Below are 288358 nucleotides of genomic sequence, written 5' to 3' on the forward strand. Positions count from 1 at the left end.
TTCTGAAGTGCTGGTTTTTTTCCCCATTCCAGGCTATTCTTCCACACCAGCCAGGTGTCCTATAGTTCAGCTCAACTCTGACACTATCTACCTGGGATTAACAGACATGTGGCCCTGTGCCAAATATCAAGAAGACATTTGGTCCATGGCAAAATGTCATTGGAATTTAGTCCTGTCAAAAATGCCCATGAGCATATTTGGTGGATGCCAAATGGTTTTGGACAGGACCAAAGATCAAAGACCTTTTGGTGTGGACCAAATGTCTTGTGGTCGTTCTGCACAGGACCAAATGTCTTGCAAGGCTACTGCGAGATAGCGTCGGATTCCACAGGCTAAGGACTCTGTCCTACAAGACTGTCTCCCCTTCCACTTCAGATGCCAATCACAAATCCAAGTTGTCACCTGTGCTTCTGACAGACAGGCTACAGAATGGAGGTTCCAGCTTCTCAGTTCAATTAATTTGCTAGAGCAGCTCACAGAATTCAGAGAAACAGCTTGTTTACTAGATTACCTGATTTGTTATAAAAGGATATAACTCAGGATCAGCTAGGTGGAAAAGATGCACAGGGCAAGGTAAGCAGAAAGGGCACAGAGCTTCCTGCCCTCTCCAGGTGTGTCACTCTCCCCAAATCTCCATGTGTTCACCAGCCTCGAAGCTCTCAGAACCCTGTCCTTTTGGGTTTTTATGGAGCTTTCATTACACAGGTGTGACTGATTGGCTATCAGTGATTAACCTCAACCTCCAGCCGCTCTGCCCTTCCTGGAGGTCAGGGGGTGGGAATGAAAGTTTCAACCCTCTATTCACTTGGCTGCTTCCCCTGACAATAAGCCCCCAACCTTAGGTTACCTAAGGGCTTTCCAAAAGGCACCTCGCTGACGCAAAAGGCACCTTTATCTCTCTCATCACTTAGGAAATTCCAAGAGTTTTAGGAGCTCTGAGCCAGGAATGGGATGAAGACCCAATATATATTTCTTATTATAAATCACAATATCATAGTTCTATTTAAAAATTAGATTATGCAAGTATTCTAAAATGTAGTCTCAAGGGCTGGCCTGGTGATGTAGGAGTTAAGTTCACACGTTCTGCTTCGGTGGCCCAGGGTTAGCCGATTCGGATCTCAGATGTGGAGCTATGCACTGCTTGGCAAGCCATGCTGTGGCAGGCATCCCACATATAAAGTAGAGGAAGGTGGGCACAGGTGTTAGCTCAGGGCCAGTCTTGCTCAGCAAAAAAGAGGATGATTGGTAGCGGATGTTAGCTCAGGGCTAATCTTCCTCAACAAAAGAAAAAAGAAAATGTAGTCTCAGACAAAAAAAAGAATCTGAGGAAGTTTTGAAATGTTGGAAATTAGTTAGACTCACCAATAAGGGTTAACATTAACAGGCGTGATCAATATTAAGGCATTTAATTTAGATTAGAGTTCAAATTTAGGGAGAAGGAAGAGAAGAGTCTAGGATGTGAGAATCTCTTTATGAGCATGGAGATAAGATAAATGGAATAAAGTTAAACAAGTAGAGAAAGCTTCAGAAGAGATTATGAGAATCAGTAGGGTGTCAAAGTAATAGCTTGGATAAGATGACCTGCTGGCCGGAGGCCAAAGGGGAGCAGTTAGATGGGAGTAGATCATAAAAGGTGTTCCTGTCTCACATGGTTACTTCTCCCAGACTACAAAGCTGTGAAGGCGGAAGTGTAAATCACTTTTTGGCACCTCCTCAACCTTCAGCATTTACTTCCTACTTCTTCCATCAGATGAACTCTGATTTTCCTTTGGAGAACTCACTCCTTTTTCGTGGTGTGGCATCTGCGCTTGGGTAGGTCTAGATGGACAAAGAACATCCCCCCCTGCCCCCCAGGTCCTGGGGTTGTACAAGAATGATCCGGAGAGCTTGACTCAGCATCTTCCCCTGGAAAGGGGCCCTTGCAGGGTTTGCCCTCCTTCCCTGGAGCAGCGCTGGTGCGAACACGAGGGGTGGATGGCTGCTGGTGGGGAGAGACTGCCTGGCTTCCAGGACCAGGTGGACCCTGCTGGATGGGTGGTCATGATGATAGGAAGAAGAGCAATCAGAACCACTGCTGGGAGAAAAACAGCAGGTTAATTTTACAGGGAAAGGTAATAGCCAGTGACTGCATTTGGGGAGAATGGAAAGAAATGGGTAACACTAAGGAGTGATTTGCAAATGTGTGGCCTAAAATGTGAAGTGAGCCAAAAACAAGACTGAAATTTGACCCAATGGCCACTTTTGATGCTATTATGATGCATTGCAAATGAAATAAGTGGCAGCTTGAGGTGGAAAGTGCCAGGTGGGTTAGCTGGCCCCCCCACTGGGGAGAGGTCTGGGGGATTTAAGGAGCAACTTGAATCCTGAGGGAAAGAACCTGGATTTAAAGGAAAAGAGTGTGTACTTGTTGTTTCTTTGGATTTTGGCTATGGTCAGAGGAAGTGTGGATGATAAGTCATTGGTTGCACATGTCACACCTCTCACCTGTCCCTCCACCCTCGACATCCCTGCTGGGAAGATGTCCAGCTGGCAGGGCAGCAGCTCCTATGTACAGTGGCTGTGACTGAGGCCTGGGGGCAGTTGCAGGGGGATGATCTTCCTGTCCTAGCTCTCAGGTGGGCGAGGGGCTGCCTGGAGGTCTCAGTCAGAGCGGAATGGGTGTCACCTTGGGGTGGGCTGGCTGGGGTCTTCGGGGGCCCAGGTGGGAGGCATCCTGCAGGTCTGGCTCCTCTCCAAAGCACTGAATATGAGTATATGGATACCTGTTATGTTATTTTCTATGTGTTTGAAATGTTTCACAATTAAAATTAGAATTTAATCAGATGAAGAAAAATCAACAAAAGCAGGAGCAGGGAAAACAGAGGACTGAGCTCATCAAAGCTTGAGAAAATTGGGAGAGGTCAGATGAGGACAAAGAGCAGCTGCTGGAAGAAGGAGAAAAAAGCAGAGAGAAAGTCTGACGCTTCGAAAAGCACTCGATTCTATTCTATTTACAGGGCCTTTTAGACAACGTTAAAATTTACAGAAAAATTAAAAAGTCCCTGATGAATTCTGAGGAGTCACTGAGGGATTTTGATGAGTTTCCACTTACTTCCGTAAGGAGATTTCCTTAGGAGGGACTCCCACAGGAGCAAAGGGAAGCCTCAAGAGTGATAGAACTAATGAGCATGCGCCCCAGTAGTGGAGATGTGCGGGTCACATTTCCATCAGGGAGGGAGCCATGGCTACTGTGGATTCTGCAGCATGAGGCCTCGACTGTCTGGCTGTTGGGGGGTGTAATCTCCAGGGAACAGGAGTTCACCAGCCAGGGTGAAAGATTCCGCCATGGGCTCCAGTGCAAGATGAGTCACTGAATGTTCCTAGTGAGCAGCAGAGAATGATGAGCAAAGCATTCCATTGCTGGGGGGCCCCAGCCCCATCCCCTGGGAAGGCCTGCAGCCTGGACTCAGCAGAGTGGAGAAGAACTCGGACGAGCACACAAACACTATTTACATTAGTCCCGGCTGGATGAAAGAGACCTAAGACGTTTATAGCCCAGACAGAGATATTTAGTGCTGATTTATAAATATCATGTCAGCCTGGCAAGCCCATTTATCACTCATCTTGACAACTGCCATAGCTTGTCGCTAGGATCTTAGAGCAGAGTGCCTGAGAAAGTTTACAAGATCTGGGAGTCGAATCATGGGCACAAATAGAAAAAACAATGAAAAACCCTTCCATGATGACAACTGGGGGCTGCTCTGGCACAGAGACGTGGGCAGCGCTTCCCCTGGAAACTCGAAAGGCCACCGTCAAGTAAAGCTTGGGAAAAATTAATTATTCCTCTGAGATGCCAGGAAACCTCTAAGAATCTTTCCCTCTTGGATGTGCCTGAGTCCAGTAGCAGGGAGCATTCCTTCGCCGTATCCTATCCCCCGACTCATCTCTTCCCCTCACTTCCCAAACTGTAGAGTTCTTACTCCCAAACTCTAGAGTGCACCCAGCTTAAGGTTCCCTGTAGCCCCAGGAAAGACTGCACTTCTAAATAAGGTATTAGTCCATCCCTGCTTTCCGTCTGATGTTTTCCCTCTTTCAAACTCCTACATATGCCAGAACTGCCCTATAAAATTGTTTTGCCTTCTAAGTTTCTCTCGATACATTTTCTCCAGCTGACCCTTTGAAGGATTGAAGCTCATGTGAGCCCACCAAGTACTGACTGTGGAGCACAGGCAGGTCTCTGTGGACAGGACAGGGGGATATCAAGGCAGGAGAGTCAGCCCTGGGGGAGGCTGATGGAAAGCCTCCTGAATCACTATGCCCAGGCTCCAATTTATCTTGTCGCCATGAGCTCTTTTCCTCCATGAGGTTCTTGGTAGGTCTTTGGATAGCTCACGTGTCCATGGACTATTAAAACAAAGGATTTGGGGTCCCTAAAATTTTACATGAGGACAGGAGAAGCAGATGGTAAGAAAGACATGGGTTGCTTTCCGGAACAAAGGACAAAGACCCAGGTCTGTCGGGAGTCCAGGCTGCTTTGCCATCCCCATCATTGGACCTCAGGGGGTGGCACTTAAACTCCTTGGCTCTTACTTATCCAGTCCGTACTTTATCCAGGATAAAGGAGGTGGCTTCTGTCTGCTCTCCATTTTAAGATTCTTTCACCAAACTCTGGTTCTTCCCAAACACAATGGTTCTATTGTAACTTCAAATAAGTAAGTTGTCCTTTACAAAGTCAACTTGTTTATAACAAGCCATCACAATTCTCATGGCCTCATTTTCTAAATATATTATCTGTGTGTGCCTGCATGTGTGCCCATGTGTGTATGTGTCTCGGGGTGGGGGCGCATTTATTTATCCAGTTATCATCCCAATCCCACTGGCAGTGGCTTACACAGCTGGATTTTAACTTAGACCTTTGGATACCTAATTGCTGCTTAAGTTCTCCAAAAAACATTGGCTATATTGCAGCTTGGAGAAGAAAAGTTGTGTGTACCCAGATGATTGCCCGTCAACTGACAGTCAGTTCAGCAGGAGGCAGTGAGGACTGCCCAGCCTCTTGAAACAGATGGGAGAGGCTCAGGGACCAGGAGAGCGCAGTAGAAGTGAGGGTGTTTATCTGTCAACACCTTCTAGCTGGCATTCAAGAGCTGCTATTTAAATTCCAACAATACATAGTTTAAGGAGGAAAATGTTTGACTAACTAAGAAATAAAGATGAAAATTTAGTATTCTTCAACATTTATATTGTTCCCCTGCAAGACTGTGCTTTGAGCCCTTTGGTTGGTTCTGCCTTTATCCCTGTTCAGTCACTGCAGGGAGCCCGGGCCCATCCTTCCAGCTGTGTGAGCCCCAAACTTTGGCATCATCCTTGGCCCTTCTCTCCACTCACACTTGCATCCCATCCATCAGCAAGTCTTCTTGTCCCCACCTCCAGAATGCATCCAGACTTGGCCTCTCTCGCATAACCTCTATTTCCTCCCCCCATCTGGATGGCTGCCACCGCCTCTTAGTCCTCTCTCCACCTCCATCTCTCCTGCTTCTTCATCTCCTCTGCTCAGAGCAGCCAGAATGATCTCACCAACCCTCCTTACCCACCACTCCACTCCCCTGCCCTGTGCTTCCACTTGCTCAGACAGACATGAACCTAGCAGTCTAGGAGGCCCTCGCAATATGGTGCCCTGACCACTGAGCCAGCTCCCACCACCCCTGCCTCCCTTCCTCGTTAACACTTCTTACCCTTCTAGGCAGGATTCTGCTGTCCCCTTTGACCAGTGTGCTCTTTCCTGTATGCATGCCCAGGTCCTTCCCTCTTTTCATTCAGATCTCAAAGGTCCCTAAATAGTGAGCTTTCCTATATGGTGGCAACACTTCTCCCTCCATTAGCCCTGCTCCCAGTGCTCCTCTGCACTTGCTGAACATCTTTCTCCATAGAACTTAAAACCTTTGACATATTGTGTGTGTGTGTGTGTGTGTGTGTGTGTGTAGTAGTAGTTTGCTAGGCTGCTAACAAAGCACCACAAACCGGTCGGCTTAAACAACAGAACTTTATAGTCTTGTGGTTCTGGAGGCTGAAGTCTGAGATAAAGGTACGGGAAGAGTTAGTTCCTGCTGAGGTTTTGAAGGAGAGGCCTTTCCAGGCTGTCTCCTGGCTTCTGGTGGTTTGCCGGCCGCCTTTGGCATTCCTTGCAGTGTAGAAGGGTCACTCTGATCTCTGCCTTCATTTTCATGCGGGTTTCTCCCTCAGTACATGTCTGTATCCAAAATTCCCCTCTTTATAAGGACATCCTTTTTATCCAGACCCACCCTAATAACCTCATTTTAACTTATTGCCTCTGTAAAGACCCCATCTCCACATGAGGTCACATTCTGAGGTGCTGGGGGGTTAGGACTTCAACATATGAATTTGGGGACACAATTCAACCCATAAAAGGGTGTGTTTATGTTTTTCAATTTATAATATGTATCCTCCACGAGAATGGACGTTCCAGAAGGTAGGGGTTTAGCTGTTCCATTCGCCACTATCCATTCAGCCCCTGGAACCAGAATTGAGGTCATGGTACTGCCCAGTACAAATGAGTGAATCCAAAAGGGTAAGGACATCACCTCACCATCACCAGTCATTTCTGCTGGGACAGTTACCAATGCAAAAAAGGGATCCAGGAGAGTCTCTGGGCTGAATATAAAAAGGTTTAGGCTCAAAGTCGAGCATTTTATATTCACAGAAACAGTGTGATCATGGTTGGCTCCCTTGCATTGACCCTACTTCTTTTTTTTGAGGAAGATTAGGCCTGAGCTAACATCTGCTCTCAATCCTCCTCTTTTTTGCTGTGGAAGACTGGCCTTGAGCTAACATCTGTGCCCATCTTCCTCTACTTTATATGTGGGATGCCTACCACAGCATGGCTTGACAAGCTGTGCGATGTCCTCACCTGGGATCTGAACCAGTGAACCCCTGGACCACTGAAGCAGAACCTGCAAACTTAACCGCTGTGCCGCCAGGCCACCCCACCCACGCTGACCCTACTTCTTGACGGTTCAAACAGGTGACAGTCTCCAGTGAACCTCAGGTTCTTGCAGCAACTGCCATCTCCTGCTGCATCTCTCCTTCCATTCGCATTTCTGGCTGTCTCACTGTCCATTCCTCAGCTGAATCTTGGTGCTGGAGCCCAGGTGGTGAATCATGCTTCTCCTTTTAGCATCACCAATGATTGCACTTGCACTATTTGCATACAATGCAGGTTCATCCAATCACAAATGACTGCACCTGTGCATTTGCATAGACTGCAGGTGCATCCAATTAGGCTGCAGCACCAGAATTCCAGGAAATACCTCCTAGCAGGGGAGAGGCTGGATGGGAAATTCTGGAAGACAAAGTGTTGCCTCTCAGGCTACATTCAAAGGGAAAGATTACAAAAAAAAAAAAAAAAAAAAACCATAAAACCAAAGAAATAAAAGAAAAAACCAGCTCAAAAGTCAAGCAAACCAGTTGTATTCAAATGCCTCTTCCAGCCCTCAGTTCTTTCAAAAAATAAATCAGGGGCTCAGATGCTCATTGAAGTCTCTTCCAGCTACAAAAAAATCTTAATTTAATTTAGTTTTGTTCTTCGTTTTAGATACTCCATAAACAGACATTGCCAGACAGAGGACTTTTCAGACATCGTGAGATTTTTTTAAGTAAATACAAGTAAATTTCAAAACCAAACCAAACCAAAGTAAACCTATGTCTGTCTTTAAACTTAGCTCCCTCTCTTCAAGTTCAGCCACTCTCTAAAGGTCGCCAAGACCAGCAAACAATGGATTGCTCCGACACTGACGATTCTGGAGAGGCAGTTTATAAATTGTGATTGCATTTATTCTTGCTCCCAGCCTTCCTTAGCAGAAAAAAATGATCATTCTTATGTGAACAGGCATTGGTGACACAGGGTTTCACACTCAAGCACGCATGGGATCCAGGTCAGATGATCAGAGTCCACACAGCGGCGGAGTGAAAGAGAATTGGCGCACGGTTTACCGAAAGGCACTTATAAAAATGTTTCCTAAAACGTAAAAACTCTGGGGGCCAAACAAAAGTTCTCTGTGCATGAGATTTGGCCCTGGAGCCAGCAATTTGTGACGTCTGAGATGTGGAGGCAAATCACCCATTTGTTTATTACTTGTGGGTACTCATCAATATAGATAGACTTGAATCTAATGTCAATAGTCAATCAGCGTAACTCTTTCAGAGGCACACTTTCAGGTCACGTGAGCTAACCAAGTAGAAGATATTCTCTCTTCTCTTTTGACTAAAGAATTGAGAAGAAGTCTTTCAGCTCTAGGGTGGTGATGTTACCTTGGAAACAGCATCCATTTCCTGCAGCACAGCCAACGCAGACCCCTCTTCTGTTCCAGCGGATTCCTTTGCAAGGCTGTGCATTACCAGTGTGCAGCGCACCCTGACAGGCTGTGGGTGGCTCTGGGCTCCCCACGCCCCTGTGAAGCATCCTGCCTCTCCAGAATCTGACTCTAGAGGCAAGCAGCTCAGAATGCCACGGGGCCGCGAGGGGAAGGTGCCTGATGTAATCCAGTGTTTCCACTTGATCACCCACGGGGCCCAGAAATGCATGAACTAACGGAGCTTTCTGCAAGAGACCACCAGAGAAGCTCATGGAAACTCCCGTCCTCTGCAAGGCGAGGGGGCACAGGGAAGAGCCTGCCTCTTGGAAAGTAGCCCCTGGAGAAGAATGAAGAGAGAGAGAGATGAAATGTTTTCTCTAGCACTGAACTTTCACCAGGAATTTTGTAGGACTTTTTCCCACTTCCCCATGTCTGTTCCCATCCTCCCCCCCAGTGCGCTCTCTTTATCAGGATTCACACACATGTGTCCTCTAAAACTTGGAGCACAGTGCTTTGGGCCAGGGTCACTCAGTGTTGAGTTTGTCCATCTACATTCCTCGTTGCACCTAGACAGGCAGGCGCATGGTAGCATCTAAGGAAGTGTTGGTTACCTTGGTTGTCAGACTCTTAGGGCTAGTTTCTCCCCTACCTCTCATGCCAAATGCCCGACATTGGAGCCCTCCTGTGTTAGTCTCCGAGGGCTGCTGTGACAAATGACCCCAGTCTTTATTTCATGGCTTAAACCAACACACATTTATTCTCTCACAGTTCTGGGGGCCAGCAGCCTGACATCAGCATCACGGGGCAGACCTGAAGGCATTGGCAGGGCTGTGCTCCCTCCGGAGGCTCTAGGAGAGAATCCATCCCTTGCCTCTTCCAGCTTCCGGTGGCTGCGGGCATTCCTTGGCTTGTGGTTGCAACCCGCAAATCTTCAAGGCCAGCCTTCACAAATCTCTGTGTGTTCTGTCTTCACCATTGCCTCCTTCTATGGTCAAATCTCCCTCTGCCTCTCTCCCAGAACGACACCTGTGATCCCATACCTACAGATAAGCCAGGATAGTCTCCCCATCACAAGATCCTCAATCACATCTCTGCAAAGTCTCTTTTGCTTTGTAGAAGATGGTATTCACAGGTTCTGGGGACTAGGACCTGATATTTTCAGGGGCCGTGACTCAGCCTGTCCCATCTCTCCAAAGAGGAAAACATTTGGACTCAGGAGAAGGTCGTGCACGGTGAGGGCTCGCTAAGAAACAAGTGGAGAGAGGCTGGGCTGCCTGCCCTGCAGCTTCTCAACTCAGCAGCAGGACAATATTTGAGCTAAGAAACTAAAACCCAGACTACTCTAGACTCAGAATAACAGGTCCAGAGACTAGGACAAGCCTTTAATGAACACCCATTTCTATTCCCACCTCACTCCAGGCTGCAGTACCAATGACCATTGGGGTAGTTCACATGCAGTGCAGCATTTACAAATCATATACTTATAGACTAATTGTTCCAAAACAATCTGATCGTACCACTCCCCAGCATGAACACATCAGTGGGTCCTCAGCCACTTTGGGGATGAAGGTTGAGCTGCCCTACCTGCTTTCCAAGCCCTTCACGGTGCCAGGTGCAACCTAATCCTCAACACCTCCGGGAGTGGCAATCTCTGCTCCAAGTGTTAGCATTCAGAGTTCCCAAACATGCAGAGCTTTTTATGCCCGGGTGACTCGGCACATGCTGCTTGCAAGCTGTGGTGGAAGTTGCCCTTCTCTCTCTTCACAGAACCTCCTAATGTGATGTGGATGTCCACCTTGTTCTTTGGCAATTTTTGATTTATCTGTTTTGAGGATCTGTTATTAGGTGTATATAAATTTATAGTCATATATCTTCCTATTGCTCCACTTATCAATATGTAGTACTCTATTTATGCAAAATGCCTTCTGCCTTAGGATCTATTTTGCTAGACATGAGCATAGCCAACCCTGCTGTGATTGCACTAGTATTTTCTTGGTATAGCTTTTATCCATTTTCCTACTGGTAACTTTTACACACCTTGATGTGACAGATGTGTCACATGTAACAGCATATAGTTAGATTTTATATGTTAAAAATGATCTCTGACAGCTTCTGTCTAGTTATAGAAACTTTTTCTGTGTGTTCAGGTACAGTCCTGTGCCGAATAATGATGTTTCAGTCAATGACAGACTGCATGTACAACTGTGGTCTCCTAAGATTAGTACCATCTAGCTTAGGGTGTAATAGGCTGTCCCTTCTAGGTCTGTGTAAGTACACTCTGGGATGTTCGCACAATCACGAAATTGCCTAATGACACATTTCTTGGAACATATCCCAGTCATTAAGCAACCCCTGATTTTATTCCTGTTTCCTAAACTCATGTCATTCAAGTAAGTTCTTCATGATTTTTGTCTCCTTTCAAACCTCTTCAATATTATATACTATATATATCTTTAAATTGATTCAATTTTTAAAAATTTAAATAGATGCTACTTTTGACTTCATCCTAATTGATGCCTATATCTATGGGGTCAAAGATATAATGAAATATATATGTGTATGGAAAAGTATGTGTCCTAAAATATATTAAAATATGCAAATGTTGAAATTTTTAAAAATGTCCATGTATCGTTTGGAATCTTCTAGGCTATCTCCAGGATGCATATCATTTTTTAAGAGCCTTGGAAAAATCAATAATCTTTTATTTTCTCAAGTAAAGGACTGTCTTTTATGTAAGCCTACTTAGATCAGCAAAGACTTTGAGGTCTTTTATAAAAACAAATACAAGATAACAAAAAATTAACAACCAAGGGCATCCGGGACAAAGGACAGTGAGCGTAAAAATGCAATGAAACCAGAGCCATGAAATGCACGTTATGCCGTGGTCTGCTAGACATAGGCCCCCAAATTTTAGTTTTGTAGAAAAATTAGCAGGATAGAAACATGAATGTCCACTAGTTATAGTACCCATAAAATAAAAAATAAATGAGATGTTCAGAAGGAATATGATTGTTCCCAGTAATTAAGATGTGAAGAACTTTCTCTTCTAAATCACCGAGGAGAGGATACTTGTAGTGCTGGCCTCTACAGCAGCAAGGGGTAATGCTCAGGATCCCCCATCTCCTAGAGGATGCCTTGGCATGGACAGAGCACATTCTCCGAAGAATGGAGGGAGCCCACTTACACTACACAGGACCACTGCTTTGCTCTCTTTCTCCTGGTACCACTGAACCAAAGTGGGACCTGAGGGATGCTGTAGGACTGAGGGACTGCTCTACTGAAGGAAAACCCTCCCTGCATCTGCCAGTTGAACCTCTAACAAGCCTTTGAGTGGCAGAGAGCTCAGAGTTATTCTTGAAAAATACCTGGGGTGTGGCCGTTCAACTTGACTAAGTTCAGACTCAGTTAGGCTAGTTCTGGGTAGGTTTGCAAAACACCTGTAAGGGCTGAGACGCTTGTCAAGGTGGTGGACCCGAGTAGAAGGCTCCACGGGGGCGCCAGCCCCACACAGGCTGGTGAAGGTTAGACAGGGCACTGTGATCCAGAGAGAAAGGCAGAGCTTCTAAGCCCTGGCTCGTGTCTTGTTCCTCCTGGTCCTCTTTCCTGAAATCAGCCCTGAGAAACACTGAGGTCTGTGGCTGTTGGTCATTCATTTACACATTTATCTTTTCAAAAAAATTAAAGTAATACATGAATAAAGTTTTGTTGGAAAAGATTTAATCTACACAGAAGTATCACACCAAACTGTGGTAATTCGTCTTCATCATTCCCAGTGTCCCAGAGACAGCCCCTTGGCATCCTTCAGTCCTCTTTATTATGCATTTATACATACTCTCACACACACAACACACTCACACACATGCACACATACATACACACACTCACACACATGCACACATACATATCCACACGTTCACACACTCTCATACAACCTTCTTGCACACACAACACACACATACACTCACATACACACCCCACACATCGGACACACATACATACCCACACTTTACTTTTTAAAACATAAATTGTGTATATCTATATATATCTTTGACTGGTTTACCTTTTAAATTTGTCTTGAGAATACCTCTATGCTGCCTCTGTTCAGCACTCAGCCTACACAAGCTTAGCTCCAGTTTTATTTTGTTTTTCTTAGCCAGAGTTGCACCCGTTGTCAAAATGACATCTGACTTGAAGATGCGCCCTGGTGATCAAGAACTCAGCTTCGGAGTCCGGTGGATCTGCTTGAATCCTTGATCTTCCACTTACTATCTGTGTGACCTTTGATCAGTTACTTAAAACGTTTTTTAACTTGATTTTACTGTGTTATAAATTAAGATGCTAATATTGTTTTATAAATTTTGGATTCCTGTTTATAAACACTTAGTGTTTTGCCTGGTTCATAGAGTTCTGTTATTAATACATGTGATTAATAATTTAATATTTTTATGATAATTTATGTGCCCTAAATATCAAAATGAGACCACTGTCCTAACTAGGAGGAAGATTCATGCTAAATTCTGTCAGTTCTTTGTTTCCCAAAGGGACTGGGGACACGTTTTCTTCAGCTCTTCTGGAGACTTGCCATTCAGAGCAGACCTGGAGATTGCTGTCTACCTTGTACGAAGCTCACCTGGTACACTTTACTTTTAAGTTATTTGATTGATTTTGTCATAACTCTGGTCCAGGTGTGGGAAACTGGATGAACACTAGCATCCAGCAAGAGGTGGATCATTTGTGTTATCGCACATCTCTCGAGTAAAGCCTGAGTCTTGGCCGGAAAGAGGCATCACGGGGGAACAGCTGACAGAGGGACAGGAAGAAGACAAGGAATGTCTAATTTTTTGACATTAAGAAATTTGAAATATGCAGTGATTGCAAATTAACATGCTGATGATTATAATTTCCGAGCCGATGGCTGAATGTACTTGAGATATTGCTACCACTGCGGAGTGTATGTGTATTTAAAATTAGTTTCTTCTCTTTCCCATCAATAGTTGGTAAAAGGGGTGAGGAGGATGGACGGGTGAAATGCGGAGTGTGATTAAACGCCAGATTTGGATTTAACTGCCAACCTCCCCAGCTTGGCAACAGAAAATGAAACCAAACACATGCCAGGAATCACTGTGTATTGAGAAACTCCAGCCTCCAGGGGCAGATGTGATAATATCTGTGAAGAAGTGGGGCTTTAAGGATGTTGCCTAGGAAAGAACAATGCTTGGGCTTTTCCAAGGCAGGATGTGTGGGTTGAATGGCTTTTTATTTTATTTTTTCTTAATTTCCTGAATACGTAGGCAACAGTTGCGAGCCCTTAAGGCCTGTGGTGGGAGTCAAGTTGCAGTCATGTGCCGACCCACTCAGAGAATTACAGAGTGGAGAAAAGGGAGGGCTTCAGGGAGGTTGCTGTGTGCATTTGAGCTGGGTTCCGAGTCTGGGAGAGAGGGAAGACAGGTCAAAATTCGATGCTGAGGGCCTAGGACATTTGACACATTATATTCAGGTGGCTGGAAAATGCTTTCGGTGTGCAGCCAGGGCTGGACTTTCCCTGGGAGGCCTCTGATTCTGCAGGAATGACAGAAACAGAGTTTTCAATTTTTGGATTCCTGTTTATAAACACTTAGTGTTTTGCCTGGTTCATAGAGTTCTGTTATTAATACATGTGATTAATAATTTGTGCAGCTCACACTAGGAAGGAAGGGCCTTGAGGGGCTGAGGTATGGATGTGAGATGATTTAAGGAGGACCTGAAAAAGATTGATTCGTCCTTTTAAGAGGTGTCAAATTCACAGTGTAACGTGCAGCATAACAACGACCATCTTTATTCTGCTTTGACCCTGAGAAGTACACACTGGATATCACAGCACAGCCACACACTGAAAAGTGCCAGTCTCCAGGGGCATGTCGCAGTCGACACAGCGGCAGGTGATGCTGCTGGTGGAGAGGCGAGGGAGGAAGCTCTGCTGTGGAAGAATGACTGGAGGAAGACAGACATCGTCACAGGGCTCTGAGCCTCCATCCCGCTGGGCCCATAACCATGCTCAACGAAATCACACCTGCAAAATGCAAATCAGAAGACCGTCAGTGGTTGTAAGGAAGGGACCCTGGAGGAAGGATCAGGAGAGTCCCTAAAATGTACACTGAAACCATTTCTGCTTTGCCTTCAGTATTGGTCTTCTTTGTCACGTCAGGCATTAGTCTCTTAGGATTACTGAGAAAATAGTAAAATGAAAGGTCTCTTTTTTCCTGTGATATTTTTCCTCTTTTTCGTGTCCACCTTGAAAAGTGTAGATCATCAGTGCTGTCACCAAAAGCAAAAGAGGATTAAAACTTTGGAAGAAAACATATGCATAAATCTTCATAACCTTGGAGTAGGCATTAGTTTCTTAGATATGAAACCAAAAGCACAAACAACAAAGGAAAAAAATAGATTAGACTTCATCAAAATTAACTTTTTTCCTTCAAAGGACACTATTAAGAAAGTGACAAAAGAACCTACAGAATAGGAGAAAATATTTGCAAATCATGTATCTGAGAAGAGACATAGCTGCAATGTATGAAGAACTCTTACAACTCAATAATAAATAGACAAATAGCCCAATTAAAAAATGAGCAGAGGACTTGTATAGAAATTTGCCAAAATAAAATATACAAATGTTTCATTGGCATAGGCAAAGATGCTTAATATCATTATTCATCAAGAAATGCAAATCAAAACCACAATGAGATACCACTTCATATCCATTAGGATGGCTAAAGTAAAAAAGACACAATACCAAGTGCTGGTGAGGATGTGGAGAAAATGGAACCATCACACATTGCTGGTGGGCACGTAAAATGGTACAGCAGTTTGGCAGTTCCTCAAAATGTTAAACATAGGATTACCATATGACCCACCTATTCTACTCCTAGTTATAACTCAAGAGAAATGAAAACGTATGTTCACACAAAAACTCGTGCACGGATGTCCATAGCAGCATTATTCACAATAACAAAAAGGTGGAAACAACCCAAATCTTCATCAGCTGATGAATGGATAAACAAAATGTGGTACTTTTATTATCTGCAATAAAAAAGAAGGGAACAGTGATGCATGCTACAACAAAGATGAACCTTGAAAACATTACGCTAAGCGAAAGAAGTCAGACGCAGTGGTCATGTATTGTAGGATACTTTTTCTATGAAATGCCCCCAGTAGTCAAAGTCATAAAGACAGAAAGCAAGCCAACAGTTGCCAGGGGAGAAGACTTGATTGCTAATGGCATGGGCTTTCTTTTGGGGATGACGAAAATGTCCTAGAATTAAATAGTGGTGATAGTTGCACAGCTTTGTGAATATACCAAACCCACTGCATGATACACTTTAAAAGGGTGAATTTTACTGTAAGTGAATTATGTCTTAATTTTAAAAAAGCAAAGAGGAAGAAGTCATAGTGCAGGCATAAAGCATTCGTAAATAAGACAATGGGAGTTGTGTTTAGAGACTAAAGCTTCGCATCACCAAATATTTCAGGCAAAAAAAAAAATTTGTGGGGGTATCATAGGTGATGTGTTGATGAAAATGGCTCAGCTGAACCATTCCAGCACCCTCCAGTGGCTTGGTGGTCAAGTAATTCTGTGTGGCAGGGCATGGAGTGAAGGATGGCCCTGGCCCAGCTCTCCCAGGAGAGCACAAGAGCAAGTGTTACCCAGCTGTGAGCTCCAGATCCAGCCACAGGGGGCGCTTCTGCACCCACTGCTCAGTCAGAGCCTTTGATTAACCACGGAGCAACCAGGGAGCTTCAACCAGGAGGAGAACTCCGTGCTTTCCCAGCACCCTTCCCCGGTACAAATCACATTCCACTAACAGGTCTGTGTTCTTGTGGCTGGCTCCTCTTTTTAATGCATGTTTTGTGGGTGGGTGTTTGAATGGTTCTGCCATCCTTTCGCTGCAAAGATGCTTGAGTTACAGGGAGACTCTGTGGTCCATTAACTCATAAAGTTGCTCTGAGATGTCAAATTTAGTTTTCAGTTCTGCAGAATGGCTAGCATTCCTCAAAATAAACTCTCCAGTCAGTATGAAGGGCTGAATATATTGGTAAAGGATGGAGGGTTGATAAAGAAGCAGAGGGGGAACTGGCCCCGTGGCCGAGCAGTTAATTTCACGTGCTCTGCTTCCCCAGCCCAGGGTTTCGTGGGTTTGGATCCTGGGTGTGGACATGGCACAGCTCATCAAGCCATGCTGAGGCCGCATCCCGTATAGCACAACCAGAAGGACCTACGAGAAGAATATACAACTATGTCATGGGGAACTTTGGGGAGAAGAAGAGGAAGAAGAAAAGAACATTGGCAACAGATGTTAGCTCAGGTGCCAATCTTTAAAAAAAGTCTTAATCTTAAAAAAAAACATACGCAGAGGGAAAGAGGTGTAATGCCATAGAGGTCCATCTGCAATCGAGTTTTCATATACTTGAAGATAAATCAATCAGAATCCATTAAGAGAAAAAGAAGGACAAGGCTGATCTGCTAGCCGTCTGGGGAGGCGAGGGAGGCCCGTGCCGTGTGAAAGTTGAGTAATTCTGAGATGAGTAATGCTAAGAGGAAACAAATGTATGGAGGCTCCCAGGGCCCCATGGGACGGAATGTGGTGGGAGGTCTGGGAAAAGTACGCTAATGTTTAGGATCAGCTTTCCTGGTATTCCCTCATCACTAATCACAACCTCCTGCAGTGTTGCATCACAATAAATTTTGCCTAAGTGGATTGGTAGATTAATTGCTTTCTTCAGTTACTTGCTTATGAGATCCTACCCTACTGCCCTCATCTTCCTACCCAAGGATTTGGCTCTCCGGAGACCCATGCATTTTTCTTCTGGCCTCATCCTTCCAGGGGAGAGGGAAGTCCCAAGATGAAGCCGCCAGGCTTGATCAACTTCATTACCAATTGTATGAATACAAATTGAAGAGGGAAAGCGAAAATTGCTTCATAAATTTGACTGTTTAGAGACTCACTGTGGACAATTTGGGATTAATCATAAAATGCATTAATTAAAACAGAAAGAGGCCCTGCCCTAGAAATGGTTTAATATCTTTGAGAAGAAAAGAACCTACATGGTAGTAAGTTTGTCTTTGAGTTCCAAACTCAACTCTGGGAAGCGGCTTACAGAAATGTCCTAGGAAAAGCGAAGGCAAATTTGGAGCAGTCTCTTGCAGGTCCTGGGTTTGCCAAATCAGGGAGCGAATGTGGGTGCACAGCCACACCTGGGCTATGCGAGAGCTTGTCCTGCTACTGAGTTCTATGCAGTGGGAGCCACAGCTGTCAGAAACCTGGAGAAGTGGAGGGGAAACAGCTGTTCAGAACCCAACCAGGCACCAGCTTACTGGTGCAGCCACTGAGAGCATGAAGGCCAGAGGCTGTGGCAGATGGTTCCAGTCTGGGCCCAGTTCCAATGGTCTCTGGCTTCCTCTGCCTGATGAAATTGGCTCTTCCTTGACTTCTTATAAAAGGGTGATGATTATTAGGCTCTTAATAGATTGATCCATGAGGAGAGAGAACTAATATTTCCTCTCACAACGTCTCATGTGTTGGTGACCTTCCAAGCTGGGCTTGGCTATTATGAATAATGCTGCTATGAATGGGTGTACATGTTTTTGTGTGAGCAAGTTTTCAATGCTCTTGGGTATATACCTAGAAGTGTAGTTGCTGGATTGCATAGTAATGCTATGCTTAGTTTCTTGAGGAAGCGCCAAACTGTTTTTCACAGTGGCTACGACTCTTGACATTCCCACCGCAGGTCTGAGGGTTCTAATTTCCTCATATCCTTGCTAACAATTGTTATTTTGTGTGTTTTTGATCTTCGCGATCTTAGTGAGTGTGAAGTACTATCTCATTGTGGTTTTCATTTTCATTTCCCTAATGACTACTCATGCTTAACATCTTTTTATGTGCTTTCTGGCCGTGTGTGTACTTTCTTTGGAGTCTATTCAAATCCTTTGCCAATTTTTAAATTGGGTTATTTGTCTTTTTATTGTTAAATAGTTGAGTTGTTAAGACTTCATATAATCTGAATATTAGACCTTTATCAATATATAGATTGAAAGTATTTTCTCTCATCCTTTGCACGGTCTTTTCACTTTCCTGATAGTGTTCTTTGATGCACAAGTTTCATAATTTTGATGACGTCCAATTTATCTAGTTTTTATTTTGGTTGCTTGTGCTGTTTGTGTCATTTCTAAGAAACTATTGCCAAATCCCAGATCATGCAGATTTATATCTTCCCACAGTTGTGTAGTTACATTTAGGTGTTTGATCCCTTTTGAGCTAATTTTTGTACATGGCATGAAGTAGAGATCTAACTTCATTCTTTTGAACTGGATATCTACAGTCAAGTGTTACTTAACAACAAGAAAAGTTCTGAGAAGTGTGTCGTTGGGCGATTTCATCTTTGTGCAAACATCACAGAATGTACTTACACAAACCTAGATGGTATAGCCTACTGCACATCTAGGCTATATGGTACTGATCTTATGGGACCACCTTCATATATGTGGTCCATTGTTGACCAAAACATAGGTATGTGATGCATGACAGTACTTCTCCCAGAACCATTTGTTGAAAAGACTATTCTTTCTCCATTGAATTGATTTGGTTGAAGCTTTATTGTAAACAAAAAAAATCGAAATCTATTATCTGACTTACTTTTTTTCTAATTTCAAAGTTACAGTACAGTCATTTCTGGTGGTTTTCACTAGATAGTATCTCTTACAACTTCTGGGTATTTTGGTGAGGAAGATCGTCCCTAAGCTAACATCTGTGCCATTCTTCCTCTGTTTTGTATGTGGGATGCCGCCACAGCATGGCTTGATGAACAGTGTGTAGGTCCGCACCCAGGATCTGAACCCACAGACCCTGGGCCGCTGAAGCAGAGAGCACAAATTTCACCACCATGCCACCAGGTCCCACAGCTACTGTTGATTTTAATTGTTATGTTCAAAGTGATTTGAAAATAGACACAAATGCTGAGTGTTTAAAAAAATCTCGTGTCCTCACAAGGAAACACGCATTTGACAACAGCCCTGTGCCCTTCGCACGTTGTGCCACTCCTGAAAAGCTCTGGCCTCCTCTTCAGCATTCCGGTCTCTCCTCTCGCGTCTCCTCTGACACCATCTCAGGCCTCCTCTGCCGCCCAGTGGCTTCTGAACTTGAGATTTTATGTGCTTCCGTCACTGAAGCGTAATTACTTATTTATATTCCTGCCCTCCTTTCCCCTCTTCCTCTGAACAGAAGAAAATCTAGCCACTCAGGCGGAAGTGGGGACCTGGGCTTAGGTCAAATTTGCGTTAGCAGTGTGCACCTGTTCCCTTAGCAGAAAGACCTGACAGCCACTCTCCCTGGGGCAATACCCTCACAGCCTGGGAGCACTGGGAATGCATAGTGTGTTCTCATCTGTCACCACTGATGGAGGAAGTGGCTGGCATTCCCATTTAGGATGAGGGCACAGAGCACTAACCATCCCACAATGGGCAGAACCACCATTCACGGTGCAGAGTTATCCCGCCCGCTGTGTAGGGAGGCCTACTTTGGGAAACCCTGACTCCTAAAGGAAAACTTACTGTCAGTTTAAAGGAAAAACCTTTAAATTTCATTCAGCACTTCTTGAGAAACCAAGGGTCATATAATGAATGCAGGGGAATTAGGATTCCAGAAGAAAAAGGGCCAGATATGCGGTCAGTCCAGCTGTGGGTCCCCTCTGACGAACAGTCCCTCAGGCAGCATTTTCCCAGGCTCAGGCAGTGGGCAGTTCATTCTTGTCCTCTGCATGTTCTCTTCTGCCAGTAATTTCCTCCTTAGTTCCCTTCTGTTGACTCACTCCTACCCCAGTCCTTCGCCACATCACCATGGATGGAGTCTAGTTTCACCCTGGCTGTCCTACTCTACTCACGTGCATCAGCTTCCAGACCCATCCGGCTGTTACTCAACGACGGGCAAGGTCTTGCCTTTCCCATTGGAGTCGGTTCCAGCCTTGCCTCCATCCCCACAAGGCTTGTGTGAGAAGGTGCCCCTCCTAGCCAGCCCCCTCCTGCCTCTGTTCCAGTTCCAACCATGCGCAGTTGGGTGAGTGTTTCACACAGTTACATGAACCTTTTTTTTTTTAAAGATTGGCCTTGAGCTAACATCTGTTGCCATTTTTTTTCTTCTTCTTCTCTCCAAAGCCCCCCAGTACATAGTTGTATATTCTAGTTGTCGACCCCTCTGGTTGTGCTGTGTGGGGCGCTGCCTCAGCATGGCTTGATGAGTGGTGCTAGGTCCCCGCCCAGGATCTGAACCGGTGAAACCCTGGGCCACCAAAGCAGAACATGTGAACTTAACCACTCAACCACGGGGCTGGTCTCCTTTATTTTTGTTTTTTGATGAAGATTAGCCCTGAGCTAATATCCACCACCAATCCTCCTCTTTTTGCTGAGGGAGAATGGCCCTGAGCTAACATCTGTGCCCATCTTCCTCTGTTTTATATGTGGGATGCCACCACAGTATGGCTTGGTAAGTGGTGCTAGGTCTGTGCCTGGGACCCAAACCAGTGAACCCTGGGCTGCCAAAGCGGAATGTGCAAACTTTACCACTGCACCACTGGGCCGGCCCCTATGTGCACTTTTGATATTTGGCTTCTTTTGCCCTGTTGTGTCATCAGCCTGGAGGGTCCTCACTCTTTTCCTCCAAACCTCAGCACGTTCCACCACATCTGAGAAGTGACTCTTCTCTTCATCCTCACCCCAAACCCATGGTCTGCACCACAGGTTTAACTTCCACATGTCCATTCACACATGCTCTTATATCTTAGATGCTCATTGCTTCACATTTGTGACACTTACGTCCACAATAAAATTAGAAAGCAGCTCAGGACAGGGGTCGGTCGTACACTTATCTTAGTTCAAGAGATAGTACCATGCTGTGCACACAGTAGGAGCTTGGATGGAGGTATTACAAACTGGACTGAATGAACTTATTTAAATACTTCTAAAACTCTGATATTTTTAGGTTTTGTGATTTTGGGGGGCAACGTTGTCTAACCTTGAACATTTCACAGCTTGAATGTCTCGAATGACTTAGAGTGGGAAGAAGTGGGTGAAAGGGAGAAAGCAAAGTGAAGGAGGAATCAGAGGGGATTCTTGGAGAATTTTCTGGAAAGAAATTTTCTTTGTGACCCTAGAAATCACCAGCTCTGTGGTCCTGGCGTTAAGGACAGACGCTGAGCCCCTGGGAAATGTGTGCATACTTGCCCCTGAGGGCGGTGAAGTGAGAACATCCACAAAGAATGTCTCATGTGATGGAAACCAAAGCATGACCTCCAGGATGGGGATTCCTGGCACACAGCAGCTGAGAGCAACTTCAGGGAAAGCAGGTTTTTTCTTACTCGAAAGTTCTCTCTGTGTTAAGAAAGAATGCTCACTCAGCGTCTGCTTGTCACAGTCGCTGTTTGGTTAGCCCTGGCTGGGAAGGCGTTTGGGTTGAGGAGGAGAAAAGAAAGGTATCTTTAAAGATTAGTTATGTTTTCCTTTGTCAGAAGATAGCCACTGAGGAGTGATTTAAGGAGCTCTGAGATACGTGAACAAAGGTTACTTTTTTAAAGCGGTAATTACTCATGACTGAGTCATGATGACTCTATCACAACAATATCTGGCGTTTTATAGGGCTTCAGCTCCTCAAAGCATTTTTATGTCTTTTATGTATTTGCTTTTCAAGAGGAAGCCAGATCCAGACACCCGCTTCCCAGGCTTCTCCTTCGCTGGTGCCTCGCCTTGCATGGTTTTGGGTGCACAGATATATAATTTGAATGAGTTCATTTACTTTCAACTGATCTTTATTAAATACTTGGTATTTGTTAGCCACCTTTACAATTGCTGTTTCATTGACCAAGAAATATGGTTCAACCACAAGCATTTCCTGTCTCCTCCGTAATCCTCAACTCCGACCTTCACCAAATTAACTTGTAAGAAAATCAGAATCCATTTGGAAGACAATCTTTGTTCTTCCACTCTGTACTTATTTGTCCATTTATGATGTTTGTGGAAGGTGTGAAAAAGTTTCTTGTTCTTTCATTTTTGGCCAAAATATTGCCTGAGAGGTTCGGAATGCAAGATGCTCCAGCTCCCCAGTGCCATCAGTCACTGGACAGACTCTCCTTGGCCTTGGAGTTGGGCCATAACCTTTCTTTTTTTTTTAGATTAAATTTAGATTTTTTAGATTTTCGTTTTAGATTTTGTTTTTTAAAGGTTGGCACCTGAGCTAACAACTGTTGCTTATCTTCTTGTTTTGCTTTTTCTCCCCAAAGCCCCCCAGTACCTAGTTGTACATTCTAGTTCTGGGTCCTTCCAGTTGAGGCATGTGGAATGCCACCTCAGCATGACCTGATGAGCAGTAGTACCATGTCCACACCCAGGAATCGAATCAGCGAAACTCGAAGCTGCCGAAGCGGAGTGTGCGAACTTAACCACTCGGCCACGGGGCCTGCCCCCATCACCTTTCTTGATCCCTTTCCTGTAAGCTGAGGAGAAATCTTAAGCAACCAGGCATAGGTGAGTCCTAGAGCAAAAATACCCCAGCCCCCTCCCAACCCTAAAGGAACCAGGTGTTACAGAGCACCGTGCCTTCATCCTTGTGCCAATGGCCTCATTTTCTTGGGACTGGATACTCTACAGAGGCAAGGGGCTCTGTCCTCATTAAAACGACTTCCTCTGTTAAATGGGTGTATTTCTGGGATCAGTCAGGTCTATGGATATTCAGACTGAAGGTGAAGCTGGGGTATTCTGCAGTGAATGGCGAAGAGGGAACAAGTTTGGAGAGACTGGGGCTGGAGAAATGATGCCGAGAGAAGCGGGGGAGCGAGCAGGGGCTGGGAGTAGGCTCTGGACTCGGATGTGGACACGATAAGTTGATAATTCTGCCAGGACACCTAGGGGTCCATCTCAGTGGCTGACATGGATTGAATGTTTGTGTCCCCCCCAAATCCCTATGCTGAAACCTAATCTTTTGTGTGGTGGTATTTGGAGATGGGGCCTCTGGGAAGCGATTAGATTTAAATGGGGTTATGAGGGTGGAGCCCCCATAATGGAATGAGCACACTTACAAGAAGTGGAAAGGACTGGAGCTCTCACTCTCTGCCGTGTGTGGACACAGCAAGAAGGTGGCCATCTGCGAGCTGGGAGGAGTTCTCACCAGACAAAATCTGTCTGCACTTTGATCTTAGACTTCTCAGCATCTAGAACGGCGAGAATGAATGCTGTTTAAGCCACCCAGTCTATGGCATTCTGGTATGGCAGCTGGAACTGACTCAGACAGGGGCCAATTGAACAAAAGAGCCTGGAGTGTGAAAGATTCTGAGGCTGAAGACCAAGCAGGGAGCCTGTGAAGGGGCTGAGGACACCCAGAGAAGGGGCCCACCGAGGAAGGCAGAGCTAGAGAGGGCCCCGCTGCTGAGCAAATGAGGCGGCCGAGGACCTTCAGAGGAGCCACGCAGAATCAGAACAGGGGTTTGGTTTTTCTACAACGTTGTCTCAGTTGGACCTAAAACAAAAATATTAACATAAGCTCAGCTTCCAAAATCACCATGTTCCTCTGGTGAAAACTTGGAAAAGAGGTGGAAAAATTACTTAGGGGACGCTGTAGAAAGATCCTTCCTCTAACTCAGAGTCTAAGAAGGGGTTCATCCTTTCGAAGACCTTGAAAACCATCAGCTCATTGATAGGCACCTTTTGCAGCTCCTGGAATAGAGGTTGCATACGAGGCCCTTTCACACGATGCCTGAACTACGGGGACATCTTCCACGTACCGTCTTGTCCCTCTGATCTGCATCTCAATCCTATGGTCTTTCCAGGAAATCCCTCCCTGAGCTGGGAGTGCAGTGATAAATAAAATAATGTCTGAGACTGGACCTCGCCAGACAACCCAGAATGTATTGTCACCATGCCATGGGTGAACACGGATGTTGACCTCCACACACACACAGAAGAAAGTGATTGATGTAAAAGCAATGATGGCAGTCTTAGGAATTTTCTCCTGCTGCTGAGTGGCACCAGAGAAGGAATGATGCTGAGATGACCCTTCACATTTATTTACTGTGGTTTCATTTTTCTCAACACTGAAAAGAATGCCACTTCTCACGGGCAGTCTTCTCATGTGGTACCCTAAGTCAAGGTGACAGCGAAACTGAAACAAGTGAGTGTGTTTGCTTTCCGATTATCCACGTGGGTCGTTTTGTCTTGACGAAACTTCCAATGAGGAATGGTTATACGTAGACCTTTAACTCCTGCTGACCACAAATCTCTAAAGATGGCACAATTTTTCTTTTTTTCCTTCCTACCATCTCTTTCCTTCATTTGAATTTGCTAAGAGCTGATCTGAGGCATAGGTGAGCATGTAGCACTCATTTAAAAACAGAAGTGGAAGAAAGAATAAGAAAATTATTTTGTATCTGATGAGGATTTTAGGCTGGTTAATTTTAAAACTGCAGATGAGAAGCAGGCTCCAAGGACTGGAGTTTGCTTGCCCTTTGTTGGGAAACATTTACATTTGTAGCGAAACCTCCATCTGTAAAGATGCCTCCCTCTCTGTGCCAGGAAGAAGGGGGATGACCTTATCTCTAGAAACTCTTAATGGGGAAGGCAAGGACTTAAGTTGGTTACTGTCTGGCAACCTCATGTAACTGATTTAGGGTGGTGGCTTCTGGCCTTTACTTAATCCGATTTGATTCTTATCTAAAAGTTGTGGGACCACCCAATGGCCAGACCCCACCTGCACTGATACCATTTTAACTGTTTTACATGTTCTTTCCTTTGTCTTGTAAAGAGATGGCTCACATACCTATGCCTTAAATTTAGCCTTACTCTCCACCCATGTCTGCAGCAGGAGCGGGGGCAGCAGCAGCTCCTTCTGCCCGTGGGTCCTGTCCCCACGCAGCAGCCTGACTGCCCCTGGGTCCTGTCCCCATGCTATTCCACACTATTCTCTAAATAAAAGAGCACTACTGCTAGATCTTGAGAGTCCAAGAAATCGTTCTTTCAACTCCTCCGCTCACTGACCCCGCATCAGTATCCATTTTTGAGATTAAGGAAAGAGAGTTAAAAATAACTTGGTTTCTTGCAAATGTTAAAACGCCTCTCCCTTCTCCCCACCCCGACATACACAGGTGAAGGTTTGTGTGTGTCCGTGTGTGTGTGTGTATGTGAGAGAGAGAGAGAGAGAGAGAGAGATCTCAGGTGTCTCTTCCTTTTTATATAGGGACACCAGTCCTATTGGATCAGGGCCTCACTCTGTGACCTTACTTAACCTTAATGACCTCCTCACAGAGCCCATCTCCAAATACAGTCAGATTCAGGGCTAGGGCTTCAACATACGAGTTTGAGGGGGACACAGTTCAGTCCATAGCATGCAATGTGTTGGAGGAGGGGGTTTTGGGTTATCCAAGGGTCTGGGAGTAACCTTGAAGGATGCAGAAGGGTGACAAAGTACGGCACATTCCTGAACTATTGCTCATTCAAAAATGAGAGAAGAGAGTTAAAGCTGAACAAATATTTGGTCCATTTCTCGTCAGGCGCAGGACCCCAGTGTAATGATGGGATATGTAGGTGTGTCCCAGATAGAGAAGACAAATAGACCTGTGGGACCCCATCTGCACTTGTAGGAGGCGTCCTTCAGGACAGCTTCGTGACCTTCAAATCCCCATGGGAAGGCAAAAGGAGACGTGGGAGCTAATGGTACACCATGGTGCAGGGTCATGCGGTGAACTGAACCATGCTTCGGGGAAATCATGGAGACAAACGTGGCATGCACATTTATCTTGAAGGTTTTGAGCCTGGTTTTCCTGGGGATCTTGGCATGCCTTTCTGGGCATGCCAGGGTGACTACCAGATGACTACTAGATGTGCAGGCCAAACACGCAGAAACATGCTTCCCTGCCCTTCCCGAGCCCCACTCTGTCCACCTGGCCGGCTCCCTGGGGCCCGGGCTCCCACCAGGGCTCAGCATTCAGTTGCCTCTTAGCCACAGGGCACACGGGGGTTGTTGAGTCTCTGTTCAGACTTCAGATTTAAGCTCTCATAATTTGCAGTCTCATCACAGAGCCTCTGTGGTTTTCAGCCCCCAGCTGGGGAGGCAGCTGCCTGGGCCAGCCATCAAAACCCCCAAGGTCAGAAGAAGAAATCCTCATCACCGGCTGCCGTGGGCTGGATGCCAACACAGGTGGGAGCCCTGGGAGGCTCTTCTTGGGCTCTCGACCAAAGAAGGGAGTCAGGTCGCTGTGAGGGCGAGTCTGGCAGGCCTGTGGGCCTGGGTACAGACCCCTGGCAGGAGGATCCTCAGAGAAGCCTCTGAGCTCCTCTTTCACCCGGTGGGCAGGTAGCTCTGGACACCTTGGCCTGCAATCTACCCACCTGGGCACCTGGAGAATTGCAGGTGGGTTCTGCTCTGCCCCCGCCTGGAGTCCATGAGTGTATGAGTGTAGGTGTAAGGATTTTACAGGCGTCGCCAAAACCCAAAAAAGCCCAGAGCCTTCTTTATCTGGCTTCCTATGCAGAGCAGAGCTTCCTCTCTGCCCAGCTGGATTACGTGAGTTGAGATCCTGTTTTCAGGATTAATTCGTGACTTCCAGTAATGGATTAGTGTAACAATAACTGAAATGCAAAGGTCAGCATCTTAGAATTTTTGAGGAATCAGAAAGATCTAATTACTTTGCTTTATAGATAATCCAACAGCCAGAGAGGTGACATGACTTGCCCAAGGTCACACGAGTAGTTAGCATAATGACCGTCACATGTCAGGAAGGAGCCTGACTGAGTTTGGAATGCAGAGCCCAGGTTGCCCATGCCCACAGGGCCCAATGTGAAAGCTTCTGAATTGACGACCCCATTGAAAGGGCTGCCACGTCGAAGTTGAGCTTCACTGCAAACTCCTCGTGTCTTCAGGGAAATGCCCTTTTAAAGAGCAGGAATCTTCTACAGGGGACGCAGCAGGGGGTGAATTCTGTGGCCCTGAGCTTGTGACGAGGTGTGACAGTCAGTGCTAGGATTCAGCAGAGGAACTTAGAGCTTGTTAGAATGTTCTTTAAGTTCTATGAATAAAAAAGAGGTGTGGAATCACCCCATCCACACCGGAACTGTCACCCCTGCCCCTTCCAGGCAGCCTCCAACAGCGGCTGTGTGAAATGTGAAAACACGGGCTCCTTCCTCTCTGGCTCCTTTAATCTCAACCTCTGGCCACAACATTCTCCTGCAGAGGATTTTATAAGACAGTGCCAAAGGGGGTGCTTTTTCTTTTGTCTACATGACAGCTGCTTTGCCGTCTGAGAAGTGAGGGCAAAATCAGAGGCTCTCAGAGATCCCGGAGTGGGATGGCGCAGAGGGGCCCAGCACTCCCTCCCTCACTCGTGGGTGAGAGCTGTTCCCTAAAGGAGGAGCCTACAGTTTTTCAGATTTCACATATAAGGGAGAGCCTACAGCATTTGTCTTTCTCTGACTTATCTCACTTAGCATAATGGCCGCAAGGTCCATCCATGTTGTTGCAAATGCGGGATTCCCTTCTTTCTCACGGCTGAATAATATTCCATATATATACACCACACCTTCTTTATCCATTCATCTGCTGATGGACACTTAGGTTGCTTCCATGTCTTGGCTATTGTGAGTAACGCTGCAATGAACACGTGAGTGCAGACATCTCTGATATCCTGTTTTCGTTTCCTTTACATATACATCCAGAAGTGCGATTGCTGGATCATACGGTAACTCTATTTTGAGAGTAGAATGGTGGGTACAAGGGCCTGGGGGTGGGGCAAGCAGAGAGATGATGTTTAAGGGTACAAATCCATACCTAGTAGATAACTAAGTCCCGGAGCTCCCGTGCACAGCATAGTGATTATAGTGAGTAGAATGGCACACCAGTCTCTCCTTGAGGGAAGGGACAATAAGGTCTGCATCTGAGGCTCTAGTGAAAGAGTCTGGTATCTGTGAAGGTTGTGAGCAGGAAGCCCAGGGGAAGCACAGGATGCCAGAGCGTGGGGGGCCATGGACCTGGCCTGCGACAGTGAGGACGGGGGCCCAGCAGGAAACTGGCAGACCTCCGTCCCTTGGGAAGAACAGACCTGATGAGGTCTGATGAGGTGCAGAAGAGTGACTATGCCAGGACTGCGGTCTGGGTTCCCAAACCGCGAAGACGAGCCGTTTGTTTGGGGGTGAGGGAGTGGGAAGTGGTTAAGGCCAGCTGGCGTCCCAGAAGGCACAGACACAGTTCCAGGGGGCTGGGAAAACTTCCTTCACCTTCTAAAGTCTCCCTGCAGACTTTCTTTGCTGGGGCTGCCTAGCGGGAGCCAGAGGATTTTCAGCTTGGGGAGGTTAGAAGCGTCGGGTGGTGACAGACAGAGAGAGACGGGGTGACCGCTGTGTGCTTGACCTATCTGGCTGGTGCTGGCTCCTCCTCCACTGTGGCTGTGTCTTGTCTGGATACCTTTGCTCAGCCTGGAATCCCTGGGGGCTGCGTTTAGTCCAAGGCAATGTGCGGCTCCTGGTGCATGGTGACATCACCCCCGGGTGATGACTCAGCAGCTGGTGAGTGAGAGGAGGACACAGCTTTCTGTGGCTCCGTCACGGCCTCTGCAGCTGTGAAACAAAGAAAAATGCCACCAAAGCCTCTGCTGTAAGGTGAGGCCTGGTCTCTCACACCGGACGGTACAGCTGAACGTCAACATCAAGCAGGCCAGTGTGCCCCAATTTGTGAGGATGTCTGCGTAGTCCCTGTCAGCCCAGCTGTCTTCTCACTGCTCGGCCTCCGAGAGCACAGCCGCAGCAGGGGCCACACAAGGAGTGCTCAGGATTACAGTCAACAAACACCCCGAAGGCCCAGAAGCCAGCCACAGTTTCCCCATTAGCTGTAGTTTCAGGGCATCAGCCGCATCCTCACTCAGTCCAGAGTGGAGAGTTGTGAGAAGGGAGGGGCGTGAATGCTGGGCACCCGGGGCCCACCTAGAACAAGACACTTCATGCAAGGGGGTGCTGTGGTGGGGGGATCTTTCCCTCTATGCAGATTCTGAACTCATCCCTGTAGGAGTGGTAAGCTTTGCACCTAGAACTTTCTTCCAGCCCAAAGTACTGAGACTACATTGGGAACAAACACTTTCAGGAGAAGCTAAGTCAGGCTGGGAAAAATCTCCAATCTCGTCACTCCTGATGGAAAGAGATTCTCCATGGTCCAGATATTTCCGGAGCCCTGGGGGGCAGGTAGAGCGGGTCTCAGACACGGGGGTGGACAACTGCAGGCACTGCACGTGTCACATGCCTTTGAGGAGCTCCCAGAACGCCAGGGCAGCAAGCTGCGGTGCAGCAGAGTTCACCCAGCCCGTGAGCAGTACTGAGAGGAGAGGAGCCCTGGAGGCTGGCATGGGATAGACGAGGGGGCTTCACGGGGAGCAGGCTGCAGGTGATGGGAAAGTGGCACACTCCTCCGCCAGGGGGATGGCTGCAAGGGCCATGTGGGGTTTTACTCGTGGAGCGCTCATCTCTGTGCTTGGCACACGGCAATGCTAAATCAACATCAAGGCAGATGCAGCCCATGCCACTTTGATGCGAAAATGTTGGCAACAGGGACCAGATGAGGCTTTGGGCAAGGACTGACCCAGACCAAGCAAGACTTCCCACTAACCTCTTGTGGGACGTAAGACAGGACAGAGGGAGCAGACCCAGAGCAGGAGATGCCCGGTGTGGAAAGGCTGTCCAAGTGCAGGGCTGGCAATATCGTGGCCCCAGGCGGCCCCCTGTGGCCCCCCGTGGCCCCAGTGTCTCCTCAAGCACAGGGCCGTGAGCAGATCATGGGATCCATCCTGCCATTCTTCCCCTTGCTCATGCTTTTCTCCCCATTTTAAGGGCCCAGGTTGAAGGCTGCCCCCTGCGGTCTACCACTTCCTTCCCTAACAGGAGTGGATCCCCTGACCCCATGCCTGGCTCTGTCCTTGCAATAAACTGCTTTGTGGCCATAGGTTATTTCCTGATGGAACACGAAGTCCCAGAAGGCAGGATCTCACCTGGCCACTTTTGCATCCTTCACAGAACCAGGCCCACAGGTGTCCAATGAAGGGTTATTGGAAAAGATAGTGAAGGATTATTGGAAATCTGTTTGAAGGACAGAGGTCTGGGGAGCTGCCCCAGTGCCTTGGTGAACCAACGGGACCATGGCATCGTGGAATAAGCCACCTGATGCTGCGGAATCCCAGCCCAGTGACTCCTGCCTGTGACTCCAGGAAAGGCCACATATATTTTCTATATCAACTTCCTCTTCATAAAGTGGGAGCAGGGTTATCTCCCACGCACGTGGGCCTGTGTGCTCACTGAGGTGGTGTCGGCTTGCTGTGCGACATGGGGAGCTGGTGCTACCTGCAAGCCAGGGAGGGGGAGTGGGGCCAACCATGCCAGGAGCTGCACTTCTGGCAGCTGATATTCCTCGGGGCAGGTGTCCACCGTAGTCCCAGGAGCCGTGGCAGCTTTTCTTGGGGCCCCATTTAGGGCTGGTTTAGTGCAGGTCAAGGGGCAGACGTGTGATGGTTAGTTTTATGTGTGAATTTGGCTTAGCTCTGATGTCCAGTTGTGTGGTCAAACACCAGACCTGATGTCGCTGTGAAGGTATATTTTAGATGTGATTAACAGTTAACATTTAAATCAGTAGACTTTGAGTAAAGGAGATTATCCTCCATAATGTGGGGGGGCCTCAACCAATTAGCTGAAGGTCATAAAAGCAAACACTGAGGTTTTCCTGAGAATTAGGAATCTGGCCTCAAGACTGCCTATCTGAGTCTCCAGCCCACTGCCCTGCGGAATTCAGCCTCAAGATGCCACATCCACTCCCATCTGAAAGTCCAGGCTGCTGCCTGCCCTACAGATTACCGACTCGCCAACCCCCACAGTCACGTGAGCCAATTCCCTCATAAATCCCCCCTTCTCTCTCTACAGACAGCCTTTCGGTTCTGTTTCTCTAGAGAACCCTGACTAATGAAACGAGGATCACAGGGCCAGGGGGTACCTTTTAATTAATCGCGGCACCACCCAGAGAGGCCACACCTGCATGGCTCAGGTTGCAGTGGAAGCTGAAGAAAACTGGGTCATCTGGCTGGGTGGCCCCAGTGGTCCTGTCCACCTCCATGCTGGCCGCCACCATCCTCGGTCACCAGCTGTCCTCTCTGGGGCCTCATTTGGGGGCACTTTCTCCTCAGACCCCTTCAGCACTTTCTGCTAGATTCAAGAGCCCCGTTTCTCTCTCTCTCTGAGGCCAGTTCCCCAGTGTCTACACCAGCCCTGGGACCTCAGAAGCGAATCCGTGAGGAACCACGAGCAGTTCAGAAGCACGCCGTACAATATAAAATTTATTATAAAACTTCAGCAAATATAAATATCCAGGTGCCCATTCTGACTGGAGCTACATCGCAGGAAAGGAGAGTTGAAAGCAGCACCAACTAGGAGGATGTTGGAGCCCAGTGGGCGGCGTTTCACTGGGACGTTGTTGGCCTTCTTACTGAATGGCTCTTACAAAAACAACCAAAACTTACGGAAAAAAATTTTAAAAAACCCACAACACACACAAGGGCCCTAAGGGGATCATGTCTGCTGACGTCTGTCTCAGCGGGACCAGCTGCTACCCTTCATCAGGAAGGCAGGGTTGGTGTAACCAGTGATCTCTAATTCTGGTATAACCTGAAATTCTGTTGTTTAAAAAAGAACAGCGTTAAGGACGGGTTTAAAGCGGAACAGTCACTGTGCATAACTGAGAGGGATAAAACATACACTCCGAGAATCCTCTCCTCCAGCACGTGCATCTGAAAGGGACAGAGCACATTGGCAGGGATGTCACAGTTCCTGTTCCCAGGGGCAAAGTCTCGAATCAGGACAGAGTCCAGCTCCTCCCGGCAGGTCAGGCGCCCCGCGGAGACGAGGCCCGGCTCCTGGCGTGGCACCAGCTCCCTGGGAAGAGAAACTCGGGCCACGGGGGCAGGAGGCGGCGGCCCTGGGGACCCAGCCCTGGGGCTGTCTTGGCCACCTGCTCCTCTGGGTCAGATGGAGGCCGTTATTCCTGACCTGGGGATGGGGCCTCCAAGGTGGGATGCTGAGTGGCCATATTTGGTACTTGTTCCTTATTTCACAGCCTTTCCTCAGCTTTACAAAGCACCACACATTTAGCGTTGAACAAGGTCTGCTCCGCCGGTCTTTCTGACTCCATGTGGCCGAAATACAAATGCTCCGAGCACGGCTCCTGGTCTGCAGAGCGGGCCCTGCTCCAGCCTCCATGCTTCACCCTGACATGAGGGCGTGTGTGTGTGCACACGGGGATGTGTTCCGACTCACGCTTCGCACGCACACACACTCACTCACACACACACACACAGAGTCGTGTCAAAGAGCCTAACAAAGTTTTTCTTCCTCCGGCTCCGATCTTCCGTGGACGCCTTCCAACGGAGGCTGCACAGCTCAGTCGTGCTGAAAACAGTATTTCCTCTGCCCTGGACGCGGCCCGGACCGGCTCACAGGTTGGAGGAGGAGCACGTCCGGCAGCAGCGCGCGCCGTAGAAGGGGTGGCTGCACATGCCGTGCTGTGGCACCAGGGCGCACCAGGGGAAGTGGTCTCTGCAGAGGGTGTCTGGGAACAGCAAGGTCCGGTTAGTCTGTGAACCCAGCGCCTGTCTGACGCCCCAGCTAAGAACTCTGTTCAGCACAAGGGGGTGACTTTGTCATCGCCTTGAAGCTGCTGGGGCCAGGCGGCTCTTCAGGTAACAGGGGTCCGTGCGAACGTGCTGTTTTCACGAGACCCTTGTTGGAACATCCCTGCGGAACTGAAATTTTCTTCTTTTTGCGCTAATCCCACCCACTTAACCACTCATCCCTCCAGGACAACGGGCCCTCTGTTGACTGAATTCTCACGGTCTGAGACTCTGATGGAGCCCGCCACTGCCCTCCTCCAGCTCCACTTCCTCTCCAAGAAGCCTCCACAGACAGGCTGCTGGTGTCTGAAAACAACGCCTGGGGCGTGTGCGAGTCTGAGCACAGGGATGGCGTTTAGAGAGCGCCCAACGGATAAGGTGGGCTTCTGTTTGAGCAAAAAAGACTGCTTTATTTAAAATTGCCTGTTTTGAATATAGTGAATAACACTGAAGTTTAAAAGCACTCATGCTTTCCTGGAGCTGGACGTATTTCACCAGCTCTGATGTCATTTCTGGGGAGGTGTGAGAAACAAGGGGTCTGCTCCGTGGGCCATTTCATGGGAAAATGAGGGGGAGATGAAATGAGAGAAAATACGTAGCAGACACAAGGCCAGAAATCTAGGGCCCTCTAACCAGAGGGCACCCCACCTCCTTGGGGCTTCTAAGGAACAGACCCAGAAACTTGACAGCCCCACCAGAAATGCCAAGGTCAGTGGAGGGCTCCAGGCACTCACCTTTCTTCTCTGCAATGGGGCAGAAGTGAGTGTTGCAGGCCAGGGAGGCTGAGGGCTTCTGGTGCACGAAGCAGCCCAGGGCCGGCCGGCCCCCTGCCAGGCACTGCACGGACCTCGTCTGCACACCGCCCCCGCAGCTGGCCGTGCACTGTGGGAAACACAAACACAGCAGTCACCCAGGCCGCCGCGTCCTCCGCCCTCTCCCAAGCTTCCCCTCCACCTAGACTCCTCAAGGCCGTCTCTCTCTGTGACTGTGGGTGGCTGATTAGATTCCGGATCAATCCCAGGTATGGACTGAGGGGAGAAGTGCCTGGAAGTCTAGAATGTCCTTGAGTCACTAATGGTCTGATGGACACAAGGAAATCGGCGCATATCTGGGAATCCTGGGGTTGTCCCCTGGGGTGCCAGGCTGTGGGTCTGGTGTGAAGAAAACAGTGCCCTTCCTGGAATGCCATCACCATGCCATCCTTTCTGGTGTTCCTGACTGGGAAAGCTTGACAAGCCAACTCCCACAGAGACAGCATAAAACTAAGCCCCTCTAGACTCTACGTTCACAGACGCCGGATGCCTGGAGATGGGGACACTAGCTGCGTGGGCTGTGCACCTGCACCCTCCCGGGGGTGTTATTTGCTGACACGGAGGCCCCCAGTGCTCTGAGGCACAAGAGCAGAGCACAGCTGGGGAAGGAAGGAGTGGCGGCAGGGGGTCAGATCATCTTTCACTAGCTGGCCGGGTGCACACACCGCAGAATATAGGAGTGGGTCCGTCTGAGATCCACTGTGGACAAGAAATCCGGAGACGGGCAATCAGAGAGACAGAGGCACCCAAACCCACAGCAGTTAATCTGCCCAAAAAGAAAGCTTCTCGAAGTCTAGACTGAATTATGTAAATTGTGCTCAAACATGGCTATGGTTCAAAAATGTCAAGAATGTAGGCAATTAAGGAGCACCTGCGAGAAGATGGGGTCAGATAGCATTTTGGATGTCTTGGTGCGTGGTGGGTAAGCTAAATGGTTGCATTAAAAGGCGAGGATAAAGCTGTGCAGCACTGGGGACATACATGCCTCAGGCGGCTTGCCCAAATGTACAGGGCAGGGTGCCAGGACCCCCTTTGAGCAAGTTAAGGCAGCAGCCCCGGGGCTGGTTTTCCGCAGCTGAAATGAGCCTGCCAGTGAGCAGCCAGCTGCTCCCCTGCTTCTTTCTCAGGACCTGCTGCAATCAGAGCCTTTAGAAGCGGCTTTTTTAACCCCCTGGGCTAGGGACTTGGTGATGGAGCAAGTAAAACATCTTTGTTCCTCGAGAGGAGAGAAGCTGAAAACAAAGAGTCCCGAAAAATCACGAGCTGAAGGGGTTGTCCTTTCTTCTTTTTCCCTCTTTAGGTAAAGGATGGTTGGGCCTGAGATGAAAATGCAGGGCTTCAGCTGATAAGCATGTGGGTCTGGAACATTTCTGTATGGCTTACCCCCTTCTGTTCAAAACCAACTTCAGTAAAAGTCGCCAATAATTCTGTTTCAACATACAATTATAGCAACTAGGAAAAAACACTGTTGTGGGCAGATTCATGTCTGATTCCTGAATCACCAAGCCCATCCACGACAAAGCCAGACGCTCCCACCATCTATTGCATCTTTCAGAACATTCCAGCAGACCCACATTCTGGCCTCTGTGCTTTGACTCAGACTCTCCCTCAGCTCACACTGTGGGCTGAGAACTTGAGGAGAGAGGGCTGCACCGGCACAGCAGTTATAGGTTCTCACCGGTCCCATCCACTGCCGTCCCATCCACAGGTGGTGACAGTGACTCCTCCCCAGGAGCTGAATTTCTTTCATCAGCAGCAGCTGGGGCAGAATTCCATTCTTGCTAATGATATTGCGCCTCAGTTAGAAATCAAGAGCTCCAGCCACCATCTGTCATCACTTAAACAGTGCCAAAATAATTAAGAGGTGGTTGGATTCTTTTCGTCATTGATTCATTTGTTCACAAATAGGAATCACTCACCTCCCATGTACCAGGCCCTGATCTAGGCACTAGACACCGAGCAGTGAGCACAGGGACTTGCCCCTTCCTCAGGGTACTTAAGAACATCCCGACTCAAACCGCCGTCCTTGGACCTGCAGCCCGGGCACTGGCTGGGAGTCTGTTAGCAGCGCCGACTCTCAGCATCCCTGCCTCCCCCGGACTCTGCCCCACAATCTGCACAGTCCCCCATGATTCATATGCACACCAAGTTTGAGAAGCCCTGGTCTAGACAGTTCTAAAATTCCTTGTGAGAAAAACATTTTTTGGGGGAAAAAAGCCTCCAAATTCCTCAAAGTTTGCATTGCTTCATGTAAGCTGGAAGAACCAAGATGTTGCATTGATAAAGCCAGTGATGCACTAGGAGATGGAAGTAAAGGGAGAAACCTGAAAAATTTTATTGCCTTTTCTTCCCAGGAAGGAAAAAGAAGGCGAGTTGTTCATCAATATCACAAACACAATGACTTAACAGTCAGCAGGGGTGGTGAGAACTCACACTGCAGATTTCTCCAGTGGACCTGCGACTTGCAGACAGACCGACCCTAAGAATCACCGGCGGCCCTTGACATCCATGTAGACTCGTGGGTGAAGACCGAGGGGTTGGAGGGTCTGGAGGGCCAGGAGGCCAGCAAGTGCGGTGGGCAAGTCATAGGACCAACATTTTTGAGAAAAGTGATGCTCAGTGAAAAGAGAGTGTAGAACTGGGACCTGGAAGTCAAAGCTTAGGGCGTCTTCCTCAGCTTCACCCGGCTTGACCTGAGCGTCTTAGATAACTTCCTATGATGGCGGGACAGAGGAGGCCAGCGCACTGTGTGGTGACGGTGAGCTGCACCTGCACTTAGTCATCAACCCGGGCAGTGACATCTGCTGTGGCCATGTCTTTAGACCCCCCCTGCTGTTGGCTCCACGTCCAGATCAGTGGTTCTCAAACTTGAGCGTGCATTCGGATCCCCTGCAGACTTATTAAAACAGGCTGCTGGAACCCACCCCAAACCTCAAACCTCAAACGTCAAACAGCAGTGGGCTGGAACCTGAGAACCTGTATTTATTTTTATTGTAAAGATTGGCACCTGAGCTAACAACCGTTGCCAATGTTTTTGTTTTGTTTGGTTTTGGTTTTTTTCTGCTTTATATCCCCAAATCCCCCCGGTATATAGTTACATATCTTAGTTTCAGGTCCTTCTAGTTGTGGCTGTGGGATGCTACCTCAACGTGGCCTAATGAACGGTGCCATGTCCGTGCGCGGGATCCGAACCAGCGAAACCCTGGGCTACTGCAGCGGAGCGCGCGAACTTAATCACTCGGCCAGGGGGCCAGCCCCAGAACCTGCGTTTCTAACCACACTGCTGCCGGTGCCGTGGTTGGGCCACACCTGCAGAACCACTGCTTTAGATGCTCAGAAGGGCATCGGCAAAGTTTTCTTTTTGGAACTGACTTCAGTCACATCTAAATCTGAGAAAAGTGGTGCATAGAGCCAATATGTGGCGCAACTGTGAAGTTTTACACAAGTCCTTTTGTTAAGCGACTGAAACTCTTCCCACCTGTGGCTGTGGTGGTCATTGTGGTCCTTTACTTACATGGACTGCTCCCGCTCACCCCCACACCCACCTTGTCTACTTCTGCTCACCTCTCAGGGCCTTGGTTTAAATGTCCCATTACAGCCTCGGAGAGGACCCCAGTGGCCCCCTACTCTAAAGGAATTCTCCTCTTATTCTAGACCCCTCATAGCACTGTCACAGTCATTCTGCCATATTCCTGTGGCTGTTTCTTCAAGGTCTGTGGCTCCTACTGGTGTGAAAACTTCCCAGGGGCCAGGATGAGCCAGCCTGTGGGACGGGGAGTCAATCTGTGTCTGTTTGTGGAGGGGTGATGAGGCCAGCTCCAGTTTCCATGTGGCGGGTGCAGAATGTAAACAGGAACATGAGGGCGCTCTGAAGAGCCATCCTTGGGCTGGTCCCTCCACTGCTACCAGGACCTTCGAGGGCCTTAGAAAACCCCTCTCTTTTCCTCTCGCTGTTCAGCTCAAGCCTCCTTTCACCAGGGCCTGAGGCCATTCAAGGTGAGCCAGGGGCTCTTTGCGAGGCTGTCCAATGAGGGGATTGCAGGATTCAGGGGACGGCCCCTGAGGTTGGTGAGTAGGGTCCTTTTGCCATTCTAGGATTAAACAACCTTCTTAAAGTTGACCACACCCCTTCCTCACCTGGGAGACCACTGTTCTGACCATCACGCTCTGAAAGAGCAGGCTGCAGGAACCCCAGACTTCAAGGAAGTCTAATTGAAGACATCTACTCAGCACAATTTTCCAGAATGCTGAAATGATGAAAAACCTCTCCTTTCTGAATTTCTTCTGTATATTCTTGTTTTGGTAGCAATCTCCATATTTTTAGGAAGATTAGCCACTCCTGTGTAAGAAGCACTATATAAACTCTGAATAGAGGAGTGGTAAAAATAGATGATCATTATCCAAAAAATCAAAGAGATGCATTTTTAAATAATGTTTGCCTCGAGGTCTGTTTTAAATTAGAGTGACGACTCTCTTTTTGTGTCATTGGTTTTTGTGGAAACATGCTAGTGGAAGGGGATGGCTGCCAATCTCTAAGTGATGATGATGTTCTGGTTGGCTTTATTCAAAGGTAAATTTCCACCCCTCACATTCACCGGAACCATTAAAACCAGGGGGCTCCCTGAAGGGCAAAGTTCATCTCTCTAACTCAAGAACAGCAAGTAAACAAACCCACTTTAATGCCTGAGAGCCGAAGATTTCACACCTTCATTTTCCTCCTGTGAGGTCTCCACTGGGAGGCCCCCTGGAAGTTTCTCCGTTTCTTCATCATCTCCCGTGGACCTCGGTGGGTGCGTCCTATCTCCCCACATCTGCAGCTTCTGCCCAGAGAGGCTCTTCCCAGAGACCAAATGTCTACTCAGTTCAGGATGGGTAGTACAAACCTTGATGGCCTTATCATTACAACTTCTGCTCTACTCATAAATGGGGCTGTAAATTTCTGTACAAATTCAATCAGCTACAAATACAAACTCTTCCAACTCAGGCAGCAAGTACTGCGACCTCATGCATCAGCATCAGCAAGACGGTTCTGGTTTTCCTGTGCACCGCTCATAATTGGAAGACGATGAGGTGGATTCAGCAGTGAATTATTGGGGGTGGAGAACTGGCTATGAGGGTGCAGGGCAGCACCCACTAATGGACTGAACATATTTACCCAGTCCCAGCCTGCTGAAGTCTCTACGCATTCTGTCTGTGTACATGCCTTGTATATGTGTGGGCATGGCATGCCCATGTGCGTGTGCATTTGATACAACTTGGATACAACTGTAGTCATAATTTCCATGGTGGAAAACCATATTGACTGTCTGTGACATGGCTCCTCGCCCCTCAGAGTGTGTGGGTTTCCAGGTCAATTTGTGAGCAGTCCTGGTGAAGAACACAGAATGAGCCAAGGCCCTCACATGCCAGCACTGAGGATATACCCCCGTCTCTCACGTAGAAGCAGACAGCCCAACAGGTGTTCACACTGAAGCCATTCCCAAACCAAAATAGCATGTGAACCACCCATCGCTAAGACCAAACAACCCAAATGATTTAAGTCGGTCCTACCAGGCAACACGCCATTCAACACAAAGATCAGCAAAACCATTTAAATCAACAGAAACCCTTCAGATCACATAATAGAAACCATGACCTTTCAACTGCTACAAGAATAAACTTGTCTGGGGGTGAAGTTCAGCCAGGCACTGGCCATTCATTATGGCCCAACAATTTCCCACAGTTTGGGGTCACAGAGTCCTGGGTACAAGTGCTTATGACAAACATAGCCCTTTGAGTTATTACTCCTAAAAAGTTACGGTCTCAGAATATAATAGATGAATCACACTGGGTAAAAACTTCAGGCAGCTTATGATAAAAATGACTTATTAGACAAACAGATTGAATATTTTAGACTGGTGAAAGCTATGAAAGATGTATTTTAGGTTCTAAGTTTTAGTTTAAATTCAACAATGATAAACCTTGTTTTTCTGTTTCTAAATTTTCCTGAAGGCTCTGGGTTAAGGAGAGTGGGATGAACAACGGCCTGGCAGCAGAGGCCAAGGGACGCAGTGAGCTTCCCTGTTGACAGAGGGACAATGGTCTTGGGAAACCGCCTCCATTTGTCTCCGACCCACACTTCTCAAAGGACAGAGAAAGCAAACATCTGCCCCAGAAACACCTGGACTCAGCTCCCTCACTCCTCCACGGCTCCATCTTGCTGGGAAGACTGAGCGCTCAGAAGAAAGTCACAGGGGCTCACCTGGGAAAAGGGCGTATCTCCTGATACTTCCGGTCTATTTAAAATAGGAAATGCTGGAAAAGGATATAGTTCAAGTGTCACCTGCTCTAATAATGTGAATTATTTTTAATTTGAATACCTTTTGGGGAGAAGTTCATATATTTCTAAATGAAAACGCTACATGGGGATTGACGATAAAGTGGCGCTGGAACACCAGGAGGGGGCAGCATGTGGCCCTGGTGGAGGGTCTCTTCCCACCAAGGACTGAGGGTCTGGTTTCCTTCTTCAGAGCTCAGAGACCGGGACTGGGAATAAGGCAGAGGCACCAGTGGGCACGGATTTTTAAGAAGCTTACTGATAACTAGCCAACCCTGGGCTCATGCCTAGAGGATGAGGAAACACCTGAGGGGACTCAAGGGGTGGGAGAGCCAGTCCAAGTTGGGCGCCAATGGTCCAGTCTAGCTAAGCTCCTGTGTTTTCACTGCGTCACTCAGCTCAAGCTCCTGGTCACTTCTTATGCCTCCATCCTGGCCGGCACACTCAGCAAGCATCTGCCCCTGTGAGCACTGATTTCCAGTACTGGACATCGATGTCCTTTCCAGGATAGGTGGTGCAGACAAGGGCCGCCTTGTCTGTGCAGTGGCCAGATGGCAGGTCAATAGCAGCAATTCTTCAAATCCTTAATAAAACCTTACCCAAATCAAACTCAACTCACTCATTTCTGTGGGGGAAGGGGCCCAGCAGCCTGACCGGGAAGTGAACCGTGGACGGCTCTTTATGAGGTTGTCTGGCGACATTCCCCTGCCCTCTTGGGAGGGAGTTCTCCTCCCTCATCCCATCAGGTACACAGACTTGGGGAGACCCCTGATGACCAGAAACATACACTCTAGCCTGCCACATGCCGGGCACATGACATGGGGGTGTGTGTTTCAACTTGAGCCCTGGGCACGCAAGGAGGAGGCGTGTGGCTGGGGAGCAAGGGTTGTCTTTGGTTTTTCAGGATGGTGTCCCTACACATGGGTCTCTCAATAGAGCATGCGACATAGACGGATGATGAAAACAAAAGCCCTGAGCCAAGTGTGTCTTTGCCTGTCTGTATGGGAGAGGAAAGTTCTCTAAATAAGGACGGGAAGCAGCTGCCTTGACACACTCCTTGAATTTATTTCTCCTTTAAAATTCACACAGCCAGCAAACATTCCCTGAATGCTTCGTATGGACCAGGTGTCCAGGTAGGCACTAGGGGCTATATTTATATAATATGTGTATATGTACATATGTATATACACACATGCAAATATATCGAATACACATGTAAAACACTTAGCATAGCGCTTGCCACAACGCCATCTCTGGGTGAACTTCGGTCCCGATGGTTATTGTGTGATCATATCTGCTTTCAAGCAGCTCATGTCCAGGTGGGCAGCTGTGACCTCTGACTCCTCACCAGGCTGAAGGACTGAGAGCATGCGATCCGGGGTGGAAGGCATCTCCACTCCGGAGACTGTTTTCTGTCCGTGTTTCCTTTTTTTTTAAGGTATGCTTTTTTTGTGAGGAAGATTGGCCCTGAGCTAACATCTGTTGCCAATCTTCCTTTTTTTTTTTTTTTTTCTCCTCAAATCCCCAGTACAAAGTTGTATATCCCAGCTGTAGGTCACTCTAGTTATTCTATGTGGGATGCTGCCACAGCATGGCTTGATGAGCGGTGTGTAGGTCTGTGCCCAGGATCCGAACCGGCCAACTCCGGGCCGCTGAAGCCATTTGTGCTTCCTTTTAACACAGGACGCTGGGGGCCTCCCCCTTGGTGAGCTTGGGGTGTGAGCATGCTCCCTGGGAGGGTGCCCCCACTCTCCATGGGACGGGCTGGTCATGCTGAGAGCTCAGAGCAACCCCATCCAGTGCAGACTCCCAGGAAAGGTTTGGCAGGAAGACTGAGTGGGCGAACAGGCAGATAAGACATGTAGTCACTCTCCAGGCAGGGACGATGTTGTAGGCAGCAAAGGTTGGGCCATATGCTACTGCCTGGGTCATTCCTACAGCACCACGCACTTGGAAGACCTTTTGGGAAATATTTTTGAAGAGAGACAAAGACCTGGGAAACTTCCTTAGAAAGTGACAGAGGACAGACATCAGCCCAATGGTCCTTGGGATCAACCAGTGGAATCAGTGAAGATCCCCTTGTGGGCCCTGAGACGTTCCTTTGTGATGAGGGCATCTTGACGGGGAGATGCTCCTGTGCATCTGATAAACGCAGGATTTCACCTGGCATGTGCTGGAGCAAATGTCACCTGATGTAGTTATGAAGCCCTAGCCAAGGAACAAGGTGTTCTCTGAGGGGGAAACCAGAAGCACCTGGCCATTTACGCCATCATTTCCATTTGCTTCCTAAAAACCAACATTCTGCCATGTGCCCACGATGACAATGGGCTCTGGCCTGGTCTTTGCTATGCTGCCCTCACTCAGGAACCGTTTCTGTTGCCCAGAGCAGGCTGGGACCAAGCAGGGCATAGGTGGGGCCTGGCTGAGGTGGCAGGACCATTGGGAGGAACAAAGGAAGAAGACATGGTGAGTATTGGCCGAAATCACATGACACGTGGGCACCACTGAGCTGGGCATCTTCTCCCTCTCACAGCTCTGTGGCTCAGTTTCCTCATCTCTGAAATGGGGGTGATAATGTTACCTCCCTGATGGGGCCCCTGGGAGGGATACTGAGTTAGGAGCCCAATGATGCTTAGAACACTGCTGGCACCTGGGGGGTCTCAACAGTTGTGTTAGCTGTTGTGGCTGCCTTTACTCCTGCGCATCACAGCACTGGGAAGCCAAAACTACACTCAGAGGGTGACAGCATGAGGATCATCTGCGAGATGGGCTCAGTAGAGTGGGACACAGAGAGGCTGGGCACCACCACACTCTCCATAGCTCTCCTTCCCTCTGTTTCCTTCTGCCTTCATCTCTTCAGAGATAAGGAGAGAATCAGAGACGAGGCTTCCACTGTGCAAATGAGAAAGCGGCTGGCTCCCTGGCCAAGAGATTAGGAAGACGGAAAATGTTCCTCACCCTCTACAGGGACCAATCAAGGCAAAGCGCCCCCTCCTGGGCAGGGGCAAGCAGAGGGCGCTCAGGGTTTGGCCCGCCGGGATGGTTTAAGACCCCAGGCCTGGGTCCACCCTGAGCTACGAGCAGAAATACCAGCACGAACAGGAGGAGTGAGGCGCGGATCCTGGACAGGGAGGAATCAGAAAGAGGGCAGAGAAGCAGAATCGTGGCAGAGAGGGGCGCAGAGCGCAGCGTGGGGAACCCAAAGCAGGAACAGAAAGGAAGGAGGGCACTTAACCGCAGCAAGAGCAGACTTCTTCCTTAGACTCAAGGAAGTGTGGAAGGAGGAGCGGGGACACGGAGGCCCCAAGACAAATCCCGCAGACCCCACTGGGCCTGCGTGGGCTCTTCCGAGGGCCCAGGCAGGACGTGATGGTTCTGGGGCGGCTCAACCCCCATTCTCCCTCGCGCAGTTTCCTGGTGGACCTCGTCTAATCTCAGGACCACCTCCTTATTCCTGATCTCAGATTTCTTCCCCATGCACACCCATCCAGCTTTTACCGAAACCACTGTATTCTCCCACACTTAACTGGGTGGCGATTTAGAACAAAACACACGCGCCCTAAAGATTCGGTAGCATTCGGAAATCACCTCGGAAAGCCACTCCAGACCCCAGGAACTCGGGCACACGCACACACTGGCGAGAAGGGTCTAGAACCGGCTCAGTGGTTTGGAGGTACACCATCGCAGAAACTTGCCCCCCTAAGCCCGTGGCCACCGCCGGCTCAGGGGCATCGCCCGCGCTCTCCAGCCACACGGAGCCCCCTACCTGGGACCAGGCCGAGGCGAACCAGCCGGGCCGCGAGGGGCCTGCGGCTGCGAGCCCGGGCTGCCGGGGGCAGGGAAACAGGGCGCAGGCGCGTTCCAGCTCCAGGGTGGGCGGCGGCAAGTGCAGGCACTTCTTTGAGGCCAGCTCTCGGTACTTCCCAGAAATGTACTTTTCAGCACATTTTAAGAATCTCTTCTGTGTTCCTCTTTCACACGTAGCAGAGCACTAAAAAGAAAACAAAAGACGTGAGTGGAAAATATTTCTTCCGTGGTAAGTGTCTCTTTTACGAAATCATGAAGTCCAAATGTGTTGCAATTATATCAGCTTGGACATTGATATGTGTAAACATTCAATGAAATTTATTGGACCTTGGCACTTTAAAAAGGCATTACAGTATCTGTCATAAAAAAAGGAGGATCTTGAGGTCATAGTGGCCCAGCACTTCGGGGCATAAGTAAGGGCAGGGCAGTCAGAAACCATGAAGGGAGTAATTCTCAAGATATCATTTCACTTGGAAATTAAAATACTGGGCTGTAACTGATATTAGAATGCACTGAAATGTAATACACAAGGACATGAGGTCAACCCCATATCTCCGTGGACTGACACCACCCAACTGCAGCACGCTGCTGGCCCCTAACACAGGGGCAGGCAGAAGAAACCCAGGGCTCACAATCCTCCCCAGAAAGTTGAGTGCTGCCCGCGGAGACAGCAAGCACCCACAGAGAGCACATCCATCCTCGCCCCGCCCTGGCACGCTCCAAGCCAGAGCTGTCACCGCTGCAGGGCCCCTGGCATGTGCCTTGGGCCCCGGGCAGCCAGTGGGCCAGGCAGAGGCCACTGCCGCCACCTGTGGAGCAGGAAGGACACAGGAGGCAAGGTACACTGTTGTACCACCAGGCCGGGCTCCCGGGGTCTCGGACAGAGGTCCTGGTGCCTGGCTGGCTGCCCTGGACTGGGGAGTGTGGGTGACGGTGAGCCTGATGGGGGATTCCGTCTGGGCTGAAGTGTCTGCAGGTGGCAACGCCTGCCCAGGGTCTGGCCTCACACTCGCGTGCTTGGGCTCACAGGTGTGCTCTGGGTGTGCCTGGTGCCGAGATGGAGACAGAGATGGAAGATTCCTCTTGGTGCTTGCTGGGGTTTGTGCCTAAGAGAGAAGCTCTGAGGGATGTGTGTGTGTAAATGCAGATGTCCCCCTCTGGGGTTACGGAGGAGGTCTCTCAATACCCCCTTCAGATGGGTCCCACCTGGTGGGGTGCTGCTGTCGTTCTGTGGATTTTAGCTTTCTGATGTCCTTTAGGGCCTTACTGATGACTAGACCTCTGAGCTGATTCACCCCCTGATTAAGGAACTTCTCGCATGCCCCTCAGGCAGCCCCTCGTGCATGCTGCACCCATGGAGGGGGCTGGGCTATCCCAATGCCCCCTTCCCAGTGTGGGAGTCTGTGCCGGGTAGAGGTGGTAGCTCTGTCTGTACCCTCATGTGGTGTCCCGGCCATCACTCGGGCCAAAGCGAGGCCTGAAACCTTTAACACTTCAAACTCACGTTTCCAAGTGTTCATCCCATCACAGCAGGGCCAGGACAGCCCTGGAATAGCGCAAATAGAGGGGGCTTCCCAGCCTTCAGCAGAACAGGCATCCATTCCAGCAAACCCAGCATGAGTGGTTTCCTCTCCAAACGTGAAGGCTGCTAAGGACACCTGTCTCCTGTCTCAGGAAGCGAGTCCTCTGCCTCTTCTCAGGGTGATCCACCTTCCTCCCACTCTACGCCAGGTAGGCACTTCTGGGGAAACTGCTGCAGCTGCTCTGGGCTTAGGAGGGTCCCCACCACCCCACTGACGGCCTGATGAATGCCCACTACACTCACCTCGCATTCTGTTTGCCCACTCGTCCTCTGCTCAACACTGATTGGGTGATGACTGCGTGGATGCCCCTGGGGGAGATGCTTTAAGGACACAATCCCGAAAGGGAGACTTGGAGGAATGGAGTGCCAGGAGGCCAGGAGGTTGACTGAAGCCCAGAAGGGCGGCCTGAAGCTGGGGTGGGGGGACCCGAGACGGAGGAAGAGGAGCAGGCAGCAGTGAAACAAAGCTGGGAGAGGCAGGCCCAAGGAGAGAGCTGGTGGACCCATTCCCTCTGGACCAGGCACCTACCTGGGACCAGGCCGACACAAGCCACTGCAGCTTCTTGTGCTTGTGGCAGCGCTTAAGCAGACAGGCTTCGTGAGCCCTGGGCTTGGGCTCCGAGGTGCAGCCGGCGTCAGGCAGCAGCTGCGCCCTGGCAGAGGGGTTGGTGCTCTTACAGACCACAGACCTCTTCCTCCATCCCTTGCCGCAGGTTCGCGAGCACTGCACAGAAAGAGCGAGCGTCGGCTCCCAGCAAGGAATGAGTTGGACCGTGCTGGGGGAGGTGGGTGTGTGTGTTCCAGCCCATGGACCCTGCAAGGCCTGGTGAGGATCCAGCTCTGTATCCCACGGGGGCCCCACTGCTGCACCCCATGTTAACTGTGCCTGAGTTACCTCGGCCCAGGGCCCGGTGCTCCAGGCGGGCGGGCAGCTCTGAGACTGGCAGGCCTGTCGGCTGGAGGGCACAGGCTGCGGACACAGGCTGGCCGAGACCCTTTCCGACTTGTAGTGTGCCCGCCGTGTGCAGTGCACCGGTCGGCTCTGGGTGCCCCCGCCACACGTCCGGCTGCAGGCGCTCCAGTTCCCCACGGACCAACTGGGAGAGGACAGAGAGACCTGCTGTGAGGGACAGCGCCACCGCTCCAGGAGAGGAGGCTGTGTCTGTGGAGGCAGCGGCCCCATTATTTCCCATCTGCAGGCTGCGTGCACATAGTTATTTCTAGTCACCAGAGAGGGCTCTCTGAGCGGCTGTTTCCACTTCCTGGGTCAGCTTTCCTGATGGCCATTCTTCCCCACCCCTGGCTTTTATCTGTATTCACAGCGTGTCTGTTTTCCCTCTTTTTTCTAAATGGAAAATTTCAAAATACAAAAATAAAGGCCTCCGTGTCCCTATCCGACGAACTTCAAGGATTATCAGTTTATGCCCCCAACCCCTATAGAATGTTGAAACAAATTCCAGACATATAAATATTTCAGTATACATCTCTGAAAGATAAGGATTCTTTGTTTTTCTAACATAACCGCAATACCATTATGACATCTAAAGAATTAACTACAATCCCTTAATATCATTAAATATTCAGTGTTTCGTTCCCAATTGTGTCACAAATGTCACAATTTAATCTGTTTGTTTGAATCAGAATCCAAATAAAGCCCACACTCTGCAGTTGGCTGATGTGTCTTTTTTCTCTTTTAGCCTATAGCTTCTTCCTTAATCTCATTTATTTTTCTATTCAATGTATTTATTATGGAAGGATTGCTCACCTTACTGAGTCTCCATGGCTTTTTTTGCTGATTACAGGATTTTGCAAATTACGGCTCTGTGGTGTCACTTAGCATGTTCCTCTGTCCTCTGTACTTCCTGTAATTTAGTGGTTGGATGTAGAGGCTTTATCAGATTCAGCGGGACAAAAAATCTTTTTTTGCATGATGACTTCAAAGGGGATATCTTCCCATAGGAGGCTAATAGTGTCTGCTCATCTTTCTTCTAATTTGTTGGCAGCTGTTGATGTTCGAGAATGTAATTTTTCAAAGCAACTTGTTTTCTTCTCTGGTTATGAAAGTCTCCCTTGTCGATGTGTATGTTGGCAGATGATGGACGTTGGATGGAGCTGGGTCCAGGCTCAGCCCAATTGCTCTCAGATAAGCCTGAGGATGTCTACAAAGCCATTGGCTGGCTGTGCACAAGTCCACCTAGAGGAGAGCATGAGGCACACACTTGGGGGAGGGGGGCGCATCCAAGGCAGGAGAGAGCCAGGAGGTGGAATGTGGTCCAGGGAGGAGGACTCGTTCGGCTGGTAAGGCTTTGGGCTGCCTCCAGGAGACAGTCTTTGGACTCTAAGAGGACTTGATGGTTTTCACTCATATTTGTCTTCCTGTTTGGGGCATTTCAGTAAAAACTGAAAATCCTGTGGAAAACGTTGGGGCCCAAGGGGCTCCACCCTAGTGGTTGTGCACAAACAGCATTGAAGGCAAAGGTGAAGCCATGATCTCCCTCTTCAGATGGCACAGCCTGACCATCCTGCAGGGAGAAGCATGGCTGCCAGCCACGCTGTCGCCTCGCCAAGTTTCCGGGATGCCAGCGAGGGTCATGATGGGGTCACTCAGGGGCAGCAGAGCCAGGGAAACTGGCTGTGAGGCTAAGTCTGTGAGGGGGGCTCCAGGGGAGCCCAGAGAGGAACGTTCTGTCTTCTGCTCCACAGCAGTCCCGAGTATGAGTTAATATAACAATGATTTTCTCCTGAATCTTGAAGTAAAACAAGATTTGCGAAGATGCCCCGGCTCATCCTTTGCTTCGTGAGGTTCACCCTGTCCCCCACACTGCAGCGCGATGGTCATACTTGGGCTGAGGTGCCTCGGCAGCAGCCAGAAGTTTGGTCAAGAGCTCATGCGGTGCCTCTCGAAACATCCGTTACCAATCGGAGAGGCTTTGTGAGGAGTGAAGTGCGTGAGCTGAGTTGCACAGCGAGAGACGGAAAGAGAGGACAGAAACTGCCCAGAGATAGCCACTGTAATTAGTTCCTCAGATCTGCGTCTGGTGCTTTCGGTGGGTGTGTCTGTGGGTGTGTCTGTGTGTGTCAATATTTTTTTTTAACATGGTTGAGGGCAGGCAGTATATGCAACTTTTAAATTCGGCATTTAAAAAATTCAATGTCTAAAACAAGCATTTTTCTTACATGCAAAGTCTTTGTAAACATATTTCCAGAGTCTGTAGTCTTCACGGTATGGACCAAGGTATGTGAATAGCTGGCTCAGGAAACAAAGGCAAAATGGATTGGGTTCCATGCTCCACGAGATCCATGGGCGCCTTGACATTGTGCCGGTTCTCGGTATGCCCTGCCTGTCAAGATTTCTGAGCAAAATGCCCAGGACTTTTCCTTAAGTCCTCAGAGGAGTCCATGGCCCAAGTAATTTTAGAGGCAAGTTTTGGACTCTTGTGAAGGTTCTAAGGATATTTAGGTGGTGGAAGAAGGAGAGGAGATTGACGATGCTTCCCGGATGGGAAAAGGAAGGCCCAGCCCAGGGCTACCAGCAGCCCTGCCCTATGGCTTGGCGCACCTTTAAGCGGAGTTGTAACGTGAGAGTTTGACTTACTTTTGTTTGTAGAAGGCTTGAACTATTTTATACCAAGTGTTTCTCCTGAACAGATTCTATTATGTTTCTAAGAAAATTATAAAAAACAGTAAAGCCAAGTTGTATTCACATAAAAAGAAACTATGGCAGGTTTGTGGGAATTGTTCCATACTGACAGTGGAAATGCCTCCATTTTTCAGTGTCATCAAGATCAGTGGTTTTTATTTCACATTATACCATGTATATTATGTATCACGGCTATGCGACGTTGGTTTTTGGCCTCACAGCTGCGATGATTCTGCATTTGGAGCCTTTTGGCTGCTTTTCTGTTGTTCTTCTGTTTCCTCCCATTTCTTACATTTGCTTTTTCTACCCCGCAGCCTTATAAATTATAATTGGTGTGTCCACTCTGGGGCTGCAAAGACGTCTTGGCGGCGCTCGGGCTTTTCACATTGCCTCGTTAGGTCCTCTGTCTCCACCATCTTAAGCTATTCCAACTGGGGTGATCCATTCTCTGCCCTTCTCCTAACGGCACATCATTAAGAAACCCTCCTAAACAAAGATTATTCACATGGCATCTGGAAACGCCAAGTGTCTGTTTTGTTTCACAGGCAGAGCTCTGGGGAAACATCTTGATTTCAGCTCATGAAAGAGTCAAAATCCACGCACACTTCTGTGCTGATATCTGAGGTTCCCTGAGCAGAAGCGAGGTGTGTCTGGCAGCCACCCAGTGGTCATCTTGTCCCACTTTGTTTTGTGTTTCCTAGGTCCACAAGTTGGAACAAAGCAGGTGGCTGGTATTACTCAAATCAGCCAGGCTTCCCAGGCGGGACCTGGAGGACTCAGCCACCAGCCACTGTGGTACTTCCCCAGGCTGAGGGCTGCCCTTGCGGGCACACATTTATGGCTCTCAGTGCTGCCAGGACAGGTGGCTGTCACTCAACACTGTAGGCAGGATTTCCTAGCACCATTTGTTCAATATTCCGTATCCCTAATTGTCAACAGTCATGAGTTATTTCTTAATAAAATGACTTTCCCCTCTCCATTTATAAAACAATATTTTTTTTTGATCATTTAATGCAAATTCTTAGCAAGGGTACTTAGCTTTAATAAAATACCTTGTCATGAAGGACCAGCCAGGCAGCCCCAGTACTGGAACTACTATTCAGACTCAGAGGCCACTCACTCGCGTGGACCAGTGCCTGCTGCTTACAGCTGAGCCCACCCAGAGCAGCCAAGAGCTGGCCGGGACTTAGCACCAGTCAGTCTCTCAAAGAGCAGATCAGTGCGAGCTTCATTTTAGAATCTAGTTTCAGTTTCTTTTTTCTGCTTATTCTCTTTGACGTTTCAAGACTAACTGCGCTCCCTCGTTCTCTTTTCAGGAGCCGCTCTCCGTCTTCTGGAGAGTAGTCTTTCACAACTCAGTGAACACACGGAATAACGACAGGGCAGACGCCGCGTCGCGACACAAACCTATGAGAAGGCCATCATAAATATCAGGTAGTCACGGCTGGATTCAGTTCAGGGAGGTGCGGCTGGACACGGTGAGACGGCGATAAAGCACAGCGTTAACTGTGAGGGGTTCCTCTACGTCAGTCAGACGGGGTGCACACGACTTCTACACGTCAGTGCATCTGTCACAACTTTCAGGTAGGCTGTTCTGAATCAAGCCATCCACTTTTACTTTCCTAAGTCATCTTTAAAGACCTTTGTGGCTATAAACATGGACACTCACACGCTCAATCATCATTGTCCCAGGAGTTATGGTGGCTGCCTTGTGGTCCGATGGGATGGGTGTCACATGATTTTTGAAGACAGAAGGACCTTGTCTTCATATGAAACTAAAGCACCTTCACATGTGCAAGTAATCTGAGATCCACCACACTTTTCTTCTAAATGAGATGTTTTAAAGATAACAATGCATATCCAACAATAAACAGACACCAGTTTGAAAAATCTGCCTTTTCTATAGGGAAAAAATAAGTTAAAGCGTGCAGGCAGGCTGTACGCTGACAGCTGAGGCCAAGAACTTGGGAAGACGAGGAAGGAGAGAAACTGACTTCCTGAGCCCACCTGGCAGATGGCCGTGGCCCATTAGCTGGCCTGCCCAGTCTGCTGATATGGTGATTTATTATTGGTCTATGTCAAAGGATGTTTCATCAGTATCACAGGGTGCCAGCTACAGTCCAGGCAAGTTCAGAGGCAGAAGGCCAGCTCGGAAAGGGCCACTGATCTCGGTAATCAAATGTGTGAGTGAACAGTGTTGTTACAGCCAGAGTTATTGGACAAACAGACCACACCTGCCCACAAGCGCTACCTTCGGGAGCAATGCGCATAGTCTCTATCCTTCTCAAGTCCAGTAGCAAGTGCATTAGGGAATGACAGCAATGGTCTGAACACAACACTCACTCATTGCCCTCCACTGCAGTCTGTTTGCCTGGATGTTCTGGACACCACTTGGCAAGAAATGACCCTCTGACTATCTGCTGGACGCATCCTTCTAGGGGCAATGCCAGGGACTGGCCCGGATTTTCAACTCAGAGCCGAAAGTCCACTACCGACGACTGGTTGGCAAGGACAGGGGCCGGACTTCAGAGAACAGGAGACCCAGATGAGGAATGCAGGCCCGGGCCATCAGCACTTTGAAGCTGCAACTTGACAGTTACTTCACTTTGTTCCGCCTTAAAAGTCGAAACACTTTATCCAACTTGTAAAACTGAAGGAGAGATTTATAAGGAGCCAGACACAGGCACGGAATTGTTTTCATTTTTACACGCTGCGTTTCTTTGCTGAATCACCCAAAGCCAACTGAAGGGCAGCAAAAGCTCCCTCAAAAGGAGGCGCTGGGGGTGTTAATTTTATGGGCTACGAGAAGCCAAAGGAATGGAAATTTTTATTATTCAGGGTTCAGCATGCCATTTTTACCAGATTTTCCTGTCTCACTATCCTAAGATGTTATCTTAAGAAGAATCAATAAGATCCATAGAGCTCTCATTTACATGGGGAAAGACAGGGTAAATGAAATTAGGAGGGACACGCAAACCAAAGAAACTGACCTCACTGTTCCAAACAGCCTTAATAATTCCCTGTTTCAGCAGAAGTCCTCCATCTGAAGGTTCTTCTCTCTGCAGCCCACTGAGGGTGATTGTATCTTTTAACTCAAAAGAAAAACTCTAGCTCATAAAAGGTAAAAGGAAAATCATTAGATTCTACATGACAATGAAGTCCCGGTCCATGGCGAAGCTGACCCTCTATCCAGTTGCCACGGAAAATTGGAAAAAAGAAGGCTGAGGGTTTGAGCTTGGAAGGACTTCAGAAATGATGGGCTTTCGCAGCCGTGTCTTACGTGTGGGTCTGAGCTCCAGGAAGCAAGGACAGTCACTGAGGGAGTGGAGATGCAAAGAGGAGGGGGCAGGAATTTCCCCCAAGTGCTGTTCTCAGAATTCATCCCTACTCTATTCCAAAGACTGAAAGTCTTTCTCATCACTGGACTTCAATGTGGGGAGGGCGGCTCCCTCCTGCTCGTCTTCCATACCCATTCAGTATCCAACCATTGAGCCAACTGTCTATATTACAAATGCCTTTGTTACGGAGTAGAAAATACTGGGGTGATAACTACATACAAGTGGGCAAATGAGCAATTTAGACCAGATGCAACTGAAATTGAGGACTGAATGCATAGGAGATGCCTCTCTCCACTTTACCAGGTTTAACATCCCAAATTCTCATGCCTGAGGCTAGTAACAACAGGCTGAGAGGACTCTGGTCTGTGGCTAAGACTGTTTCCCAGACCACAGCTGGCTGGTGGGGCTCTCAAACACCGACGCATTCCTGGTCTCTCCTCCTTTCCACAGGAATCACAAATCTGGGGTTGGGGATCAAAAATCTGAACTTTTTACAAAGCCTTCCCCTTCCTAGCCTGGTGGCCAAGATGACCAGCAGAGCTGGGAAGCTGACTCTAAGAAATGCAACATTGTGCTCTTCAGGACAGTCCAGGGTCCTGCAGTTGGGAACTGCCCTCGCTCCCACCCTCGTATTAATACAAAGTTGTACTCATGTCATTTTTTAGCTCTTATGAGCACTAGCCCGTGCCAGTGAAGAACCAGAGGGGAAGCCTGGCGAATAGCTTCTTCCACAGGAAGGCACACACCTTCATTCCTTGTCATTAGCAAATCAGAAAAGCCCACTCAGGCTCCTCCGTGGACCTGGCTGTGTGAAGTCCTCCTGGTTTTAAAGACGGTGCTCTGGAGCAGCCTTATAGCCCCCGCCCCAGTGCCGGAGCTTCGGGGACTGCAAAGTCATGTAAGCTTAGGCTCCTTCCCAAAGAAAGACCACTCGGGAACCAAAGTGGCTGAGGAGCTGGGAGGGCCCAGAGCTGCTCCTCGCACAGGGACCCTTCCAACCTTGAAATAAAGAGCTCTGAGAATAAAGGTAACTGTGTCCAATACTGACGCTCTTCCAAGCCTCCCAACACCCAACTTGAGAGCTGGGGAGACATTCCTATCCGAGGACGGTTCCATGGTGCAAAGTCTTTGTAACCTTATGTTTTGCTTGGACATGGAAGATTGTGATAATAGATGTATTCAGAACAGGGGACACCATTTAGGTTACAAAAATCCCTTATACCACCCTACCCCCAGGCAGACAGTTGTTTTCCCACTGGGCAGGGCCATATAGCTTCCTACATGAGCCTCCTCAGTTTTCTGCCCTCCAGAGGGGAAAGCGGTAGGATCCTCCCCGGATCGGTTTCTGCCCTGGGGACCCTCTACATCTCCTCAGTTCTTCTCTGGACACCAGACATGCCGCCTGCATGGGCTCCTCCCTGCCACTGGTTCATTTCCAGCCCCATGAGCAGCTCTCTTCTTTACTCATTCTGAACTGACCTGTCAGACTCACTGAGCCCCTCCACTCTCTTGTCAAAACATCCCAGCCGCCTCCCACATCATGCTGAGCACTGGGTGGGGTGGGGGCCAGCCTTGCCCAAGGTTGTCAACATCCTTCTGCGGCCACCGGCGACACGTGGACACACATGGAACCAGCTGAGCCTGCACTCAAATCTGCTTCTGCCAAACGAACTTGTTATTGGAATTATGTAATATAATTAAATTTGGTGTAGCTCCATGAAACATAAGCATGAAAATCGAGAAGCTTGTTTCTATGAAAACCAGGTCGAATTTTTGGAATGACTCAGTAAAGATCAGTCGTTAAGTGGAACTTCTGTCAGCTCAGGCGTGGCTGAGACCAAAGTAAACTAGGCAGAAAACATTAAAAATGTAAAATGGTTTTGTACTTGGATGAATGGGACAAGTTTGAACCTTCTTTAAAGAAACTCAAACTGGATGTCCTAGATAGCGGGCAGATTTTATGCAAATAATCAACTTAGATCTTTAATAAGCAGATCCCTACTCAAAATAAGCTTTGGTCACAACTAAAAGAACTAACAAATAGATGCACATTTGTGTATTTTTAGTGAAAATAAAAGTTCAAGGTGTGTGTGTGTTTTTACATTATTTCTCCCTTAATCTACTTTCATCACTAGTGGGTTGAACATGAGCTTCTCTTCCATCTGGAGAGAACCCTGGATCCTCCCTGCTGAACTCCTCACCTGTAAAGCCACTGCTCTCAGAGCATCTCCATCTGATGTGTGACAGGACCCTGGAGCCAGCAGTCCCCATCTTCGCCCCCTCTGCCCTGTGTCCCTATTTCAGGGAGTGGAACCCCCTCCTGGCTTCCTTCCTCCAGCCCTTCCCACATCTCCCCAAATCACAGATTCTACTTCCTGATTCTTCAGCAAAGCTGCATCCTCCTGTACGTCTGATGAAGCCGGGTCTGTGACAGTTCATTCTATGTGTCCACTTAGCTGGGCCACGGTCCCCAGATATTTGGTGAAACATGATCCTAGATGTAGCTGTGATGGTATTTTTTAGATGAGGTTCACATTTAAATTCGAGTGGAGTTTGATTAAAGCAGATTGCTCTCCACAGTGTGGGTGGGCTTTATCCAATCAGGTGTGAAAGCCTTAATAGAAAAAGACTGACCTTCCCCAGAAGAAGAGGGAATTCTGCCAGCAGACAAGCTTTACACTTGAACTACAGCATCAACTGTGGGTCTCCAGCCTGTTGGCCTATCTGCAGACTTTGGACTTGCCAGCCTCCACCATACATAACTACATGGGTCAATTCCTTAAAATCTCTCTCCACACACACACACACACACACACACACACTTGCACATGCACATGCACACCCTAGTGGTTCTGTTTGTTTGAAGAACCTGGACTAATACAAGATCTTGGTCACTCCTCATCCAAACTGCCTCTGCGCTGGCCCCTTGCTCCTGGGTTTGGCCTGATAAAGGCCAGTCTCCCATCTGTGCCAAGAATTATGTTCTGTGTTAATGCAAACGTGCCCCTGTACCATCTGAAATCCGTGCCCGTGCTGTTTCCTGGGAAACCCGCTCACCACCTGGGGAACATGCCATGTTGCTGTTCTCTTGCCTTCCTCCCCAAGTACTTACTGAGTGCAGAGAGTACGAGGCACGGAGCACCGGCAAAGCCCCGAGGAAGGGTGCCTTGGCTCTCAGGGCCAAGAAGGGGCCGTGGGTGAGCAAACATCCGGGCCAGGGGAAAGAGTCCAACCTCTAGCGCCGAGTCTCTTCACTTAGGTCTATGCCTAAGAACTTATTTATTCTCTCCAGGTACCTATGATGGCTGCTTTCGCCTTCAATTTGCAGTCCCGCCCCATTGTGAACCAGCCTTCGTAACATTTACAATCCTAACGATAAGGGAAGCACTGTAAGCTCAGCTTCGTGCAGGCACCTTGGAAGGTCATGAGAAGGAAGGAGGCAGGGACGCCACATGTCCCCAGGACCTTGGGGAACCCCTGTTCTAGCACTCAATGCCCCTGCCTGGGGGCCTCCCCTTGTTCCTGCTCCTGGGCTGCTGGCTCTCTTTGGTCAGCTCCTTTCTGACCAGCTCAGCAGGAGGAATCGCAATGCAGATAGCAAGATCTCCATCACCGTTGGAATCCCATGTCTTAAAGGGACGAGAGAGGCCATTTTGTGGACAAAGGGAAGGAGCAGGAAGGACAGGCCTGTGGGCTTCATCCTGATCAGGAGGGCCCCTGAGTATTTTCTCCTCGCACAAAGGACTTGAGTGAAGGAGACGAGAAAGGAAATTGAGAAGAAACAGCCACAAGAGGCAACTGTTCCTAATTGTCTTTAGGTTGAAATTTCACACTCATTGAGCTAAGAATGTGTGCACTGCCAGCATCAGAAACCCTGGAAGGAACTGCGCCTTAGACAAAAGACAGCTAAACACTGACGCCCTCAGAGGCCTCTTCCCACGACCTTTTCGCATCCTGGACATCACCCTTCAGTCCTGCTTCCTCCCTCGAGCCATGGACCACAGGCTCACAGGGTGGCTCACAGCCTCGCATTCCTGTGACGTGCTGTGTGTGCCGCTCTCACTCCATTCGGTGCATCCACTTCGTTGAAGTGAGTAGGTGAATGCTCAGTATCCCTGTACCGAACACGGCTGTGCAGCCTGTGGGCTGGGCACACCGGGCACATCAGGCAGGCGCCCTCAGCCAGGCGCCCTCAGCCAGGCGCAGCCTGGGGCCTCGGGGGTCTTCAAGAATGGCTGTGAGAAGAGATGGACAGACACACCCCAAGAGGGGCTGAGCACTAAGACGGGCCCCACAGAAAGCCGAGGTGAGAGGGCCGGTGATGACAAGGCCAGAGAGAAGCTCTGCATGGCAGTGATGGGGCTGAGAGGACACAGCGCTTGAAGGGACTGGCCCTAGAGGATCCTGGAGGCCACGCGATGGGATCCGGCTTCCAAGCACGTGACAGTGGACAGGCATGGGGGGCTTGACATAGAGGAGCGTCTACACTAGCTTCGTATTTTAGAAAGATCACGGCCACTGCAGAATGGATGAGAGACAGAGGGAGCTAGCCTGGTGGTAGGAAAGCTGACTGGAAGCTTCCACGCTTGCAAGGGTGAGATGCTGGTGGCCTGACTACGGCCATGGCAGTGGGCTCATCCCTTGAGAGGTGGACATTCTGTCTGTCCACAAAACCTGTGTTTCACAATTTGACCTTTCATGAGTGCCTTTGTGACACTCTCAGGCCTACGCACAGGTAAGATACTCAGCGCTTGTCGACGAACTCAGAATAAACATCACCATCCCTGCTTCAGAGACATGCAGGCGTGTTGTCAGCCAAATGGAGTAATGTCCCTAACACCTCCTCACGGGCTCGTCATGCTCAATCTCTGTTTGAGAGGATTTGCTTTTGTCTGTGAATGTAGAAATTCATGAGACTGTGACCATGTGCCGACAGGGCTCTGCGAGGCTGCGTGCTCTGTGCAGCCCTGCTCTGGACCACCGCCCTGGGCTGAAGATGTCCCAGGACTGCCGTCCTGGGTGTGACCACTGTGAGGCGGTGTGGGGCGGGGGCGAGAGGTGGCTTTGCAGTCAGGCTGCCTGGGTTCCAGCCGTGGCTCCACCATCCCCCGCTGTACAACCCTCAGGAAACCATCTGGGAAACCAGACCTCTGTCTCCATTTCCTCCTCTGCAAAGTTGAGACAGTCACCGTCCCTGCCGCAGACGGTGCTGGGAAGAGCCGGTGGGTACTAGTGGCTAAGTACTATGGAACCGTTAGCCACGGTTACTGTTATTTAATCCCTCCATCTCATCCTCATGCTTGCCCTTCCCTTCTACTCCTCAGTTCTCACCCTGGAAGGTGAGGTCATTCACATACAGTCTACATGGCTCCATAAATTCAGCCCCTCCGTCTATCTACCCAACATGCAGACAAGGAGGGAAAGCCATGTTTGCTTACTGCATTAACCTTATTTCATATGTATTTCTTGAAAATTAATGAAAAGCTGATAAATGCATGACTAGTAAATACAAATTTTTAAAAAGACACATGTCCATTTATTTTGTTGAATTACCTCTAAGTGCTTTTCTGACACGGGGAAAGGGGGATGTAATAAAGGGAATACAGAAAGTCTGCAATTTTAGGATATTCACTCTTAAGAGAATCACTGAGAAATTCTAGAACTAGTTTCCAAAAATGGGAGGGGAAGATGAAGGAATATGAAAAACAACGCCCCCAAGAAAAGCTAACCAAATGCATGTGTTTATGTCTAAAGAAAGGGACTGGATGCCATCTAAATTATGCTAAACTAAATTAGGGATGCCGGAAAGGCCCTCCACAGGTGTTCCCCATCTCACCCGAGAACAGAACGAAAGCCAAGGGTCACTGACGGCAGAATGTGACACCCACGTTCTACAGGGCAAAGGTTTGTAAGAAAGAGAAACTACAGCTCGTCCATCTTACAAATCCTGTCCTTCAAAGAGAAAAGATAACTAGATACTTGAAGATCTTCTGAGAGATGCTGCCGAAGCTTATCGAGTCACGAGAATGAGGAGAATCTTGGGGCCTCTGTAGCTGCTTTTGGGTATCACCTTATGGATGAGTGTTCCTGAAGCAGATGTTTCTTCTCCCACTACCTGCAGAGAACGTGGCTCTGAGGCTGCCCAGAGCACGTAGACATTTTGATAGCTGGCTAGGAAATCACACTATTTAGGTAAAAACCAGCTCTCTGAACGTGAGCTTGCATGTTCCACAGATCTGAGGATTCCAAATCTAATTTACTTCTTTAGTTACAGAAGCTTTCCTATCCTGAAGATATGACATTTTTCTAATTGAGAAAAGATAAAACATGTTTCCCAAATTGCTGAGAGGATAAACATATTAATAAATACATCAGGGAATCACTCTGAAAGATAACTACATACTAGTGATGGGAAGAGTGTAGACTTAAACTAGGATGGGGTTTTCTGAACTATTTGGGATACATTGCTGCAATAACATTAACACTTATTTTGCCCTGAAAAAGAGTGAAAGATAATAAAGATGAAATTTTCTGCTAAGACACTCATTTTGCTGGGAAAATGCTTTCATCTAACCCAGGAGTTGGCAAAAATTTTAGTTGAGAGCCAGACAGTAAATATTCTAGGTTGATGGGCCTTGTGATCTCTAGTGCAACTACTCTACCCCGCCATGACAGACAGCAGCCAGAGACAACTGGGAAACCAATGGGCGCGGCTGTGTCCCAATCAAACCTGGTTTTCAGAATCAGGCAGCGGGCTGCGTTTGGCCCACAGGCTGCAGTTTGCCAACCCCAGACTTAACCAGTTCCACATACAAATAATAGGATTGAATAGATCTGCAGAAACCCGGAAGCAATGGGTATGTCTGCAGTAGCCAGGATGCCTTTACAAGGCAGGTGCGTTAGTTTTATACCTATTTTGAGTGCAGCCAAAGCAGATTATTGGGAGGAACAGGACAAACCACTCCACTGTGGGAGACAGATGTTAACAATAAAACAACAACACCAACAACAGCAACAAGCCCCACTTGTCAGATCTTGAAGTTCTAGCGAAATAGTTGTAAATCCTAAAGAGACAGAATGAGGCCCACAGCAGACGGTTTCAAATACCGCAGCAAGGAGGAACGAAAACCTGCAGCACAAGACAGGCAGGGTGTGAAGTCCATTAAATAACAGCCACACCAAAGCTCTAAGCTTCTGAGAGCTACTAACTCATTTAAATCTCCCCATAAAACAATGAGGGGGATGCTATTCTTTACTCTTCTCATAGAGGACAAGAGTGAAGAGCAGAAAGGTTATGGAAGAGCTGGGCTGGGGTCTAAACCCAGTGAGTCCATATGATCCAGCTAGTCCACTTGTGCGTATTTACCCAAAGAACATGAAAACACTAATCAAAAAGATATATGCACCCCTATGTTCTTTGCAGACTTGGAAATAACATAAGTGCCCATTGATGGATGAATGGATAAAGAAGATGTGGTATAATGGAGCACTACTCAGTCATAAAAAAGATGAAATCTTGCCATTTGCAACAACATAGATGGACCTTGAGGGTATTTGCTAGGCAAAATAAGTCAAGATGGAGAAAACCCAATACCATGTGATTTCACTCATGGGTCGAAGATAAACAAACACACACACAGACACTAGAACAGATTGTTGGTTACCAGAGGGAAAGGGGGTGAGGGGAGGGCGGAAGAGGTAAAGGGGCGCATATGGATGGTGATGGATGACAACTAGACTTTTGGTAGTGAACATGATGCAGTCAATACAGACTGGAGAATATACTTGATGTATACTTGAAATTGATGTACACTTGAAATTGATACAAAGTTACAAATCAGTGGTATCACAATAAAAAAAAAAAAGGAATGAGCAAAATGAAAAAAAGCCAACCCAGTGAGTCCAGCTTCCAGGCCTGGGCTCTCACCGCCAATTTGGGACCCAAGCACTGTTCTGTGCCTGGCACTGCTCAAAGTGTTTATGCTGATAAACACATTCACTCATGGGAACCCATTTAACAACCCCAGGGGGAGCTGCTGTTAGATTTCCCATTTTACAGATGACAAAACTGAGGCCCAGAGATGGTGAGAGCCATTGCTGCAGCCACTCAACTCTCGAGGTCAAGGTCACACAGCTGGTAGGCGGCAGGGCCCCGGAGGAAGCCCCGTGAGCCAGCGCCATTCCCTGCTTTGCTGCACTGCTGCTCGATGGACTAGGGCTTCTCCAAGGCTGGCTTGTCCTGTGGGGCTAATCTAATGCAAGGTGGTTATGCAATGTGGCTTAGTTCTAAAGAGCCCTAGGAAAAATGTTCACACTCAGAAATTTCGTGAGCATTACATATCTTAACAGCAGAGTTGCAGATTTTGTTATGTGTACATATTTCATACACATATAAGCATGGAATTCATGACTATAGGTAAAAGTTTTGTATTTCTACTTTATGGCTAATTATCCACATGGAGCAGTGTTTTGAAAAGTCCTTAATGATTCTGTACTGAATCACTGTCAGAATACTTAGGGCCATGCTCTTTCCAAACGGTTTTCTCCTTAGTCATCACGACAGCCAGATTTTCTGTTAACATCTGAAATATCTCTTCCTGCTCCTCAGGAGAGCCCATTAGTGATGCTCTAGGGAAAGCCTGTGTGTCTAACATGAATTTAAACATTTCACAACTGATTTAGGTTCATTTTTCTTAAAATAAGTGACCTTCCCGCAGGAGATAGTTTAATTCCCGTCTCAAGGTGCAAAATGTAACTTAAATCATGGCTGAGTCACTAGAAACTGTGTTCCTACTCACTTTCTTTGGATCCTCATTTTCTTGGGAAGGAATGTCAGTTTCTCATTGTATTACAGAGGCTGGGACTCTCCCCACTGTGGCTTCTTCCTTCTATGAGAAGGATTTTAAGATGATGGCATCCTTCCTCCCACAGTTTCAGGCTTTTCTGGCAGTTCGCTTCAGTGTTTCTTGGATGTTCATTCCTAGATAAATACTTTGAAATAATCTTCTCCAGACTCACGAGTCGATTTTCTAAGAATGCGTTCCAGGTGGCCTCATCCAGCATATCTGGACGTCTTGAGCCCGGACGCAGCCTCTCAGTTCCTGAGGCTCATGCAGTCAATCAGTTGGGGGCGCTGCAAGGGCCTGGGCCAAGTGGGATTGGTCAATTAGGGCTGACCAACGGAGGGCTTATGTACCAGGGTTACCTGGAATCACTATAAATCCAATGAGTTTTAAGAGAGAAACTAAAGAAACCAATTTAACACAAACACAAATCAGATCTGCAAGCTACCTGACACCCGGATGAAATCAATGCTAATAGCCTGCCCAGATTTTCCATCACATTCTTTGCTGTCAGGTAACAAAAGAGACACAGGAAGAATATAATGGTCACACTCGAGTCCAGGAGCTAGCCACATCACCTTCTGAGTGGATAGCACACTGAAACTAAACACAACTGGTGACCTCATTTCTCTGCTTTTTTTGTTTTAATTTATGAAGGCAGTCATGACAACTGAATGATGGGGAACATGAGGCATAAACCTACATAGAGGAGTCTAGGTAAAGAATTTAAAAGGAAAGGAAAGAAATGACAGCAGACGTGTGAATATTTACCGGAGTTTACACAAAACGACAGCAGGATTTGATTTTTTACAATGATTTCTAATAATCTTTAAGTTTTATCTTTTAAGCTGTCAGATAGTTTCCAAAGTGAGGTCCAGGTGTGAAGCCACCACATGCTGTAGACAACTTTGCTGGCCAGTAGGTGCCATTAGGCCAGGCGTCTGCCAAAAATATATGGCTAACATTTGATGTTGGAGTCATCTTTCTGGATAAGGCTGGAACGATTCCATTCTCTGCAGGAAGGAGTTCTCACCGGGGCACCCTGAGATTAATCGGGTCCAGGAAATGAACACATGGAGTATGTAGAACAATATTTATGTAACCTCCTGGCTCCTGTCCCTGGGAGACCACCTTTCTCAGTCGCGTTCATTCTTCTTCAAGACATCTGCAGATTAGTCACTTCTTATTTTCTCACTAAGTCTTAGATACCCATTGCTTGAAATTTTTTCGCATCAAGTGGGTCTTATATATTAGTAAATACTCGACGGTTTTAACACTTTAAAATATTTAGCTAAATAATATTGCTAGTTCTTTAGTTAACTAAATAGCTATTTAGTTAAATACTATTGCAGTCTCTGGAATCAACTTCCTAATGTAAAGCTTCAGATATCACGTCATGAAGCTTATCAGACGAATCGTGTTGCAAATGTCGTATTTATCTACTGCTCTTCAAAACATCAATGCAGGAAGACTAAGGACACATGAAGAGAAATGTACTATACCAGTATCTCATTAATGATATTTGCTACATTATAATTGGTATAATTTATTAGCCTGTATTGCAAAAAAGCCTAATGATTCAATGGTATTTACATTACCTATATAGGCATAAGAAAACATTTTATATTTAAATGGTTTCACATATGCTCAGTATTCTTACAATGGGTTGGGGCAGGGAGAAGCCCCATATTTAAAGAGCTCATTCTCTAGCTCAGCTGGTTTAAATGACTCAAATTGGGACGGCAGCCAGCCAGTGTAGCATTTATGATAATTTATTCCAAAATATCTTCCGCAGAACATAGGAACGACGTCTGGGTAGTTTGGACAGTGCTATGATGTCTTTCTTTAACTGCCCATATGATGTAAGGTCTACATGTGCACAAGTAGCCATGAGAGAATTGCGTTAGCATTCACAGACACAGGAAAGAAAGCTGTGGGAAATCCAATTCTTTGAACTAAATAAGAGTCTCCTGAAGAAGGAGAACAGTGAAAGCGTCTGAAAACACTAGAGCAGTGCAGGCTAAATGCAGATGTCTCACGTGTGGCTCCTGTGTATTATGGTCTCACGGGCTTGAGATGACACTGCACAAGCTGTGCAAAATCTCATTGTTCTAAAGAAACCAGTATATATTCCAACACCTGAACCATGCAGTGAGATGATCCGAGCTGATGAATCCAATGCCACAATCCCTCTAGCCTATTGAGTTCTAATAACGCTAATAATGATGGCTGTGTTTAATGAGATGCTTTATCTCTATTAAGATTTTAATTCTCACAACAAGTCTATATGGTAGTTATGGTTATTACACCCATTTCAGAGATGGGAAATTGAAGTGAATACCAACTAACGTGCTCCAGGACATGCAGGAGCAGCATGTGGTGGAGCTAGAATTCCAGCACAGGCAGCCTGGCCCAATGCCTGCGCTCTGGACCATCTGAGAGCCACCATTCAGAGGCCAACTGGAGGTACCTCACAAGTATGGGTCACAGTGTGGCTAACTGCCAATTCTGGAGAAAGCTTCACAGGCATCCTTTGCTTCAGACAGCATGGCAGCATTGTCTATAGAGATTAATAATGCGTTGTTGATCAACAGACCAGATTCTGAGCTAATTTCTTCATTAAGCACAGGTAGGCCACACAGCTATTTGATGGGTGTGGTGCACTCTTTGAAAGCTTTATAAAGAAAGCACACCTCTCTGAAACTTTTCTTTAAATTTCCATAGTCCTGGTGGAGATTTTGGGAAAGATGGTGCAAGGGAGGCAGTAGACAGATTCCTTTTCCCCAAAACAAATAAATGGTTGAGAAGCTGTGAACATATCAAAAGAACCGAAACAAAAGGACTACTCACATTACACCATCTCTTTTTGCTTCATAAAGCTCTTGGGAAAAGTAGACCACAGAAACAAGGCCAGGAGGAAGGCAATCAGCTGGTCTTGGGGTCTACAGAAGACGTGTATGCAAATGGCCTGGTCAGAACGGAGCTGAGAAAAAAGAGACCTCACCTGGAATCTACGTGAAGATTATCAGGCTATCCTTCCCCCACCAAAATGCACACGCCAGAAGGATAGATAGCACTCAAAGAAAGATTAAGAAAATAAGAAAATATTCTGGAAGAAGACTTACTTCATCAAATATAATTTCACAAAATAGATGACACCGTCAGGAAACTTAAAAGAGTAAAAATTCTATGAAGCAAGACGTCAAGGAAGAGATAAGAGGACAGAATGACATTAAAGGAACCCAAAAAAGAAGCAGAAGAAAGACAGTCCCAGAGCAAGGAGTTAGGAGATCCACGATTTAATGATCCTTCTTGTAAAATCTCCTTGAGCCATACTCCTGCTGGCAGGAAAAGATTTAAACTACTGAACTTGAGAATGGAAGGCTATTGTATGAAAGGACTGGCAAGGGCACTGGATCCAATGAAACAGACAATTAAGTTTAAACAACTGTGGTCAAGATTACAACACAGAATTAACATGTTCTCATTATTGAAAGGATAGAGGTACATGATATAAAATAATAATTGTATGAAAGCTAAATTGAAATGAGAAGCCTACAAGCAATTACAACAAAGAGTGGGGCCTGAACTGAAGTATCAGGAGTAGAGAATGAAAGAAATAGAAATGTGTTAATTGCCTTATTTTACGCAACAGTGTTTTTATAGCTTTAATTTGTGAAGTTGATAAATTAAAAAAGAGTGGCTTAAGCAAATTATTTTAAATTGTATAATAACTCTACTAGAATTAGAAATATATTGCATATTTCCTAGGTAACCAGAGGGGGAAAAAAGAGAAGACCATAAATCAAAAGTTAGAAACCTAATGGTAGAGAGACATTAAATAATTATGAATAAGAAGCAAACAGATGAAAGAATTAATATAAGACTTATCTATTGAAAGATACTACACAAATAAAATCACAGACCAAACTTATGGAAGTATATGCAAATCATAAATAAAATACTATCAAATTAAAGCCACCAGTGCATTAAAGAGCACACACGGATCAGCTGGGCTTCATTCTGGGGATGCAGGGACGGTGCAGTCCATCGCACATCCCAGGCCTCGTTCATCTCAGGCAGTAGAAAGAGATGTGCTTTTATTTTCTTCACAAATTTACTGTCACAAGTGCTTACTTCTTTAAATGATGAAAATGTGTCCCAGTGTAAGTGTCCTCAAGTGACCGGGGCTGACACAGCGTCGCTTACATAAACACACAGAACTCACTCAGTGTGGTCCGTTCTGCCCCTTGGCTCCTTGAGATTACATCATTTGTCTGTAAAGCCCACGGACCTGTGCATCTAGAGAAGGACAATGTTCTTGTTCTAAGGAATATTCTCCAAGGTTCTCTGCCTCCAGATCCTGAGTTGACGGTGTCCTGTGGGCTTCCTGGTCATGGAGTTGGGGAGGAAGCACGGCTCTTTGATGTGCTATGAACAGAACCTCACAAACTTTAAAACAGATTTGTCAATTTCTTTTCTTAAAATCTCTCCAAGTTTGCTATAAAACTGTTATGTCAGGAAGGGATTATTTAGCTAAAATTCAGTAACTCCCAAGAAAATAGAAACAAGTAGAGTTTCCATAATAAGATAAATAAATTAAAATGCAACAGGTAACTTCTGTCAAAGGAAGAGCCAGTGCTTAACTGTGACAGTGTGGACACATTCCAATCAAGACTGGGAAAAAGAAAGGACGCACTTCAGTATTGTTCTGGACGCATGTGTCTGGGAGCGGGGGGGAATAAGAGGTGTAAACAGGAGAAAAGGAAGCCAAAATTCTCATTATCAGTTTATGATATTAAAAATATGAGATTACTACTGAAAAAAATTGGAATTTATAAAATTTTAGTGTCTGGTTACAAAATCAATATTTTACGCTACAAAAATATTAACTAATTAAAGTACAATTATATAAAGATTTCATTCACCATATTATTCAAATTAAGAAATAGTCAGGAAAAATAGAAGCACTCACATTCACTTACATAAATCAATCTATGAAGTATTCCTCAAGAACACAGTGACCAAATAGAGATGATAAGAGAAAGCTGGTTTCTGGTAGGTAGCTTCCATATTTTTGAAATTACGATTTTGTCTAAATTAATCTAATAATACAATGTAATCTCAATCAAAATTTCAGGAGGATTCTTTTTTGCATTTTAATTTGACAACATAAATTTCATCCGGAAAAAACATGAGTCAGGAAGATTCTAAGACAACTGGTTCATAAAATGCTAGTCATCAAACAGTGACTTTCTGGCACAGAAGGACAAACCAGGGCAACAGAGAAGGCCATTAGGGTCAGTCAAGCAATTACACACGTGGATTTAAGCTGCGATAAAGCTGGCCTTCCAAATCTGTGGGCAGAAGATGGATTTTTCTGTAAATGGTGTTGGACAAATTGCTGAGCATTGGAAGAAAGATTGTGGAACTCTACACTTTATTCTTTACGACAAAATTAATCTCATTTTGATCAAAGTCAAATATTTAAAGTAACTAAAATGTTTGACGAGAATATGAGTGAATATTTCATAATATTAGAGTATAAAAACTTTTGAAGTAGGCTATAGAAACAAGAAGCTATTAAAAGGACATGTAACCTTCATTGCATACTAATTAAAAAATATTATGTAAGAGTAACAAAGAATGTGTCTGACAAGATGCTATAATAAATTTCCACATATGATTATTGGGAGAGTGAAGGAAATATGCTGAGTGACAAACAGTTTACCATCTGAACCAGGCCACATTTGAAGGTGAAAGGGCATTATTGGTTACAGGGGGACAACAGGAATTGGATAACAGTGGATACGCCGGTCTGTTCTGGGCCAACTGGAATGTATGGTTGCCCTTGTTATGGGTCTTTTGTTTTCTATGCTATACATATGTATATGAATGAAGATACAATGACATTAAAGCACATTAAAAACCCAAGGACAAATAAAAGAAAGGGGGAGGTAAACCTAAAAACCAGTTCCCAAATAAAGGATTAGGAATCAGAATAGCAGCAGACTTCTCAGCAGCCACAGCAGAAGGAAGACAATGATGTCATGCCAATAAAACTCCAAGGCACAGAGAATTTCACCCTGAATTCCTGTCTCAAACTCTCTGTCATCGGTAAAGCCTCAAAAAGTTCCACTCCCCTGACAGCTGAAAGAGGTTGTTTCCCACACATAGTGGTGTAACCCAGGGCAGACAATGGCCAGGCATGCAAGAAATAGCATATTCCACATCGCAGAGAAACAAGGGAAGTCCCAGGATGACAGGTCCAGGTTGGAACAAGAGACGGTGGCAGCGGGGATGAGATCTCCAGGGCTAAAAAGAACTAGGAGGTTCTGAGTCGTGTTTGGCAGTGTGGGGAGTACCAGAAGAGGCACCTGACATCCTCACCTCCTCTTCATCCCGTCCAAACAGCACTTTGTCTGTGTGGTCCCCGATCCCCTGCACCTCCTCCTCTCACCGCTCCCATCTCCTCTGCCTGGCTCTATTTTTTTCCCTTTTTATCCACAGCTCTTATCATCTTATAAAATATGTCATCATTTAAAATATATATTATATTTTTTGTTGACTGTGTATCTCCCCCAATAAGTTAGTCAAGGATGGGGACCTTTGTCTATTTAGTCACTACTCTATCCCAAGTGTCTGGCACATGGCAGACACTCAACTTATATTTATTAAATGAATCAATGAACATAATATATCTTTTGATGTTTATGTAAAGAAACCTAAGCAAGTAAAATTCAGGCAATTATTAACTTTCTGAAAAATAAAATTTTATATACAAAAGGACACAGAATCAGGGTATTCTACTTAACCAGCAAAGACTAATAAATAATGATGTGAACAATGATTACTAATGGGATATAACCATATTGGAAGGATGGAGGCAAGGGAAGTTGGTGCTAAGAGTGAGCTTAGTGGTGTAAGAGTGACAAAAAGTGATGCAAAGGGGTACATACTCCCCTGTGATGGAAAAGAAAATAATCTTTAAAACCAACAGATAGAAAAATGGTAGCCAGGCATATTATTTTGAAATATTGGAATAGATTCCAGAAGAAAGAGCCAAAGCAACTGACATTGTTGCCCCCGGTCAGTGGGATTGGGGATGGTTTGGGTGGGTGGGGCTGGCACTGCGATCTTTCATAATGAGCTTCCAAATACAATGTGACTTTTAAACTATCTGCATATAGTTACCAAATAAACTAAAAATCAATTAAAATAATAGCTGTAAGAAGGAAAAACTTAGATTTAGTTTTATTGTTACATGCTGTCAGGTTGGCTCTGACTCCCGGTTACCCTATGAATGAGGGATGTCCACAATGTAGTTTAATTGTTGAATTTTGAGAATTTAAATGGATTCTTCTCTTTAGTACTACTTTTTATTAAAGAAATATTTAATAAATGCATCAAAAAGTAAAAGTCCCTTATTGTCGGAATTTTGTTTGACATAAAAGTAAAATAAGACGCTGCAGCAATGTGGCAGCTGGACGGGGAGGGAGTCTCGCGTGGACTCCTGTCTTGTGTTGGGTCCAGACAAATGTAAACACTCTGGGAGAGTGTGGCCCTTTGTGGTGATTACATTCCTGGTGGCCACAGTCGTCTGAAGCAGACTGAAAGTTTGTTTTCTGCTTCAGGTCTTTTTGCCCTGAACTTATATGGAACCTGTAGGAAAACAAATCAAGTTGAACATAAAAATGCTTTATGCTGTCATGTGGTCTTGTTTCAGACTCTGTGACATCATTTCTTCATTGAAATGAGGTCTTGTCTTGAAAGCGGTATTTGAATTGAAAATGTAACTTATCTAACCAAATTAATTTGAGGATCCCTTTGGTTCTGGGAATATTGTTTAAAAATCTATGCATGCCTAAAAAATGCAATGAAGGATATGTAACATTTATCCAAAACTTTATAAATAAAATAAGGACTGCGTAGGCAGAAATCCAAGAAAAAAAGGAAAGATGAGAAAAATCTAAGATTCAGTAATCATATTCAGAACTGTGGCAAAATCTCATAGCCCTGTGATAAAGTGAATGCATAGGCCTTATTTTCCCTCTAGGTCTTAAAGACACTAAGGGGAGATTCGCAGTCTTTACAACTGGTGGATACACTTGGCGAAATCTTGGTTTACAGGCGACATTGGAATGATGATGCATCAACATGTCAACCCAAACTAACCTGAATTCTTAAACAAATGCTCATGTGAATTACAAAACAAATTACTAAATTCCTGCATCATGTTCTGAAGTCAGTTAGCTGGGTTTCCCTCTTAAGCTAAAGCTCTTTCAAGGTTACATGAGTTCACTAGGCTCATTTGTTCAATTTACCCAGCCTTGTAAGGTCAGTAATTTTTTTTTTAATTTAGTGAAACTCTTTTTATCACTGGGGGGGGGGGGGGGGTTGGGTGGGATGGGAAGGTGGGCTAAAAAGAGAAGAATTATGGTGGGAAAAATGACTTTTCCTTTCAAAATGACTCAGGTAGCTTTGCAGAGAGCAGGAGATAGCCATTTCACAGTTTGCCATGTGGTACCGCCTTGTAAGTTTGGTCCGTCATCTTAAAGACCCTCCGAAGGCTCTACAAGTCAGAAGCCCACTTTCACAGAGCTCACTATGGAGCATGTCCGGCCGAGCCATCCTGCCAGTGGAGCGTGCAGAATCTCTGAGGTGCCAGCAGAATGCAGCCCTTAGAAGGGCTCCAGTGTGAAGCAGCAAAGAGCCACTTCCGCCCTCTCCCATGCCCTCTCCTACCTTCCCCCAACTTTGACGTGCTCAGTTCAGCCATGCGCATTCACCTTTAGGGGAGAAATAAAGGATGGGTTCCCTCTTGCCCTTCCCACGTTCACTCCTGAGCTCCGAGCCCTGAGCAAGCTGGGGAGGGTGCACGCTACCTTTGAAGAGAAGGTCCAGGATTGTGCTGGATGCTATGGCCTTGGACCTCTCACAGATTTAAAAAAACCCCAAAGACAGTCTTTTTAAAGTGTCTTCCTTTTAAAAACCTACTTTATTACAGTTTCATTTCATGTCATGTACCAGGAATTGATCTGGACACTTGTCACCTGTGTTCCAGCATGAAAAGAATATGCCTGATTCCTGAGCATAAATTCAGGCTGATCTCACGAAATACCATCTGCAGCCCACCCAAATTTACGAACTGTAGACTTAGATAATCTTCTCACCACATCTAAACACTGTCTAAAATTACCATACTCTAACGAGTGAAAGTCACGGTGTCTTGTCGAATAAAACAGAATGATTTATAGATAAACTGAAACATGGAGAGTATACTGTTCAACTAGTTCTAGAGGACAGCAATATAAACATTCCGAGTAGATGGAACTGTTGGAAGTTTGAAGCGCTTATTTTCCTTCTCTTTGCATCCTTACTGTCTGTGTTTCTCACATGGTTTTGATTTTTTGAGCTGCATCATTGGGTGAACACGTGATTTTTCCAGGACTGATGCTCAGAATATTTGACACCCTGTGCCTGGCTCAGGCATGGGCTAATCAGAAAAGACACCGAGCGGCATGAGCTGACACCAGCCCACAGGCTGCCCCAGGGGTATGGACACTCATCAAACATGGGGCTGCACTGGAGAGATGTTTGTCAATCAACATCTCTTTCAAGGTGGTGCCTAAAGAAGAGTTTTTAATAATCAATTTTGAACTGACAGAATGATTCAAAAATACTTGTTCAATTTTCAGCTCAAAATTCAAACAGCCATCCTATTTCCCTTCCCTTGGTCTTGCCCTCCTGAAAATACAATCCTGTTCACAGCCACTGGTTTCCAACACTCCAGCTTGTCTCTGCCCCAGGGCCTTTGTACTTGCTGCTCATCTTGGCCGAAGCATTCCCACCCTCTATTTCCACCTGGCTCCTTCTCCAACTCTCAGAGAAGTCTTCTCTGATCCTCTAAGGAAACAATGCACCACCTCCTAGATCTGTCACTCTGTATCATGACTCAAACCTTGAAATGTACATATCTGTCTGTCTCTTGACCATCTGCCCCTGTCAGCTCCATGGGTCAGGAGCCAGTTGCAAATCATCTAGAAAGGTGGCAGCTTTCAGGTCGTCACTCAGTAAATATCTGCTGATAACTAAATATACATTGTAGCTAATATGGTCTCTCATACTAAACCCTGTGTTTTGAATAGAGAAGAAATGTGAATTTCTCTGTGATATTGTTCAGGAACGTATCCTTCCAGTGCCATCTGACTATGCTGTTTAATTACGTCAGCAAACCTCCTGTTTGGAGATCATACAGAGGTAGATTCAGCCCAACTCTGTCACAGAAAGTGACAGAGTCTCGATAAGGAACATCTGGACAGATTTCACGTCACTGTACGTGGAAGCCTGTCTGACTGGCTTGTGAGCGCCGGTCCAGGATGGGAATCAGTGCAGTGAACAAGAAACTGAAAAACTTCGCAATGTTCTCCTCACAGAGCATGACGCTTGTTAAAAGGAGGCCTATGTGAGTATCTCGAAGAAACAGGTGCCACTAAGGCATATTAACTCTTAAGGAACACAGGGTTAATGAAGCAGGTTTGTTCTTTGTCTTGTTTTGTTTTTTGGCAAAAAAAGTGCAATATTAGGCTAGCGGCCTTACTGGGGAGGAACAGGGCTCTCTTTCTAGGGCCGGCCGTGCTGGGTCCTGTTTCCTGGGCTCTGCGCTGCCAGCTGACTGCACCCCATGCAAACAGCCCCTGTGCTGTCAGGAAAGCTTGCAGGGAACTTGGGGGCCAGCTGGGCCTCCCCATGACCCACGATGCCAGGGTGTCTTCTGTCTACTGTTGGGTTCCTGACCCACAGATTTCTAACACTCCTCAAGGATGTATACAGAGAACTCAAGCGTGGTTGCATAATTGAGCTGTAAGAAGATTTACGCCAGTTTAGGCCTGCCATAGTTCATTTAGTTTTTTCCATAAATTACTTATTTCTAAGAGTTTTACAGTAATCATGTGTGAGAGATCCTGGGTATTCTTTTAAGTTATATTAATTTATATTATGATCTGTTTTATTTATTTTTATCAGAAAGCAGTGGTATGAAAAGAGAATATATAACTCCCAGAAGTAGTGGCAATAAAAGCGAATAAAGAGAATTCTACAAATTCGTTAGAAAATAGCAGAGACATGAATCGATAGAATGCAAAGAAAAGGCGTGGTAAATAGAAGACACACAGCGAATTGGTGGACCTCACTCCAGTTATGACAGCTGCCACAACTCATATAGACAGATAAAGCTTGTGTGTAAAAAGTTACATTCTTGGTTTGATAAAATCAAAATCCAACAGAAAAATTATTTATTCCAGGTGTAGAAAAACCTAATAACACAGACATTTAAAAATAAAGAGAATGAAGAAGTGGACAGCAGGCCGCAAATAAGTAAAAGGATCAAAGATGTACTGCCATCATGTTATTTCAGAAAAAATAGATAATAAACTGGAAAGCACTGTTAGGGAGAAGGATGGGCATTGTCTAACAATAAAGAACAATTCGTGTAGAAGTTATAACCTTACCTGAAAGCATAAAGTAGAATTATAATGTTAATTATGAAAGAAAATTAACAGGACAAATTGAAAAATAATCATAATGTGAGATTTTAAAACATTTTTCTCAGAAACAGATTTACTAGATAGACAAAATGTCAGAATATACCTGAATAAATGACAAAGGAGCTTGATCTAATTGTCATCTCAATAACCCTACTCCAACAGAAAACACAGGCTCCTTCATTCCCACAGGAAATATTTATAGAAACTCCCATTCCTAAGCCACAGGGGAAGTCTCGAAAATGCTGAAAGTGATATAACTTTAACTCTTTCTTTGATCTCAATGTAACAACATCTGAAATAACAAAAAAATTTACCCTGAAGCCTCCACACATTTGGAAATGAAAACCCCAATAATTCTAAATAATTCACCAATTAGAGAATAAAGCAATGGTGCCTAAAACAATAGATTGCGTTCTCCCCACAAAAGTCATGATTCTTAGCGAAGCCTCAATTTTCAGCAAATACTTCCAGAAGCACTGATTCGTATGCTCGCAGTGAATATCTGGATGTAGACGTAGATTTGTAGTAAAGTCTATTCTATCTATCAACTATCTATCTATCTACAGCTCTGCTATAGATCCATCTGCCATGTATCACCTACCCTATCTTCTAGCAGTCTACCAATCATCTATTTATCTATATCTATCATCTAATCTATCTATCACCTACATATTCTTTCTTTCTATCTATCTGTACGTTTGTTTTTCATTTTTATTCCAAAACATTTGGAGATATGCTACAGTGTGTATTATTACGAGACAGTCATGCTGTGTGTGGGGACTCGGTGAATTTGCGTCAATCATACTGAGGCCTGGAGACCAGAATTATGAAAATACTATGAAAAATTTAGATATTATTTAACCTATGTAACCAGGCAAGTTGCCTGAAAAATAGAAGTATTTCCAAGGTGTCTTTCTGCCTTTCTCATATGAATACATAAATAAATAAATACAGACATATAAAGAAAACAACAACAAAATATACACATGCACCAAATTAAAACAAATAAACCAAAACAAACAAGCAGACAAAAAACATCCAAATACAAAATAGTCTACAGAACTCCCTAAGGCAGATTTTCAGGTGTGAAATGACGAATCCCAATCTGGACAGTTAGCCAGTTTTTATATCCCCACTGCTTCTGCAGTGGTTTCTGTGTTAATATTTCAGTGACTGAGGACATAAGTCAAATCAGTCTTGCTTACGGACAATTTGTCCACATTGGTAACTTGATTTTCATTAGAGATATATTCTAACAAGTGTCTATACCAGCTTGAATGTATTTTAAATGCACCGTTTTGGTGTTAAGTGACATCTTTCCTGGGGGAGATTCAGCAACACGCCATCTTTTAGACTGAGATATGGTCACACCTGGGTGAGTAGACAGTTTCAAGTTGCAACTTCTGATGGCAACACTCCTGACTTCCCTGGTGAACGGAGAAGGTGAGGTGCCTCTTCAAGGGGGTGGGGTGTGGGGGCGACTCGATATCTGAAGAAGAGCAGGGCCCGCCGCAAGGAGGTGGCTCCTCTGGGACCACAGCATCAGGTTCCCTGACATGGCCGGGCGCCCTCCCCCAAAAGGACAGAGGAAGCTTTGGAGCCTAGAGAACACATCTTAACAGTCTCTGTAACGCCCTCATCACGGTTACTTCATTCACCCGCGAGTGTTCTTAAGTTCAGCAAAATGGGCACCCATCCCGTAAGTGCAAAGAAAATAGGAGGAGAGAATTGCACCCAGTATCTTGTATCCTTCACATCTACTGCTGTGGTGTCACAAGAGAAATCCATAATCTGAAGCCATTGTAGGATAGCGTTCCAAACTCAAGAGGAATATAAATTGATTTACTAAAAAAAGAAACATTCCAGCACAATTCCAAAATATTCCAGAAAACAATGTTGACAGAGAAGTGGACTTCTGGGTAGGACTATGTAATTTGTGGAACCCAGTGCAAAATGAAAAAATCACTAGGATTTCACATTGGTGGTAGCAGAGAATTAAACCAAGCAAGGACCCTTCTGAACACAGGGCCCTGGGTGACTGTGCAGGTCGCACTCCCAGGAAGCCCGTCCTACTGCTGGTTTATTCTCTGTTACTCAGATAACTAAAGACACTGAAATGCTCCCTCCTCTGGCCTTCCCAAGGGTCAAACCCTTTCATATGTAGGTAGCACCTCTGTCATTAGGGTTCTTTTCATTCCCTTGTAACCTATACACTATTGGGCAGTTAATATTTTCATGGCTCAGATCTAAAAGAGATGAGACAAAATAATTATTGCGCCCTTCGCTGTCACTGACAGTACTGCATTAGTAATAAAGTTATCCTACTGAATCTCATCTTTCATTTCTGCAGTGTGCAACCAAATGAATGTAGTCATTGACCGAGGTATCTTGGTTGTCAAAGAAACATTTCTGCCAGTGGGTTTGTAAGGAGTCAACAAAGTGTAGGCAAAAATAATATGACCATCCAAATATCAGGTGAAAGGAACACAGAGAGGGGCTGCATTTGTACAGGTTCCTGAGGAGAAAACAAGCGTGGGATCCCTGTGTTTTACCTAAACTCTTACTCTGCATTCCTAGAAGAATGAAGACGGAGGAAAAGTATCCGTTTACCATCTGGAAAGTATTTCCTCCTGGATCTTCCATCCATGGTCCAGGAAGGCATTCTATTAGTGTTCAGGCTTCTTAAACGAGATAGTTAAGATAAATGACATGAAGAACCACTCCATTTAGATAAACTGAGAAATATAAAGGGAATAAATATCTGTGTGATTTATAGCTTGTGTTTCCCAAGCAAATGATAAAAATGCCTGGTTCATGCTAAAACGAAGACAGAGGCGGCTGAGCCGTGGGAGAGCTGCGCGCTGCTTGGACGTTTCCAGCCCAGCCTTGCAGTGCACCAGGAGGGGAAACCGGAGGCTGCGTGTTGGCTGCGCTCCATCCCAGAGGAGCAGCTGGGAACTGCTGACGCCCCATTATTTAGCCATGATGCTCCTGCTGGCCGAAGCCTCGCAGACATTTTAGGATCATCTTCCTCCAGTAAGGAGACTCCTGGACTCCTAGCACTCTGCCCCCTGCAGAGATTTATAACCTGAGGGGTCCCATCAGGCTAACGACCCGGTGGCTTGACAGGATTCCAGTTGTGTGAGCCACAGACACTGCCCGTGCATGCAGTTGGATGCTGACAGAGGAGGTTAGGAGTTTGAACCAGCAGGGCAGTTTTTCTTTTTCATTTAAGTTAAAAATGAGAAGCCTGTGGATTAAGATGTTTTAAAGATTCCTCTCTGCAATTCTTTTGGGACCCTCCCTCAAGTTGGACATGAAACACCACTTGCACCCTCTTGCATCCTGCCATTTAGTCAGCCAGAGACGTGGGAGGATGTGCGTTGTGCTGCATCAGCACAGCTGCTCCCTTGGGCTCTGTGAGGCCGCCAGGAGGAAACAACAGGAGGCCTGTGGCTTGGAGAGGGACCGGACCCCTCCCAGAGACAGAGTCTAATAAGAAAGACACACGCTTTCATTGTCAGAAAAATGAAGCCTGAGTTTTCTGCCCACTTGATCAGGAATAAAAAATTGTCAGTATTCTGGGCAAGAGAGAAACGTACCTTACATTTCAGAGGAAAAGGAAACAACTTTAAATTAAGACCTATTTCCTCAATTCATTTGTTAACATAAAAGGATATTCCACAAGGATTGATATATGTCATGTGGGTTCATTCTTCTGTGCTTTGTCATTGATAGTTTTGCTTTACAGACTAAATAAATAACTGATGTGAATTTGTTTCTCCTTTTACAGCAAAAATGAAAAACAGCCAAGACGTATTGAGGGTTCAGCACATGTCCTGTGTTAGGAGCTTTTACGTGGATTCCCTTCACAGATCCTTACCTTCTATGATCCAGGTTACATACAAGGTGGGCACACATGGGGGGATTTGAACCCAGGTGGGAGGCTGTACATTCCTAAACAGGTGAAATTACTAACCTACTAATACATATATTTACAATAGAGCACAAGAAAGATCTTTTTTTGAAGACGTCAACAAGCATGAAGGAAAAGGGGAATCGCAGACATAACCCATGAAGCCTCGGGGGAAGAAGCAGGGTGCCCGCCCTTGTGAAGGAGGGAAGGCAGAGTGCGTGGGGGCTCGCGGGTGGGCTGCGGTGGGAAGAAGGCTGGTCATCCCCTGATCCCCACCTCTGAGGTCTGAGGTCCTGGGCCCAGAGTGCGGGATGGGGAGAAGGAGGAGTGCTGGAGGAGCCTGGAGGTGATGGAAAATCACCGTCCTGGGAGGGAGCCGGTGGCCAGGGAAGGTGTTAGGATTGCCTGCCATCCTGAGGCGGCCATGTAAGACCGCAGCCATACTTTCCAAATGAGAATGCGGGCTTGTGAATTTTCTGGCAGTGTTTAGCCACAGAGCTCCACGTGTGGAGTGGGTGAGGAGTTGGGTGTAGACAGGCTGGGTTTTCCAGGGACATATAATGGAGGAAGAGTTTGGCAAGAGGGTTAAGCCAGCTGGCGGGAGAAGGTTACAGCATTACCTGTGGACTCTAGACTGGGGAGAAGGGTATGGGGGTCCTGAACAGTGAGGGGTGGAAAGACCAGCTACCCGTGAGACAGAGGGATGAGTGGAGTGCGGATCCAGGAGCACGTGAGCTGCAACAACAAGAGGCGGTGACCAGCATGGGGTGTTCAGACCGAGGTTTCACAGGTGAGGCAGGTAGAGTCAGGAGAGTGGCTTAGCTGCACCAACAGACACCACATCACCATGGCGCAAATACAGGAGGTTGCCTTTCCCTTTCACGTGCAAGTCTGAGCTGGTAGGCAGTTGGGGGGCAGGTGAGAGCAGCTCTGCTCCAAGAGGTCCCCAGGGATTCTGACGCCCTCCGTCCTGTGACTCCACATCCCCTGCAGGTTGCCCCTGCCCACAGGGCTGGAGCTCTCTCACACTAAGGCCAGCCCTGCCGCAGCCCATGGTGTGGGGAGAGGAGGAAGAGGAAGCAGAGCCTTCGCAGGACACCCACGGAAGGGGCCTGCATCACTTGTGCTTGCATCCCGCTGCCCGATGATGAGCTGGGAGGGAGGGTGGGGAATGTCTAGCTGGGTATCCATGTGTACGTCCGTCTGTGTGTGTTTGAGTGAGCGAGCGTGTGTGTGAGTGTGCATATGTGAGAGTGAGTCTCCTTCCCAACCCACATTCTCCGGGAATCTGAGCTTTATTTAGAAATATCTAGGGGCAGCAGTACCCACGACAGGACGAACGGGATGGCAGACCCCTGGCTTTCTGTGGCTTTGTCTTGCTCACATGCATGCGTGCAGCACACTCTAGCAATCCATACTCCCTTTACAACCCGGGAGGGCCTTTGAGTGGGTTCTTCTACCTGGTTTCATTCAGTAAGAAAAGTTAACAATAGTGGAGGGGATGGCAGTCTATGAGAGAACACATTACTGTCCCCACAATCTGTTACCTCTCCTGCAGCCTGCATTGATTAAAGGAAAAACAAAACAAACAGGATGCTATTATAAACTTCCGCTCTCATTCACAAGGTTTCCTAGACTATTTCCCAGCCGAACATACTTTTTTTTAACTCCCTCGCTCAGCCAGTTCTTGGGCTTCTGCCTCTTTGCTGTTCTGGGTCACGTGACAGTAGTTAGCACTTCTAATTCTCCAGACTCAGGAGCTGCAAGGACTCGCCAATATATTTGCAAAACTGTGAAACCTGCTAGATGAGCACGGCAGTTCTCACCTGGGAGGACAGGCAGACACCTTGCAAGGCGCCACCCCTGTGCCCGGCCGGGTGTTGGGGTTGCAGAACGACGTATTTACTTGAAACCTCAGGTCTCTGTAGCAGCCTGCTCTGGTGGTCATCTGCCCTGTATGGAAAAGTGAAATGCATAATAAAGACTCACAGACATGCCTCAGGCAGATGAAGAGCCAATAAAATTTCTTTAAAAAAAAATCTTAAAAAAAATCTTTACCATCTTGGCATGTCTTTGCATTAATGACCAACTGGCCAACTATTGATATTCTACTTTTTTGACCTATCTTCATGATTTTTATTAGTGAATTTCATCAATTCTAAGATACATGTATTTTCTTCCTACATTTTAACATTTTTAAAATCAACATATGTCTTGCAATTGATGCCAACATACATCTGATTAAACATACTGGTTCTTTTCTATTGTTTCCAGAGTTGGAGACACCAGTCATTTCTCAGAAGAAACACAATACTAAATATGTCTGACTTGTGTGTCCATTGGAGAAGTCACAATAGGAAAAAAATCAGTAATAAACCAGAAAGAAATACAGATAAAAAAATAATAAGCAGTTCATAACCAGAGACTCCACAGAGCTAAATATTGCCAGGGTTGCAAGCCCAGTGATGAACTTTTCACAGACTCAGGTGTTGAATCAAACGAGGTCGATGGAAATGAAAGTGGGTTTGATTCTCAGCCTCCATTTACATCCTCAATGCTATTTAAGGCTTTGTCAATATTTCAATTCATTAAACTTACCAAGAAAAGTACTATGACTTATATGAGGTCTCTAGAATAGTCAACTTCATAGACACAGAAAATAGAATGATGGTTGCCGGGAGCTGGGAGGAGGGGGCGGGGAGTTAGTGTTTAACGGATGGAGTTTCAGTTTGAGAAGATGGAACAGATCTGGAGATGCACAGTGGCGATGTTCGCTCAGCAATGTGAATGCATTTACTGCCACTGAACTGCACACTTAAAAATGGTAGAAATGGTAGGTTTCATGTTATGTATATTTTATGACATAAAAAAAGGGACTGTACCTAGATATAGGTTTTTGAAGGATGAGATTAAATAGTTCATCCAGTGGAGAGGAAAAAAATAAAGGAAGAGAACCAATCTAGTGTTGATTTAAAATTAACACAAGTAACACACATTAAGATCTAAAATGATTCTATCACTACGCCTGGAAAAACTGACAGAGTCATGCCGTTCGTGTGGCCTGTCTGTCCTCCCTCCTAGGCAGCCCAAGCTGTGGCACAACTCGGAATGACGTCTTGCACCCAACTTGACTCCCCCATCAGGCAGATGGTGAAGGAAGAGACCAACGGAATGGTGTCAGAGGACAAAGCCACAGGTTGCAGACTCCACCCACAACCATCTCTGACCCTTGGCTCAACAGGAAGCCATATCCTTCTTTCCTTAAGGAAAACTAAAAGTCTCTAAAATGTACGCTGGAAACCAGTTTGACACTTTGGCTTCATGTTTTCAAAAGGAATAAGGCAAGTCAATGGGGAAAGTTCTATTCTCTAGAGAATCAGTTCTCTTAAGTGACAAGAAGAAGAGGAGAGGCCTCGCAGGGTCCAAAGCAGGGAACCACAGCGGAAGCTCACGGTCGGAGCCCCAAGCCACCCACTGCTGGGTTAGCCCTGTGGGCGCTGATGAAGGACAGGGGTGTTCACTTAGGCCCTTGCAGTTTTGTACAATTATCCAGCTCTCTGCTAACTTGACACAATCGTATTTTTACCCAAGTTAAGTAGTTTTTATTTGGTGCTCACCAACGTGAATTTTGCAATTATTTCTTCCCGATTTTAACGATTTCTGATCAGGAAGGGCTTATTAAAAATGATTTTGATAAAGGGGATGAAATACTTCTGCAAAAGTATAAGAAAATGTATTTAGACATCTTGGCAATCTTGAAGGAGAGTATTTCTATGAAAGCACACGACTGAAATCGCATGTAATGAGTGCCCCTACACACTAACGTTAGGAGGCTCAAGCTGGCGTTCAGTGAAGATGAACCTCAGTCCCAGGAGGAACAGAATGGTAATACACATGAGCATTTCAAGCACTCCAGCAGGTTTGCAGCCCCAACGTGTGTTCTACTATATAGATTTAGGAAAATTAAAGATGAGCTTGGTGACTCGTGTGGGACAAAAGAGCAGAAGGTGAGGCTGCAGATCCCCGAGTGTCACAGCTCTCGCTCAGTGCGTTCCGAACAAGGCACAGGTGTTCCACAGTGGGCAAGAGGCACGAGCAAGCACCAGCAGGATTTAGAGATGCAACGCACATAACGCGCAGGCTTCACACTCCACTCTACCGTGGAAGGAAGCACGTCCCAGAAATCAGCCTCTCTCAGTGTCCCTGAGATAGTAACAAGCCAGCCATGTGACCTGTCACGATGTCACGCACGGTACTACTGCAAAGATGCACTGAGGGGCACAGAGCCCACACGTCTCACATCTGAGGCCTTGCAGTGGTTCGTGCCCCCAGGGAGGGAAGAGCAGGGATCTGTCCTGGATCCTCTTCCATTTTCCCTAAGTGCTCTCCCAGGGGTCGTCCTTACTGGACACAGCAGATGACCGACAAGCCTAAGTCTCCAGCCCGCACCCTCTTGTAGCTCTGGCATAATGTCTGCGGGCTGCCTCCTGGACACACAGATACACAAATATATAAACCTCCATTTCAACGCAGGCTTCCTCAAACCCACCTGCCCCGGGGTCAGTGGTCTCTGTGTGGTCAAGGGGATGTCTTTTAGCTCCTCCACCCCCAACCTTAGTCCAGGCACTCCTCCTCCAAGTCCAATTGTTCAACTGATACCAAGGACATTTTCTTTAAAAATACACACATGCACACACTCATGCTGCTCCCAGGTTAAAAGCCTACTTTGCTTTTAAAGCTCAGACTTCCTGGCCTTGCCCTTCCGGTCCCGCTGTATCCCTGTCACTCTGACCTTCTGCCTGGTCCTCCGATTCTCCAGGCCCATCCGCATGCTGTCTCTCTACCTGGAGCATGGTCCTCACTGCCACCCCCCTGGACATACCTGGCAGATTTCTTCTCATCCTTTAAAGCAGACCCAAACACTCACTCCAATGAATTCTGAGTCAGCGGCTCTCAGGCTCCAGTGTGCACCAGAATCCTCGTTAGTTGAACGCAGAGCACTGGCCCGCCTCCAGTGTTTCTGAGTCAGTAGGTCTAGGATGGGGCCCACGGATCGACATTTCTAACAAATGCTCAGGTGATGCTGATGCTTCTGGACCAGGGACCACACTTGGAGAACCACTGTTCTAGGCACAATCAGAGGCCACCACTTCTACGTCTCAGATTACATAGGTGTCATACAGTAAAAAATAAATATTTGGTCTCTGTCGCTGGTTCCTGGTATACAGGTCCTAAATCCCTTGGGATCTCTGAGTGATAAGAATGTCTTTTTTATGCTAATGAGATGACTGGTGGCTGTGGCCCCTAGACAGCTTTAAGATGGGGCTGATCCCCAGAAAGATCAAGGCCTGATTAGAGGGTTGGAACTTTCAGCCCCCTCCCTGACCTCCAGGCAGGGAAGACAGACTGGAGTTCGAGTTCAATCACCAATGGCCAACTATTCAATCAATCCTGACTGTGTTACGAAACTTCCCCAAAACCCATAAACAACAGGGTTCAGAGAGCCTCCAGGTTGTTTCTACGAGCTGGGAGGGTGACGCGCCCCAACTCCACAGGGACAGGAGCCTCTGCACTTGGAACCCTTCTGGACCTCTCCCTACGGACCTCCGTATCTGGCTCTTCACTCACATCCCTTACAACAAACCGGCGAGAGGAAGTAAAGTGACTCCCTATGTTTTATGAGCCATCCTAGCAAATTATCAAACCTGAAAGGGAGGGATTTAAGGAACCCTCAACTTTGTAGCCAAGTGGGACAGCCTCTAGGCACCCAGCACTTGCAACTGGTGTCTGAAGTGGGGACAGTCTTGTGGGGCTGAGCCCTTAAACCTGTGGGGCCTCACAGAAACTCTGGGGAGTTAGTGTCAGAATTGAACTGAACCATAGGACACCCTGTTGGTGGCTGGAAAATCAGAGAATGAGTGTTGGTGTGGAAAAAAGCCATGAACTTGGTGTCAGAAGCGTTGTGAGGAAAGACAGTTCATAGCAGGCTGGCTCAGGTTTATGCTCATGTGTCCTGGGAAAATGGTAGTAACCCTTCTCCCCCTCAAACGCATCCCAGTTTGGGCAAGACATTATATGGTGAACCTGACGACAAGGTTCGATTAACATACACATGTCATCCCTAGGAACGAATTTCTGGAGGGGAGAGAGCACAGGTCACCCATCTCTGTCATCTCAGTAGCTTGCAGGGATTAACGTGCCCCTTTACTTAGTAAGCAGCTTCGGAGCCATTGGCCGATTCTGTCACATTCAGTAACTTGTAAGCTCAGGCAAAGTTAACAGTGAGTTCCCTAATGCTCAGCCAACGATTCCCCAAAGCAGGGGCACGGGCTCTGCTTTCTACGTGGCTTAGGATGAACTGGGCACAGTTTTGGTGGCTCACTCATGTATCAATGCAGAGATGAAATGTGAATCAATGTTTTATGAACCCACTTTTCCACTTGCTTACAAGGAATAAGAGACTATTAAATTAGAATTAGGAAACAAATGTCTGTTTAAAGCTGTTTCAGCAGAGAATCCTGTGGGCTCCCTTAAGTTAAGCCTGAAAATCATAATGACCCAATTTACATGAGGACATATTGAATAAGAGCACAATTTTCTAAAACTCTCAGAGGTTGCTCTAATGAATACAGAAGGAAAACTAGTCTTTTCTCTTCACTTATAAGTTAATTTAAAAGTCCATTTTTTATTTTTTAACCAAACTCATGGCTTGTTAGGAGGTGTGACACTATAAATAATGGCTTCAGTCTGGTTTCCTGTTTTAAAGTTAAAGATGTGAAATTCACTCCTTCTGCTCGAGTCTCAACCAAGAGTCAGGGCTTAACGATCACTGATGGTTCTGAGGAAGGTACAGGCTCTCGATTAAGCAAATGAAAATTTGTTTTGCTTTAAAATAGAAACAGAAGTTTACTTTACTAAAGTACTTATTGGGGACATCTGTTTGGCTTCACTCTCGAGCTGCTCAGTATCAGCTGAGTCCTAAAACTGTTACCTGTTAACTGGATAAGAAGGAAACCCGGATCTAGCTATTCATGCAATGGTTTAGTAACAATGAAGTAAAGAAAGTGTAGCCCAAAGGAAAACATTGTAATGTACAGCATGGAGACTATAGTTAAAAATACTGTATTGCATATTTGAAAGTTGCTAAGAGAATAGATCTTAAAAGTTTTCATCACAAGAAAAAAATTTTGTAACTATGTTTGGTAACGGATGTTAACCAGACTTATTGTGGTGGTCATTTTGCAATATACACAAATATCGAGTCATTACATTGTATACCTGAAACTAGAATAATGTTATATGTCAATTATACCCCGGTAAAAAACAACAAAACCAAACCAAAAAAAACCCACTGGATTTGTCCAATGCATGTCCAAATTCTGACGCTGCCAGTTATCTTTTTTAGTTGTGTGACTTTGGAGACCTTCCATTTTCTTAGTGGGGCACTATTGGCATCTTAACTAACAACACTATCTGTTGTGGAGCACATCACATACATGCAGAACTTTTGGCATCCCCGGATCCTGCCCACTAAACGCCAGGAGCAACCCACTCCCCTCATTATGACAACTAATACATCTGCACACAATTCCAAATGCCCCCTGGGACAGACAGCACGATTTCTGGTTGAGAACACGGATACATCACAGGCAGATAAGGAAGAAAGTATACGATTAGGAAAAGGGGGAATGTAAAGTATTGCCTTGAAATTTTTAGGAATTAGAAGAAATTTATGGGGCTGGCCCAGTGGTGTAGTGGTTAAGTTCATGCACTCTGCTTTGGTGGCCCAGGGTTCGCTGGTTCAGATCCCCGGTGTGGACCTACACACTGCTCATCAAGCCATGCTGTGGTGGCATCCCACATAGCAGAACTAGAAAGACTTACAACTAGGGTACACAACTATGTAATGGGACTTTGGGGAGGAAAAAAGGAAAAAAGACGAAATTTAACAAAAAGGAGGTGGTTAGTTGGTATACAACAAAATTCATTTAAGAAAATAACAATGATGAAAAAGCTATAAAACAGAATTTGTGGAATGTAGCTAAACTAATATTCAGAGGGAATTTCATAGTCTTAAATACTTATATTGATAAATAAGTAAGAATAGAAATAAATTAACTTAATACCTAATTAGGATTTCAGAAAAAAGGATAGTTCAAGGAAGCACAAAGAAGGAATTGATATAGATTGAAATACAGATCAATATAGTAAAAAATGAACAGATGTCAATATATTTGAATGCAGACAGAAATTTGAAGCAAAAGTCAATGTTAGAAAAGAGAAAATGGTAAATCCAAGAGCAGAGTTTTTTGAGGGGCTGTCCTCAAACGTAACAGCATACAACTTGGTGCCCTTCCCTCCTTCATGTGCTCCTCTGGACTAAAGGGGATAGAAATTGGCACCGCGGTTTCTCCATCTCTTGTCTAAGGAGAGGTGTGAGCACGGGATGCAGAAAGCAGAGAAGACCGAGAGGCAGACCATCACGTCTCTGGCAGCAGTGGATATGAGCATGGGCTCTCACAGACGTGAGCTTCGCACTAGTCTCCAGGCATTTCCCTGGGAATCACCTGCTCAGCTGCTGGCTTAGCTGTAATCAGCACCAATGATTTCTGGAACGTTCTACAACTTCCCGGCTCTTAAAAAGACAGAGTGACTCTGAGAGATAAAGGTGTTTCTCTCTGACCTTTACTCCTCCAACCTTTCTGACTATTTTGTAAGCAAGTGATCCTTTATATTAAATACCTTCCTGCTTAAAATGCTTAGGATGGTTTCTGTTTTCCTGGCTAACCAGGCACTGATGTACCAACTTAAGAAAGAAAATAAAGAAGAAGCATAAACCTACAAGATATGAAATGGGAATAAGAAAATATTTGAATGTAGAAGAAATGAAAATAAATTAATGAAGGTATTTTGTTCAAACATATAAAAATGAAATTTAAAATCCTATAGAAGGTGTTTTTTTAATTAGCAAATCCAACCCCAGAGAGATAAACAATAGTCTAATAACCATACATAATAGAAAAATTTATCAAAGACTTAACTCCTGAAAAAGCAACAGCTTCAGATGTTTCAATGAAATTCAGTTAAACTCTATATCCTAAAGAAATAGATAATATCAATGCCTTTCAAATTGTTCCAGAGTATAAAAAATAAGAAAAATTTCTAACATTTAAAAAAATAAATTATAAAATGTTAGCACGCCAAAGAAAATTACAGCTCAATAATATTTAGGAATGTTAATGTAAAAATATGAAATAAATTATGAGAGGACAGATTCACATAGTACATTGAAAGAAGCTACGTCACCAGATATTCATTCACATCAAGAATATTAGGATGGCTCTATGTTAGGAAAATCAGTTAACATATTTCACCATTTTAACAAATTAAAGAGCAAACTTTGCCACAAACATAATAAAGTCCAGTATGATAAATTTAGCCCCATTTTGACAAAAATATAATAAAATAGACAGATGAATATTTACTCACATCAATATATTTTTATATTTACATGTGTTTGTGTGTGTGCATATCTATATCTATGTATCTAGATAGACAGAGATATTTGCAAGCTTATTTAAACCTAGAAGCCAGCATTATGGGAAGCATTAGAGACATTCCCATTAAGGTCGGGAATAAGAAAAGAATTGTAATTATTGTAAGTATTTTTTTTTTTTTTAAGGAAGATTAGCCCTGAGCTAACTGCTGCCAATCCTCCTCTTTTTGCTGAGGAAGCCTGGCCCTGAGCTAACATCCGTGTCCATCTTCCTCTACTTTACACGTGGGACGCCTACCACAGCATAGCTTGCCAGGCGGTGCCATGTCTGCACCTGGGATCCGAACCGGTGAACCCCAGGCCACCGAAGCACAACATGTGAACTTTGCACCACCGGGCTGGCCTCTACTATAAGTATTAGTTAAAGTTGTTTTGGAGATACTGGCTCACACAATTAGAAAAGATAAAAGAATAAAAGATATGAACAATTTAGCAGGGGAAAAACTTCAGGTGGTAAAATTTATGTCTAGAAAACTCAAGAAAATGGGCATGAAGATGAGTCTGTTGACTGATTGTTGGAAGGGGGAAGAAGAATGAATTAGAGAGAAAGAAGGATGATTACAGATTCTTTGGTAACTAGAAAAAATAAAGCATGGGCACTGCCTGGATTTAGAACCAGAGATGTCTTTGAAGTCAAGAGGAGAGGCTGCCTGTTGCTGAGATGGTATGAAGTTGCTATGAAGGGCGCAATCCAAGTGACTGTGGCCAGCAGCCTACCACCGGTGTGAGACTGACAAAAGCACAAAGATGCACATCAAGAGATGCAAGACTCCTCTTGGGTAGGGATGATGGTGAAAGACATGGGGGTTAGCCAGTGCTCTGAGGGGAAATATGGAGAAACAGCGCCCTCGATTTTGTTATACACCTGCATTCAAGGAAGTTAAGAGGCAGAACCAGTGACAAGAATGTGCTTATAGAGGAAGGAGGCAAATGGGCATGAGAGATTTTGGCAATAAAGGGCAGAGAAAGTTTGGAGGAATGGCTGGTAAACTGTTGCGTGCTGTGGGAGGCCAAATAGGAGGGGACAGAGAAGGACCTTTGGAGCTGGTGACTGAGTGGTGGTCATGACCGGAAATGGTCTCAGAAATGAAACCTTGAGGCAGTAAGGATAAGCAGTAAGTGGGTTGTGGTTGAGAGCAGAGCAGGAAATGAAGATTATTTTCATGAAAAATTTTGCAATGAAAGGCAAGAGAGGAAAAAGAAGGGGCAGGAGAATGAAGGAAGAGTTCATTTTAAGATTGAGGAGACCTGAGCACATTTAGGGGAAGAAAAGAGAAGGAAGGGCAAGAATGACATTGAAAGAGAGAAAGAAAGGGTACGTTAGGTGGTGAGAAGTCTAGTAATAGGGTCAAGTCCCAGTGTAGCACGATCATGCACGGCATAATGCGGCATGACAACATTTCAGCGTGCAGTCAATGATGGACTGCAGAGACAGATGGTCCCATTAGATTAGGACCATATGGCCTAGGTGTGTAGTAGGCTACACCACCTTTGGTTTCATTTGTATAAGTACACTCTATCACATTCACACAAAGATGAAATTGCCCAATGACGCGTTTCTCAGAACGTATACTCGTTGTTAAGCGGCGCATGACTGTATTAGATTTGGGAAGGAGGAGTGTGTCTTCTGGGGCAGAAAACACAGAAAGGATGAGTAACAGGGAACCATGGGTTGGTGGGAACAGGCTGACGTTCACATCTGGCATAACTCTCGCCCACAAGGGATGGAAGCTGCCTACATGGACGTGCAGAAGTTGGCTGGTGTAGAGAAGCACACAGAACCGGCTGTAGTCCTGCTCCACAACCAGCCTGGCTTCCAAGTTGCTTCTGAGGGGACGGTGTTGCTGTGTAAGGGTAAAGTGTCATCTGTAATCTATAAAGATCAGCAGGGCTCCGGGGGGTTCTGTTAACAGGAACTGCTTTCCTCCTTTTCCAACATTACTAAGATTAAAATCACATGCAAGGGTCCCCAGACTTGCATCCTGGGCATTTTCTAGGAAAGTTCTTGCCTTCAATTCTCCCACCCATCCACTGAATCTGTCTTAACTCACCTTCCAAAGAGCATAAGGGCTGGCCCTTGACCATCACAATCCCTGGTGGGCAGTCTTCAGATTGCCATTTAGACCTTAACTGCTGAGGGGCCAGCCCTGTGGCATAGTAGTTAAGTTTGGTGCACTTCAGCAGCCCAGGTCTGCGGGTTTAGATCCTAGGCACAGACCTACACCACTTGTCAGCCATGCTGTGGCCGTGACCCAGATATAAAGTGGAGGAAGACTGGGACAGACGTTAGCTGAGGGCTAATCTTCCTCAAGAAGAAAAACAGGAAGATTGGCAACAGATGTTAGCTCAGGATCAATCTTCCTCCCAAAATAAATAAATAAAATAATTTACAAAAAGGCTAACTGCTGTGTTCGGTGAAGTTCTTGTGATTCTTTTAGAACCGTTTTTTCCAGAGAAGTGGATTTCCTCTGTGATTCTTGAACACCTCAGATTCCAGAGATGCCTCTGGGGGCTGCCTGGGGCCCTGGGCAGGGGACCTTTATATGGAATGTGTTTGCAGAAAAGTCCCCTCAGCAGAAACACAATTGAAAGTGGCTCACACGACCAGGGGTTCTCAAACTACAGTGTGCTTCAAGATCACTGAGGGCTTGGTAAGGCGCAGGTGCCTGCCCATCCCTGCTCCTACGGTTTCGATTCAGCAGGTCTGAGGTGGGTCCAAGAATCTGCATTTCTATCAAGTTCTCAAGTGATGTGGATGCTGCTGGCCTGAGGACCCACAATGCCAAGGGCATCTCGGTTACTTTTCCACAAGATTTTGCATGAAATGATCTTAAACTGGTAGGCAGCTGAGGTTTGTGAAAGTGAAATCAGAATCTTCACAACTCCATAGCTCAGATCTCATGCCGCTGTTCGAACTCTGTGTCCACAAGCAAACTAAACTCTGTGTGAGGAGGCGTGGCTTTACCAAAAGAAAGAGTCTTAGACTTTTAGGAACTATCCCTTCAAAATATCTCCCCAAAAGTGGAGCCAACATTTGTGATTTCTAAAGAAAATTTTTGGGGAGAAGGAAAGATTCATCGTTTACAGTTTGCTTGAAGTATCAATAGTACTTGAATACATTTGCTCAAGAATGTAAACTGCCACATTAAACACGTGCTGTGCACTCAGTACCTAAGGGAAGACTCTTTGCAAATGAAGGATACAAATTGTGTAATAACAGGCGGAAAAGCTTCTCGTTCAGCAACTTCCAAAGGAGGGCACACATATAGGACCGCATGGGAAGAAGAGATGAGACAGGACGATTAAAATGTTTATAGTGACCTTGGCTCAGAGGACGGTTTATCTTCTCTATTTTCTACTTGTTTATAAGATTCATAGTAAAAAATAATTCCAACATCTACTGATTTGGGCCTTCATGAAAATGGACATCCTGTCTTGCCGACATCCTGGGCAGGGTTGGCTCAAGAACACTGGGCAGTGAGGGTTGGGGGTAGCAGGGGCCGAAACTCCCAGGAGACCCTCCCCGACCTCCTGTTGGGCTGCAGCCTGTCCATCCATCTGCTCCGGCATCTCCTTTCCCTTCCTGCTTTTTGCTGTATAGAAAGCTCAGCCTCGAAAGCGTAAAGGGGCTCCTGAAGACTCTCTCAGCAGACGGCAGAGGGCAGGGCAGATCCCAAAGCACATCCTCTCCTCCATCTGGGTTCCAAGCCCTGAGCCGCGCCCAGGCATCACACCTGAACTCTGAAGAGCATTTGGTGTCATATGGCCAGGCTCCTTGGGAACGGGTTTAGGTTATGCTTTAAGAGACCATTTTCACAGTTACACCAGGGCGATGGAGAATCCCGTGAGCTCAGAAGGTCCTTCCTTCACTCAAGGACTTGAAAATCTGAGCCCATAGGCTTGACCAAGAGCGCCTGCACTTCTTCCTTCACACCCCTGATGTCCTCCCTTAATTTTTGCGTGGTTCCTGTCTGATCAATGCTCCCTTTGGGTTTCCCTCCAAATCCTCTCTCTAACTCCTGCTTTACAGCTGTCTGGTCATCGCATCGTGCTTACTACATTTCAACCATCCAGTAGCCTCACCCGTGGGAAAAATGGCCAGAACTAAAAATTAACCAAAAAAAATGACCCTCAGGTTCAGGTGCAATGTCTATGTCTATTTTACAAATGGTTTTCCTGCGGTCCTTAATCAGAGACTTTTGCTCCCCATATACATGTAATTTGCATATTCAAGATCTTGGGTTCGGCGTTTACCAAGACCTAAAGTACTAAGTTCTTGAGTAAGAGCAGGTGTTAGAGGCCAGTATACCATCAAGGACAGATGACAAAATGTCAGCCTGGAATCAAAAAGGGGAAACAAAAACCCTATACAAAATAGGCTTCAGAATACCAAATGGAATGATGGACTGGGCAGTTAGTGTGCGCCAATGGCTCTGCAGCGTCAGCAGGCCTGGACTGCCCATGTCACAGAGCTATGTGCTGCCGCAAAATATCAGGTGCCAGGACTGAACAGCTGGTGAAGACCTGAGTCAGTCCAGGAAAGGCACAATCCACCCAGGGAGCTGAGAAATCAGAACACATTTTATAGGACGACTTCTCTCTATCTGCTTTAAAACGCTGCATAAAAGAAACAAACTCATCTGTTATCCAAACTGAAGCTCCAGGCAGTACTTACTGCTCTCCTTTCGCACCACTGCCCCTCAGCTGTCTCAGCATCTTGCCTGTTGGCCTCTGTCCCCTTCCAGCAGGAAAGTGGCGCGTCACACTTTGACCACTCAGCTGAAGCGGCTACAAACCCGCATATCCATGCACACACAGACACATACACACATGTACACTCCAAGTGCACTTGCACGTGCACACATGCCTTTACACACATGTGTACACATTCATCCATTCAACAAATATACACTACTTTGAAGATGGCAGCATAATCCAAAACACGGAGAAATGTGTTCATCAGCCCTGTCCTGGGGCCGCATGAATAACAAGATTATTATGGAATTCCCTCTGGCTTCAAGAGTTTAGTAACCTAAACCGTCCAATAACCCAAACTGTCCAATTTCTTAGGCAAAGCTACAACATTAACAGAAAAGAATAGAAACTGACATTTATTTGGCTAGACAAAGTGGTAAGAGCTTTACGGGCATTCTCTCATCCAATCCTTAAAAGACCCCTGTACAGTAGGTTACATTACTATTCTCATTTTATACATAGCTCATTAATGGTAAAAGGCATAAGTAGCCCATAAGGTTACAAGTTTTCAAGAGGCGGGGCAGGACTTGATCCTTGGCAGTCTGGTCCAGGCCACCACACTGTATGTTATAGCTCACCTTAGCATGGTGAGTCACCTGGTGGCCTGGTCTTTCTATTCAATGTAACATACACATGTAGAAATCTGTTTGAGTTTTGTTTGAGGCAGCGGGAGACTCACAACCTTTTCTGTCTCAGAACTCTTCATACACTGAGGACAGTTTCTTAAACTCTGTTTCAGTGGGAGCTGAGAATATGCCTGGAAGCAAGGAAGCCGGAATTCTAAAGAAGGAAAGTCACTTCTCAGAGCAGGACAAAGAGAGGCATGAGGGAGCCCCTGAGGGGAGGGGTATTTCTGGGTAACAGCAGTTTGATCCCACATCACTATTCCCATACATGGCCCTTGCATATTTACAAATCAAAAAGTGGTTGAGATCTTGCATTCGTCCATTCAACAAATATACACTTGGCTCCTGGCATGCTCAGGGCACTGTGCTAGATCCTAAGGACGCAGCAGCTAATAAGAAACAGCAAACGTCACCAACCAACCACCACCAAAGACCGTTCCATCCCTGTCATAGAACCTAAACCACAGAGAGAGTACAGGAAATAACAAAAGCAGACATGTGAGGAGTAAACAGGCCAAGAAGACAAATGTCCAGGCCAAGGAGATCGGCAGTGGTGCTGCTGGGGTGGCGGGGCCCATGGCCTACTGCCTGAGGGCCTCTTAGAGCTCATAATTGGTGAGTAAGGCCCGGCAAAGACACGCTACAGATGCAGGGACACCGCAACTGGGTTACAAAAATCCCTCCCTCAGACTCAAGAAAAAGTTCAAAACAATGAGAAAGCTTCTGTTACGAACATGAAACTGGTACAGAAAAGAATCAAAGCCAAAGAAAGGGCAAAACAATCCAGGCAGTGCCCACTACAATAGACATTGGAATGATGAGGTGGGAGGATGCACAAGACTGATTCTTTCATCTGCAGGGCGCTTTTTCATTTTCAGGCAATCAATCCATGTGCCCAGATCCCGGGCATCCTGTAGAGACTGACTTGGGAGTTTATACAGAAAATATCCTTTTGGTGATGGCCTAGCCATTTACCTTTGCTTCTGCATTGTCAAAAGGAGATTTGCACCTGATGTCTCATCACATTTTCACCGCGATTAAGTCAGATGGTGAATAAAGGAGCAAACAGGGGTGGGTTGAGGAGGTCGTGGGCTGGGCGTTCTTGCTAGCTCTGCGTTGTGAGCCCACAGGCCAGGCTCCTCAAGCTACAGGGGCTCACAGTCCACAGGAACACACACAGATGAATAATACATTGCATGCCAAGTGCTTACTGGACGGACCAGGGAAGCCACATCCTAGACTATTAAAACTGAAATGGCAAAAATCAACTGCGTATCTTCTTAATTGAAGGGATCCTTAGAAACACTTGGAAACCAAATGGGAGATGGCACACAGCAGTGCCCACAGTCCCAGGGTGTGTGCCCTCAGGCATCAAAATGTGGCCTGACCAGGTTGGGGGTTATTTGCCTATCCACACACGGATGCTGGGAAACACAACTGGCTTTGGATCTCCAATCAAGTCACAGCATTTCCCAAAAGACAAGATTTTCACAGAGATTTAGCCTGGTGACACTAGGCACTGTGCTTTGTCCCACATTAAAATGGTCAGGGATCCAAAAGTTGGACAGTGCATGGTGAATGAATTTGGGAGGTCAAATCCAACTGTGGGTGGTAAAGATGCTCCAGATTTTAATTTAAAATCCATTTCCCCAGCACATATAAACAATAATAGACATAAAAGTGAATTTAAATATTTCTTCCTTTGACCATTTTGAAATATCTGAAAAGTCTGAGAAAATAAAAATATATGTAGACATCCCTATGTCCAATAACATTTAGAACTTTCAAGTTCTAGTTTTACACCAGGTTGTAGCTAATCATGTTTTCGGATGAGTTTCATGTGATGGCATGGGGTCTGCTCAGCTATTTAGCTGAATGCTTATGGACAGTCAGGTATTACGTCTCTGACCAAGGGTGCATCTGTGAAGGAATTTCTCAACAGTGCTTACAATCACTCAACTATTTGTCAGAAAGAAAACATCGCATAGTTCATGGGAATGTCAGAATCAAGCCAACCAATTTTCTAAAATGACCCATATTAATAGATAAGAGAGGAGAAGAGTATAAAACTCAAAGGATAAATTAAGAAAGTCAGAGAGAACAATCCTTTCCTGGGGAAAGCCCAAAGCTGAATCCCGGCCACGGAAGGTGGGGAGCAATGTGATCAGGCTCTATTTTTATCCTTTACAGAAACCAGCTCCAGCTAGTTCTTTGGAAATCATTTTAAAGCCTTCATATTTTGCCAAAGTATCTGGAAGAGGAGTATTCAGACTTAAAGGCTATGCTTTTATCGAAGAATCTCCAAGTTTTCAATAATTCTAACTAGAGAATGAATTCCAGCTGTTGCCAAAAGCCCCATCCTTCTCTTATAAAGAAAAAGAAACCAATCATTTCAGCAAAACTACACAGAAAACTGGAAAATACTCCAAAAATGGATGCATGCAGTCTCATGAGAAGCATGCATCATTTCTATCGCGAGTGCTAGAGATGTTACGGATATGTGATGCATGAGCACTGAAGAACCTTGAAATCGGAAGAGGGAAGATAACTGCAGGAAACCAGAATGAGTGAATTGAGACTTTAAATAATTCCCAGGTGTGTTTAAGTGACAGCTATGCCTGGCTTGATCGCGCTGAGCATATGGCATCCTAACGTGCACCAGAACTTGGAGGGTGTTGATGACGATCATTTGCGGACAGCCCGTGACATCCTCATGTGTTTAGTCTGCTTAACAGGGAACTGGCCCAACTCCCCAACTTCCCTGACCGGCTGAGCTGTCAAAATTGACAGAGGGAGGTGCCACTCATCTTGTTGAAGTCAGTTATTACCGGTTGTTAAGGTTCCGAGTTTGGTTAACAGAGAAGTAGGTGGCAGGACTTGAAACCCATGTGTGCACACACCCGCAGGAGGAGGACGATGGAGAAGAGCTGGCCATGAGCACGTGACGGGAATGTGAAAGGGGCAGGGGGCTCTGACAGATGCTTGAACCCAACACCCCTGCTAAGGGGAGGTTTGCAGGACCTGGAGAGACTCCGGGAACGGGGAAGGATTCCCGCCCCTTGGGGAGTGGTGGGCTTCCTGGTTTTACCCTGGACCTGTGAGTACACTTGAAGGGGTGGACATCACACAGCCCAGGCCTGTGAGGAACATGCTCCTCCCTCCAGGAGACAAGACTTTTTTTCCTCTCCTCTGCTTTTTGGGGTTAAGAGGGCAAAAGTGGGGGATAATGTGGTTTCTAATGTATCTTGGACAAAAATATAGAAGGCATTTTTATGAACTTGGTTCAAAGGTGACCCAAAGAAGGGAAGAAAGAGCCAGAATCATTTTAAGTTGATCTCTGAGACCTAAAAGGACACACCAAACCCTTTAGATAAAGTTTAAAAAATGACAGAGTCGACTTGCTCTAAGATTTGGTACATTCCAGCACACAAAGTAAGTATGGAGAAGATCTAATTTGAAGCAGTTCCTGTGAAAAAGTTCTAGATTTTAGCCAATTAGATGAGTAATATGAGCTGAAAAGAACTGTTTTCCTCAAAAGCTCTCAGCTCTCTAACTCTGCCTGAGACAGATATTCAAGGTACAGCTCAATGTTACTCTCTCTGTGCCATGTTCCTGAGGCCCTCACAGGCCTTTGCACTTGACCCAGTCTAGAATCTTGCATTGTCATGCATGTGTATGTCATAACTCCTCTCTCTAGATTGTCCATGTTTTTGGGGACTGGGCCAGGATATACCATTTTTCTTTACGGACTCAGAACTCAGCATAGTGCTTCACACATTTAAGGAAGAATTACTGGATTGAAGTACTCAATTGCTTGGTTGAGATGCACAGATATATTGTACTTCGATTAACTACTATGCTAAAAGATCACTAAATACTGTTAAAGTAACAACTATGTTAATATTTCATCATTCAATTCATAGACAGAGGTCTCTGCATTTTCCCCACGTGGTTTTACGAAGCTTGAGGTTCAGATCAGTACTCCCAATCTGCTGACTCAACAAGCGAAGGAGTGAATGAATGGTTTGCTATCAACAAAATAAGGTTGCTAATGATTTCATTCTATTTTCTAAGCCTAACCACTGAACTAGTTAAAGTTTACGCTTTAAAAATATCTGTAGAGGGCGAGGAGAATATTACTGGAAAAGTATGAGAGGTAGGTTTACAAGCCGGTTTTAAGATTTGTCTGGGGAACTTTATGAATCACATGAATATTTTCCTTTGAAATAAAAACATCATCCCCAGACACTGCACGATGCATACTGGAGAGTTTAAAACACAACTGTAAGCCAAATTTTAATAAGCCTTTCATTTGGAAGTGAATCAGAGGTCTGAGATTAGTTATTTGAAATATTCTGAACCAACTGAATCATGGAGGCTTATTTTTAAAAGCTACAGCATATGTGATTTTGAGAAATGGCTGATGACTTTACGCTGTAAACAAGAATCTAGCGAAGTCATCAAGATGTCTAAAAGTCTCCATCCTGGAGTCTGATGCGATCAGCTAAGCTGGTTCCTAACAAGACCCTGGGCTTCATGTCTCATTGTGTGGTCGTTACACCACCACCAATGTCCCAGACACTGACAGTCCAGTCAGGGCCAACGTAAGCGGGATCACTGAAATAAAACGTGGTTATATCATAAAAGTGAGTGGAGAGGAAAAAGGGACAGGGAAGCTTGTCATACAAGAAGATGAAAGACGCCATCTGCCCTGTGTCTATTAGAAAATCTTATATTCTATGGCGAGATGAGTCCTTTAGAACAGACAAGGAATGGGACCTCTTTAAATAAAAAAGAATTACCCTTCCTCTACTGTGCCAGGTAACATTTCTTGAATGAAGCAAGACACTGGGGAATTTTCCAGGTGTCTTCTCCCAGTTCATTAATTCCCCAACTAGTTCCTTAAAAATCCCCCTGGAGACAATAAAGTCACAAGGAAATAGCTAAGAAAGGATATTTTAAATGGTTCAAAATCTGGGATATTGGGAGGTCTACGCAAGTAGAGATTTTAAAAATACAAAATACACAGATAAAATGAAAATGGTATCTATGCTTTCCCTGTTCCTTTGGGAATCCAGTTGGGAATTGTTCGGTGATGCACTGACCCAAGCCACTAAGAAATGAGAACAGGGATAAAGTGCCATTTCCATCAGATTCACTGGTGAAGCTAGATATTCTCTCACAAAATTGAAAAAGTGAAAATGATATTCATTTAGAAATGTCATCCTCCACTGTTTGAATTGTTACCCTCCAATATTAAAACATCATCCTCCATTTAGGCAGTTAAATGTGCTATTTTCAGATAATACAGAATTTAAATAACCTGACTTATCTTTTCAAAGTAATTACTATGACGAGTAATCATTAGAGGCTCTAAATAGCACAGAACTAATGAAGCTTTTTATAAACTTAAGGTAACTAAGGATTTAGTTCTCAAAGATTTGTGCCAACAGATAACATCAAATTTTGAAACTTCCACGTTCAGAAAGGTATAGATGGTGAATTCTGATAAACAGTTTAATCAAGATAACCACTTATGATCAAGTCTGAAGAACTAAAAGCCCCTGCCTCAAAATAAACCACTGTAATTAATACTCAGCCAATAACTATGTGATTTAAGACTGTCGGGGGAGATTTGACAAGTCCACCAAACAGAGATGAAAAAAGATCAAATACTGGGACTGAACAAGACCAGCCTCAGCCTTTAAACGGTCATGCAACTCAAGCATTGCCTGCTCCGTGAGGTCACCTCCTACTCGCTGACATTTCAGTCTAATGTGCAAGAGGCTGCAGTTCCTGCTCATCAGTAAATGCTCTATTATGAACGGCAAACAGCAAGTTGAAAACACTTTGTGCCTCCCCTGTAGAATAATCGTCGTTAAGGAAGGTAAATAGACACCAGCCCGTGAGGAATGTGTTCTGTTGGAGCTTAGTGGTGGTGCGAAGAATAGGACATGGGAGTCAGTGGACCTGACTGATCCAAGTTACCTGCAGGGTTATCTGGGGCAATTCCCCAAACTTCTGAGCCTATGGTATCTACAGACTGAGAGAATAACGCTGAGCCCTCTGAGATGTTAATAGTGATTGCTTCCAGGCACAGACAGTCATAAAATCTTAAAACCTCACAGAGAAAAAGCTCTTTCAAAATTTTGTGGCACGTGCTCTGATGAAGCCAAGACCTGAACCTCATCTGGCCGTCTCCAACCCGGGAGGGGTCTTTCTACTCTTAATCTTGTTGAAGGTTTTGACAAGACAGTGTATGTGACAACAGGTGGCAGGTGCTCCATAAGCAACAAGAATACTTTTCTCACTTTCATCCTGTTGTACAGAGAATTAACCTGGGGACCCTGAGAGGGGAGAGGGAGGGTCCAGTTCAGTTCAAGCCCCAGGGGACTGCCGTTTTCAAGTGTCCCTGAATGTTCCCAGGTGCCTGCAAGGGGATGCTTTGATCAGGTGCTGAGTCCCCGGACGTAAAGCAGGTTGGGTTTCTACCGGGAAGACTGTTACAGAGGAGCTTGTCCTGATTTTCCATCCGACCTGAAAACAAACACCGCATTCACTGATTGTATAATGCAATTCTGTAGGCAGCTGATTTGGGAATGGCTTTGGGGTTCATTTCCTCTAGAAACCTCAAAGCGAGAGTTATTTCTTAGGCATAATAAGGTGACTTGCAAGTACGCTAATCATCCATTCAGTGTTTTTCAGAATACTGAGACAAGTCACTTGGGAATAGCTGAGAAAACCAAGCAGTTCTCTGAATGCCTGACATTCAAAGGGAAGATATGAATGAAACCGTCCTAATGAAACATAGTCATCGACTCGCTATCCTTTACAGACGTTTCCATGTAATTCTTTATATTTTTTCCACTAAATGAAAATGAATATGAAAAAGTTCTGAAAATCATAATGTCCTTACACAAATATAAGGCTTTATGATACTGCTTATTTAATCAAACACTATTAGGTAACCCTAAGTAGAGACATAAAATCAAGCATATTCAACATAATCCATAGAAGCATGAGGGATGGTTATAAGATCAGAAGAGAGGAGAAGGAAGGTAAGTATGACTGGAAACAGTTTCCCACGTCACACACACAGATGCCCACAAATATAGTTCTGTTCCACGTTCCTCCGAATGGAGTGAAATCGCAGCTCCTTTGAGCCCATCACCAGTGTAGGATTCCCCGTACACTCCTCTCCAGTTACCATTAGAACCATTTCTTGCTATCCTTCAGTGCAGAAGGGAATCATATTTTTCCTTAGAAAGCTCTGAATGTCATAATTTAAATATGATTTACATATTTTATTAGTTTATAATGGGAAGAATGAACACATGTCAACTACATTAGCGTTAACCTTGCAGACTTTTTTTTTTGGTTAATCTTTCAGTTTTCCTTTATTTTCTTCATCTCTTTATTAAGAATGCATGAGTTCATTTTTACTTTTTCTTTATTCACTCATTAGATTCTTACGTTATGCAAGTTCTCATTTGTATACCATTCTTAACTTAAATATGGTACTGTCTAAATTAATTTCTTACTTATTAAGAAATTGGAATGCACAAAGCTGAAATCCATTTGTTTGCGTGGAAATTTGTATGTTCTCTACACATCAGATAGAATTAGGTATTTTGTTTCTAAATTTACAATATTGACTTGCCACCTTTTACCAGATAGGACATACTGGCTCTGGCTAAAAATGTTCTTTCTGTGAACTAGTTTTATCAATTTAAACATGGGCTTAAAATTCTTACGGTATTTAGATGACAAATCTATTATCATGTAAAATTCTTCTTTTTGGCATGTTGTTTCTTGCCATTTCCACTGCAACTTTCATAAAATTCTTATATTTTCTGGGTGAATTTCAGTGTATGACTTTATAGCAAATTTCTTTTCAAAAATGTTTTTGACCAAGGCCATTAAAGTCTCACTCTATATCAGTGTATTGTCCATGCAAGCTTCTATTTCTCATTACCAACATAATATATATAATCATTTGAGTAACTTTTTGAATAACCTCAAATTGCAAAACTATCCTTTAAAAAAAAATCTTAAATTAGATGAAAAACAGAAACCAGCCCACTAAATGACTTCCTTAAAGCCACTCCCTGAGATAGAGGAAATGGGGTTCATGGCTCAGACTTTCAAGTGACACTCAGGGCCACCGCTCTCTACTCTGCTTCTGGAAATGTTACTCCCACCCTCAGGCAGAACCCTGGGGCTACTTGTTAGGATGAGATGAGGCCCACGGCCCTATGCCCCATGGCTGGACCACACCTGGGGCACCCCCATGCCCACCACCAGGAGAGACATGAGAAGTGACCTACCCCCCCCACAGGAGACGGAGCACTCGGAGCGGACGATGGCCCACGTGTAGCTGGGCTGTGCCCTCAGTTTCTTCTCACCCCGAGACCGAGGCACTGAGTATTCCCAAGCAACGCCTGGGTTCCTTCCCTGAAACAGAAGCTACAAAATAAGAAAAGGGAAAAATCAAACAAGTTAAAGCAGAACGAATAAATAGGAACTAATTTGTTTTAAACTACTTGAAGCAACGAAAATATCAAGCAAAAGTTGGTTACAATGATAAACACTGTCCATCCTCCAAAATTTATGTTAACTTTCTAAACAGGAATAAACTCTCAACCAGACTCAAGCACAGCTAGAAAAATGGAAAGACATTTGAGCCTTGTGCCTTACATTTAGTGTATTCCTCCATACGAGGCCTCAAACGCCTTTGCGACTGACAACAGGATTTGGTTATTTCCCTCTGTGCTTCCTTGGGATCCCCCTCAAGTCCTCTCCATGTGAGCAATCAGAAAGCAATGCCTAAAGCACTGCCTTCCTAGTGAATTCCAGACCCAGGACACTCAGGGAGACACATTCCACTCCACGGTCAAAGCTATGTCTGAGTACTTTCTACTGCCACTGGATGCAGAAGTCTTTGCCTGCTGGCACGTACCCTGTAGTTCTGGGAGAAACGATGTCTGACCGGTAAAGATGGTCTCTCATGCCAAGCACACCTGTGAGCCATGGCTTAACACAGAGAACTGCGTTTGGACTCTTCATCTCCCAGCTTGAGACCCAATCATATGGACCAGTGACATTTTCCCTCATAAAGGCATCATTCACTCTGCTGATCTCGTTTAGAAGGTTTTTTTGGAAACCTCACAGTTAACCTGTTAATAGAAATCCCATCTCTGAGGCTTGCAGCCCTTACTGGTCCTTGATGTGATGTTCCGGTAGATAAAGCCACTGGCCCTTCCCTGGCTCCCAGGCTCCCAGGCTCCCACTCCCGTCCCTGACAACACAGCTCAAGTCTAGTTGGTGAAAGTGTCGTAGGGCGGGTGCGAGCCCTGGACAGGCGGCTGCACTGCAAAGTCATTGAGACGCTCTCCTGCTTGGCCTCCTGAGGCTTTGTAACTCTTCTTCTGTCAGGAACAGTTCCTAAGAAGCCACACTCATTTTCAACCCTGATGGATCTCTCTTTCTCCATGATTATTAAAGCTAAAAGCCTGCAATGGCAAGGGAGGAATAACCAAGGCAAGAATTCAGGATGAATAAGTTTACAAAGGGGCAGAGGGAGAAGCTCAGGGTCAGCAGGGGAGATAAAGGTGGGATGTGTGGAGATGCAGGCAGCAGCTGTCCCCAGACCACCAGGAGAGGCATCTGTCAGGAAGATACAAGAGGATGGGAGGGGCTGCTGGGCCAGAGAACTGGTGGGGTATCTGGGCCATGCCCATCTGCAGACTTAGGAGGGGCGGCTGGGCCAGAGACCAGGGGGGGCATCTGGGCCACTCCCATCTGCAGACTTATGAGTGGGCTGCTGGGGTGACTTCTGAACCAAGCACTTTTCTTTAATTGTGCACAGAAATATGAAAAGGTAGGGAGTTAGCACATCCCCTGCCTGCCGCCATCATCTGCCCAGTCCCACGGGGACAAATTATGTTCTCAGAAGATGCCCAACTGTGTCTGTGAGCCCCTGTAGTCGTGGGCAGAAAACAGCAGAGCATGGGGTCAGGAGGGGGCTTGTGTATCCCCACGCCTGCTGGGCACTGGGCCCATGTGTCCACACCACTGGGCTTTGGTCTGGGTTCTCATCTTGCTCCTGCTCCCCAGGATTCGGTGGAATGCTGGTCTCACCCAAAACACAGGCACCGAGGGAGCCCCCAGAGAGCATCTGTTTCTCACAGCTTACAGGAGAGAAGCAGACTTTTGTAGAAGTTTATGGATAAAGATCTTAAAATGGGAACCACACAGTGGGCGTAAATACAAATTGAATCATGCACCTGGAAATGAAAGATGCTAAAAACAAGTCCACCGCCCCATTCAGTCTATGAATTGATTAGTCTTGTTTGTGATACATTATCTAATGGCAAACATTCTTCTATGTACTTAAAATTATGCCAATAGCCTTTAACCCACAAAAATACCATAAGACCCCAAATCCAAGCTCTGAAACCAAGAGGCTGGATTCTACCTCCACAATCAGCGTTTCGTTGGTTGGCCCCACAGCGGTTAAGCTCTCCGGCTCCTTGTAGGACCGTCTGTAGTAGAAGGCTGTGCCTGAAAACTTGTATCTGCCAGGCCAGTCCACCGTCCAATGTCCATTCAGGTAGTATTTTTTGAGGGCATTGCGCACAGAAATGTAGGAGGTAGATACGTTCATCTCATAGATGCGGATACTCCTGGCTCCAGAAGGAATGGTGACCATCTGATAATATTCTAAATTAAAGAAAACAGGAGAAGGGAAGAATGGGACATTTCATTCACCAGCGCCAAGGCAAAATCCCCAAGCACTTTCCATTCTCCATAACTAAAACTCGAGAAGCCACATTTGGAACTTGGAAAAGATCTGTTTTGGCAATCAGTTACATTAATCCTATAAATGACTTTCTTTTTTTTAGTTAGAGCAGAGTTATTGTAATTTTCACTATTCCTAAGAACCATTTTAATTCAAATAACCTAGCAACCACTTCCAATCAAAACAAACGAATTGAGAAGCGAAGCGTTTTGGGAGCAGGAAAGCAGACGGTGTAGAACTGTACAGGACTCTGCTCTTTCCACTGCAGCTCAAGCTCTCCCCACCAGGAAGGGCCGGCTTCCATCCCCTTCCTCAGCCCTGCAGCAGCTCCGGCGTACTCACGGTTGGTGCGGTGGTGCTTGGCATAGAGGCCCTTGTGTGTCGTGCAGTCCGAGTTGTTTCCCTTGCACACACCACAAGAGTCTTCCACAGCATCGGATCCAAGGATGTTGTCACACCCAACTCTCTGGGGGACCCACAAGGTCACACGTCATTCGTGAAAGAAAAGACAATAAGAGCGAAGTCACAAACCTCCAGCAAGAAACCTCCTCCCCGCAATAGTTGAAAATTTCACCAACACAGGAAAGTTAACAAATATTTATTGGATACCCAATATGTGCACAGCGAGACCGTAACCCTCCTCTTCAGATCCAAAGGAGGAAACCTTTAAACAAGAAACATAGCCTATTCTCTTTAGTATTGAGACATGATTGCAGCATCTTGAGCCCTCAATTAAATCTATCAGGTTGACATTTTGGAGATAACAGTAAATTTCAGACTGACGTAAAGCTCTTACTGTAAATGACAAGCACTGTGTCCTCACTAGGGTCCATGGGAATATGCCATTGTGTTTTGAACAGCCTTGTGCAATGGCAAAAAAGTAACACGTGGAAATTATTCCCAGTGGTAAATTATGGAAAGGACATATTTGTTTACTGTCTTAGACTTTTAGGAGCTCTTTATAATTTCTACGATGCTGGCTAGTTTTACATTTCCTAACAAAGACTACAGTCTATATATGTAAAAAATCCATTCAGAAATAAAATAACTATAGTCCACAATCCCTCGTTTGAAATCCTTAGGGCCAGATGCATTTCAGAACTCAGAGTCTTTTGGATTTTACGAAAGTAATTAACATATTGTGTGTATAATGTGAGAGTCCCAGCAGGGCCTATAATAGCAATGATGTTTCTATAGCAAAATGCACACATCTTCACACTACGCAGGGTAAATAAAACTGAAAAATAGTCTCACATCAGTTCAGGGAATGTTTTTACCACCAAACAAATTCAGGCCAGCTTATATTTTGGAGCCAAATAAACTTTCCATTTCACAGCTTTTTGAATTTCAGAATTACAAATAAGGGACTGTGACACTGCATCATTAAGAATACCTAAAAATAATGAGGTATTTAACAAATCAACTAATAATTGACGAAAAGGGAAGCTCAGAGCTTCATGTCACTTAGCCACCACATCTCCCCCGGCCTATCTCCTAAGTCCCTCTCTGACAGAAGAGACCCCTACAATAGGTGCAATGGCCTCTAGGCTCAAAGCTATCCTTGCCTTCATTTACTCTCCTTGCTACTGCCCAGCTACAGCAACTGACCCTGCGACCTGGCTCATTCCCCATCCGAACCCAGTGCCTGTTCTACAGGGACAGGAGGATAAAGCCCCAACTCCTCATCTCCAGAGCAATGGCGCTTTGAGAGCCCCTCCCTGCTCTCCCCACACCCAGCCCTGCCTGCCTTGCGGCTACTCTGATGACTGAATCAGTTCCTACCAACTCATGCTGCCTTGCACCACCACGTTCCCCTCTCTGCTTCCCCTAGCACTCCTCTGCCAACTCACCCTTTCAGATCTGGCTCTGATGCTCCCTTCTCCAAGGAACCCTGCACTTCTCCCAGATCCACAGCTAAAAGAGAATCGGCTCTTCCCTTCTCCCCATGCTCCACTGCAACAGGCCACTGGGTGTCTCAGTATGTATTCATCTGGCTGTCTTCCCCACTGGGCTGTGACTTGGAGGGAAAGGATGTGTTTTAAATGTCTGGTTGCTCTAACCCCTTACAGGATGCCTGGCACAAAGCACACTGTCTGGAGATGTTTGTTGAATGAATGAACAATCATTATTACCTCACATATCCCATCTACACAAACATTACGGCTATCCTCCGAGCATGGAGTCCCATCTTTGACTTTATTTGACAAAGAAAAGAAGAAATCAAATCCTTCTGCGATACAGTAGAGTTTGCATAAGTCCTGATCTTAAAAAGAAATACACACACAAACACAAATAAGAAAGATACTTAAGCTCTGATCATTTTTGCTCTAAATTTTAGATAGACTTTTTTTCCTTTTTGCCCATAAAATAACTCCCACACAATAACACATTGCAAAGACATTTTCTTAATGGTTTCTCATTAGGCTAGTTTTTTTTCCCCTTTTATTTTATGTTTTCAAGCTTCACTATTAATTTTTACTGTCCTTTAAGGGATCCTTTTTCTTTACACAGAGGTTGGCACATAGTAGGCAGTCAATAAATATTTGTTGACTTGAACTACAATATTACTGCTCAACTGTTTACTAGTATAGTTAACTACTCTCTCATAGAAGCACAAAAAATTCCTCTATCATTTTGTAGCAATATACAAAATTCTTACAAATAAAATGTAATAAAAGAATTAAAATAATCACTGAATTTATTAGTAGCTAATGCATTTGATGAAATACATAATATTTTTAAGCTGATAGAGGGAATAACTTTTAGAGGAAATCTCCAGAGAACATTTTCTATAAATATAATGGATTGTCAAAAAATACTGATACATCGAGAACATAGCTATCATTATATACTTAAAATTGGCAGATTAAATTCATCTCGTATCTTGATAATCCATTTCAAGGATTTATGATTTATATAGTTAAATATGAACATTTTTAGAAAACGTTTTTCCCTTTGTTCTCTTCTTAGTAAAGAAAGGAAGAGTTAATGATGAAACCTTTGTCTGCTTTAGGAGTTTTCACAGGACCAAGACTCATCTACAAATATTTTCTTTATTATACAAGTGGAGACCCAATTGAATGATTCTAAGAATCAAATTTCATATGTACTTTCACGAGTAATGAATTTATTTACTGAAGACTATCAAAGCCAGGAGTGGTACACGTCTTTTTTGAGCCCAATTTCAAAGAACTTTCTACTTTTCTCTCCTGTCTACTTGTTTCTCATTGGCTTAATTTTTACTGAATTTGGGAGTAAAAACACAACCAAAACTTCTTTGTGTGAAACTGCTTACAATTTTCCCTTCAGAATTTACTAACTTCATAAAGCTCCCACCATGAAAACATTATATGTATATTGGGATGATGAAAGTAAATGTCAGATGAGATGGCCCAGCTTATGTACTCCCAAGCATTGCCTGGACAATTCATGCCCACTTTCAAAGAATGAGATGATTAGGTGTTCTTTGAATTTCTCCTTAAATTATGCCACTTGAGCTACCAAGTTCAAGTTATTATAATCAAATGAATAATACATATTTATCTCCAACTGGAGAGTAAAATCTTACATATGGTACAAATAAACTTCTTGGTTTATAGTTACAGATCAAGGCTTTCCAAATATAGTATACTTGAAAATTATCTGATTTTCCAAAAGATACTAAAGTTTTCCTTTCATCTTTGGCAATTCTAAGTGTTCAATGAATGGCAGGCTTGTGGCAGTATTACCATCAACTACTGTGATGTGGAATTAAAAGAAAACATTGATCCATTTCTCAATAAATCATCTAATTTGAATTTTTTATCACTTCTTGGAAGATTTCATGGTATTAGACACATGCTCTCTATCTGGCTTGTTAATTTATGACCACACAGCTGGTCACATTTAGATAAGATGCCAGTAGCCATGGGAAAGGCAGGATCAAACTAACCCCCAGGAAAGAATCTGTGACATTGACCTCACCTGGCGATATTTGATTTATCTGAACACCACACTATCAATCACGTCATTCTTTATGGTGTGAAGATAATAAGGGACAGGTCTATTAGGAGAAAGCAGGATCTGAGATTTACCTTCTACTTGAGTGTAAGGTTTCCACTTGTAGTGCCATCCTCTGAACCGTTTGCTATTGAATTCGGCACACTGCATGGTGCGGAAGTCAACACTATTGTGCGGACATTTCTGACTGTTGCAAAGCTTCATAGTGCGAGTTGAACCCTCACAAAACTTCCCTCCATGTGATGGTCTGGAAAAAATATTTCACAGTTGGAACCTTTACTTTTTTTTGGTTAGGAAGATTGGCCCTGCGCTAACATCTATGCCAACCTTCTTCTCTTTTGTATGTGGGATGCCACCTCAGCATGGCTGATGAGCAGTGTGTAGGTCCTTGCTCGGGATCCGAACCTGCAAACCCTGGGCTGCCGATGTGGAGCACACAAACTTAACCTCTACGCCATTGAGGTGGCCCCTGAAACTTGACATTTTAATAGTACTCATCCCTTCCTTGAAATTTTAGGCTTATTGGAGAGATGGAGCAGATAATGTTAAATTACTTACAGTCACCAATGAGGAAAGTGCATTTCTAAGTCATCATTGGCGTTTTCTCACATATTAACAATATGAGTAGTGTTTTCCTTTTCTATTGCGTGTATTACTTGCAACCCTGGAAGAACAGGTCAGGATGTGGAAAGCGGGTTTGCCTGTATTTGTTCCTCGCTGCCTCCCAGCATCCCTCCGCAGCAGGTGGGGCAAGCATGGCTATTCTCTACAGTCCATAAAGGAGGGGATGACAAAGCGAGGGTGGCGGCTCTCCCAGGATTGCACAGTTGGTAGAAGCACAACTGAGACTGAAGTCCAGCTACTTCGCTTTCCAGATGGAAACTTCTTTCCACTACCAACCTCCTTGTGACAAGGCCAGGACACGGATGGAGTCCAAAGAAGCAGTCACCTTCTGTTGATTGGCGCTGACAGAAAACACCCCCTGCGCACCCCGAGAACTCACGTGCATACATGAATGAGGGCATGTTCGAGGTTCATCCTATCAATGCAGGGTACCTGTTGGGTCTCATGAGGTAAAGACAGGACTAAAATAAGGGTAGTATTTTATATCTTAATCAAATATATGTCCAAAAGGAGGATGTAAAATCCCTTTCATTCCACTGCATTGGTGACTGCTTTTAACATTCTTGTCTTCTAACAGAAGGCCACAATTAGACTACACGTTGTAAAAGTAAATATATTTGATGGAAACCCAAAAATTTGGTTTTCTACTTATATGGATGAATTGTTCTTATTGATTCTTATTTCATTTGTGTTCTCTATACTTTTCTTATGACCTATTTACTTATTTTAGGCAGACCTTTGGTGTTTCACGTAAATGTGGTTAAAACCCCCTTCCTGAATATCACTATTGGGTCTGTTATTTTTGCTCTGGTCAGGTAGTTATAAGCATCTTAAATTACATCAAAGAGATATCACTGTTTAAGAAACGCTTGAGTAAAATGCTTGCTTTCTTAGTGTTTTTTACGGTAATATGTGATGTACAGAATTAATATTACTGAGCTTAGCTACCCACACTGTTGGGAAAGTTCGTAGCATAGAAACTGCTCATTCGTGAGGAGGGAAGTTGGACGTGCTTACTTGGGATTCGTGCACAGGCGCTCTCTGTGAGACACCCCTCCTCCACAGGTTCTGGAGCAAGGAGACCAAGGGGACCAGTCAGACCAATGGCCATGCGTGGGCCTGGGGCCTTCATCACCATATTTCACACACTGCCCTCCGCGGCACCACTGAAAGTTAAAAAAAAGTTGATGTGTCTCATGGTCCAATAGGCGGATTCATCTCTACCGCAAAGCTCAGTCGTGGGGAGTTCGGTAAAATAGGCAGATACTAACATGCCTACCCTCAAGCAGCGTGTAATACAAATAAATTTAATGTCATTTCTTCTTACTTTCTAAACCCAGCACTGTTTTATAAATCCATGTAAAGGGAGGATAAATAGAAAAATCATTTTCTAACATCTGAGCTGCTGGAACTTAACACATTTAATTAAGCAGAGCTGCACGAACATTCAGTCTGCCTGTTCGGCTCTCCGGTGAGGGGACTCTGACCCCTCCTGAAAACAAGGTGCTCTTCATATCTCATTTGCAAAGCAACCTGAGTCTCCGGTAGAAAAGTCCAGCTGGAGGTTCCCTGAGACTCAACACCTTGTCATTTCTGGCTGATGCTCTGTGCTTTCATTTCAAAGCACCTGGGCTCTGAGCGTGGGCTTATTAATTGAAGCAGGTCAGAGGTCACACAGCTTTCTGAGATGAAACAAGCCACACAGAGCTCCACCTGTCCCTACAAGGCTGGAGACGCTGTCGGCTCCCCTGAGTCAAGAGGAGTGCTCATCACTGTCAACGCAACGCTAAAGTCCATGTGGTTTCTCCACGTCCACCACCCATAAAGGCGACACAAGGTCTACCATCGTGTTCAATGGCATTGGTTTGGTGTGGACTTCAAGGTTCTTAAAGACCCAGGCCATCTGTTCCAAGGAGGAGAGGCAGATGCTCGCCCCTTGTCGCTGGCCCGTGTGGAGCAGCAGAGCCTGGCCTGTGGGCTGGGCGGGGGGGAGTGGAGTGAAGTCTACTCTTCTCTCCCCAAGTCTAGAGACACCACATTTGTACTGAGAGAAAAATGCTGCTTTTAAAAGAGGCAAAAAACAAGACTTTAACTATTAATTGATGTGAGGTTAAAACACATCAAATAGCTGATATTGGACCATTGTTGACATATAGTAATGGCATTTACAAATGGGTTGATTTAACATTATTTAAGGGAGAAAAATTGAATTTAAAGACATAAGTAATTCTGAGGACTAAATTCTTATCTATTCAATTCAATTCTTTTCTATAAGCAACAAAAAGTCTCTCTTTCATTACCACCTGCTCTCACCCCAGGTGACAGAACAAAGCCCCACAGTCTCTCTGTGCCCCCAGCTCAGTGAGGGGCGTGCATCTGGGAACAGGCACCTGCTCCCCTGATGGGCTCATGAGTGAGAGGGGAGGCCTGGTGTGGAGACAGGGAGGCCAGCTCTCCTGACGTGGGCAGGACCGTGGGGGAGGAGGGAGAAGTCGGGCATGTGCCACGATTGTTTTTGTGTCACTTTTAACAACCATCTGGTCAGAGCTTTCTAATGCCGAAGACAGCAAACACGAAAGCAATAATCAACAAGGTGAATAACTCAGAAAACATTTTGAGATTTTAAAGTCACTTGAAATAATTCCTCTGTTGTCATTATGATTAGGCCAACAATTTGATATAGATTTAGGCTAAATAATTTAATTTTGCTTTTGGTATTTAGGGGTTACTTTAATAAAATTTGGTCTAATTTTATTTAAAATTATACAAAATTTAATTTTTTTCAAAATTTAGGGTTTATCCTTTTATTTCTTAATGTAAGAAGATGACTACATAGATTAGTATTTCCTTTTCTTTGATAAATGATAGCTCACAACACAAATTATTTTCCATTCTGCATTTCCATTTAACAATATATTCTGTGGATCGTTCCACAGAAGTACGTAGACATAGCCCTCATTCTTTGTTGCAGCTACAAAACATTCCATTAGGTGTTTTTTCAACCAGTCCCCTCTTCATGACATTTGCATCATTTCTGATCTTTTGTTACAATAATTATTGCTGCAATTAAAAGTCTTGCAAATTCATCTTTTGCTATTTTTGCCAGTATGTCCTTAAATGACTATCCTTTTAAAAATTATTTTTTAAAAACCTTTCTGAGACTCTAAGGAGAAAGCACTATATCTTCTCCCAAAGAGGCTGGGGGATACACAGGTGCATGTAGATACACAACCACAGACGCACACACACATGCTCACACAATTTTGAGTACAATTTCACGAAGATCACAGAGCTGTTGGGCCCAGCAGTGAGTAGGTCAGGGGTTAAATATACAATATAATTCCCTGTGTTAAATATATAATAAAATTACCATTGAAACCCCATTCAAGTTTCTGAGGACTGTCCCGTGTTTATCATGATTTTAGATTTCGTTGATGGAGAGTGTGGCTTATGAATGAAGGCTTTATCTTAGAAAGCGAGATGGCGTGATGAGGTACACATTCCTGTTGTGACACTGTTCACAGAATCCACATGTCATACATTGTGGAAGCAACACAATAAAGTACAAAATGGACACTGTGGAGTAGAAAATGAGCCTCAATCTCAGCACTGCCAGCTGTGTGACCTGGGGCACATCATTCAAACACTGTGAGCCTGCATGTCCTCCTTAGGGAGACATCATTAGGGATGATAGAAACTACCAGACTGAGTTGTCCTGAAGATCCAATGTAATGACACAGGCCAGGTGCCAGCACCATATTCAATGGAATTACAGTGAGAGCTGGTTTACTTTTATGTAGGGATCTGCTATTATTAAAGAACTAGAATTTGCTTCAACATGTATGTAGGCTGTGCTTCTGACCCCTTGTCTTGGAGTTCTCACGGCATGAACACAGAGGAAACCAGGGTCCTTTTCCGGGATGAGTTCTTGAGTGCACAGTGGGGGCTGCAACAGGCTCACGCTCACACAGTGGTTGTGAGGATTAAATGTACATAATGTACTAAGTATAGAGCTTGGCATTAAAAAAGGCAATAAATCTCAGTCAAGTCTACTGCCATGCGCAGTCACATGGAGCCTCAATGGCAGCAGCAGGGGGGAGGGAAACAGGTTTCCATCCAAGAGAAAAGTGCAGAGAAACAGGACAGTACTCGCCAGACATCTAGAACTCACAGCTGCTCTGGAATTTTCTAAGAATTGAGATATTGACTTCCGGTAGTGCACAATTCTAAAGCAGTAAACCTCACAGGCACAGGTGAACCAATAATAGATGAAGACACAGCTAACACCCACATTACAAGAGGCTCTGATGCTCCTCCCACCATGGCCACTGAGCAGCCACGTGACCCCGGGCAGAACACGTTCTTGCTGTGTAATTTGTAGGCACTTATTCTGGCTTAACATGCCCTAATTATTTTCAACATGAAGGAAAAAGCTATATTTAGAAACATAAGGGAAAATAATATGAAATATCACTGAAAATCAATTTAACTGTGCTCTCAAAGTAAACAAAATGTAGCAAGAATTTAGGGGTTATTTTGAGGAAGCAGCACAGCTACAACATTACCCAGAGGAGAAACAGCTCATGGCCGTAAAGGAAGCAGGGCTCCTGGAGGGCCAACCCAAGCCTGCGTGAGCAGAAACTTAAGGGCAACCATGCAAAGTCTGCCAGTCTTTCAAGAGATGACATAATTTTGCAAACTATCAACTGAAGAATAAATTTTTATCAATTCTGTGTAGAAAATGATGATCATCTGCAGCTTAATACTCAGGTAAATTCCTGGGCTTTCTGCGACAATTGGTACTTCCGCCTTGTAGTACCTCAGCATATCCATTTTTTCTTTCAAGAAACTGAAAGCATTTTTATTAGCTTTTTTTTGTCATGGATTAATTTACATGCTGCCTATATCACTAGAAGGATTTAATTACCAATCTCTCTGTCTTTGAAGGACTGAAAATAAGCATATTAAGGTGTGCAGGATGAATGGTTGTTGGCTGTTTTTTCAAGTAAGTTTACCTCATTTCTCCAGCCAGCATTGCAATAATTTAACATAAGAATACATATTAGCAATGTTTGTTAACATTTTTAAATCCTTTCTGTTCATGATCACATTTAAATATATTTAGGATTTGATAAATTTGTTTGGAAATTTAAACATAATAGATCAATGATATTTAGGCATACATTTCCCTTTCACATTCATTAGTATTATTAATAAGTTCAGATATATAGAACCAAGATGGTTACAGTGACAATCTGGGTCCAATATATTTATATCTTTATCAAGAGTCTTTTATATTCTGAAAAAAAAATGCAATCACAGATTAAATCAAAAGGATCAAAATATTACTCTTGAGTGTTAAGATCATTTATTTTTTTAAGTTTCAAGGACAAAATTATCATTCTCTACCAGTTAGTAAGTAATAAATATGCTGTCTGCTGTATTTCTTCCTTTCCCTACCATAGCTTCTCTCTTTTTTTAAAGTAGCAACAATAGGTCAAAATGGTCTGCTCCAGGATCTTCAAATTGATGCTCTGCAGCTTTAACAGGACTTCTTAATGCTGGTTCTTTACATGGCTAAATGGTGGTCAAGGGTTTAATGTTTCCCCTTATTAAACAGATTCCATCATCACCTGTTGCCTGATATCTATGTCTATTAATTCCAGATAGCTCATCAACTATATCATCGGAAAAGTGACAAAAGGAGTCATCTTCATAGCATCAATATAAATTAAGCGTGATCTTTTGACACAAGTGCAGGTACGCACGTATATATGAGAAAGATGAGCTTGAAAAATACCAATGCAAGAGGAGAAAAAAATGCATGGATTGAAAGATTCTGACATCTGAATATGATGCATGTACCTAAGATTAGCTTCTTACCATGTCATGCCCACAAATAGTGCCTTCTGCTGCTGGCATAAACTTAGTCTCACATTTCCTACCAATCCGGTGGCACCACAGGGCTTTACAGATATCCTAGAAGGGGAAAAAAGTCATTAGTATTATAAATGGTCTATATATCTATAATAAAATATCACTGGAAAATTTACGGGAAAAATAATTATACAAATTAAAAGCTGACATCTACTTAGCAGTAGATGCATATGACAGAGTGAAGACTCAGAAGACTCATGTTATAAACTTGGTTCAAGTTAATTCCATCCCTGAAACTTTATTTGTATTTATTCATCATAAATTTAACAAAATTGTATTTTCTAAATTAAAAAGTAAAGTATGCTTAATCCAGACGTTGCAGAAAACTACAAAAACTTAAACAATAAAACTTAACATTTTATAAGTTTTTTCTTGACTCCATCTTCCACTAAACCTCTCCAAGTCTGAATCCTCACCTCCAAAGAAAGATGTTTATTTAACTTGCTGGCTTGTCCATCCATCCATCCACCCATCCTTCCATCCATCTATCCATTCACCCATCCACCATCCCCAGGCCTTTGATGAAGGCCTAGAACATGCCAGGTGCCTTGCTAGGTGAGAAGTTCCATAGGGAATGTGACCCAGAGCTACCCTGTGGAGCTTGGTCTTACAGGGATAAATTTGCTGTAAATCACGATATGGTGCACGTGGGAAGAGGGGCCCCTACAGAGGGAAGAACAGAGGGCAGGGCGAGCCCGTCAGAAGGAGAAAGGGCTTTGCCTGGAGGACTCAGGGAAGGAGTCAGAAAAGATGTGATGTCTGAGCCAGCTCTTTATACACTATAAAAGCCACTCAAGTGTAAGAAATTATTTTCACTTTCATATTCTTTTGAGCCCAAAGGAATGTCTTAGCGAAGGGCAAACAGTAGGACTCATGAAATGATGGAAACTTCAGGAATTCTGGTGGCAGCTTCGACTGCACGTGAAGAAAAGCTTTCTTAAATTATCTGCACAACTGTTCTGAATATTTGAACAAGTGCTGCACTATTTCCCAAGATATTTGACGGCTGCATCTACTGGATGGTTTGTACTATAAAGAAAATGCAACACAGAAAAACTTGAACATAGTTCTCCTTGAAAGACGGCATTTCACTGCATTTGTACTTTCATTCCCCATTTCAGTCATGTTAAAAGAGGAGCTCACATGGAGGTTTTCTGCATTGTGTGAGTCATCTCATGAAGGGTTTTATTTTTAATAATCCATGTTAATGTTGCCTTCATAAAACTAGTTCTCAAATCACCTCTCTACATTGAATTATGTATTTAGAAGTTACGGTATTTGTTAAAGACACAGTCTTATATTTTTTTCTGCTTGTTCTCTCTCACTAATAAGCTTTTGGGAACTTGGAACGTTAAGAAGTATATTTTAGATGTTTTAATTCGGATATCAATTACTTTTATTCTGAGGTATTCATGATAATCTCCTATGGTCGCAACTACGGTTCCACTAAATTTCATTTTCCTGCGAGTCCTCCAGGATCATTAAACACTATTGAGGTAAACGTGTCACGCTGGTGGTTAGTGCTCTGCCTGGCTCTCACAACATTAATTGGCATGCTGTGTTGGGGGCCTCTGTTCTTTGTCAGAATGGTATTTACAGATCAGAGCCATATGAAGACCTCAAGGAATCCATAAAAGCAGGGGCCCGAGTGTCTGTAACTCTCCCAAGTGACAACTGGAAAGCTCCGTTTGCTTGCGGGAATGACAACTTGATACAATACCAGGATATAAATAAAGCTCCCTTGAAATTGGAGCTCCTGGACCCCAAAGCTCAACATCCGGGTGGCAACATGGTGGATCAGAACCAGAGTCTGGCCAGAGATGCGGAGTAGACATACCTGTGCTTGAGTGGTGGCTCATAGAGACTGACTGGATGGATGGGGCATAGAGACCTCTGGGTTCAGGAGGCTGGGTATACACACATGAACAAATGGATGCGTGGATGGATGAACAAATGAATGGGTGGATGGAAAGAAGCAGCTGCTCTGTGGTTAGGTCAGCAGGGAGACAGCCACAGTGGTCCAGTAGAAAGTTTGGGCTTCTGAGAAGGTAGGCAGATCCGATGTGGATCAGAAGGGCAGATCTGGGCAGACAGGACCCCAATGTCCTCCCTGTATGCTTGAGGATGACAAAAGTCAATCATCGACTTGTCCTGGGAGCTAAATCAAGTGTTTGCAGGTAACATGCCCGACTCAGGGCCTGGCATCTAACAGGCACCAAACCAGTGTCTGTTTCCTTTCTCACTTCAAGGCTGTGAGGAGACTCCGGCACAACCACAGCTCTCAGTCTTAGGGAGAGAGTGATACTAATTCATGGGGTCATTTCAAAGATTATCCAAGATGACATAAAACAAAAGGTGTTTTAAAATCTTAAATTATTTTTATATATTTGTCACTGGTACCTGGTGCAATGCTCAGTACCTAGCTGCCTTTCAATAAATGCTTTCTGAGTGAGTTGATTACATGTTAGTTTGTTCCTGTGGAAGGCATGGACAGGATGAGCAGGAATGTTTCTAGTGTAAAATGGAATTAATGATCAGTGAATTGTGATCATAAAAACATCTAAGACAACTTAAAAGGGCATTTTACTATGTGAAGATACCAGGTCTAGACTCTACCATTCAGAGTATTTTCAGAATGTTCTCACATTGCAGTTTTTTGGAACATAATGCAGAATAAAGAAATACAGATGGAACATACTATTAAAGGCAATGGTTTGCAACTTTTCTAAGTATAAAACTCTCAAACATTGGATGCTGGTGATAGCCCACCACTAAAATACGTGATCCACTAACTCAGTCTATGCCTGTGTGTTTCAGCCTCTTCCTGGAACCTGCTCAATCCCCAATTCCAGTCTTCCAGGTAGAAATAAAGTTAGAAGGGCCTTGAAATATCATAAAAGTCATGTTACTGTTTTTCAACATATCGAAAAGCATTTGAGCCCCTGGTACCCTACAGATGTAATTATCTGTCATTTAATAAAAACATGACATTCTATGCTGGAAAACAAATAAAAATTCTAGTATCTCAAAGAATTTGATAATAAAATGAAAACTAAGCCACGACCAAACAACCAAACACTGATTACTCCTTCTCACTTTTATCATACTTTGACTTAACTGCTAACTTCTGGAGAAACGTACAATGATTGTATTAAATTAAGCATTATTGTTATAGGTCATTACATTCTTAATGAAACTTCAGGGTCCCCTTGGAACAAAGAGCCCATTAAATCACGGTTCTAGGGCCAGGGAGCTGGAATGCAGACGTGCTGGGCATGGTGGGAGCTCCCAATTTAACAACAGTACCCAGGACACTAAGGTGATCAAATTTCAAAGTAATTCTGGCAGCTTGTATTTCAGACTGCAGGGTCAGACCACCAAGCAATGCTGATGAAGCAGAATAGGTGCTTGATAAAGACACAATGTTTATAATAATTAATATTTAACTCAGGAAGAAAAAAGTGGAAGCCCATGTAGAGAGTTCTCTCTTGCTTTCATCTTTGTAGCTAAGGAATACTATCTTTAATGAAGGCTCTTGCTTACTCTTTTATCCCATAATTTAAGAGCTATATTCACAAAGACCCACTGCAATAATACTGACTCGGTTAAGTTTAACATCATAACCTAACACCCTAAATAAAGCCAACGTTTTCATATGACTGGGTTGAAAACTTATTGTGGCATTTCCATATTGTGAACAGAGTGCCCCTGGATTCATTTTCTCAAATGAATTAGTATTCCGTATTAGACTCTCTAAAAATACACACTGAAAATGCATTTACAAATACTGTTATAATGGGATAAACAATTTATTGCAATTATTTATTCTTCAAGTAGTGGGGTGCTTTTATCTCTATTTCTCATTATCATTATAAAAGGCATCAGTGGACAGAGAACTCCATGGCCATATATGTGTGTGAATTTATACACAAGTGTGTAAGCACTTACATATGCTTACATACATACATGCACACCAAATGCACACTCATTTACTCAAGAGAAGGATGTATAGGCATTTGCCTTATCTATTAACTTTTCAAACTAAATCGCACATGGTACTTAAAAGAGATTCGTCTCTTTCTGAAGTATCACCCATCCATCTATCACTCTGCTCAGCATATTTTTATTTATGTGCCAAGTGCTGGTTTAGGCACTGGGTAATTTGTTTGTTATTTATTATTTTATATTCTCCCATCAGAAGATTTCTGGATGTTTACCTTTCAACCTAATAAAATAGATCAATTTCATAAAATTCCAGTAGGAATTCACTTAAAAAATTAAATTTCATAGTTGAAAATGTCCCGCGTTGCTTCAATTCACATGGGAAATAATGAACCTAATCGCCACACCACACCTAAATTTGAGATTCAGTACATTAGAGATGCTGGTCATACAGACAGAATTTAACTTATACAAGCACAGGTCAATTTTATTTGTGTTGCAGAACAATTTTACATCATAGGAAATGAGCTGACATTATTGATTTTGATGAGTGTATCTTTTTAAAAATTTCAAAATATATTTCCTCTACTCTCCATGAGGAGGTAACGGGTAACTGGCTCACTTTTCTACATACAAAACCCATAAAACTGGACAAAATACATGGGCCAATTGTTTTAGACTTTTGCAATGGGAAACACATGATCCTCAAGAGAAGGGTAATTCATAAGGTAAGTGTCACCTTTGTCCCAGCTATTTGCCTGGGAGCACTTTGCTGACCCTGGTGCAGAGAGATGGATCACAGGCAGATGACAGCAGTCTCACTGAATGGAGGATACAGAGATTGGAGTTGAGGCCTGCAGAAGTAGCTGGAATTTGTGGGAATGGGACCAGAAAGGAAAAAGCTGTGTTGAGTAGGGGGCTCCAGATGCCTACGTGAAGATTTCCTGCAGATCTATATCTGAGGGATGAACAGCTGACGCACAGGATGAGACTCCATGTGGTCTAGCAGAGGGCAGCAGGTGCAGGCTGAAAGCTGATAAGGGCTGGAAGACAGAGGTTGCACAGTGCTGGAAGACATCAGAATTCTGGCCCACACAGAGTGGAGACACCTCAGTGAGCCTCCTGGGCATCCAGCGGAGAGCCTGAAGTCCATGCCACATGAGTAAGAACTACAACAAGAGTATAGGCTATACTCCAGGGCTAAGGAAAAATGGAGATAGATGAACACTAAAGAAGAATAAAACAAAACCTCACAGTATCAAAAGGATTCACTTATTATAATAATATAAATATATATAACATAAAATAATGATGTCTTATGATATGTTATAAATATATTCAAGGCTATAAAGGAAAAAATGGACATAATGAATGAACAAAAGGGAAATTTCAGTAAGGAAATTCATAGACTATAAAAAAAGAGCCAAATGGTAAGTCTGGAACTGAAACTTAAAATAAGCCAAAGTTATAGTCTGTTGAATTGTCTAAATGAATGACTTGAAATGGTAGAAGGAAGATACAACAATGATCAGTTTTGTATCAGAAACTACTGAGTCCAGGTGAAAATGAAATAATATCTTTAAAGTATCTAAAGGAAGAAAAAAATAAAGAAAAAGCTGTTTAGAATTCTAAATTCATAAAAACTAGTCTTCAAAACTGAAGGTGAATTAATGACATTTGCAGATTTAAAAAAAAAGATATTTTGTGGCCAACAGATCTGTGCTACAAGAAATGCTAAAGGAAGTTCTTCAGGCCCTAAGGAAATGATACAATTTGGAACTGCTCTATAAGAAAGAATGTATACTAAATGGTAAATACATGGGTAAATATAAAAGATGATTTATTTATATCTATTTTTTTAATTTAAAAGCTACTGACTATTTTAAAACAAAAATTATAACATTATATCATGTGGCTTCTATTGTGCATAGAAACGAAATACATAATGACAATAATACAAAATGTGGAAGAGGGATACAGGCACTTACTTGTTGTAAGGATCTTGCATTTCACATAAAGTGAAACCATGTTAATTTTACACATATTGTAAATTAAGGATGCAGCTGTAATCTCTAAAGCAATCACTAAAAATTAATACAAGGAGGTATAGCTAAAAAGAACATCAAGGCAAAAAATAGACTTAAAAAAGAAGTTTAATCCAAAAGGAAACAGAGAAATAAAAAAGAAATAAGAATAATAGGAAAAAAATATCAAAATGGTGGACTTAAATCCACTAAGTCAAAAATAACATTAAATATTAATGGATTAAATACTCTAGTTAAAGTTAGAGATGGTTCAACTGGATAGAAAAGCAATACCAAATTAAAGGACGTTAACAACAGACACATTTTATATAAAAACACAGATAAACTGAAAGTAAAAGAGTAGAAGAACATATTATGCAAAGGGTATTCTTAAATAAGCTGACGTGGTTATAGTACTGTCAGATAAAGTAGAATTCAAGAAAAGTAACATTGCCAACAATAAAAAAGGATAACTTTTAATAATGAAAGAGTCAGGAAGACATAATAATCCTAAATGTATATGCAGCTACTAATGCAGCTGCAAAACACACAAAGCAAAAACTAATAGAACTAAAGGAAGAAACTGAAAAATACACAATCACTGTTAGAGATCCTAACACTCATATCTATGAAATTGACATAGCCAGTAGCAAATGTCAGGGAGGATATAAAAGATATAAATGATATATCAAACAAATCAACAAAATAAATATTTCTAGAAGACTACACCCAACCACTGCAGAATTGACATTCATTCCAAACGGCCACTGAATGTTCTCCAAGACAGACCAAACGCTGGGCTATGAAATACATTTCAACAAATTTTAAAAGTATACTTATATAGATATTCTCTGAACAAAATTCACCTAAATTAGAAATAAAAATTAATAAGCTATCTAGAAAATCATCAATTATTTAGTAATTAAATAATATACTTCCAAATAATACAAGATTTAAAGAAAAATAACCACTTAAATTAAAAAAATATTTTATGCTTAATAAAACCAAAAATCCAACAGTAAAAATTTTCAGGATTTAGCTAGTATGTTGCTTAGAAAAAAATTAATAGCTTTAAATATAGCTAAATGGTTATATTAGGAAAAGAAGGAAGTTTTAAAGTTAATAATCCAAGTTTATCCTTTAAAAAGCAAGAAAAATAAAGACACGTTAAGCCTTGAAACATAATAAAGACAAAACAGAAATTAATAAAATAGAAAAGAATCCAACAACATTTTTTTAAAAATTAACAAAGCCAAATATTGAAAGGATTAATTAATCTGGTAAACTCCTAGTTAGACTGATCAAGGAAAAGAATATAAAGAAGCACATATCACCATTATTAGGAATAAAAGGGGAAATATCAGTATAGATCCTACAATCATTAAAGGGATGAATGAGAATATTACAAGGAACTTTTTGGTAAAAAATCAAGAACCTAGATGAAACGGACAAATTCATTGGAAAAGCTCTCTTGTGTCACTTTTGATTTTATTTTTCCAATGAATTTGATCAGCCTACCAGGAATTTCTTCTAAATAACCCTATATATGTTACTGTAGTTGAATAAGTAATTACAAAAACCTTCTCACAGACAGAACTCACTAGTAAATTCTAACAAACATTTGAGAAAAAAATAATACCAATCTTGTATAAGCTCTTCAAGAATACAAAGAAATAGAAAATACTTTCAACTCATTTTCTGAGGTCAGCATAATTCTGATATAAATTCTTGAAAGGTAATTATAAGACAACAAGATTTCTATATAATATCACTTAAGATCACAGATGTAGAAATCCTGAACAAAATATTCCCAAATCAAATCAACAAAATATAAAAATGAGTAATAGATTATGAGCAAGCAGGATTATCCCAGGAATGCAGAGTGGCTTAACATTCAAAAATCAATGAAAAAAAATTAAAACCTATCAACATAACTCACCACATTAACAGAATAAAAGAGCAAAACAATATAACTATATCAATAGATGCAGAAAAAAACATTTGACAGAAGTCAACACATTTCTGTGATAAAATCTCTCAATAATCTAGGATCAGAAAGAAACTTCTTCAATTTGACAAAAGGTAAGTATGTAAAACCAACAGCTAAGAGTAAATTTAATGGTGAAATATTAAACACTTTACTCGGCAACTGCGAAGTTCCAGAATAAGCAAAGCGTGTCTATGGTAATGAAACCCCGAACAATGGTTATTTACTGAGGTGGGGAAGAGGTTGAATGGAAGCATCAAAAGAAAACGTTCTGGCTGTATGGAAATAAGCCATACCTTGATTGGGATGCTGGTAACACGGGTGAATACATTTGTTAAAATTCCAGTTGTGCACCCAAAATGAATGCATTTCACTGCATGTAAATATTTCCTCAGTAATAAACAGATGTACTTCATTAATTTCTTATTTTTTATATTTTCCGAATGGCACTATGTGGTACCACGGATTACATAGTCCATGGTCACAGAGCAAAACAATGTGGAAAACAGAAGTATGATGGAGAAAATCCCATCTTTGAAAGAAAACATTAATTTTATACTCCTTTTCCTTATGCAATCAAAAATCTTAAGGAATTCACATATTCTGCCCACAGAAAAGGCAATCTTGGGAATATATGCTGATGCTGACTGATTTATCACTCTTGTTCCAAGCTGAGCCTGCCCGGCTGAGGAGATAAGAATCCAGTTCTGGTGCACGGCTGTAAGTGATCCTTGGGGGAATTCTACTGGAGTTTATAAGAAAGAAGATTATCACATTAGGTTTAAATTGGGAATATTCCCAGGGCATTCTGAAATGTTTGGAGGTTTCTGGAGGACTATATTTTTTGTCTATGTTCCTTTTGATTTCATTATAAACTAGAATAAAAGAAACCTCAAAAATAGTTACTTTCACTTAATTTACGGCTAGCTTTCCTTGTGGTTCAGTAGAGCAAGTTCCTGAATCTCGATTTTCCCTGTCTAGCAAGAGCACATCTCTGTGTTATATGAGGAATTTCTATTAGGAAACCACACTGAGGATGTCCCTGGGGTCGATGGAGCAGGTATTACCTTCTATGAGAAACTCTCTATAAATGCTTTATTTGGGAGAATTTAATAATCAGAATCCCTAGACAGGCTGCTGCTTTATAGTAAACTATACTTACACGGGAGGAAGGCAAGGGGGAACATTGTTTTCTTAATACCGTTTGAAAAAAGTGCAGAGTATTAATTTGCCAACTTATACCAACCAAAAGTTATTGCTGAGCTCCCACATGATAAATCAGAAAGAGCTAACCTAACATGCCAAGTTAGTTCTCAAATGAAAACTGAAACCCACAACACTATCTACCATCATTTTCTTCGCCAGCAAAACATATGTTTCCTGCTATATAGGGCCAGCCCTAACATACAGAAATTGACATGTGGTAGGTACCCAATAAATGCAGAAGGCATTCATGTCAGTTATACTGAATAAAACAGTTTTATGAATCATATTGCATTGAGCATTTGCCAATAATCACTTGCCTTTTTAAAATCCAGCATGCAGAGCTTGGCTTTCTCTCCAAATTGCCACTTGCACTGTGTGTTTGCATCATATAACTCTCCAGGCAACTTCTCAGGATACTTGTATTCTTTCACAGGCTTTGGCTGATCAGCGAGGCAGATAGCTTGGGCAGTGCTAGAACAAAGAGGAGATGGGCTGCTGGTGATGCCAAAAGACTTACCCAAGACAGACGTTCAACTGTGTCACATTTTTATCATGCAGTTTGACAACACACCTGGTATAAAGAAGAGGAGACATTTTTCTCCTAAGGTCCAATATAACATTTATCTTAATTCCATTTAAATACAGGGGCCACATTTACTGAAATTGTTCATAATACGTTTCACCTTCTCCAGGAAGGCAATTTGTTCTTCATTAGATTTCTCAAACTTATCATGGGGTAAAGTGCAATGGAATAACACAACCAGATGTCAATGAGAGGAGCTCTATTACAGACACCTTTTATGTACACTTCTTGCTAGAAGCAATTGAAAGATAGAAATGGGCATTATAAAAGGCAAAACACAATCAGCCTAGTTCAAAGACGGGAATTTTCTCTTTTTTTCCTCGCTCCCTTTCTCCCACCCATCCTTCCTCCCTCTCTCTCTCTTTCCCTTCCTTGCTTTCTTCTTTCCTTCCTTTTTGTCCTAGGCTAGGGGACACCTGCACAATGTCTTACTGCTTTCAGAAGTTCCACATGAGATGCTGTAACAATTTTCACCAGGAATGCCATATACTCAGACAACTTTCTAACTAGACTCCCAAATCAAGAAGGAGATCAACTCTGCTCAAGTTCACTAGCAGATGGCTAAAAACCAACTAATGATTTCTTCCAGCACAAATAGAGTACCTCCTTCCCTTCACACTTAGGTATAATTTTTGCATTTAGAGGGAGGAGAGATAAGCATTTGCAAATAGCAATGAAATCCTACTTATAAATTTCAATAAGTCAAAAAAAAAGCCTCTGTAATCACAATAAATTGAACAACAGCAGATCTGCTCATGCATCCCAAACTTCTTTTTGTGTGGTTGTCCACCTTGACTGGAATCTTTTTGGTCCCAGTCTCCAGAGCCCCAGTGCCAGATTCCACTACCCCGGGGCCCACTGACGCATGCCCTCAATTAATATCCACATACACAAAACATGAGGGGTGGCAAGTCTGCGGATGAGATATTAATCCTATATGCAAGGAGGTCAGAAGCCTTTTAAGAGCAAACTAAGAAGTATAGATTCAATCAAATGATCGGAAAGTGCTAAGAGCAGTGACTAGCTCACTGGAATGTTCAATAAAGGGCTTGTCTATTACTGATACTATGATCATGACGTAAGGGTATATTTAAGAGTAAAGAAAAATGAATAAAAGTACAATTAACATTCAAAGGCAGGAGTGATTTGGCCTGTTTAGAATTCCATAGCACATCTCTCTAATGGATCTCCGATGATTTCTATCTACTAGTTAGAGGTTCCCCATTATGTCCCTAAGGTTACATCAGGGTTGGACATAGTATTTCCATTCCATGGATAGGAAACTAGGAAAAACAGCTAAATTGATTGGGCCAAGCAAGAGACTGAAAAATTAAAACAAATGTTCACAGGTTCAGGAATTTTTACAGTTCATATAAACGTAATCTATTATTTATTATTCAGTCTTAAAACTCAATTCAAAGGGGACTTCCACTTCTAGCTATGGTGGACTAACATGTATCAGACTGCTTCTTCCATAGGCATCAGAAAGCTATCAAGACAAAAAAGGATATGATGGATGAAAATTTCCAGAGCAAAGGAAATCACAGAAATGAACTCAACATCCACTGCTACTCTTCTCCTCAAGGAATTTGATGAGTCAGAAGCGGCTGACAAGAAGCCAAGTGGCAGAGTGGAAAGTAGTAGGCAAGCAGTTGAGAAACTGAGCAAAGCTTTTGGCACTCTGGTGGGGCTGGGAGATGGAAATTGGAACTGAAGGCCTGGCAAAAAGGAGAGGCCCTGGTAAACATCACAGGACTTTCATTGAAGCCACAATAGGTCTACTCTATAGGAGGGAAAAATAACCTCGATAGACCAGTTTAGAAAGACTGCCCGCCAGGTCTGCATCAGCTCAATCCCAAAGTGGGTTAAGATAAATCGCAGCTACCCTGTCTGCCAGAAATAAAAGATAATATCATCGGGAGCTTTATTCTGTCTGTAAGTTTTTTGCAAACAATATCCTTCATTTCTTCAAAATTACCAGGAGTACCTGAAGATGAGATCAAATGATTGAAATCCAAAAGAATATACAAAGAATAGAAGCAGACTCAGTGGTAAGCCAGATACTGGAGTCATCAGAAATGGAATTTAAAGTTATTGCGATGAATAGGTTTGAAAGAATAGCAGTTAAGATGAAGACTGTCACCAGAGAACTAATATACAGAAAAATATGCATATAGGGAAAAGTTCTAATATTTACACAATTGGAATCCAAAAATGAGAGGACGGAATGAATGAGGCAGAATCAATATTTATAAATAAAATGGCGAAGAATGTTCAAACACTGATGAAAGACAATAAACCATAGATTTAATCAGTTCTAAGCCCCAAGAAGGACAAAAAAAAAGAAAAACACATGTAAGTACATGATGGGAATTCTATTGAAAACCAAAATCACAGGGAAAAGTATAAAAAGCAATCTGAAAAAAACAGACATGTAACCTTCAAAAGAGTAATGAAGGACCAACAACTGTCTTATCAACAGAAATGACAGAAGCCAAAAAAAATTAGAATGAGAGCTTCAAAGAACTGCAAAATCACAACTGCTAAACTAGAATTCTATTCAAAATTAAAATATCCTTTTTGAAGAGCAAAATGAAGACAAAAATAGGACATGCCACTAAGAAGCCCACACTGAAACAAACAAAGAAAACCCTAGGAGGGCTTCCTCAGATGTAAAGGAAATGTTCTCATGGAAAAATAGAAATAAATGCAAAAAGGAGTGACGAATGATGCAAAGGGGACATGTGTTGGCCAGTAAAGCCCCAGACAATAAGCACAGGGTAGTGAGGATGAGGGCCCGGCCTGGTCAATAACAATGAAGCGCTCAGAATGGCAGCCTGGAAGAAACCACGGAGGGAACAGATGCAGGAACACATGTGTCAATGCTGTGCCGTGAAAGTTGGCTCCAATTTGCATCGCATTTGAATAGCTGAAACTCCGCTTCTCACCCCTGGTCCTTCTGGCTAGGTTCATGCTTGGGCCTCCCTGCTCTTGATCCCTTGGCCAAAGAAGTTCACACCTAAGCCGAGTCAACGAGGTGGGTGCAGAGGTACTCAATGATGTGGGTGCAAGAAGGAAAATCATGTGGTCATTTTACAAGCAATTTATCACCATATCCACATGAACAAAATAAGTTTTGACTCTGTTGCATGCCCTACACAAAAGTCAGGTGGTCTACATGTGAGAAGCCAAAGAATAAAGCTTGTAGGAGATCACAGGAAGAACATATTCATGACTTTGGGCTAAGCAGAGATTTTTTCAGCAGTACACAAAAAGCGCTAATCCTAAAGGAAAAATATGGATAATCTGGACCTTGTTAAAAACATTGTTAAGAAATTCTGTTTATCAAAAGACACCATTAAAAGTATAAATGTCAAGTCATAGAGTGACAGAAGATATTTGCAATACGTATTTTCCATAATGGACAGTGTTCATACTCAGAATATATAAAGTATTCCCATCAAGAGATAAGGAAAAGAAAGCCAAAGTTTTAAAAATGCACAAGAGATTTGAACAGGTACTTCACTAAAGAGGTTATTCAAGCGGCCACTAAACACATAAAAAGGTTTTCAATCTCATTAATTACCATTTTGATATGCCACTACACACCCATTGGAATGCTAAAACGAAGAAGATCAAGACCAGTGTTCGAATTTCCATAATTGCTTGTGGGCAAGTAAGATTGCATAACCACTTAGGAAAGCGTTTGGCAGTGCCTACTGACACTGGGGACCGTGTATTTATGACGATGAAGTTCCACTCCTGTGTAGAATCAGAGATAAATCTTTAAACCAAAAGAATATTCACAGCAGCATTTCTCATAATAGACAAAAAGCAGAAACGCAAATGGTCTGTCACTAATGGAATGGATTAATAAGTTGCAGCATATCAACACAATAAAAATAAACCAACGCTATATTCATATGCATCAACAAGGATGAATCTCATAATTGCAATATTTAGCTAAAGACTCAGACACAAAATAGCACATAGCTTAGGATTCCATTCATAGAAAGTTCAAAAGCAGGTAAAACTAACGGACGGTGTCCTGTGTCAGAAGAAGGGCTACCTTTGGGGGAGAGGGAGGTAACGATGGAAGCGGGAGAAGGGGGGTTCTGGGGTGCTTACTGTGATCCATATCTTTTGTTTGAAAGATTAGTTAGCACATCCATCACCTCACATAGTTAGAATTTTATTTTTTTTTGTGGTGAGAATTTTTAAGGTCTACTCTCTTAGCAACTTATAATTTTGTACTTTTCTGTATATATGTTTAACCACAACAAAACTAATGTTAATGAAAAAAATAAGGCAAAGCCAAAGGTACCACAACAACATTTCAAAATCCTTTTCCCACTTTAATTAATGAACCAAAAAATGTAAAAAACTTGAGAGATATTTTAGTTGTATCCCCTCCTTTTCCAAGTAAGAAAACGGGGGTCCCCAGAAAAATGTGACATTCCATGCCAAGGTCAAGATCTTCCCAGACATAGGTGATAAGGACACGGTCAGCATATCAGCTGCTTCCCTCTGCTGCTCTTTCTGCTGCCCTGCAATGCTCATTCTCCAGTCTCCCAGCCACGCTGCAGAAACTACAATGAGCCCTGACTTGTTGGCTTGTTCTTCTTGAGAGGAACTTTATTCAGCAGAGCAAGATGTGAGCTGAAATATATTATGTCCATTACGCCAAAAAGCATGCTTAATGGACTCTAAGGTCACATCAAGTTTTCTCATTGACAGCAGTGCTATGGGGTACTGAAGGGGATCCAGGCACCCCTCAAACTTCCACTTCCCTGTGATGGTCGCCTTTCTCACGCATTGATGTAGATTTATGTGGTCAGAGGGGAGGCATGTTCACTAGTCGGTAGTACATGATTCAATTTTCAAAAAGTAAATTGAAGATGAGTCCATGTTGTCATTAAGTTTAAAATAATGAGCTAAACTGTCCCTGAGCCCTAGGCCACCCAGATGCAGACATGAGCAAATGTGATGAGGTCTGGGTCTGTTCATAGGAAATGACACACGACTATTGACTAGGTTGATGAACTTACTCCAAACACGTATCTGTGCTTCTTGACTCTACCCAGTATGGAGAAAAGTTGTGCTGACAACTTTAGGCCCAATTAGTTCCCTTATTATATGTTTTTTCCATGTACCAAATGCTAGACTGCTAATAAAGGAAAGTAGATTCATCTCTAAAAGTTAGCCACTTATCCTTACTCATTGTTGGGATCATATCCAAATAGCCACCTAACTGGTGGAGAATATAACAGTATTTTGATTACTTGGAAAGCAGGAAGTCAGCAAATATGTCAAAGAAGACAGTCTCAGATTCGCTAAGCCAACGACAAGTCAGGATTAACACACGGCAGCAACTCCCACTCACACCTAGTCGTCTCAAGGAAAACAAAACTCAATAGTGAATTTGACAATGAGAGACTTCCCTGGAAAATTTAATCTTTCAAGAAAACAAATCTGTGATCATGTAAAATCTTGCATATTTATTTATAATCATGTGGTCCTAAGAAGTGAGTAAAATTCCTGAAAATAAAGGCTTATTACTAAACTGCTACAGAATAGTTTTACTGATTGGCACAAAAACAAATGAGCATACTTCAGTACACACTCGCCCGTTCCAGTATCACAGAACAAAAATGGCTTTGAATTCCAGAATCTTACTAATCGTTTGTAGGATCCCACAATGATTTGAAAATTACAGCCCACATTTAATGTCATCATTATTCTCCAAGCACATAACTATTTTCTTTCCATGAGTTTTCCTATATTTCTCGGCAATTTAAAGACACTTTTTGGGCTCTTTTATGACAATTCTCACTGCACACCCAGATCTTGCATCCTCTGTTTTCTGACTTGTCAGAGCACATTTTAAAAAATTAAAAGTGTTTATACACCTTTACCATAACCATTAGTGTGAAAATTTTTGAAAAAGAATCTAGAAAATTATAGAAAATATTTGGGATATAGAAAACTCCAAAATTTCCTTATAAATACAAATAAGAGCATTGTGAGCTTAAAGTGAATATTCTTCTTTATTCCAGCAAGCAGAATTCTTCACACACACACATGCACCAAACAAATTTGAACAGCTGCAAGAAACAGCTAAAAAGAATGCTAACGATCCACAACTTGAGACCAGAGAATACCGTACAGGGAACAGCAAATGTTAAAAGGACCCCGATCTGTCATGTCAGTTGTGGAATAATGCTAGCATTGCCTTTTTTGGAAATAGAAATAAAAGAAAAGTGATCAAGTGGATATTCCTAAAATACAGGTTTATATTACCAGGATATAGATGTTATCCACAAACTTCTCACTCTTCCTGGGTGGCATAAAATATGGAAAGCAGTCTTCATTCCCTTAGGTGGCAAAATATTGACCTTGACTGAGGTCTCAGAGTAAGACTCTGAGGAAGGATCACAAGTGGAAGACCGGAGTCCCTGGAAGCTGGTGGGCAGGATGCTGGCTCAGAAGACGCGTTACAAGACCTTCCAGAGGACCAAAGAAGAGGCAGCAGGAGGGCCACCAGCTGAGTTCTCACTTCCAGAATCCAGTCCCTGTCCCCCACACCCTCCAGCGCTCTCTCTCTCTCCTGGCCACCATCTGGCTGCAGTGGAGAACGAGGCCCTAGAATAGGAAGGAGCCACAGGATGGAGGAACCTGGGTCTCTGAGGACTGTGTGGAGCAGAGACCTCACCAACCTGTGCTGGACTGTGCTAATAAAGACAAAGTTATGGCTTAAAGCCTAAAGTGAACTTTAAACATAAAGCCATTGAGATTTGGGGGATAATCTACCTTATAATAGTAGATCCCACGATGTTTCTTAAAGTCCCTTCTTTCTCTAAAATTTAAAAATCTCCTGACTGTGTCTTTTTCAGAGTTAAGCCCTACCTCTCCAACGTTCTTTACTTTAAATGAATTAGTGCTGTAATAAAATTTTCTAAAAATAATTCTTAAAATTACAGGATTTTAGAGCCAAGTTAGGATTTATATACTCAAGTGTCTCCTCCTAATAAGAATTATATTTTGTAAAAAGATAAAAGAAAAGCAGAAAAAGTTATATGGGCTTTACCGTTGTGCTCACACTAGATCTGCCTATTCTTCAACTGAAACTGTCCAGTTATAGAGCAGGAATTTTAAAAAATAAATGTTAGTGACAAATACCTTGGTTCGGTAAGTATCTTATGGGCTTCCTTTGAGTCTAAAAGTCAAATGATGTCACAGTAAACCTGAAGGACTCGATGTTCAAGGAAGTGTTTGGCAAACTCCTTGGTCAACTGAATGTCTCAAGACACCTTCAAAAGGGAACCATCTTGGGAAGTCACACTTGAGCCTCAGAATCCTTGAACAGGATCAGACTGATCAGGCAGGGAACATCCAAGGCGCCAAGAGATACACCAACTCCAGGAGTTCATACCTTAAAAATTTGTGCAGGTACTGGCGGCTGCAGGGTGACCAGGAGAAGACCCCATTGCGTCCTGCCAATGTAGGGGACATTATGTTGCCCTCAGACTTTTTGCACACGTTCCCTTCTCCATCATGGACCATGCCAAAGCTACGAGAGAGAGAAATGGTTCTTTCAAAACAAAGAACAGTTTCGGTTATCTAATATACTCTAACAAACAAACGTCAGCACAGTGAAGACTCCCCTACTTCCGTATGCTAGTCAGGCAGAAACAAAAAGTCCTAACAGCCAAATTGTGGACAAGAGTCATGTGTTCATAGATTTCTCCTGAAGAGCTACCATTTGCTGAGTTGTTTGAAAATGAACATCAATATCAAAACAGAGCACATGTCCAGATATCTGCTAAGAGCAGATGTTTTAATTATAAAAAACCATTTCAAGTGGGGTGTGGAGGGCAGTTCACTTCATCTCTTGATAAAGCTGACAATGTTCTATACTACTTCCTTCTCTCTGTACTCTTCTCTGTTCACCAAGGGCTGTGAGAATTTCCAGGTGTTTGTCAGGAATATAGATGCTGGCTCCCCAGGTGAGTTTGATGCTTAACAAATGTGAGAACTACTAAATACCTACTGCAACTCTTGGTGGTGCTGACATTTGTCCCTACACTGACCCAGTGCTGCCCCATCTCATGTTACGTCTACACTGCTGGAGGCTGTAAGAGCTGGACAGTGTTTGACCAGACTCCCTACATCCCTTTGGAGGAAGTAGCTCCATGGAACCCCAATGGGTGGCTATGGTTGCATTTATCTGGAGGCATTGTTTGAAGGTACACCTGTTACTCTTGACTGACAATCAGATCACTTTGGGGCTCCAGCCCTGGCTTAGTATATGGGGACATCTCAAGCTGCAGTGGCTGTGGGCACTCTTAATAGGGTCCTTTGCAAACGTTCAGCTCCCACAATGCCAATCAGCAGCCATTACTGTCACTTGATAAAACTGGAGCCCTGCCTCTATAAGAATCCCATTGACTGAGTAGCTACCTCTTCCCACCAACTCTGCTTCTTCTTAACTTCTTAAGGCTTTGGGCTGTCACTGTCATCTTCACCTACCCCAGAAGAGCACAACTTACTGCCTTAGGAAGAAAGCCTGGGGGATTTAGCAGCTCTATAGGACTCCAAAGATTCTCCATTAGGGCAAATATATTCTTAGAGAGTCGAGCCATTGTGGGATGTTAATGTAGGGGACCCGCCCAATCATTGCATGAGGTCCTGGAGAGTGAAGTTTCGAATGAGTAGGATACAGAGGAAAGTGGAAAGGCAAGAGAAAGAGAAAGCAAGGACAAGGTGGTTACTGGATTAGAACATTCTGCCACCAAGTATCCCATGATGAGTGGAGGGAGGGCAGCAGGGGCAGAAGGCAGCAACAGTAGGGAAATAAGTTCCAAAAGTGGCACAGAGACTCTGCACTGGTTGTCAAGGCTGAAGACATATTTCCCCACTTAACTGTTTTGCTTAGAGCTGTTTAATAATATTAGTAAAAGTAAAAACTAACATTTGTAAGCACTCACTATTTTTCAGACAGGATATTAAGCATGTTACCTATATTTTCTACCTTAAACCTCACTACAAGCCTATATGGTAGGTAGAATATAATGACAGCAAGACTGAGGACTGGAGAGAGCCTAGCCCTGGGTCTCAGCGTCAGGACTGGAACCTGACACTCTGATGTCAGAGCTCAGGCGGGACCCACGCAATAGTGTAACCCGAGCATGATTGAAGGGTGTATCCAAGGAAATCTGGCCTGCAAACATTGTCAAATTTCTGCAAAATTCCTGCTCAGTACCAAGGGTGATGTAGATGCAGTCATTTCAGCCTCCACCCATTCTCTGAAGTTCTATTAAAAGCCATCAATCAAGGCCAGGGTAAGCATATGGCCGAGGAAATGTGTCACCGCTATGGAAAGTATTCAGACTGTAGTCACATATGGGTGGCTGCTTGGCGAGAAAGTGATAAAAACGAAATACCAAGGTACCCTCCCCTGGGTGGCCCTTGACCTGAATATGAAGAAGACACATTGTGGTCCGGCAAGTTCCCCAGATAAATTTGCTACCACTTCTGCCTACATTTCTAAGGAATTCAAAGCACCTGCGTACCAGGTCTGGGGATATCTTGGTCTTAAATTTTTTCCTCTAAGGTATTTTCAATGACGCTTTCTAGCATTGATCACCACCTCTGCTGTACATCAGAATATCTGAGAAATACAGTGCACAATGTGGCTACCCAAAGCCCACCTCAGTAGATTTCCGATTTAGTAGGTTGGGGGCTGGGCTCTGGCATTTGGGTGTATTCTAACCCACTAAGGTGATTTTGATGCTCATCCAAATCTCAGCACCACTATTTTGAGGTTGTGTTTCCAAACAGTACAATGCCCATGCATTGTACTGTAATAGATGCCAGCACATTAGTATGAAAGCACCACATTTGATATGAACATTAATATGGTCATGGAGGAATGAATAGAACACATTTTGATGATAAGATTGGCATTTGGCAACCAAGAAATATAATTAATATTCAAGTTATAGATACCAGACAACATTTTTTTTGCTTCCATAAAGCATAGTACTTTATTCAAAGTGGTTATCACCTCACACGTTAAAACAATAAATATATTTTTCTTCTTAGCTATCTCATAAGTTTCTAAAGGACAGAGATTCTTCTTATCCATGTTCACAGCCCCAGCGCTAGTGGACTTGCTAGCCCATAACACATTCTCCACCAGTATTTTTTGAATGAATTAAAAAACAACCTTCCATCTATAACACCAAATCAAACACCCAAATGTAAACATAGTTTCAGATTAAATTAGACTTGAGAATTAGATTCGGTGTCAGATGCTTTTAACATCTTCTACAGTATTTTCTTGAATGATTCGATTACATCAGCAAGTTTTTCTTCATTACTAATGATATACCTAGAATGGTGAACAGCCAAGCATTTTTAGAGGTCGCATCAATTATTTCAGGCTGCTCAGACAGTTAAGGACACGAGAAACCCTTCAAAGAAACCGTGGGCCAGTGTCACCTGCATGGTAAATCACACCCTTGGCCTGATAACGTGACCACACATAGGACCTGGCTGTCCAGAGCCCTGATGCAGGCTTAGCAAGCACACCCATCATCCCTGAGAGGCGGGAGGCTGATGCAGAGACAGCACTCAGGTGGGACTCCGGGGAGAGGGGCAGGTCAGACAACCGGAGACCGGGCTGTGGAGGTGGGGGACCTCCGTCAGGGTCTTGCCTCGGTCCTTCACAAGCAGTGTGATTTTGGGCAAGTTACTTAAAGTCTCTGAGCCTCACTTTCCTCACCTATAAAATGGGATATAAAACCTCCTTCATAAACTCTACAGAATACCCGACACAACGCATGTCACAAAGGAAAATTCAAAACTTCTCTTTCCCTGATTCAACTGCGCTCTTGGTCAAATCACTTAACACCTAGATGTCATTCGTATACATATGGTGTGCGTACATGTGTGTGTGCACATGTGTACGTGTGGGTTTTCCCAAGATTAATGAGTTCCAAAGACCTTTTAGACACAGAACAAACAATCTTAAGAGGAATGACAATAAATAAAATTGGTAAGAAATGCCCCTCCAATCTGCTGGGGCTCCCTAGAAGGCAGTCTGACAATCAGTCACCAGACCAGAGGAGCTTTAAGGGCCTGATGTTCTATACATCCTTCGGATCACCCAGTGCCTCCCTGACCCAGCTGGAGGAAGCCAGGTTGACGACAGAGCACAGCCACAAACTGGGCAGCTGTCGACATCCCCATTAAATGCTTGAAAGAGCATCTAACATCACCAGCCAAGTGTGCTTGAGATGAGTGGTGTTAGCAAGCCAATTCTGCTTCTTTCAGGAAGACCTCTGTCATCCTCCCTGACTGTGTCTCCTGCAATGCCTGCAAGCCCTCACTGCTTGATCCCTTGTGTGCTGTGTCTATTTTATCTTGCTGTTAGACTTTTGGAAAGCATAGGTCACCAGTCTTTTCATAGAATCCTACACAACACCTTGCTGGCAGAATGCAAATTATGCCCAGTGAATGGGTCCACAAATGCTGGAAAAGACAGGAGATGGAATGATAGATCATGAATACTTCTGAGCACAGTAAATAAGTTTTAAAATTGTATTAATAACCTGCAATGATACTACAAATTAAGTTTCTAGGCCTATTTTACGTCCTAGGAATGCTCAGCTCAAATAATGCCACTTAAATTGTGTCTGCACACAACTGCTAAGAGGCTCAGAGGCTCTATTGGTTCTGCAGACGGAGACCTGGGTGCAAGGAGAGCACACGATGTGCCCTGCTCACTGTTAGGCCGTGGGAGAACCTCAATGTACCTGAAATCAGTATCCCAGGGCCCTACCCAACAAATGGCATGACTTCCCTTAGCAAGCGGAAACTTTTTAAACGGATCCACGTCTAGCTGACACATTTTCCAAAACGTGTCGTTCAGCCCTCAATGTGTCTGTGCTAATTCTTCAACACCTGCATCTAGCAAACCACATGTCCTGTGTCAGGTGATTTAATGTAACCAAGACACTCTCCCTGCACCGCCAGCTGAAGAGCAGTCCTGACTCAGTCCTACGTTCCACAGGAGAACACATCCTCGCTTCTGTTTCCAGCCTCTCTTTGACCCTTTTCCAACACAAATCTCAGTGCTGGTTCTTAGAAATTTCTATTTGTAGGTTAGATTCCCCCTTATAAACCACAAGATATCTTAAGATGAAAACAAGTGAACTAAGTAAAAGAAATTGGCTGGCGGTTACCTGAAATCTTTCTTTGATTTAAGGATTAGAAAACGGATGACTGAAAGGCATGGAGAAGCACTCCTCCACCCTAAATAATGCCCTCTGAGTGTAAACAAAGCTGAAGAAATGAAGTGGACCTGTGAAACAGGATATTTTATATCGATGCAATAGATGTAAAATTACTTTTCAATTCTTAAGGAATAGAACTTAAAAACTTCTCTGTTTGGCACTCATTGCCAAGGATAAGGTAAAGGCATGCTGTTTATGTTACGATGTTTGATCCTTACATCAACCTTCTTCAAGAATAATAGCTATTAAACAAATGAACTGAATAAATGTGTTTGTCCCCAATTCAATTCAACTAAAATTCATGGAGTTTGATTACTGTCTGCTATGCCACAGCCTCTCTCAGTTGATGCAGTTGCTACAGCTAATGACTCGTTGGAAATACTCTTCATTCATTCATTTCCTCTCTCTCTGACTCATCCACCCTTCTATTCACTCATGTTTGCTGAATACTCAGCAGTCCGCCTGCTAAGCTAGTAAAGGCAAGATGGAGACTGTCTTGCGTAGTTCTTATGGTCTGAGCTATGTGTGAAATTGCTCTGCACATTTTAGCAAAAGTGCTCCACAAAGACTAAGTATTACAATTATTATTGTCATTATTATTATTACTATTACCAGTCATTTTGGCCTTTAGCACATGCGATTCATTTGCACATCTCCCATATATATTTCCTATTTCAATATGATCAGAAGCTACTTCATTGGCATCATCGACTCTTCAGAGCTCCCGGCCCCTTCGTCTCTTACACAATGTCCTCTGAACATCAGGTGCTCGAGGAGGAGCTGATAATTTTCTAGAGGTTAATTCTATTAGGAGTGGGTCCCCTTCCTCCAAACCCAGAGTTCCTTTCCTTCCTCCAACTATATTCCCACTTGCAAGAAAAAACACTTTTCTCTTTTCTGCAAGAAGCTCTTTTTCCATGTAGACCCAGCCTTAGTGAAGAAAGGAAATATTAATAATTGACTTCTAAGAGAAAACAAAAGCAAATGCTGAAACTTGTTGACATTGAAGACTGAGAGCCCAGTTTGGATGTACCAAGTTTAACTTTAAATTCACCACCTGCAACTGCCAGCACTGCCAAGGCCCTATCTCAACTGCTAATCTAGTGCTGATTTGTTCAGCCCGCGGTGACTTACATATTTCTTACCTTGATTGTTTAATTAAATTCAGGTATGGTTCAGAGAACAGCAAGAGCCCCGTGTCGTTAAAATAATGAGAGTTTTTGAAGTTTTAACTCTAGCAGTCTATTAAAAATACAATTATGATTTAACTGAAAGCTTTATGAAGTGTAGGTGCAATTTTCAAGGCACTGAAAAAGTCAATCATTACCTATAATGATAAAGGGATCAGTAATAGGATATAAACCTTCATTGTCAGGTCATCAGTTCACACACAGCCAAAGTTCCCAGGGCCTCCACGGGATTCCATTATAGGCAGGCACACGCACGTATACACACACAGACAAGCACACACAAACACATACATATAGATGCTTTGAACAGGGCAGGGTGACATGAGGGAGCTCTGTCCATTTTCTAACAGGGGATGGAGAGGTTGGCTTTGCAAAAACCGAATCACAAGCACTGCCTTTCACAAGTTTTGTGATTTGCAAGTAAAATCAGAGTAAAGTAAAAAATAAAAAGATTACAATTCCTGGTTGTGTATTTTCTAGAAGAAATTTCAACTACAGATGCAGTATAGCAAGAAAACACTTGTATTACCACTGGCCCTCACATTAACCAGGGCAATTGCAGAATGTCTGTAAGTGGGCCCCATTAAGAAAAAAAATTAATGCTGAGAGCTTCTTGTCCAGCACCAGCGTACATCTGTGCCAAGGCCCCAGGCCCTCCACTCACCCTGATGCTGTCTCATTTCAAAACCAACAATGCTGGGCATATGGGAAAGTAGGAAGCAAGTCAGCTCCTACCAGATCTGACCTTTTGTCATACCTGCACTCCCCAAGCTCTGGCACAAAAATCAAAAAACATGTCTACAAATTATACAAGCCATATAAGAACACAACCTCAAGAGTAACATGTTAACAGTTGGAGGGCTTGTTACTGTCCTCACCCATTTGGAGACCCCCAATAGGAGCTAATCATGGAATGAGATTAGCCCACAGGACCAAGTTCAAAACACAGGACAAAGGAGCAGAAATTGATACAACTGTCTGCAATCCTACACACACGTGTGAGCAGGAACATGAGGGAAGAACAGAGGGAGAAAACTGTAAACACGTGCATTGCGATGGTTTTAGAACGTGCATGGTGTGGCACTAAAATAAAAACAAAGAAGTACCTACGTGATAGCATTTCCCACCTGTCAATCACATTCTCACTGGATATATGTACGTGAATTCCCCTTACAGGCTTGACATAATGAATCAGTATTTCTATGGCAATAATCCAGTAAGGAAAGGAGCCTGGCTTCCATTCTCCCATGGAGATGAACTTACTTGTGTCCAGACTCGTGGGCGATGGTGAAAGCCAGTCCAAGACCCGTATCTTCATTAATTGTACAGCTGCGATATTTACTACACATCCCACTTATGGGCGCAAATCCTACAGGGCATAAAGATCAAAGATATATGGCAGTGTCATTGTAAAATAAAGAAAGGGGATGTATTCTAGCTGTATATTTACCCTCTGTCCTTTAGGGAAATTGGTTCTCATCTTCATTCGGTGAAATAGGAAATAGGAAACCCTTGGACAGTCGCATAAAGCACTCTCAATAATGTGGGGAAGGAGATTTATTCTCTCTGCGTGGAAAACCATTCTTGGCTCTATGAAATGCTCATATTACAGGTTATACTTGGCGCAAAGTAGGAGAAGGGATTCACTGAAGATGGAGGAGAATTTCTGCCCTTTTCTATGAACATCTGTGTTCTCAAAAGCCCAAGTGAAAAAGCGTTGTAGATAATGGGTGTGTCAGGAGGTCCCCAAGGCCACCCCGGTCTGAGGCTTCACCAGGAGGATCCACAGACTCAGCATTTGTTATACTCACTTAACAGGGATACAAAAAGATATTGAACAAAAGTAGAAAAAGGAACAAGTGCATGGGGAGAAGTCTGGAAAGAGCCGGGCAGGAGCTTCTAAGCGACCTCTCCCAGTGGAGCTCCACAGGACGTGCTTAATTCCCCCAGCAAGTGTCAACTGTCGTCTACCAGGAACATCCATCAGAGACTCAGAGTCCAGGGCTTTTACTGATCACATAGGCACCCTCTACCTGGCATGTACCCAAATCCCAGACTCCCAGAAGGAAAGCAGGTGTTCCACATAAACGACGGGATTTGCACAGACAGTTGAGGCGCATCAGGTATGCTGGTGGGAATGTTCCTGGAACCTCAGGTCTCGGAGGCCAGCCAAGAGCCAACCTCGGAAACAAGGCTTCCTAGGAACCAGCAGTCAGGACTAACCTCTACTAAACTGAGTCCTATGGGAATGTTTTTATAATAAAGATCCTTCTTCCCTAAGATTCTGGCAAGAAATGGAGAGTTAGAAAAAATGTCCAGGAGAGCCCTGGTCAAGCACATTGTGCCTTACATTGATTTTTTGGAAAAATATCTAAGATATCCCCAGCCCCATAAACATGTAAAATAATTGCTATGCTTGAGACATTTATAGAGAAATGGGAAAATGGAGATATAATATTGCTGTACTCTCTCTACAAATATTCATAAATGTATCATTCCTACCACATAATGAGACACTTGACCCATTCTCTCAAATGAAAGAAGAAATGAAGGAAATCATTTCTTAAGTTAGAAGAGACAGAAACTCTTGAAATGGTGAGGGACTTTTCCTTGTGAAATAATCACTTTTGAGGAATGAATGCATACTTTTATGTTTGACCAAAGTTTAAAAAGGGAAGTGAGTCTATTCTTTACAATTGTACTCAGCAGCACCTACCACTTATGGATTTGGAAGGAAGGCAAAAATATTCAATATCCTAGGCCACTGAAAGTGCCTAGCACATATGTGTTCCTAAAAACTCTACTGGAGGATCTTACCCAAAGTATCACAGGGCTCATTCTTCCAGGAACATATGTCCAGACCGGTCAGTAAGATGGCGTGGTCATGGCGAGTTCCATCTTTCCCCATCAATCCAGACTGCCACTGGCAGAAGCTACTTAAGGTGTGGTCCGCATGATGGCTTATCACAAGCCCTGGCTATGCAAAGGAGACCAAGACCCCCATGATAACAAAAAGAAAACATGTTATAATGCAATTGTTACTGGCATTGTCATCAGAGCAAACTATCATTAACTGGGATTTCAAATACATAGATGGATCTGAATGGCATATGAGCTATTATATCCATTTTATGTATTAAAATTCAAGGGATTGTGCATTATATAAAAGCTCTACAGATTCAGTGTAGACACTTAATGTGCATTTCTCTAGTTCTGTACAAAAATAGTTGGGATGTATTTAGCTGACGCTGAATGCATTTTCACTGACCCAAAAAAGACTACTTCTGTGTGTGTGTTTTTTGCACTCAAAATCTTTGTAAAACATTTTGCAAAAGTAGAGAAGGCAATAGAATCATTTATATGTAACTTTACACATATATAAAAACACACGTAGACAGTGTTGTTTCTTTCATAACCAAGTTGGGCAGGTAGGATTTCCAGTTTATAACTCTTTTAAAATTTATTATTACAGTGTTAAATTAAGTCACTTTCCCAGAGGCAACATGCTTATGAGAAGAAGCATGTCAACTGGCAAAGCTTTATTTCTAGAAAATAGACTGGAAATAGAAGGAAAATATATATAAGACATTCAACCTTATCGATATAATCCAAGTTCTAATAGAGCGACTGTGAAATAACAGAGAAATGAGGAATTTGGGAGTGGCAGGCACATCCACCAGAGAAGGCTGCAATGAGTTACCTGAACCTTGTTTATGGGGATGCTATATTAAAACCAGAGTGAAAACCTTGATTTCAGGACAACGTGTTTAAAGCTTTCATGCCTAGAGTGTTGTGTTGAAACTTTTGTCTCTCAGTCACTGAACACGATTTCTTAAGTGTTTATTTTGTCTTTCCAGAGAGTCAAACACATCTAAGCTGAATGCTATACATCAACGCTGGGACATGCCTTACATTCCTCAGCCGGCGATTTCCAGGAAAACTGCATTGATTAAAGTTACCCAGGTGGATGATCAAACGAGAACCCTGCTGATCCTTTGCAGCTTGGATGAATTCCAAGGTGAAAATGATTTAATACAAGGAATAATTAACCTGTCACTTGAGGAGCCCGGCTAGTGCAGCATCCCATCCCCAGACACACATCACACAAAAGACAATGAAGTTGCATCTTCCTGACTATTGAGGCTAGAAGTAGCCGTGTCCATGCACACATCACCCTGCCAGAAAAAGAGCAGCGCCCCAGAACATTAAAGTCTGAAGGCATCTTAGATCTTATGAATGATCTTAGATTTCACCTAAAAAATGATTTGTTTTACAATCAAGAAAACCACGGCTAACAGGAGACTCCGCCAAGACATCAGCAAGGTGGAGTGGATGCAGAGTGCCGACGTGGGTCCAGGCTCCCTCTCCCACACTGAATCAGTGATCAGCTAGGGGCAAAATAGGAGGGAGAGGCTTTCATGGCAAAGATGCCCCTCATTACTTGTGCCACTAAATGTTCACATATATCCACCTTGTGAACTGAACTGTACATCTATGCATTTACACAGCGGCTCTGGAATGGAGGCAAAGGAGATTCTTTGACCCACTGCTATCAAGACCCAGCATAATTTGGCCTTTTGTACACAGTGAGAGACACATACTCCATGTTCTAGAATCTCTATGAAAATAAAATCCTAAGAGTGAAGGTGGTGAGCTTCAGTGCGATCAATCTTGGGAGTCGGGAGGTAAGAGAGTAGAGCAGGGCAATGTCTCACAGTACGATTTAACTTCTAGGCTACCGGACATTTTTAGTCTTCTAGCAAAAGACAAAAATGGTTCAATTCCACTCGGCATCCTAAAAGCTCAGAGGCGTAGCTGGGGACACATTTTGCACTCTGCATTCCAGTATGTTTCCCACCTATATATTTAATCAGCTCTTCCATTCCATTTTCTCATAAGCCAATTAAAAGAGGGTTCCTAACTAACCCTGCACAAAAATACACAAAAATCAAATAATCATTAAAGGAATCAACAAGCCACTCATCGCATTAGACACGAAATATTAAAGCCTTTTTGTCCCCACGGGAAAGAGAAGAATCCACTGGACAATTATATTAAGGGAAGCAAAGCATTAATTTGCATTTATTTTTCTGGGGAAAAAAAAGGCTGCTGGTTTCAAATATAGAATACCTGTTCTTCTTCCAGAAGAATCAGACCCACAATTGCAATGTTGATGTTTCCTCCTATTGTTCCGTCTTTGAATAGAGCAGACACCTGAAGAAGACAGGCAGTCATGTCAGTCCCCATACGTGGTACTGTTCACTCCCAACCCTTAGTCAGCCTAGACTCTGCAGCTGAAGACCAGTCCTCGTGTTCTTTAGTGACACTGCCAGACAGGCAGGCGTAGAAATATCTAACGACTCATTGTTGAATCCTTACGGTTGGTGCCTGAGAGTATAAACTACAGTTTGGGGAGGTAAGTTCCGCCTCTCATCAAACACCAATGAAAGGATTACAAGGCCTCGAGTTGATGAGTGTCCTCACTAGAACAGAAGAAGGATTTGTTTACTCTTAGTGATGACTACATAGGTGAGTACCCCCCCAAGCTCTCCTGGCAAGGATTCCAGAAGCATAAGAAAATTCTCAGGGAAAGACCAAGAGGACACAAGAAGGAAAAATGTGGAAAGAAGATGATCAAAGAAAGAGGCAAATCTCATGATGACGATCGTAGATGCGGAAATGAATGACTCGAGGCCATTTTGGGTGAAGAGCAAGGAGAGTTAAGCAGTGGGGGATGCAAGAGGGTACGGATTTGGCACTGAGATGCAGAATACTGGAAAAGCTCTACAGAACAGAGGCAACACTTCCACAAATCAGAGAGTCCTGCGCCCTGTTTGTCCTCGCCTCCCTGCACGTGCAGGGTAGGGGGTCTCCGTCATTGTCTCACTCAGTTCCCTAGGAGATCATAAACCATGTGGTTCAGTCTACCAAAAATGATGCTAGCAATAATAACCATGGGGCATCATAGGAAAATAAAACATATTTAGGGGTATTCTGTTTACTGAGGTAGAACATAAAACATATTTTTAAAATACTGTCATCACAACTATTTTTTGTAATCTTCAGTGAGCCACGATTTTGTCTTCCACGATCTAGATTTCCCTTAGGTGAAATAGGGCTTGGTGTACCATTCTTAGTTCATATCATTCTTCCATAATTACTACAGTGCCAATCAGAAACAAAGACACATTTTATCTGAGGTGATATTCTAAAGGTTGTATTTTCTGTTTTAGTAGATAAAATAATGTGTCTTCAATATTTGAACATTAATATCCCTAAAAAGATGAGTATTTCTACATAGCCATCTAAAATCACTCACATAATGCTGATAAGCATTTACTGCACCCCAGTGTCTCAGCATTCTCTTACAGATTTCTGGTAAATGAAGACATCAGTACTCTCAAAACACATTACCAGCTCACAGAGAGGGTCAAATTGTTCTCTCTCCTTTTTTTGTTCTCTGAAGTTCTGAAAATGGCTCTTTTCATTGGAGCATAGTAAAAGTGAAGGAGCTATCACAGACAAAATATTCCTTATGTACAAGACATAAATCCTCAAGTAAAAAGTAGGCTAGAAAATACACACATACACCATCAGGTGTAACCAAACACGTGGCCTCAACAAGAAGGACGTTCCTACCATGTTGAGTATCGTCAGAACGTAGGTGGTGATGTTTTCATGGCCGTGGTTTTGCATCATCTTTTGGTCGACCACCACCAGCGTCTCCACGTTGAGTTCTTCATTCCTATGGGGCTTTAGAAGAGAGCGCTTGTGCCGTAAGCAAGACTTATACTCGTCAGGCAAGATGAAAAGGTCTTCCTTGGGAGGCTTCGGCATGTCTACAAGGGGCATTCAGAGAGCAAATGAAAGGAAAAGCCATCAGACAAAACTCAGAACACAAAACCAGTGGAACTTATTATATAGAAATTGGATTTTAAAAATGAATGTTCATGATAAGAACCATATAACCCTTAAAATTCTGTGAAGCAAAACTTGTGTTAAAGTGGAATATTGAATTTAAATAAAATTCGTACAGTCTAGATGTCATGGAAATCATTGCTCTATTTACTTTTGTATAATTTTTACTTTTTGGTGAGGAAGACTGTTCCTGAGCTAACATCTGTTGCCAATCTTCCTATTTTTGCTTGAGGAAGATTGTCCCTGAGTTAACGTCGGTGCCCATCTTCCTCTTTTTTGTATGTAGGATGCTGCGACAGCATGGCTTGATGAGCGGTGTGTAGGTCTGTGCCTGGGATCCAAACCCCCAAATCCTGGGCTGTCAAAGCAGGGCACGTCAACTTAACCACTACACCACCAGGCTGGCCCCTACCTTTGTATAATTTTGTCCTGATTTAAAACAAGATAGAGGTCCCTGTCTCTGAAGTGCTAGGTCTGGAAGCACAACGTGCAGACTATAGGAAGCACAGGGATTTGCTGAACACGGCTCCACAGAGACTTATATACAAAGCAATGGAACTAACAGTTACAAAAAAAGAGTGTTGTCTTGGGTTAATGAAGATTTTTAATACTTGACAGTTTTTACAGCCGATTCCCATGTCTGGACACATAACTGGTTTGTCTCTATTTGTTTCAAATGGCTTATAAACTGTTTAAGACAGATCCACTTCACTGCAGAGCTGAATTTCCCAGAAAGCACCATAAATATCTACCTAACTTCATTAGAAGACAAAACATACTTCATCCTCCTGGAGTAATCCACTTAAAAATGGCTTTGCATTTATAATCAGAAAGGTAACACTATGTTAATAATGATTAGGATTAGTGTATGCCTCAGAAAGTGTGGTTAGAATTGTTTCATGTGAAAGTAGGCTTCAAAATACCCACATATTTAGCATCCAAAAATAATGCCAACTCTATTCATGGAGCACGCTGCTGGAAGATGCTACTTTGTTTGACTGGTACCCTCATCCAACGCATTATATCTCTGTTTTCTAAAATACTTCCAAGCCTAACTGAACCTTTTGGAGGATAATAATGGCAGCTGCTAACATTCGGTAAGCACTCATCATGCGCCATTAACAACTGATGCAATTTACATAGATGTGAACTCCCCTATAAGGGTTGTCTATGTGTAACTCATTCAGTCTCCACACCAGCGCCAGGTAGTGATGAGGCCACTAAGGTACAGGGAACGAATATAACTTGCTCAGGTTCCCTTCCCAGAAAAGATTGGCAACAGGTTTCAGATCTGGCAGCGTGGTCCCAAGGCCCTTGGTCTTAATTTCCACTGATGGGAAAATGTATGCAGGATGAAAGTGGACACAGCATGTATGCAGGATGAAAGTGGACACAACAGCTTCACGTGTTCTGCAGTACGGGGTATAGGGGCAGAAGCACCAGGGTGGTGACCTTACTGGCCAGGGCTCTGACAAGCCCCTCAGAGCAAATATCTTTGCTAAATATGGTACTTGCAGCATTCTCCCCAAGACCGGTGAGTCCCAGCTAAAAAAGTTTCAGCCCCGCCTTCAGTCAGCAGCAGACTGACTCAGGGGCCTGAGGTTCAGCATCACCATTGATTTTAAGCAAGTCAATCCGCCTTTGTTTGCCTTTTTCCACAAATAGATGTGCACACCTATTTCCACAGATAGATTTGTGTTTAGACACAAATAGATGTCTAAACGCACCAAAAAATCTCTCTTTTTCTGAACCAGCGACCTAACAGGGAAGCATTCTCATAAGTGTGAAGCCCACTGAGCCAGAAGACCAGGATTCCTCCAGGGACGTCCAGTGCTTCATGGACAAAACGGAAATATCCATGTACAGATAACAGAGGTCCTGAGAACTAAATGCCTCAGCCTGGAATCCATGTGCATCAGTTCTGCCAGTCACAGGGCCTCTCCCGCTCAGGCGCCCAGGAGGACAAAACTGCCCCGTGCCCAGCCAGGAGGGGACAGAACTATGTGGCAAAACAAACAGCACTGTATTGATCACTAATATCTTCCACTGGCAAGAGACTTTCTGTTGCGTTTTCCTTTTCTAGTTTTATTATGAAAACAATGGCTATTTTTTTCCATTTTCCAAACACAAAACTTATTATACAGTTTATCCGTCTTTTTCAAATAGCTGCCTTCCACCAAGTGACTTCTGCTGTTGGGATTCCGAAATGCCTCTCAAGGCAACATAGCCCCACACACGAGCCCACACACACACACGCACACATGCCTACACACACGAACACGTGCACACACAGCCACACCAAACAGAATAATTTACTGCCCTGCATGCACAGCTGTGCCTTTGCTGTTACTGCCTGAATGGCTCCTATCACCTACAGATAAGAGTGAAAGGGGCTCATTCATTTCAGAATGGTCAGCATTGCTGGATTTTCTCCGGGCCCATTTCTACATTTGCCTCAGACCCTGGCGTGGCCTGTCAAAGAGGTGAAGATGGCTCTACCCACCTTTCCTGCCCAGATCCAGGGGCTCAGTCAACTTTTCATCCCTGCTACATGGAATTTGTCCTGCACTGACCACACCCACACCATGAGCCCTGCCAACATGAATCCTGCTTCTGACTTTGTCGATCAATGCCTTAGCCCCCGATCTTGGTCCCAACTCTGCCTGCCCCTGTCCCCTGCCCCCTTTTCCTCTGCCTCTCTCAGACAATGGAGCCCCAAGCAGCTGTTGCTAAGTGTGCCCCATTCTAATTCCCATTCAGCCTGTCCTTCCTGACTTTGGCAGACTCCTGGCCACCTCTCTCTGTTCTCAACTTCGTTCTTCCTGCTGCCTCTCATGAGACCCAGCCCATTGAAGTAGCCAATTTGGGTTTGAGTTTTTCAAGTCCATTTGAATGTAGCATAAGACTTTTATTTCTAGGACGATATAAGTTCAGAGCACACACAGGTGCTGACACTTTAAATGGTACTTATTCTTTTGTTGTAGCTGCCAAGTGATAATGGGTCATTCACTCTATTCCACCATATTTACAGAGAACCTGCAACATGCTCACCTCTATTTTAGGGCGCTGGGTACAGCAGCCAAGGAAATCACACAGCAGAGAAAGACGGGGCTGGGAGAAGATGGGCTTCCCCGAGGCTCACTGGGGGAAGTTTTAACGAAGTGCTGCTTGAGGGGAAAACTGAAGGAACTGAGGAAAGTTGCAGAAAACACTGGACTCCTCATCCTGAATTTGTGAGATGCTCATACATAAAATGTAAATAACACATCACCTCCTAATGTTCATAACAAAAAGAAAGACTTCGATAAAAGCTTGGTGATAAATTGTGGGTAAATGGTGTCATGCAGATCTGTCCTTTTGATCCGGTGGAGTAAAGCATATAAACATGCATAGAGATAAATTACCTCAGCGGGAAAACTCTGTGTGCTTTAATAAACCTAAACCTCAAACATATAGAATTGCTGAGTAGACGTGCCAGGGTTCTTCTGAAGACAGCCCACGGGTTCCACATTTGGGAGCAGTGTGTCATCTAATCTGCCCAGGGAACAGCGCTTTAAAAAAAACACCTAGCATTATCTATCCAACTACCACGGAGAGAGATCTTATGCTGAACTTCCAGATAACGGCTCTCTTTGGACTCATCACTTAAGTTTAGCAGTGACAGTGGAAAAATTTCATCTCACGGGCAGACATACTTGGAAGAAAATTAAAAATGTTGCATTGACTTACATAAATTGTTAAATACGTAAGAGGAATCGCCCTTACATACATTTCTTGCGTCTTCCACAGAAATGTTGCTTTTGTGGGAGCCTGAGGTTAAAGCTGCCGTGCGGGGGGTGGTTTTGGTGGGAGAAGATGTGGCGCTTTTCCAGATCCCGCTGCCTCTCGACCACCAGCACCTGCGGCGGCGCCAGCACCCGCGGCCCCACGGATCTCTTGTACAGGATGTGGGATGGAGGCCTGCGCCCGGTCGGGCCCGCCAGGCTCCCTGCTCCGTGCGATGGAAGTGGCTTTAAGAAGTAATCCGCTTCTTGGGTTCTTATCATGCCTGACTGCAAAAACAGAGAAAGACAGAAACCGGCATTACTTTTCATTGCTTGTTTACAAAGATGCTGTTCCCTCCTGTGAGGGCCTATGTTGAAAGGGTTCACACTCTGGGCTGAGAATTAGCAACAGGAAATTTTTCTGAGCTCTTCCCAGGTGCGCGCTTTCAGAAAGACTTCGGTGCAAATGTTCCATGACTTGACTCCAGGAACAGAGAGCTCAGGACATACCAACATCAGTTAATTCAAACCAAATAATGAGGAGAAAATACACATACACAAACTTAGATATTAATATTGGGGCTGTCCCAAATAAAGAGATTAGATTACAATTCTAATATAGTAGTTTGAAAAACTCTGTTCAAACCTGAATATGACGTGACACTTTCTATAAAAGTGTAACTTGACAAAATCAATCCAGAAGAAAGTGTAAAAGAATTTCTTAGGGAATGAGGAAGGTCTTTCTAAGCAAAATATGAAGGAAATAGGAAAGAACTGATTTTATAAAAACACTAAGCATGTCCATACAGCATAACAGGCAATGAAAGCATAAACAACACTAAAAATATCTCAAAGGAGGGCCAGCCCCAGTCGCCTAGTGGTTAAGTTCAGTACACTTTGCTTCAGCAGCTGGGGTTCGGTTCCTGGGCGTGGACCTATACTGTTCTGTTAGCAGCCAAGCTGTGCTGGCAGCCCACATACCAAGAAAAAAAAACAGAGGAAGGTTGGTGCAGATGTTAGCTCAGGGCAAATCTTCCTCAACAAACAAACAAACAAATCTCAAAGGAGACAAAATTGAGACACTACCTTCTACACTTTAAGTGATATATTTTTAAAACTTGTTAATTGTCAGGGAACAAGCAGGCCTGTGAGACTCCAGGAAAGTATAAACTGGGCCAGACCAAGGAGGCAGCCACCACAGCCCTCCCCCATGTCTATCAACATTGAATGGACAAATCCTTTCTAGGAATTAAACCTTCTGGAATTCTTACCAAATATTTCTTGTAGGCACTTCTCCAATGCTGATAAATATGTATGAATGTATATTGAAGCACTGCTTATAATAACATAAAAGTACAGGCAAAACAAAAAATAACAATTTAAAAGTTTACCAATTAATTCAGGGTAATTTTTTAAAAGTAATTTATATATTTGGAGCATATATAACCATTAGAAAAGGTTAGATAAATATGTACTGATGATAACCATAAATTAACGTTTTTTTGAGTTCCTGAGACTGCGGCCAGCATTTTCTGTATAATAACTGTTTATCCCTCCCAGCAGCTCGGTGAGGTGGCGTTCATTATCCTCCTCCCATGCATGAGGAATTAGAGAGGGAAGATGATTAAATAACATTTTCAAGGTCACTTGGCTTGGAAACATAGTATAGGGATTTGAACAAAATCAGAATAAGTTAAAAACCTGTAAATTTAAGGTTTATACTAGAGGGTTTCTAAAAGGCATTAAATTTTTAAAAAGTGTATAATAAAGTACATAGTGAGATCCCAAACGTGTTCATTTTTAAAAGTGCGCATCTACACTTAAAGAATTTTCCTGGAAGGACTGATGAGAAAGTATTAATGGTGATTATCGTCAGGGAGAGAAAGTCAAGTGGGAGAGATGCAAAAAGAAAATTCCACACTCATATTTATATCTTTCTGTGTTACTCAAATTTTTAAAATCTGTGTCCATCCTGACTTAAAAAAATGTCAATAGCATTGCTAGATCATAGAATTACAGATTAATTTTTTAAATCCTTATAAGTTTTTTAAATACTTTTATAATTTTAGAATAGAGTTAATTACTCCTACAGATCTAAATATTATTTAGAAGTCTCCAATCCTGAACTACAGTATTTAATTGAGCTGATGTCTTTTCAAAGTTATTTTGACAACTTCGAACCCTGAGTTAGACACTTCCTAGGTACTCGAAGACACCGATGCATGGGTGCCTGTTCTAAGTATGCATCGATTTAGGAGCCCAAGTCTGATTCTCATTTGGGAGGCCCTTAGTGAGGATCAAATCTTCTGCGGTGGGCTGAGCTGTTCTGCGCAAGTCTGAATATCTGCATGTGACAGGCATGGGGAAGCATGTCTTAAATCTTGGGAAAGGCCCAAAGACAACTCTGGGGGACAGCAGGGTTGGGGGTGGGAGATATTCCAGAAAGGGGAGACCAGGCTTATCGTACATTCAGACCAAGCACTGGACACGGTGTTCCTGCTGGCGGAAGGGGAAGGTAAACGTGGAGAACTATCGGTGAGGCCATCAGCACCATGGGGGGGGGGGGGACCTCCTGGGGCCCGCAGGCCACCTGGCAGTGGAAAGGCGGAATCCCTGGAATTTATGCCCGGGACACAGCGGAGGAGGCGGCTCTCAGGCAGCGCTCTACACGAACGACTTGGAATCTGTTTGGCCTTCTAGAAGTCTACCCATAAAACCAGCTGGGCTTCATCCTTTTTGCATTTAAACTAACCCAGGGGTAGTATGAGCAATTATCCATGTGTTTGCCCTTGTGTACTAACACTACCCAAAGAGGTTTTCGATGCTATTGAAGGTAACTAGTTTAAGTATTAAACTAAAGGAAAAAAAAAGAAAAGGAAAACGCACTTTTTGCTTGAAAAAAATCTTTTCTGATATGCAAACAATTTCTTGCTTTCAAATCACCCTTTAGAAGACCATCAGCGCCTATAGGTTCCCTGGAGCAGACGCTATTCAGTAACTCCGCAAGCCTGAGTGGATCACAGAGAATGGATGGATGAGTCAGACCCCCAACATCTGTCATCCAATTCTAACATCACTTTGTGACTGTGGATGATTTACTAAGCCTCTCTGTGCTGTTTTGTCCTCTAGGAAGTGGATATAAGGATAGCTCTCTGAGTTTGTAAGACTTAATAATATATTTTAAACACATCACCTATAGTAAACATAGAAAAAAGGTTGCTGAATTAATGAAAGAACATGTTAAATATCATACTTCATCCCAATGGTCTCCAATTCTCTTCTGATAATTCAGGGGGTTCTGGGGGATTTTTCACTGCAGTTTGAGATTTCTCCGAAGCCCGAGTGTGGCACACCCCAACACCGCAATCACCCCAAACACACCTTTATTCTGGCCTGCCGTCTTAGTTTTTACACTCTTTCTGCTTCCTCTCCTAAAACCCTTGTGTTCTACGACAGCTGTTCCAGACTCAAAACATCTCCTTCTTCACGTGGGGTCCCAGGCTACATTCTGGGTGGCCAAGGCCGAGAGGACCAGATCCTCAGGCAAGAGAGACCTGTCACAGCTGGAGGAGTTCTGAATTTTCATGAACTAGGTAGTCAAGCATTACGCTTTATACTTCATTTATAATTCAGCTTGAGTTATAACAGTCTACATTTAAATAATCCCCAATTTCATTAACTACATAGAACATAATAACTGATATTTTGATATACCTTGATAATCAATAGATAATGAAAAGTATAAAAAAACTTCCTCCATTATCTTGTTGCATTATTAGTTTGAAAGCTTATTTAAACAATTAGGTAAACCATAGAAGATTAACGCTTTCTTCTTATCAAAGTTTTTCTTGACTGAATCAAGAATATTTATTTGGAAACTCATAAAATGTCTAGTCTACACCTGCCCACAGTAACCACTGGGATGTCAGCTGGGTGAATCATTAACCTGGCTTCAGAAAAGGCCAGTGTCCCCCAGGCTTTGCAGAGGAGCTCTCGGGGGGCCTGCATCTCTCACGGCCAGTTCTGTAAATCATTTTACACCAAGAACTCATCTAACACTCGTATTGCATCTGTAAGGAAGGAAAGAATGTGTACCCTGCTGGTGCTGAGAAAATGCTGTTTCTGAGCAATGTAACTAACGAAAATGTTGAATCTTGAAAGTACGTTTCCTATATTATATTTGTTGTTAATCACAATTAAAGTTGGTAGATTTCTATTAATGTATATCTACTTATAAAAGCTGCCCATAAAAGTTGCATGAATCAAAAATAAAATGGGAATGAAGAAGAAATGGATAAACGCCCAACCACTGAGCCTGGTGCTCCTGCAGTGTAAGAGATCCCCACTGAACTAGTTCCCAGCTTGTCTCCAGTGGCACCATGAGCCCTTTGCAAGACAGCTAGCTATCAACCAACAAGTGGAAGCATGACCAGACTCTCTAGGAGAAACAGGCATTTTAACTCACTATTAATTTCATTTTTACTCTCCTCCTTTGTCTTTTCTCCAAAAGTATGATTTTTTTGAGAATATTTTACTCATCCAAGTCTTTTTAGTGACGTCTCAGGAACAGAAGACAATTCCAACCCTATAGAACTTTTATAGAAGCCAAACTCTGCTTTTTATTTCCTTATAACCTCAGGATAGAACACAAACCTGGCCCAAGGCCAGTCCATCACTTGCCACGTGCCCAGGACCACAGTAAGTCTTGTCGCATTATTATTTGTGATACTTTGAAAATACAAATTTAGCCACAATCTTCTAAGAAGCTAAACAAACCAAAAGACTCTCTCTTTCTCCAGGGATTTTGCATCTGATTCTTTTTACTTCTGTCCCTACTGCACTTGGCATGGGCCTGGCTTTCCTAAACCCTTTTGTCTTCAAGGACAATGGGGCTGATGTGCTGGTCACAGGAATCACTCATCATCCCAAACCAAGGTGAGTCCAGGAAATCCCCTTGCCTGCACAAACATTCCACTTTCTTCAAAAATAATTTTATTAGTAATAAAGAAAAGGATGCATAGGCCTACCATCCGAGTTACTCTTTTTGTTCATACTTTACAATTCATTCAGAATACAGAAGGCATGGAAAAGAAAAAAGGGAAAGGAAAAAGAGAGCTATTTATTGGGTCACCTCAAAACCCAACAACAGAGCATCAAATGATGCGACACAAAAACTGACAGAGCTACAAGGAGGAACAGATGAGTCCACCATCACGATTGGAAACTTCAACACTCCTCTCTCAGCAATCGATGAGCAGGCAGAAAATGAATAAGGACATCATTGAACTCAACAGCACCATCCATCAACTGCATATAATTGACATCTATAGACTACTTCATCCAACAACAGCAGAAGAGCTATTTTTCTTAAGCTCACATGGAACATTCACCATCATAGACCACCTTCTGGGCAATTGAATATAACTTAACAAATTAAAAGAAATAGAATTCATGCAATTTCTACTCTCAGACCACAATTGACTTAAACTAAAAATCAACAACAAAAAAATAATTGGAAAATCCCCAAATATGTGGAGACTAAATAACACACTTCTAAATAACACATGGGTCAAAAAAGAAATCCCAAGAGAAACTTAAAAATAATTTGATCTAAATTAAAATGATAACACAACTTGTGAAAATTTGTGGAATGCAACGAAAGCAGTGCTTAAAGGGAAATTCATAGTATTAAATGTATATAGTAGAAAAGAAGAAAGATCTAAAATCAATAATCTAAGTTTCCATCTTAGGAAACTAGAAAAAGATCAAATTAAATCCAAAGTAAGCAGAAGAAAAGAAATAATAAGAATTAGAGCAGAAATCAATGAAATTGAAAATGGGAAATCAATAGAGAAAATCAAAGAAACTGAAAGCTGCCTCTTTAAAAGATGGTGAGATGTACGCATGCTGCACTTAGAGAAATTTGAAGTCTTGGATGCTTTCCTTATTAAAAAAATAAAGAAAATCAATGAACTACGCATTAACCCAAAGAGTTTTAAAAAAATTCAACAACCACCTAGAAAACAGAAAGGGCTTGTTAAAAAAAATAAATTCAGAATAGATTATTCAGTAAATAGTAAAACAATGTAATTATTAAACTGAAAACATCTAGCAAATCCAAGATTCAGTTTTTAAACCAAAGTGAGCACACTTCATGAAAATGCAATGAGTATGAAAAAAGTCAAAAACATCAATAATATAATGGGATATGGCAGATATTTATAGTGGGAGCTCTAACTTCTCTTGGAGAGGAAACATCATTGCATTATGCATTCTTACTTTACATTAGTTAATTTTTTTTATTCTATTTTTTGGGGCTTTTCAATTTTCTGACGTCTTTCAGGCCAACCCATCATAAGGATTTATGTCTCTGTTAGAGGAAACCTATATTTGTGCAGTCCAATATGGTGGCCACTACATTTTAATTAAAATTGAATAAAATTGAAAATTCTGTCCTCCAGTGTCTTGATAGCTACATAGGGGTAATCAAATTCAAGTTTAAATAAATTAAAATCAAATAAAGTTAAAAATTTAGTCTTTCAATTGCTCAATAGCTTCGTGTGACAAGTGGCTAACATATTGGACAACACAGATATTTCCATCATGGCACAGAGTTTTCCAGACAGCGCTACTTTAGAACTGATAATAAACAAATCTCTGGGAGCTTACTTCTCAAGATTATTTTGCAAGACACCTGAGAGGTTGCTATATTTCTCTATAATAAATAGTACATATCACACAGCTAGGAACAATATAATAAATCACATCCATTAGCATCTTCATAAAATTGTGCCAGCTAAAATATTCAGAACACGTTGTCCTAGATTGATTGCTTAGTAAGATTGCTTTTGGTTGACACAAAAATATCTGAGCTAAGAACAACTGCAAATTAAATTCTCGGATCCTACATCTATCTGCACATTCCCACGACATGAGGAGACATATTTAAATAGTCATTTAGTGAAGGCAATGAATATACAGTTGATACCTAATATAATCAAAATATCACGGATGAAACATTTTAATAGACTCCTTCACAGAGTTGTGTAATGTTTAGATATGAATTTAATTCCACAGTGGAAGAAATTTACAGTGCTTCTCATGCAAGGAGTGTGTAGTATGTTTGTTCATTCATTCACTCTTCTTTAATTCAATGAATATTCATTAATTTCCTTTTACAGGCCAGGCACTCTTCTTGCCAATCCAGATACAACAATGAATAAAATGGACAAATATAGCTGCCCTCGTGGAGCTTAAATTCCATCATGGGGTTTGGGTTTGGGGACAGATAATAAACAACAGACAATAAAATGAAAATCGCAAGAAGGTAAAAGGCAATGTGTCAGTTCTTCTCAATTTGATCTATAGATTCAATGCACTCGCAATCAAAATTCCAGCAAATTATTTTGTGGACATTGACAAACTCATTCTAAAGTTGATATGGAGAGGTAAACGACCCAGAATAGCCAACTCAATATTGAAAGAGAAGAATGAAGTCTTAGGATTGGCACTGCTTGACTTTAAGACTTACTATAAAGATACAGTAATCAAGACAGAGTGGCGCTGGAGGAAAACTAGACAAATAAATCAATGGAAGAGAATAGAGAGCCTAGAAATAGACTCACTTAAATACAGTTAACTGATCTTTGACGAAAGAACAAAGGCAACTCAATCGAGAACGGACGGTCTTTTTAAGAAGTGGTGCTGGATCAATTGCACATCCACATGCAAAAAGACAAACCTAGACACAGACCTTACACTCTTCACAAAAATCAACTGAAAATGGATCACAGACCTAAATGTAAAATGCAAAACTAGAAAACTCCTAGAAGATAACATAGGAGAAACTCTAGATGGCTTGGGTTTGGAAATGACTTTTTAGATACAACACCAAAAGTATGATCCATGAGAGAAAGAATTGATAAACTCAACTTCACTAAAATTTAAAATTTCTGCTCTGCAAAAGACACCATCAAGAGAATGAAAATATAAGCCACAGATTGGAAGAAAATATTTGCAAAAGACACATCAGCTAAACGACTGTTATCCAAAACATATAAAGAACTCTGAAAACTCAATGATAAGAAAACACGCCATTGAAAAGTAGGCCAAAGATCTTAAAAGACTCCTCTCCAAAGATGATATACAGATGGCAAATAAGCATATGAAAAGATGCTCCACATCAAATGTCATCAGGGAAATGCAAATTAAAACAACAATGAGATACCACTACAAACCTATGAGAACAGCCAAACTGACAACAACAAACACTGGGGAAGATGCGGAGAACAGGAACCCTCATTCGCTGCTGATGGCGATCCAAAATGGTGCAGCCAGTTCGGAAAACAGTTTGGCAGTTTCTTAGAAACTAAACATACTCTTACCAAGCAATCTAGCAACTGGGCTCCTTGGTGCTTACCCAAAGGAACTGAAAGCTTTACATCCACATAAAAACCTGCACCCTGATGTTTACAGCAGCTTTATTCATAATTTCTAAAACCGGGAAGCAGCTAATATGTCCTTCAGCAGGTGAATGGACAAATAAACTGTGGTGCATCCAGACAATGGAAAATTGTTAGGTGCTAAAAAGAAATGAACTATCAAGCCATGAAAAGACATGGAGGAACCTTAAATGCATATTGCTAAGTGAGAGAAGCCAATCTGAAAAGGCCACATCCAGTAAGATTCCACCTATGTGACATTCTGGAAAAGACAAAACTATGGAGGCAGTTAAAAGACCAGTGAATGACAAGGGGTAGCAGGGAGGGAGGGATGAACAGGCAGATCACAGAGGATTTTTAGGGCAGTGAATAAACTCTATATGATACTATAAGGGTGGATACATGTCATTATTCATTTGTCCAAACTCAGAATGTACAGCACCAAGAGTGAACCCTAATGTAAACTATGGACTTTGGGTGATAATGACGTGTCAATATAGGTTCATCAGTTGTAACAAATATACTACTCTGGTGGGGGAGTTGATAATTGGGGGGGTTGTGCATGTGTGGGGATAGGGGCATATGTGGGAAATCTCTCTTCCTTCCACTCAATTTTGTTATGAAATTAAAACTGTTCTAAAAAATAAAATCTACTTAAAAAAGACAGAAACATTTTAGGATTGGGGGTGCAGGAAAGGGGGTTTCAATTCTGCATAGGGTAGCCAGGTAGGCCTCACTGAGAAGGTGGCATTTCTGTAAGGTCTTAAATGAGATGAGGAGTTGGCAGTGAGGACACCAGAAGGAAGAGGCCCAGGTAGGGGGAAGAGCCAGTGCAATGGCCCTGTGGCCCCACGTGGCAGCAGCTGATGTTTATGTTCTTTGCAAAATATCCACATGTGATAGATTCACCAACTGATAATAATAATAATAACAACAATGATGACAGCAATTAAGCAGGGTGCTGTTCAAACTGGACTATTCTCTTGGAACTTCTCTTCCAGCCCATCAGATAGAGGGACACTTGAAGCTTAGAGGGATCCCCGTGGTCTACCTTCACCATCTCCGCCACAGGGATACACTTACTGCTGCTTCCACTTCTGGCCTCCTTCTGATGTTTTTCTGTACTTTTTTGCAGGAAAAAAAAGCATAAACCAGATCACTCTCTACTTACTACCTTGCAGTCGCGTCCTCTGACTTAAGAACACGATCTGTCACTTCCATGGTCAGGCTCCAGGAGCCTCGTCCTCTGGCCTCTGTTGGTTTCGTCCCGGCCTCTGCTCCTGCCTGCCTCTCCAGGCACTCACGGTGCTCTCACCACACCAGCCACACTCCTGCTCCAGGGACACCCAGGCTCCCTTTGGCCTCAGAGCCTTCGCCCCACTCGTCCTGCTTCCCGGCCCACTCCTTCCAGACCTCTGTGGGCTGGATCTTTCTCCTCTTTCAGTCTGGAGTGACAGAGTGAGGTATGGGAACTTCTTGTCTTCATGGGGCTCTTAATGGCAGAGCAGATAGCAGAGCTGGCCTTGTGGCACAGGCAAGTAGCAGCTCCTGAGGCCAAAGATGGTGTTTGAGTCTTGACTCTGCCTCTCTTCAGAGGGTGAGCTTATGTGTGTTTCTGTTCTGAGACCTAGTTCCTGTCTTCGCAAACAGAGGATAAAACTACAGCCATTTTCCAGGGTGACTGTGCAGAGTAAATATACACACTTCAAAGATGGCAGAAAAAAATATTTGAGTGATGTCATCCAAGACCCCCGTACATATTTTTAAAAACAAAGGCAGCACGTGGGAAGCTGCAGGAGAGAGGAGACAAGGTGTGTGGGGACTCTGTGCAGGCTGGGAAGGAAGATCAACAGGCCCAGGACAGTGTGGGAGAGTGACAGCAGAGCCCGACCATCATCGCCAGGTCGTGGCTGTGGAGAAGTTGGCCACAGCCGCAAGGCGGGCCAGGAGGACGCGGGCGGGCACACGTGTTTCTCATTAGAGGCCATGGGTCCCCAGGGTCTACAAGCCATTGCTGAAGTCATCCATGCTTTTTTCACACACTCAAGCCATCCCAGTGTGCAATCCGATGGCACCCTTCCCTCAGGTGGCAGGCTGCCGGCTTGAGGCGAATTCTGTTATGAGCTCAACAAGTTGACACTTAGCTCATGAATCAGCTGTATTCTCTCTTTAATTCTGCCACTGGAGAGATCGCTCTTCCCCTCTGGTTCTGGTGGTGATATGTAGTCTCACAACAGTACTCTTTAAGCTCCAGGTTCCAAGATGGCCACATCACATTTCTGTTAACCATATTAATATTGATGACATTCATTTATTGATCACTTACCATGCCCTTGCCTCTGTCCAAGGGACTGGATATCATATCATTATCAATAATCCTCAGAACAGATTTGCAAGGTAGGGATTAGCAGTTACAGTTTTGCAGATAAAGCAATTGAGGCTCAAAAAATCCAAACGTCGTCAGTCAGCTGATGAATGGATAAACAAAATGTAGTGTATCCTTACGATGGAATACCATTCAGCTGCGAAAAGGAAAGTAGTAGTGATGACCTGGATGAATCCAAAAACATTGCGCCGAGTGAAAGAAGCCAGAGCAGCAGACCCTGTCTGATAAGATTTCATCTCTAGGAAATGTCCAGAAAAGACAAAGCTACAGAGGCAGGAAGATCAGTGGCTGTTGGGCTGGGGCTGGGAACCAGGAGTGACTGCAGGTAGACACCAGGGCTCTTTCTGGGGTGATAGGAATGATCCAAAGCTGGATTGCGGAGATGGTCACACAACTCTGAACACTTACTAAAATATCACTGAATGGTGCACTCAATGCAGTAAGATTTGGTTATGTGAATTATACCTCAGTAAAGCATTTAGCAAATAAAACAAAACTCAGGCTCCAGGAGTGTGACCTGAACAAGGGCAGGCAGCCAGGATGCAGGGCCAGGACTGCTGGGCTCCTACCCACCATTCCTTCCACACCTTGGTGCTTCCGAGGCGCACGGGGGGTGAAGTCATTTGGAGACTTCCAGCCTAACAACCAGCCTAACAAACAGCACAGCACAGACTCTAAGGCCCATGGAAGGGTCAGATTTCTCACAAAAGAACACAGAGGCAAGTAATGGAGCCGAGAGCCCGCCGGCAGCCCAGTAGCGCGGCATGTGCTGGAGAGTGCTTGCCCTCGACACGCATGGAATATTGAAAGAAGAACCTGTCCAGTTTCATTTTCACCAGCACCAACACTAAAGGTGATTAAGATTTGAAATCAGTTGTTCACCCGTCTCCTTCCCACCGCGCCTGAACTGGGGAAGCCACAAGGGAAGGACCATGGTCTTTCACCTCTGGGTTCCCAGCTGTGGACACACCATAGGAACTTAATGGATTTTCCCTGAAGGAGGCACCTGAGAGTACTGTTTAAGGAGTCTGCACCCTCTGCATACCCAGACATTATTCTCAAAACTTTCTGTCCATGAGAATCATCTGAGAAGCCCACTGAAATCCTCCCCACAAGGTGTTCTGAGACAGCAGATCTGGGAGGGTGGGGCTGCGACAACAAGCGTGTTTAATAAGATTCTCAGATGTGATACCAAGACACACCTGCTGCATGTGTTATGAAGGCCAAGGCCTGTACACCTTGTGCTTATCTGTCATCTTTCACTTTCCAGCCCTGTGCTCAGGAGGGACACGAACCCTGTGGGGTAATGTGGTTTTGCTGGATGTCTACTGTACGTTGAATGGCTTGCTAGCACACAATTTGACTTTGGGTGAAGTTTGTCATAACTAAGTTTCTTTATTTTTAAGTAAGTTGACATTAGACACCAATATTTCTGATGGTAAATTGATACATATGAAAAGCAATACCACGTATAACAACACTCCAGTTAGTTCACTAGAGTAGACTGAAAATACGGCCTCATAATGACTTCTGTAACATAGGGCCTAGGGACGGGCATTTGTACCCACATTGTGATTTGACATGACTTCTGTTACACATGTATCATCCCAGGCAGTTCCTCTAAACATCCATTACTACAGATTGCTAATTTGATTATTCACAAATTCCAGCCGCAGTTACATATATGACTGCATATACTCTCATACACATGAGAATCCTGAGGGGATGATAAAATGTCTGACCAATCCTACTTCCAGTCTCTTAGCTCAAATTGTATAATCGTTACACAATGTGGCAATGCACACTCAAAATGGTCTGTTTTAGAACGCCTTCTTAATAAGCTGTTATCAAGAACCTACTAGGCAAATACCACCTTTTTCTTCTGTAGAAATAAAACATTGATAACCCTATTGCAAAATCAGTCTGGGAGAATCTAGGGGTCTTCCAACAGAATCATCAAAGAAGACAGATCACCACTAGAAAACTTGGGCAGACCTATCACCTCCAGAGGAACGAAAAATGAACAAATAAAACAGAACGACAACAAATAATGAAAAGAAACCAGGCAGAGGTTGGTTCCTGACTATGATCATGGCTTGTTTCTCTACACCATCACGTGGCAGTCCGTTGTTCCCTTTGCCAGGCAGTGACAAAGGGTTTCACTCTCACAATGGTTCAGAGAGAACCAAAGCTTGGGGTTGGCTTTGTCCTCCTATCCTAAGCCATGAAAACAGCCTAGGAATGCAGACTGAGCATGCAGCCCTAAGAGTGGCAAACGGCTCTTCTAAATCATGAAGTACATTGCTCCACATTAACTAGATGTTACTGTTAACATAGCCTCCTCTATGACTTATAATTTCAATTCTCTCAACCAGCAAATGTCTCAAAAGATAGATGAGGGTCACCTATATTCTCTCTCCCGTCATAGTCTGTGCTCAATATTTGTTGACTTTGACTCTGACCTTGCGGAATTCAGGAGCTTCTGTAAGAACTCAGCAGAAGGGTATCATGGCTCAGTCTGATCTTCACATACTTGGGAATTTTTATATATTTTTAGAACAGGTTTCTCTCACAAGAGTCTCTCAAATAGATTATTTCCAACTTACTACTTAGGACAAAGAAACTTAATTTTAGGTAATGAAGGGTGGGGAATATACAACTGCCTTAAATGCTGTATTATCCTGTGACCCCGAATCCGTAGATGCATTTACCCCAGGCATTTTCCCCAAAATTCATACACATAAAACAATGACTGCTGAAGACTGAGTTATGGCTCCAAAATAACCCACTTTCCTATAGGTTATTACAACACGCTGAAGCCCTTGGACACAGTCCCCATGGGAACATTCAAAACCCACATGTCAAGCTCTGCAGAAGTGTAAGATATTGCTCAAATGTTATGATTAAAGATTATGATTAAAATATAGGTAAGAGTTTGGAACACAGTAAATGATCAACAGACAAGAACTCCACTTCTCTAGTCAGATCACGGACGTGGTGTTTACAGGGTGACTCTTGGGCCAGTGAAGTTATTCATGCTCAAGTTACCTCTTCACCCCCGCCCCCCCCCCCAAAAACAATCCAGCAGATTGAAAAGTTTCTGAGAGTTTTTTTTAAAATCAGCATATATGAACATGTATGTGTGTATTTCATTGGCAAGGATGATTCCTGAAAAGTTATATGTTTTCATCACAAAAAAAAATTTAAAAAGAGAATGTGCTGGGCCCAGTTGTCTCTGTTACTTCCAGGTGAGACATCCGTCTCTCTTGGTCAGCCAAAGACGGCTGCGATCACAAGGCTCCCTGAAGCTGACTTTCTGCCAATTCTCTATGTGCATTTTCGGTTCTGCCACATGAAAAGGAAATAATGCTGCTATAAACACTGCTGTCATGGCCACAAGAAAAACACAGTGCTCGATAGCTGTGAATTGGGCTCAGTTACTGGGACCAGCCACTATTTGTGGTTGGAAATTTCTGTAGCCTTCTTTGATTAGTTTTGGATTAAAAAAATGCTTTAAATATATACTCTCTGTCTCTCTCTTTCTGGTCTTTCCTCCATAAACCATATAATCATGTGAACTGATAACTGTTAGAGCTATAAACAACACAAAAACTCCACAAAATTTTCTGGAGGAATCATGGCTTCCAGAGCGAGGTTGTGCAGAATTGCACGTTGTCTCCCATGCAGACATCAGAGTGATTAAAAGCACAAGTTTTGTACATCTAAGTTCTTCTTGAGCTGACAAGATCCAGTGTTGCCCAACCAGTCAATTGGGCTCCAAGGACATGGAGGGAGAATATGCCTGGGAGGAGACGTGAGCGCTGGGTGGAAGGCTCATCATTTGTTCTGAGATCCAATAAACACAGCTTGGAATGTAGGCTCTGTCCTTTGTTAGATGGCAGCTTTTGGCAGGCCACATAATCTTTCTGATCCTCACATTCCTCTCATTTAAGATGGGAACAGAAACTTCTCTTGTATTAATGTAATGGAATACAGTAGTAATGTGTACAGTGAATCTGCTTGCAAAAAGGCCTGGCATGGCATACAGTAAGTGCACATTGTAATATCGATATTCTTCCCTACGTATAATGGGTGCATTTTCATATTTCATTTGAAAACATTCAAATTGCATCACTGACACCTACTTTAACGTACATGCTCCTATGCTAAAGAATCAGAATTCACCATGTGTTTGTTTCATAACAACCAAACGCGGAACATAGATTGCAAGTAGGCCTTTTCAAAATGATGACACACTGGTACTCTGGTACGTTGATCATTAGAAAAACTTTAGGTTCATATTTTTTCCCCAAAGCTCTGGTTTAGGAGTTGGAGAAAAGCGATAGGTTGGTTGAAAGAGGAAGCAAGTAAGATAAACAACTTTTGCGTGAAACCATCAGAGTCCCCCCATTGTCTGGTTACAAGGAACAGAAGAATCAACATTTCCAAGGAACCACCATCGTTGGAACAGGTCAAAGCCTAAGAATATGTTTGCTTTTCCTATGATAGAAAAAAATATTACCAGGGGCCAGCCTGTGGCACAGCGGTTAAGTTCATGCACTCTGCTTCAGCAGCTTGTGGTTTGCGGGTTCAGATGCCAGGCATGGACCTACACACCACTCATCAACCACGCTGTAGTGGGGTCCCACATACAAAGTAGAGGATGATTGCCATAGATGTTAGCTTAGGGCCCATCTTCCTCACCAAAAACAAACAGACAAAACAAAACAACAAAATATTACCAGAGACTGCCCTTCTGAGCAAGAGCTGTAAATATGGGTTGTGAGAAGTTTATGAATGCAAAAAGCAAATAGTAGAAAGAACATGAATGGAAAGTGAATTAAAACACTATCGGAATTTGGAAGGTTAGCTCTTCATGAAAGGAATTCTCCAACCAGAACCCAATTAAACATGCTGATTACGGTAACCAGATTCTTATGAGACATCTATGTCTCTCTGTTTTGCCAAATATAAGAATAAATTATCTATTATGCTTATGGACTCTAAAACTTTACCCACATGTGCATTGTATCTACAACAGCTGTGCCACGGCCACTCCATACCATGACAGAGCCTGGAGCAGGCCACACCCTTGACAAAGGGTGGATGAAAAGGCTGAAATCAGAGAAAGGAAAAGTTGGTTAGGGTTGACTTTGAAACCAAGATCAAACAAAAATGACCTCTTGAAAGTCTCCAAATCAAATCCATTTTAAAGTGCAGGAGATAAAGGCGAAACCTACACTGTGAATAATTGCCAAATGAGGGGGTTAATTTAAAAACTATACAATATATCATTGTACATGATACAATATCAAAGTGCACTTAATACGCTTGGCCTTCATAGTTGGATATGGATATGGATAGAAGGGATTTTTCTTTTTTTTAAAGATTGGCACCTGAGCTAACATCTGTTACCAATCTCTTGTTTTTCTTTTCTTCTTATTCTTCTCCCCAAAGCCCCCCAGTATGTAGTTGCATATTCTAGTTGTAGGTCCTTGTGGTTGTGCTGTGTGGGACGCCTCCTCAGCATATTCTGATGAGAGGTGCCATGTCTGCGCCCAGGATCTGAACTGGCAAAACCCTGGGCCGCCAAACTGGAGCACGCAAACTTAACCACTTGGCCACGGGCCAGCCCCAGAATGGATGTTAATTCCTGATTTTCTTATAGCAAACATACCACTTTCATTATAGGACACACACACAACAATACAACTTACTAGTATGTATGTAACTGAGGACTGCCACTCAACAATTTCATTTTAAGTTATGAGCTTTTAAGACATCTTTACATTTAAACTGCAATCCGTGAGAGTATCAAATTATTATTACTAATACACTTCACATTTTACGACACGAGTGCCCAACTCATTTCAAACACTGTGTGTTCCCTCACACAGAGAGACAGGTATCCCAGGGGCACTTAGCTTTTCTGCCAAGGCTGATAGCTGGCTTTGCCAATTCTCAGCCACTGAGGTTGTGACTCCTGCCTGAAGTGAAGGTTGGGGTTTGCTTTGTCTGTTAAGTTCTTAAAGTTTTAAATCAATGTAAGGAGCACTTTCATTAGTTTCAGAGAAAACTATTGTCCCATAAAATTCCTGCACCTACCACAGCCTGAGGTTGAAATTATTTTGAGACTCTAGACTTGGGCCAATTTCAAAAAGCGGGTGTAGGGAATTCTTCTGAAAGTTTCATAGAACAAGCAGCTTGAGTTCTTCCTCCAGCAGAGGAAGGTATGGTACACGCATAATTATATCTTTTCAGAGGGTTCATAACGGGAAACTTGAAAGTGTTGGGGATCAGTGAGCTCAATTTTATTAGAAAGCATAAGCCCACAAACTACTCCCCAATGGACAATATATTGGATTACTGGAGGCAGAGGTAGGAAATTATGATTGATATTAAATCCAAAAAGGTTTTGAAGTAGTAAACATATAGTGATGTTATGTATCAAAGCAATATTACAAATGCGTCATGATGATACCGAATGGTGAAGAAAAGCCTAACTGATATTATTAACCTTCTTGAGGGACAGATAGTGACTTTCTACATATGGCATGTTTACAGGGCACAGCCCTGATATATTTAAACATCTACTATTCACGCTCTCAAGTCTTTTCCATGTACTTGTGCATTTCAACTAGAAATAGAACCGTGCTATAAAATATCCTAGCTTCTCTTTTGGCTTATTATTCTGCAATCCATCACTCTTTATTTTATTACCTAATGATGACCTGGAAGGGAATAGCCACAACTCCCCAGCTTTAGTTAGAGATAATCTCTGCAAATAAAACAAGGTTATAGCTCCTTCGGCTGCTGCAGCAGGAATACAAAGCCAAAACGTCAGCTATTCTGGGCGCTGTCCTCCTTTAGGATCCCTTGTTCAGCTCAAAGTAATCTTCCAGGTGTTGGGAATGGACAGCTTTCTTTCCAATGTGTGGGCATAAGCAATGGTTCTAAAAGTTGCATAAACAACGCTCTTGCATTTTAAGTTGCCTGCTCAAAGGACAGGTCTTTTTATCATCCTGAGTGCTTTCAATAAATCACCTAAAAGCTTCCAGTGTAAATGAAATATATTCTAATCCTACGCTCACCACATCCGTGGGGCTTCTCTGAAGGTCAGTGTAACTCCACCTCTCAGTTCTTGAACTTTACTTGAACGTGCTTGCATTACAACCTGCACAGCTACTTTCTAATTAGGATTTTACCCACATTACATAGTTTAGCGATGGGGGGAGGCTGAGGAGAGTGAAGACTTGCTCAGCTCCTACTATGCACCGAGCCCTGTGCTAAGGGTTCTCATATCTATCTTGGCTCACCCAATCCTCATGCAAACTTACAAGGCTGTTGTTATTTACAAATTAAGGAAACTGAAGCACAGAGTGGTGAGCCATTTGGCTAGTAGGAGAGAAAAATTAGATTTGAACAAGACTTGTCTGACTCCAAAGATTATGTTTTTTCATTAAACTTCCCATTTGCTTAAGACGTCATTTTATTGTTTCTTGTGCGAATATCTGTCTAAATAGAGATCTTCCTTTGCATGTAGGGAGTTCCTATTTTTCCACTCATTTGTTTTCCAGGATGACTACCACAGGCCTTAAACTGTAGGCACTCTGGAATGCTTGTCGACTAGCTTGGTTCTGTATTTTGATAAAACAATTGCTTAATATATAATTGACCTTAACTAAACAAAGTAAATACAGAAAATTTTTCCCATCTGATAATAAGTGCCAACTTTTCATCTCTGAAAGTTAGTATAGGGGCTGGCCCGGAGGCAGAGCAGTTAAGTCCAGTGTGCTCCACTTTGGCGACCCAGGTTCAAGGGTTCGGACCCCAGACATGGATGGACACCACTCATCAAGCCATGCTGTGGCATTGACCCACATACAAAATAGAGAAAGTCTAGCACAGATGTTAGCTCAAGGCTAATCACCTTCAAGCAAAAAATAAGAGGAAGATTAGCAACAGATGTTAGCACAGAGTGAATCTTCTTCACCAAAAAAAAAAAAGTTAGTATAGAATAAGTTTGTGCATCGCTTTTTGTGAAGGACTGAAGGTGGTAAGAATACCCTTTCTCAGAAATCATCATGTGCAACAGGCAATCCAACCTTGTCATGAGCCTGATAATTAAAGGAGACATATGTCCAAGAAACTGAGACACAGGAATTACAACGTCTCTATGCTCATGCAGTAAGGTACAAAGAGCTAAGAAGTGGACAAATGCCACTTAGTTTCTTGAATTGTACTTACATAAACTATATCATCTCCTGTCACCCAAGCAAACTGCAATGTTTTTTATTTAAAATTTGTTGGGTGATTCTCTCTGTCATTAGGAAAATTACTCACATAGTTAGGACTGGAGAAGAGTTCGCTTGCAGATGGCCTTTCCTGAGACGATGTGAATGCACACAGCACTTTCGCTGTTCTCTTTCTTGCTGTGGAAATACGCTCCCAGGGCCACAACAGGCAGGCTTGGATCTGTGTGGGAATTGTCTGGGAAATGCATGCTTTCCGAACTCAACTCAGACAAAGCCCTTTCTATTCAGAGCTTTTCACAGTTACTGCTCCGTGTCTCTGGATACACGGACTCTTCCCTGCACAGACGGAACTACTATCTGAAACTAGGACCTGTCATCCATCCATCTATCCATCCATCCATCCATCCATCTTTCCATCTATCCATTCATTTATCCACTTATCCACCCATCTGCCCACCCTTCATCCATACATCCATTTATCTATCCATCCATCCACCCATCCACCCACTCCTCCAGCCATTCATCTATTTATCCATCCATTCAGCTATCCATCCATCCATTTATTTATCCATCCATCCATCCACCCCTCACCCCTCCACTCATCCATCCAGTTTCTTCCATGGACCAGGAACACTGCTGGGTGCTGGTGGTTCTGAAGGAAGTGTGACAGTTATGGCACTGCCCCTAGGATGCTGGCTTTCTATTGAGAGAGGAGTACATATTAAATTAGTAACCAAATAAGAATAAAATTGAGATAATTCTTTTCAAGGAGAAAAATAAGGTGAGTCATGAATGGATTGTAAGGGAACCTAGCGTGGTTGGAGCACCAGAGAAGTAGGACTTATGGGAGTGACTTTCCAACTGAGACCTAAAGAATACATGACATTTAACCAGAAGAAGAAGGATGGGACTGGTGTTCCAGGCAGAGGAAACAGCATTTACTAAGGCCCTGAGGTGGTGAAAAGCTCAGCCTTATTGTTAAAGAAATAAGGTGGTGCCGATTGAGCCTAGGGAGTTTCCCCGATGAGGCTGGAGTTACAGGTAAAGGCAGGCCCCCAGGGCATCATCACCCTGTTGAGGATGTGGGGTTTACCCAGAGCACAATGGGAGCATGTTGAGTAGGGGAATGACTAGATCAGACTGTGATTTTCCACCTCTGTTGAGGTTGCTCTCTGGAGGGAAATAGGAAAAGAGCAGAGAGGCAGGCAGGTGACTTCAACTTTCATGGAACAGTCTCTGAACCTCTCATTCCCCATGTCTGCTCACAGTTCCCAGGGCTCAACTTGAACTACCTTACACGGAGGTCCTGGCTATTTCTGCCAGCCCAGTCAAAACTAAGAATCTTCTTTCAAAATGTTCCGAACAACTGTGAACCTAATGTGGGCTTACCACATTTAAGGGACAGCCCCTGCTTTTTCACCTAAGAGAAAAATATACAATATACTTACATGAAAATATAAATTGTGATGGGATGGAATGACCCTAAGGTCGTCAAGGCAAATGTTTTTCACAGACTTTGAATACCAAAAGAAATTACCGATTGCTTAAACTACACTTCACTTTATATATTTTGCTCCAAATTTCTAATGTCTTAAGAGATGGAGATATAACTATTCAATGACAGAAAACTGGAATAACTGGATATATTATGTCATTGCCTATTGAAGCTTTCTATTATTTTAGTACCATTTTTAAACCAGATAAGGCAACCCTATTTTAGCATCGCTGTAAATACAGTGAGTAACAGAATGTGGATTTTTTTTTTCAGTTTTGTCTTTTTTTAGTTTAATTTTTGTTTCACAACTGGTAACTTTTTATATATTGGCAGTGCATGCCTTATTGTACATGTCCAATCACTGTCAATTAACTATACAGGAAAAAACATAAGAATCTTGCCTACATTTCTTTAGATTGGAATTTTTCAAATGAGATATTCTTACTTAGTTTTCCTATAATTTCACAGAAATTACAGAAAAGAGAATGTGAAACTAGCACTGTTTTGCTACTAATTTAAAATATGGAATTTACTTGATTAAATGTCTTTAAAACACAAATGCTATTCTTCCCCAAAAAACCCCACATTAAAACAAACCCTTGAGCAGTGAAAAATATGCGCAGTAAAGGACAACGGATGAGCGTCGTTATGAGACAAAGGAGTCAAATCAGTAAAAGTGATGCATACCTCGAATAACTGGGGAATGGAGTACCAACAGAAGCGCAAATGCAAGTAGTGGCTTCTGGTTGAGTTCTGAGGCTGAGGGAACCTGAGAGTTGGGGCGAGATTACTGAAGATGGCCGTTTCCCAAAATGAGCAAGGGCAGGACTCCACTGAGAGTATATATTCACTTTAATACCGTCTGGCCTCAGGCCTACAGATGACGACTCCTGGATTTCTCCTTCTGGAGTGATTTAGAGTAACCACACTCACCAACACCGAAAACTCTCACACATCCTTGCACACGCAAGCCCCTGAGTGCCAACTTATTCCTGTATAATAAGTCATGAAATACAATTTCCAAGCATACTGAGGAAGCATTGCGCTGCTTTTCCTTCCAGGCCAGTGACACAGGAGACTTAATGTTAATCAAATCTGTGACAGAGGCAGGAACAGCCCACCTCAGGGGAGGAAGGCCTGCCTGCACCGGGTCTGACAGCCCCGTCCCCACACAGGCCTGGCCAGGTCTCGTCCTCGAGGTCTAGTTCTTTCCCTAAGTAGCGTGGGCTACTTCCTACTATTTTATCTTTTCATGTTCCTTTTTTCCCCCTCCAGACCAGTGGCTGTGTAAATGATTTTAGTAAAGAATTCTTGTTTCTCCATTAAAAAAATCATTTATTCATTGAATAAATTTTTACAGAGGCCTTTACTATGTGCCAAGCACTACTGAAAGTGCTGGGGATAAAGCAAGAAAAAGTCAGCAGAAGGCCCTGCTCTACTCTCAATATTTAGCACTGCAGATGGCTTGCTAAGTATTAAGAAATCATTCTTAGCTCCAAACTCCCCTTTTAACCTCTGCTCTGTGATGTTGGGGCTGGAACTTTACAAATCCAGTTCTGCTGTGCCACTTGCTCTCTGCTCACCTCTGCCAACAGCCAACGCAATGAAGGACTGGAGACAATGAAAAAGGTAGAAGAACTTGTTCCTTCCTGTCAGATCCCTGTGGACTTCCTTTCTGGCCCCTGTGGACTTCCTGTCTGCTCCCTGTGAACTTCTTGTCTGTCCCCTGAGGATTTCCTTTCTGCCCTCTGTGGACTGCCTGTCTGCCCCCTGTGGACTTCCCATCTGCCCCCTGTGGACATCCCGTCTGCCCCCTGTGGACTTCCTGTCTGCCCCCTGTGGACTTCCTGTCTGTCCCCTGTGGACTTCCTGTCTGCCCCCTGTGGACTTCCTGTCTGCCCCCTGTGGACTTCCTGTCTGCTCCCTGTGGACTTCCTGTCTGCCCCCTGTGGACTTCCTGTCTGCCCCCTGTGGACTTCCTGTCTGTCCCCTGTGGACTTCCTGTCTGCTCCCTGTGAACTTCTTGTCTGTCCCCTGAGGATTTCCCTTCTGCCCTCTGTGGACTTCCCATCTGCCCCCTGTGGACTTCTCATCTGCCCCCTGTGGACTTCCCGTCTGCCCCCTGTGGACTTCCCGTCTGCCCTCTGTGGACTTCCCATCTGCCTCCTGTGGACTTCCTGTCTTCCCCCTGTTCTGTCAGCCTTGCCTGGCCCTGGCAGTGAGTTTGCTCCAGTGACAGCCGCTGACTGCAGTTCACAGCTCACCTGAAGACCCAGCAGCAGCATGCCCCTCTGAGTCCTAGCACTGGCTGGCCAGCTCCTCCTACTCAGGTATCTGAGCCTAGCTCCCAGTTCTAAATTATAGGAACCCCAACTTCTTCCCATAGTTGCCCAGCCCCAGAGGCAGTGGCTGTTTCCTGCATTGCTATCTTGGGGTGCCTTACTGTTCTCTTTTTTAATTTTCCAGTTCTTTAATTCCTACTGAAGGTGTTAAGTTAATTCTCTCTTTTCAATTAATCTGTGTGGTTTCTGTCTCCTAACTGGACTAGGATTGATACAGATAATGATAAAAACTAAGTAGAAAAATGAAGCAGGGGAGGGGAGGAGGAAAGTGTGGAGGAGGAAGAGTAGGCAATTTTAGATGGGGCCAGGGAGGCCCTCATGGTGGTGACATTTAAGGAGGAAAACAGCTACATGTGTGTTAAACAGATATGATCAGGCTACTCTGGGTGAGCCTCAGGCAAAGCAGGATCATGCTTTAAAGATCCTGGTTTTATCTGATCTCCTCTTTTATTCTCACATTCCTTCTCCACCAAGGGGATCCACACGGCTGTTCCCAGCCTGATCTTGGCCATGGAGAAATCCTGGTCATACTGGTGCAGAGATGAGCACCATTCTGATGATTCCTCACACCAGGTATTCTACTGGCCATGATGAGAGTCCCTGTGAGGCTTCCCTGGGCGGACGGGGAAAGCACCTGCCTCTCAAGAGAAGGACACCAGGAACACCGAACGCTAATCAGAGGGGAGGCCTGCCACCTTCCTCTCCCCACTGCTGCCCGGCCCAGGTCTCCAGGCCAAGGACACGTGTGCTTTATTTTAAAATCTCTGGCACATATTCCAACATTTAAACTCTTTCAATTGGCTCCTCCCCATAAGGAAAAGTAATAGCATCCAGTGTGTTTCAGTGAAAACATCGCTGGACAGAGAATCTGAAGTTCTGTATCCTAGACCTGTGCGAACCCCATCTGGTTTTGTAATATTAGCCAAGCCACTCCACCCCTCTGAATCTCAGGTTCATCACCTGAAAAATAAGGAAAATGGAGGAAGCCATAGATTTTATAATTAAATTTCTCTAATCATCTCATTTTTGTTTACAACTAATGGTAAGCTAATAGGAAAATCTGTGGTTACTTCAAGTATAAAAGATTATCTTATAAAATGTTACTTGATCTTTTTCTAGTGATGAAACACATTCAGTTTTGTCAATTTCAAAATTTATACTATACTCATTCTTAATTAGCATAAATTTATGTAATGATCTAGTGCTTTCAGTTAGTTCTCCATACCTACCTTTTAAATTTCCTAATAACCACCAACTTCAGCTACTCTTTATCCAAAAACCTTACTTTCTCTACAATTTTCCTGCATGCTTACCTAGAGTGACACATTTGTATGTTGTTATGCCATCACTGGCCTTCTCACATAATGACATTTTTCTTTTTAGTCTCATATTATCTCTTCTGACCATGCCCCATGCTGATTCTTCCTCTCTACTCTTGTTTTATTTTCCTGGCTCAGGAACATTTCTCAAAGTCAGTTGAAAGTTTGGCAATATTTCAGACAGTTTCCTAGGATTTATTGGGTGCTTTAGAAAAACTCCTAATGACTCGAGTTCCCAGAGAATCCCTGGAGTTTGTGGCTGGAAATAAAACCTAGTGCAGTTCGAACCAGGGTCCTCAGTAAGTCCCCAACCAAGTGGGGAAATTCTTAAACAGAACCGAGAACTGTGGCATTTACAAATTTTCCAACACTGTTGAAAACAAGAGAATAATTAGACTTCAGGAGAAGTGATATGTACTCTACATTAAAGCCTGAACAAATAGAATGCTTTAGACAAGAGGAGCATGCAGATTTTGTGCCAAGGACAATTTATTTTTTAATTTTTACTTATTTATTTGCTAAAGTATTAATCTAAGTACAGAACTAGCATGAATTCCTTCAAGAAAATCTAATCCTGTCACACACAACAGAATATATTCCTAAAGAAATGTCATTTAAAAGTATTGACAAATGGGAGTTTTAAAAAACAGTTGTCAGAAACCTTACTGATTAAACCATTTCTGAATAAACTATGTGCTTCAAAAGAAAATTTAAGGTGTTTGGCATTAGTCATGAAAAGAAATCAGATTAAACGGACTATAAAATGAATTTTATATTTATTCGTACCTCAAAATAGAAGTTGAGAAGATATAATATTTTTGTTTGTAAATTTGAAATACAATCATTCATTGCAAGAAGAAAAAGAATTTTGCTTAGTGTTAACAGGAAATTGGGGATACAAAGATGAATAAAACAACGTCTCTTAAAGAACTCACAGCCTGATATAAAAAAGCAAACCTGTAAATAAATAATTATGGAATGAATTCCATGTATCTTAATAGAGCCCCCTGATACACTACAAATGGGGCCACTAAGCTCAGAGAAGGCAGGATGCTGAGGAAGGTGGCACTGAGGTGGAAATCAAATGAGAAAGTCATCACACATCATCATCAATGATGATGCAATGGAAATTCATGTAAATGATCTTGCAGGTCCCCACAGGACAGCAACAGGCTCAGGATAAAAAGAAAGAAAATGTGATCTAAAGTGCTGGTTCTGGAGTCAGGCCATCTAAGTCCAAAACCACTCTTTTAAGAATTATCTTGGGAATCATCTGTAAAATGGGGATAATAAAGTGGTCTTGGGCAATGATCTGTAAAATATGTTAATAATAGCACGTAGCAGAAACTGACTTCCAGACTGGCAGTGTGAAGAGTGTGGCAGACCCTCTCTCTCCAGTGAAACAACCATTTATCTGCTGAAAATAATGCACACATACACATGCATGCAGGCATGCAAACACACACACGCAAACCATTTAAAGTCTCTGGAAATTGTCCTAAGGGCGTAAAAAGTGGAGAAACATTAATTGAATTAAATTTAATAAATCTCAGAAAGAATGATGAAATTGGGTGGCACCTGAGCCATGGTATGGTCACATATTGACCTTGCCCCTGCTCAATGTGACAGAGCTCTATTCCATGCATAGGCAGCCAAGGAGACAGGGGATCCTTATTCCCCCCGACTCTAATAATAGAGCTGTATTTTCATATCAGGAGAATCAAGACATCAGCATCTTTCACCCCCTCAGTTCTATACTGCAGAAGTTCTATTCTAGACAGGCATGGCCAGGAAAACTGATTTCTCTTCTGTGAAGTAGTTTCTACTCATAGGGTAAAAACTATACTCTGGACTCAGCAAGCTGAGCATAATGGAGCCCTGCACATTCTCACCTTGACTCTCTTGTAAGGTAGAGGCTTCAAGGCAGGAAGCAAAAGCAGAGAAAACCAAGAGTTACCATCCTCACTAAGAGCTCCACTCATAGAAGAGAGGTGTCACTCTGGGAAAAGCAGGAGACTACCAACCCCAGCTCCTCGGCAGTAGTGGAGACATTTTGTCCAGGAGGAGAGGCAAGCTGTAAGAACAAGGAGCTTACCTAGAGGGGCTGATTTTATTTGGAACAGAGTGTGCAAAAGTTCATACCTAAGTGCATTGTCAAAAATAATGGAGATCTTGGATGTGAGCAATTAAGACAAAGCTGGCAGCTCCACGATACACATAACAATAAGCAAAACAGTTCACAGACTAGAAGTTTAGCAGACACACTCAGGGAAAAAAACAGCCAAGAAGATTTCTCCTGATGTTGGAGGAGTATAAGAAACAGGCAGCATCCTAATCCTGCAAAAGAACTCTTCTTTAATCAAATCACATTCTGGAGCAATTTATACCCCAGAGTGTTGTAAGAGAGAGAGAAAAAAAGAGCAATCATCTATCAAGCCGACAGCTGGGTGTGATATCAATAGAGGTAGACCATAGAGGCTTTCAGGATGACTGTGCCTGTGCCCAAGGCTGCACTCTCTGAGAGAAAAAAACAGTGACTGCATGGTGCAGGAAAACAGATTTCACTGAACTAGTCTTGTCAAGTCACTAAACAAACAAGTAAAAGAGAAAACAATAGCAACGAGCCCTGGAATGGCACATGGTGCTCAGCATCTAGAGTTGCTACAACATATTATCTATAATGTTCAGTATTAAGCAAAAATTATGAGACAAGCAAAGAAACAGAAGTGTGACCCATACACGAGAAAAGAAAGACATAATAGAAACTGCTTCTGAGAGGACCCAGATGTTAGACCTAGTAGATAAATACTTCAAAGCAATGATTACAAATACATTCAAAGAAGCAAAGGAAGCTATGTCTAAAGAATTAAAGCAAGTCCTAATGAAAAAGCCTCATAAAATAAACAATAAGAGAAATTATAAAAAGAACCAAATGGAAATTCTGAAGTTGAAAAGTAAAATATCCAAAATGAAAAATTTATTATAGAAGCTTAATAATAGATTTGAACTTTCAACAGAGAATCAGTGAACTTGAAGCTAACCAATAGAGGTTGTGCCATTTGAAGAGCACAGACGAAAAAAAATGAATGCAATCTCAGAGAAATGTGGTTCACCGTTAAGCAAGCCAATGTATTCATAATGGAAGCACCAAAAAGAAGAGAGAGAGAAAGGAGCAGAAAAAAATATCTGAAGAAATAATAGCTGAATATCTTGCAAACTGACAAAATACCATTAATCTGAACATTCAGGAAGTTCAGCTAACTCCAAGAAAGATACCCACACTGACACCTATATACAGCATGGTAAAAATGCTGAAAGACAAAGACAGAGGAACTCTTGAAAGTAGCAACAGAAAAACAATCCTTAGGTACAACAAAACTACAACGAGATGAACAGCTGACTTCTTACTGGAAACAATGGGTGCCAGAAGGCAGTAGGGTTACACAGTCAAAGTGCTGAAAGAAAAAGCAAAACAATACAGAACAACAACAAGAAAGCTGTTAACCAACAATCTCTATCCAGCAAATCAAAACCACAAGGAAATACCATTTCATACCCTCTAGGATGGCTATAATAAAGAAGGACAACAAGTACTGGCCAGAATGTGAAGAAATAAGAACCTTTGTAGATTGCTGGGGGGATGCAAAATGGTACAAGTACTATGGAAAACAGTTTGGAACTTCCTCAAAATGTTAAGTATAGAATTTCCATAAGACCAAATAATTACACTCTTGGGTATAAACCTAAATGAAATGAAGCATATGTCTACACAAAACTTGTCCACAAATGTTCACAGAAGAATTATTTACAATAGCCAAGAAAAGTACACACAATAATATCCATCAACTGAGGAATAGATGAATAAGAAATGTAGTATATGTATACAATGGATTATCATTTACCAATAAAAATAATAAAATATTGATACGTGCTACATGGATGAACCTTGGACACATTATGCTAAGTGAAAGGAGCTAGTCATAAGAGACCACAAACTGTATGCTTCCATTTATAAGGAATAGCCAAATTAGAAAAAGCTATAGAGACAGAAAGTAAATTAGTCGGTGACCAGGACTGATTTGGAGAGGGGAGGAGGTGGGGGAGTGAGAGGAAATGAGGACTGACTGTGAGAGATTCTTTCCGGGGTGATATAGATTTCTAGAATCAGATTATAGTGGTGTTTACACAGCTCTGGGAATACACTGAAAACCATTGAATTATCCATTTTCAAGGGATTAAACTCCATGATATGTGAATTATAGCTCAATAAAGCTGGTTTTTTAAAAATAGTACCTACCTCTTAGAGTTGTGATCAGGCTAAGTGAGATAACAAATGTGAAGCTATTAGCCAAGTATTTGGTATGTAACACTCATTAAGTTACTATTGTTCCTTCTGCTATTTTCATTGTTATCTTTGTTTCCTACACTGTAAGTTGCCAAGTAATTCTTAGAAAGCACCCACTGTGTGACATACATTTCTGTGTCTGTGGTTGGTAATCACAATAGATTTGTGATGTCAGTTTGGTAGAGACATAAGAATAACAGATATTACTTTAAAAAAAATCTTATTTAGCAACATAAAAAATATTTTGTGTCAAGATACTTGGTGGCAATACCAGGATGACTTTAGACATCTTTTTCGGGTTTACGGATCTTGTCTAGTTTAACTATACTTGGGCTTCATAAACAAATGCTAATCTCTTAACATTCACAGATGGTGTTATCAAGGGCTCCTTGAACTTGACAGATGTTAGCAGTCTTCCCTGGGGCAGCTTGTTACTCCTCCGTTTCTGGGCATCACGGCTCAATTCTACTATGAGAATTTGGCTCGGACAATCCTCCCTCCAGAAACCCACGCTGAGGTTGCCACCCCGCCACCCCCGCCCAAGGCAGGATGAAGCACGGTCCTCTGAGCTCTCCTAGCACCAATTTGTCCTCATGTCATTATGTCATCACTCTATAGTGAAATCACCTATGCCCTGCCCTTCTCATCAGACAGTAGCCAGCTCTGGCAGGCTTCGGGAACACACAATCTGAAACTCATTCATTATTCACATTTGACCCAAAGTAAAATGCTGTTTTTGGTTTTGCCTTTCTTCTTGAGGAATATTTATTTACTATAAATAGGATCACAACATCAACTATTAACTTTCACAGCCTTCCTCATCTCACTTATTAGAGGGCTACAGCAAAGTTTTCCCAAACTCAAAATCTGAGAACCGGGAAAAGAAAAAATTTATCTGTGTGGAAACTGCATTTCTCAGAACTGCACGGTCTCACAATTGTAAGCCATTTTCTCTAACTGAATGATACCCAATATTAAACTCTTAACTAAGCAATGCATTTTAACTTAAAAGTAATATTCCCATTCTGTAGATGAAATAGGAAGAATGCAAGATGGACTACTTCCCACAACCAGGGACCTTGTTTGCAAAGTGCTCTCCACTGGGGTCTGCAAAGGTGTGTGAGCAACAGAGCAAAAAAAGGGAATTCTGCTGCCTCCCGACTCCCATCAGACAGTGGGTCAACCAGAAACTCTGAAAAATAAAGCTTATATGAAATCTACCTGGAACATTACGTAGAAGCTGAAAGAATCAAGAAGAACAATAGCGACAAAGGAGCCATCCCTACTGTAAAAGACCTGCTATTTTTCCTCACAGGTTAACAGATTTGGAGGACGAGGGGTGGAGCAACCATCTGCCAAGAAAGACATAACAGACTTGGCAGCTACTGCAGGGACTTTCCCATTCAATATTTTTATTATCCTGCAAAAGACCGAGAACTTTTTATCCTCCTTTTTTCTTCATTAAAAGGCCTTTGATTTGTCCTATCACATGGCAAATACTCCTGAACCTCACACTCCTGAGTCTAGTTGAGGTCATGTTTGTAACGACCATCTACAGACGGAATGTCAGTGAAGCTGGAATTAAGGTACTTGGTAGACTAATGATGAAGGCATACAAATGTCTATTCCAGGGACCAAGTTCCAGTGTTTATTATCCAGAGGAGTCTTTTTTCCTGTTCTTCTCACTTCTTTATCTTTCATGTAGTTGAACACTTACAACTTTTGCTATTAATTCCCATTGAGTTCAAAAAGAGCCAGAAGTCTCAAGCTGTTGCCAGCCACCTCTATTCACGGGACTGACTCCAGGGCATGGCTCAGCCACGGTGAGAGGGCCCTGGCTCACAGAGACCGGGGGCGTCACCAGGCCTGCATCCCTGCTGGGTTAATGCGAAACACCTCACCCAGTCTCCATAAATTCAAGGGGACTGAGCTCTGAAGGGCATGGCACACCTCATTACCACACAGATGGCTTCCATTTCTGGTTCCAGCCTTTGTTGAAGAAAGCCCAAGAAGAGATACCTCCCTTTAGTGCATATCATGAAGACTTCTAGTCCTTTAATTAAGGAATACCTACTTTTCTTGGGAGAGGATGGAACAAATCAGCCACACTGTCTTCATGCTTAATAAGTGTGCCAAATAACACCACCCTGTCCTTGGCAACTCCCCATTGTATCCCGTCTCACACCAAAAGCCTTTTATAAATGAAAGCAAACATGGGGCCAACCGATACCAAATTTCCCTAAAAGGCAGAATGTTAATATTTTAAAAAATATTTTGACAGGATTTAGCATTGTCACATATTTAGTATTTTAAGGTGTTGGTTATAAATGTCCCTTCAGTATGTAATATTCACATCCACATCCACAAAATCCTTGTGAGATGTAGGCCAGGAATTCCATCTTTCCACAGAGGGAAAGAAGTTTAAGACAGACTTAAAGAATTTTCTAGAGATGCTTTAATAAATGTTCAAAAGCCTGTTTGCCACACCTTTAACATGGTCAAGACCTTAAAGTGTTTTGATCACACATTTTCACTCTGCTACCTAAGCCATGTCTCACTCATCTGTGCCTGACTAATTTGTGCCCAAGGATCTAAGTTTCTTCGAAGCAATTTTCCCCCAAAAATATGGAAATATTTTAAGAAAAGTAAAAGACAAGCCATTAAGACTTCAGCTTTGGGTCAGCCTGAGGGAAACAGGCATGTTCTCAACTTTGCAGGTGTCCCTCACTCTAGGGTCCCAGGAAAGGGGACCACCTGGACCATCAACGCGATGTTTAATGTCTAATCAGATATTAAGAAAGCGGGAAATGCACCAATAGAATCCTTACTCCAGTAAGACCAGCACTGCCCTGCCATGAATTCATCACCCTGTTTGGAATGAACGCCCTAATTTGTAAACATGTTATCATCATCAGAATGACAGAAGTAAAGAGCTTTCAAGTATCTGATCCAATACTCAACATGGCCGATCAGCTGAGTCCTGTGCTTCTGTTCAAAATGAAGACCTTTCTCCAGGGTTAGTAATGGAGCAGTGAGTTAGAGCAAGACCACCCCCTAAGACGTCAACATCTTCAGACAGGGCCATAAGTTCTTAGGTCCAGTTTCAGAGCGCAGCGCTCTCCCTCAATTATTCTACAACAACAACAAAAGGCTGGATGTGTTCGCCATTTCCCAATGGGCCAAACCAGGCAGTGCAACATATCTTAGACAGGACTGCTTAGCAATTTTCTCGGGCTTTTACAGATCAAAGAAGTCTGTCCTACAATAATAGAAGAATGAGCTAAAACATTTCAACAGGAAGCTGTCCTCCTTGCCTTGCATACATCACTGTCCCCACAGCCCCACTACAGGCGGCAAGAGCTGTACTCACCAAACCTTTGCAAGTCGAAAGAGCCACTGAGGAATTTTTGTGGGATCGTAGGGAGCCTTGATAAAAACAGAAATCCTCGGGGGGGAAAGCCTGCACTGACTTAGTGCCTCCCTTTCCCAGCGTCTGTACGATAAATCCAGGAGCCACCAGATTGCGGGAAATTTTCAAATCCATGTGGAAGTCGTGCCTGAAGCCTTTCAGCCGAAGGTGAAGAGAGTCAACTCCGAGCGGGGCCAGCGCTCTCCTCCTCCTCTGGGAGTGCATGATTTCGTGGGACACGTAGTCCCCATTGTGGTCGACTTCATAGGGAGACACCAGGTCATACTCTGAAAGAGAAAGAGGGGGACTGGCTAAGTAACTTCAGAATTCTGAAAAGAATCAGGAAGTCTTTGAATATAATTTATTACCAGATGACACTTTCACCCAGTAAAAAATGATGGAAGAAATTTCAGCATCTACTCGTCCTCAAATCCAAATTGTAGCAGGCATAAAATTGGAGTTAAATGGGAAAATCTTGGGGGCTGACTGCGTGTTGTAGTGATTAAGCCACTCTGTGGCATGCTCTGCTTTGGTGGCCCAGGTTCGTGGGTTCGTAGCCTGGGCGTGTATTTACACCACTCATCAGCCATGCTGTGGCAGCGACCCACATACTAAATAGAGGAAGATTAGCAATGGATGTTAGCTCAGGGCCTATCTTCCTCAGCAAAAAAGAATATAAATAAATAAATTAAAGGGAAAATGTTAAAAGAAGCCTTTAGAGAAATCACTGCTTTGCCTATAATGTGTTATTACCAATCCAGCAAATTCTAAGACACCTCAAAGGAAAAAACAGATCACAGATCAATTAAAACTAAAAATGGACTTTTAGGATTATAGTTTGTAAGTTTTACTCTAGAGTAATTATAATATGTCATCATTTTTATAGTTCTAAACATTCCTTTAGTCATATTCTTTGTCTTTTACCAACATCTTCATTGCTCTAAGAAGTTTTAGCTTAAAAATATAATTTTTCAGAAAACTGTTAAAAAGACAAATGTGATGGGCATTCTTTGCTGCTTAATTTTTTAATATTTAATTATTAACTCATGGAACCTATAGGAGACAGGCAGAATGCACACATATTCCAGATTTCCCAGCTGTGAACATTTGAGAGTGCTCACGTGTGTATTTGCTCCCCAGTGAAACCCACTGCTGACCCTCCAACGGAGATGGTTTCTTGGCACCTGATCATATTTCACACTTCAGGGCCCTATGAAGACATGCTCCACACTCTTCTTCCCACTCTAATTTACAGGCTTCTAGCCTACAAGGCATTCAAATAAATGATTTCTCTTTAAAGAGTCAAGAGCTATCAGATTGCAGGGCACCCATACAAGTCTGCGAGGCTTCAAACACAGACAAGCTTATAGCTTTACGTTCTGTGTACACTTGAGCCATTTCCTTCTCTATGGAAAGTATGGAGAGAAACTTTGCAGCTCCTTTTATTACCAATGTATGCTGTCAGGAGATTGTTCTGTTAGATGCTTAATCACTGGGGCCCTTTTCTTCTTTAGTGTAGGTTGGACGCGCTTCTTGGAGTCAGAAGATAAAACAGCATCCCACAGAAGTTGCATTTGGTTATAAGTGAGCAGCAATTTGGTAATTATTTTTTCTGGAAAAAAGGTTTTCTTCACAAACTCTTTCAGTGCAAATTCTTGTCCACATGTCCCTGTGCCATCCTGGCAGGTAACTGAAGGGTCACACTGGGACAGAGCAGGTGGCAGCCAAGGGACGGAGAAGGCACGTGTTTGCGTTTGGAGGAGGCAGAGAGGGCCATGGATGGTAAGGCAGGGCCTGGAGCCCCCATGCTGAAGCCCATGGCGAGGGAAGGGTCCCAGGCCAGGCAGTCAACCCAATCAAGGGGCAGGATAACCCAGGGCTCGGTTACAGCCTCTGCAACCCCAGGCGCCCTGCTTTCTCAGGAGCTTTGATGTGGGACTCTTCTGGGCCTGTCCCGCCACCCAGGTATGAATGGGCACTTTGAGGGGAACTGGGGAAGTGGGCCGCATGCAGATTAGACAGGCAGCATGTTCTAGCGGGCAACTTGACAACCAACCATCAAGATATACGTCAAAGCAGGGCGGTTGTGTCTGATAGGGCAAAATACAGTGGAGTTTGTTTCATGTTTTACTTAGGAAAATGAGAAAGGAAAACGAATGTGGTTAAATTGCATGCAATGATAGAAGAAAGGGGGAAACAAGTCAGGAATTGTGTGTCTGGACTAAGTATGGGATGGCAGCCTGTGCAGGGCCACGCCAAAAGACAGAATTGAAATGTCATGCCCGGTTCGCTTGCATTACCCAATCCTCAGCCCCGGCTCTCCAGACTAGGGGAAGGCTGGTGCGATGTGGTCTTGTTATCACCTATCACCCGGGCCTCCAGGGCTCTCACCATTAGGCTGTTTCCATTCCAACAGAGGCTGTGCAGTGCAGAGAGAAGCACGCGGACTGTTCCAAACACTGGCTAATCGACGAATTTACTGCCCATGAAAAGATGATTACCATTTTTAAAAAATCAAATTGTTTCCAGATGATATAAGCCATATTCTTAGGAGCTTGATTTTGGAGGGCATTTAATATCTATCTTTCAAAATAATGACTGATAAGCTCCTTTTACATAAACACATACAGTGTTGTGCTAATAAATGTCTGACAACCAGTTATCTGGGGAGAAAAACCCAGCCTGGATTGTAGCATTTACCAATCTCCCTGGTGTAAGCACTCCCACCGTGGCTGACATGTGATGTCACTGCACACGAGATGCACAGCAGCACACCATTATATGGTATTTCCACCTTACAGATAGCAGACATGCAAATAACCTCAAGAACATAGATAAGAGTAAAACATAGCAAAATAATGATGAGGTGATGATGTTTGAGAATTTTAATTTTTTTGTGTGTGAAGAAGATTGGCCCTGAGCTAAAATCTGTTGCCAATTCTCCTCTTTTGCTTGAGGAAGATTGCCACCGAGCTAACATCTGTGCCAAGCATCCTCCATTTTGTGTGGGGATGCCATCACAGCATGGCTTGACGAGCTGTGCTATGTCTGCGCCTGGGATCGGAACCTGCGAACCCTGGGCCGTCAAAGCGAGCGTGTGCACTTAACCAATCCACCACTGGGCTGGCCCCTTAATTTTGTTTTTGATGTGACTTATTTCATGGTGAGTTGATATATTTTAATTTTCAACAATCAGTTCGCAAAATTCCTGAAAAGGTACTCATCAGCTCTGGAGACACCAGCTCTGCGCCACTGCAAAGCCACTCATTGCCATCGGTCACAACGCCCTCCTGAGAGTGACGGAGAAAACGTATGATGGAAGAAGCCCTGTCTTTGGATTCAGTCCAGTAGTTTTCAACCAGAGGTGACTGCCCTCCCCCACGACAGGAGACAAATGTCTGGAAACGTTATTGTTTGTCACAAAGCAGGAGGAGATAATGGTGCTCCTGGAATCTAGGGGTAGAATCCAGGGATGACATTACACATTCTTCAATGCACAGGACAGACCCCACAATAAAATGCCAATAACGCCAAGGTGGAGGAATCCTGATTTAGTCACAAGGCAGCCCTTAGTATCAAAGGTGTCCTGTCGGTTATGGATAAATGAATGTGACAAAGCTAAAGAATTCAATGAATCAATGAAACCAGCATAGCATTTTATCACACTTGGAGAGAAGGCAATATATAACTGCAATCAACTGAAAATTTTGAACTAACTTTTAAGCTTATGTTTTAAGATTATAATCCCCAAAACTATTGGCCTGTGATTTCAAGAAAAAATTAGTGAGTTTCTAATCTTTGAGAACCCTTTAAATAAGATCTTGGTCCTGTACAGACTTTTTTAAGGAGAAAAAATTCACACACGGCTGCTCCAGTCAGTTCCCTGGACTACTCGATTCAAGAGGTTTTTTGACCACAGCATCAAGCCCTGGAACACTCTGGTTTCAGACTGTGCGTGAGGTGTGGACCACCTGTGAGTGAGCTGGTCTGGTCCAGCTGCAGAGTGTGGATTTTGCACACTGCATCCTGACTTCAGTGACATTGCACCACGGGCTGAAATATACGGTGGGAGTACTTACCCCATGGGAACCAGCAAATGTTACAAACTAGACCTCGAAGAGCCTGTCGTTAAACATTTACAAGCACACCCCCAGGTGAACCTGAAAGAAACTGCTGTGACTCATGATAGGTGAATGCGTGAATGTAAATCAATATAAACCGGCAGCATGCACGCACATGCACGCACGCACGCACACACACACACACACACACAGAGTCTATCATGTCCAGCGAAACGAAGCTCTAAAGAAGTTCCAAACTTCGCCCTGGAGGCTCAGTGTGCTCTAGAATTAGAAAGTTAACAAGTTTGTGATGCTCCTGCTCTTAACAGGAGCCACTATGTTTACTACAAAGGTAAATTTACAGGGAAAAGCATTCAAGTCTCTTATTAAGGAAGAGCAATGCTGAACTAGCCAAAATGAAATGGGTGTACTTAATATCTGAAAATAGAATTGATCTCAGTTTAGTTAGCATTGTTGCCTCAGAGAATACATGGAGTTCTCTTTCCTATTGCATAATTATTTCAGACACTAGCAAAATTTGCAATATAGTTTGAAATCTGTGTCAAACAAAACTCATGGCCAAAAGAGTTATTTCAGAGCCAGTTTTTACAATGAACACCTAGATATCCAACAGTAAACTGACCCCAGTGTCACATGGTGCACTCCAGTTTTATTCTAGATCAAGAGGTAACTCTGCTGAGCAAAAAGGCTCTTTGCTCTGGTTGTGCAGAAGCCTTCCAGTGACACGCACTCTCTGAACTCAGAAGACGTAAAACACACACAAATGCAGGATGAGGCTGGCGTGTCCACTAAGCTAGAACTTCACTGATGATGGCTGCACCTTCCTCTTCAGTTTCTAGCCAAGCAAGGTAAGTGGTTGTCATGGAAACACCAGGCTTCTGACACTAGCTGAGGTGTCAGGTGTACAGAGCGGCATGCCAGCCAGGCTGGAGTCCAGCTCCCAGGAGTGCATCCTCTGGGGTGGGGAGCACTTTTAGGCAGGAACTCTTGGCTTCTTCTCCTGGAAATAAATGTTTCTCTGTCTGAAATGCTCCTCTCTGAAAGAAAACTTCATGAATGCTACAAAGTACTCTGAAAACCTTCTGAGACCTTCAGGAATTTTCATGATTTTTGAGAACTGGAATTTTTACAAAAATCTTTTTGAAAAAAGTTGGGCAATTAAGTTCCAATATGGATAATTATATTGTAGAATGCATCCTCAGAGAAACGTTAAGGGAGACAAAGGCAACCCCAAGAAGCTGAGCTTTTAAACAGATAATTAACTTTCTCTTGCACAGACTCAGGGCAAGTAATTTATAAACATTTTATATCATTTACATCTAGCGCCCTCTGGTGGTCCTGAAGAGGTCCTATGTTCCAGCATGCATCTGATTTATCACTTTATTTATAGACTACTTATACATTCACTTATATGTCTCTATAGCAGACACTTCCAATAGTTAATCCAAATACTATATTCTTGTTTTTATGTAATTTTATCAAGACGAAGGGACTATATACAGGAATTTTGAATTATAAACTTTAATTTTCTAGATTTTTCTGAAGATAATTTTGGAATAATCAAACTTAGTCCTTCCTCTAAAAGTCATTATTAATATCTGATGGAAATTGATTATTAGAAATGATACAAAGTAATAATATTTAGCCATTGCCAAAGGATTAGGGTTCAGAGAAACACCACCCAGCAAGTGACGTTCCACACCTGCTCTCCGATTGACCCTGATGCAGCCCAGGACACAGGTCCATTCGGAGGAGACACGAAATTCACACACGCCGCTTGTGAGCAGTAAACCCTACATTGCAAAAGGGTCAGACTTGTTTTTATGCCAAACCAAGCAGAGGACATGGACATTGCTTGTGATGTCCCAGGAGGCTAATTACCTGACTATGCACTAGTACGTTTCAGTCAGGTCCCAGTTCTTGAAGAGCAGCAACTTTGATACTAAGATGATAATTATTGAGCAAAAATGACGGTCTTCTGATAGTGAGAGAGAGAGAGACTTCAGAATGAAAATCAGGAGGAGGAAGGGGTGGAGGATGGAGGGCGAGCGTGGAGAAAGGAGTAACGCTCGCTCTATAATTGCTTTGATGCGCACATTGACACAACCTCTAGGTTCGGTTCTTCCTTGGCCCTTTAAATTGTGAATAAAATATATTTCCTTGCCTTTTCCTAATGTTTCTGGTTACAGATTGATCAGCTGTTAGAGTTTTACAAGGGAATGCAAAATAAATATTGGCGAAAGTCCACTCACGGGTGTTCGCTCGTACAGTAAGGAAGCACAGAGCGTCTTAAAAGTGAGTTCACAGCGTCTGAACTTTCGCAGCACCGTGTAAAGCAGAATTAGGGAGTTTATGAGCTGCCACATTGCACAGATTAGAACCCCGCCTCTCCCCGCGGACTTACCGCCCTTTTCCACCCAGCCCGGCCGCTCCGCGGCACCGGGAGGACGCCGGACGCTGGGGCTCCCCGGCGAGGCCGCTGCGGGTCCCACGGCGCACGCAGGTGCCTGCTGGAAAACAGCGGCGACACCTCGGTGAGACGGGGCACTGCGCGAGGGGAGCCGCGGGGGACCCTGCCCCCGCTGCGGGGGACTCACCTGCACACCCACCTGTGCCAGCAGCAGCACCCAGAACGCTGCACAGCCGGGGCCCCGCATGGCCCGGCCGCCTCGCGCGCCCTGCCGGCGCTGCGCCTCTGCAGGCAGAACGCAGGGCTTCATCCAGCGGCGCTCGGAGGGCCCCGGGGTCGTGGGATGGTCCCCAACCCAGCAGCGTGCAAGTGGGCACGGATGACCCGACTCGACCGGCGCGCAGGAGGATTGCCCTCACTGACTCCACCGCCCGCGCTGAAGTTATTACTGCGGCTCCGCGCCGCGCGGGGGGCGGAGTGGCGGCGGCGGCGGAGCACCCGCCCGCACCGTGGGAGAGGGGGGAGGGGGAGCGCAGGCAGGGGGAGACGGGAGGAGGGGAGAACGGGTGGAGGACAGGAGAGGAGAAAGGAGGGAGGAGGCAGGAGAAAGGGGGCGGCGGGGTGGGGCGCGAGGGCAGGAGGATTGGGGAGGACCAGGACGCTCCCCGGGCCGCAGTCTGCGCCTCGCGGGCCACCCCGTGGGTGCGCCGGTGGAGAAGGGGCCCCGGGGCGCGGGGAGGTGAGCAGGTTGGGCCGCCCGCTCGGGCGCCCTCCAGACCTGTGTCCTGCTGCTGGACTGGCCCCTCGTTACACTGCTCCCTGTTCTTCTCAATCCCCGCCCGGAGGGCCGGACCTGCGGGGCCCAAGGCCAAACACCTGCCGCCTGCCGGGTGCGGAGTCCGGACCTCTGGGTCCGTGCAGATCTGCGTATACACGAATGTGCGTCGCTCTCGGGCGTGTGAAGTGATGGGAGACGACGGGGTCGGGAGAGCTCAGTCTTCCGCGCAGTCTGCCCCGGGAGGTGGCTGAGCTCCTGGCCCCGGGGTCATGGCCGCGGCCACCCTGAACTGGTCTATTCTCCAGTGCCTGACCTGGGGCCTCTGGGGGCCTGGGTGCTGCCCATGGATCAGGAGGCCTCGGGGCCGCGGGCCGGTCCGGGTTGGGCCAGGGCTGGGCTGCTATGCCGGCAGTGCGAGGGGGCCGAGGAAGCAGCAGGCGCGCTGCCACTGCCCTGGCAACAGGCCCAGCTGGTGTTCCATATATCTCCATGGCGTTTTTCGTGTGCAGTCACACGTGTGCATTTGAATGCGGGCGCAGGTGTACATGAGCTTGTGTGTGCACGTGCGTGCATCAATGCCTGCTTGTCTGTGCACATGTGTGCATGTCTGTATGCTTGTGCTTGAGTGCAAGTGTGTGCCAGTGCATGAGTGCACGCGCATATTGGTGTCTGTGACCTTCTGCTCCACTGGCTGCGCTCCCACCTCCTTGACCACTTACCTCCTGCTGGGCCTGGGCTCTGCACTCCTGCTCCAGTGGTTCCAGTGTCCCTCATGTTCTGTTTAGCTCAGCTTTGCGTGTTTTGCACATTTTGGAGAACAGGGTGGACAGGGAAATGGTGGCAGTGGTGTCTGGCCTCCTTTGCCCAGCTAGCCCTGAGCCTGTAGGTGCCTCTTGCTTTTGGCAGGCCTAAAGTGTCAGGCATCCTGGGCCAGGACAGCAGAACCCCCGCTGGCCGTGTAGAGGCTGGCTCCTGTTCCACATTTCTCCCCTCTCTCTCTCATATTCATTTATTTGAAAATAGTCTTCAAAAATGCAAACGTTTTTACATAAAGTCCTGCATTGGGGTGGCCTTAAAACACCTGCCTCCCCCTCCCCCAGTTCTTGACAATTGTCTGCCTCAGTGGACAGGGAAGCAGGCTTGCAGATGGAAACTGGAGGCTGGGGTTGTGGGGAGCGCCAGGGTCTGGTAAGGGTTCTGCAGGCGGCAGAGGTTGTCTTTGTCCTGGGGACAGGACGTTGCCTGATGGTAAATGGGGATCTCTAATTGTCTCTAATTATGTTGAGTGTAACCTGAAAGGGAGTCAGATTCTCTGGGTCTAGCTAAGATCCCCTGAAGAAACCCAGGGGCTCTCTTTTTATAAGTTCAAAAAGATGGAATGAAAGAATGGCTGATATAAAGGGATTCACTTTTAGGATTTCTTTTTTTTTTTGAGTAATACCAAAATGCATCTCTTTCCATTTTGAAGAAAGATAACATCTCTAGATGACAGGGACGGAAGGCAAACTCCAGCTCTGGGGTCCAGTTGGGAGCTGAGATGAGGGGAACTGGTGGAGTGGGTGTAAGAAAGGCCATGGGACACAGAGGAGTAATGTGATTTGTGATTTCTGGTAAGATGTATATTTGGTCTTACTCCTATTTCTAGCACAGAACACCTAAAACACTTGGAATTTCCTAAGTGATGAGAGCAATAAGGTGTGTTTTATTATGTTAATGAGGTAACTTGGCACCTGAGGATGGGGGTTGGTTGCCGGGAGAACCAAGCATGTGATTGGAGGGTAGTAACTTTCCATCCCACCTCCCTGCTCTGTAGAGGAGAGGAGCGGGAGGTCAAATCACTCACCGGTGACTAATGACTTAATCAATCACTCCTGTGTAATGAAGCCTCCAGTAAACCCAGAAGGACTTGGTGGGAAGAGTTTCCGAGCTGATGAAGTCATGGAGGTGCGGGGAGAATGGAGCAAGTGTGGGAGCTCCACGTCCCTTGCCCACGCCTGGCCCTGTGCATCTCTCCCATCTGGTTGCTCCTGAGTCATGTCCTTTTATAATAAACCAATAATCTAGTCAGTGAAATTTTCCTCTGAGTTCTGTGAGCTCCTCTAGCAAATTAATTGAACCCGAGGATGGTTGTTGGAACCTCCCATCTATAGCAGGACCGTCAACAGCACAGGTGACAGCCTGGACTCACAACTGGCCACTGAAGTAGGGGGAGGGGGCAGGAGCAGCGTTACCTGATGCCAGGCAGGTCACACCGGCCAGTCTCAGGACGCTTTTCTAAAAGGTGGTTTATAGGACTTCACACAGCAAGTACACCTCCACAGTGTGGAAAACAGCATGTGAAGAAATTAGAAAAGGAAATTTTTGACGTGGCCCACCACCAGAGCTGATGCCCTGGGGCTGCGGTGGGCCTGGGCGTCTGCACTGTGAAAGCTCTTTGGAGGATTCCACCAGCAGCCCAGGGTGAGGCAGAGCTGGCTAGGGGAATCTCACCAGGTGGCTCCCAGGAAGGAAGGGAGGGAGGGTGACAGCTGTGGGACTCGCTGAGTGTCCATCAGGGGGAGATGGTTGTGTAACCCGGCCTCTGAAATAGCCTGATCCCATTGAAGTGATCCCAGTTTGAAATGTTTTGTGTGTGTGAGAGTGCACACATAGGTGTGTCTGTACAATGACAGTTTGGCTTGAATGTTCATACAAGGATATGTGTGTGTGTATATATATATATATATACATCTATCTATAATTTAAAGTAAGTTATCAAGCGATGTGTGTATTATTTGATTGTTTTTAATTCTAAGAGAATTTCTAGAGAGACAGAAAATGGGTGGGTTGAGCTGTTTGAGAAGTAGAGACATGGAGGAGGCACAGACCCTGCTTACCCCCATGGGGTGAGTTTAGGGTCCTTGCTGGCTGGGCAGAATCATTCGAACAAGCCAATCATGACCTCCACTGCAGCCCACGGGCACCCCACCCTGTTGATACTACAAAGCTTGCCTCCCACAGCCCGGGGTGTTCGTTCCTCTGTTCCCTGTGTGGCCCTAGGTGGTATGTGGAGTCCCTCTCCTCTGGGCTGTGAGTTTATGTGACTAATAAAGTGCTATCCATCTGCTGTCCAGGGTTGGGTGCCATTGTTTGGCCGTCCCCATAATTCTGGGGCAGGAATCTGTCCCTCACAGTGGGGAGATGAGGAGATGAGGAAAACATGCATGTGCAGGAGCTCCTTTTTAGGTTTTGCTTTTCAGTGTTTTGTTAACTTAATGAAATTAACTGGAAAATTTTCCAAGTGACTTCTATGCTCTGGAGCATTTTAAACAAATGGTAATTCTCTGTTCCTTCAAGATTTGATAATACACACTTTTAAAATTATTGGAGTCCGACATGTTTTGGAGATAACTTTTTGCCTAATCAATGTGTTTTATTCTTCTTGAATCTGTTCTACTTCTTGAAGAATTTTTCAATTTATATTTTCCTAGAAAATAGTTCACTTCATCAAGAGTTTTAATCATTTTAGAATAGTTTCTCTTGCCCCTTGTATTATTAGTCATTCATTAATTGTGATTAATTGTGAATAACTATGTACTTACTAAAAATCCACCATGGAGACCCATTCTTCATTGAGCTTCTTACTCAGTGGGGAAGACCAGCCTTGAACGAGTACTCTCAAGAGTGGTTGCATGTTATGAAGAAATACAGGGGGCCGTGTGAATGGTTACCTTGCATCCTATTTTTTCTTTATTTTTGGACTTGAGACATTTGTTTAAGAATACAAAACAACAACAACAACAAGCAAACACCTAGATACAGAGAAGAGATTGGTGGTTACCAGATGGATATGGCATGGGGAGAGGGCAAAAGGGGTAAAGGGGCACATGTGTATGGTGACAGATGGCAACTAGACTTTTGATGGGGAACACGATGCAGTCTATACAGAAGTCAAAATATAACGATGTACACTTGAAATTTATTTAATGTTATAAACCAGTGTGACCTAAGGGAAAAAAAATGCATCTGTTAATGTGGGCTACCTTGGAATAATTTTGCTGACACATGATAATACTTGTCAATGTAAATATGTCTTTCCGATTTAAGTCTGTGGGTTATTTTTTCCCCTAGTTTTCTTTCTTATCTGCATTTCCTCAATTGAAAAATTTATTTTTCCCAATTTGATGTTTCTTATTTTTTTTTGATGAGGAAGGTTGTCCCTGAGCTACCATCTGTACCAATCTTCCTCTATTTTCTATGTGGGATGCTGCCTGAGCATGGCTTGGTGAGTGGCGTGTAGGTCCATGCCTAGGATCCAAACCCATGAAGTCTGGGCTGCTGAAGTGGAGCATGCAAACTTAACCACCTTCTTGTATCGGAGTTGTATTTTGCAACCTTGATGTATATTTATTTAACATTACAGAGCATCTTTCCACACCTTCTCTCGATGCTCCTCCATCCTGCCCTGTCATTCCTGGTTGGGCTCATGGTTCAATGATATCCTAGAATAGAGTTTATCTGGTATCTCTCGGAGTCCTGATTCTGTTCCATTTGATGTGGAAGCCAGTTATCCACATGCTTTAAGCATCTTCTGACATCAACTTGATCTTTCTCCCCTTTTATTTCCTATATTATCTGAGTCATATTAAAGTTTATTTCTTGATTTTTTTCAGAGTGCTGCTTCCCCTTTTGACTTGCTCCACTTATGGTGTTTATAATTTATTACTGCGTAGTTAGTTTTCATGACCAATACATATTTGTTAAATGAGTAGATTGTTCTCTATGTTTTTCACTACCGTTCTTTCTCATATGCATCACTTTCTACTTTGGGGTATGTCAGTGTTGGTTACTGCACTTGGTCAAGATTTCATGTTCTTGTTTCATGGGAGACAGGTCCTTTTCTGGATAAGGGATACTAAGAGTCTCCTGAAAGCTCCTGGCTTCTGAAGGAGGTCGTTCCACGTAGACTCTCTGCCTCTGAATCTCCCAAAGGCCGTTTCCCGCCATCACTGGGCAGAACTTTTTGTACTTTGCCCCACTTGTGTTTTTGAGCCTTCTCTATTCTCAAACAGGAGCTGTCCACACTTGGGGGTGTTGCCAGCCTGGCTGGAGCATCGTCTGTGCCCTCTTCCATAGCCAGTGTTGTGGCTGTGCGATCCAGTTCCTACAACCACAGTTGGTTCTTCTGGCTCAGGTCTGACTCCCCTCGCTAACAGGCTTTTACCAAACATCCCCCTGGTCTACTGCAGTGGCATCTCTCCAGGACTCAGAATCATTCTGGAACATAACAGTTTTCATTCCCAATGTGCGCTGTTGCCAGTGTTCTTCCCGCTCTGCCTCTGGGAGATTTAAGGGAACTCACCTCACATATGCCCAAGTTACTGCCAGCCTCTTCTCCATCCCATCCTCCTGTGGGCTGCTCATTTGATTTTTCTGAATGGACCATCTCTGCCTGGATGAGGAGGTCACAGTGCACTACTAAAGGAGTTTGCTTAGGTAGTCACATGATCAGAGTGGGGAATGGATGATAGATGCCAAGGCTAGTGAGGGAGAGACCAATATGGGCTAATTTATCAAAAAGCAAGTGAGACATGGTGGTGGCCCTAATAAGCCTGGTGACTATGGGATTACGAAAACGTGGACAGATGTTAAGTTCATTTAAGAGAGAGGATTGGTAGAAGTTGGAAATTAGGTAATGTGCACAAACACGATTTAGAGTAATCAAGATATTATAAGTAAGTACTTCGATGACTAGAACAGACAATAGTGAATGTAGGACAGAGTTTTAGATTTCGTGGGCTAGTAAAATTTCCAATTGAAAATTCTAAAAGAAACCCAACATTGGGTTGCCAGTCTTCCATTTTTCTAAGGTAAGAAAAATACGGTAAATGCATTCTCTCAACATTAAGAGTGTGTTTTAAATTGAACGCCCTTAGCTTAATGAAACGCTCGTAAGTTAACCTGACCGCTGTGATTCACCACTAACCATCTCGGTCTGTAAACCATTAGAAGAATGAATTCACGATGGGCAGAAAGTATTGAGCAGGACTATCCATAGCAGGGGCTATAACGTTCAGAGAGTATAGGGAAGTGAGAAAAAAGGATAGACTGAATTCCATATGGAAAAAAAATCCTTGACAAAGGTTTTCAGGGAATGTTTCTGTGCTGCTCAGTGGTCTCCTGGATCCTGCTTCCTCTGAAGGGATCTCCTTGGTTTGCATCCTGAAGTCTTCCCTCTAGCCTTCCCTGATGTAGAAACACCTAAAATGGCATCCTCACCCTAGCCATGTTTACCAGCAAAGCCTGCACTTGCAAGGAGTGCACATTCTGAGGTCTACAGTCTACACCTTGGCCGAGCACCTCCCGTCTTCACTCCAGCCTCAACCTTTCCTTTTCAGATCCTCTGTGCCCTTGGACAAAGTCTCCAAACCTGAGCCACCCACCAAAGTCAAAGTAGCAAGGAGCCGGAAGCTTGGCACCTCTGATTCTTGCTCTAGCAGAAACACATCAGTTAGCACTGGTGAAAAAAATGAAATGGCCTAACAAAGACCTCTGCAGACTCTAAAAGCCCCAAACATGGTCAGTCGCTAAAATACAAACCCCAAAGCCAACACTAAGCCCTCTCCACATATACATGTTGCACCCACAAATTAATTAATTATATATATATATATATATATATATATATATATATATATATATAACTGTCAATATTCCTGACATTAAATTTGCTCCCTCCAAACTTTAGGCCTTCCAGCCCACACCCTTTTGAAAGGCAGTGTCTACACACCACCACAGGGACAAACAAAATTAAGGACACATGTCCCCAGGGTCTAACAGCTCCCAAGAGGGCAGAGGGAGGGGAGGAGCTGTGGTGCACAGATTCTTCTTCCCAGCTCAGGTCGGGTAAGTGACTCCCCTTCCTGGGAGCCTTGGGGGGCAGAGGGAGGGAAGGGAGCCAGGAGTGCTACAACTCAAAGAGCTTCCTTTGGGAAGGAGAAGGGATGGACCAGCCCCCTTTAACAGTTGTGTGAATGGAAAATACAGTTCTGAAACAACTTTATTTCAAGGAATTTCTTGTTTAGCATGCACTGTTTATGGACTGTGTCATTTTAACAGCAGTACAGTGAAATAAGGCATGATACGAGGCTGTTACTCATGCAGTAACTGGGAGTTTGTTCCTAGTAAATTTTAGGAAAAATAATATTAACATGAGTCTTGAGGAGGCACAAACATAAAAAAGTTAACATCCAGAACATTGCTTTTCAAACAATATGTAGTGATGAGCCAGTTTTTAGTTCCCAAACTCAGCACATTTTTTTAATGAAGTAAGAAGCAATTACTAGAACAATGAAATGAAGTAGACATACAATATAGATCCTCATTTGTAAAATTAATTGATTCAAGTGTTATTCAATGACTCTGCCGAATTGCTTTGAAAGCTTCTGGATGCCAGCCACAACCTCTGCATTTGCCTCACCACAGAGCGTAAGCATCAGTGCGCCATTTTGTCTGGTCTAGAGAGCAATTCAGTGGGAGTAGAGACCGAGCCCCCAGTTCCTCTGGGAAAGGAATCCCAGATCCCCCAGTGCTCCTGGTGTCCATCATCTCCATGACTGGCCTGGGACCCACAGGAGCGGAGCCACCACTCCGTGGTCCAGAGTAAGGTGCCCGTGGGAGACCCCTCACCATGTCCATCACTCTTCTCTCATTTCCTTTTTATAAAAATGTTTGTTCTTTTCCATTTTCCTTCCTTATTTTTTTCTTAATTCCCTTTATTTTTCTGGATAGCAAATCCTTCCATGAATTCCTAAGTGGCAGCCCCATCAGGAAGCTGTTTCCACTCCCTCCTCCCGGATCTAGGCTCACCCTGTGTCCTTACTGATGGGCAAGCTGCTCCAGCAGGGTCTCTCCAGCTACCGAGGGGTGGAGTCCAACAATGGAGTGGTGTCCCCTAGAAAGACAAGGGAAGAATTTGAACTCAAGTCACATCCTCATTGGGGAGGGACACCAGGGGTAGACAGTGCACATTCGACAATGTATTTCTGTTCCCTGCATTATGACAAAATTAACTTGGAGTAAAATTTCCAAACCACAGAATTTTTCTTTCAAACATGTCACCCTTGTGATCTGGCATTCAAGTTCAGAGATGTCTGGAGGCCAGGTTGTGTCTATTATTTTATCTGTCGCCTCTTTTGCTCCTCAGCCTGCATCCTTATAGTGTCATCAGGTGTTCTTGCCCTTGGGATTTTTCAGGGTGAGACTGGCTATGCAGTTTGTCATTAATTTTGCCTGAAACATTATAAGTATGTAGATTTTTTTTCAGCTTTGGAAAGGTCCATATATTTATGTGCTTGTTTTTGGGGAGATATGATATTAAAAGTAGTGTTTAGCATTAAAATAGACAAAAAGAGTTTAGCTACCTGCTGACATTACAAAATGACAAGGATGATTATTGAAAAAAAATATGTGGCATATGTTATGTATAAAATAATGAGGTTAATTAAATAGTATGTTTCATATTTACATAATACTTTCAAGGAACAGAAAGAGAAGATGAGCGGGGCCAGCCCAGCCGTGCAGCGATTAAGTTCACACGTTCCACTTCTTGGTGGCCTGGAGTTCACGGGTTCAGATCCCGGGTGCGGACGTGGCACCGCTTGGCACACCATGCTGTGGTAGGCGTCCCACATATAAAGTAGAGGAAGATGGGCATGGATGTTAGCTCAGGGCCAGGATGCCTTAGAAAAAAGAGGAGGACTGGCAGTAGTTGACTCAGGGGTAATCTTCCTCAAAAAATAAAAAAGAAAACGAAAGAAAGAGAAGATGGGGCAGAAATGTAAAGTGAAATTCTTCTGAAATTTTATCCTACAGATGAGAAAGTCAACATATACTCTTCATTCGTAAATTTGAAGATCATAAAATTAGGCTCAAATCTTTTTGAAAAGTTGAAAGTAAATACTGGGGATAAAAATAAGAATATATGAGAAGAAAAAAACAAAAAGATTTTGAATATATAGGAAAAACTAGAATAGCAACAGAAAAACGAAAATCAGAAGGCATAGATGTGACAACAGAAGATGTAAAAAATGTTATCACTACATAAAATAGATTAAATGTGCCTATTATAAGGCAAAGTGTTAGATTTTTTCTAAGGATGTAAGATTCAGTTGTGTGCTAATAAGCGCCCACATACTACAAAGAAAAACTGAAATATTAAATTAATTCAATTAATATTATATTAAATTAACATATTTGTCAGGTAAATAATAAAGTGGAGAATGCCAGGATATGACTCTGGATATGCTTCCTAACCTCCAGGAGACTTCATTTTCCCATCTGTATAATGGACATGATAAAAACAAAGCCTACTCCAGGGGGTTGATAAGCGGATGGAATAAGTTAATATTTATAAAGGACTTAGAACAATGCCTAGAATGTAGAAATTGCCCTATAGTTTCAACAAAACTTTAATTTACATGAAATGTAATACATTTAAATGAAAACTAATACATATTACTTTGGAAAAAATAAGACAAAAGGAAAAAATATTTGGTAGTATCAGATCAGTAAAGAAGGAATTCAACATGAACATCAACATTCCCTTTGCTCTAAATTTTACTTCCAAATCCAGTTGATTTACAGGGGAAATAGTTCCAGTGATCCTTCCAGAAAAAAGATTGCATCTCTTGAGCTGAGTTTAGCATTTCTACAGACCGAAGACCAAGAACTGTACAGCAAATCTGTTGTGACAAATCTGATTCGTTTTTCCCTACCGCATCTCATTTGTAAATACCTCGAATAACTGGACACACTGCCCATCAGACTCACAAAAATTATGGGAGAAGAGAACCCAGTCCTATTCTTTGCAAAAGTGTCTGGGAAAAGTCTGGATAATTTTCAGAGATAAAGAAGCTCATCTACAATGTTGCAAACACCACAGTTTGCTGTGCTTAATGTCCTGGGACAGATTCAAACGGAAAACCCTGCCATGTACAGCTAATTAACATCATGACTCCACTAGTGAGCAATTTTAGTTCAGCTGTCTCATTCTATCTTCATGAGATGAAAAAACCCAAGTTCCCAAATTACAAAATTCCAAATCAGTAACCACGTGATACTGTTTTACAGACTAAGACCAGAGTATTCATCGTCATGTTAATGTTTCTTTAATGAACAAAATTAATTGCAGGTCTGTAAAGTTTCTAGGATAGAAAAGTTTCCATTGATTCCTGCTAATTTCTTTTGGGAAATTTGAATCTCCAATTTTTACTTCTTAATAATTCAAATAAAAGCTTCTTACTCTCTAGCTTTCTCTATCTGTTCCCTCCAAAGAAGCAATGAATTTGGCTAGCGTTTCTGAAATGCCTTTAAGCCAAATCCAGTTTGATAAGTGTACAAATATGATCTATCCTTCAATACAATTTGGAATTTGAAAATAAGCTAAATATATACTTATGAAGACAGATTAAATCAATGGAAATGTAGATTATTCTTTTTCGAACTCTGTCTGCCTCAAACGTTTGGCAAGCCCTCTTAGTAGGGACAGACACTCTGATTGTGAAACGCCCTTTTAGACATTGAAAAGTCACTGTAGAAAAAAATCACTGTTGATCAGACAGTCTTGGGCAACGCCACCCTCATTTTTTCCCGTCCTTTCATGCAACATTTGATCACATACACCTTCTCAATCAGAGAATCGTGTCCTGTCCACTTGCTTGACTTTATTCTCTTTCTCCCTCTTCCTCTGCCTGGGATCACATCATGTTATCCCTTGGGTGCCTTGCTTACTGCTGTGTTCCCCCGGAATGCCGCGCTCCCTGCTATCTCTTTCCCACTCAGAGGACCCAGCACCTGGGAGGGTTCTGTACGTCTGAGTTGCCTGGATGATGGAAGAGGTCTACATTCAACTTTTCTTTTACCTTCTACGATACTCAGAAAACTCCACGATTCTCACTCTCCAGAGCAGGAATCAAAGAGCCGAAATCTTCCAGCCAGTTCTGCAAATCTCCAAACTCTGCCTCACCGATAGGTGGAAAGCAAGAGCCCTCAGCGTGTATTTTAGCATGCAGATTGTTGGAACAATGACTTGTTTCTCTACCCAGAGACAGAGCGGCTGGCACGGAAGTCGTCTTCCCAGGTGGAACGCTTGTTAACTGTGGACATTTAATCTCCACGCCCTTTCTCTCGTCTGCGCTCTCGGCGGTAGCACAGAGGAGGGAATTCAAACCTTCATATTTAGAACACAGCAGGTTTAAGCCATTCAATTCAAAATCTGCCCACATATTTCAAATTGTTTGGGCTTCTCCTTTTTCATGCTTCAGAGCAGAGACTGACTAGAAGGGAGGAGGGTTGGTCAGGTTCCAGGAAAGATCTAATCCAGGAAGGTCCAGGGGGTGCTAGACCTTGGTGCGTACCTTGCAAGGGGACGCCAAGGCTCAGAGCTGGGCCACAGGAACGACAGATCAATGCGGAGCAGTGTGGCACAGCCACGAGACAGAAATGGCTCACGGGCTGGGGTGGTGCGCTCAGGCCCAGAGGCAGATGCTGAGAGCAAAGGCCATGAGACGATCAGAGCACAGGGCAGATTTAGCAAATGTCAGCCAGGTTGCTGGTTGGAGATGACAGCCGTGAAGGGGCGAGTCTCTGCCCTTTGAGATGCTGTGCGATTTTGAAGAAGTGACAGTGAGGCTGCTGCTACACCTAATGGGCAACTTCTCCTTCTTCCCTTGTCTGCTTCTCGTTCTGGGCACCATGTGTGGTTTCTGAAACAAGTCCCAACATGCTTGGGGCTCATAGTCCTACAATAAGACAGGTTTGCAGTTCCATTAATAAAATCTCCCTCCGCAGATCCATCCACAAATGTGGCGATAAAGCAAAAGTACACAATAGCATGGGCACAGTCAGCGAGAAGTCCTGCCCGGTCCCATTAGTACATCATGTTTGCAAGGATCCGAGTGTTGACTAGATGGTGCTTTCCCAGCCAGTTCAGGTTCCCCTGTTTCCTTCAGAGCCCATGAAAAGTGGCAGCTGGTAGGTGCCTCTGCTCATCCTGGACTTTGCTCTAAAATGAGAGAGAGGTGTGTGTGTGATGGACTTTGGGTTGAGAGAGAGGCAGTAAAAAGGGAAGAGAGAATCTTTTCCTGTGGAGAACTCTACCAAACTGAGCTAAATCATGGCAGCTTGTAGCTTGTTGCTGACGGGAGTCAAAGGAGCAAAGCACTAACAGGGCCCCGGTCTCACCCCAGCTTTAATTGCCCGCCAGCCCCTGCACACCCGGCCACTATCCGGAACACCAAGCTTCTGACCCTCATATGACTCCAGGCTCAGTTCTAAATCATTTGCCTTTACTCAGTTCCCACCTCATCTCTCAGCCTATTTCCATTGATCCTGACCCCGATCTGGGACGTGTTCCTCAGACACTGTGCCTTGGCCTCCCTCATCTGTCTAGTTGCACCCCGTCAGTGTCCTCTGACTCCCACCGACATCACTTCCTGACAACGAGGTCCAGCCTGTGCTTGCAAGCCTGCCCCGAGATCCAGGCGCCTCTCCTCTGTCCCCAGGTAATTCCAGCCCTCGTCCACCAAACACATGTCAGGTAATCTGATTTTGCAAACGAGAAGACAGAGACAGACGTGCATATCCTTGACCCGGAGGCCTTTAATGCTCCTATCCTTCTATTTCCTCTCTTTCATTCAGCTGAACGATGAGTTTTGAAATCTTTTCTCTATCAAAGAAATTCTGTTTATTGACAGTAACTAAGGTGCTTAGCTGGGGCCTGATTTTGCCCTTCCCACCCGCAGCCTTCCAGACTCTGTGTGCCTGGGAGTGAGCAGGGCAGGTGGCTGCATGGCCCCATAGGATGGCAGGGCATCTATCGCTCGACCTTGAGCCACCCACACTCGCCCCTGCACCAGCTTGGAGGTGGAGAGCTGCCTTGTCTCTGCAATATCCTTGGAGACAGCTACACGGAGGGGTCAGAGGCTGTAGACACTGCTGTCGGTCGAGCTCAGGCATCAGATGGGACACAGTCTAGCCTAAAAGGCATCCAGCCGTTCAGACCATGGTAGATGAATCTAAATGCAGTGTTCTACTGCTCACCTGTGTGGAATGGGACAAGGGCACACAGGTTCCAGACAGCCAGGCTTTAATGAATATTCAAGTCCCTGGAACTGGTCTTGGAAGTCGAAGGTGAGTGAAAGTAAGTACTCTCGCTGAGTTTAGACTCTCACATGCGTGCATAGATGGCATAGCTAGATCAGGAGCATCTGGCAAATTCCTTCATGTGCTGGAGTCCACGTAGTTCAGGTCTGTAGGGAAGCTCCCACCTCCTGGAGTTCTGATGGCAGCCTTCCCACCCCCAGGCTCTTTCTCTTTATCTCACCTGCAAACTATAATGCCTGCATCTTCATTAATATGCACAATTGCATAAAACCCTTGGAATGGGAGGTGGCGTCTCAAATTGCTTCAGCAGCAACAGCAGTGGTGTGAGCGTCATTTTTCTGTGCAGGAATGGGCATATGCGGGCAGCACTGGACAGCTGCTCCCTCCAGCTCCAAGCTTATCTCAAGGAGGAGCAGAGAAAGCAGCTTTTAGGGGAGAAACTGGAAGCAGCTGGGTAGACCCTGTCAGCTCTTTCTCCCCAAGTCACCATTCAGTTAAGCCATTCCTCTTTAGGAGAGGAGCTGGGCTTGCTTGGTCCACATTCCCCTTCTGGCAAGAAAATTGGCATTTTTTTCCTTCTCTACAGACACGAGGAGTAGGTCATAAGGCTGCCCAACACACATGCAGCTTTGGTCCTCCTAGCCCAGGAGATTTCAGCTGAGGGTGTGGCTGCCCCTGGATGATGATGGATGACTCTGCATCCACTGCATGAAGCCCTTTATTGACACACACCATTGCTCTTTGAGTCTCTCTGAGAACACTGGTGGGAATGAGGCTGTTGACTCCAGAGGGCTCTGACACAGGTCAGGTGGTCCGTTAATTAATTTTCCTCCAAGCAGGGCATATTTTGGGTCTAATCATGAGACAGAAAACACACAGTGATTTGAGCAAGGGATTTAATATAAGGAACTATGAAACTATGATGGGTATATGTAGAGATGTAAAAGGAATTCCATATGGCTCCCTTGGGCTGGGGGAGTGTGCCAGGGAAGGACAGACATGGAACAACCTCTCAAGGCTGAGGAGTGGAGAAGGAGTGGTTGCAGACCACTGGGGGTTGGGTTTTCTGTGTTGTCCAGGCCACAGCTCTGTCCCTGCCATTGAATAAGAACCCCCCGACCATGGACTGACTCACTAATAAACTCTCCCATCTGTCCATGGAAAGCCACATTCTGGGGCTCTGCAAACTGAAGCCATGATGTATAATTATAACTTGTAATTAATTCATTCACCTAACGTCTCCTGAGCACCCACTGAGTGCCAGGCTTTCCTCTGTACAGAAGCAATAAATGGATCCAGAATCAACAGGAGACTGTAGTTTGGTGAAGGCAAGGGGTATGTGTGTTTCTTGAGCCTGAAGACGGGTCATGGCCTTACAGGAGGTTATCGCCATGACAGTTTGCTTCTACGGCCCTGAAGCCGTTCACAACAACACCGGGGCAGCCGACCCAGCATTGTTCCCCTGGGCCTGCACCAAACACCTGGTGATGTGAGGCTCTAGGACCAAACACCTGGGGTGGGGTCCTGGCTCTGAGAATTCCTGGCTTTGTGGCTATGGGGAAGGAGCTGCCGTCTCTGTGCTTCTACTTCCTAATCGCTAAGCTGATGGAGATGATAATGGCATCAACCGTGTAAGGTTACAGTGATTACATGAGTTACTATACGCAAGCGCTCGGATCGGTTTCCTGTTGCTGCTGTGACAAAGGACCCCCTGGGTGACCTGACACAACACACATTCATTCTTACATGGTTCTGGAGGCCAGAAGTCCAACTTAGTGTCATTGGACTGAAATCATGCCAATCTCTGCCTCGGAGGTCACACGGCCTTTCCTCTTCCATATTTAGTCAAATGCCCCTTGCCTGCCTCTTATAAGGATGTCTGTGACTGGATTGAGGCCCCATCTGAACAATCCAGGAAAATCTTCCCCTCTCAAGATCCTTAACTTAACCACATCTACAAAGACCCTTTTTCATGAAAGGTAACATTCACAGGTTTCAGGGACCAGGACTTAATATCTTTGGGGTCATTTTTCAGCTTGCTACAAGAAGTAAGTGCTAAATGTATATTCCCTGTTCCTTTTATTACCTGTTTTTTAGGGGACCTGGCTGAAAAAAAGTGTACCTCCAAGGCCTTAAAAGCTTGGAGAGTGACCCAAGCCTTGCTTTTCCTGAGGCACAAATATTTTTCAAATAACGTAATTCCTGTCCCAGCATTTGCTTTGATAGATGCTGGGTCTGCCTCATTCAGGCCAAGGTCAGCTGCAGGCGTGCATGGCCATCTAACACGTCTGAATGTAATCCATGCTGGTTACGAGCCAAGGGCACACCTGTGAAGCCAGCGCAGCCTGGAGTCACCTCCCCACATGGCTCACAGAAGGTCAGGAGCCTGCAGAGCTGTTCTGCAACCCAGGACGCTCTCAGTAGTGAAAGCCTGTGCTGCCTGTGCTGCTGGCCCGTGCACAGAAACGGAGTTCAAGGGAAACCTCCCCTGGGTCTTCCCCTTCTCCTCCCAAGCTTGGGTCTTAGAAAAACACCAGACAGATGGACATCCAAATTTAGTTTTATTGGTAGGCATCAATAAGCAGCCACAATGGGGTTTTATTCATACTTACCTGGAAAGACTGGCTCACACACACACCCCCCCACCCATCCTCTTAGGTTGTGCTGGAGAGTCAAGGCCTCGCCAGCAGAGACAAAGCCCACCCCATTAAGGAGCAGAGGACGTGTGCTTTCTACAGAAAATGGGACTCTGGAAAAGGAAACTACAAAGGGGCACGGAGCATCTCAGGTTGCTCTTTGTAGCCGTCAGCAGTCAGCAACAGAAGGAGCAGCTGGAAAGGTGAGAGGTTGGGAAAGGAGGTGACCGGCTAGGGAAGGTCAGCTGTACCCCTAAAGGCTGGACTCCTGCCCCCAAGGGAACCCGTGGTGGCTCTGTCTGTGAGCTGGTGGCACAGGGTGGCCCCTGAAATAGGCGCAGGTTCCCTGCAGTGGTTTGAAACCCCTTATCATGGGAGGAAGTTGATGGTCAGCCCCTGCCATTGACATCAGTCATCTGTGGGCAGACGTGAGCATTCTGACTCAATGTCCAGGCATTGGGATGGAAAGTGCCCAGCTGAGTGGACTGTGCAATCTGGGACCTAAAACATTAACATACGTGGTGAACGGAGATGTTCTAAATAAAGAGTGAACGCATATTCAGGAGACAGTGGTCACAAGAGGTGAGAGTTGAGACCCAGGTGCTCAAGGGAGCAAAGGGTTTTCTCAGAACTCTGAAAGCTGGGCTGTAAGCATTTAAAAGCAAAACAGGAGGTTTCAACCTGGATTTTGTTTTAAGCCCCAAGCAGGGTAGATTTAAGCTTTGATGCAAAGAGAGGCCCTGTTCCCTGGAAGGGGATAAAGACCTTTGCTGGGTTATGGGGGGAAGCTCCCTAGGGGGAGGGCTGGTGGTCAGCGTGGCAGGAGGGCATTGAAGCTCCAGTGGGGCAGGGTTTACATGGCACCTTGCAGTCAAAGCTACATGAGTTGGAGACATAGGGGCTCCCAAGAAACCCTGGGATTCCAGAGCTGAGGGAGCTCTTATTGGTTCCTTCAGGAACTCTGAGGGGGAGGCTGCCTCACAAAATACTCCCTAGGTCCATGGGGCAGATGCTATCCTAAGGACGGAGAGGGGAACCCTCAAGAGAATGAGTTACCCAGAGGAGTCGGTTGTTGGTTTTAAACTTACATAACTAGTGCGCCCATGATGCAAGTCTAGAATTCATTCTTGCTCTCCTTTTGTTTTCCTTTGTCGTGGCTATTAGCTGTGGAAAATGAGGGCTTGTGAACTCAGACAGAGAGAAAAAAGAAAGGCACATTTATTCTGTACACCTTGGCTATTCCTGTTAGTTTTGAACATGTTACGCAGATGTCCAGCTGGCAGGTGGGGTGGGTGGAGACACTGCCCCTGGACACCCTTGAAGTTTCGAGAGGTACCCTTGAGGTGTGCTGGCATGGGTGATCTCTCCTGCAGGCAGGGCGTCCCAACAAGGCAATGCTCTGTGGAAGTCATGTTCTCCATGCTTGTCTAGCGGACCCTTTGGACTTTTTCTTTTTTCTGGAATGTTCTTCTGTATCTGTGGAGAATTGAAAGACCTGGTGAGAATGTGTACAATTTTGCTGTTCCCTGACTCCTTTTTCTTTTCAATCTTATCTCCTATTTCTGATCTGTATTGATTTCCCGCAGCACATATTTGAAAAACAAATGTTCCCAAGGACTCTCATTGGAATGTTACATAATTTCCAGTGCAGTAAAGAGAGGCTGAGAAAACAAGATCTGTGGAAATGTCTTTCTTCTCAGGAGCCTGTCTCATGGGCGGCTGGTCCTCCGTCCTCAGCAATTTGTAGAGTCAGCATATAGTTATGTAATTTCCTTAACTCTGCAGACAGGCTGAGCTGTGGTTTATCAGTTAGGCCTATATTCTTACTTGTCTAGGACTCGGTATATTTCAGCACATATTTTCTGGAATTTCATAACATGCTTCTGCTGTCATACACCTAGCTTGCCATGCGAGATAAATATGAAGTGTGGTTGTCCTTTATCCTATGTGGTGGTATCTTCCCAATACTTATAGAGTAATCTGCTTCCCTGGGTGTATAAAGTGTCCTATTTGAGAGACTCTGTTGTACAAATTCTACCATCTGAGTTGCTTTTTCCACTACCAAGCTCACTAGCTGTCTTAAAATTTAACTTTCGGGTCTAGAGTAAAAGGAACTTCACATTGCTCAGTGAATATATGTAATAAACTAGTTTCCAAAATTGGAATATGGCATATTCACCCTAGGTTACTGTTGTGCTTTATCCTTTGAACTTTGATGTTGTTTCTTTAATTTTGTCATTTAGCATAAGTCAATAAAATTCAGATTTCTCTAAGACCATTTTGAAAAAATTTAACACCATTTTAAAGAACCTACTTAAAATTATTGTGACTTTGGTGTAATTTTTTAAGGTGAAGCATTGTTAGACAAAAGTAAGCTTATAAAGGCACCGTATTTGAAGGAATAATGCCCATTTTCCCAACCAACCCAGAAATCTGTGGATAACAATGAATAAGGGTTTCTTTAACCTGGATTGTCAAGCCCGTAAAATAATCAGCTAGAGTTGACTGGCTAGCTCTCAACCATTAAATAAAAGTTTCCCGTTATTTGCTCTTTTCTTAGTTTAGCTATGATTGTATGTAGTAAGCCGTGAAAGTTAAGGCTTAGCCTGTGGACAGAAGCGTCCTGCTCCTTATGGGGGAACTCCTTTCTTCTGGAACCAAGGAGAATTCTGGACTGGTCTGGATCTCTCTTATTCTTGGTTATGTTCCTTCTCCTCTATGTGTCTTTTGAGTCCAATGCCCACTCCCAGGCCAGTGGAGACTTGAGCACTGGCTGGGGCTGAGGCTTGGTTTCCAAGAGTCTAGGGTGGGAGAAAGGGGTGATAGAGGAACTCTTGTCTATGGCTTCTATTGGGTTGAAATGCAGGATTTGATCTGAAGGGAAACAATCAATCCTGGAGAGAAGCCTAACAAGACATCCAGCTGGATCTCTAATCCTTCGGACACTGGACGGCTGTACCAGGTAGTTTTGGAAGAGGATCCCAAGCCTTGACCATGAGTTAGAGAAGAGGGTGGCATGAAGAACCCCAAGTAGATCAAAAACAGAACCAAGGATCTGGCCAACATCTCTCAAAACTATTGCCATTAACATCAATCAATTGCTCAGACAGTGCACTGGATGTGTTGAAAAGCCAACAAATACATGCTTTTTGATGTGAGGAGGCTGGACCTAACAGCATTAGTTGTCTCAGGAGAGTCACAGCATCCTGGGTATGGCAGAACCTTCTGAAAACAAAATTCCATTCTATCCACCTGACAGCAGCTAGAGTGACAGTTGACCTTTCTCCTAATTATAAAATCAAATGGCAGAGTTTTGGTCCAAAGACACATTTTGTAAAATTCTTTTTGGACTCCATCAGAGTCTAAGCAATAACTTATCCCACCTGGTCAGCACATAGTTTGTTTTTTAATCTCAACTCAAAGACCACAGAAACCTTTGTCTAAGAAGTGTGGGCTCTTTCTCTTGTCCTAGCAGACTTGTGGTTTTGGGAAAGATCATTCCAAAATTGTTATTAGTGAACACAGCCTTGGTATAGAGGGCACATGAAGGTGGCAACCACATTACACAATGTCTTTGAAAGGACTGTGTGCAAAAAGTGCTCTTCTTAAGTGGAAGTGTGCATATGTTACTCTTTCATTTCACCAAAGTCATGTGTAGTTACATCCCAATGGGTTCATTTTAAGCTAAAAGAAAACATCCCCATAAAAACAAGAACACACAAGTCTCTGAGCCCACGTAACATTTCCCTGGCAGAAGGCGCACTGTGGAGGTTGCACAGTTACTGTTGCCTCTTCCGCATTCCTTTCGTCACTGTGATTCTCCATTTCCCACTGAACAGAACTGACCTGTGGGTTATGGTACCACATGTATCTCATAGCTTTGAAAATGTAATGCGCACTAGTAGAGATGATAGGAAAAATATAGTCACCATGAAATGACTGCATGGAATTTAAGTATTATGATTATATATTTTTAATTTGTATAACCTGCCATTGTTAAAAGTTACAATAGTCTTGTCTTCCAGTATGGGGAGTTGGAGATTGCATCTGGAGCATTCGCTTATTTATTTATCCAACAATTATATATTACACGCCTACCTTGCACCAGTCATGGTGCTAGGAGCTAGGGTACAAGAGTGAACCAGATGGAAGACGTCTCTGCCTGTGGTGCTCTCATTTTGAGTTAGAATATTTTAGAGGTTTTAGATGGTGTGTGTGTACAGAGGACACTTCTTATCTTCCTTGTGTGGGAAAAGGATCTCCCAGGTGCTGAAGCATGGAGATGTTTAGGTTTTCCCAATGAGGGGGATAAGTTCTCCTGAATCAGAGAAATCTTCCATAAAGATGAGCTCAGAACCAAGAGTCACAAATAACCTCAGGCTGAGTAATTTTTAGAAAAATAAATAACACAACAAGGTGATAAAAATGTGTGATCCTGTTCTACAGTAAAGAAAGCGAAAAGAGCAATACAAAGAGGTCATTACATTTATTTAAAAGTACTACAAGTGATCATGTGGTGAATCATAATATTGAATCAAGAAGAGGAAATTATAAAACAGGTGTGTTTTATGTTATGAAACAAACAGGTACATGTAAAAAATTGCAAATGAAAAATATGATTATTAAAAACAAAAATTAATGAGAGAAGGCAACGTATGACAACAAAGAAAGGGCAAATTAATGAACTGATATCAGACTGTGGAACTCTTAGCCTGCATCACAAAGTGATAAGTTTGGAAACAATACAAGTAGCGAGACATAAAGGTTAGACTGAAAGGTTCCAGTGCGTGTCTAACAGGAGTTTCAGAAACAAGGCATGGAGTGGTGATGCTAAAGAGGTAATTGCTAAGGAAATCCTAGAAATAAACTGTTTCCAAACTTCGAAGTCAGATCTGGGTGCTAATAAATCTGCTTTTCACCATGTTTGCAAATTTAGAAGTCTCTTAGCTTTAGTATTCATTTTCCCATCCATGCATGGGACATGAGACGACCTATTTCAAATGTCTACAGCAAAAACAAAAGAGGAAGAGAATTTATGTAAAGGGCCCTGGCAGATAGAAGCTGTTCAATCCACCTACCTGTCCAGCAAGGTTGATTTATTTCAGGTGCCCGGGGGCCTTGCAGAGTAAACCCAGGCTCAGTATTCTCTAATCCATACCGTGGAATTGATCTACACCACCCACCCCACTCATCCGTATAAAGCTGCAGGTAATACAACCCTAGTCCATTGAACATTTTGCTGATCAAGTGTGATTCTTACTTTGGCTTCTATTCTGGTGCTGTTTCTTCGAACAGAGCATCCTCCTCTCTCTGTCTTTTAAACCCTTTCAATGTTTCAGAGACGGAATCAATGCTACATCCTCCTTGACACCTTACTTGTTTACCTGATCTCTTCTTTTATCCGTCATCTCTACCTCTGTTTTAAAATATGGATTTTATTAATATCATTCAAATACGGTGAGGCCAAGAGAACAGGAGATGGTTACTGAAAAAATATTTTGTTCCTCACAGATCCCATGAGAAGAGGGGCACACAAGACAGGGGGCCACATGAGGAAGCACTACACTTGGTCAGGAGGCAGGGGGAGCGAGGGGTACACGTGGCCAACAGCCTTTATCGTGGTTTCCACAGGAAGAAACAGGCTAGGCAGTGGAGGCAGGTTTAGGATTGGGTAGTTTGAGTAAATCTGTGGGCTCTGGGTGTAGAGTCTGTCCCTAGTTGCTGGTACATGGGGTGACTGGGGCAGGGGAATAGTGGCCTGGAGTCTACGTCTGTAAAGGGGTGTGGGGTATGGGCTCTGGATTGGCTGGTTGATCTATGAAAGGTACACTTGCAGGTGAGTCCTTTGCAATGTCTTGGAATTTGCTAGCCCTGTGGGGGTGATCTTTCCAGGGTTAGCAAGGCCCATATGTCAAAGCATCAAAAATACAGGAAATGAAAAGATATGATTAATAAATGCTCTTTTCTCTTGGCACTTAAATCCTGCCATTCTTATTTGTTAACTTATCTACTTATTCAGTAACCCTCTTAATAAAGGGATGTTTTCTTGTTCAACTTTATATATTTTGCAACATCTACTAGTATTGAATGGTAAATATTCAATAGACATTTGTTCACAAAAAGATAGCACAACAGATATTTTACTTGGAATATGACAAAGAGAGGAGAGAGCAGCAGACATGAGGAAGGTGGTCATAAAGTGTCACAGGCACAGGGGGGACCAGAAAATAAAATTAAGTAGAGCATTCATACTTCATCTGCAAGACTCACCATTTGACCCCTAAATGGATTGTCTGTTAGAAATAATCTGTGGTAAAGAGTGTCTAAAGAAAACCTCACAGAATGCAAAAGTGCTAGGAATTCCTAAAAGAGTTGAAGGATAAACTCTTCTCTTTGGACAACTCCTATCTTTCCTTCACCTGCTGTTTATTTTCATGTCCTCATTTTTAGCACCTCCTAGAAAACCCAATATTAACCTGATTATGGTAATAGCACATGAGACTTTTCTGATTAAGCAGGTTCCATATAAAATGCATGTTTATTTGACAGGTGTGGGTGAGTATGAGTGCTTACTAATTTCATTTCCTTTCGGTCATTTGAGGAACCCAGAGAGATGTTCCCCAGCTGTGCCCTTTGGCCTGGCTTGGTGGCAGTGCTTTCACTGCTGAGAGGACTTCAGGAGACAGATGCAGAGTCAGGGACCCAGAAAACTGCAAGACTCCGGGAAGTTTGCCACAGCTTTATTTCAAACCAATCCTTCAAATTAGATTTGCAGACGCCTCTTCTACTCAGTGGGGAACTTGGAGGATAATGGAATATTTGTACAGTACGTGTTAATCTAATGATCTATCTCCATTTAACGACTTCAAAGCATCATAAACACAAGACACTCATTAGGACTTACCAGTGAGGCGTGAAGCTGGCCAAGCGATTTTAAGGCGAGCCTTGACAACAAACTGCCTCTGGAAACAGGTGTCTTTGCTCTGATTCAAGACATAATCTGGAGAGATATCTTTTAACTTTCCTGTTTGGGCACAGAACTTCAGGAATAAGTATAGTGTAAATTTTCAGTGGAATTGTCCAGAATACAGGGCTAGTGAGGTCAGATGAATTGTTCCCATAGAGCCCACATTTACAGAGGTGGTCCTCTCACTTTACTGATGAGCATGACGGACTCTATTTAAATGTCTCTGCCCAGATAAATGTCATGGCACACGCATCATGTCAGTGACGGAGCCAGGGTTGCCCATGGTAACTCTGGTTCTAAGCTCCTCTCCTGTGCTTCCATCTTAGATGGACAAGCACTCCTTCTCTTTACCAGTGTCATTTCTTCCATCTGTGCTCTGGATGCCCATTGTCTCCCACCCCTCTTCCAGCTTCCTCTATATTCCTGCTCCATTGAGTATCTCAGTTCTCTCTCTGGCATCTTCCATATTTTTCTCTTTTGTGGCTCTGCTCCTTCTAACAACACACTCAGATCTTTGTTCCCATAGAAGTAAGATCTTTCCAGGAGAAGGATCTTCTGAGTCCATCTAATGCTTAAACTACTGTCTTGTTGTCATTCTCTTCACTGCCAAGAGCCTGAGCATCCTCCCTTCCTCATCCTGCGTCCCCCAAATGACCTCTTGAACCTTTTCTGTGAAGGTCGCTTGTATCATCTTGATTGCCAAATACAATACCCTTTCCTAATTTTTCTAGCCAGGCTGCTTCTCCTCACATTCTTGTTATTTTAAGGGCAGATCCTAAACTATATGTTCTCCTATTCTTAGCAGATGATGGTTAAATCCAGAGGGGTGCAGCCACACTGCCTGTCCTGGCACACAGAGAGGCAGTTGAGAGTAGCTATCAAGAGCACGGATGTCAGAGCCCATGCCTGTGTGACTTGGGCAATTTACCCCACCGCCTCTATGCTCATCTCTAAAATTAGGTCAATAATAGAACCCATCCATAGGATTGACATGCAAATCGGATGTGCTGATATGTGGAAAGCGTTCTTAACAGTTTCTGGAATGAACAAGGCAGGTGCGTGTTTGTTGTGCTTGATCCCTTTGACTTCATTTCTAGTCCAGCCTCCAGTTCCCTCTGGCCAAACACCGATTTTGGGCTTTCAATGTTAGACAAAAGCTTTCTGTAGGAATTTGGTCTATGGTTTTCTCCTCCTGCTGCAGAGGGAAGAACATCCTTGGCCACCCTTTGTCACCAGCTGTCCTGTCTTTAGTTTCTGAAGAGATTGGGAGCTGATGGCAAGAAAGGAGAAGTCTAGTCATTTGGCATGTGGTTCTGCAGTGGACTTGAGTGGAGGTTATCATCAAACGTCTGGGGTTAGAGGAGAGGGTGTTTCTCATGTCTAGTTCCACCATTGGCCTTTGTGCAAGAGCAAAACCTTAGAATTAAATTCTGGCAGTGCTGTGAGGATGTCTCAGAGATACTAGACGTGGCCTGCACCAGTTGAGAGTCACCCACTTCCTGGTGATGTTTTCTGTGAGTCACACGTCAGTCCTGTTCAGTGACTATTTCCCATTTCACATAGAGGAAAACCTAAAGCCCCAAACCAGAGAGCATCAATTTACTTGTTTGGGGAGTGCCAAATATTACCCTTGAACTCAGATCTTCTGAGTCTTATTTCATTTTACGTTTCACTAGCAGAAAGAGTCTGACTCTTACTGATAATAGAAAGGAAGAGATGGAAAGTAAAGAGAAAATTTCATGGGAGAAGGATGTCTGGAGAGGTACACATCCTAAGCTTGGGAGGGCAGCCACTGGTGCAGCCACCTATCACGTGCCAACGTCGCCCTGCAGACTGGTCCAAAGGTGAATCAGGTGATATTCATAGAAAACGGGGGCCTCTCTCGTTAAAACCAAAGACCACTGGAGACTGGTAGCCTTGGTGTTTCAAGGGCATTGTCAGATCTCAGGGTCTGTCTTCTATCTCCACCCTCCTTCTGACAAAAATTCATATCCTTCCCCTACCCTCCCACCTGAGGGAACAAAACATGTACTTCTAATCACCTTTATCAAGTCTTGTTAGTATACACCCATAAACAGAACTGCTGGATCCTACAGCGATTCTTGTTGAATCTTTTGAGAAAGCACCATATGTGCTCCACAGCAACTGCACCATCTACGTTCTCACCCGCAGTGCACAAGGCTTCCAGTTTCTCCACGTCCTCTCCATGTTGAATTCTGTTGTCTCTATTCAAGGTTATTGGGGAGAAAGCACTCTGCAAACAACAACAATAACAAACATACTAATGAAGAAATGTAATATATCAAATGACAGAACGTTGATAACGAAACTTATAATGCTCACCATCAAACTTAATCAGAAAACAAAGGTTTTAGGAATTAAAGCATTTAGAAAACATTCCCAGATGTTGATCTAAAACTAGACTTTATTTAAGACACAACTGTTTTTCTTTTTATCATGAATCAACCATTTAGTCATACACAGAATGGTTGATTTTTTAGCAACACAAGAAAAGCAAAAAGTATTTATTTGTTTGGTTTATTAAACTTGGTCTATGTAACACATCCAGCAGTCCATTCAAGATTTCCAAGCAGATCCTGAGTTCTTTCTGGTGTAATTTAGCTTTTGTCCACATTTTTCCAGCTTCAATAAAATTCTCTTGCCACATCTAAAACATTTCTTATTTTATGTAGCCATTCATGCAGTGAATATTGATCTGGTGTCTATTGCAGCCTTCCCACTGGTGTTTCAGGTCAGGTCCACCACAAGAGCTTGAAGGAACACACCATCACTGCCTCCTGAATTGCCACCAAATAACAAAAGTAATAGGGAAATGGGAAGAAAACTGGCCTCAACAGTGACAAATTGGGAAATGAAACACAGCTGCCGTCCCCAGACACGAGACTGTGGAGAGTTTCTGCAGGGCAGAGTCAAGGCAGGGTTGGTTCGAGGTGGCAACCAACAGGCAAAGGGTCCCCAGAGGAGCACAAGCCACTGAGTGGGGGGCCCTGCAGGTCGAGGCCAGAGCAGGTGGGGCTGTGATGGAGGAGCACATGCCTGGACCTGAGAGTCATTCCCCACATCCCAGAGCTGGGAGAGAGGCTGGGCACCAGGGGAGGGGCCAGGACCACTGGGACAGGTGGCAGGGGAGAGCAGTGGGGTGGGGGTGGGACCCTGCACCTGGACAGTGGTGGTGGGAGAATCAAACAGGCTGCAGCCCCAAGAGAAGACAGGGAGTCCGATGAAAGCCCAGGTGGCCAAGCTAGGCAGGGTACCATTTGGACCTCTGAGCATCGCGGGTTAACTTTCCAGACTGCTTTCTAAAGCAGGAGAGTCCTTTCTAGCTAATTCCTAAGAGCTCAGTATTATTACAAACAGAAATTCTTTTTCTGTCATACTGTCTGTGTTACACGTGTTTTCTTCCCAGTTAACAACAGACTTTTTGCTTTTTCCAGGATCTTTTAATCATGTAGGTCATCTGGCATCAATGTTTTTCTGTATAGTCTTGTCGCCAGTGTCCTGCCGAAAGGACTTTTTCAACCTCGTCCCCTCCCATGGGAGACTCAGGCCCCTAAAGCATGAGCAAAAGCCTTCCATTTAGCCATATTTTTATGTCCTTTGGGAAAGTTTTAGGTTTTTTTGAAAAGGCACTGTATTTAAATTCTGTGCCTCTGAACAAATACTCTTTTCCCATAACATTTTCTAAGCAATTAGTTCTGATGTATAGAAATGCTTGATTTTTGTTCATTTTTATTTTAATCTGTCATCTTGATCTTCTTGTGTTTTCCAATAGACCAACTTGTTATTTATAAATAGTGATATTTATTAATATTTTTATATTTTATTATAAATAAAAACTATTTATAGGTAGTATTTGCTAGTAGAACTTTGTATTATTTGTGACTCAAATTTCTCTGTCTTGCAGTAATGGTTAGTGCCTACAGAAAATGTGAATTATAGAAATGCTGGCAAATAACCTCGCCTCTTGCAGATGTGAAGGGGCTGACACTCAGTTCTGAATTGGCTGTGACAACAGCTATGCAATTCCTCAGTCTCTGAGCACTTGTCAGGAGTATCTATTGAATTCTATCAAGGGCTATGTGAACTTATTGAAATAGACGTGCTTTTTTATGTCTAGATTCAATGATGTGATGCATTGTATTAATTTCCCAAAGTTCTGTCAGTCAATATGGACCTCTGGGTTGATAGAATTTTCCCTCTTAGGACCTTGTTTTGTCAGAACTCATAGCTTGCGAGAAGTCTGCTTTCAACTGAAGAGTGGTTCCATCGGTGGTATCTGTGTTCTGTCTCCTGCAGGAGTAACTGAGCATACAGTTGCTCACGTAACGTACTTTGCAGACGAAAAAGTGCCCTTCACAAAACAGTCAGCTGGCAGTACACAGCCCATGAGGCTGTGAGCAGCAGACTTTTGGTTTTCAGGTTTTCTGAAAACACAGATTTATTTAAATTTATTCCATTCAGCATTTGGTATACATGTGGAATCTGAAGTATCATGGCTTTCCTTTATTTTGGAAACCTCTTGGCCATCATTGGTTTTGATATCGAGTTTTTGTCATTCCTGCCTTCTTCCGGAAGTCCTGTCTAGATAGGTGTATGGTCCTCTCCATCTGTCCTCCATATCTCGTACCACTATTTCTTTTATTTTGTAATCTCTTTATTTCCCCATTTGACTTCTATGTCTGTTTATTGCTTTTCCATTTTGTGTTAAAACTTTTTTCACTCTGGGCTTAATCCTAGGAAAATTCTTCAGTGCAGCTCGCCAGCTTATTAACTATTTGCAGTCAATCTAGAGCCCCTCCTGTCTACTAGTCTTCATTTTAATGTTATTTTTTCCAACTCCAATTGTTGTTTCTTTTTTTATTTAAATAAACTTTTTATTTTAGAATAGTTCTAGAGTTATAGAAAAGTTGTAAATATAGCACAGAGAATTCACTTACATTCTACTCCCAGATTACTTTACTGTTAGTAAATATACCACGTAAGTGTCATACGTATGTTGCATGAAATAAAAAAATAATAATGCCTTATTGTTAACTACATTCTATACTTCAGTTTTACCTAATGTCCTTTTCTCTTCCAGAATCTCATCGAAAATATTATGTCACGTTTAGTCCTCATGTCTCCTTAAGCTCTTCCTGACCATAACTTTTTCTCAGACTTTCTTCGTTTCTGATAATCTTGACACTTGCAAAATATTGATGAGGAATTTTATAGAATGTCACTCACTTTGGGCTTTTCTGAAGTTTATCTCATGATCAGACTGGGGTCATGAGTTTTGGTAGTTAAACCACAGAATAAAACACCATTCTCATTACATTATATCAAGGGTACATACCATGAACATGACCTTACAGAGGTGATGTTGACCTTGATCGCCTGGCCAACATCATGTTCGCTAGGTGCCTCCACTGTAATGTTACTTTTCCCTCTTTCCATACTGCCCTGTTTGGAAATGTCACCAAGTATAGCCCACTTTCAGGGGCTGGGGAGCTAAGCTAAACCTCCTTGATGGGGAGCATCTATATTCCTTACTTGGAATTATTCTGTATGGGAAAATTGTCCTTTCTCCTCCGTTTATTTATTCAGTCAACTGCTTATTTATTTATACCAGTATGGACTAATGGCTATTTATTTTATACTTTGGGTTGTACTGTATTATGTTATTTATTTTGATGTTCAAATTGTTTCAGCTTTAGTCATTGGGAAGATCTTCAGATTGGCTCTTTGGTCATGCCCCCACCATTTTGTTTTCTTAGCATTTACTTACATTCTAGTCTATTTCCTGCCTTAGCCCCAGAATCAGCCATTTTCCCCGGGAGCCCTGGTTTCCTTTGTTGGAGAATGGCTTTAGAAACCAAGATCTGGGTGCTGGGTGTGCTTATTTCTGCTCGTGTCATAAGAAGAATGAATATGGCCAAGCCAGCAAATTACTTCCTAGTGGCTTTTCTTCCTTGTTCCTGAATAATAGGACCCACAATTTTTCATTCTCATTTGAGCATACGGCCACCTGAATAAGACTAGATTTCCCAGTTTTCTCTGATGCTTGGCGAGGTTAGGAGAGCAGTGCTAGCTAGTGGGATATCAGCATAAGTGGCATGCCCTCCTTCCACGTAATGTCCTTGAAAGAGGGGTATGCTCCTTCCTGCCGTCTTCCTGCTGGCTGGAAAATAGATCAAAGGCTGGAGCTCCAGTGACACTCTTGGACACTGAGGCGGTGCTGCAGTCAGATGGCAGGAACCTCTGGAACCCAGGGAAGCCACCCCGCAGACCTCTGCCACTTTCCTGGACCTCTCTTTCTGGAGGGAGAAATACACAACAGTCTTGTTTCACCCAAATCTACCTCTTCCAGGGACAGAAGTAATGATTGACTATTCTGTATGTCACTCCCAGGTTAGGAGCTAACTCAGTCCCAGAATGACTCATAGTTATCTATAAAGAAAGAGATGAGCATGAGGAGAGAGTAGATATTTCAGGAAACAAAGGGACAATAACATTGTGAAGTGATATAAGAAGGAATTAATATTCACCCTTTGAACCTGAATTAATTATCGAAATAAGAGAAATATATTTTCTCTTCATTTATGGTGGCACTCATATGCAAGTCACTCCCATTTTATTAATTGTTGTGTTTCTTCCTGTCCGTTGCCATAGTCGGATAGCCGGTTTGAACGGTTGTTACTTTGTTCGGCATCAGTATATCACAATCGCTTTTCCTTGGGTACGGGACATGAAGCACTGGAATGTGAATGCTTACCTTGTAGAGCTACAAGTCCAATTCCATCTGCACATTGTTATTTTTAATACAGTCTCTTCTGGCAAGCATGTGGGTACACAGAAGAGGCACTGAGGATGCAAGAGAGTTGATATGTGGCAAAACTAATTGCTGCTCCCTTTTGTAGAAGAGCAATAGATTATTTGAAATAACTTGCACCTGACCGAGAGCTGACTTTTTTTTTGTTCAAGAACAGCATGTCACCCGGGAGGCCCATGTTACCCAGACTGCCTCTCCACCTCGGTTAATAGTTCACTCTTCACATAACTTATGCCTGACCCCAGCAGTGTTTCCGAGCGTTCCAGTGACCGCTCTCATCACTGAGTAACTGGGAGTTAACACGAAACACATCACCGCAGCCCCTCGAAATTCTTCTTTCTTAGGCCTCTGTGCCATATATCATGTTGGGAATTCAATTTCTCTTCAGTGGAAAGATTAATGTTTTATCCAGAGTGGACTCCTTAACCCCAAGGAAGGCAGCAGAGCACTGAGGAGTATGGCGAAGGCAGCCGGACCAGCCAGCTCATCCTGATGCTGAAAGTGGCAGAAGGATTGACCAGAGGGTTACCTCACTCCTGTCTGAGGAGGTGCAGCCCTCCCTGCACGAGCACAGGCAGATGGGGGCAGTGGAGAGGAGATGCTCCCCGTCTCTGTTATGGGTGCCACTGGCTCTCTGGCTCAGGAACACAATTTTCTAAAGCACAAGCTGTTGCAAGATGAAAACACTGCAGCATCTCATTCAGGGCCAGCAGTGAATGCATGCTGAAGCGCAGACAGAGGGGGAACAGTTCTGGTGCTGCCCAGAGCAGCCCTGTTTGTTGATCTGCAGGTGGCGGTACCCACTTCCCGATGGCTGCATTGGCACAGATATCCATTCCCAGGCCCAAGCTTGCCCTCCAGCATCTCCGCCTTGTCCACGAACTCTAAAGCCAGCAACCTCGAGGCTGCTGGACACCAGAGGCTTTCACACCTGAAATTCGGCTTCAGTAGGCTCCTGGTTAAAGGTGCACTGGATTTTCACTCCAGCTATTTGCCCACATTTGGGGAAATACTTTCCATCAGATGTGATGCTGTGAAGACAACTCATTGGTGGCTACACCAGGAGCAGAGCTGGCTTTCGCTCGTGGGGACAGCAGCAAGCCCCGGTGGTGACAAGGGGCTGAGTGGGAGGCGTGGGTGGATTAGCAACTGAGGGGGAGTTCAAATTCTCCTCTCTTTCCCAAAAGGCCCTCCCGTGCATGTTCTCTGTTGCATGTGTGGTTGCTCCAGGCAGGTAAAGAAAAAAGTTGTAAACCATAGACACTTATGCCAGCCACACAGCTCCTAAGAGCACCAGGAAGACAGCATCTCCCTTTATTTGTTTAAAGATTGGCACCTGAGCTAACAGCTGCCAATCTTTGTGTTTTTTTTTCTTCTTCTCCCCAAAGCCCCCCAGTACATAGTTGTATAGTCTAGCTGTAGGTCCTTCTGGTTGTGGCATGTGGTACTCTGCCTCAGCATGGCCTCGTGAGCAGTGCCATGTCTGCGCCCGGGATCCGAACCGGCGAAACACTGGGCCACCAAAGCAGAGTTTGCCAACTTAACCACACGGCCACGGGGCCGGCCCCTGCATCTCCCATTTGGATGATAAATGTCCAACTGACAGCTGGCAGTCCTATGGCACCTACCATGTACCAGAGACTGTTTGTTAGCCTATTAATCAGCACTGTCACCCTTTGAGGTCAACATTCTTATTATCCCTACTGCCCAGCTGAGGACACTGAGACCCTGGGGTGTGAAGCCCAGATTTGACCTGGTCATCCTGGCTTCAGGGCTGTGCTCCCCACAACATCCTTCCTGTGGGACTCCCTGAAACACACTGCAGGTTCACTGAGCTGGGGGGTCTAATTGACTCCAAAGATTCTGTTGGTCTGGATGCAGAAGACACTATTGCTATGAATACTCTGGGGGTACTGTGCATCGACAAAGATCTACCTTACCAAGAGGGATCTGGTCAGGATTTACAGATCTCCCCCCTTCCTGTGATTATCCACACCCTCACTGCCTCCAGGTAGCAGCTTTCTGAGGATGCTGTCCTAACCTCCCTGAGGGAAAGGACCACAGGGAGGCTTGTTGCTGTTAAGTAGGTCCCTAATGATTAATTGTTATGCTAAACACATGCCTTGAACACTCCCCCACACAGACACACACACACACACACACACACATACATTAAAGGATGAGGAAACACAAGGGAATCCCCACATTTATACTCGGGTTTCTTTCAGCACATTAAAGAATGCCATGTGTGTGCCAATCTAAAGATCAACTGTCAACACCTGTTTATTCCATGTTGGTACACATCCTCATGGCGCAGAACCTTATTCCACCTCTGCCACTTGTGGCCAAGGTTGTCCCCCATCTTGGGGCTAATGTGAAAAGTGAGGAACTGTGATTTTAGTTAATTTTATCGCCGTGCCCCTCATGGCAGAACTCTGCGTGATCGAAATGCTGATTTAGTCCCTGGGCTGTCCTTGCTGTGAGCTTTTGAGTCCTCCCTGTGGTCAAGCTTTGTCGTGTGTCTTCATTTCGTTGTGTTTCATGGGCTGTTTTGGGTTTGTTTATCTCAGATTTTCTTTTGAAAAACACTTTGGTGTTTTTAAGCCCCATGATTAGCAGCCAAGTTTTGCTCCACACTAGACAATCTCCTAGGCCCACGCTTCCCGGTGTGCGTTCCTGGGAGTGTCGCAGGTGTTTCTGGGCAAGGACTCTGTGATCACATGCGTTTCAGAAAGGCACAGCTGAACTGCCCAGCGGGTTTCTCTGCGGCAGAGCTACCAGAACCCTTAGCCAGCTGAGGGGTCTTCTGACACCGGGGAGGGCAGTCCAGCTGCGGGCAGCACAGAGAACAGCGCGCTGAGGACCACAGCAGGCGATTCGTGCTCACTAAGGTATCATTGAGGAAATGAGATGTTAGACTCAGGATTCTAAGGGAATCGCTATGGCTTCTGCTTTCAACGTCTTATGTACTCCTCTTAGGGATAAGCAAAAAGTGAAAAATTATGTAAATGAACACATTATGTGTTTACATCTGGAAAATTCCAAACATGCAGTGGGCGTGTTCACGAGACAAGTGCCTGGCACGGACACAGCATGTCACTTAGATCTTTGCATGTTGCTCTTTGGGAAAGGATGTTTTTTTCTTTACAATCTAAAGTCCCATCCGCATGTAGACCGGAAGAGTTATCTGCAAGTGGGCTGTCAAATCTGGCAAGGGACTTTAGCGGTCACCAAAATACACGTGCATATTTGGCAAGTGCACATTTGCCTGGCAATGATGAGCATAATTTGTTCCTTGTGAAAAGAAAAGAATAAACAGCTGGATTCTGAGCTTTAAGATTAGTTTTTGCTCATGATTCAATTCTCCTGTATTTCCTGCCCATGTACTTCATGACGTAAAAACTACGCATGCGTGTGAATGTAGTTCCTGTGCTGCGTCTTAAACCCCGTTTGCCTTCAGCACGCTGTGCTTGCTGTCGATGCTGCTCCCCATCACCTGTTGTGGGCGTGAACAGTGATTCATGGATTTAGTGTTAGGATCACCAACTTACAGCAAAAGCCGCAGATATTTAACCACATTTAAAAATGACACATGATACCACTTTCAGGATAAATATCTGAAACAGACGTTTGGTTTAATTCAGATCGTTCCTTCGACACGGTAACTGATGGTCAACTAGGGGCCAGTCATGGGGGATTAAAAACACATCAGTGTCAAGGTCATAAGCTCCAGCTGTGCTGTGCGGGGGACAAAAACGCCAAGGTAAAAATGGTGACAACACAGCATGGACGGTGGGAATGCAGCACACCACCGGCAGCTTCGATGAAGGGGGGCCACGCGGCTGCACACAGAGGAGGGTGCTGGTGACAGCCGCTCTGGGAGTTGATTTGATCTGGGTCCCGAAGGATCTGAGGGAGCCCACAGGCTGACGAGGCGGAAGGCCATTCCAGACAAGGGGGACACCGTGAATACAAAGGGGTCTGCAAGCAAGGCCCCAGTGACGTCAGGGGGGCAACACAGTGTGACTGGGGTTTTCGGTACCCACATCTATCCACATCCCTTTGTATTCTGTCAATTGTTTGAGAACACAAAGCCCACCAGTGGGACCATCAGCATCGCTTCATCCTGAGAGAGCTCGTGTTTGTGGCCAGAGTGCCCAGAGAAGACAGATGCTCAAGCAGGGGCGGCCTCTGTCTCCCCAACTCACGCCCTCAGTCCCTGCAACCAAGGACAGTCAGCGTTTATCTGAGAGGGGCCGCACTTCAGCGGGGTGAGGGATTTCCAGTGCCTCATGTAGGCCTTATTCTGACAGAGTGACCTGACGAAGGGTCTTCCACCATTGGTGGCCACACAGATGATGCCTCTGCTCCTTAGAGGAACGTCACCTGCCTTCCCGGCTGGTGAGAAGCCTGGAAGTTCCTGCATCGTCTTCATCCTTGTCCTGGCTCCACCCTGAACTCACCCCAGGCTGGGACCCTCAGGAAGCTCAGAGAAGCATACCCTTTTCTGTATCCCTGGATAGATTAACACGCATGCCCCCAAAGTGCGCCCAGGTCCCTTTGCATCCATTTCAGGCAGCATAGGCCTCAGCTGGGTCCTCCAGAATGCAGAGTCTGATGTGAGAAGTAGGGTGCCGGTCCTTTATTTGGTGGCGGGAATGGAAGGGAAGAGTTGGTGAGACAAGGAAAGATGTGGCACGTAAGTGATGCCCTGATTCACAAGGAGCCCCAGCAGACCCGCAGCCCTCTTGGCCAGCATTCCCGGGGCCCAGGGGACTTCTCCAAAGGGCTAGAAGGAGGGCCGGTGCCTCCAGAGAGGGGGGCAAGGAGCCGCTGACCTGCCTTGCCCCCTGCCCCGTCCCCAGTTCATCCCCTGGTTCATCCCACGAGACCTGACTCCCCGGTGCTCCCAGGTAGCCTGGTCCTGCCCTGGGCAGCAGGAAGCCAGGTCCAAGTGCTGTGGTGGCATGGAGTCACACCCGAGGCAGGAGGGAGGGGTGATGAGGTGGAGCACTGAGCAAGAGGGAGAGAAAAGGAAGGGGGAGGGAGCTGAGAGGGTCCCAGGGTTGGGGCCTCAGGTGGCCCCTTTTAGGGCTGTGTCTTTACTTAACTACCATTTTAGAAATGGTCATCCAGGCATGACACAGCCAGGGCTCAGCGGGAACATTCAGCTGCCCAAACACACCCTCACCCGGTTGTTCTGGATAAAGGGAGGGAGGCGATGACTAACTCCTGGGGTTTGATGCCTCCATTGTGGCAAATTTGGCCAACTTTTAAGGGGCACCGGGAAGAAAAACAACAATACTCATTAATATGTTATGAATAGTAGGGTGGGGCAGCGAGAGAAGTGGTGAGGAACAGCAGGGGAAATAGGATTCTGTTAAGAGGACACAAGATGAAACATGATTGTTTAAAATGATGCTGGCAACAGCTATGTGAAAACCTACACCTGTCCAGGCCCCACCTGCAGTGCCATGAAGTGAAATGACTGTGAATGTGGTGAATAATATTTACGTACAATATCTAAATATCTCATCATAAATCAGAGGGTCTCAGACACTGCTTTGTTTAATAATACCTCTTGGTTTCTGGTTCTTTCCGATGGCATTATTTATTTCCTTGGGGTGCTTGCTTTTATTTAGATTTACTTATTTTTTGCTGAGGAAGATTCTCCCTGAGCTAACATCTGTTGCCAATCTCCCTCTACTTTGTATGTGGGTCACTGCCACAGGGTCACCAAAGTGGAACTTAACCACTACGCCTTGGGCCCGGCCCCCAGGGGACTTGCATTTGGGTGCAGGGTTTACAGTTCTGTGCAATAGCCAATCCCTGACACAGCAGACACTGAAGTGAGAAGGGAGCCCCAAGCAGGTCAATACTCAGGTATGTCATCTTCTCTACATTTTTCTTAAATCCAAACTCGACGGTAAAATTAAAATGGCAACATCAAAATCAAGCAAAATGGCAATCTAGAAGCAAAATTCCTACACCACTGGAGAAGATAATGAGGAAACTCAGAGAACAGCCAAGTATCCTGACAGTGGCTGGAGAGAGGAGAGTTCAGGGGAAACAGAGGGAATGCAGCCCCGCACACAGACGCTCTTAGGTTCGTGGACTGGAAGGTCACACTGCCAGGATGACAAGCAGACTGTTACGTTCTGAGATCCTGGGAGACATGCCTTCCAAGAAAAAGTAAAAAGTCCCCCCAGATTTATACAATCCTAGCCAGCAAAGTTTACTCTTTCAGAAAAATGTGTCTGAAAACGGGGGATTATAATGCAAGCCATTGTGTAACCCGCCAGAGAGGGCTTCCGTGACGGCTTTCACGGATAGACACAGGCGATATCGAGCTCTGGGTCTGTGCTCAAGGGGGTTTCCTTGCCCCTGGTGGAATTCCTTTCCCTCTGAAATGCCATTATTCTCAAGGACAAGTTTCTCTCTCCTTGGACTATTGTCTGGGTAAGCCTGTCTGTAGGCAATGGGTCTTCAGCTACACTGGGCAGAGCCAAGAACAGTCAACAATAAACAGTGCTAATATCAAGCCACATGTCCATTAGTGGAATGCACAAGATAATTGTGGAACAGGCTGAGGTGTTTCAAATTCTCTCCCTCCAGCCCTGGAGATTGCTTGCAAGCTTCTCTTCACTTTCTGAAAATATTAGGAGCTGCTCCTTAAGAAGTTTAACAGTCTTTTCCACTTTCAAGTTCACTTCGACCTGGCTTCATGACTGCTCTCCCGGGACAGAGGCTGTCATCTCTACCTAGCACTTTTCCTTTATACTTGTCCTTTTATTATTTAAGCTTATTGTTTGTTCTTCCAGCTAGAATTCTAAATATTTCTATCTGATATCCATGATCTAGTCAACTCACAGAATTTTCTGTCTCAAACCTCCTCTTCATGCCTCCTCTCCCAGGGAGCAAATGCTCTGATTTGGTTTTGGGTCCTAGGACTGAGTCCGTGGATGGCTGGGAAATTGCAGGGCTTCTCTGAGAGATAAACATCTGGGCAGATCCACCTTGCGAGGGAGACTTCAGGGATGTCACCTTCTCCGTGGTGGACCAATTACAAACACAACGACATGCTGAACAGAGAAATTCCATCTTGGAAAAAAGGAGAAGGCTCCACAAAGACTTTACAATCAAATGTGAAGTATGGAATCTTCTAGAAATTTCAATCATATCTCCATTGTGTTAGAGATTTTTAAGCAAAGGACGTATGTCAGTAGCCTTTTGAAATTATTTCTCATGACTCCAGTTGAATAGGCTGAAAATGCACTCTGTTAATATGCCATTCCTCATCCCATGTGAGTTGTTTTATTCTTAGAATTATCACCTAGACAACTCCCAATGCTATTTTTGGAGTATATCTCCTAGAACTGCACTTTGTTTTATACATTAAGATTTCCCATTTAATTGGCTTTGATGTGGCCAATGATGTTGTATGTGTGTATGTGCGTGTGTGTGTACTCTGCTTTGTGGCATGCAGGCATTTAGAGGGGTGGGTTGGCTGGGGGGTCCCATACTAAAGCTTTCATCAATGTAGAATACAGTGGATATACAGTGCAAAGCTAACATACAGAGAGGTCTGGGATAAAATGTTGGGATTTTAAGGGAGTGAAAAGAAAGTTCAAAGAGAAGGAAAGGTTTTCAGTGAGGGTCAGCACATTCGAAGAGTAAGTCAATGAGCAGACGCATTTTATATATTTACTCAGAATGGAAGTTTTACTTTTTTTGTTTTTCAATTAATAGACTATTTTTAGAGCACTTTGAGGTTTGCAGAAAGATTACACAGGACGTACAGAGTTCCCATATATCTCTCCTCTCCTCCAGTCTCCCCTATGGTTTTTAACATCTTGCATTAGTGTGGTACATTTGTTACTACTGATGAGCCAATATTGATGATTTGCTTTTAATAAAGTCACTGATGCTTTAGTCTATCCTGGTCACAGAGGAGTTCTGCAGAGGACCTGAGTTAGGGATGGCACCTCAGTCCGCCAGCCTCTTCTACATTATGGAAATGATAGTCTATCTTGTTTATTAACTCTCTTCAAGTGGAATCCTTATTTAAATCAAAACTCATCGGGTTTGTCTCCAGGCATGAAGTATAACCCCCCAAAGTCTGACCGCGTCAGAAGTCCTAAGGTCCACCTCCAGGACAGGACCTCCCGGGGAGTGGTGGAGCCAGGGTGCCCCTTTGTCTTAAACCTACTTCCCCAGCAAGGGACGTTTTCGAAACCAGGAACCTTGTTCTGTGGAGACAGTTGTAAGTTAGTGGGAAAGAGCATAAATTATTTCACGAACGCATTTAAGGACTCTTTTTTACAAAAATAGCTTGAAACGTGGCCAATTCAACCAGCAAAATTGCTGACTGCTGAAAATGCATGGCCTGCTACTTCATAATCTTGTTGCTTCCTTGAACTCAGATTCCTGAAAATACACTTTTATTTTTCTGGGCACCCCCTACTCAGAAATGGGAATGGATGGAGAAACATCAAAATGGAGAACTCTTTAGATGTTTGCTGGTGCTCTTGACTTTACTTTTCTTGGGTTCTATTTAGCGTCATGTATGTAAGTTAAAGCTCTGAGAATGGATGAAAGAATGAATTCCCTCTGCAGAGGCAGAAATTAGATGTGGGGGCCCATGGGCATGTTGGGTGTGGGTGGGAGAATGTCCATACTGGTTCAACCTTCTCAGATGGGTGGTCTTGACTATATCTGTCCAGGCTGCCATTCATTTTAATTCTCAAATGAAGAAGCTGGAATCTAAATCATCTGTTAGGGATTTTTCACCTAAAAATAACAATTCTGTGTACAGTGCAATAGTTTTTAAGAAATATTTCTTATACTCAAATTAAATTCAGCTCCAGGTTAAATCAATTTATCTGTTCAGAATATTGTTGAGTTTCCCTTAATATCTAATCTATCATGGCTGCCTCGCCAGGCATCCTTATTGTACAATTTCCGCAGTGCTTAGATGACACCATTTTGGGGTAAGGAGATGCACATTGGTGCTTAGGAAGTATCATCTACTGTTTATCTCTTGGAGACGCCACAATAGTGAGCAATTTCTTATCTCAGTGGCCAACATTTTGATCAGGAAGCCTATGAACTGATGGCTTTTCCCTAGCTTTCCTTGAGAAAAGAAAAGAGAATTAGATTTGTGCCAGTAAACTTGGGCTCCTTATGTGCTGCTTTTTTTTTTTAAATTTTAAATATATTATTCTTTCTCTTCTCATCTCCTTAATCAGCATTTCTCAACTCTGGATGTGTGTTAGAACCACCTGGAGAGCTTTGAAAATACCAATGACACCATTTGGACTGGGACAATTCAACTAGGATCTCAGAGGAAGAGGGCCGAGCGTTTTCTCTCTTGGGTGGGGAGGAGGCTGTTTTGGTTTTTGTAGTTGTAAACTCCGCTGGGATTCTAATGGGCAGCTCAGTTGAGGACCACTGCACGGGAGATTATCCCTTCTTAGTCCTTTTCAGGTCTTTCCCCACAGCATCCCTTGGTAATCCACCTTCTAAGGCAGTGATTCTTAAAGCGTGGTGCCCCGACTAGCAGCAACAATATCACCTGGGAAGGAAATGTCAGTTCTGGCACCCCATCCCAGCTCTGCTGACTTGGAAATTCTCTGGGGGTGGGCCCAACAATTGCCCTTCAAGGCACTCTTGAAGCGATGCCACTGAAGTCTGAGAACAACCTGTCTGAGGCATCAACTCTCCCCCTCCGAGGGCAATTTAAACTTTCCATCTGTGGCTCCATTCTGCTAGTTCCAGCTGTCAGTCCAGATGTCCCAGCAGCAACTTGCAATTATCTCACATATGAAGCCCAAGGCTTCTCTTCTTGTCTATTTAGCTTTCCTTATTTCCTCCCCATGACTCTGGACATTCAGACTCAATATCTGAGAGTTTTCTTCAGTTTCACCTTGTTCCTTTTACTGGCAACCAGGGTGTCCCCAAGTCCGTGTGCTTCTCCCTCACTGTTGCTACTGTGCCCAGCTTTCCCCGATCATCACTCCGTGGGGCTCCCGCAGAAACTCTTCCGAAGGGGAGTCAGGACTCTTTTGCTTTCTCCCCTTTCCCACTCTCTTCATCTTTGTTGCTGCTCTGAAAAAATTTCGAGTTCTCATCAAAACCCTCTGCCCTCACTGCATACTGTAAACAAACAAATCCAGAAATTCATCAAAATTAGTACAAGATGCAACCCTTCCTAACCCATCTGGCCTGGTGGCACTCATCCCCACTGGATTCCCCTCCTGTGCCCCACAGTCAGACCCCGGGTGGCACTGGGTCATTTGTTCTTTTTTTCCTTGGATCTACTCTCACTTCTTGAACCATCTGCTTGCTTTATGTGTTAGGTGTCTGCCACATCAGCCCACATGCCTTACCATGCACGGCCTCTCAAACAGAGTCCCTCTTGAGTTCTCCAATTTTCTCAATGATATTACCTCTTAGGGATCCAACCTGAATCCTTGGAGCTGCTTTTATACTCTTCCCTTCTGCCCCCATGCCCAGTGTTTGCTCAGACATGTTGATTCTTCCTTTTCCTTCTTTGTGGTTTAAATCTTCCTCTCTAGGGTTTATGCCATCAGTCTGGCGGGTTTCCTTATCATTTCATGCCTGTTAAACATGTAGCAAACAGAGGTTGGAATGGGTGTTCAACTGAGGGGTGCCATTGTCCTGTGCTCCCCAACTCTGAGTGTCATGGTCAGGCAAGAACCAGACAGTCAGAACATGCACCTATAGCTCTACATAGAAGGGGCCATTATTATAGACACCTTGGTGCAAGCCCAGCTACTTCTGGAAGCATCTACCTGGGCTTTAGGAAAGGTCAGCATCATGCCTCAACCATTGGTACCAGAGCATCTCTGCTCAGTTGGCCCACAGGGGCTGCCCTCGCCAGCCTCTGACTTTACGCCTTCCCAGGGAAGAGTCCAGCAGGTCCTAGTCTCCTATGCATGCCGGGAGACACATGCTGAGTTCTCTCCCCAGGGCAGCACCCGGCCAGGGAGCTTCTGCAGCTCAGAAAGCCCCAGCAGGGTGAGGATGGGGAGGCAAACCTGAGTCTCCACTCCAGCCAGCAATCTTTGCTCTCTGATCGCTTCCCTCCGAGACCCTTGCTTGTTGTGAGGTGGGAAAGGAATGTACAGCACTCCAATAGTTTGCTCAATAAATCCTCAATCTGTTTCTTCCTGTAAATTGTTAACATTCTCTTATATACTCCGGAGGTGAGTGACTTCAGAGTCTCAGACCAGTTTTGGGCCACGACTTGCACTGCACACACAGTTCGGATCCCTTTCCAGGATGTGGCATACTTGAGATATGTTCTTCTCAGCTTCAGGGCATCAGTTGAGACCAGAAGAGGCCCTATTTAATAGCTGGCTGCTCAGTCCGTTGCAGCAAAATATATGTGCTGCACCACAGAGAAGCGAGTTCAAATGCAGATCAAAGCTAAGCTGCTCCAGAGTTGGTGAAGCCCTGTAGCTGGGCACTGTCTGTTCCATTCAGGCCAGCTGCCTCCTCTCCCACACTGCCCACGTCAGATACTTTCATTTGCTTTCCAATCTCTCGTCTTTGGATTCAAGCCTCCAGTGGTATGCCAGTTTCCCACGTGTGTCTAATGTATGCACCCAAGCACATATACACGTAGCTGGGCATATATTCTCAGATTTTGCAAATTCCCTTAATCAATACTAAAATTAAAAAGAAGATTTTACCAATTTTGTTTCCAGGGCAGTTTTGCTTGTTCTGTTAAGACTTTCAAAATATTTATTATCAGAGAATGACTTCTCTCCCAATTTGTAGCTCCCTGGAGTTTCTATTTTTTATTTACTTTAATTTCAACATCCTGGTGCACACTGCTGTCTGCATTTCTGTCTGACCACACTGCCAGGGCTTGGGAGGATCCAGGAGGAGCCAGAGACTGGAATCTTCTTTTCCCACAGGCCCATTTCTTGGTTTTTAGATATCAAGTAATTTCATTTTGTCTCTAGAAATTACCTAGGCAGATTGCCAGCAGCTGTGGATCTGCAGCTCAAGCCTTTGTCAAACTCTAGGACATTAAGTATCTTACCCAATATTTATAAGTGTCAAGTGTGTTTCCAATTCAATTTCTTTAAGTATAACTCAGCGTTGTTAATGTTGAGTGGGAACAAAATTTATGTTAAATTAAATTCAAAGTAAATATTTCAATTTACTTATCATTAACAACCATGCTTACTTATTAACTTCATTTTACTTTAAATCATTTGATCGGGCATCCAAGTTTAGCCTTATGCTCGTTTTCACAAATGGTTCGGGGTAGTTTGGGAGAGCATATAAAAAACCAAACATTTTACATTATCTGAAGGTGAAAATATTCTTTGTGGCCAAAGCAATCAAGCTCCTCTACTTCTGGTGGCTAATTTCTTCCCACCAAGAAACAATTTTAAAGTAAACTCTTTAAATTCACATTAGCAGACATCTGTAAAAAATCTTCTGAAAAGAGTAGGGAAATTAACTTAGTTTCCTTCCAGGTCGGGGGCAGAGAGCTTGATGGGGCATGTCAGTGACATCGGTGTTTTTTTCTTTTGCAGAGAGGCTGACCAAGAACTGCATATGAAGAAGTCTGTAAATGGAAAGGATTCATCAGGAAGTTGACTGATAGCAGTCAAATTGTATGCATCAGTGCTTTTCCTTCTCTTTTATCCAGCAAAATTTTAAGTGCAAAGTTGGATCACAACCTGGAAGAATTCAGGGTGGGTATTGCAAACTCCCACCGGGAACAACTAAGGACAAACCCAGCTGCTGCTGATGCCTAGCATCCTTCTAAGAATGAGGGAGACTTCCTTCTGTATTTATGCCTAAGATGTCGTGTGCATAAGACCCTGGCCAGAGCAAGCCTGTGGAGAGCACATGGCGTCAGTGTTACTGCTCAGATTCATTCAACAGTCAACACTGCGATTCACGTGGCTGCAAAGCTCATTCTCTGTAAGGCAGGTGTTCAGGCTCCACATGGTCACCTGCCCAAACCACAGTCACACCATCCTAGGAGACAAACTCTGGATGGGACTCACTCTAGCTTCTTGTCAATTACACTGTGGCTCACTCCTCACATCTTTATCCTTCCAGCAGCCCCCTGACAAAAGGTCCAAACTTGACTTCAGGACATTTCATTTCAGCTAATGTAGCTTAAGTCTGTTTCAGCTCTTGTAGCAACTCTGTTACACTTTTATGTGAATTTGAGGTTAAATTAATCTTTTTCTTCAGGTAACATTGATATAGGTGACTAACTCTGGTGCCCTTGGTAAGTGAATATAAAATAATGGATTTGTAGGTTTAGTTCCATTAAAGCCAATTGCAGAATACACGCATGCTTCATGAAATGTGATGTTGTCAGTTTCTGCCCACATCTTTCAAAATCTTGAATGTATCACTCAAAAGCTAGGTGAGTCCTCATAGGTTCAAGCATCTGAAATGGGATGTATCTTTATTCCATTGCAATACTGATTAATAAATGATACTCAGAACAGAGCCATACATGGACTCTTTGCCATGTCATTAAAGACCGTCGCTATTAGTTTGAACCGTGTGAAATTGCTATTTTTATAGGTAAAATCTAAATCTCAGCAGTTTCGTATGTTTTGACCTCACCTCTACATTGGTAAGATCTGCAGTCACAAATTTTTACAGGACATTTTTGAGTGATTTGTATTCTAGAACATTGCCAACCTGGAGGATCCTTTCCTTGTCCCCTTTGCTCATGGGGTACACATCCTGACTGCAGTTTATAACGATGTTTAATTTAAAATATCCTACATAGCACATCCACCGGAAATGACCCATGGGGATTTTGTACAGACGGACTGAGTTCTGGGAAGACCAGCCTCTCTTGAGTCCTGCCGTGTTCCCCTGTGACACCCACCCTGGCTTTTCCCCTTCTCGGCCTCATCCCCACCCTCAGTCTGCCTCACCTTGGAGTTCTCAGCTTCTATTTTCCACGAGAGGCCACTGTAAGGGATGACTTCAGTCTTCTCAAGACACAGCTGGAACCCACTGTTCCTGTGACTGGCAGCTCACTCTTTCCCTTAAGTCTCTGCTAATACACAGCCTGGCAGAGTGTTTTTTGTTCAAGTCCTTTCAGCCACGTCCCAGGAAACTACTTGGTTTCTTTGCCACTGGTCCCACCTCAGTGTGACCCTAGGACCCCTGCTCTTTTCCAGTCTTCTTGGCATTGCTAGGCCCTATGAACTTCCAGATGCCCCAGCCCCTGCAACACTCTGCTGGACCAGGCTTTGTTTCTATTACTGGAGTCACCCTCCTCATCCTGCTGCTCCCAAATCCCTCGTCTGGTTCTTTATTCCCAAATGAAGCATCACTTCCAGCCTTCCTTGAAGGCCTTAAGGAAGCAATTTTTCTACTCTGCAATTTTATACTCATTTTAAAAAGAACATAGTCTCTACTTCTCAATTAATGTCAAGAATGTATAGTACTCATTAACTCCCCTTCCTGAACAAGGACTTCCAAAGACTTTTTTTATCCACATAACCACCTCCCCGTTTATGATGAAATAATATGACATTTTTGGTTCAGATTTTAAACGTAGTCCAAGAATAGTTTCTCAATAACTGTATAAGCTTCACAAAACACATAGAAAGCAATTGTTTCTACTGAAATAAATGTTAAAAGTTTTCTGTTGCTCAACAGTCTTCTGTTCCATCTCTTTGTTCTTAATTTCTTTATTCTGGTTCACTTTAAAAAAATTAATGTGTAAAAGGAGGCAGATAGATGACATTGTTCTCTTATTTATTTTACTTTTCACTTGTTTATTTTGTCTGCTGCACCTGTCTGAGGGGAAGCTGAGTGTAGAACTCAAGAGTCATCATAATTTTCCCTTAGAATTATGTAAAGATTGCTCCACAGACATCTAAGCCAATCTGATGCTTGCTTCTTTCCAGGAAAATGGCTCATTCCAAGAGGATGTGTGCTTTACGTTCCTTTGTACTGAGAAGATCCTTGATGATTTTTTAATTGAAATTCAGTATTCATACCGTAGAAGACAACACGAATTGTCCAGGACATCCTTTCCTGCTGTGCCCAGACAGAACCTCAGAATCTTTCTCAACATAGAGGGACACCACCAGTCAGCAGTAATTGGAACACAAAATGAAAGCTATTTTCTCTCCCTTCTCTAAATTTAAGATTTTTAAAAACTGACTTTCTAATTCACAAATTAGATTTTCCTTGGTAGCTTTTATGTTATTTACATCCTCTATTACATGTTTTTTAAGTTTTTAAATTTTTTTGTTTAAAGATTGGCACCTGAGCTAGCATCTGTGGCCAATCTTCTTTTCTTTTCTTCTTCTTCTTCTCCCTAAAGCCCCGCAGTACATAGTTGTATATTCTAGTTGTGAGTGCCTCTGGTTGTGCTGTGTGGGACACTGCCTCAGCATGGCCTGATGAGCCCAGCTAGGTCTGTGCCCAGGATCCAAACTGGTGAAACCCTGGGCCACCCAAGCACAGTGTGCAAACTTAACCACTCGGCCAGGAGTCTGGCTTTTCTATTGCATTTTTTAAATTTGGAGTCGCATCTTAGTCTCCCAGAATGCTTTGCTTCTTTCATATTGTTTCATGCTCATGGCAAGGTTAACATGGTGGTTTTGATGTTTTAAGTTTTCCTATTTCCTGCCCAAATTCATAACTTCTTTTAGGCCATGAGGACTTTTCCAAAGTCTGCTTACATTTATTGATGAAGTCATTGGCAACTGGCATCACTGCTTCGGGGACAGTGAGTGGACCTCCTCCTAGCGTGGATGAACGTGGCCAGGCAGGACTTCTGCTTACCAGGCTCTGCTCTGACCCTCAGACCCTCAGGCCCAAGAGCTGCTTGTGGAACAGGGAAATTCACGGGGGCGGGATGCACTGCCCCTCTTTCTACCGAGGGCACCTCATTTCGAGGAAGTTCCACCAGTTCATTCTTGTGCCAAAGTTCTGTCCCATATTTCAGGCATGTAGCTAGGATTTCTTTATATTTTATAGGTTTTATAATATTTTCCTTGTTACGTTGGTTTTGGCATTTCAGCAATAAATTGGGAGAGGTAAAGATTCAAATCCATGCCTTATATATCCTTAGGGTATTTAAAAATTATCCTTTAAAAGTTTTTCAAAAACTCTTAGCCTGCCTTGAATTGCCATTTATACCCTAATGTTCAGATGATGAGACATAGTAAATTGAAACCTTGCTTCAACTCCTTCCTCACTCCTTCCATATCCTAGTAATATGAAATATGAAGTCTATCTGTATTTGCTTTGGATTTTTAAAATCAGAGTAATCTGTAGCTAGTTTACATCTAGTGCCCTAAATAGATGTGCATCTTTTGTAAAGTTATCCTTTATCAACCCTGCAAGAGATAAGATTGGAGAAGCTATTGTTAATTCTTCCTTAAAATGTGGCATCTACCTTGGAGTGATATTGGCTGTTTGATGGACACGTGGTGATGGATCTGAGCCTCCACTCGAGTTTCTGCTGGCTGAGCTGTGCTGACTTCATGGTTTCCACCCAACCTCCCTGACCCTGATCCAATTCTAGCCCCTTTGGCTTTGTGCACACAGGCACCGCCTCCAGAGTGTTATTAAGCGGCCACACTCCATTGTATTTCACTACATGAGGAAGGCCAGGGTCGAGTTCATATCCCTGAAGAGGAAAGGCCTGGGATCATGTGAAACAGCACTCTTAAAATTTCAGATGTCATCTTAGAAGAGGGACAAATCCTCCAATCACAGTGAAAGGTTTTTGGGCAACAGTTGCCAGCGTTTCAGAAACAGAATCGCTCTATGGTTTTCAGAAACTCGGCCTCACTATTGCGTCCATGTGTGAATGATAAGGTATTGGCTCTTCCACTAACAGCTTAGCCAAAGCTCTGTTTTATTGGAGCCCTGATGCTTCCTTATGTTGTGTTTGAAGTAAAGGAGGGGATGGTAATGCAGGACGGGGAGAGAGATCTCTGTAAAACCATGTTGGCAGATTCCGCTGGCAGAGTCCACACTTTGCTCTTCTGTAGAATTCTATTCTGCATACCCTCAAGGAGTAGCTTCCAGCCATCAGACCAATCAAAAGGAGTAATTAGAGGGAAAGAGAATCCGAATCTTTGACCAGGAAAAAGGCATGTCTTTGAATCATAACAAAAGACTTTGGTAAGGTAAACTTCAACCTAAATTTTATATAAATTATTCTATATTTTAGAATATTGGAGTTTCACTCTATTTAAAACACATAAAAGGGGAAAAATAAAGCAGGTCTTCAAATATCTTATAAGTAAGGCAAATATCAATACCATACAGGCTTCTTTAAAAATAAATAAGCCTTGGCATGGGTTGGTTGGTCAATCACTTCAAGACTAATAATATTCCAGGAAATACATCCCAGCTCATTCTAAGAACAGATGGAACTGGAGTGGCTTATTCCAGCTGGGCTTGGTCGAGGTGCAAACAGTTGCAAACATAACAGGTTCCTACAGCTATGACCTGAGCAAAAACTCATGTTGGTTCAAGGCCTTTCCTCTGGGCCATCCGGCCAAGCTCACCATGATGTCTAGAAAGGTCTCTGGAAGGACACTCTCCACCACTTTCACAAGACTGTTTCCCTTCAATGAAAGTGAAAATAGACTCAGCAGAAAACCTAGTGTAGAGAATTATTGGAACTTCAATTATTTGGACTATTAAGAATGTAGCATCCTTCGTTTCCCCTGTGCCCAGCAATCTACGAAGCTAAAAGTGGGGATAATGTGGTCAGCACTATGAAATAAATGTTAACAGGGCATTATGATGAACTCCCATTTCTCCCAAAGCCAAGTAAATTATATCTCGATTCTCCATTTGCTCAAAACTCTCTCTCTCACACACACACTAAATTTTACTTTTACTAGAGAGGCTAACAAGCATTATAAAGTAGATGACTACAACCAAAGCCACAATGATTACAATGATGGGAAATGAAACACACTCATACTTTAATATTGATTGACATCAATTTAATCTTGACATCAATATATCAATCTTACCCAGTCCAGTAATCCTCACTGTAACAGCTACTTTATTCCGCAGTGAAAGTTGATTTATATATTTTTGAGACTGCGACCTTGTAGGATTCCAAATTCTCTTCCCTCCTGCTCACGCTCTTCCATCAATTTCCTCTTTGAATGAACACTTGTTGGCTGTCTAGCAGGAGCTGGGGACACTGCTGAGTTCTAGGGTGCAGTGTGGAGTCGCATTGTGTGCTCACAGGAGCACAGTAGGAACAACGTGACTGAATGAAATCATGGAGGGTGCAGAGGAGGGGAGTTATTTTTCCCCGTGACAAAGGTGCCCTGAAAAGTTTCAAAAGCCTGATACTTTTTGAATATCACAATTGACATTTCACCGATTAAAGAGGGCACAGGAAACAGAGCAACCGAAAACGTGAGCGAGAGAGTGTAGAGCACATTTCTGAAAAAAAAAAAAAAAAAAAGACGCTTTATGGTGCAACTAGCACATGAGATGGCCAGGGGAGGAGTTCATGTTTGGGATGTAGTCTGAGTTAAGGTTTTGAAGGACTTTGAAAGCTATGCTAAAAGTTTTGAAATTTATTTTGAAGAGGAGAGCTTATCAAGACGGTGGCGTAAGCAGACTCTGAACTCATCTCCTCCCACAAACACAACCAGGTTACAACTATTTTTGGAAAAATTACCCTGGAGAGAAAACTGAAAACTGGATAAAAAGAACCCTCACAACAAGGGACAGTCCTGACTAAGGCGGAAGCAGCAGAAATTCCTGCTGGAGAGGAAAAAAGCCACCTTGGGAGCAGTGGAGCTTCTCAGCTGGCCAGGAGGGAGCCACCCTAAGGTACGCAGACCTCGCTGGAGGAGTGAGGTCCAGGGTGGGGTCAATACTGCTATAAGCATCCTTCAGACTCAGCCCAACTGAGAGGGGGGTCTTACTGCCTGGCTTTGCTGGCTATTAACTGCAGCGAGGACACCCCAGAAAAGCTATCGGCCGAAAGCCGAAAAGACCCGGGTCTTAAAGGGCCCACGCACAAACTCACTGATTGCAGCAACCTAAAATCACAAGAGAAGGCTGACAGGCCTTTGGTGAAACGAGACTCACCTGGTGGGCTCTGGGGGCAGCTTGGTGAGTGGAGGGACCTCTCCGGAGACTGAGACATTGGTGGGGGCCATTGTTCTGAACTGGCCCAGGTATGCTGACACAGATCCTGGTGGGCATCATTGAGGTTCATCCCTTGGCCTGTTAGCCCAGGGCTCTGCCACGCCCACTAGAGCACAGATTTAATCCTGTTGAGCCAGGGCAGGCAAACTGCCCTAGGGGCTGGCCCCACCTAACAGCAAGCCCTCAGGCTACTTTTCAGCCTGCATTGACTGGGTGCCTTGATCCTCTACAGGCAGGCAAGGGTGTCTGCCTCTGTGGGGCAGGGCCTGTGTGAGGACCAGGTGAACTGTGGGGGGCATATGGTAGGTTGAATGCACAAAGATCCCAATTAGTGGTCTACCTGTACCTACTCCTTTGGCCCTCTAGCTCTTACATCTCTCCAATTTTCCTTTGGACTCAGCCATGGGACCTATTCTGACCAATTAGATGTGAGTGAAGGAGTTCAAAGTCCAGGTGAATTTCCACTTGTGCTCTTGCGTGATTCTGCTTCCTCTCTTTCAGAACTCTGAATTTGCCATGATAACGTGCATGGACGGATGGAGGGTTGCGAGGGACCCGTGGCTGAGAGCCCAGTCATGTTTGTTGTCCTAGCTGAAGCCATCATAGACTGGCAACAACCAGCTGACCCCAAACATATGAGACAGCCTAGACTCCATCAGCAAAGGCACTGAGTGGGCCTGCAGCTGACCACACCCGCCCAGCTGAAATCAGTCAAAGTATCAACCACTGACACATGAGTGATAATACACGTATATTGTTTTGAGGCATTACATGTTAAGGTAGTTTGTAAAATACCTTTATCATGACAATAGATAACTAATGCAGAAATTGCTACATAGAAGTAGCATACTGCTGTAATAAAAATCTCAAATCGCTGTCTTTGGCTGGGGCTGGGCAGTAGGCCAAGACTGGGAAAATGGGAGGAAATTTTTTAGAAGGCTGAAATTATGGTGCCCCATGTTACCGAGCGGTGGAACAATTTGTAAAACCATCATACGTGGTAACTTGGGAGATAGCAAATGTACCAAATAAACTTTTGGATTCGAAGAATTATATTTTGAGGCAGAATGCTGAGTGTTCAGCTGGCTGTCAGCTATGTAATGAGCTAAAGTAAGAACTGGGTATTTTACAAGCAGAATTTAGGAGAAATATGGAAGAACCAGAATTTTGGGGGTTGAGATATAAAATTGTTTCTCGTCTCCAGTATATCCATTAGGTAAAAGATTCTCAGGTTAAAATTCTCAGCATAGTACATGTCTCAGCTAGATAAAGGGTTTTTACATTCTGTGGAACATTAATGAAAAGCAAGAAATGTAACCTTGATAGAATGCTATTATTGCATACACTAATCCACAGTTAATAGTCAGATTTTACTCATTTTCCCAACAATGTTCATTGCAGATACTTTTCTTCTTAGACTCCAGGATCCAATTCAAAATCCTACATTGAGTTTAATTGCCATATGTTTTTTTGTTTTTTTAAAGATTGGCACCTGAGCTAACAATCTCCTTTTTTTTTCCTGCTTTTTTCTCCCCAAATCCACCCAGTACATAGTTGTATATTATTTAGTTGTGGGTCTTCCTAGTTGTGGCATGTGGGACGCCGCCTCTGCATGGCCTGACGAGCAGTGCCATGTCCGAGCCCAGGATCCAAACCAGGGAAACCCTGGGCTGCCAAAGCGGAGCGCGAGAACTTAGCCATTCAACCATGGGGCCGGCCCCATTTTAGTCTTTTTTAATCGAAAAAATTTGCTCAGGCTTCATTTGTCTTTTACAATTTTAACTTTAAGAACGCAGCCCAGTTATTTTGTAGAATGTCCTGAAATTTGGATTTGTTGCGTGCTCCCTCAGGATTGAATTCAGGTTATGCTTCTTTTCTTTTTTTTTTTGCATAAATACTAAAGAAGTAATGTTTCTTTCTCAGGGCATCCTATCTGTAGGCACATGATGTCAGTTTATCTCATTATTGGGGATATTAACTCAGATTACTTGGTTAAGGTTGTGTTAGGTTAATCCGTTGTAAAATTATTATTCTCTTTGTAATTCACAAATAATTTTGAGTCTGTGTACATATATATTGTTTATTAAACCTTTGCTCATTGGTTTTTGCATCCACTGAAGAATCCTTCTTGAATCAGTTATTGCCATGATGACATTGTACTTTATTTACCTTGCATGATGCTGTTCAGGGTTGTTAGTTACACATAAATCAATTCTACATAGTTTAAACAAACAAAATAGCTATTAAAATGTAGTGCAGACACTAGAGTGTCCCAGAGGGGCAGAGAACCATCCTTTGAAATGGTGCAGTCGGGACCAACACCCACACTGGCACTGCAGAACTGCGCCAGCAGGAGCAGGAAGGCGTCCTCCACTGCCTGGCTCAGCCACTGCGGGCAGCCTTGCTGGTGCTCGGCACGTATGCCATGGCTGGACCTGGTGGGAAGGTCTCTGCCCTTGCCCTCGTTCACTGGAAACCACAAGGCATCCACTTTTTAGATTCTCTGGTTCCTGAATAGAAGCCTCATTTGTGTTTATTCAGATATATTGATTGGTGGAACCAAGGTCACGTGCTTGCACCCTTGCTGTAAGGGAGTTCCGGTTTCTTCCTTGTGGGCATGGCATCAACTTACAAAATGAAGTAGGCATCAACCACTGGAAAGGAATATTTGGAAGATTTTTTTTAACGATTAATTTTAATAGCAATGTTTTCTTTTTGTGCTTATTTTTTCTAATATTACTTTCTAGCAGTTTGAAACAGTCTTCATTCTTTTCCTTTCTTTAATATTATCTATACTTTTAACAAATATGATTCACTAAATTTTTGCAACAGTATTTGAAATTATTTAGGAACCCTCTTCTCCTTCTATAATAGGACAAAAAGCATGGTGTGCTTTAGCTCCCTACTCCCAACTCTGCGGCCTGCTGACATTGTCTAGAAGTTTAGCTCAGACGTTTAAACACAAAAATCAAATTTAGACTCATAATTAATTGTAATATCATATACATTGCCAAGGTCTTTGCTGAGCACAGTTTCTTTAATTCCACTCCTTACCTCTAGGTGCACTTTTCCTCTTTTTATAATACATACTATCATTTTTAAATGTAGATTGTTTATAACCTGTCTTAGAATTTAAAACTGCAAATGTCTTTATCACATCATAAATTTCAATGATCATGGATCAACATATAATTCCACGTTGATCTTTTTTACCTCAGTTCTTTGAAGATGTTATCGCTTTGTTTCAGCAATTTTGACAAGAAGAAGCCTGCTATTAATCTAACAGATACTTCTTTGTATTTTGAAACAAAATTCTGACTTTTACTTTTTTCCCTTTGCTTTACTGCTCTAAATTTCACTGCCTTGTGTCCTTATGTCGATTTGTTTTCTTCTAAAGTTACTCTGAACTCAGATTGAGTTTCCTGTAGAAGTTGCAGGGCTTATATTAAGATGGAAAATGTCTCAGCCATCAACTCTTAGACTATTGTTTCTCCGTCTTTCTCCCTCTCACCTTCTTCCAGAGCTGCCATGCGGGTTCAGTGGAGTCTCTCTATCTAGCTTCAGAGTCTCCTAGTTTTCCTTATCTTTTTAAAAATCCCTTCCTGATGAATTCCTCAGGGCTATCTTACTATTCAGTGATTGTCTGGGGAACTCAACTATATCTTATTTTCCACTCCTATCTCCAGACTGACCGTCTTAACTTCATTGATTCATTACTCATTGATTCATACACTCATGTATTTATACATGCTTTCAATGGCAATTCATTGAGTACCTGTTGTTTAGGTGCTCTGTGTTAGGGGGTGACTATTCCACATTTTTATAAGGTCAGAAAATGGGCCAATTTTTCTTTACTTAATTGTTTTTGTTATCTTAGTTTAAGATAAGAAAAATGTGATCATTAATAATGTAAGCCTCAGAGTATCACTCTCAACAAATCTTCAATTAAAATTCCAGAAATTGACTTCGTACAGGAAACAAAGCCTTTTCTCTCTGACATTTTAACCCCGTGGGTGGGCATTCAATGCTTTTCTCCTGTGGGTCACGTGGTCATACCTATCCCATTAATTATCCCACAATGGAAAAATTCAGGCTATATTCAAGTGTCGTTATTTTTCGATTTACATACTAGAAATAATCAGTATTCTTTTTTTGATAGCTAGCTGTGGTTAAGTCATACAGAAAGTCTCCTTTTCTCTTTCCTTCCTTCTCCCTCCCTTCTTCTTTCCTTCCTTCTTTCCTTTCTTCCTGTCTCTGTTTTCCCCTCCCTTTGTCAAGTGCACGCTGTCTGTACTGTGCTAGCTGCTGGCCGTCCTCACAGCAAACTATATAGCTCCCGTCTTCCAGGTCTTCGGATGCTCGGAGTAGCAGACTTAGGGACACATGCTAACCATAGCAGAGCTTATTGCTTCATCAGGGCAGGGTGACACTGAAAGCGATAAGCTAGAAGCCCTCTTGATAGTCAAAGAAACTCTACAGAGGAGATGAATTCTGAGTTGAAGCTTTAAGAAAGACGAATGGAGGTGTATAAGGGAAAGAGTGCAGTGGCTGAGTCCCAGCACAGCAGCAGTCAGAGAGAAGAAGAAACATGGGTTCAAAGCCAGTCCTTCCTTTATTGGCAAACACTCAGTAAGTCACTTAACCATTAGAGGCTTCAGTTTCCTCATTTGTAACATGGGTTAGTAACATCTCCCTTAGTAGGGTTGCAGTGAGGAATAAAGCAGATAATGCCCTCAGAGACCTGGGCATGGTGCCTAAGTAAGGAGCGCTCTCTCTGTGGGCAGTTATGGCTGCTCTGTGTTGGGGGATGGCCAGGTGTTGGTGTTCTCTACTTTCGCTGTCGAATCGCTGACACACTCCTGGCTGTATTAACTTTGCTGAGGTCGTGGAGTTCACTGGAATACTGGCATGCCTCTACCTCCAAGCATTAAATGCTGTTTTGATCGCTGACTGCGTCTTCTCTGGGAAGCTGTAGACCTGCTTGCCAGCAGCCATCATCAGCTTCTAGAAACCAGGTGCTTCTGCTCAGCTCCCTACTGGGACCAATGAAGCATTGGACCGAGGGTGCAGGAATCACCAGTCAGATGCTACCTCCCGTGGGGAGGAGCACATGCCCTGGAGGCCTGACACGAGGTCCAGGGCCAGAGCTCCCTGCGGGGAGGGAGTGTGGAGAGCCCGAGGTCAACCATCCTCTGGGCAGCTCAGCTCTGCCTTGTCAAACACTTTGCACAGACCCGGGTCAGAATAAACCCACTGAGGCTGAACATGTGCCAGGAGCTTATGGTGACTCTGAAATGCCTGGACAGCTCCCCCACCACCCACATGTTATCCTGATGGCAGGAAACAACTCTAAGTTCACTATAATTAACTATTGATTAATCAGTCAAGTAGAACTTGACTTTGGCATTGCACTCCAAAAGACAAAGATAGGGGTTCTGTTGAATGACTTAGAACAAATATAAACCAAGTGCTTTGATGAAGTCTGAACCCACTTTATTACAATTCTATTCTTGAAGTTGCAGAAAATTATCATTGTTTTATTGGAGTTCTGATTGAGTGTGAGCTCAGAGATGAACTTCCTCATAGGGGACCCCTTTATTCCTCGTTCTGAGGGTAGATCAGGATGTAGTAGCAATTTGATTCAGACAGACAATTCCTGAGAGGGTGAGAGGGTGATGCAAGCTACCCCCATTACATCCTCGAGCAGCTGTTCACATTTGGGCAGGGGCTTCCCTCAGGAATCTCCTTCCCCCAGCCCCAACCACACTCCATGCTGCTGGCCCCAAATAGAGACTGGGAAGTTTTAGGGTTGCTCTCCCAGCCATTTCTTTCCTTTAGAAAAGCATTAATCCAGAGATATAATTCTTAAAAGATAAAGACTCCATGTTTCTCTTAATAACTGTTAATAATTATTGAGTGCTTGCTTGTTGGGCTAATGTCTATCCCCAGTGGTGAGACTCTGGAGCCCACCCGTGGGCCTGCGGTTGCTGTCTAAAAGGAATATTGTGAGGGCTTGGACTTAACATGGGGGTGGTCACTTTAAGTTTGGGTGAGGAATAAACAAAAATCAAACTTAAATTGTAAAAGGTTAATAATAAAAATATATTTCTAGCCCAAGACTCCCTTTTCTCCCTTTTCTGAAGGAAGTAAAAGTTTCACATTTGGTAGAAAGAGTTAAAAAATAGCATTTGTTGTTAAAGAGAAAAAAGAAACCCTAGTCACCTGCACAGGGTAAAGCTTTTACCTGTTTACAGTGAAATTGATAAAGGGTCCGCGAGGGGAAAAAAGAAAGAGACCCGTCTCTCAATTACCCCCCTGGTCCCTGTCATGATGGAAGAGGAAAGATGAGTATTAGTACTGAGTCACCCTCACAGGGTCACCCACCGTCAGGCAGGAGTTACTGAGGAAATTTCTGTCTGAACTTTCCAAACAGAGCAAAGAAAAGTCAGAGGGAACCAGCCCGAGACCGATGCTGCATTTGGAAGGTTGTGGTCGGCCAAGAGAAGGCAGTGGTCCACAGAGTCTCCATCCCTCCAGAGGACCACAGAGCCAGGATACGCAACAGGTCAACTAGACAGAGGTGCGAGGTGCTTTCAGGGGCATCTTTTCCAACCAATGCTTCTAGGCAACCTGCCCACTTATCCCCTCCTCACCTGGGCTTTTATTATGAAAGAGGAAATCATAAATTTGTCCTGCCAAACAGACAAACATCATCAGAAAACTCACGGGTGATTTCAGAACAATGACTCAGGCTTCTCTGTGATTAAACGGGACGCAGTTTCATTGCTTTGGGCAACCAGAGATGTAGCGAAGCCGTGGTTTGCAGCCTTTAGCTTGGGATGCCCAAAGTTCTCTGATGACACAGCTGCTGTGTCTGGCACATAGGCTATTCAGTAGACAAGTCGAGTTTTATGTCCACAAGGATGCTTTCAGTTGAATATGGACTTTTAGGGTAATCCCAGCAAACTCAAATGCTGACACAAGCCACCGAACTGCCTATCACCAGATATTCTCAGTTCAACAGGCTCTCATTAGGTGGTTGTATGTTGCAAGGGAAGGGACTAGGATGCATTCTATAGGCTTAAAAAAGAGAAAAGGGAAGGCGTTCTAACTGAGCATCCACTTCAGCTCTACCATTGTCCTAGGCAGTTCTTACACAGGGTCTCGTATAGCTTACCCCGTAATGATGCTGTTATTTTTCAGATAAATAACTATAACTTGAGGCAATGTATTGCTTACGTCATTTTTAAGAGTTCAAGCAAAGAGTGTATTACTTTTTCCACAGGGATGTGGAGTGGTCCAGTGGAGGACAGACCCTGGAAGGGAATTGAAGGGTCTTAGCAGCCAGGGAGATCATGGCACATTTCTTTCTGGAGGACTAAGAGAAGGGGTGGAGATAGAAAGACAGTGGGATGTTCTAAGGTGAATCAGTGACAAAGTTCCACCAGTGATTAGAAACCAAGAGAAGAGGAAAGGAGAAATAAGTTTGCTAATATTGTGGGGAAACTTTCCTGACAGTCTCGTGTCATGGGCTGAATTGTGTCCCACCAAATTCACTTTGGATTCCTAACACCTCGTATGTCAGAATGTGATGACCTTTGGAGAAAGGGTCTTTGAAGAGGTGATTAAGGTAAAATGAGGTTATATGAGTGGACCCTCATCCAATATGACAGGTGTCATAAGAAGAGGTGATTAGGACATAGACAGGCAAAGGTGGAGGGGCAACCACGTGAGGACAGAGAAGGCAGCCATCTGAAAGCAAAGGAGAGAGGTCAGGGAGAGAGACCCTGAAGAAACCAACTCTGCTGACACCTTGATCTTGGACTTCCAGCCTCCAGAACTGTGAAAAATAAATGTCTGTTGTTTGAGCCACCCAGTCTGTGGCATTTTGTTGTGGTAACCCGGGTAGACTACCATATCTAGGAAATATTTATTTCATTAGTTCAGCAGCAGGTGGAGGGTACTGAACAATTTTAAATGTTGTTATGATACCCTAGGATCTGAACATAAAGTAGACAGGATAGTAGAGTGACTATGTGCCAGGAGGCAAAGACAGGCACAGTTGCAATTCTCTAGGCCAGTGCTTCCTGATGTGACCATCACTTGCTGTATCACTAGCTGTGTGTACCTGTGTGAGCATTTGAAATCGAGCTACTCTGAATTGAGATGTGCTCTAAGTAAAAAACACCCACTGGGTTTCAGAGATGGAGTACAAAAAACAGACGTCAAATATCTCACTTAACTTTGTAAATTTATTGGACAATGTCGTTCTAGGCAGTGAGAGAGCCTGGGGAGGGGCGGTGGTGGGAACAAGGATGATGAGAAGAGAGGTTGACAAGTTGCCTGGATGGGGCTTTGAAGTGAAGTGGTGGGACCCCAAGAGCAGACATGTCGGGAACAGCGCAGCACTATCGGCAGGGCATCCTTGTTGAGTTGGGCAGGATGACTGTGTGTCCTGCACGGGTTGTTCCTGATATGCTGAGGAGTGTAGGGAGTTGGTTGAACAGCACATGTTAATGTGGGTCAGAGCTGTGATTTACAAACCAGGTCCAATAATGATCGTCCCTTAGGGGTCACTCATCCAGCAGGGATGTGGGGACACGAAGAAGTTCAACCTACTTGAGAGAACAAGAGGGACAAGATGGACAGACCAGCAGTGATTTATTTTCAATGTGAACTAAGTGTTATTGTGTTAAACGTTGTGTTAAGTTGGGAACCAACAGCACTGAATATGGGCTTTACCTACACTGGGGTTTATGGACTCGGGAAGCCTGACGGTCAAGGAAAAGCTGGGAGGGAATGCAGAAGACCTTCCGGGAAGACTAGACTGCATGTGGGGACAGATTAGATGATCAGTGGAAGGACTGATCAAGATATGACTTAGCACTTCCAGCCAGGGTGATTTTGGGAAAAAGATGATGATTGCACCATACAGAAAATTTGAAAGAAGCAGCTAATAGGATGGATTCAGTGTTTTGTAACAGGGACAAAATCGACATTTCAGGTGGGACAATGCTTTGTGGGATTGTGGCCCACAAAGTAAGACATGCTGTGTTTGTATCAGCCAGGGTTCTCCAGGACGGCACACAATGCTTGTATAAAGCAAAGACAGCTGCAGTTTGGGGAACGAGGCTAAGGACAAATTAATCTGTCACCTGCAACACTCACCATGGAATCCCTTCTTTTTCTGCTGGCTCTTGGACTAGCTTCCTCCTCAAAGCCACCTGTTAAGCCTGGAGGTCATCTGTGATTTCCTTTAAAGCCTACTTTTTAGTGGCTACTTCCCACCTGGATAGGCAAAGGAGTTCAAAAGAGCATCACATGACAGCCTTGGTTAGTACGCCTCCTGCGTGGGGAGTGGACTCCCAGGACCGTTCTCACATGCGTATAGGAGGAGTTTCCCCAGAAGCGTGGAGCTCCTGGCTTTGCACTTCCATAAATGTTTTCTGTCCTTCCAGCTCCTACAGGAAAACAAGCTCTTTATTTGACATGTTTGTGGCCACCTCCTTCCACAACCTGATCTTTTTCCTACCAGGACTAATAAGAGGAAATCCAATGATTCTTTTAAAAGTTATATTTTACAAACACTTTTTTCTAAGCCTATAATATAGATTTTTATACTCTGTTCATTATTTTCAGCTAGCAGGTATATTGAACATGCATAGTTAAGCTCGAAATGAGGCATATGAATGTTTCTCAACATTTTGGAATTTAAAAAGTTTCCTGTCAACTTGATGAACATGAGACTATCCTTCTAGATAGACGCATATAATTAAATCTGGAAAACATTTCAGTAATGAATTCAATAGAACAAGATTTTTTGTAATAGGATTAAGATTTAATAGTCTTTGGGGAAATCATTTAACCTCGTGGAAATCGGACAGTTCCTTGGCTGGCAAGAGAGGTTCACCTACAAAGGATTTATGGGAAACTTTAGGGAAAAATGCTCTCCAAAACAATTATGGATTAGAGTGTGGTAAGGATTGTTCTTTCAATAATTGCTCCCAGGCAAGGCTGAAAGGGAACTGGGTCGGGGGCATGTATAGTCTCTCTCACATCCTTTCATGGAGTGGGATCAGATTCAGGTGCCTGACAAAGGAACCCAGTCCAATGATAGCCTCTTTGCAAAGTTTTCCAAAACCTTTGAATCAACTCCCTTTATGTTCTCAGGTCTCTGAGATTTTCAGACACAAACCAAGGGGATTGGGAAGATAGCTTTTCAGGAAAAAAAAAAAAAGTGAATTTCAAAGAAATAGAACAAGACACATTATACAAAGGATATATACCCAGGTTAGTAGTTCTCAGCTCTTCTCCATTGAAACTCAAACAAATTACCCTCCATCATTAGAGCTCTCAAGCAAAAATCATAATAAAATAACCTAGCTACATCTTAGTCAGGGCTGAGAAAAACACTAAAATTTGGGCAGTTCATTTTTAATTCATGGTAATTTTTTTTTTATCTAAAAGGAGGAGAAGCTAGCTGAAAGATGTGGGAAGTATTAAACCTATGGCCTGCGCTCAGTTGTCCTGTGAAGCTGAATTCTTATTCTAGAATTAAAAGTAGCCGCTGTGCGGCAGGACTCCACATGGCTTCCAAAGCTCACCTAAGAGCTGCTCTGAGAATCCTATTTACAACCTTAAGCACAAGAGGAGACCTCTTCACTGAAAGGTCCATTTTTGGCCAAAGCTCTTGAGGAAACCCATTGGCATTGTCAAAATCTCACCTGTCTTAACTCACCATCCACAGCCAAACCATTGACCGAGAAGCATCTGTCTGTACAGATCCTCACCTGAATGTTTCTGCCTGAGACATGAAGCTTCTGGTGGACAGAAAGGATAAAGATGAGAGAGGACGGTTCTAACTGAGGCTGTGTGACAGCCTCAAGAATAAGCCAAGGGAAACTTTTGATTGGTGAATAACCTGAATTTTCTGTAGAACTGGTCCAAAACCAGGGTCTCTATCAACATGTGGCCTCCAGCTTCAAGAAGCTCATCTCTGTATGAGGGAACAAGGACAGAGCAGAGGAGCAGATTGCTATTACGTCCAGGGAAGGTGGTATCCGAGATCTGTGAAGGGGCTCAGCCCTCAAGACCAGTTGTCACATCTGGCATCTGTCACTGACATCTTCTGATGCCCAATTTCAAAGACTTGAAATGTTCCTGTGTGTCAATGCAGGTACAGACATGAGAGCAGGAAATCCGGACTGGAACATTAGAAAACATTCACAATGAAAGACTTACTCTGAAATGCAGCTTATAACAATAATAGAAAAGAAGAAGTCACTTGACTTAGGTCAAAACAGAGGCTAAATGAATGGGTACGCACGTTGCCAGGCAAGTTGGAGCAATTTTTGCTTTAAATGTCCTGTATTGTGACACAAAAGGGCAAGGCCCAGCTAAAGATGGAGTGAGAAGTGCCAGTGCATGAATCTAGACTCCCTGGAAGACAGAAAAAAAGAAGAAAAGACTAGTTTTTCAGACAGGCACGAGATCGGAAGGGTAGGAGGAGTGTCCTCTGACCAAACAAGAGAGCTGTCAGTATGAGGTCAGCTCCAACCTGCCTCCTCGCTCTGGACAGGAATGCGCACCCCCGTCCTGGCTGCAGGAGAACTGATCATGTAGACATGATTTTGGGAAATCAAACCCAAAACTGAACATCTAGTGTCATTAATTCCTGGGAGAAAATCTGTCCCCTACTTGGTTTCTTTGAGTTGGTCTGACAGCCAGTCCCTGCTCTCCCACCAGGGAGGACCGGCAGCAGCCTGCTCCTGTGAGCTTCTGAGTACGACAGGCCCATCCAGCCTCTGCCTGGCTCCTCAGCCTGGGCTCTGTCCCTGCCTGTAGTCACGTCCTGCCCACATGGGTGCTCAGCTCACCCCAAAGGCTTGACTGTGTAAAAAAATATCCATCTAAGGTAGAACAAGAAGATAAAAATGGAGAATTTCACACATGTGCCCTCAGGAACACAAAGCTTAAAGACTAAGACACTGATTTCCCATAAATGCCTGATTTACAGAAAACTGATAGTATTGGGATTTTCTTGGATGATGGGGTGTTGACCAGAGGTTGTCTCATATCAGCCTTGGGAAGTTGTGCCAGAAGCAGGAATGGGAGAAGACCCAGGTCAATTGGTGTGTTAGTTTCACAGTGGGCTGACTTGGGCTTTGTTTGTGAGACTGGACTGATCTTTGTCTGCTCAGGAAGTTTTCAAGGCTGGTCTCTGTTTTTGATTTTAGCTGACTCTATCTGAACTCTCCCTTCTTTACATTCCCTGTCCATAAATATAACCTAGCCCAAGTCCTCAACGGACTTACCTGTAGTTTTCCTGTCCTGAATTCCTCTGCTATTCCTGAGTAAACTCATCTTGTTGAGCTTGCCTCAGTTTACCGCTCTATTTAGGTCTACAGCTGGGACCCTCCCAAGGGTTCCTTCTGGTTTAAATACAGATGGCCTGGGTTCCTGCCCTGCTCATTTCTAGGATCTAAAGCACTGCTGCAGACAGGACACAGGGTTCAGGCAGAGCATGCCGTGTTGATTAGTAATTAGCAAGCGTCTCCAGAATCTATGACAGTACCGAGAAGGTCCCCTGCACCCAGCACCTCCTGCTCGTCCTCTGCCTTATCCTGTCAGGAGAACAATCGATACTGCTGTGTCTAGACCAGGAAGCCAGGGCTCAGAGTTCTAGAGCTAACCGCAAACCTGAGCCTTTAAGTGTGGGTTTTGTGAAGATTAAACGAATGAATTGAAGGCAGCGGTTGCTCAGTAATGCTGGTTGCTTTCCCACCAACTCTGCTGTGCTCTATGTTACTACACAGCAAGGCTGCCCCTGATAACCTTAGGACAGAGGCCACTTGTCCACTGCTGCAGGATCCTGTTCATCTTCCTGTGGTTTAACAACTGCCTGTATGGTTGTAAATAACCCAAGCTTTTTGAGCAGCTTTTTGAAAATTTTATCACATGATTCTTAAGCAAAAGAAATAGGTAAATGGAAAGGGAGACAGAGCAAAAGACAGAAAGATGCATATCCACTAACACACATGCACATACAGATGTATATGTATATAACATGTATATATACATAAATGTGTATGTATATAAATGTGTATGGACACATATCCACACTCACTTTACACACATCCTTCGGCCTTAATCCTTAGCTTGGCCTAGGTAGATGGATGGATAAAGGATTGATTGACAAATAAGCCTAAATATAATCATCCCCTCACACCTAAGACTGTACCATGAGATTGAAAGTTCATTTACATTTTGGCAATACCATTGCCACTGTGAGAGTCGTGTTCTTTCTTATATTCTTTCAGTGGTGCAAGACGCTCTGATAATTGTGGTGCACCTATTTCTCTAAATTCTAAATCCAGTGATAGCACGACACTCCGGGCACAGGATCACTGAATTATGTTCAGGAAAGGGTAGTGGAGCTATTGAAAGATATCAAACATGTTCTTACAAAGGACTCAAGTGGCTCAAGCCTTACATTGGCGTGTAGCCAGCTACCGATGAACCACGGAGGATATACTGGATACTGATATAGTGAAATAAGAAGTTGCCATCTGAAAATAAATATATTTTTAGCAGGTTCTAAAATAGATATCACCATATTTCAAATTCCTAGCTAATCTTCACCAACTATTTGAGCTATCTAAAGTATAAAATGTTTCTTTTAAAAGATATTCATACGTATACAGATATCTATAGCTATACCTATACCTATGAAACATACATGTGTGAATGTGTATAAGGTAATTGTTGCTTCCAACATACAAATCCAAGCTGGCCCGATGGACTCGGAGCCATTTCCTTTAGCATAAATGCTGCTTCTGGAACCCTGCTTGGCAGGATCCCAAGCCAGGGTGAAGAGATCACGGTTGTCTCAGGAGTAGAATGCATCCTGCTGTTTCACTGTCTTGGATTACAAGAATCCCAGTGTGATAGACAAATTTAGAATGCATTTGTAAACTTAAGTTCATTGTAAGAAACAAATTGGTCCCCACTGAACTTTCCCAGTGGGCATATTTCTACTGAAGTATGGGAATTTGTAATTACATTCTTTTACAGACTGGTCAGTTTTCTCAAGAGTGTTTGAAGTTCAAGCTCAAAACTCTGAATTACCCATTTTTCCACACACGAAATGGAATTTGTAATAACCCCTTAGACATCCATTTCCCAGACTTCTGTTTGTTCCATGAAGACAATTCAGAGATCAGTCACTTACTAGGTTTCAAGTTCCCAGAGCTTTAAGTGAAGTGAGAAAATTAAGTTCATGTTTTGATTAAAAAACTCAATCCCATATATACATTTATTGTTGATATCACGTGAATGGCCCTTACTCTCTACACCTGCACACCGGTAGGTTCCACCAACACTAGTTCTCTATTCCAGAGGCAGCCATTTAGAAGAGAGGAGCTGCCCTTCTGGGTGGGGACCTGGGTCCGTGAAAGCTCAGTTCCGTCGCCACAAGAAGATCCAGGGCGGCTCTAGGAAACAGCTGATTTATTTGACCTGACATTGATGTTCAAGGTTCATTTATGGAATTAATTTTCATTATTTCAACCAAACCATTCTTCCTTTTTTGCACTTCTTACTCGTGTAACAACTGGGATGGTGATCCTGCCAACTCTGTGAAGTCATGCTCCTTATTTATTCCAAATTTGCCCAACTCAGGTTTGAAGTTGCTTCCTCAAATAATTAGGATCTCTCCATTTCTATTCTCTTCTTTTTCTTTCTTTTTTATAGCTCATCTATTCTCAAAAATGACTTAGGAGACAAGTGCCTAGCTTTCGGCCTAGACATAATATCTATCCCTATTTTGGCCACTAGAAGGAGCCTCCTGTATGTTATCTTCATCATAATACACTTCAAAGAAAGGTCTATGGGTTCTTTCTTGGACACTATTAGCACATTTACCACTTAAACTTTTCTGCTAAAATAGACAACATTGTGTGAATTATCACGATTCTTTACAATGTACATTGAAATGAAAAGCAAAACAAATTTTCATAAGGGGAATTTAACTAAAAATTCTGCTGAAGTTCACAGAACTATAAAATTAATAACTTGGTTCTCACTTAAGCGAATTGCAGATGTGTATTTACTATGAGCAGGGCCTGTGGTTGGAGGAAGTGTTAACTTCTTAAGCACTTGCTGAGTGCCAGCCATGTCCTCCAGCACCCTCTCCCCATTGTTGCTCTTGGCTCCTGACCTCACTTCCCCCTCACTGAGAATGAATGCAATGAGAAATAGCACCTACAGACTCCCTCCTCCTCAGCCACTCATCTACCATCATCTGTCTCTATTTGCTCTCCCTGTATAGCTGTTCCCCTTGCTGACCTATCTGTGCTCCTGCTGAAGCAACTTTCTCCAGTAATCCATGAGACCCTCTCATTTCTCATCCACTCAAGGGCATGGCCCAGGAGCTCTCTCCTCTCTTTGTCACATTGCCGATTTTCTCCCTTCCATGAGATTCTCATCATCACTCTAGAAGCATGCTGTTATTTCTCCTATCTTTGATGACTCCTCTCCCAACCCCATTTCCTCTACGGGCAATCGCTCATTTCTCTGCTCCTGTTTGCAATAAAATTGTAAAGAGTTACCTATACTCACTAACCACACCCTTTCCCTCCTTTCTGTCCTCAACTCACTCCATCAGGCTTTTATCCCCTACACTCCACCAAGGTGGTGGTGGTCCCCATCATCGGTAATCTCCACTTTGCCAAGCCCAAAGGGATCAGCTACATTTTACCCAGCTGACCCCCTCATCTCTCGAGCCACGTCTTCTCTTGGATTCCAGAATGCCTCACTCTCTTGGTTTTTATAACAAATTTTCCTCTGTGGGTTCTTCCTTTCCTCCCTGACTTATGCTACTGGATGGGCCTGGGCCCAGGCTCTCTCTCCTCTCTGTCTACACACAATCCTCTCATGACCTCATTGAGTCTCACAGGTTCAAATAACATTACATGTTGATGTGCTCAAATGTTCACTTCTACTCAACTACCTCCCAACCTTAATTCAATTATCCGACTCCCTTCTCAACATCTCCACTTAGATGTGTGATTGACACCTGACACTTCTTATGTTGAAATCTGTGCCCATTTCCAGCTTTCCCCTCTTAGTTGGTAGCAGCTCAGCCCTAGCAATTTCTCAGTCAAAACACTTGAGGTCATTCTTAACTTTTTCTTACACATTCCATACCCTTTGAATCCAGAAATTCTTTTGGCTTCATTTTAAAAACCTGCCCAACAATTTGATTATTTCTTACCATCTTCAGAACTACCCTCTGTTCTGAGAGATACCAAAATCTCATGCCTAGATTGGTCTCTCTGTTCCTACCCTTGACTCACCAGCCCACGTTTCTGAGAGTCTGTTCTAAATATAGAAGTAAGAGTAGCCCATTAAAAGTGTAAGTCTGTTTATAATCTCCCTCCATTGGTGGAAACCTTCTTCTTCTAGAATGGCTCCTTACTCCCTATATGGTTTGGCCTCTGTTACTTCTCCTTATCATCAACTCTTGTCCCAGTTCACTTCATTCTAGCCGTACTAGCCTTCTGCTGCTCCTCCATTCTACCAGGCACACTCCAGCCTCAGGCCCTTTTACACTGGCTGCTCTCTACTTCGTAAGCCCTTGCCCCGGATGTCCACATGACTTATTCTCTCACTTCCTTAAGCCTTTCTCCAGTGTCCTTCTTCATGAGTCCTGCCCTGGCCACCATATGAAAACTCTACAACTCTACTCTGTTGCCCTTGATTCTCACTATTTTGTTTTCCCTACTGTATTAGCTTTTCCATTAGTCGTTTATTATATTTATTGTTTGTTTCTTCATGCCAGAGTGTTAACTACAAGAGGGTAGGGCTTGCTCTCTTTTGCTCACTGATGGTTCCTGGGTGTCTAGAAGAGTTCCTGGCACATATTATGTACATGCTGGTTGAATAAATAACCATTATATTAACTTATTTAATTCTCCAATTGTCCTTTGGAAATGTACTCCTGTTGGCCTACATCTTATACATGAGGAAATGGAGGTACAATAAGTATTTTGATTTACTTGCCTAATGTCACACAGCCAGGAAGCTGCCATGCTGGGATTTGAACCTAGGCAGTCAGATGTCTGGAGGCCTGCTCTTAAGCACTTTGGCAAAATGCCCATGATTCTCTGAGAACTGAATGTCCAGGAGAACATGACAGACAAGCCTTCTGCCCTCACTGCTAGAGCAGTCCAGTGAGAGGGGCAGGTGTTAAACTCATAACCATACAAACATCTTTATGTTGCCAGCCTCCTGACCAACTCTTCTCGATCCTCTCTCTGGTGCTAAGCGTTGTCTTCCAGCGAGTCCACCCACTGCAGCGCTATCTCTGTGTGAGCTTTCATCGGTCCCTTTGAACTCGGTCCACTAGGGCAGCAGTGAGGGTCAGTGCAGGTCTTAGAAATAAAGATCATAGCAGCAACATCTTTTGAAGAAATAAAAACCCCAGGAAAATTGAATTATGGTGCATTCTTTTTCTCTTGCTGCCAGGACAAACTACGACAAGTTCAGTGGCTGAAAACAACACAAATCTATTATGATATAGTTTGTATGTCAAACATATGTTTCATCGGGCTAAAATCAAAGTGTCAGCAGAGCTGATTCCTTTCTCCAGGCTCCAGAGGACAGTCAGTTTCTTTGCTTCTAGAACTGGCCCACGATCCTTGGCTCATGGCTCCTTTCTTCCATCCTTAAAAGCAGCAAAGTAGCATTTCTCTGACTCTGCTTCTCTTGTCATATCTCTTTCTCTGGACTTACCTGAGAAAAGTTCTTAGATTTTAATGATTCAAGTGATTAGATTAGGCTCATTGTGATATTCCAGGATAATTTGCCTATCTCAATATCCTTAACTTTAATCATATCTGCATAATCCCTTTTGCCATGTAAGGTAACATATTCACGGGTTCTGGGAATAAAGATGTACTCATCTTTGGGGAGAAGTATTCTGCCTACAATATATGGCTGTTTATTAGAATTGTTGCCTGCCAAGAAATTAAAACTGTCTCTAAGGCTTAAGATTCAAGAATTTGCTGAATTCAAGAATTCAGATTCAAGAATTCAAGAATTCACGAATAGTGATGCAGCTGACTAATTGAGATCGGGAAGTTGATCAGATGTGGAGACATAAGAGAAAGTTTCACTCTGATCATTTTAGGATGGTGACCTCCCACCTGCTCTTAGAAACCCTGGGTACAACAGGACTATTTTGGAACAAATGTTACAAACACTAAGAGGCAGAGAAGTAGACATGGAGGCTGTTTGCACTCTTTTTATTTGTTATTTTTCAGTGTTTTTTTTTTCTTCTTCACTTTTGTCTTTTCCTATCTATTAAAGCCATCACCTAATTTCTCACCCACTTCCCTATCCTGTCAGCTTACTCCTAAATCTGAGAGGGAGAAAGACAACTTTTAGTGCCCATACTTCCCTCAAAGATCCCAGAATTCTGAAAGAATTGTTGCAACCAGTGGTGTGCTATTAAAACTGGCTTTCCAGCCCAGGGACATTGGTAAGACCTCGTATTCGTAGTGTTTACCAATTTCTGTGGCGTACATACTCCCACTATAGTTGATTTTAAGTGGCTGATGTTTTGACAACTTGCTGCAAAGTTCCTGGATACTTAAACAATATTTATGAGATGTAGGATGTGGCTCCAGCTTTCCACAGGGCCAACCCACCTTTCTCAATAGCCTCAATCTTTTTCATTTCTCTGACTTTGGCCATCTTGTCATCTAAATTGCACACAACTGTCCATCCTAAAAAGCATGGATTTTCTCCAACGCCCTTATAAGCACACCCCATAAGTCTCCTACTTATACTTCTGATCTGCTGTCCGTCCTTCTCCATCCTGCTCTGTGCCCTCAGAATCTGTCTGTTTCTGAACGGGCTCAGTCAGTGAGAAATCAGAGTAGCAGATCAGAGGGAGGGAAGAAAGTAAGGCCACACATTTATTCCTCCCTTCCGGCTTCCACAGTCTGGCCAATTCCTCCCTCGAAAGCTGCCGCTCCTGTTGGAAGCCCTTCTCCACTCAAGTCTTTTGGTTTTATTAAATATTCCATCAGTCTTGGGGTAAGCAGCACCCACTAACTATTAAAAGCCCCAGGTACAGGTTTTTTCACACCTTGCTCACACCTTTATAAATGGCCCCCTCATTAAATTATTCCCAAAATATCCACTTTAAATATTCCATCTCTTTCCCATTAGGACACTTACTGACAGCAACGCTACCCTCATTTCTTTCTGTCCTCACTTTTAAGGATGGCTGCTTCACACCAGAAGAAGACTGTTGGTGTCCCTATTTTATCTTGAAATCAAGATCTTAGTTTTCTATAAGTTATCTTTCTACTGAAGCTGATTTCTCTAAAGTAACCACTTTTATAACTAAAATATCAAAAGATCATATTACAATCCCAATTCTGGATATTTAGTAATGGCTTCCTATTGGCTTGGGATAGGCTTACGGTACAAGATCTGACTTAACATAAAACTTCCTCCCTTGGATTCCATGACCTGTGCTTTCTTTACTTATCCCGCAACATTCTTGACTGCTCCTTTGATTTTGTCCATCCTTCCGCTCTCTCTAGAAGGCCCCGTCTGTGAAAATGATGCTTACATCTCTACCTCTAGTCCTACCTTCACGGGTAATCCTATATCCTGTGTCTAAGGCCCCATTTCACATTACAATGTGGAGTCCTCCACTGCCTCATACTCAAAGACCAACTCCACATTCCCTGCCCAGTCCTGGCCCTTCCCCAGTCTTCTTCTCTGCCTGTCCAAGCTGCCACCATTTTTCCAGAATCACCTTTGATTTCTCTCCCCCTTTTTACCCCTATATCCAGGCAATAAGCAAATGAGGAGATTTATCCTCCAGAACACTCCTTTTATTAGGTCTTTCTTTCCGTCCCCACCAGCAAAGCCCAGCTCAGTGATCTACTGAGCAGCCTGAGTAACCTCCTGACTGACCTGAGCCTGTAGTGTCTGCGCTCTCCAGTCCCAGAACCACATTCTGCTGCTGCTTAGCCTAACATCCAGACACACTTTCACCACATGAAAACCTTTAATGATCCTCCAGTGCCCACAGGAAAGAGTGATTAGTTTCTCAAAGAGATACTCAACACCATGGGAGTCGAATTAACTGTTTGAAAGCTTCATTTATTTGAGATTTGGTTTAAACCACGTGCTACTTCATTTTTGTTGTCATATGTATTCTTATAATCAAGCAATCCATATGTCCACGGTTAGCCCCCTATTTATACGTTCTAGTTTTGCATATTGGGCTAGGCTATAGCACTCATCCATGTGAATTTTTTGTTGCTGTTAAATGAGAATCTATTCTGTAAAAATGAATAATATTACTGAGCTAAAAATTTATGACTCTCACTACCTCGTGCTCACAAAGGAAATAAAAAGACAGGTCTAGGTCTTTCAAATTAGGAAAGTTGGTGATGAGGGTGGAGAGCATTTAGGAAGGAGAGGGGCTTGCATGAATTCTCTCTCTTTCTATCGTGAGACTACACTAAAGCAACTGAACGTGACTTTGCCAGCAGCTAGACTGACAACAGCTCGCTAGGGGTCTATATTGATTCCATAACACAAGGTGATTAAGCCAGATGGAATTACATTTTCAGTTTATGTATTTTCATTTGATAAAATAGATCACAAAAACGGTAGGTGAAACTTGAACGGAATACAGACGCAAGCGGGATTACCCTAAGGACTCCTATCTGCTTCTCTGTCCTCAGGCTGCACGGGCCATATGCAGGGCAAAGTCAGTGCCCAGCACAGCAGAGAAAATCTTTCTGGTGAGCTGCGCCTGAACATGTGTGAAGTGGAGGTAACAGCCTGCCACAGCACAGCCACCAAGGTAAATTCCTCTCTTCTCTCCTCTGCCCTACTCTTCAATCTTCTGAACTTCTGACCTTCTTGATTTTTCAAATGTATATTTTGGAAGCAATACAAATATATTCAGGACATCCATATAATGGCAGTGCTTTAAACCAAGAAATGAGCTGGTATTTTTGATGCAAAAAGATCAAAAGGCAGTAAAAGAAACTTTTCATACATTTGAGAGTAAAAATCTATGGCTACCTCTCATCAGTGGGTCCGTCCTCACTTCCTCCCTGTACTTTATAAGGAGTAAGACAGCCTTTATAGCCATGTGTGCCACTCCGGGGCTAAGAGCCTGCTGACATAGTCCACTGCGTGTGCTGACCCTGAGCTAAGGAGCCTACTAGAGGCCTGAGAGCAGCAGGGACCACTATTCCAGCGAGTCTCTGGCATCTTCTTGGATTCAGGACACTGCTCATCAGCAGCATCAGTGAGGGTCAGCACTGGGAAGTTGTCTGGTCTTGTCAGGCTTGTAAACAAGGCACAACACTTCCCAGCTACATCAAACGTGCAGACGTATCCTGAACCCAAAAGAAAGCAAAAGCCAGTCAAATTTTGTATGTTGGACAGCTTTTCTTTTCTCAGAAACATCATAAGCTACTTGCTAGCATGCAAAGCTTTGTTTACTTATCCTGATATAATATTTAAACTAAAAATATTTAAACCATATCATTTTCAAGTCTACCCTTAAATTCTGTTTTTATATCTTAAGGAAATGCATTTTAATTCAATATTATCTAAAAAACATACTAATACTAATAAATCAAAACACAACTTAAAACAATAGAACAGAAAAATATTCTTGTGTTAACTTAAATTTTCTTTAAAATTATTGCAATTTAATTAGAGAAGATTTATCTGATGCCTTCCTTGGGAGGCATTGATGTGTCAAAAGATACCCAGATGAGTAAAAAAGCCATTATTCTCCATTAAATTCTGGTATGGATGATAAGCCATAATGCAAAGAAGGGCGTTGTGAGTGAGCATTAGGTAGGATGGAATAAGCATGCTTTTGAACTATTGGATCAAAGTCTTCATGGAGCATTTGCCCCTTGAGCTGCTCTTGATCTATGATGATGCTAAGAATAGAAAACAGATTCCTCATGGCCCAAGAGAGTAAGGCTACAAACTAACAAGGGGACCGTTCAGAAAATGGGTAAATTCTTGGTTCTTGAAAGAAATACTTTGAGTCTTTGGAGAAACAAAAGAGCAAGAAAAAATGTGTGACACAGACATCAGGGGTGAGGGTAGAAGGCAGGATGAGTGTTATTGCTCTGAATTCCAAAAAAGCTCCATTTTATTAGATTTATGACAAAAGCCATCAGGAGTCAGTTTTATTAATTTCTGAACAAAGTTTAATGAATGCAGATACAGTAATAATTTATATTTGGCTTATATTTTTCTTTTGTTATTTCCACAAGGACACAGATTCACTTAGGGGAGAAACAATAAAAATGTTAATACAATTTATGATGACCATGGGAACATGCATTGTAGCTGTTCTTTCCAAAACATGCCTAAGACGAGCTCCAAAAATTATTTTCCCTCTCCGCATCTATAATTTTATAGGGAATCATTTTTTTCCTCTTCTCCAAGAGGAGAATTTATTTTTCAGGTAAAAAATTAATTTCAGATATCACATTGAACTAGGAGCATCACCTCACACTATGTTGTAATTCAGTGTTAATCTTCTATTAGCTAAATGTGTTTTGTTGGTCCTAGCTAAAGCGTGAATTGCATGAGAGAAGAATGAGGCTAAAAAGGCTTATTGTAACAAAATGATGATTGTTTTTTAAAGGTGATAAAGAATTACAATTTCATCCTAAAGGAGAGGCAGAAGAAGGTTCTTTTTTTTTAAAGATTGGCCCTGAACTAACATCTGTTGCCAATCTTCTTCTTCTTCTTTTTTTTTTCTTCTTCTCCCCAAAGCCCACCAGTGCACAGCTGTATATTCTAGTTGTAGGTCCCTGTAGTTGTGCCATGTGGGACCACGCCTCAGCATGGCTTGATGAGCGGTGCTAGGTCTGCACCCAGGATCTGAACCAGTGAAACCCTGGGCCTCTGAAGCAGAGTGCGTGAACTTAACCACTCGGCCACGGGGTGGCACAGAAGAGGTTTCTTACGCAGGAGTCCGATGTAAGTTGAGCTGAGTTTTTGGAAGATAATTCTGGAGGCAGATATCAGGATTGGGTGGAAGGTCCACCGACAACTAGAGGCAAAGTGACTGTACGATAGGATGATGTGACAGCCCAGTGAAGGAGGAGAACGAGATACTCCCGAAGGTAGAATCCTAAGGACTTTATGATCCAGTAAACAAGCTGTAGTAAAAATCAGTGTCTTTTCTTTTTATGCACTTATTGGATATTATTATTCATGACTCACTAGGACTAATTTTGTATCTTGACAATATTTTTTCCCCTTATTCCCATGAAATTATTGACATTTGATCAAAATGACGAACATAGATGAAGCTGAAAATTCCCATAAATTATTGAGGAAGCCATGCAGCACACTCAACTCGGGTCCCTTCTGCTCTGTACACTGAGCATCATGAGCGCCCTCAGCCCATCCCCAGCACCAACCATCCCTCCAACAGCGCAGATGAAGGGCTGGCTGATGCCTTGTGAGCAAGGAGAAACTAGGTTGTCACAATCTGGAAAATGCTTTTTATTTCTCTCTCTTAGCCTAGTTACATGTTTCAAGGTTATATAAAATCTATCTCTTGAATAAGCCTATTCTACTCATCTAACGTATACGAGAATTTTCTCCCACCTCTGACTCTTCTTGAAATTGTGACTCAATCAAAGAATAATTAAGAATTATCAAATAAATGACTTTTCTTTATATATAGTTAGTTTTTTGATATAAACTCTTATTGTTAGGAACATATAAATGCGATATTTTGTTAGCTAATTAGGTTGCTAGTGGCTGTGTGACTATGTAACATGACTACAAGCAAATTTTCAGTTTTTTAATAAATAGTAAGTGTATTCTATATTTCCAATAATATTGGAATGAGGAAACTAGAAGTATAATTATATTCCAGTCTACTGATGAGACAGCCAGGCAACCCAAATGAGTCGGCTAAAAATTAGAATGATAAATTAAAGTAGCTAATTAAAGGAAAACATGGAAAAATAGTGATTAGCTTAAGATATAATAAAGCGTACATTAAAAAGTTTTAGGAGTTTAAAAAGTTAACTATTAATATTGTAGAAAAATAGTAGAAAAAATAGATTAAGGATCAGCTCTGGGAGTAACGGTAGTCATCTCAGCTTCAAGAAAAAGAAGCAAGAAGATTCTTAGAAGTAAAATAAAATGAAAGTGCCAACAGTAGCTTGGAAGCATTTGCCTCACTTAGTCTGGATAAAGCAATATTACTGACAGTACATAAAATTGTATTGGAGTTATAAGAAAAGCATCAGGATGCCATTTATAAAATGAATAAATTATAAAGAGTTTGGTGTGATTTGTAATAAAAACATTACGGCTCCGATATAAGATGAAACCAGGACAGCTGTTTATTGCAGGCGTCATAATGAATCCACAACCTTTGGAAATCAGTGTGACAACATATGGGGACAGGTCTAAAGATATCCAAAGACTTTAAATTGTTCAAAAAATCTCTTAAGAATTTATAAAATGGAACTATTCTGCCAGATGTGATGAACCAAGTCGCCCCAACAGAGTTACCAATGATAGCAAACAATTTTAAATATTTTAAATAGCTCATGTTAGAGGAAGGACACTATCAAGTTGGTTAATTTATATATAATTTTTTATATCACACCTCTTTCCATAGAATATTTGAGACTGCTTATAACAAAATAAATATCTGGCAAAATAGTAAAATTGTATACAAGTATAAAATAAGAAACACCAAAGAAAACGTACGCATAATACATCAATTACAAGAGTGAGCAAGATTCCTGTGGATGAAATTTAGCCAGGGCTTAGGAGCCTACTGACGTCTTAGGTTGAAAGGAAAATAGCAGTATGTACAGAATTCCAATTAGGAGAAAGGAGCATAAATATCAAGTTCTAAGCAACACGGAGTCTATCTTAGGACTAAATTGCAAAGGAACTTTCTTATATAGAAGTTTTACATTGTGCTATAAGGACTAATTATGTTACTTAAAAAGGAGTGTTTTGATGATCAGTCAGGTGCAGACATGGAATAACACCATGGAGAAGAGTATAAAAGTGAAAGAAATTTGTTACACCCAAAGTCTAGAGAGGGAGGTGTGGCAGTCCACGCCGGGGGCCTGTGGAGGCAGCACCCAGCAGGCTCCCAGTGGGGAGGTGAGAGAACGAGGACAGGTGAGCGAGGGCCTTTATGGGGGTCAGGGTGGAGTACACAAGCCAAAGATGCATGCGAATGTCACTAGGTCGCAGTCAGGGGATGACAAGAAGGGAACTTGTAGCAGGGCCAGCCTTACCACACTGGTGCACCTGGCCACCTGGGGCGGACAGCTCATGGCCTGTTTGTGGGTATGTTGAGGCAGCAGGAAAATACAAAGTTTTAAAAACTTACGACATATATCTGGAGGACATGAATCAGTGTGCTAACTGAGCCTCTCAAAAACATTTTTATGGCACAATTTTATTGAAAATTCAAGAATAGATTTTATAGCTTTGTCGCATGTAGCATCCATCAATAAAAACTGAGATGTAGCATTCGACTTTAAGGCTGAGCAATGGAGGAGTTAACATGACGCAGTTCAGGTATATGGTGGTTGACAGTCTAACTAGGTCTGTATTGAGCAAGTGGAGCACTGAATGTTGTCTGAATTGTGTGTTTCTCACATAATATCGCACGAATTTAACTTCTCTAGGACAGACTCTTCAAGTCCGTTCTCCACAGTAGTCCCAGCAGGCTCTAGTCTTTATTTCTGAATGAAAATGAACCTGTGCATTTTACAACAGGTAGTTCAATGAATGAATAACTTCATTTATTGAGATAATGGAATATTTATTAAGAAAACTAAAGTATGCTTATGAAGACTACATAGAAAATGTAATATAATTTGAAAAAATCTCAGTTTGTATGTGGGTATCTACACTAATATAGCAATAATTAATTATCATGGCAGGCAGACTTCCAAGTGACCTGCCTTTGGAAAGGGAGTGGTGACAGTGGGCCTATGACCTTGGCACTGGTCTCAACACATACCACACCACCAGAAGCTGCCAGCCTATAGAGGGATGGGGTGGCCCTTAAAGACGAATCTGAGGCATCAGCTCAAAGGATGTAGTGTCATCCTCCAAAATACAGTGTAGATGCTAAATTGATGACCATTTCATGCACTGTGCCTCCAAGAGATAAAATCAATAGGTTCAAGCAGGAGTGGACTCATCTGCTATTATGTCCACTTGTGAATGTGTGATTCCATCTCAACAATTTGAGTCTCTGTGGGTTTAGAGATCCTGGTTCTATAGGACACACCTAGCATTACACTCAACTTTAAACTTCAGCCACTACCTGGCACTTCAGACTCCTTGTGCCAAAGGAGAGGAATCCTCTTAAAGAATGATTGATCCCCAATATGGTGCTCCACATGACATCACATCGGACCAAATGGGCCACTTTATAGAAAGGGCACAAGACCATGGACTCACTGGTCCCATCACATACCACACCATGCAGAAGAGGATTCTTCACTATGGCAGGGGTAACTGACCCTCACAATCAAAAGGAGGTTGTGCTGCCCCTACTCTGTGGAGTCAGGGAGAAACAATCTTGATACCTGCTTTCCACTTGAGTCTTTTCTAGGACTCTCCATTTTTGACAATAAGTGGATACATGCAGCAGCCATTGCCTGACAAGGGCATGGTTGTCAGGGACTCAGAGCCCTCAGGGATTAGGAGCTGGGTCACGACCCTGAGTAAACCAGCAGAGATACCAGCCAATGGGGAGGGGAAACTAGGATGGACAGAGGAGGGAGAAATGAGTATCACTGTAGATCTGAGACTGGCTATACTGGCAGGGCTGAAGTTCATTCCACTCACCTTCCTCTGCTCAGTTTCCCCAGGAGGACAGATCCACCAGAATTCTAGGTGGACTGCTCGCAGAACTCACATGTAATAGCAATATCTGAATGGCTGAAGTGGTAGACTCTCAAGGACGCTGAGCTGCACCTGCCAGGTCTCCTCTTCAAAACAGATGGGTTTATTCCCCTAGCTGCTGAAAAGTTTTTGGCTAATAGCTCCTCAGGAATTGCCCCGGCTGAGAGAGCCACCTTGTCCCAGGTGCTGCTCCTCCTTGGGATGGCCCCCCAAAAGTGACTGATTAATGTGGTGGTTCAGAGGCTCCCTGCCTTTATCCCGACTCTGGACCTTGCCTAAGGGCCATCTCGGATACTAAGTCTGCTCTCTGTCAGGTTGGTGGAGATCAACCCAACTCCTCCATCGGCCCAATTCTGCTTCCCTCCTCTCCGTCCACAGTCTTGATCCAGGGACCGCTTCCTAATCAACCTCCTGCATGTCCATCTCTATCTCAGAGGCTGCTTCCCAGAGGACCTCACCTGTGTGTAAAGATGATAAGAAGTATCTGATATAAATGAAAACATCTCATTCTCGAATGGGAAGACTAATAATTTGAAATCTTTAATTCTTTGCAAATGAATCTATGGCTGTAACATCATCCTTTAAAAAAACCTAAAGGAACACGTTTTCTAAAATACAATTATAAAATTTACGTTAAAGAGGAAAGAAAAATTGAGACAAACCAGAAAGATTGTAATCTAGGGGCTGGGGAAAAGAAAATAACTTAGATTCCCCATCACACACACACGCACACACACTCACACACATATACACACCATTTGCAAACAGTTTAACTATTTAAATGTTAAATCCAGAAAAGAGAAAAAATGGAGTTTATCTACTAGAACGTCTAGTTGTGGAAGGCCAAGTTAAGCATGCAACCAAAGGCAGAAACCATAGAGCAAAAGATTTAGAGACTCGTCTGCAGAAATTTGTAATTATATGTCAGAATCTTCCAAAAACAAAGACTATATCTGTGACTCATAAATGTTGACCTGGTTAAACACACAAAGAACTCCCACAAGTAATTAAGAAAAACAAACTCCTAAAAAGTATTCAAAAATCAGAATATGCAATTCAGATTTCAAGAAATAAATACAATCAACCCTGAAACTGATTAATCTCAGTGCTGATTAATGGAGTGTAAATTACAATGTAAATGTGAAAACATTGCCCCCTATCAAATTGGGAAAGATTAAAGCAATGAAAATGTTCAGAATTGCCCAGTTTAGAGGTAAACACAACACTCGTACAAAGATATAGACTTTTGCGAGGGAGGAGATAGGTAAAAAAAATAATAGACAACAGACATTTTACATCCTCTGTCCCAAGCATGTTTGATATAGCATTATTAAAACCAAAAAACAAACCGACTCTTCAATAATAAAAACTGGAGAAGTAAATTGTGGTGTCTATGGATGTAATGCTACCGAAAAATTTAAAATAGTTTTGTAAAAAAAACATTTAATTGCATGGAAAAATGGTCACATTAATTTCTTTTTCCTTTTCTTTTTTTTTTTGAGGAAGATCAGCCCTTAGCTAACATCTGCTACCAATCCTTCTCTTTTTGCTGAGGAAGACTGGCCCTGAGCTAACATTCATGCCCATCTTCCTCCACTTTATGTGTGGGATGCCTGCCACAGCATGGCTTGGCAAGCAGTGTGTAGGTCCGCACCTGGGATCTGAGCTGGCGAACCCGGGGCCGCCGAAGCGGAACGTGCGAACTTAACCACTGCACCACTAGGCCGGCCCCCACATTAGTTTCTTAAAATTGATATCAGTTTTGTAGAATCATATGGTAACTTATCAAATATTAAAAATAATCATTGAGTAGTACCATTATGTAGTATTATGGGTTGTTACTTTTTTCCCTTGTGCTTTTCTGCATTTTTCAAAGGTTTAGTAGTAAATATAATGATTAGTTAGAATAATCATTAATTACAATACTTATAGAAATACTTAAAAGAAGAAATAATGAATTAAAAGAAGGTTAAGGCAATGTGATTCATTTCTGTTATCTTTCAATATGAAATTTGAAACTTTAGGCGTACAACACATATCCCATTCTCTCCAGCTCCTTCAAAGCCACATCCAAAGTCATCGGAGGCTGGCCTGGGCGTTCCTCCAGGCCCTTGCAGGATATTTGGTCCTGTCCAAAATGTCCATAAGACATTTGGTCCATAAGACATTTGGTCCATGCCAAAAGGTCCTTGATATTTGGTCCTTTCCAAAACGTCCATGAGAATATTTGGTCCATGCCAAAAGGTCCTTGATATCTGGTCATATTTGGTCCTGTCCAAAATGTCCATGGAGACATTGGGTCCAAGCCAAAAGGTCTTTGATATTTAGTCCTGTCTAAAATAATTTGGCATGGACCAAATATGGTCACAGACATTTTGGACAGGACCAAATGTCAAGGACCTTTTGGCATGGACGAAATGTCTTATGGAAATTTTGGACAAGATCAAATGTCTGCTAACCCATTCCGACTCCTGCGGTCTTTCTCCCCACTCTCACCCCAATAACTCCCACTACTGAAGCAAGTCTATCCTCTGCTCTTATGTGTTCCATTAATTTCCTGGGTGCTCCTGTTCTCTGCCTAGCATCTTTAGACAGATGCTTCTTTTCAGGGGTCTCCCTGTTCCTCATTCAGCTTCTCTCCATCTCAAACTCCCCATTGCTTCCCCCAGGTGATCTCCCACAACCAGCCAGCCTCAACAAGCCCATGGACTGTACATGCTTGGCAAAATCTTACCAAGCTTAAAAGTCACTCTTGGTTATTTGATATGTTCTCTTCAAGCCATGAGGTGGGTGAACCATCACATGGAAGTAAGTGGTGAGGTTACTGTCCGTTCTTAATGATGAAAGCTCCGATTGGATAATGGGCTCTCTGTCCTGGGTTGAGAACAAGTCCACATCCCACAACTTCCATGTGGGTTCATGTTCTTAATATTACTTGAACATCTTCCCTGGTTCTTTATTCACAGATTGAGGCCGTGTTCACTTGTTTAGAAAGTGATTAATGAGAGCCTAATGCACGTGTGTGTGCTTACCATAAGTACTGTGCCTGCAATAACTTAACCGCTCATGGGATGGGTAAACTGTCTTCATTTTACAAATGAGGAAACTGAGTCATGCACAGAGATTGAACCATGTCCAAGTTCACATTGCGAGTGAGTACTGGGGCCAGGAAGTCTGTTTCCTGGGCCAAGGACCTTAGTTGAGTAACACAAGACTCTCTAAAGAACAAAACAACAAAAACACCCCTTTCTCATTTTATTGATTGATTTGTTTATTTTTTCCCCCTAATTTTTGAGTCAGCCTTCCTGTCCAGGGTGTAGATCTTCCAAACAGCGCCTAAATTGGGTGGTTAGCATGTTGGGTTTCAGGAGATAGCACTGAGGAACGAGTTGAGAAGGCTCTTGGTTTGCATATGATAGAGCTGAGTGGAATGCAGAATTGGATATGTGGAAAAGTGGAAGAGGAGGATACAGAACAGATGGAAACAGGACAGATGGACACAGGACAGTGTGGGGCAAGGGAGAGAGTGCTGACCACCATCTGCTTCCTTTAGGAGCATGGGAAGCACTACACTTAAGTATTTGTAATTGCTCCATGTGTACTATTTACAAAGGATTTTCTCCTCTTGGACAGTCATTCTGATATTTTGGTTTGAAATTTAAGTCATCTGCATTCAATTATCTGGCTTAATGCAGAAGAAAACCTCTTATAAATGTAGCCTGTAGCTACAACCCCTAGCCAAAGCAGAGGATGAGTCCTGGAGGGCTGCTTCTCCTTACTGCTGCCCCAGGAGGGGAAGCAGTGAGAGATGCTCCTGCTGGTCACTTCATATGAAATTGGATCAGAATCTTAGGGAAAATGTTTGTTTACATTTACATCATTTTGGATCTCAATTTTAAGGTCAAAACTTGATAATTTCTCTAATTTCAACTGCTTGGAGTTGTCACAATCCTTATGAACAAAGGCATGTGTGGAAGTAAGCAAGCCTAGAGTGCTAATGATAATAATTATCCATTCATACACACACATATGCATATATATTGAGCACCTCTTATGTGCCAGAATTTCTTTTAGGTGCTAAGGTCAAGGAGTTGAAACAAGGACTAGGTCCTGACTGTAAAAGTGTGTTTTTTCATTTCCCACCTTTTTCATATCATACTATTTAATCAAGATATAAAATGAAATGAGAAGGTCTTAAGGTACAGTCTCAGGAATTTTCCAAATGGCTAAACTTTATAACTCCTCTCTCCCTTTTCCTGTCACACACATCAAGATCTACATTGCCACCACTCTAGAAAGTTTTCTCTTACATTCTCCAGTCATCCTCAACCCCAGCAGAAACCACTCTCTGATTTTTATTGCCAAAGATGTGTATTCGCCTGTCCATGAAACTTATTTATAAGAAATTGTACACTCTGCTATTTTCATATCTGATTACTTTCGCTCAGCATAATGTTTCTGAGATGCAGCTATGCTTTTGCCCAACTCAGTAATTTGTTCTTTTTACTGCTAAGATGTATTTCACTGTGTGGGGTATGCTACACTTTGTTTCTCCATTCTCCAGCCAAGGGCTATTTCAGTTGCTTCTGTTTGGGGTTACTTTGAATACGCTGCCATGAGTATTTCTGTTGCTTTGCCTACGCTTTTGGAGAGTTGGAAAAACCTAGGGATTTTCTACTCTCCCTCACGCTCTGCCCCCTGCCCCATCATCAACCCTCAAAGATTGACCGGCTGGAGTGTGAAAGTTCAGCGCCGCACCTGGAGCTGGGACACAGCCCCCCTCTGGGGTCCCTCTCGCCTACTCACCCAGGACTTTTCATGAGAGTCCTTCACCTTGGTTCTTCCTCTTTCTTGTCCTATTTCTTCCATTCTTATCAGCATCTTGCAAAACTTCATCTCAGAGTCTACTACAGGGAATCTGATCTGAGACAAGAAACAGCTTCACCACCTTGTATTAAATACACTCCATGTGCCTACACCTTGCAAAGTACATTCCATCGACTATTTCATTTAATAACTGCTATCATTGATTCTGTGGGATCAAGCCAACAAATAGCTATTGAACTTGAGGCAAAACTGCCAGTGAAATCATAGCCTTCAGTAGAGAAGCCTAAAGATCCTCCAGATGTAAACACTTGTGACGCTAAGACCACCCCGAGGTGCGTACCATTGACTCAGGGAGAGAGTGGTCACACTTTCACCCTAGTTTGCACACAAGGCCAGCATGTCCTCTTGCTTTGTTTCCCTAACAAATGCTGGGACCCTCCTAAGTGCATAGTGTACTAATCATTTTTAAACATCATTAGAATCAGATGTCTAAACTTGCACAGTTGTATACTTTCTACTAAATTAGATAACATTCATGTAGTTTACTTCCAAGCTTTCCTTTCTCTTTGCTACAAAAACAGAAACTAGATTTTAAAATTTTAAGGAAACTTTTAAAATCTTCATGGTTTTCTTTCAACAGACTAGTCCAAGAAATATTCACTTACCTGTTATGTTAACCAATTATTCACTTATTACAGTTTGCTTCTAAATATAACTCTGTCAGAGCTATGTTTCGTTTGTGGAGAGCATTAGCTACAGTAAATCCAAAGCAATTGTTTCCCAGTCAAGGGGAGGTGGCTGGGGGGCAGGAATTGGAGAGATCAGAAAGCAATTCTAAACTTGGACTTTTTATGTTTATGACCGCTGCTCTTGGATTTCCCTTATGCAAAACAGATCTTACTCTCTGTTAATTAAATTACTTATCAAATGCAAGTAACTCACAATTTTGCAGAGCACAAACCAGATGAAGTCAGCCTTAATATGAGCGATAGTCCCAATGTCCCTCACTTAAAAGATATTTGGGAAATTCCAAAAAATAAAATCATGTAGATGGTCTATTGGAAATTTAATTCTTTTAATATTACATCAATTTATGTTACGGAATTCTTGGAGAGACAACAGAGGACACATTTTGCATGGACAATGTTCCCTGCGTGTTTCTTGCTGGTGCTGCATGCAGCTCCGGATGAATGGGACGGCTGGGGCCGGAAACATGGTCGTGGGCAGTCATGGCTGGGAGCCACACACTAGCTGTGGCCTGGTGATTTACGACTCCTGTGGATCTGTAATAACCTGCTAACACTTACCAACAGCTGCTCTCCAAGGAAGATCCCCCAATGAGCCATATCTCCCTTGGGTGATCCTCTCTCACAGGGAATCTGAAGGGCCTGGTTTTTGCTCTAAAAGAATGCTGAAGTGAGTCTGCCAATTTGGGGCCTAAACCATAAGAAGGCCTACCAGCTTCCGTGCTTGGGCTTTGGTGAGCCTGACCTGCCGTGTAAGTCATCCAGCAATCCTGCTGAAGAGATCCTTAGGAAAGACTTCAAGGGGTGGCTAAATAGAGATACCACAGGGTGAGACCACGTGGTAAGACCATGTGAGAAGACCACATGGAAAGACCACGGGGAGAGACCACATGGAGAAACCATGAAGAAAGACCATGAGGAGAGACCTCACAGAAGCCAAATGGAGACCATAGGGAGAGATCATGAGGAGACATAATGAGGAGAAACCATGTGCGAAGACCACAGGGAAAGACCACAAAGACAGGAAATGAGGACAGATCACAGGGAGTGACAACAAGAAGTTACCACGAGGAGTGACCACAGGGCAAGAACATGTGGATAGACCATGAGGAGAGACCACATTAAGAGACCATGAGTGGAGGCCCAAATGGAGAGAGAAGCCCTCAGACTACATCTATACAGAGAGATCCAGCATCTCAGCTGAACTCAGTTCCTCAGTTAACCCCACTAAGGCATCAGTGAGCCACTTGGATATTTTAGCCCAATCAAGTCCCCAGACGACCACAGCTCCAGCTGCTATCATTTGCACAGTCTACCCACAAAATTGAGCGAAATGATAAAATGATTGTTGTCTTACTCCATTAGTTTCAGGGTAGAATTTATGCAAACACAGAGAGCCTAAGTGCCTGGATATTAATTTCTCAGGTGATTTACAACAGACACTGCCATCTTCTCCTGACCCCTCACGTCTGTCCAAGGGCGCTTGTGTGGGAGGGTCTCATGTGGGAGGGGCTGACTGAAAAAGGCTAAAGTTAGACAAATGCTTTAATTTTTCAAGGTTCTGGTGTGCATAGTAGGTTTAATTCCTGTGGCTTCAACTGCCAATGGCCAGAGATGAAAGAGGAGCATATATTTTAAATAAGAAACACTTGCAAGAGCCAAGAGAATGGGATCTGTAATTTCCAGGAGTTATTTGTCTTTCCAGTGTCTGTCTTTCCATCCAAATTTAAGGAGCAGTCATAAAGAAGTGTACTCCTCTAATGGACTGAAAGCTCAGAATGCAGAGGTCTACAGTTGGAGGCAGAGCACTCAGATGGTGGGATTTGGTTACATGAAAAAACTATGGCGGTCAATGTGAAGTCAGTCATGGGGAAGATGGGTTGGATAGTGTATGGTGACTGGGAAGCATGGACAGAGGTTTCCTATCATCAGCAAGATGAGAAAGAAAGCTGAGACTGCAGAGCGGTCTTCTTCTTCTTATTACTATTTGGACAAGTCCAAAGGACTGCCCAGGACATGTGACCCCTGAGAGGAGAAGCACGACACAAGAATAGCTGCAAAAAGCAACCCAAAGAGGGGCCATGGAATCAACGTGGCCTGACACAGGACCATGGGGTCCACGCATGCTCAGTGTTTAAAGCAAAGCCAAGGCTGGCATTTGGGGTAGATGGAGAAAAGCCCTTTCGCTTTTAGACATTAGACACCTGTAAAGCACAGGGGGAGTCTGAGAGCACCTACATTTGGACTGAGAAATAAACCACTAGCTGAACTGGTTCAGGAAGAGAATGTTAGTTTGCTAGGGCTGTCATAATAAAGTACCATAAACTGAGTGGCTAAAAAACCCAAGAATGTATTCTCTCACAATTCTGGAGGCCAGTCTAAAATCAAGGGGTCAGCAGAGTCATGCTCTCTTTGAAGGCTCTAGAAGAGAGTCCTTCCCTGCCTGTTGCTGGCTTCTAGCGGTTGCAGGTAATTCTTGGCATTCTTTGATTTATAGATGCATCATTCCAGTCCGTCAGCACACGACCTTCTCCCCTGTGTGTGTCTCTTCTCTTCTTATAAGGACACCAGTCGTTGGATTTAGGGCCCACCCTAATCCAGCATGACCTCATCTTAACTTGATTACCTCTATAAAGACCCTATTTCCAAACAAGGTCACATTCACAGATGCCAGAGGTTGTGACGTCAATATACATTTTTTGGGTGATACAATTCAACTTACTACAAAAGAGCAAAAAAAGAGTTGAGGACACGAGATTAAGATTTAAGTCACTGGTGACTAGGAAAGAATAGGACTCCCTTATGGAACAGGACTGGTCGTGAAACGTGACCCTGCCATTAGAGACCATTGAATATTTCCCTATCTTAACTATTAAAACAATCTGCATATTGGACATTTTTTCTTCTCAGCTAAGCCCCTTGTGTCCATAGTCTAGACTTTAAGAATTTCATCTGGAATTGAAAACCAGACGCACTTGAATCAGATCAATCAAGCCAATGTTATGGATTTTTTCTCAGTCGCCGGACACTAACTTATGCTGGTCCAGCAGGAACGCTACTTTGACCTCACTTGTCACATTAATTAAAAACTCCTGTAGCTCTCAGGCAGCTCCTTTGTCAGGCACCGAGAGAAATATTTAAAGGAAAAATAAATCCTCTTTCCTTTTAGTTATGTCTTTAAAACATAAAAACGCACGCACAGAAACAGAAGAAAAAACTCTCTGAGCATCTTTATCGCCCCATGTTAGGGGAGTGGTTGGCATAACGCTAAAAGGCCTTTGTCAGGGGCTCACCCCGCTGGGTTTTGAGGTGCAAACTAAGCATCTCTATGAACCTAAGAGTTCCAAAGGGTCACCACAGGTCATTCTGAGACTAAGAAATAGCTTGATCGAGGCCTTCAGCAGCCGTTTCAACACCTGAAGTGTGTTGCATTTCTCTATTTATTCCAGTCTTCCTTTATATCAGAAAATATCTGTGCTTCTCATAGAGTCCACACCTAATTCTCATTAAAATATTCCTAGGAATTTCTAGGGGGATTGTGAACTCTTCTTCCTTGAATTTAGCTATGATGTTTGAACGGTGTTTTAATAACTATGTGTCCACGGTTTTCATTTAAGTTATTTTTATTGCAAAACTAAGGACATGCTGTTTGTGATATTGTCCCTTCTGCGTCAAAGGCACGGCAGCACTTTGTTCCATCATTATTTGCTCCATGACTTGGTTCATGGAATGATTTGCAACACAGTAATCGTTGTGTTATTTTTATTAATCTTTATAATCGCCTATGTTTAGAAATAAATTTCACAGTCCAAGATTATTTTTTTAAATTTTCATTTCTTTCAGTAAGAAATAAAGTATTCACTCAGTATCTTTTTCTAGATGGCAATTATTTTAAAACCACTTACCAAATAATCTCTATGTTGCCCCTCCTCCCTTGATTTGAAATTCTGCCTCCACCAAATACCAAGCTGCCATGTGCGTCTGTTCCGTAGTTGGGCTCTCTGATCTTTTACGTTGATCCATCTGCTGATTCTACTTTAGTCCGTGTACTTTTAGTTGTTGGGGCTTTATTTTATATTTTATTGGTGAGTGGCAAGTCCCTACGCTATTGCTTGCGTTCAAAATTTCCCTGCCTAGTTTTGAATTATCCAGATGACTTTGGTTTATTTTATCAACTTTCAAAAATCATGAGAATTTTGAAAGAAATTTCCTTTAATTTACATAGTTATTGGAGAGAATTGATATCTGAAACATATTGGTCTTATAGGAAATAAACTATATTCTTAATTTATTCAAAAATTTTTTCTGTCTCAATTTTTCTGTAAGTGTAAACATATAGCCTCTTTTGCATATCTGACTATTTTATAGACTTTAGAAGAATTTTGTAGAATTTTGGTTCATATAAACAGTATGGCTAGAATAATAACCTAGGGCTTCAGAATTTGAAGTATCTGGGGCTCATGTGCTCAACTTCCATTTTACATGAAAGGTAATGATGGACCAGTAATAGTAAGATGTAGATTGCTGAAAGATTCATGTTGTAAATTTATATTATTTGTTTCATGAAAGAGTTGGTCAAACAAATTGATGATCAGTGTAATAAAACAGCTTTCCTTGGGGGAGCATTTTTAAGGAACTAATTCAAATCGAAATCATCCTGAGTTTGGAAACTATAGTGGAAGAATCGAGCAGTTCCCACGTAATGAAATGCATCTTTAGTCTCAGGCATAGGAGATCATATGACCAGAGCAGAAATGGGGGGCACCGTTCAGACATATGACTTATTTCATTTCTTTGTGACAACGAAAAAACAAACAAAAAGTGTCAAACTTAACGGGATGTTTCTCTGCTTCTGCAAAGCGGATATATAAAATTTCTTATTTTTTTGTTTACTGTAATAAATGTTTAATGTATGCAAACTAAATAAACATCACACCCAGAAGCTAATTTGGATCCAGTATTAATGTACGCAATGGTTTGATGTATTGCATGTTTTTGCCTTCTGTGTATTTTCTCACCCTGGGTTCTCAATGTGGGCTATGATCTTTGTCTGGAGGATATTGAAGATGCACACACTTGCTCTTGCAGCTAACAAGCCCAGCCAGCACCTCGTGGAACTCCCCGTGCTCTGTCCTTGAGCTGCAAGCTCCTGCCAGGACATTGCCTGCCCAGGGTCCTGCATCCGACCTCATGCATTGAGCAATGATTATGCTCATGTTATCTTTCTCTCCTTCTATAGCAAAATGAAAGAGTTGCACCAATGATCTAGAATATCTTTAACTGAATGGAGTTCTAAAAAAAACGCATCTCTCTGAGCCTTTGGTTCAAGTTGTGCCTAATGTCCCCATCCAGGAGGGGATGAAGGAAGCCTGCACATTTGTGAGCAGGTGCCAGGGGACTGTGAGACCTCAGCTGTGGCCCCTCTGTCACCCTCCCGGGGTCAGCAGGCCATCTTGCAGGGAAGTAATTGGCACCTTCAAAGCCTGGCCTTGGGGCCATCCTGGTGGCGCAATGGTTAAGTTCGCACGTTCCACTTCTTGGCAGCCCGGGGTTTGCCAGTTCGGATCCCAGATGCAGACATGGCACCGCTTAGCACACCATGCTGTGGCAGGCGTCCCACATATAAAGTAGAGGAAGATGGGCACGGATGTTAGCTCAGGGCCAGTCTTCCTCAGCAAAAAAAGAGGAGGATTGACAGTAGTTAGCTCAGGGCTAATCTTCCTCAAAAAAAAAAAAAAAAAGCCTGGCCTCTTCTCTTCCCTTTGATGTCTTCCTCTTCTTCAGGTCTGGCAATTCTGACCACATCCTATTTTGATAATAACTTTGTCATTCTAGGATTCTGCTGCTCCATGACTCTAGTATTCTCCTCTTTAAGTTGAGCTCTTAGCTGCAATGACTTGTTTAAGTAATAGTTTAACATAAGGTGTAATATTGTGAGACTAGCTCCTCCATCTGAACTTTGTGGGCCTGCAGACTTTTAAAACCTTTGTCTGTTTTCTGAATCTCCTTTAATATGCTGGTATCTGCTTTATAATAATGACAAAAGAACATAAACTTGCATAATGAGCTTGTGAGGAGCACTAAATCTCATTGTCCTCCATGAAATGCCAAAATGAGGAAGGTCCGTGCCACATATCCAAGTTCCCGTAATGTCACTGCTTCCTTCACTACAGAAGACACACACAAGATGGCTTCTGGAAAAGTCTGACTGGTGTATCTGTATCAAGTGTGTCTCACAACTCTTCCTACATAGGTTCTTTTATCTTGGGACTTTGTAAATCAGGGTTATTAGGGAAGAACTGAGCTCAATCTGTAGGACCAACAACCATATTGCTAAGTAGGTAACAGAGCAATAATTTCACAGTACAAACTGGGGGTACCCCATTGGCATAAGGTCGGTGTGGCCAAGGTCATTGTTGTCCTGATGGAGCCGTTCCCGGCAAAGGTACTTTCCTGGGTCTGGGTTAGCCTCTATCCTGTCCCATTTAGCTGGCTCCTTTCCTAGAATCCAAGAAACTGAGAGCGAGTGTTCTGGGTTGAATTGTGTCTCTCTAAAATCCATATGTTGAAGTCCTAAGCCCAGGACCTCAGAAAGTGACTGCATTTGGAGATAGGGCCTTTAAAGAGGTGATTAGGGTCAAATGATGTCACGTGGGTGGGCCCTCATGCAATATGACTAGTGTCTTTTCAAGAAGAGAAGATCAGGACACAGACACGTACAGAGATGACAATAGTGGGAAGATGACTGTCCACAGGCCAAGGAGAGAGGTCTCAGAGGAAAACAAGCCTACTGACATGTTCATCTCAAACTTCTAGCCTCCAGAGTTGTGAGACAGCAGACTTCTGTTGTTTAAGCCCCTAGTCTGTGGGACTTTGTCATGAAATTCTGAACAAGCTAAGATAGCAGAGAAGGCAGAAGCAAGACTGCTTGCTACGAAGAAATACTGGAAAGATGTGGAAGAAACTAAAAGCTGCTGGGACGGGGGCTTGGAGGAATTGATCAGATGGCCCCAGGGATGGGAGGGAGCAGTTTTGAACAATGTGAATATATTACATATTTAACAGTTAGCAAAAATGACACGTAACAAAATGCTGTGCTCTCACAATTTTGCTATCTGACCGTATCTTGCCCACTCTGTGGGCATTCTGAAATCAACCTCACCTTTTTTGCTGCCATTCATTTGAGTGAGAATAATATTTGTGCAAACATTTCTCCAACCCTTGAGCTGGAGGTTTTCTTTTCGGGAAATACTAAAGTGCTCTGATACTGAACGATTGATTCATTTTCTATCTGAAGCATATCACCATTATGATTCTTATTTTGCCCATGACATAACCCAAAGGTTACCCAACATTGACTTCTTTCTGAGATTTATAAAAAAGTGAATTGCATTATCTTCAGTTCATCTGCAGCCTTTCCACCAGTTAGCTTTTCCAAATTCTTCTTTAATCCTTTGTTACGATGATTTTCCAGTCCCTACAGAATAAAGCCCTGACATTTTAGGCCAGCGTTTCAGGCTCTCCACATTTAGTCTAAGACAACAGGACAAACCTGTGGGATTCCGCTTCACTCAAAGGGTGATTTGAAGGATGGCCCATTTCCTGGCTGACTTACCCCACAGACTGACACACAGTCACACTCAGGGGTCCCTTTTCACAAAGCTCCTGGACAAGGACACCACTTCTGTTGGTGCAGCCCAGAACGTCCACCATGGGTGTGGCCCAGTTCTAATCCCTGAGTTTTCATTGTGCTCTTGTCACCAACGAAGCAGTGCCAGGGATGCAGTCACAGTGTCAGCTGTCAGACCGAGCATCCAAATGTGGGGGAGATGATTTGGGGGCCAAAACCAGCTGCTTCAAAGCAGAGCTGGGGAGCCCTGCCTTACAGAGGTATGTGTGGAAAAACAGGGCTTAGTAGGCCAAGATCAGGTGACTCCTCAGTGTGGTGTGGTGCCAGATGGAGGAGAGCCTGGGGCTGCATTAATGGACCTAGAGCATGTAGGGTAAAGGGAGCGAGGGCCTTTCGCTATGCTCTTTCTGGCCTCATCAATGGGTTCACCATTAGTTCTGGATGCCTCCTTGGAGGATGTTAAACAAACAAAGCACAGTCTGAAAACCATGGCCAGGATGGTGGCCAGAGAAAGCCTGGAAGAGGAGAGGTGGAAGCACTGACAGCCGCTCAGCTGTTCAGGGGAACTAAGAATAAGGGAAGTGGTGCTGCCTCTGCATATTGGGAAGGTTCTTGTACAGAAGTAGCACTGTGTTGATCTCTAGATGGGCCCAGCAAATCCATGGAGTTCAAGTCCTGTGTCCTGAACTCCTGCTCCAGTGTGATAGGAGGCAGGGCTGTCCAAAGATGGGGAAGTCACAGTGGTGAGAACTCACCCTGGAGGCTTCGAAGTGTGGCTGCGTGAGCACCTGGTAAGGGTGATGTGGGGGCCAATCTTCAATGAGTTTGGGAAAGGGATTTGGGTTTCCTTATCCAAATCCTTCCAGATGAGAATTTGCCTTCACAAGATTCCTTACTACTCTAATTCACTTGACACGTGCACAGCTCATGCCCCTGAACAGCCCCCAAATGCATCCTCCCTCTGAAATCTTCCCAGTCTCTACAAAAGGCCCTGTCACCATCCAGAAAATTCCAAGTCAGATGCTGTTTCTTGAGTGTCCTACATCCATGCTCCAAGCCAGTCATCTAAGTAATTACAAATACAAACACTCCTTTCCTGTGACCCCACAGTCCAAGCCTCCGTCACAGCACTCCACACTCTGGTGATCCTAAATGCTCCCACTCTACCTTCCAGGCTACATGCAGCAGCAAACTGGCCTTCTCTAATGCAAATTAGATCATGTTGCCACCAGTAAAGAGCTTCCTACACTTCCCACTAGGTTTAGGATAAACCTGACCATCTCCCTTGGCCCTCGGGATGACAGGATGGGCTCAGGTTAATCTCTTCAGCCCTGTCCCTGGCCACCCTCCACCCACTCCTTATTCACCAACCGCACTGGCATCTCTCAGGTCCTTGGATGTGCCAAGTTCTTCCCTCCTCAGACCTGTTTACTTGATGTTGACTCTAGCAGAACACACCTACCTCCACTGGGCTTGACAGATTCCTTCTCAACCATCAACTCTCAGCTTGCAGGTCACCAGCTCACCACAGCCTCCCACACTGCCATTTACAGGTAGTCTTTTCATCATTGTTCTGCCTCCCAGCCTGCCCCCCTTCCTTCTGATCTCTATCACAGTGCATGATTACTTTGACTATTGGTCTCTCTTATTGCTGCTGTTTTGGTCCATATGAGCAGGAATCAATTCTGTAGTATTCACAGGTCACCTTCTCACACAGGCCAGACACCCTTGACCACTCCCCACCATGTCACCTTCTGAGCCTGCTTTGTTTTCTGTTTGTTATTTTGACTTGACTTCACCTGACATAATTTCGTTGACTCCTCTCCTCCTCCTGAGCACCCAGCAGAGCGTCAGCTCCATTAGGGGAAAAGCTCCATGCTCTCAGCACCTAGTCCCGTCCTGGGCACATCTGAGGAGCCTAATAAGTGCTTACTGAACTTGTGTCTCATGAACAGATGCCACAGGGTCTTCTCTGATGCTTAGTAGCATGTCTCCTGTGTAACAGGCACCCCGAGAGCATTTGTGTAGTTATTCAATAAATATGTAAGTGTGTAGCAAAATGTCTTCTCGGCCGCCAGTAGAATCCAGACCCTTTTATGGCACAGTGGAGGAGGCCGGGGGTTAGGAGCTGGAAAGCCCTGCAGTTACATCCTAACCCTGTTTTCCTCTGTGGGATGCTGGAAAATCTACGTGACATTGTCATACTGCAGTGCCTCACCTTCAAATTGGGATAATGGTATAATGTTGTCACACAAGTGCTGAGACAATCCAGGAAAATGGGACATGTGGCTCTCATGACTATTTTGGTGATTCTTTGTCTAACATGGTCTAGATTTTCCTCAAATAATAAAATAAATCCAACTGAGTTCTTAAGGAACTAATTTTTTATTCATGTGTCAGAAATGCTTAAAAATTTTTATTTATTAAAGACCTTGCATAATTTCTTAGAAAAATTCTAAGCTTTCGTCCACTTATCAGTTGATGCATACTTGGGGATAATCAATTGTATTTAAAATTATCCTGATGAAAGTATGTTAGGATGAAATCTGATGTTGCTGCTATACTGTTAAAAGAAAGAAAACAATAAAAACAGAATGATGGAACTGGAAATTTAGTATGTGACAAGTAGAGAAAGTTCTGGAATTACCCATGATTTGAGATTAATCTCGTTACCTCCCCTCAGTATTGAAGGTATGAAATTATGTCCCATTAGATTGGAATGACATTTATATGACAGAATGTATTTTTTTCTCTTAATTGCATGGACAAATGTAACGTTAATGTGGTGGGAGTGAGATATTAATCCTCCGACCACCTCTGTTAAGGTGAGAAAGAGTGACTGCAGTGTGAGTTAGAAAGCCGTGGATGTTCAGCTTGAAAATGAAAGGTCATAGAAGAGAGAAGGCACAGGACAGAGGGAAAGTGGCTGTCCGTGGCTAACGAAATCACCAGTGGAGGTCAGGGTGACTGTGGTCCCTGTAGCAGCTAGAATCAGGGTCCCCATCAGAGGACCGCAGAGAGACGGTGAGGAGAATAAGGGTGCAGAGATCCAGAGAGGGGTGGCATCCATCCTTGAAAATGTGGGACAGAGGTACCAACCTGGCAGAAAGAATAAAGCTCCATCTAGACCACGTGTAACTGCCTGCTTGGAATCCTGCTTGGCTGAAGTTCTCACTCGGGACACCTCGGCATCAATGCTTTTCTTTGTCCGGAAAGAAAAAGGAGCCACAGCTAGAAAAATGTATCTAAGGAGCCCTCCTGGAGTCTGACAAAAATGCTACTTTCAGCCGAAAGACACTGACCTCCAATTCAAGGCTTCTCTAGGAAACTCCGTGATGATATTTTTTGGCAGCTCAGGAATGTCTAAGAATTTAGTTCCAGTCTGCTAACAGAAAGCTGTCTCCCCCGACTTGCCAGCCCCACACGGTGTGAACACACTATGAATCATTTCTGGACTTTCTCTTGGCCCCTGCCACTTTGCTCTCATCCAGTAGGCTGATCTCCATCCAAGATACTTCCCTAAACCTTTTTAAAATCCCATAAAACACAGACATGGCATTTATGGGAAACAGGACGCCAAATTACACGCAGTTAAAAGAGTCGACGCGGTTATTCTTAAACCTTCAAATGTCTAAATGACAGGATTGTGCTGAATGCTGAAAGGATAAATAGGGATTCAGGTCAAGTTTAGCGCGGAGACATAAATACTGTATACAGGGCAAAGGAAAAAAGAAACTGAAATTTTCCAGGAAAAAAAAATAGAAGGAGAAACTATTTGATGCCATTTTAAAGGTTAGAAATCCTTACGTTTACAAACATGTCCTCAGCTATGGGGAAGATTTAGCACGTTAGCCAGCGATTTGCTGAAATTAGTGACATTTTATTTCAGCAAATGCTCGGAGGCTATTTGAGAAAGCAAACATTTGTCTGTTTTCTGTTTGACAATTACGTGGATTAGAGCAGATTATAGCTGAAAAATGTTATCACTGCAAATGTTTCCAAGCAAATTCAAATTCTCATGTTTTGTAGTCCCTTAGCGAAGTTTTATAGATTTATTACCAAACAATTCAATATAATTTATGTGGTGATTTAAGATTTTTTATTTTATTTCCTGATTGGTTGTAAGTGATATATAAAAGACATATTGAGTTTTCAAAATTGATTTTTCATGGATTCATCTCACTGAATGTTTTCACGCATTTTAACAGTTTTCACTTGATTCTCTTGTTTTTTTCCCAAGAACACAATTATGTTATCAGCAATAGTGATTTCTAATGGATTTTAGTTTCTGCACTTTTCAGCTTTAGTCCTTTTCTTATTATTTTTCTAGTGGTTTTACTTTATATGGCTTGATGCTTTGTTATTTAGCTCATAAATTTTCATGAGAGTAATGAATAAAACAAGAGAAGCAGCAACTTGTATAATACTTGAAAGAAATCCTTCACAGTATTTAATACTAAAAAATGCTTTAGAAGGTATGGGTGTAAAAGAATAGGGTGATGAGATAACATAGGCACCATATGAACAAACAAAACTCTTCATCTCTGATTTCTGCTATGTCTACGCAGAGTGGCATGGATTCGAATGAGGATGGTGAGAGATGCAGGGAATTAAAGTAATTACTTAGAAATTTCCAGGGAAAGATAAACTGTAGCTTTTTGAACTATAATTTTCTTAACATTCTGGATGAGAGCTCATGTACATGCGATCAGAAACCAGGCAAGGAAAGGATTACTGAGCATCTGATCTGTAACTAAGATGGTTGGTCAAATGTTTCCCAGACAAGGAGAAAATTAAAGGTGCAGTGTTTTACGGGTTGATGTCCCCGTTTTTGCAGATGTCGCCATCGTACAGTGAAACTTACACGATTGCAGCGAGACCCCTGCAGAGTGCTCTGGCTCTAGGTGTCCAAAAGTTACCATGGACCCACTGTGCAATGATCTGTTCCTTGAGCTTGTCGTGTAATGGCATGTTGCATTGACATCTTTATGTAATGGCACTTTGACCCAGTTGTGTAACATCCTGCACATGCAACCTGTTTAGGCCCAGTTCTTACCTAGCTGTAACATATCCTCCGCACTCTGATGTATAAAGTCTCCACCAGCACGAGGCTGGGGGAGACACTGCTTTGGGAAGCTATCCCAGGTGTTCTCCATTGCTTGCGCAAGCAATAAACCTTCTTCTTCACCCACTTGAGACCTGGTTGTGCTTTTCGGCTCTGCATTCACCAAGAGACAGACTCATTGAGTTCAGTTACGTATATATGTATATGTGTGCACGTTCACATACAGGTATATATATATGTATGTGTACAGATATGTACCCAAAAATGCACACAAAAAATGTTATGACTTGCAAGTATTGACCCTTTTGAAATAAGCAGTTTTTCAAAAAATCACAATTTTTACTATCGCCACTTTAATCAATTTACTGCATTTCAAAGTTGGCCAAAACTAAATTTGTTTTGTCATTACTGTCTGTTTTAGACAACGTACCCTAAACAGTAAATGTGGGGCTGTGTGTGCAGTTGGCAGTTTAGCAACGGGGGCCACCTCAGCGGCCCTGAAAGTCCAACAGAGTCCAGAGGATGTTTTTACTCTGAGCAAGTAATAAGGGCCAAAGATTTCTGTCTTAGCTTCCTGTTGCTGCTCTAATAAATTGCCATAAACACGTTGGCTTAAAAGTACCTGAAGTTTACTGTCTCCCTGTTCTGGACGCCAGAAATCTGAAATCAGTTTCATTGGACCAAAATCAAGGGGTCAGCAGGACCCTGCTCCCACTGCAGGCTCTGGGGGAGAATTTCTTCTTTGCCTCTTCCAGCTTCTGGTGGCTGTCGCATTCCCAGGCTTGTGGCCACATCATTCTGTCTCTGCTTCCATAGTCTCATCACTTCCTGCTCTTCTCTGTGTGTATACCCCTCCAGAAAGACACATGTGATGGTGTTTAGGGCCCACTCAGATAATCCAGGATAATCTCCCCATTGCAAGGTCCTCAACCCGATCACATCTGCAAAGACCCCTTTTGGCCTTTTAAGTTAACATTTACACGTTCCAGGGGTTAGGAGGCAGGTGTCTTTGGAGGGGACATTTTAAGGTCTACCGCAGTTTAATATATTTCTTTTCAGAAAGTCAAAGAATGTGCGTATTTCTATTTTAGAACTTAAGGCTTATTTGTTAGTATTAGATTTATCTTTTACACTTGCATGTGTATTTCTGATCTCAACTTAAATGGCAGTATCTAGATACCACTGTCTAGATATAGCTGCTGGGCACCAACAGAAGATTCTTCTAATTGACAAGGTGAGAACTGACATCAATTTTTCATATTCAGCTGTAGGTCAGAATATTCTGTAACTCACTATGTGTTTTACTATATATATTTTTTCTCAACGTATGCAGGTTTTGGGTTAGATACTAAAAAGTTAGAAGAAGATTCAAGGCTCTGAGTTGCCCTATCCAGTAACCATGGCCCAGCCATCTACCATTTTATGGCCTACTTCTTACTCCCCCCATGGGCATTCGCCAACCTAAGAGGATGCTAAAATAGGTGCAGTGTCCTGTCCAGCTGTTCCCTCTCTAAGAAAAAATATAAAAATGTCTGGAAGAAAAGCTGAAACTTGTAATTTTTTTTGAGTGCTTTGACTCTATGATGCCAACCATCAAACTTTTCGGAACTGAGAGTGGATTCAGATGACCATGCTGCCTTTCCTGTGAAAGCTTAAACAGTGTGAAGACTCGACATTGCACTTGATCGTGGGGACACACATATTTGAATAAAACAAGAATGCACACTTTTCTCCTATAGGCATTCTTTTTTAAAGTTAATGTTATTGAGAAATATTTTAAAGATACACAACCAAAAACAGATCATTCACTCTCCCTTGGGAATTATCAGAGCATTTATATTATCAGAGCCTATCTCTTTTGTATGATATTCCCAATAAGGGATGCAAGGATTCCGGCCTGGGAGAATTAAACATGCGCCAGTGAGGATATAAAATGAAATGTTTGCTCTGTAAACTGCTGTTGGCGCTTTCAAAGAGTTAATAAATGTCTTCCATGTCTCCACACTTGGCATTGATTGAGAGATAGAGCAAGAAGTCGAAGAGATGGAGAAGAAAACAGGTGCCCTTACTGTTAATAAGGCTGTTTGCACAGCACAGCTTCCATCTCTGCCAAAAACAGACTTCCTGTTCAGCAGCCCTGAATCAAACCCAGCCAGTTATTGACTGAGCTGAAAACTCCAGCCTTGCCTTCCCTTGAGAACTTATGATACAGAAAATCAGAGAATAGATACTTATTTCAGACAGATTTCCAAACACAATGGAGCAAAGCGTGAATGGGAAAGCCCCGTTTTTCTCCTGGGTTTGCCAATCAAGTCATTCCAATTGTCTCTATTTAGGAGGGAGACTGAGAAGAAAGGAGAGACCGAGAAGAAAAGAGAGACCAGGAGTACAAATTCACCTAAAAGAAGACCTCCACATGAAAGATAGTGAATTTTTCTATTAAATCTGACATCATTTCCTTGTATGTCTGATTTATTTGGGAAAGTGAAAATTCATATCATAAAAATGGCAAAATTTCTCCAAGTCCCCAAACCACCATAATGGCGCCCATTTCATCAAGCCAAGCAGGAGTATCCTGGGACTCTCTAAGGAGGAGACACACTGGTAGCAATCAGAATATTGGCAAAGCATAAGCTTAAGGCAGGAGAAGAGTCAGTATCCTGCCTCTATGTGATTCAGAGCACAGAAATTGTTGCTCACAACCATGACCTTGGGTCACTGACTCAGAGTTTAACCCGGAAAGGGGAAACCACATCAATTGTATAGCTAGGTAGATAGATATCTCAGAGATAATTTAATCAGGGAAACCATTGCACAGGTGAGGGAGGAGCCAGGGGGCCAAACAAAGAATGACGGGGACCCAGATATTAGCATCAGCAGGATGTCACTGCACTCAGGCCAGTGGGTACAGGGTATGGGGGGATCGAACTGGGCTGATGGCATCCTGGAGATGCTGGCATTACCACACAGCTGCTGAGACTGGAGGCAGATAGAGAAAGAAGACAAAGTTGGCTTATCCCTTCCCTCCACCCTCCAGTCTCCCCTCAGTGCCCGGTGGACACACACCCAGCCAGTAACCGGGGAAGTCAGCTTAGAGGCATCAGGCCTGCAGCTCACAGCAGAGGAATGGACTGGAGGGCCAGAAGTCATAAACAGGGATTACAATTGTCTATCCCATTTTAGATCATAATCATGGTTTTTTGCTTAAATAGACCTAAAGTGGAAAGTTTCAATAACTTGGAAAACAGAGAAAAATATAAATAGCAGAGCAGTTTGAGGCAATTGAGTAGAACAGTGTAAACCCTGTAAAGCTCTAGAGGTTTTGAGAGTGTCATTATATCACAGTGAAATGCAATAAAACATCTCAATTTCACTGGATGGTAAAGAAAATCATTTGGATGCTGTATATTCTGTTTGGAATGGAAAAAATATAAAGTATAATTTTTAAAAGCTTCTCAGTATTTAAAGTATTTAAGGGATGACAAAGATTCTTGTTATGGACAAAATAATTTTGTCCCACTCCCCCCCAAATTCGTACATTGAACCTCCCGACCCCCCCCCCCCCCACCCCAATGTGGTGGTGTTAGAAGATGGCACCTTTTGGGATTAATCAGGGTTAGGTGAGGTCATGAGGGTGGAGACTCATTAATGGGATTAGTGCTTTATAGACTCAGGAGAGAGCTTGCTCCCTCTCTGTTCTTCACCTTACAAGGACACAACGAGAAGTCAGCAACCTAGAAATAGGCCCTCACCAGACCAGACCACACTGGCACCTTGATCTTGGGCTTCCAGCTTCCAAAACTGTGAGAAACAAATTTCTGGTTTTTGTAAGCTGCTCAGTTTGTGGCATATTGTCAAAACAGCCAGAATGGGCTAAGATAAACCTCTCTTTGACCAACCTGTAGTCAGCCTAGAGCTGAACTCTATTTCCATTGTCTATGTCTATGTGTCCATTTCTATGACTCCGAGTCCTTGTGACTAGGCTTGTATATTTCCTCAAGAGCCTAATTTTAGCAAGAATCCTGCTAAGTCTGTTTAACCAGAATCCCCTACCCTTAATATCTGATCACCCTCAATATCTGACCAAATTCCTCATCTCCCACCATCCCCTCAGGTGATGTCTGATCACCTGGCCTGCCTTCAGCAAGAATCCTAATGGGTCAGTCTAGCCAGAATCCCCCCTTACCTCTAATGCTTGCTCTTGGTAATTTTGGTTCACTGACCTCCTCACCCTGCTCTTTCGATATAAATTCCCACTTTTCCTTGTATTTGGAGTTGAGCCCAATCTCTCTCTCCTCCTGCAAAACCCACTGCACCAGTCCCTACATCTATCATAATAGTCCTGAATAAAGTCAGCCTTCCCATTTTAATGTGCCATGAATAATTTCTTTCTTTGACAAGTGATATCTGGAAAAACTGTCTTCTGTAATTTATTCTACGTATTGATTTAGCTTTTATTCTTTCAAAATAAAAAAAGACAAGGTATAAAATAATTCTGTATATTCTCAATGTATAAAATAAATTCTGCTATAAAATGAATTCTGTTGATTTAGCTTTTATTCTTTCAACAAAAACTGTGAGTCCACTAAGGTGGTACTCTTCTAAATGAAGGGGTTACAAATGTGAACTAAACACAAAATATCCATGCCTTCATGAAGCTTACTTTAAAATGGGAGAAACACATAATAGACAATGTAAATATGCAAAAGAGATGGTGTTTTAGGTTGTTGATGGATTTCATGGAGAAAAGCAATACAGACATAGATAGGAAGGGTCATGTATTTGGATGGGAAAATTCAGTTTTGGAAAGAGTTGCTAGAGAAGTCTCAGAGAGAATGTGAAGCTTGAAATAAAGATCTGAAGACAGTAAGGGAGAGAGTCATCCAGACAATGGGGAGGCATATTCTAGACAAACAGCACTAGGAGCATGATCAAGAAGCACAACTTGTGTATCTATGAGATGAAAAAGACACCACTCTAGCAGGAATAGAAAAATCAAGTGGGAGAAGATGAGGTTAGAGAGCAAATTGTGGACCAAGGGGAAGATCAGGTAGGAAAACCATGAAAGATTTTGAGTAATTGAACAACATGATCTAAGTTTTCAACCATGATTGCTCTGATACGTTGAGACCAGACTGTGATGATAAGGGAGGAGGCAGGAAGACCAGGCAACAGGATGCTGCAATAATCCAGGCAAAAAACGATGGTGACTTCTGTTTCTGGTCCCTACAGTCAATCATCAGAATCTCCTTCCAATGGAAAATAGCCATAAAACCAGACAAAATTTATGATCCAACTATTTTCAGATGTTGTGAAACCTACAATATCTCAGGCATGGGCAGCACAAGATATGGATGCTGGGGAGAGTCTAAACACAGAAGCTGACCTGAAGATAGTCCTGGCATCCTGCCTTCAGTGGCACAAAGAAATGGAACCCAAACAGAGTGGTAGTGTTGTTGGGTGGAGAAGTTAGAGATTGGAGATTGAAATGGCAGAAGCGGCTGATAATGGTGGAGCAAGGACATGAGGCAGAAGAAGCTGTACAAGGAGGGCCCCAGAAGTAACCATGGATTTCACTTTGAATCCTTGCACAGGGCTGGACTTGCCTGCTGCAGGACTGAGAACTGAGCAGTGACACAAGAGGTCATGCAGGACCTGTAGATGTTGGAGTTTTGTTTCAACTGCGGTGGAGCTTGCTGAACAGCTTTAACGTCTACTTGAGATTACATATAATTATATGTTTTATAAGTAAGAATCATACTTTCTAGTAAAGGCAATGTCCCAGGATAATTGAAAAGTGAAATAGACACATCTTAACAAAAGAAAACAGACTTACAGTGTCCCCAGTAATTTGGCTGCTTCCCATAACAAAACCTAACACCTTTAAAAAGAAGACAACATAATACCTTGTAACATTTATAATGTTCCATATACAATAAAAATTTACTAGATATGCAAAGAAACAGGGAAATGTGACCCATTAACAAGGCTAAAAAAAAAATCAATAGAATCAGACTCCAAGACAAGCAGATATTAGAATTATCAGACAAGGATTTTGAAGCAGCATTATAAATATATTGAAAGACTTTAAGAAAAAGATCATAATAATGCATAAACTGATAGGGAATCTCTGTAATGACATAAAAACTGTAATAAATAATTAAATGTGAATTCTGGAACTGAAAATTACAATTCTGAAACAAACAATTCAATGCATGGGCTTCGTAGTGGATTACTAGAGACAGCAGAAGAAATAACTGGTGAGCTTAATAAGATGTCAGAGAAGTTTTCCAATACGAGGAACAGAGAGGAAAAAAGAATCAAAAACTGACCAGAGCCTTACTGACCTGTGGAATGATATCAAGCAGACTAACAGACTAACAGGTTTAATTTGAGTCCGCAAAATAAAGGAGATGGAGAATCAGGTAGAAATTTTTTTCTGAAAAGTAATGGCAAAAAGCTCCAAAACTTGTTGAAAACATAAGCTTAGAGATCCAAGAAGTCAGGAAAATGTCACGCAGAGTAAATTTGGAAAGAGAACCACATATGTGTATGTATATTATAGTAAAACTGTTGAAAGTAAAATGTAAAAATAAATCTTAGAAGTAGATGGATGAAAAAGACCCATTACATAGAAGGTAACAATAACATACATGACACCTAAGCAATGAAGTACAGAAAACAATGAATCAACACCATTAAAGTGCTGAAAGGGAAGAAAAAAGTCAACCTCAAAATTGACTGATATATAAATGATCACATAATTTTTGAAAAAAAGTGCCAAGTTATTTCAATGGAGAGAGGAAATTCTTTTCAACAAATGGTGCTGGAACAACTGCATATCCATGAGGGAAAAAATGAACCTTAATGCTTAACTGGCATTGCATAAAAATTTTACTTGAAATGAAGCATTGATTCAAACACAAAATCTATAACTACAATGTTCTAGATACAAAACATAGGAGAATATATTCCCAATTTTAGGTTAGGCAAAGATTTCTTGAAGATGAGAAGAAAAAGCACTAAACATAAGTAAAATTTAATGGATTAATTGAAATTTATCAAAATTAAAAATTCCACTTAGTTGTATCTGGAATATATATAAATCAATATTACAATGTCAGAAATCCAATAAAACAAAAGATTTGAACAGACTTGTCAGATAAAGAATATCAAAAGGCAAAGATTGACAGAATGGGTAAAAAAACTGATAGAAGTATATGATCTCTACAGGAGAAATACTTTGGATTCAAAGAAACAAATAGGTTTAAAGTAAAAGAATGGAAACATATGTATCATGTAAATAAGGGCTACTAGACAAATACTTTAAGATAAAAGTATTACTAGAATAACAATATAACAATTGTAAACCTATGAACTTAACAATAAGTACATTACAAAAGTCCATGAAAGAAAATCTTACAGAAATGAAGGGGAAATAGACAATATAACAGTAATAGTTGGAGACTTCAATTGCCCAGATCAATAATGAATATAACAACTAGTCAGAAGAGCAGCAAGATTTTTGAAGACTTGAACAACACTATAAACAAATTAGACCTAATCAACATCTGTAGAACTTTACCCTAACACAGAAGAATATACATTCTTTTCAAGCACACATGGAACATTTTCTAGGATAGACCATATACTAGGCCATAAAATAGACCTCAATAAATTTGAAAAGCTTAAAATTATACAAACTATGTTCTCTGACATAATGGAATGGAATGACATATAATGGAATAAAATTAAAAATAAACAACAGAAAGAAATTTCAGAAATTCACAAATACATTAAAATCTAAACTACTCACTCCTGAATAACCAATGATCCAAAGAAGCAATCAGAAGGAAAAATAAAAAATACTTTGACATGAGTGAAAATGAAGACACAACAAACCAAAACTTATAGGATGCAGATAACATAGTACTTATAAATTTACAGTGTAAACATCTATATAAAAAAAGAAAAATCTCAAATCAATAAATTTACCTTCCACATTAAGGAACTTGAAAAAGAAAGAGAGGA

General features: G+C 43.5%; 1 protein-coding gene and 1 long non-coding RNA gene across 3 annotated transcripts; one reads left to right on the forward strand and one right to left on the reverse strand.

Annotated features, from left to right (window-relative positions):
- Positions 1-31702: 31702 nt before the first annotated feature.
- Positions 31703-186306, reverse strand: ADAMTS16 (ADAM metallopeptidase with thrombospondin type 1 motif 16). Of its 2 annotated transcripts, none has more exons than XM_023625871.2 (23): positions 185727-186306; positions 185534-185639; positions 179009-179334; positions 147061-147343; positions 143013-143212; positions 141504-141587; positions 139191-139350; positions 137637-137742; positions 130317-130454; positions 122619-122772; positions 113089-113184; positions 108223-108371; positions 106656-106828; positions 104715-104845; positions 102925-103048; positions 102259-102503; positions 100109-100247; positions 78671-78797; positions 46457-46658; positions 46091-46285; positions 43939-44163; positions 33779-33926; positions 31703-32983 (listed from the first exon to the last, which is right to left on the reverse strand). In XM_023625871.2, the coding sequence occupies exons 1-23, from the start codon at positions 185847-185849 to the stop codon at positions 32868-32870; spliced, it is 3750 nt and encodes a 1249-aa protein (XP_023481639.2). In that variant the 5' UTR covers positions 185850-186306; the 3' UTR covers positions 31703-32867. The 2 variants fall into 2 exon arrangements, with proteins under 2 accessions (XP_023481639.2, XP_023481640.2); XM_023625872.2 differs by having other exon boundaries at positions 185739-186194.
- Positions 169559-176384, forward strand: LOC138919760 (uncharacterized). Its single transcript, XR_011430284.1, has 2 exons — positions 169559-169962; positions 176008-176384. It is a non-coding gene; the product is annotated as an uncharacterized lncRNA (long non-coding RNA).
- Positions 186307-288358: the final 102052 nt, after the last annotated feature.

This window comes from Equus caballus, chromosome 21, assembly GCF_041296265.1.
Source record: "Equus caballus isolate H_3958 breed thoroughbred chromosome 21, TB-T2T, whole genome shotgun sequence".
Lineage (NCBI taxonomy): Eukaryota > Metazoa > Chordata > Mammalia > Perissodactyla > Equidae > Equus > Equus caballus.

Bases quoted from the DNA above. Each gene is read 5' to 3' on its own strand.
- ADAMTS16 (XM_023625871.2), bottom strand. From the start codon at position 185,849: ATGAAGCCCTGCGTTCTGCCTGCAGAGGCGCAGCGCCGGCAGGGCGCG. The intron at 185,640-185,726 runs GTGAGTCCCCCG...GCTGTTTTCCAG, and splicing joins TGGCACAGGTGGGTGTGCAG to CAGGCACCTGCGTGCGCCGT. The intron at 46,659-78,670 runs GTGAGAACTGCC...GTCCTCTCCCAG, and splicing joins GTGTCTGCCTGTCCTCCCAG to TTGGTCCGTGGGGAACTGGA.